The sequence below is a fragment of the Poecile atricapillus genome, chromosome W (genome assembly GCF_030490865.1).
Source record: "Poecile atricapillus isolate bPoeAtr1 chromosome W, bPoeAtr1.hap1, whole genome shotgun sequence".
NCBI classification, from domain to species: Eukaryota; Metazoa; Chordata; class Aves; order Passeriformes; family Paridae; genus Poecile; species Poecile atricapillus.
Window position 1 is genome coordinate 102,229,695 of NC_081288.1, and position 278,710 is coordinate 102,508,404.

General features: G+C 44.0%; 5 protein-coding genes and 2 long non-coding RNA genes across 21 annotated transcripts; 4 read left to right on the forward strand and 3 right to left on the reverse strand.

The window, feature by feature from the left end:
• Positions 1–872: 872 nt before the first annotated feature.
• Positions 873–72,553, forward strand: LOC131591975 (transitional endoplasmic reticulum ATPase). 2 transcript variants are annotated; one of them, XM_058863142.1, is made up of 17 exons: positions 873–1,079; positions 5,507–5,618; positions 7,544–7,716; positions 42,509–42,651; positions 44,168–44,298; positions 45,990–46,121; positions 46,556–46,658; positions 48,750–48,883; positions 49,148–49,283; positions 50,267–50,379; positions 50,944–51,108; positions 51,219–51,341; positions 61,548–61,760; positions 68,227–68,535; positions 70,066–70,221; positions 70,567–70,721; positions 72,109–72,553. In XM_058863142.1, exons 1-17 carry the CDS (start codon positions 1,063–1,065, stop codon positions 72,212–72,214), a joined length of 2,421 nt encoding a protein of 806 aa, XP_058719125.1. In that variant the 5' UTR covers positions 873–1,062; the 3' UTR covers positions 72,215–72,553. The 2 variants fall into 2 exon arrangements, with proteins under 2 accessions (XP_058719125.1, XP_058719126.1); XM_058863143.1 differs by lacking the exon at positions 5,507–5,618.
• On the reverse strand, positions 61,768–68,220 carry LOC131591983 (uncharacterized). Its single transcript, XR_009280498.1, has 3 exons — positions 64,167–68,220; positions 63,221–63,391; positions 61,768–63,061 (listed from the first exon to the last, which is right to left on the reverse strand). It is a non-coding gene; the product is annotated as an uncharacterized LOC131591983 (long non-coding RNA).
• Positions 72,554–75,769: 3,216 nt separating the features above from the next.
• LOC131591977 (tyrosine-protein kinase STYK1-like) lies at positions 75,770–209,443 on the forward strand. Of its 10 annotated transcripts, XM_058863150.1 has the most exons (11): positions 187,981–188,084; positions 191,444–191,785; positions 202,021–202,130; positions 202,961–203,104; positions 204,059–204,307; positions 204,557–204,738; positions 206,358–206,441; positions 206,694–206,902; positions 207,132–207,172; positions 207,459–207,555; positions 207,958–209,442. In XM_058863150.1, exons 3-11 carry the CDS (start codon positions 202,064–202,066, stop codon positions 208,160–208,162), a joined length of 1,278 nt encoding a protein of 425 aa, XP_058719133.1. In that variant the 5' UTR covers positions 187,981–188,084; positions 191,444–191,785; positions 202,021–202,063; the 3' UTR covers positions 208,163–209,442. The 10 variants fall into 10 exon arrangements, with proteins under 10 accessions (XP_058719141.1, XP_058719133.1, XP_058719142.1 ...); XM_058863158.1 differs by lacking the exons at positions 187,981–188,084; positions 191,444–191,785 and adding an exon at positions 75,770–75,792; XM_058863159.1 differs by lacking the exon at positions 191,444–191,785 and having other exon boundaries at positions 188,065–188,084.
• On the forward strand, positions 162,615–179,507 carry LOC131591978 (Y-box-binding protein 3-like). 4 transcript variants are annotated; one of them, XR_009280496.1, is made up of 9 exons: positions 162,615–162,899; positions 166,532–166,595; positions 168,307–168,340; positions 173,091–173,180; positions 173,810–173,932; positions 175,140–175,234; positions 177,243–177,414; positions 178,404–178,560; positions 178,967–179,507. XR_009280496.1 is itself a non-coding variant. In XM_058863161.1 (9 exons), the coding sequence occupies exons 1-8, from the start codon at positions 162,692–162,694 to the stop codon at positions 178,523–178,525; spliced, it is 852 nt and encodes a 283-aa protein (XP_058719144.1). In that variant the 5' UTR covers positions 162,618–162,691; the 3' UTR covers positions 178,526–178,560; positions 178,967–179,507. The 4 variants fall into 4 exon arrangements, 2 of the variants coding, with proteins under 2 accessions (XP_058719144.1, XP_058719145.1); XR_009280497.1 differs by having other exon boundaries at positions 162,617–162,899; positions 175,143–175,234; XM_058863161.1 differs by having other exon boundaries at positions 162,618–162,899; positions 178,460–178,560.
• A 6,211-nt stretch (positions 209,444–215,654) lies between the features above and the next one.
• LOC131591985 (uncharacterized) lies at positions 215,655–223,077 on the forward strand. The gene is made up of 3 exons (XR_009280501.1): positions 215,655–215,734; positions 216,992–217,090; positions 217,452–223,077. It is a non-coding gene; the product is annotated as an uncharacterized LOC131591985 (long non-coding RNA).
• LOC131591982 (gamma-aminobutyric acid receptor-associated protein-like 1) lies at positions 217,089–240,211 on the reverse strand. 2 transcript variants are annotated; one of them, XM_058863166.1, is made up of 5 exons: positions 239,948–240,211; positions 236,191–236,269; positions 235,086–235,204; positions 233,722–233,783; positions 217,089–217,322 (listed from the first exon to the last, which is right to left on the reverse strand). In XM_058863166.1, the coding sequence occupies exons 1-5, from the start codon at positions 240,035–240,037 to the stop codon at positions 217,271–217,273; spliced, it is 402 nt and encodes a 133-aa protein (XP_058719149.1). In that variant the 5' UTR covers positions 240,038–240,211; the 3' UTR covers positions 217,089–217,270. The 2 variants fall into 2 exon arrangements, with proteins under 2 accessions (XP_058719149.1, XP_058719150.1); XM_058863167.1 differs by lacking the exon at positions 217,089–217,322 and adding an exon at positions 231,104–231,529 and having other exon boundaries at positions 239,948–240,207.
• Positions 240,212–262,116: 21,905 nt separating this feature from the next.
• LOC131591981 (transmembrane protein 52B-like) lies at positions 262,117–266,855 on the reverse strand. The gene is made up of 5 exons (XM_058863164.1): positions 266,684–266,855; positions 266,066–266,109; positions 265,333–265,371; positions 264,276–264,442; positions 262,117–263,884 (listed from the first exon to the last, which is right to left on the reverse strand). The coding sequence occupies exons 1-5, from the start codon at positions 266,729–266,731 to the stop codon at positions 263,634–263,636; spliced, it is 549 nt and encodes a 182-aa protein (XP_058719147.1). The 5' UTR covers positions 266,732–266,855; the 3' UTR covers positions 262,117–263,633.
• Between the last annotated feature and the right edge of the window lie 11,855 nt (positions 266,856–278,710).

Here is a 278,710-nt window from a genome sequence, read left to right on the forward strand (position 1 = left end):
AATGTTTCTAGCCCTAAGGAAATGCCACCCAGGTGAGGATGCGAGTGCCCAAACAGACAGAGAAATGTTTGTGGAGGGGTGGCTGGTGATGGAAGAGCTGTGGGATGGCTGTTTCAGGTGGTTCAAGGGGAACTAGAGCTTTAAACCTCTGGTGGAACAGGTTCTGTGCTGGGACGAGCGGCTAGGAACATGAGTCCTGCAGCGGGGCCTGGTGGGGCAGTCCAGTCCTGCCTAAAAAATCAATTAGGGAAAAGAAAAACCTGCAAAAAAAATTGAGGAAACGAGTCCTACGGGTACCTTTAGGTGGAGAGGAAGGGCTGGGTCCCTACACACAACACACCTTTTCACTCGGAGGGGAAATAAAGCCTCTGGGGCATGTTCCCCGCAAAGCCTCGCCGAGGCCGCAAAGAGACCACCTCCTATGGGTCCAAACCTTCCTCACTGCCTAGGCGCGCAGTCCAATCAGCTGAGCCCGGGCGCGCAAAGCGCACTCGAGCTGCTCCCCGAACACTCGCCCCCCCGTCCCTCCTGCTTGGCTGCAATCCTTCCCACATGTTTCCCTTTCCTCGGGTGCTAGCCAATCGCTAGGCGAGGGTAGCTCGGATGGCTGTTATAGTGGAACTTTCCGCCTGGATTTTCGTGTTGGTGGATTTTTGCCATTGGCTGCTCGACCCGTATTGCCCTGTAGAACAGCCATGGCAAGAAAGGCGCTGCAATTGGCTGACGGGTGTTGCTATTGGCTCGCGATGACTGGGAGAGGATAGGAGTGGGGCGGAGGAGGGAGAGTGCGCGTTCTTTTTTTTTTTCCTCGTCCCCTCGCTTCCACCTTTCCGATTGGCTGAGATGGTGGCCGGACGAAATTTCCGATTGGTCAGCGCATGGTGTTGTTAGGCGGGTGAGGCAGCGCGAGGCGGGGTTTCCTCTTCCGATGAGTCGGTTCTGAGGTTCAGTCAGCACGAAGCGTCTTGGCGTACCATCGCTTCTGCCAGTCTGTCCAAGACCTACCGTCATCCGTCCTAAGGAGCTGCTGCCGGCCGCTTCGCCTCTTTTCCTCTCAGCGCCATGGCCTCAGGATCCGAGTAAGTGTGGGCCGTCCGCCGGCAGGCCGCGGCCTAGGCCCGGCTGCGGTGGCGCTGGGCCCGGCTTGGCCTAGCTCTCCTTACCTCGCCTTCGCGCGGAGCTACCCAGGCTGGGCCCGACGGCAGGCCCAATCCTCCTCCCGATCCCGCTGTGTCATTCAGGTTCTGAGGAAGTGGGGGTGGGGCCGGGAGGGGGATGGGCTGCTCTTCGTGTTTGCCCAGCCAGGGGCTTGTCCGCAGCGGGGCCCTGAGTGCCGCCGCCCCTCGCCTGCCAGGCCTCCTCGGGAAATGTTGAGTAATGGGGGGCGAGGCCTGGCAGGGGCCGTTTCGCTTGGGCTAGGCCTCAGCCAGGGAAGGCTTTGTTTTCCAGAGCCCAGAGCGCTGGAGTGAGCGGCTGGCCGGGACATGTAGGGGAAGAGGCGTGTCCTGGTCTCCTCCCCGCAGGTCTGCAGCGGCCCTCGGATCGGGGCTGGAAGAGACTTGGCATTGGAAGAGGAAGATTTGTTGTGCCGGACTGGCACCTGTGGCAGCTGAGGCAATCAGCTATATTTTTGTCTCCAGTGTCTTGCCTCACTGTCTTCAGTTCCAGGCTGAGGGTCATATTTTGTGCTCCTCAGAATTCAGTTGAATAATACTGGCCTCTGCTCCCAGCCCACGTGTGCAAGTCACTTCACAGTCCCTTGAGAGGAGTAAAAATAAAACCTAAAGCTAATTTCTAAATCCAAGAACACTTCAAGTGACTTGTTGGCTTCACCAGAGGCTCTTTTGGTCCCTTTAGTGTCTGTGGTTTATCTTTTCCTTTTCTTTTGCAACTTCTGCAATTTAGATCCACTTGGTCTTATTAAGTCAGTTCCAGCAAGTTATGCCAAGAATTTAAGGTCTGTGGTAGAGCTTGTGATGGAAATGATGATCTCAAAGGTGTATTTTGAGTCTGAGGTGAGCAGTGTTTTTAAAAAGAAATTTATGTTTTTGCAAAGTTGTTCTCACCACACAGGAATCAAAGAAAGTTCCTGTACAACTGGAAACCAGTTACTTCTTAGTTACAATTTTGGGGTCCATGCTGTTGGCAGCCATCTTGCTGAATTGAGCTTTAGCACAGAGTATAGCATTACAAGACCTAATAGAGTGTTTCTGAAGAGATTCTTGGATTTGTGTGAATACCTGTCTGAAAGAGTATTTGAGAATTTGGCATCTTGAGCATGGGTATGAACTCACTGCTTGATTGTCATGTGGTGTTCCAGTAAGTGGCTGCAATCATCAGATATTCCAGTCATTTACTTCAAGGGATTTTTTTTTTTTTTAATACTTACCCAAAGAAAGTAGTTCAGACTGTAATTAGGATGTTCAGGGTGGTAAAAATACACTGACAGATTTTATCTAGGAAGTGAGTTCATGAGGGTATTGACAGAAAGGTACACCAGTGTATAGGAGGCATGACTGTTTTCACTTTTGTTACTAAAGCTGGAATAATTTTGAGTCGGTGACTTTTGATTGTACATTTAACATAGACATGCAGGAACAAGTTAGTTCCCTACTTTATGTGGTGCTCTGAAGGCTGGTAGTTTTTTTCAGAAGATTCAGTAATTATTTTCTGATCTCACTCTTCATACTGTCTACCACAATGCATAACCTCTGGACATTATCACATGCTGAACAAGGAGAGCTCTGATACAGAAAAGTGATGAAGTGATGTAATTGTAGAATCACAGAATGGTTTGGGTTGGAAGGGACCTTAACAATCATGTAGTTCCAACCCCTCTGCCATAGGCAGGGACACCTTTTGCTAGACCAGGTTGCTCAATGCCGCATTGAGCCTGATCTTGAACACTTCCAGGGCAAAAGGCTGGAACTAGATGATCTTTGAGATCCCTTCCAACCCAAACCATTCTGTGATTTTATGAACCCCCAGGAGAGATGCAGTGATAGCAAATGGTGATAATAATATTCTAAATTGCTACTGGAAGATGGATAGTGCTTGTCTGTCAAAGTCCTTACTCTTGTCTGTAAGAGAAATAACATCACTTTCCTGTGTAGCTGTCATAATTTATTAACACTTTTGTTTCTTTGTCAGCAGAACTGTTAGGTCAGATAACTAAACCTGACCCCATGTGTTTAGATGCTTACATGCTGTGTTTCTTGGAGAGTTTTATTCCATTCTTAATGCCTCTGAGCTTTTCAGTTGCTTTAAGTGCAGCAATGTACTGACAACATTGATCCAGTTTTTGCTTCTTACTTAGGAAACTGCAGATTCAGTTCTTCAGTACTAAAACTTTTTTCTCAGATTCAGCAGAACTAAGTGGGCATCTTGCTGTGTTCTTCAGCACTGCTGTGTGTTGGAAGGTATCTGAACTTTTTTCCCAGATATATATAATACAACTTTTGATTTATTGGAAGTTTTGGTCCAAAAGCTTCCACTTGCTGCCCAGTTCCTCTTCCATTTATTTTTATCTTGTATCCCAGACCATTTTTTTAGGCTGCACAGCAGTTTCTGTATCCTGAGGGACAGCTGATCAGTTTCAGTGATGATTTGTATAAACAAAGTCTGGCAGTGGTTTCTTATCAAAAGGCCTTTGGATCCACATTTCATATGCAGAAGAATATTATTTGCATTTACACTTTGAATAGGCTAAATTGTTTTTTTGGTGTCCCTTAGCTCAAGTTTTAAATATTTGCTATATGCTAAATTAATTTCCAGTGTCCAGGAATGTTGAGGCAAGGTCCTTACAAGTGGTTGTTTTTATCCACTGTTTTAACCACAAGATCCTGTTTGGCCTGATGATGTATTGGTTTCAGTTTTCTTGTTGCAGTCTCTGTTTTCCTGGAAATCCCAGACCTTTTAGGACTTTACCAGGACCATGTTTTAGGTTTAAGATGAAATGAATTCATGAGCTCCTCCCTGGATATATCCAATACCCTTTATTATGTCTTTTTTGAGTTTAGAAAATGAATCTGTAACATCTCACATGGTCATTGAAAGGGATGGATGTTGATTTCTCACCTCTTGCATTCTTTAATGAAGAGAGGGAAAAGGTGGCTTTTAAAAATGCAGTGAACATGTCAAGTGATACACTGCTGATACAGTCTGTTTATGCTGTGTAGCTGCTTGCTCTGCCACTTCCACTCAAGGTTTGATTTCTTCTGGTTATTTTGTCCCTAAAACAGCAAAATGGAGCATCCAGCACCGTTGTCCACAAAGATTCCTACTCTTTGCTGGTGCTTGTTGTTTTCTTAGGACAAAGGAAGACTTTTTTTTTTTTTTTTTTTTTTTTGTGAGAATCAAACCAAACTGTGCTAAGTTTCTGTTTTGACCTTAGTCACTGGCACATCTGGACTGCTTTGAGAGAATAGTCAGATGCCCACCAAGGCAAGTTACAGTAGTCTGCTGCTATTGTGGCTGGCTAATGTACAGCTTCTAAGAGCTCTTTAGGAATCAGTTGGTTCAAGTTCATATTTCTTTTGTAAAATGAATTATTTGCTGTATTAGATTTTGAAGTAAATCAATCTGCCTTTCTTCCATTTCCTTGTTGTTTGGTGTGCTCCATTTTGTCAAGGCAAACGAATTATCTGTCATATCTTATGGCATAGTAGGCTAGAGCTGCAGTGAGTCCTGTGAAGGTATTATGAAAAGGTGCTTATATCTTTAAAAAATAGTAAGCCCCATTTTTCATGAGCACTTGGATATTTTTACTGGCTTGCTAGGTTTAACTAATAGGCTTTGCCACGCTAAACTCTTAAAACTCTTCCTGTCAGGGGAGCTACAGCATTGTCGTTTAATTCCTTTATTTATCTGGGATTTGACACTAAATAGACTTGAACTTTTGTTTCTGTGGCAGCAGTTATATGTGATTTCAGATCAGTCTTACTAATTCTTTTAGGCAAAGCATCTTAGAGTCAGCAGCATCTCACTGGCCACTTCTTTTTATAGATAGCTTCATAGCTTGTATCCATTTGAGTAGTGAATTGACTGATTCCAGACTCCCCAAATGCAGATTGGCTCCTCTTCCAGGTACCTCCCCCCAGTTTATGTACTGGGCATGACATTCTATGGTGTGGAATATCCCTTTGGCCAGTTCAGGTCAGCTGTCCCAGCTATGCTCCCTCCTGGTTTCTTTTTTACAGCTCCTCACTGGCAGAGCATGAGACACTGAAAAGCCCTTGTCTCAGGGTAAGCACTGCCCAGCAACAACCAAAACATCAGTGTGTTATCAGCATTATTCTCATACTGAATCCAAAACACATCACTGTACCAGCTATTGAGAAGAAAATGAATTCTTATCCCAGACAAAACCAGAACACTTGCAAACAAGTATTGTTTCTAAAAGACAAGACAACAAAGAAACCTGTAGAAAATGGAGAACAAAATAGGGGTGGGTGTGAAAGGGAGAGCAATATCACTTGGACTCCTTAACTTCTGTTTTCTCTCCCAGCTCTAAAGCCGATGACTTATCAACTGCTATTCTGAAGCAGAAGAACAGGCCTAATCGGTTAATTGTTGATGAAGCCATCAATGAAGACAACAGTGTTGTGTCACTGTCCCAGGTGTGTCACCTATAAAAGCAAAGCATTTCATCTGGCAATTTGCAAGCTGTTGCTGTCTTTTAACTTGAAATGTAATTTTGCAACATGAATCTTAAGTATTTGTGTCAGAAGCTGCAGCAGTTACAAGTGAGGGAGGTGGGTTAAACAAAAAATCATATATAATAATTATTAATAAACGATAAAATACATTCTAACTTTTAAGATTCACTTGAGCTCATGCCCTTAGTCTGGCTTTAGGATTAGATCTTGACTAGTGTAGAGAAAACCTGTCTTTGTAGATCTAGTATATCACTTCGAAGATGTAATCCTCCAAAGTCAACTAACTCTCCTTCAAATGCTTGAATTCATAGAATCATTAAGGTTGGAAAAGACCTCCAAGATCACTGAGTCCAATCTTTGACAAAACACCACCATGTCAACCAAACCGTAGCACTAAGTGCCATGTCCAGTTGTATCTTAAATACTTCCAGGCATGGTGACCCCACCACTTCCCTGGGCAGTCTGTTCCAATGCTTAACAACTCTTTCCATGAAGAAATTCTTCCTGATGTCCAACCTGAACCTCCCCTGGTGCAGCCTGAGGCCATTTCCTCTTATCCTGTCACTGGTTGCCTGGGAGAAGAGGCCAACCCCCACCTGGCTACAATCTCCTTTCAGGTAGTTGTAGAGAGTGATAATGTCTCCCCTGAGCCTCCTTTTCTCCAGGCTCAACAACCCCAGCTTCCTCAGCCACTCCTTATATCACTGACTCTCTAGACCCTTCACCAGCCTTGTTGCCCTTCTCTGGACATGCTCAGCATCTCAATGTCCTTCTTGTGAGGGGCCCAAAACTGGACACAGTACTAGAGGTGTGACCTCACCAGTGCTAAGTACGGGGGACAACCACTTCCCTAGTCCTGCTGGCCACACTATTTCTGATACAAGCCAGGATGCCATTGGCCTTCTTGGCCACCTGGTCACAAGCTGACTCATGTTCAGCTGCTGTCAACCAGCAACCCCAGGTCCTTTTCCACTGGTCCACTTTCCAGCTACTCTTCCCCTAGCCTGTAGTGCTGCATGGGGTTGTTGTGACCCAAGTGCAGGACACAGCACTTCATCTTATTGAACCTCTTACTGTTGGCCTTGGCCCATCAATCCAGCCTGTCCAGATTCCTCTGTAAAGCCTTCCTACCCTCCAGGAGATCAACACTCCCACCCAAGTTAGTATCATCTGAGAACTTACTGAGGGAGCAGTTGATCTCCCCATGCAGATTATCAATAAAGATATTAAACAGGACTGGGCCCAACACTGATCCCTGAGGGACACCACTGGTGACTGGCTGCCAACTGGATGCAGCACCATTCACCACCATGCTCTGGGCCATGCCATCCAGACACTACTTAACCCAGCAGAGTGTACCTGTCCAAGCTGTGGGCTGCAGCATTCTGCAGGAGAATGCCATGGGAGACAGTGTTAAAGGCTTTACTGAAGTCCAGGTAGACAACATCCACAGCCTTTCCCTTATTCACTAGGCAGGTCACCTGGTCAGAAAAGGAGCTCAGATTGGTCAGGCAGGACCTGCCCCTCCTAAATCCATGCTGTGTGGGCCTGATCCCCTGGTTGTTCTGTGTCTGCTATGAATCTTGCTGGGCACTTAGGTCAGACTGACAGGCCTATAGTTCCCCAGATCTTCTTTCTAACCCTTCTTGCAGATGGGTATCCCATTGGCCAAGCTCCAGTCCTTTGGGACCTCCCCTGTTAACGAGGGCTGCTGATAAATGATGGAGAGTAGGTTGGTGAGCTCTTCTACCAGCTCTATCAGTACTTTCAGGTGAATCTTATCTGGCTTCATAGACCTATAAGAGTGTAAGGGGCTCAGCAGGTCACTAACTGCTTCTTTCAATTGTTTTGTCAGAAGTTTGTTCTAATGCTGTTATTGGTTACAGGCAAAAATGGATGAGCTGCAGCTGTTCAGAGGAGATACTGTCCTGCTAAAAGGAAAGAAGAGGAGAGAAGCAGTCTGCATTGTCCTGTCAGATGATACCTGCTCAGATGAAAAGATTCGTATGAATAGGGTTGTTCGAAACAACTTGAGAGTGCGCCTGGGTGATGTTATCAGGTGAGGACTGGTTTGTTGAGTATCTCTGGGTTGCCTAAATAATTTGTGCCCTGTCTTTGAATTGTTTTGGTCTGTAGCAGAGACAGGGTCTTGCAGGAAGTATTCTTGCATCTTCCAGAGGCGGTCACAGAAATGTTTTCAAGTGTGTATCTTACATCTCAGTTTACTTTTGCATGTGTTTCTGACTGTATGCATATTCAGATTAATACTAAAAAATTATGCCCAAGATTCTTGAAAACTCTTTGGGACCTTCACAAGCCCTGGTCCTGTCATTAAATTAAGTAGTTGAATTATCCCACTGTTGTCATAGTATTCTTCCCAAATTTACATTGTCAAATGTATTTGCAAGTTTTTTCCATCTTAATTTTTAATGCTTGCAAGATAACTGAAAACTAGTAAGCAGCATTGTAATTGATCTTATAGTATGACTAGTTCAAGCACTGAGCTGCCCTATAACAAACAGAAGCTAAAACTTGAAGCGGTCAAATATCAAGATTAAAAATCCCTGAAGGTTATTTATAGTCCAGTTTTTGTTATAAAATAATTTTAAAATAAGAAATGCTTGAAGTGTTGCAGGAATTTTGTACAATGCTTGCAGAAAGTAGTGGGAAAGCATTGAAGGGTATGTTTTGGCTTACAGGAGGCAGGTTCCATTCTATGATGGGAGTGGAAAGAAAAAATGTCAGCACTTCTTAAACATAAAAATGCTAATTTGCAGGTTTAGATATGTGAGAGCAGACATTTATTTCTCCCCAGCATTTTTCTAATCTGGAATACTGTGCATGTTCTGGGAAAATTTGAGCCTGGTTTCTGATATTAGACTTCCTGGGGTGTTATAAATGAGCAGCCAATTTGATTAATAAAAAAGGAATTTGTTCTATAATCAAAATACAATTGTAAAAAGCCACAAGCAAAAATCAGTTCAGCGCTGTGCTGGGTGAACAGTGTTGGGGGGGGGGGGGGGTGGTGGCTCTCCATAGCACCTCTCCACTGTGCTTCACAAACTGTGACTATCCCAGGGTGCTTTTTATGTTTTCAGGGGTCCTTTGGAATACACTTCTTGCAGACAAATATTCATAGTGTTTCGGGTGTATATGTTGTAATCTTGTTGGGTTTCTTGAAAATACACTTCTTGCAGATGAATATTTATGAGTGCATATTATTATAATCTTATTGGAGGGAGGTTTCTTGGAAATATGCCCCTTGCAGAAATGTTGGCCTTGCTGCATATCACTATAATCTCGTCAGAGGAGGTTTCTTGGAAATATGCTATGATTCTTGTCAGACAAGATTATAACTTTAGCACGAATTTATTTATGCTATGTGTCACAGTTCCCCCCCTTTCTCTATTAATTCATGCTTTTAGGATAAATTTTGATAAAGTTTGCTTATTTTTTAATTTCATAATCAGTATTTGCAATTAATAATTTTTCATAAGATTGCTTGTTTTAGTATTTGATTATTTTTATTTGGGTGCTCAATCATATATCAATGCAAGTGCCTATTGTATCCTGAGTTATATTTTGGCTGCACAGTAGCTTAATGCTATTTGTAAAATACCTCTCTGTTAAAATTCCTTTTAGTCGTGTCTGAGCTTCAAATCTGGCCAGAGCTTCAGCAGCTTCGCTCTTTTTATTTTCTTTCAGTTCCATTATTTTAGATATTTTGGGTGTTCGCTTGGATTGACCAGTTTTCATTGTAGCTAGCTTGGGATCAATGGGCATTGCTGCTATTTGCATGTTTTGGACAACAGAATGGATTAGTTGAATAAAACATGGTATGAGACAAAGCAGAAATAATAGTCCCATTATTTAACATAATATTAAAAATCCTATTTTTTTCCACCAAGCTCCCCCTCCAAACAATTGATCCCACCAAGAAGCTTGAAGGATAGAATTCCATTTTTGAACTGGTACATGTGCTACTTTCTTAATTTCTGCCACAAGGTTTCTTATGGTTTCTCCATAGTCATCTATTTCTACACAGCATTCGGATTCATTGAACTTTCCACAGACTCCCCCTTCTGCTAACAAGTAGTCCAAAGCAATTCGATTCTGATACACAAATGCTTGCATTTGTGAATGCTGTTTAGCTGATAACTCGAGAGCATCAGAGGTATGATTTGATACAATTTCTACCATGGCTTGAAGTCTTACTAGTCGGTTTAATAGGTAAATTGGGGTCCTGTATCCCCAGCTCCCGTCTTGAGCCCAAGTTGCTGGGCTATTGCCAAGCTATTATCCTCTGCAGGCCACTCATCTTGTCCCCACTTCTGATTCCCTCCTGCTTTTGGAAACTCAAGATTCAGCTCTCTTTTTTCTCTGCCCAGGGTCTCATATAGGGGTGCTCCTAATAGTTTACTTTCGGACTTTGGTAGCAAAAAGGAGGGTCAAATCATTCCCAGAGTGCAGTATCCTTTCTACCTGCAGGGTAATTCACTGTATGCTTTTCCCCCACATATCCAGTATATTCCGTCAGGTGCTTTCCATTGGTCATTTACAGTTTCTGGTTTCTCCCAGTAATTCTTTAAGCTCTTTAAGGATCGGTAAGGATTAGCTCCAGGGCTTTTGTGCCAACATAATTTAATTTGATCATTCCATTCACAATTTGTCTTTTTTGTTCAACTCCAATATCCAGCAGGGGTTTCTGGTTGCCAGGCTTTGGTATTGTTATTTGAATTTACTGCTTAAGTGAATATTCAAGGAGTATATCCCACTACAGTATATCTTTTTCCTTCTCTGCTGATACAAACTGTTCCAATTAGTTGGTGATCTAAAACCCTCCCTTTGGGTTGTTTTAATGTTTTGGAAATTTGGGTGTGATTCCATTTTAGAAGTTGCCCTGGAGCTAAGCTCTCACCTTTCCATGGCCATTTCTCAGCTGATTTAAGCCCTCCACAAATCCAACAATTAGATAATCCTAATTCTGTAGCGATCTCTTGTATTAGATCTACAAAAAGGTTCTTGTTTGAGGTGGGTAAGTTCTAATTACCATACTGTTGTTCTAACTGTTCATATTGTTCATTTAATGCTTTTAGCTGTTCTTGTTCTATCTCCTTTTTTTTTTTTTGCCTCTGACTTTTGTTTTTCTAATTCTTGAGCTATCTGTTTCAATTTACTTTCTGGATCTACTCCTTCTCCATTCCTTCCAGAACAGAAAGTTCTGCCATATCGTAAGCAAATTTGGTCATCATTACTGTCAAGATTAGTTATTATGAGCTCGTTGCTGAGAGAAACTATTTTACCATATTTCAGATTTTCTCCAACCCAATACGTCTTCCCTCCCATAGTGCACATTTTTAGTTGGCTGTGATTATAGCATGTTGCACTAACTTGGGAACGTGCCATAAACATTGATTCCATTCTTCCTCCGATCCATACTGAATGGTTACATTTGTTACAGGTGGGAACAATAGGTTCTAACCCAGCAGCTCATTTGTGTAATGCATGGGTCAGTATTTTCTTACTCTCTGGTGTAGATTGCACCTCTAACCACCGATTTTTAGGTGTTGCTCTTGGGTCATAGCAGATTACTCTTTTTGTTTATCTGGCACATTTTATACCGAGCATGGTTATGCTCACATTCTCCTATTTTGTTGCCGGTTTTGCAGTCATAGTGGGTGCGATATGCCAGGGTTTCTATGACCCTTTGTCTTGTCAGGGTGTTTTTAAAACACTGCCCACAGTCTTGGGTTGAGCTTTGCTTCTCAGCACTGGGGTAATTCTTGGGGAGCAGTGTTACCTCTGTCTCTCTTTTCCTTGCCTCCTTTGGGCTCTGTTCTCTGTGGATATATCTTTTCTCTAGTCTCTCAGCCTTCTCTGGGCTCAATTCTCTGTGAATACAGCTTTCTATAATCTCCCAGCCTTCTCTGGGCTGAATTTTCTGTAGATACAGCCTTTCTATAGTTTCCCAGCCTTCTCTGGGCTGAATTCTCTGTGAATACAGCTTTCTATAGTTCTTTAGCCTTCTCTGGGCTGAATTCTTCTGGGATCCTCCCTCGTGGGGAGTTCCACTTATATCTCAGTTCTCATTATTCGAAGTAAACTCTCGAGCTCGTTAAAATCTTGTTTCTCGTGTTTATTGCAGAATCCTTACAAAAGTTAACAGGTTTCTCTAGGCTGGTTTCAAGGTTAATCTTTGCAATTTGGTACATTTCTTTCTTCTGATGCTACAAACAAGGCCTTGTGGCACACTTCATGTCTGATACACAAAATGGCCCCGAACTACGCAGTTCTTTTATCTTTATACCTATTTTTACCCAATTAACAATAGACACGTATATTATTTTTCTTAATGACCCAATGACCCATCACCTCTGTGATGCACTGCGGCATTTTCTATCCAATCACTCACTATTACCCAAAAACCTCTAGGAGAAGAACATGAAGAAGAAAGAAGAAGGACAAGAGACAACACCCTAAATCCTCCATATTGTCTCCTGTTCTCTAAACTACTTTTTTCACCCAGTGATTTAAGAAACTTTCTAATCTACACACCTACACTTTTAGCTTTTTCTATCTAACTTTAACATCTGTTTTCATGTATCACTATGAAAACATGCTCATGAATTTCATGTTATATGAAATTCAGTGTTTTCTTGAATCCCAGAACTAAACATTAAAAGCAAGGGCACACAGTCTGTATTTCAGACTCCAACAGAGCAGACTGATAGTTCCGCCCATTATCAGACTCAGAACCACCAGGGTGTTCCCCACACGTGTACTCCTCTGCCTACACCCACAGAGTTGTGGCCTGCGGCGAGGGAGTCCATCTTCTCAGCAGCAGGGGTATCCTTCAGGGGATCGATGGCTGGAACAAGCTGCGTATTTTCTCTCAAAGGCATCCCACTCTGATATTTTGACTGCATCAGCATTACGGTTTGTTTGCTGACACTCATAAGCACTTGTGCCTTTGACCTCAGTTTACCTCTCATCCCTTCTTGATACAATCTATACCACTCTGGGGAATCTAATTAGAATATGCCCAAGTTAGTAGCGACCACTAATGAATTGCTGGTTATAGAGGTTTCTTCTACCCAGCACACTGGGAAAAGCCCTTTAGGTTTATATCCACGCCTACAGTGTTTAACCCAAATTTCTTGACAATAATAGCACCTAAAATGAACAAAAGGATAACATTCCCACTCTGGTACCAGACATGTTGTCTTGTCTTCGTCAGTCATTTGTATATTTTGATTCAGCTTTATCCTCAAACTTCCTGGAGGAGAAGTCACTTTCCATTCAGGTGTTCTCTCTTGGTGTTCAATCTTCTTTACTCAGGAATGATGTGTCCAACCTTTTTAAGCTGTTTGTACTGAGGTGTCTATGGTTAAAACCACAAGGAAAGGACCCTCCCAGTGAGGTTTGAGGGAGACTTCTTTCCAAGTTTTAATTAGCACTTCATCTGCTGGTTGTATTTTATGTATGGCAAACCCCAAAGGAGTGCTTTGTATTATTAACCCTTTTTTTCTCAGCTCCTTCAAATTCTTATTGATGGCTATTAAATGAGGCTGGATTTGGTTATCTTCCAGCCTTGGATGTCCTACTGGCATCCCGTGGTCATATGGCATTCCATAAAGCATCTCAAAGAGTGACAGTCCACTCTCGGAGTGTGGCATAGTTGGTATGTTTAGCAGAGCTAAGGGGAGGCACTTAACCCATGACATTTTTGTCTCTAGCATCAATTTTGACAGCTGGGCTTTTAGTGTTTAGTTCATCCTTTCTACTCGTCCAGAGCTCTGAGGGTGTCACGGGGTGTGGTATTCCCAGTGGATGCCTAAAGCGTCTGCCAGTTGTTTAATGATTTTTGAAGTGCGTCCCCTGATCTGAACCAATATGATCTATTATGCTGTACCATGGTATTATTTCCTCCAACAGTACTTTCGACACTGTTTGAGCTGTGGCTCTGGTACTAGGAAAGGCTTCTACCCAATGTGTTAACTGATCTACTATTACTAACAGATATTTATACCTCCCCACTTTGGGTAGTTCAGTAAAATCTATTTGGATTCTTTCAAGCGGTCGATATGCTAAAGGGCGGCCTCCTAATGGAGTCTGCCACATCCTTCTTATTTATCTTTTGACATGTAATACACCCTAACACTTCTTGTTTTGCTAGCTCAGATTCCTTTACACCCAAAAAACTTCAGAAACTGCTCTGCAAGTGCTCGTGCTCCCCAATGAGTCTGTTGATGTAACCTACTCAAAACTTTCTTTGTATAATCTCTAGATAGCAATTCCCTTCCATTGGGATGTCTCCATTTGTTTTCTTTCCACTCGCCCCCCATCTTTTTATATTCTTCAATTTCTTTTGAGGTGGGACAGGAGGGATATTCCTGAAATTCATATTTTTTAATTTCTGGAATATCTATTACTAATAGTGCTGCCTTCTTAGCTTCCATTTCTGCTAAATTAGTGTGTCTAGTCCTAAATTGCATCCCCATCTGGTGGCTCTTAACATGGACTACAGAGATTGCTTCTGGTCCCCTAATAGCTTCTAGGATTTCTTTTATCAATTCTTCATGAATCAATCCTTGCCCTCGGGTGCTAGTTAAACCTCTTTCTTCCCAGATTTTTCCAAAGGTGTGGACTACTCTGAAGGCATATTTGGAGTCTGTAAAAATTGTCCCTTTCTTTTTTCTTAACCTCTTAAGTGCTTGTAAAACTGCATACAGCTCGCAAGCTTGTGCTGACCAACTAGCACTTAAGGGTCCTGATTCTACAACTTCTCTTGACGTTCCATCTATTATTGCATATCCTGACTTTCTTTTCCTTTCTATGACTCTTGAGGACCTATCTAGAAACCACTTTTCTCCTTCTTCTAGTTCTTCTTCTTCTAAATCTGGTCTTATCTTTGTTTGTAATTCCACCACTTCTGCACAATTATGATTATATACCTCCAATGGTTCACCAAATAGGATCTGTGCTGGATTTTGAGTGGTAGTTATTTGCAATTCCAGGTCAAGGTAATGAATTAGTATAGCCTCATATTTTAAAAGCCTAGCATCTGTGAGCCATTTGTCTGCTTTCTGTTGTAAAATGCTTCTTACATTGTGAGGGGTATATACTATTAGTGAGGCTCCAAAGGTGATCTTTTTGGCCTCTTCTACTAATAGTGCTACTGCTACTATTGCTTGTAGGCAAGTGGGCCAGCCTTGGCTTACGGGATCTAAAAGTTTCGACATATACCCCACAGGTTTTTTAGTTCCGGCCCAATCTTGCATTAATACTCCATGAGCAGTATGGTTGTTAACATTTACAAACAGCTGAAACTGCCTCTTTACATCAGGAAGGCTTAATACTGCAGCTATTATAAGAGCTTCCTTTAATTCTTTAAATCCTTTTTCATCTTGTTCTGTCCATTTTATTCTCTCAGTAGTCAGTTTCTCAGGGTCTAATTTCTTTTTCCCTTTTGTAATCCAGTGCCCTAGGTACTTTACCTCTGGTTCAGTAAACTGTAACTTCGATTTTGATACCTTTAACTTTTTCTTCCCTAAGAAATTTAACAATGCTATTGTGTTTGTTCTTACTACTTCTTCCTTCTGACCAGCTATTAACAAGTCATCAACATACTGTAAAAGCTTGATTCCTTCTGTTGGCACAAACTGACTTAGTAGCTGCTCCAGTGCTTGTCCAAATAAATTGGGAGAATCGACAAACCCCTGGGGAAGCACTGTCCATCTAAGCTGTTGTTTTCTTTTTGTGTTGGGGTTCTCCCACTGAAAGGCAAAGTAATCTCAACTATTTTTTGCTAATGGACAAGTCCAGAAGGCATCTTTCAGATCTATCACACTATACCAGGTGTCTTCCGGAGAAATTTGGTTCAAAAGGGTGTATGGGTTTGCAACCACTGGAAAACATGTTTTTGTCCTTTGGTTGACTGCCCTCAGGTCTTGAACTAACCTATAGGTTCCATCAGTTTTCTTTACTGGTAAGATGGGGGTATTGTGCCTTGACGTGCAAGGTTCCAGAGTCCCCCTTTTTATTAATTCATCAATTAAAGGTTTTAACACTTTTCTTCCTTCCATAGAAATGGGATATTGTTTGACCCTAATTGGGTCTTCTGGTCTTTGTATTTCAATGGAAATAGGTTCAATTTCTAACTTTCCAACCTCTCCTTGCACATGCCAGACTTGAGGATTAATTTTACTTTCATCCTCTTGAGTTAGTCTGTACAGGCTTACTATGAGATTTTTTTCTTGTACTGTCAAGTTTATTCCCAGAGCTACAATCAGATCTCTTCCTAATAAATTATAATCTGCCTCTTCAACTAGTAACAAATTTCCTAAACAGATCTTAGTTCAGATCTGACTCTATTTCTACATCTCTAATAACTGGGACTTTAAAGGGTTCTCCTTTTGTCCCTACTACTACCATGCTATTTTTACTCTTTATGCATCCTTTTGGCAGTTTCTGGACAGTACTTCATTCAGCCCCCCTATCAATCAGAAAAGATACCTCCTCCTTATGGGGTCCTATTTTTAATTTTATCAAGGGCTCAGGTGGTGGTTTGGACCCCAAAATAAAGAGCCCCTGATCCCCCTGGTCTTCTTGAAAGATCTTTTCATCTTGCATTCTTTTTCTACAATTCTTTTTCAGATGCCCTTTCTTCTTGCAGTAATAGCATTCAGGACATTTGTTCTGAGGGCTCTCTGATGTCCCTTTTTGTGGGACATACTGCTTCTTTTGGCTTCCCTGGTTCTGTACTGATCTTGCAGGACTTTGGGGTTGCTTTTGAACTTCTCTAACAGCTGCAACTAATACTTTTGCTTGAATCTTCTGTTTTTCCTCATCCCTCCGTACATAATTTTCTGCGCTTCTTTCAGTAATTCTTGTAGTCCCCTCTCTTGCCAGCTTTCCAACTTTCCGAGTTTCTTTCGTATATCCTCCCAGGATTTTTCTACAAATTGTGTTTTTAATAATGCTTCTCCTATTGGAGAATTAGGGTCTAACCCCGAATACATTTGCAAGCTTTTTCATAACCTTTCAAGCCAATCTGTAGATTGGCTTTTTTTTAGATAGTCTTTTTTCTGACATTCTCCAAATACTTTGCTAATGTTTTGCCCCCGAGGAACAGCTTTTCGGACCCCTTATATTATCATATCTCTTAAATCTGTCATGTTTCAATGACCCCCTTCTGTCTGAGCATCCCACCCTGGTCTTTGGTTTGGCCACTTTTGATTTCCAGGTACCCCTTGTGGATTTCTGCGCTCCCATTCTCTCATTCCTGCCTGTCTTATCATTTCTCTCTCCTCAGTAGTAAACAACATCCTTACTATAGCCTGCATATCATCCCACGTGTACATACTGGGTCCCAGAAACTGGTCTAACCTGACACCCCCAGGGGGTCATCCATCAGCTTACCCATCTCCTCATCATTCTCGTTATTCTCACTACTAATTTTTTCTCTTACTTTTCTCCTTGTCCTCCTTGGAGAGGGAGAACAAGTAACCCCGGGGGGTCCATTGGTCTTGTGTTTTGTCCAGGCTGAGGTGGGGGTTGGGTCGGCTGAATGATTTGAGGCTGAGGCGCCAGATATGGGGGAGGAAGGTAATTAAGTGGGTCCCAAGCCTCGTCCTCGGTCTCAGCGGGCTTTTTGGTCTTAACGGTAAATAACTGAGCTGCTGATCTTATCCATATTTTTGCATAGTCTCTCTCCTGATCTGAGGGTTCTTTACTATTTACATACATATCTAGAGCTTGACAGATTTAGCCTTTGAACGACCCGAACACATGGGCCAGATCAAATGGCTTCTAATTTCTTTTCCCCTCCCCAAGCTTCCATGCAGTAATGAATCACCTTCTCTTTAGATTTCCCTTCTTTTGAGGGCCAGTTTTCCTAGTTTTTTAACAAAAACCCCAGCGGGCTATCTGCTGGAATTTCTGGGATTTCCTTCTTCCTTTCTCCTGAGGGTGTTTCTTGGAATCCTCTTTGGGTTTTTCTTTTTTCTGTTCCATTTTATTAAATGTCTCGGTCTAATTCTCAATCCCTACCCCCTCTCAATGCCCAGATCCTTAGCAGGATCCTGAGAAAAGAAAAAAAAAAAAGCAAAACAAAAAACAACGTGCTTCTGGGGGGGGTTTGCAATCGCTCGCAGTTTCTGTTGCGCCTTACTCAGTCACGCGTACTGATTTTCAATTGGCTGGTTCTCACCGTGCCGGACCAGTTCCGTTTCCGTTTTTACTGATCTTCCAGCCGGTAGGGACCATCCTGTGGAGTTTTTATTGATCGGTAATGTGCTCCCTTTTTATTTTCTCCCTTTCTCTCTACCCTGGACCTCCTGGTCCTAGGCTAAAAAGGGTTTACCTGCCTCCTGGGTTCCTGGGAGCGTATCTTTCCTTTTTAACTGGCCCCCCCCATGACCGATGTCCAAACTCCTTTTCCTGAAGTTTGGATTTTACATACTCAATGAGCCTCTTCAAAATCGCTTCCCCCTTTCACTGACCTAACCCCTTGCGGGATATAGGCACTGTGGTTTGTCAGGGGTCCGCTCTCATTCCGTGACTATGTCACGTCTCATTCATACGCTCAGTCACACCTACTCAACCAGCAGTACTTACGGTCTATTTCCAGCGTGGGTCTCTGTGCATGCAGAATTACGAGTAGAATATACCGTGGTTCCCAGGACTCCTCTTTGGATCCTCTGTGGGCCCCTGGGAGTGCCGAGCTTGTTTCTCTCTTTTGCTTATGGCTTTTACTTTAATTCAGTATTCGAGTGCAACGGGGTTTGTTGGTCTCCCTACACTGTCAGGCCGCTGAAATAGCGGGGCCACCCCCCGGTTGGAGAAGGAGAGTCACAAAACCTGAAGTTGCATCGCGGTCACCAATCTGTTATAAATGAGCAGCAAATTTGATTAATAAAAAAGGAATTTATTCTATAATCAAAATACAATTGTAAAAAGCCACAAGCAAAAATCAGTTCAGTGCTGTGCCGGGCGAACAGCGTCAGGTGAGATGGAGGGGGTGTGAGGGCTCTCCATAGCACCTCTCCACTGTGCTTCACAAACTGTGACTGTCCCAGGGTGCTTTTTATATGTTTTCAGGGTTTTCAGTGGCCCTTTGGAATACACTTCTTGCAGACAAATATTCATGGTGTTTTGGGTGTATATGTTGTAATCTTGTCGGGTTTCTTGAAAATACACTTCTTGCAGATGAATATTTATGAGTGCATATTGTTATAATCTTATTGGAGGGAGGTTTCTTGGAAATATGCCCCTTGCAGAAATGTTGGCCTTGCTGCATATCACTATAATCTCGTCAGAGGAGGTTTCTTGGAAATATGCTATGATTCTTGTCAGACAAGATTATAACTTTAGCACGAATTTATTCATGCTATGTATCACATGGGGTGATATCTGAAATAATCTTTAAATACGAAAGGTGTTTCATATGAACTGTAGAGGAGAGGTGTCACACTGTATTAGTAACAGTGAAAGTACGACACAGACTCTCTAGCCTTGGTTGCAAAAGAGAGCAAGTTTTATTCTTCCAGATCTTCTTTTATAGACAGTTCTGAGAAGGTCCAAAATGGTAAAACTCTTATTGGTCATGAAACTAACACATCACCATCATTGGACAGTTAGGAACACCACCCCTTGACCGTTTCTTGCAAGAAAAACAAGGCGACAAACCACGCCCCCAAAGATTGTTTTCCCTCTCCAAGGACTGTTTTGATTCCTCCTTATTATTTCTCAGGCCACACTTTCTCTGCCCAGTCTGAGAAAGTTATGTGACTGTCTCGGTTTAGAAGACAGGTGTCTGCTAGGGAGGGCAGGAGCCTCCCTTGGAATGAAAATGTAGACCCCCTCCCTCCGAATTACTATAATTTTGAAATCAAGGGGCTCTCAGGCAGAGATCTGGGGATAGGAATAACAGTTCTTTACTAGTATGTATAACAAGGCAAACAAACAACAAGTACAGCATTAACAACAAAACAGAGCCGTGGACCCTGTGACAGCCTTCTCAGCTGAGATGGGAAATAACGGAGGAGAGGCTTTGCTTCGCAAACTCCCTCAGGCAGTCAGTCCCAGTGTTCCTGCAGGGCTCTGAGGAACATTTAACTGGAATGGCAGGAATGAGCAGAGATCCCAGGCTAGTGGCTGAGGTGTATCAGCAGCTCTGCAGCAGTGGCTGGCACTGGCATGTCCGGGCAGGACAGGGGATGTGAGGCCCACCAACAAAGAAGGAAGGAGAAGAAGAAGCAGCAGCTCCATCTGTGTGATGGTGAATTCCCTTCTCTCCACCGAAACAGCTCCCAGCAGTGTCCTCTGAAACTGAAGAAATTAGCAAGCTGACCCTGCCCTCCCTTTTTTCCTTCCCCCCTTCCCCACTGGGCCCAGCCAAACTCTTTGTGTTTCTCAAGCACCCACTCAGTGCAATCAGCACTCAGCAATCAGGTTTCCCCACAACTAATGGGTAAAAATTCCACAGGTGAGCCAGAACTAAAGGACACTTAATGCCCAACAGTTAGTTTCACAGGGACACTGTGCTCCCTGCCTGCTTTCTCGAATTCAGCATCCATAGAGAGGAACAAGTCTGTTCCACCCATCTCTCTACCTCTAGAAAATGCAAGTTTTAAACATGACTGTAGTTGGAACAGAACAGTGCTTTGAGCTAGTCTGTGGATTTAAAATAAAGGTGAATCCTTTCTTTAACCCTATATGAGGTTACTGTTGGAGTAATTTTTAGTGTGACAATTCAGCTGGTGCTATCCCCTTCTCTGCTTGGACTGTGTCTGTAATGATTCTCAGCCTTTCAGATGTGTTAGTGATTATCTTGGCTTCATTGCAAGGGTCAGAGAATTTTCACACCTCTTGCCATCAAAGTTTTTCTTGCTGATCTTTAAGTACTTATTGTGTTAATTTCTTTGGCTTGGTTTCTGCCAAAATCCTGCTTGTAGTCTGTCAGCTATTTTCCTTCTGTGGGTGAGTCTGTCTTTTCATTTACTCTTCTGCTATATCTTCACTGTAAAGCATGTAGTTAAAGAATCTCTTAATAGTCTCTAACAAACTAGCATATGAAACTTGCGTGCTCAGCTGCAGTTGCATGTAGGCTTTTTTTAGCTGGCAAAGCCAGTTTGAGTTTTCTGCCTCTCTCACAGCTCAGTGCTCTGATGTGTCGCTACAGTAGGCTGTTGGCCTACATTGTAAAATAATAGCTGAAATTTTTATTTAAAAAGGGGAAAGGGGCTTTCAGACTTTAACTTAAACGTTAATTTCCACAGAAAGGGATTGACAGACACATGGCTATCCCTGATTGGTACTGAGAACCTTTGTTCAGAATCAGGTTTATCAGCAATAGGAACTCTATTCTAAGTTATGAGGAAGAGAGGAAGGAACAGAGATTTTCCCTCAACTCCCTTTCCCTTACAGTTAGTTCAGCAGTAGCTCATAGAATCACTGAATAGTTTGGGTTGGAAGGGACCTCAAAGATCATCTAGTTCCAACCCTCCTGCCATGGATGGGGATGCCTTCCACTAGACCAGGCTACTCAGAGCCCTATCCAGTCTGGCCTTGAACACTTCCAGGGATGGGGCATCCACAACTTCTCTGAGAAACCTGTGCCAGGGCCTCACCACTGTTATAAATTCAAAGGCAAATTCAGGATAAAAATAAAAAGAGAAATTTATTAATAAACAACAAAGAACAAACAACGAGAAAAAACCACAATAAAACGGTCAGCGCAGCGCTGGGTGGACAGGGTCTACACCAGAGGTATAGGATTCCCAAATCCACGTTCGAGGGTTCTCAGGCCTGGGGTTTTATAGAGATTTTATGTCCTCAGGCTAGAATTCCAAGCAGGCTCCATTCACCAAGTGTCCTTGATTGTCTGGTGAATGGATTTCCTGGCATGGAAAAATAGAGCTAACAAGTGTCCAGACAGGATCTCCTCATATGTAAAGAGATTCTGTATGTATTTCAATTTGTGTCATCAAGGCAGAGTGGTGTGATCCGGGCCGGTGCCGATGGATATCTCGGCAGTGCCTTTCCCTTTGTTTCTTTTGATTGCTTCTCCAACACCGGTTTGACAGGTGGGGTGTTCAGGTCTGGCGACGACTACCTTCTCGGGGCTTGTCTTTTTGTCGACCTGATTGTTCCCCAACAGAGATTTGCAGGGCGTTGTTCAGGTCCGGAGATGGATATCTCCTCCGAGCCAGTTCTTTTGTCCTCCTGATGGCCCTCGTCCTGTCTATTTTCTGAGCTGATGTGCCTGCTTGTGTTCGTTATCTGGGTGTTGGTTGCAATCTGTTGCCTCTCGGAGGGAAATCCCGACCAGACCCAGAGAAGGATTTTTTTACATTTTGGATTTTATATCATTACAACACATACATATCTTATTTATACTTTTTACGAATTTTTATTTACAGATTAATTTATTACACCACCTACAAAGTAAAAAATTTCTTCCTATTAACCAATGTAAATCATCTCTCAGTTTGAAGACATTCCTCTTTGTTCTGTCCCTGCATGCCTTTGTAAAATAGGAGAGGGGCTCCAGCCGTCTCATCACCTTTGTGGCCTCCTTTGGGCTTGCTATGACAGGTCCATGACTTCCTTATGTTGGGGGGGCCAGAGCTGGACACCATATTCCAGGTGGGGTCTTAGAGGAGCAGAGAGGGAGAATCCCCTCCCTTGACCTGCTGACCATACTGCTTTAGATGTAGTCCAGGGTCGTAGTAGAGACGGACATCGACACCTGTTTCTTCTTCCACCATAGCCAAATCTTTATTGCATAGGTCATATTTTATAGGATTACCAGAAGGCACTCTGTCAGATCTTATTGGTTGACAATACACCCACACTTAGTTCATTGGTCGGTACATGGTATTTTGTATATCTATCAAACTTCTGTATTTTTATTTAGTTTGCATACTTTTTTCTACTAATTCTTGTCATAGTATAGACGGACAATGACACCTGATTCTTCTTCCATTGTAGCCCCATCCTTATTGCACACAGCTTATATGGTTATCAGAAGGCTCCGTACTTAATTCCAATTGGTTAGGAACTCACTTCATTGGTTGGTAATAGTGAGTGTACATGTCAATCAAAACTTTTCTCTCTAACAGTGTTTACATACTTTTTCTACTGATTCTCATGGAACAGATCCCTTGTTATTACAGGTGCACTTGTTTTTCTCTCCGAGAATAGTTTGTTATGTTAACGAACTTTTCATTCTCAAGATGTTTTCGCATGGGAACTTGCTGCGGCGACGGAAAGGCCGGAGCGCCGCGACTTCTCTAGAGAAGCAGCCCTGAAAAGGGCTGGGCCGAAGTGCATGTGTGCGTCTTCGGGCAGGCGAGTGATTCCAGCTTGGCTCAGTGGCGGCAGGCAGGCGACACGGGAAGCAGGGACGAGAAAGCTGGTCCAGCGTTCCGCTAAGCACAAACCTTTATTCAGGCAGAGCTTTGGCGAAGGGAGCCAGCGACAGCTAATCTCCCGAACAGGGGAAAACCCGGGATATTTATAGGGGAGGAGAGGGGCGGGGGGGAGCCCGAGATACATGTATCAGGGTGGGACAGCAGGGGGGAACACCAATGGGGCACAACAGTTTAACATAACTAACTCAAAGATCCCTGCGAGCGATACATTGTGTCTCTCTTATAGAGAAGTATCTTGTCTCCAGGGGAGAGCCAGGATCTCGGGCTCGGCGGGCTCCTCCGCACCCACAACTCCCTCTTCTTTACTTATTAAAAAGGCATCTCCTAGAGAGTTAGCTAATAGCTTCTTAAAACATGAAAACATACTTAGGAAGATAATAACAATTAGGAAAACCCAAAAAAATGTTTTTGAGGAGGGAGGCAACCCATCTCTCGAGTCCCCAGCTCACAAAAAGGTCTTCAAGCCACTGGGGCTCTTTTTCAGTCTGGAGTTTTTGGACTACATGTTGGAGTCTCTGAATGCGGGCGTGGATGCCTTCACTGGGGCTGGAGAGGTTAAAGCAGCACAAACCGTCCGATTCTTCGCAGCTGTGTCCGTGGGCCAGGAGTAGGAAGTCTATGGCAGCTCAGTTTTATAGCGTGGCATGCCTAACAGTCTCTTCATCTGTCAGGAGGTCATTCAGGACAGAGGAGATCCAGTTGGCCTGCTTACCAAGCCAACACTTCAGGTGAGAAGGCTTACCAAGGGCTTTAGCAGCAGCTGCCCACAGCAAAAATGCTGACATTACCACCCTCTTTGTGTAGGACCGATCTTTAATTTGGCTATTGCAATTTTCATCTAATTGGGTGAGATCTTTCTTTTGGCAGGCCAATTCATTCTTTTTCAGCCAATCATATATTAGAGTTGAATTTGGACTGAGGATGGTAAGCTGTCCAAGTGCGCAAGGATCTCCCTGGAGTCGGGAAGGGATTCCTGCCCACACTCTATCCCCATAGATCAAGAACACTCCCTGGGGCAGCACTCTGGGATAGTGAGAGGAGGTGAATCATGTGCTGCTGGTGTAATTGCACCATTTGGACTGATTGTAAATTTTACTGTTGGGAGTCACATTTTTCCTTGATTTAATTGTCCTTTGGTATTTTGAGGCAGGCCATGTATTGGCTACTGGGTGATAGTTAAAATTTATGCAACAGGTAGCTTTGGAGGATCCCAAAAGCTCCAATTCCTGGGGTTCCTCTGGTTCATGGGGCAAGATCTTTGTCCACTCATCCCAAATGTCTACCGGGTTGGGTTCTTTCCCTGTGAAAGGATATTCATGGGGCTTTAAAGGAATCCCTACCAGGCAGGATGACAGAGGGTTGGTGGCGCTGCCCATGGACAAGTACATGCGTTCTTGTTTGAGTGTCTTTGCAAGGGTGGTCCACACGTTCTCCTGGGGCTGTGCTACTAGCCAGGCCTCTACAGCTGATGTTTTCAGGATCATCCAGATAATCAGTGTCAGGAAAATTAATCCACAAACACCAGAGGTTTATGTCCAAAAAGGAGACAGAGGAGTCCTTTTACTTTATTCGAATAAAGGGAGAGGCCATGGGGCATTCCCCTGGGGTCTCTCAAATTTTTGGAGGGCGCAGCCTCCTTTTTATCCTAATTCCTGGCCGCTTGTCCCTTCTCTCTTTCCCCATAGGCTGAGGTACTTGAGAGGTACAGGCTTCCCGGAACGCCTGATACCGGCGGCGATACCTTCCCCCCCCCCCCCCCCCCCATGCATAATCCCTTCTTAACTTTTATGGAATTCATAGTGTTCTTTTAGTGCCCCTTTGATCTTTTACTGGAATCCATCCCATTGTTTCTGTCGTCTCTTACTGATAGCTACATCTTATCAACTGACCCACAGCTTGTTTGTAAAGACAAACCCATCATTCCTCTCATCAGGGACATCAGAAACTCAAGGATGGTTTTGCTCTCCATTTTCTATAACAGGACATAAAAGATTAGCTCTGATTTTTGGAGGAGGGGGGGGAGCTATTTTCGTTTTCCCCTTCCTCTCCCGTCTCCCCCCTCTTTAAAAAAAAAAATTATAAGCAAGGTTATTCTGTGTATTGGGGACACATGACCCGACACCAGCAGCAGCACAGAGGTGCATTTTGGTGTAAACTGGCAATTTGGGCTAGGCAACGAGGGTGAGAAGGGGAAGGGAGAGGAATTTAAGAAGACTTGTGTACTGTCACGGAGTCAGGTGTGACATTGGTAGTCGTCTCGTTGCGGCCCTGGTAGCAGGACGGTTTGGCCTCTGTCTGGTTGTTGGTCTGGTGGCAGGTCGGTTCGGTGGACTCCAACGACGTCTCCGTTTCCAGGCTGCAGTGGATTGCTGTTTTTCTGGACCTGTGTGGGTCTCAGGAGACTTTGAAAGTTCTGAGTCTGGTGCAGGGTTTGTAGGGCCTAAATAAGGTTTTACATTTTTCCCTGGGAGCCACTTAGGTCCTGATGGTGTGGACACACACGCATACCCTCTCCCCCAGGTAATCAATGGGAAAGGTCCTGATGTCCATTGTGATTCAGGATCCTTGATCAGCACTGGCGGCTTCTCCGTGAGTTTGGCATGAGTTGAATTAGAGAAGTGCCGAATTACAGGGGGGTCAGGCTCTGTAGATGAGCAATTTAGAAAGTTCATGACATATAGAGCCTTACAGAGCCTCTCAATGGGAGGAATGATCTCTGTTCCTCCCCGCTGGTGATCAAGGACTCTTTTCAGGTTTTGGTGGGTCCTCTCTACTATTGATTGCCCTGTAGGGGAATGAGGAATGCCCGTGGTGTGTTTCACTCCCCACTCATTGAAAAAGTCTCTTAATTTGTGAGAGGTGTAAGCAGGTCCATTGTCTGTTTTAATTTGTTCTGGGACTCCCAGGGTAGCAAAAGCAAGGAGAAAATGTTGGATGGTGTGCTTGGCATTTTCTCCTGCATGGGCTGAGGCAAACACTGCACCAGAGAAGGTGTCTACGGAGACATGTACGTATTTGACTCTCCCGAAGGACGGGACGTGAGTGACATCGGTTTGCCATATCTGGCAGCTGTTAAGTCCTCAGGGGTTAACCACAGAGTTAACGACAGGTATTTGGAACGATTGGCAATTAGGACAGGTGGCAACTATTGCTCTAGCCTGGTCTCTGGGTAGTCTGAACATTCTCATCAGTGCAGGCACGTTTTGGTGGAAGAACTGGTGGGACAATTTCGCTTGTGCGAAAATGTCAGGGACATTGGCTGCTCCAGCAGGCATGGCTATGTTGCCCGATCCGAAGAAAACACAAACAACCGAAGTCGTTTATGCGGTGCTTTATTGAGGGCCCGGGAGCCTGTGGACTAGCGTCCAAAGACAGAGCCCCATTTCACAGAAAAATCACAGGGTTTTTATATGTTTTCTACATGATTTCTTCATCATCACAAACTTTCACTACTTGGTACGATTATCTCTTTAACCTTTAAATTCTGCCAACAGGTACATTCCTTAGATTATCTCCTAGTTACACTGCTTACATTGCAATATCTGCTATACAGTTCATCTGCAGGTTACATGCGGCCTACCAAGCCTTAGCATAACTACTACTAATGTCAACTAATGCTAACTGTTAACGTTTGCTACTATCTTAATATTGCATTTTATTGAATCAAATGGCAACAATTTCCCCCCTTTTGAGCATTCTTCAATCTTCTGCAAGAATGCTCAACTCTTAGTCCTCATGGGTTCTCTCAAATGCTGGATTATCTTGCCCAACGACATCTTCATATTTTGGGGGAGGTCGGCGTCTTTCATTGAGACGTATCTCATTGGTTCTTGCCAAGGCTTTGATCACTCTTCTGGTGCGTCTTGTTTCTTTTTCGATGACTCCTAAAACACACTTATAAGCTAACCAAATGATTAGTAACAAGACTGCAAATAACAGAATATATTGTATCACTGACGAAACCCATCCAGAAACCTGAAGTCCTAAGGACTCAAATATTGCTCCGATCCAATTATGTTGTGCTTCTTTTTCAATTTCTTTTGTTTTGGATTCAATCATTTCCAATTGAGAAATGTCTTTTTCTACTTCAATGGTCACGTTTGGAATATGGATGCAGCAATGGTCAATTTTTCTTTTTAGATACTGACACACTCCATGCTCTTTTAACAATAGCATATCCAGTGCCATCCTGTTCTGTAAAGTCATTCGGGATGTGGCTTGTAATTGCAGATTCATGTCTTTAAATCCTTTCTTAGTGGCTGCTGCCAATCTCTCAGTCTGCCCTAGCAATTTGTATAGCATTTCTCTGTTCCTATAGGAGGCTATAGGTGCAAATAGTGATTCTAAAGCCCACCCAAATTTAACTCCACCATCAGGTTCATGCCATTCATCTTCTAATTCAGCAAATTCATCTACTTCTCTTTTCTTTCGTTTCGATTTTAATTTCGATTGTTTCCACAGGGGGCAGAGTGTCGGGACTCCCAGAGTGATCTGTGTCACAGGCCCATCTATAGGAATGTGCGTAGTCCATTGTCCATGTCCCATTACCCAGACTAAATTTCCTGGACTTTTAACAGTAGTAACTCTACAACTTACCGCTCGTCTGATTCCACTGTTGCCGGATGCTTCTCCTGTAATTGTATGATTAAATTTCCTGCATTCACATCCCCACTTAAGTAGTACTCTAAGAGGAGCCAGGCCAATCTGGCTTCCAGGGGTATCACATGTAATGACTTTAGTACAATTCCAATTTTCTTTAGCTGCTTTAATGTCTCTTGTAGAGGTCCCTGTTCTATAGACTTCTTCCGGGGTTTGATTTTTACTTCCTGTCCATTGTATACACCAATCCACTGCTCCAATATAACTATAATGTTCTAGTAAACTCGGACCCCATACGGTTTTCCACTCATCCCACAGAGTAGTTTGGCTCGTGATATTTTGGCAATCTTGCAACTCATTATACTGACACCACCCTACATCGTTAAACCCTCCTATACGGGTAAATTTGCTGTTGGGCAGTTTCATACAGTCTTCTTCAGGTCGGACAACTATCTTTTGGACAGTCTTCTGACATACTGTAGATGTGTTGTCTGTCGTCTCAGGTAGTAATGGAATGGGAATTATTCCCCACGGAATTGGTTCTCCTGCTGCTTGTGGGAGGGGCAAGCATGCTGTAATTCGAGACACATTTTGGACTTTTCCAAAATCTCTAATCAATCCTACTACTAAATTCTCTTGTTCGTGACTTTGATGTACAGCTACTTCTGTATCTCTTGGCTCTCTAGGCCTGGTCTTTTGTGCATCCTTACCCCAAACTGTGACAATATTTGCTTCTGGATAATCAGCACTTTCCTTCCAGGTTGCTTGCACATTCTGGACTTCAGTTTCCTGGTCATGGGTCAGGTTCACATCTATCCTTTCCATAACACCAACCACTGGTTCGGTAACTGCAACTACAGTAGAGCTGTTAACAGGAATTGGTTTCGTTACTACCAGCAACAATACAATCAAAAAGGCTACTTTTTGCGAAAGATCACCCGAGTTAGAGAGACTATCTGAGTCTCCCATTGTACAGGAACTTTCTTGACTCGGGTGTAGTGGATCCATGAGTCTATTCCTTCGACCTTTACTGCAGTGTAAGTTGTCAGGATCACTTGGCGGGGCCCGTCCCATGTCTCCTTCAAGGGGTGGGTGGACTAATTCTTCACATACACTTGGTCTCCTGGTTGAATGTCATGCACCGGATTTTCCAGTGGTAGAGGTCGGTTCCACTGCAAGGTTCCCCTTAAAGCATTAAGAGTTTTGTTTAATGACATGATATAACTAAATATTGTCTGATCACCCTGCACGTGCAAATCTCCTTTCAATACATTAGCATGATATGGTTTTCCATACAGGATTTCATATGGACTGACACCTACTCGCTCCCTAGGTTTGATTCTGATTCTGAGCAATGCCAATGGCAATGCCTGTGGCCACTGTATTTTTGCCTCTTGGCAAATTTTCTTGATTTGCCCCTTAATCGTTTGATTCATCCGTTCTACCTGACCACTCGATTGAGGTCGCCAAGGGGTATGTAAGTCCCAAGATATATCTAACATCCTGGCCACCTCTTGTACTATTCCTGCTACAAAGTGTGGGCCTCTATCTGATGACAGTCCTAACGGTACCCCAAATCTTGGAATAATTTCTTTCAACAGTGTTTTGACTACTTCTTTTGCTTGATTGGTTCGACAAGGAAAGGCTTCAGGCCATCCTGAGAAAGTGCACACATACACTAAAAGATACTTGAAGTTCTGTGCTTTCGGTAATTCTGAAAAATCTACTTGCCAGTAATCTCCTGGTTCTGGTCCCACCTGTAATTTTCCCAACTGGATCTGCTTCCTAACTATTGGATTATTCTTCAAACAAGTTGGACACATGGCATTCACCCGTTTTGCCAATGTTAACATCTGGTTAGAAATTACTTCTTTCTTTAGAAATTTTACCAATGCCTCTGCTCCCCAATGGCATTTATTATGTTTAGTCTCTACAATGGCTCTCATAATTCGGGTGGGAACCACAACTTGTCCCATGGCTGTTACATACCATCCAGTTGCATTCTTCTGTGCTCTCAGTAGTGATGCTAGTTTTTCATCATCAGGGGAATACTTCGGTTCTTGAGTCAAATGTGGAGTTACAGGACTTACCTTAGTGGGTATCAGGGCCATTTGGGTCCACACTTCTCTGGCCACTTCTCGTGCTGTGACATCAGCCAATCTGTTTCCTTGATATATTTTTCCTTCTTCCTTCTGGTGACCTCTCACATGCATTATTGCAACCTTTTCAGGTTGGTGTACTGCATCTAGCAAGGCTAGAATTTCAGTTCTATATTTGATGGTAGTTCCCTGAGAGTTCAATAACCCTCGTTCTTTCCACAAGGCGCCATGAATGTGCACAACCCCAAAAGCATATTTTGAATCAGTCCATATATTCACTTTCTTTCCGGAACTTAATATTAGGGCTCTAGTGAGTCCAATGATCTCAGCTCGCTGAGCTGACGTTCCAGGGACCAAGGCCTTTGCTTCCACTACAGTGGTAACTGTTACCACTGCATATCCCGCATACCTGGTACCATTTTCTACAAAACTGGACCCGTCGGTAAACAGTTCCCAATCCGGATCTTCCATTGGAACATCTTTCAAATCCATTCGGCTGGCATGCACTTGTTCAATCACCTCCATGCAGTCATGTGCCAATTCTCCTTCTTCCTGCTCACTGCGGAGAAATTCTGCTGGATTAACATGATTAGTCATTTTTAGATCCACATCATCTTGTTCTCTCAGGATTGCTTGGTATTGCAGCATTCTGCTGGATGAAAGCCAGTGACCCCCCCTTTTGTTCCAGGACTGCCAGTACCATGTGAGGCACAAATACCTCTATTTTCCTGCCCAAAGTTAATTTCCTGGCTTCCTGGATGAGGATCACTGTGGCCGTAACTGCCCGCAAGCATGACGGCCAACCAGCACTTACCGTATCTAGTTGTTTCGAAAAATACCCTACCGGGCGTTTCCATGAACCAAGTCTCTGAGCTAGCACTCCCAGTGCCAGTTTCTGTCTCTCATTTACATACAACTGAAAGTCTTTATTTAAATCGGGAAGGCCTAATGCCGGAGCTTCTCTCAAGGCTTGTTTCAAGTCTTCAAAGGCCTTTTTCCTCGGTCGATCCCAGCTCAACTGCGGTTCCTTCAGAGCTTCATATAATGGTTTAGCTAGAAGTCCAAAATTCAGAATCCACAGCCTGCACCATCCCACCATTCCCAGAAAAGACCTTAGTTCCTGATGGTTCCTGGGAAGGGGAATAGCACAAATAGCTTCCACTCGATTGACTCCCAATCAATTCTGGCCTTGGGTGATCTCACATCCTAAGTATATTACACTCTCCTTTATCAGCTGTGCCTTTTCTTTTGACACTCGGTAGCCAGCCTGGCCCAACATATTCAACAGAGCAATAGTCAATTTCAGGCACAATCCTTTTTCTGTTGTTGCCAAAAAGATATCCACATACTGGAGAACAACATAAGAGGAGGGTAACTCTCTTACCTCAGCAGTCTTCCACTCTTCTAATTCCTTTGCTAATTGATTTCCAAATATTGTAGGGCTGTTTTTGAATCCTTGCGGCAGTCGAGACCAGGTGAGCTGTCTCTTCCTTCCAGTGTCAGGATTTTCCCATTCAAATGCGAAATATTTCCTACTCTCCAATGCCAGAGGGATGCAGAAGAAAGCATCTTTCAAATCAATAACAGAGAACCATTTAAATTTTTCTGACACAGATGTTAATAGAGTATACGGATTGGCAACCACTGGGTGAATGTCTTTGACAATATTATTAATTGCCCTTAAATCTTGCACTAGCCGATACTTACCATTCGGTTTCCTAACTGGAAAAATAGGAGTGTTAAAGTCTGATTCACATTCCTGCAAAATTCTTTGTGCTTCCAATTTTACTCTCCCGTTTTCGAATATAATTCTGAAATTCAACGATGACAACAAATCTCTGCCTTGTTGTCATCATTAAATGTCAGAACCACACCCGAATTCTTTTCTCTAAATCTCAAATTTAATGGTTGTAAGAAGGGTCTTTCTTCTAATTGTCCCGTTGCTCCCACCACCCGTATGGTAGTATCACTAATGGGAAAGAACAAGAGTTTATCGTGGATACTGAATGCGTTGCCCTCATATCCACGACAAACTCCCGTCCCCCCCATCAATATCAATCCTGACCTTCAAGTCCTGGTCTAGTCAGTTTTGATTCTGATAATTTCTCAACACAAATGCTTGGGCGCCACCTTCTGGATTCACGGGGTAACCTGTTGATCCATTCACTGGCATTCCTCCCAGTCCAGCTTTCACTGGGCACTCATTCTTCCAGTGTCCTATCTGACGACAGAACGCGCATTGATTAGGAGCAATCCCTCCTTGTTGGGGACCAGGAGGGGCCATTCCCCGTCCCCCAAAATTGACATTCTGGAATCCTGCCCTGCCACGTCCAGAGCCACGACCGCGCCCAAAACCACCTCTGCCTCCTCCCCTATTACCGGCTTGCTGCATTATAGCTAATAGACTCGCCTGCTGTTTCTTGGCCGTTTCTTTTTCTCTTATTATAAACTTTCCAAGCCACTTCTAGCATTTTATCCAAATCCCGAGTATCCTGACCTTCTAATTTCTGCAGTTTCTTACGTATATCTTCCTGTGCCTGACCCAAAAAGATTAAAGCAAGCTGCAATTTTCCTGCTTCACTGTCGGTATCCAAATCAGTGAAGCGACTAGCAGTCTCCTTAAGGCGTTCTAAAAATGCCGAAGGAGATTCATTCTTATCCTGCTTGACCGAATACAGCTTCGACCAGTTTAATGTTTTTGGCATCCCAGTCCTAATTCCTTCCACCAACAACTCCTGGTACGCGCTGATAGATTCCATCCCTTCAACCTTGTTCGGGTCCCATCCCGGATCATCACTCGGAAGCAAGTCATTCACAGTTCCCCCAGCCCGATACAGTCTAATCATTTCCCGAGCACACTCTTTCATGGCCCGCAACACCATCCCTTTCTCAGTGGAATCCATTAGGGTATCTAATAAAACCTGCATGTCATTCCAGTCCGGGTTCTGAGTTCTAACAATCATCTTAACCACTCGTGCCACCTTTTCAGGATTCTCACGGTAATTACCTGCTGACTGCTTCCAAATCACCAAATCTCCTGGGGAGAAAGGTACTTTTACAACCACTTTCTCTTTTTGGGGTCCTACCGCTTCCCTTAAGGGGGCGATTAACTGGGGTCCCCCATGATTTTTACGTCTGTGTCTAGTTCGTGCTGCGAGGGGAGTATTTCGCGGGGAAGGGATTGGAAGACGTATAACAACCTTTTTAGCATTCCCGGGTGCCACTGTAATGTTTGTCGCCTCCTCATCCTCCCCATCCTCCTCCGAACTACTTTCAGGTAACGGCGGATACAGCGAGGGATGAAGTGAGGCAGAAGGGAGGGGTGAAGCAGAAGGGAGGGGTGCAGTGGAAGGCGCGCCTGGTGACACCAGTAAAGACAAATCTTCTTCTGTCCGGGATTTTAAAGCTAAACACCGCACACATTTAGATTCCTTTTTACAACACTTCTCCCCCCCGCACTCAGATTCTTTCATCTCCAGCACCATTATTCCGCACTCGGTTTGCCACTCCTTTTTACGACGCAGTAAATGAAACAAGTCTAAATACCGTATTTCATCCCATTTTTCACTGTCCTCCAAATAGCGCATTAACGAATTTATGGTGTCAAAGTCCACAGTACCATTCTCTGGCCATGACGGTCCCTCTCGCTTATATTCGGGCCACCAATGATTACAATAATCAATCATTTTATCTTTACTCATCTCCTGGAAAAACCCTTCACTTTTCCACCTCTTCAGTAAACATCCCAGCGGGGTATTTTCTGGGATACCTTTATCAGATTGAACCACAGACTTATCAGACTGAACCATAAATTTAAGTGCCTTAAATGCCATTTTGAACCTTACTTACAGCCGTACAAAAACTCAGTAACCAATAACAACAACCAATATGCAGCAATATACGAAACAATAAAAACCACAATCAATACTGACAGCCCAACAAAATCTATCATACCACACACTCACACACAATCTCTCCAATACTGAGGTAGTTTCACTTTTAGCAGCAACAACTTACAGACACCTAAACAATAATTCAACAACAAACTATCATATCAACCAATAAGCAGCTATATACAAAACCACAATCAATATTTACACTTTAACAAATTTAAGCAAACCATATACAGCAAATAAAAGGGACTAAATACCAGATAAATACCAGACCAATCCAACTTGCCGCTTCTCGACGCCGCGAGGGGCAAGTGCCGGACCTGCGCAGCTTTCGCCGCGTCTGACAGCCGGCGCCTAGGCTTACCAACCAGACGTCTTAGCCCAACTCTGCGAGGATCGCCGCCTCGTCTTATGAGCAGGCACCCAAACCAGAAAATAAAGCACCTTCGGGCTTACCTTTCGCAGTCGTCTGCCAGGTGCGGGGGTCGGGCACGAACCGATGACTCCCCGAGAATCACTCGGTGCCGGCGTGGAGTGGATCAGAACGAGAACCGCCCCAGTCACCTTCGGAGTCCTGCCGCGGTCGCCAGAAAACTGTTGCCCGATCCGAAGAAAACACAAACAACCGAAGTCGTTTATGCGGTGCTTTATTGAGGGCCCGGGAGCCTGTGGACTAGCGTCCAAAGACAGAGCCCCATTTCACAGAAAAATCACAGGGTTTTTATATGTTTTCTACATGATTTCTTCATCATCACAAACTTTCACTACTTGGTACGATTATCTCTTTAACCTTTAAATTCTGCCAACAGGTACATTCCTTAGATTATCTCCTAGTTACACTGCTTACATTGCAATATCTGCTATACAGTTCATCTGCAGGTTACATGCGGCCTACCAAGCCTTAGCATAACTACTACTAATGTCAACTAATGCTAACTGTTAACGTTTGCTACTATCTTAATATTGCATTTTATTGAATCAAATGGCAACAGCTAAGGCGTCTGCCCTCCTGTTTCCTTCGGCAATGGCACCTGGGAGGTCAGTATGTGCCCTCACATGCATGACATAGTAAGGTTGCTTTCTGTGGGAGATAAGATATACTAATTCAGAAAGCAATTTGTATAAATTTGGGTTAGAGACCTCTTTTAGAAATGCATGTTCTGCTCTCATAGCTATGCTAGCCACATAAGCCGAATCAGTCACCAGATTGAAAGGTTCTTGGAATTTCTCAAAAGCTCTGACAACGGCTGCTAATTCAGCAATCTGTGGTGATCCCTCGACCACTTGGACATCAGACTCCCATTTCTGTGTTCTGGGGTCCTTCCAAAGCATGACTGACTTGTGGGATTTCCCTGAGCCATCTGTGAAAACTGTCAGAGCCTTGAGTGGTGTTTTGCTCTGAAATGATTTGGGGACCAAATTAAATGTGGTTTTGAAAAGTTTGTGGCCAGGTGGGTGTATAGAAATTTGGCCTGAATAGCTATCGAGAGCGAACTGAAGGCTCTCATTGGTTTGGAGCAAAGGCTCCAAACTTCCAGTTGCCAATGGGAGGAAGATGCATGTGAACTCACAGGCTGCAAGAGTGCGGAGACGGACTCTAGCTCCTTTAATGAGTTCAGCCATGATTTCCTGCGGAGTGGTAATAGTCTTAGTGGGCTGGTTATGTGTAAAGATCCACTCAATGATAAGGAGAGGATCCTTCAATGCCATGTCCCATTGAAAAATGAGCGCGTGTAAGCGCGGGGCCTTACCCAGGATAACCAGTTGGAAGGGCAGGCTGGGCTCATAGTGGTGGGCTTGCCGCGAAGACAGGGCCTCCTGGACCTTGGTGATGGATTCCTGGGCCTCCGGCGTGAGGGAGCGTGGTGAATCAAGGGCCTCGTTGCCGCGGAGCAGGTTGAAGAGGGGCGCAAGGACTTCCGTTGTTACCCCAAGCAGAGGGTGTATCCAGTTGATAGACCCGCAGAGCTGACACAAGTCCCGCAGGGTCTTGGGGTCGTCTCTGATGGTCAGCTGCTGGGGCACGATGGTTCGCTCACGGATCCGGAGTCCTAGGTAGGTCCAAGGGCAGGTGTGCTGGATCTTGTCTTCACGTATCTCAAATCCAGCATCCTCAATTGTCTGGGTAGTTTTTTGTAAAGTCCGGTGCAGATAGTCCTTGTCAGCAGCACAGACCAGGATGTCATCCATGTAATGGAGGATGAGGGCATCTGGGAACAGGGTCCTCACAGGTGACCGAATGTGGGCCACGTACCATTGGCAGATGGTAGGAGAATTTTTCATCCCTTGGGGAAGGACGAGCCAATGGTATCTTTTTAAAGGTGCTTGTCTGTTTGGAGAGGGAACCGAGAATGCAAATCTGGGGGCGTCCCGAGGATGGAGGGGTATGTTGGAAAAACAGTCCTTTATGTCAGTGACAGCCAGCTTCCAATCCCAGGGGATCATTGAAGGGGAGGGCATGCCAGGCTGAAGGGATCCCATGTCTTCAATGACATCGTTGATCTTCCGGAGGTCATGAAGGAGTCTCCACCTGTCCTTGCCTGGTTTGCGTAGGACAAAGACAGGGGAATTCCAAGGGCTATTGGACTCAGTGATGTGGCCCTTGGCAAGCTGCTCTTCCACGAGGGCTTCCAGTGCGCGCAGTTTGGTCTCAGGGGCCACTGATCAACCCAGACTGGATGGTGCTGTTTCCAGGTGAGTTGAGGGATGGTAGGCATGGCTCACTTCTCAGTGACCCCCACTAAAAATCCCTGCTGGGAATCCGCAGAGAAGCCCCCCATTTGGACAGGACATCCCATCCCCAGAGGGTGATTGGTGCTCTCGCCACAAATGGCCTGATAGTTGCCATTTTTCCCTCAGGTCCTTCGATGACAATATTCCGTTTGCTCCTCATGGAAGCTGTCATCCCTCCAATTCCTGAAATCATGCTTGCCCACAGGTTGTAATTCCCAATTGTCTGGCCACTCAGAGCGGGTGATGATGGTAACATCTGCTCCAGTGTCTAGCATTCCTGGGCGCTGAATCCTTTCTCCATAACAAAACAGGCTGCAGTCCACGATGGGTTTGCTGGAGCCCACAACCTGAGTCCACATAGTGCTGGGGTTGAGGGGAACCTGATCTGGACAGTCACTAGGAAGTAAAAAGGCCTGTGCCACGGGAGTCTGTTCCTTTAAATAATAAGGAGGGTCTATGCAGGTCAGGGAGATGGAAATTTCATCTCCAGGGTATATAGTCTGAGCTTCAGGAACAGTATGAATTTGCCCTGGAGAGTTGGTAGGTGTTACCACTGAAGATGAATAGATCACATGGACATAGGTCGAGGTGTGGTGAAAGGAAGAGCAGAGTTTATTTTTCTTCCCAGGATTCATGGGCCTCCCACCACGGCCAGAGATTAGATGGCCAGGACAACACCCTCCCACTGCACTGGCCACGAGAAATGCTCATCACAAGACGTGCAACAGAAAGAATGCACACATATCTATGTTTACAATTACTGTCCTGGAAAAGTCCTTAAAAAACCATGTCAGCAAGCTCAAAAGCTGAGTTTTCAGAGTGACAGGTAGGATTCCCAAGTATTAAGATGTTGGAGGGACCGCCTGGTGGTCCACGTTTCCCTGTGGGGATTTTGTAAATACAGTCACCCTTCATATGTAAAGAGAGTCTAGTTACCAGTTGATGCCGGGTTCCCATCTGAAGCATTCCACCTGCTGGGCTTGATATCGGGGTCCCTGTGGAGGCAGGATGGTGGGTTTGGCAGGAGGGGTGGAGCGGTGTGGCATTTGATTTGATGTCGAAGCACGGGGCTGTTCTGCGCTCTGTTTGAAGTTTTCCGAATGCCAGTTCTGTCTCGGTAACCGTTGGTGGGCAGGTGGTTGTATGGAATGTCTCTCCGGACAGTCTTTGAAAAAATGTCCAGGCTCGCCACAATTAAAACAACGACTTGTATTGGGGTCTGCAGTATAAGCTCCAGATATCCCTTCTGCCATCCCCTTAGCCACTGCAAGTGCCACTGTATTCTCACTTGAGGCAGAGGAGTGTTTGGAGCAGGCTTCAACCATCTGATCTATGGTTGGTTCGGGGTCCAGTGGGAGGGCTTGCAAAACTGCTTTGCACTCCTGATTAGCATTGGCCATTGCTATTTTTACTAATAATTCCTTTTGCACCTGAGGGCTCTCTATCTGCTTTTCAATGGCCACTTTTAACTTATCAATATACTTAATAAAAGACTCAGTTGCCCCTTGCTTAATATTGGTGAAGCACTGCGTTAGCACTTTATCATCAGGGGTGGTAAAAAGAGATATCTTAGCAGCATTAGCTATATCTTGTAAAGCTGCTTCAGACAGATCCCGGGCCTGATCTCGGGGCTTTTGGAAATCTCCTTCTCCTGCTAATTGCTTGTCGTGGTTTTAAACTAGTAACAAAAATTACTTATTTTTTTGTTGTGAGATATGGATTAAAATAAGAGCAAAACAGGCTTAAAACTTAAAAGGAATAAAGACAGTTTATTAACAAACTACAAGAATAAGAAATACCAGAATAAACTTTCAGAAAACCCTTTTACTTCTTACTACTCGATTATTTCTTTGTACACATAACAACATAGAGACAAAAAATTTTAGAATCTTGGTGGTCAAAAACAGTCTCAATTTCTAGAGTCTTTTCATCAGTCCCTGTAGAGAAACAGAAGTCTCTTTCTGCCAATCTATAGAGTTTCTAGAGTCCACTCCTCCCATCCCACACTACTCTGAGGTGTGCATGGGTCAAATGAATCCAAGGATGTTATTTTAAGGATAAGTTATTCAAAGGTAGAAATCTTCTTCATTTGTTTCTGTGAGCCTTCCTGGAAAACAGCCATCTCCTTGGCTCCTTTAAGGCTTTAAAATCTTAACTTCACTCGTAAGTTCCAGCAACTCACAGTATCACAACCACTTTCTTTTTCTCTGAAGTCCACACTTTGAATATTCTATTCCTCCCATACTCTAGTCATGAATTAAAGGAGTCTTTTAAACTATTGTCCATCTCCATAGCTGTAACAGAAAGATATTTCAGCAGCAAGCACTTCTTTCTCTCTCTTTCTTATTTAAACTTAATTCTTTTCTTCACTGTTTTTGATAGTTTATGATGTCTTATATGTTGATTGTCTCTCTTTCTTTGTCCTTTCTAAGAAAAAGGAGTAATCTGTTTGTTTATCTAGGTAGTAAAAGAATCAAAAGTTTTAAGAAAGCTGCAAAAGTTCATAGTGTCAGGTTTCAGTCCAGCCGCAGACCTTGAAAACTGAACTAAGCTGCCAGGCTCTGCTTCCTTCTCCTCCCCCCCCCCGCCCTTCCCTGCGGCCTTGTTCCGGCCTGGGAGGGGGGGGGGGAAAGCCAAGACAGAGCTTGTTACCTCTCAAAAGCTGGAAACCAAAGAGCCCGAGAGAGCTCTGAGTGTACTTTTTAAGGAGGTGTTTACAAGTTGAATTCACTTTTTAATGGTCAGATCTGCTGTCAATTCTTGGAAATGACTGATAATTGGTCAGGAGGAAAAACTCCCATCAGCCACCAGTAGCTTCAACTTCCCCTCTTTTTACTCTGTCTTAAAGGTGAAGCTACCCCATGACATTGCTCTAAAGTAAAATTAGGTCTGTTAGCATCTTTAGCATAAACATCTGCCAATTGCTTTAAATGTTTTTTCCACTGCCTCTCCCATAACATGTACTCTGCTGGGGAGAGAAGGCAGTTCATAATATTCTTGATGTCATGCGGGACCATGACATGGGCAGAAAAGGAGGCTTCCAGCAAGTGTTTAAAAAAATGTGAACCCCTGCCATGTTCCTCGGCAGCTTTACGAAGTTCCTGCAGTTCCCTATAGTGGAGGGATTCCCATGCGGCAACTTGTGCCCCTGCCTCGTCTCTCCTCATTATTACCGGAAAGGCAAGTATTTTCCGGGACAGAGCTGAGTTCCCCGCTCGTGTGGCTTCCCTCTGCACCTCAGCCCAGGGGTCTTCATACTCAGAATCTGAATAAGAAGATTCACTGCTCTCATCTCCTAGTGGAGATAGGGGGCAGTTGGTGGCAGCGTGGGGCCGGCTCGGGTGCCTAGAGTTGGCCCTTTTGTGGCCGGGTGGGGAAGGCGAGATGGCCCTGCTCCGGCCGGAGCCGTCCCGACCTCCGGGGCACTGGGACCCTGGAGCGGGCGCACCGCCGGGGGCGGGGCCCCGGCACGAAGGGGCAGGACCAGGGTCTGCGATGGGGAGGGGTTTCCCGATGGATGGGGTGGGGCCTGACGTGGTTACACCCAGCGATGCAATGGGGGGGGAGGAGGAACAGGACGTGGCAGGAAGAGAAGGGGTAGAGGCGGGAAAGTGGCCATTTTGGGCATCGAGGGCGGGAAAACCGGGGTGGGAGTGGGACAAAATGGCGGGGCTGGCCACACTGCCGGTGCCATCTGTGCTAATGCTAGGAACTGGGGGGGACACAACCGGGTGTGAGGGCATGAGAGAGAGGTTAGAGGAAAGACCCAGAGCGGCATGGCCATTGCCGCCCTGGTAAGGGTAGAGAGACGGTGGGGAGGTGTCAGGGAGACGGCAGCAGCCCTATGCCTGGGGGCAACGTCCACCCGCCGACTGGCTCTCAGATAGGGAAGAGGGTTTGGGGACACTTGGAGAGGTTGACGGGGTTGGGGGGTTCAACTGGGGACCCAAAACTCCCTCTTCTTTTTTTCCCTCTTTTTCCAATGAGAAAATAATATTTTGAAACACAGGAAAAAACTTTGCAACAGAAAAATCCCCTTTAGCTTGAACTGTATATAACTTTCTTCCCACATTATCCCAAAAAATTCCTGATTTAGCAGAATCTGAATTAATCTTAAAATGTTTAAAAACCCAATGAATAAATCTCTTTAAATCCCCTTTAGAAAACTGAAAATTTCCCGCTTTTAGGGTGCTTACAACTTGGATATAAAAGTCCCTCTCAGGTGGGGTCAGCCTCGATCCAGAGGACTGGTTCCCCATCCTTTTTCACTCCCCACCCAGCAGTAAAACAGCAAAGAAAAAGAAAAAAGCCCAAAAAATCCCTTCACGGGATTGACTTACAATTTCTCTTCGGCAGATGCAGGCGGGCAAAAAAAAAACTGCTGGGTGGGTGGTCACCTGGTGGCCGGTCCTCAGGGGCTTTTCCTTGCCCCAGATGGTCAGCAAGGGTCCCGGTCGCAGCCTCTTGGATCGCCTCTTGCTACAACGCAAGCAAGCTTCCTCGAGGGGCGGCGGCTCGAGCGGCGGCGCGCCTCACAGCTAGAACTGCAGGCGGACGCTTCTTCAGGGCTCTTTTGAATGCCCCGTGATCGGGCGCCAGTTGCCGCGGCGACGGAAAGGCCGGAGCGCCGCGACTTCTCTAGAGAAGCAGCCCTGAAAAGGGCTGGGCCGAAGCGCATGTGTGCGGCTTCGGGCAGGCGAGTGATTCCAGGTCAGCTCAGCGGCGGTAGGCAGGTGACACGGGAAGCAGGGACGAGAAAGCTGGTCCAGCGTTCCGCTAAAGCACAAACCTTTATTCAGGCAGAGCTTTGGCGAAGGGAGCCAGCAACAGCTAATCTCCCGAACAGGGGAAAACCCGGGATATTTATAGGGGAGGAGAGGGGCGGGGGGGAGCCCGAGATACCTGTATCGGGGTGGGACAGCAGGGGGGAACACCAATGGGGCACAACAGTTTAACATAACTAACTCAAAGATCCCTGCGAGCGATACATTGTGTCTCTCTTACCTGTCTGCGACAGTCCATGACACAGTTGGTTTCTGGGATGCAACTGAACGTTACCAAGTCATATCAAGCTTCTTGTTCATCAACACCCCAAAGTCCTTCTCAGCAGGGCTGCTGTCAATCCATACTCCACCCAGCCTGTACTTGTGTTTGGGCTTGCCCTGACCCAGGTGCAGGAGCATGTGTTGAAAGAAAAGTTAGCTCAGGATTCTTACAGGTCTTGAGGATGCATTAGTAACTTGTGAATGTATCTTGGGGACAGCAAAGGGGAGCTACAGAAGAGCGGAGCAGGGAAGATAGTATGAAACCCCCCAGCAGTTTTGGATAGGGCTGAGAGGAGTGAAGGAAAGCATGTGTTGTGAAGACTCAGTGGCTGGTCCGGAGGTCTGTCTGACCCCTGGCACTGCCACTGACTGTCCCAGGTAAGGGTCCCGCAAGGAACAGTTGTCCAGGGGGTCTCAGCAGTTTCCAGCCAGGGTAACCCCTGCGAGTGTTCTGAGGCTTCAAGTGAACAGCTCTTTTAGAAGTGATTTCAGCTCTTGTAGTAATCAGCTCAGCTCCACTCATGGGTTACCCCAGCCAATGCGTAGACGAGAGACGGGAGGCCGTGTAGCATTCCGCGGAGTCCTTTATTGGCAGGCTTCAGTGAAGGGGGCCAGTGACAGTTGCATCCACTGAACTGGGCAAAAGATCGGGTTTTTATAGGGAAGAGGAGAATTGGGAAAGGGACCAATGATCTAAGACTGGGGTAAAATGACCAATAGTTTACAAGGAGATAACATGGGATCCCAAAGCAGGAAGGGGTTCACAGCTTAGTCACCATGACTAAGAAGTTTTGTCTTATCTTAGGGGACAGATCTCCAAGGAGGAAGCCTTTTGGAAGACTGCCCTTCCTCCACAAAGACTAGCTCTTTGATGAACATGATTTTTGCCTTGTCAGCATTCTTATGCATGTGGGAAGTCTCACCAGGGCTTTGGAGGGTCCTTTCTGGCATTTATACTGGCTTGAAAAGGGACATCACCGCCTTTCCCAAACTTGGGTTTAAGTCCAGTATGATATGGTTAACTGGAATTTTCTTCTGTTGCAGCATCCAGCCTTGTCCAGATGTGAAATATGGCAAACGTATCCATGTGTTACCAATTGATGACACAGTAGAAGGGATCACAGGGAATCTGTTTGAGGTCTATCTCAAGCCGTATTTCCTGGAAGCTTACAGACCCATCAGGAAAGGTAATAGCACCTGTTATTGAAGTCATGATGGCAGTGAATGTGAGCTAGTCCTGATACCAAATAAAAAGAATTTCTGGAAGCTTGCACAGATCTCTATGGAGCATTAGCCTGAAACCGTAGAGTAAGATTTTGCTGTTGTGGATTTAATTTTTTCCTAAACTTCAGAAGAAAGAGTGATATCTCTTGCTGGATGGTAGAGCAGCTTGATAGTTCTCTGTTATGGTTTAATCACAGCTAGCAACTAAGTACCATGCAGCTGCTCGCTCACACCTCCGCCCTCCTTCCCAGTGGAGAGGAGGATTGGAAAAAAATAAAATTCATGGGTTGAGATAAAAACAGTTTAATAATATTAATTATAATAATACTTACAATAATTGGAGAGAGAGGGAGGGAGGGAGGAATAAAACCCAAGAGATACAAGTGATGCACAGTACAATTGCTCACCACCCACTGACTGATGCCCAGCCCATCCTTGAGCTGCAATATGTGGCTCCTGGCCAATTCACCCCAGTTTATATTCTGGGCATGACATTCTATGGTGTGGAATATCCCTTTGGCCAGTTCAGATCAACTGTCACAGCTATGCTCCCTCCTGGTTTCTTTTGTGCAGCTCCTCACTGGCAGAGCATGAGACACTGAAATGCCCTTGTCTCAGGGTAAACACTGCTCAGCAACAGCCAAAACATCAATGTTTTATCAGCATTATTCTCATACTGAATCTAAAACACAGCATTTTACCAGCTATTGAGAAGAAAATTGACTCCTATCCCAGACAACACCAGGATATTCTCCTGTGTTTTTTTGCTACGTGGGATGAGAGGACATCAGAAAAGGCTTAGGTAGAACTCAGTTTAATGAGATTTTTCTCCTGAGTTCCTCCCACTTGATGGGATTGGGGAGTTGCCCACGTATTAATCAATGGGTTAGATATACTAGCTGGCACCCTGACTAAATGCACTTTTTCCAAAGTAATTTAATTAATAACTGGGAAAGTGCATAAAAAACAAATATACATTTAGAGTTGTGCTAGTAGCTCTTCTGCTGGAACAAGTAGGTCCTAATACAATATATACACAGGTTGATTTTATCCAGCTTCTGCAGTCCAGTTTACCTAGGATTCATAGTGCAGTATCATATATTATTCTGTTTCTGGAGACAACCAGTCTAGTTATAATAACTTCAAAATTAATTTAGATTAAGTCAAGGCTTTTTGCTATTTTTAGAAATGTTAAATTGAAACTGGATGGAAGAGAAACATGATTCCTTGCCTTTGTGTTTTGTATTTAGGCAGAATATTTTTTATTGTTTGCTGGTTTTGTTTGCTGATTGTTTCTCCATGAAATTTGATGGTGCTCAAGTGGTCACAGTACATGCAGCTCTTGAATTTAAAATGCAGAGCAGTGTTAAAAATGCTGGCAGTGTATACGTGTGTAACCCACTTCCTTGTCCTCTGGGGCTGCTGGTAGTACAAGGGTTGACATTTTGCAGCAGGCTACTGAAATGTGGAGTTTTATAGGTGACATCTTTTTGGTGCGTGGAGGGATGCGTGCAGTGGAGTTCAAAGTGGTGGAGACAGATCCAAGCCCATACTGCATAGTGGCTCCGGACACAGTGATCCATTGTGAGGGAGAGCCCATCAAAAGAGAGGTGAGCAGAATCCTGATGTGCAGTTCTACTGAATCCCCTCTGTCTGAAATCTGTTTTAGTGACACTCCTTAAGAGCATCAGTGTTTGCAGTTCCTGTTTTGGCATTTTGTGTATCGAATGTAATGATTAAAACCTCTGGTTTCAGGAGATGAACTGCTGCTGATGATAGAGAAATGTGCTTCCAGTATCCTTCTTCATATGTGGAGATAGCATCAGTGCATAGGTTTACTGATGAGATGCCATACTTTGGCAGCAGCTCTTTCGCATCTGCTTCCATATATCTCATGCTGGACTTAGATTCATCTTTTAATTCCAAAGTTCCCTTGATATATAGCAGAGAAACTTACAATGTTGCTAAATTTCATGCCATGTGAAAAGAAAGCAATTGGTACTTTTTTCAGTGAGCAATTTGAAATCTAAATTATGGATTTTTTTTTTCTTTTTTCCTCCCAGTCCCTTAAGGCATCTAGCCTTGAGTGACCCAAGCTTGAGGCAGCCTGAGTGGATTGTCTGTCAGGTCTTGGTGACCTTACTGTTACAGAATAGGAAATCTCAGAAATGGGCTAAGGTGGTTGCATGCTTCATAAAGTAAGTGCCTTTTTACTGCCTGCAGATCAGGGTGAGTCTTAGTTTGTAGTTAGTTCTGCCTTTTGAAAAATTCACCTCTATTTGACACTTGTGAAGCTGTGTCTGGGCACTATATGAGTCCAGTTTGGGTTCTTCAGGACGCAACAGAGACAAATAGGAGTAAGTTCAGCCAAGGCCACCAAAATTGATGAGGGAGCTGGAGGTTAGAATGAATGAGGAACAGCTGGGAGTGGGTTGATGCAGCACGGAGAAGGGAAGGCAAAGGATCAGGGATACTGGCAACTGCCTGATGGGAAGGTGTGGATAATCAGGCTCTCCCAAGAGCTGCACCTAGGGACAGGACTAGAAGCAATAAGACAAGCTGGATCAAGGAAAATTCCCAATGGAAAAAGGTTTCTCCAAACCCCGGAACAAGGCCTGGAGAGGGCAGGAACTTCCAGACCTGGAGACCTTCAGCACTTGATAGGGCTAGACCCTGAGCAACCTGCTTGAAGTGTAGCAGTTCCAGTTTGTGAGACTCAGACTGAGCCCCTCTGAGATTCCAGGCTGTGTTATTTTATTTTAGCATGGCCTAATGTTACAGATAACTAAGGCCAGTAGAAATTTGGACAGCCAGATGAATGGATGCTGTAGAACTATACTGAAAGAGTTGGTTACAGGTGGTCTTATCTGCACATCTGGATTGTAACATTTTCTGTTGAGTCAATCCCAAGAGAAAACACTATGTTGGAGAACTGTATGGTAGCTAGGGTATGTCAGGTAGTTAGAAATGCCACTTAGAGTTTAAGGAATAAATATATTTTATACTGGGCTTCATTGTCTTTATCTTTGCTAGCCAAATCAGAGGGTCACACAACTTGTTTTGCACTAGTCTATAGGGGCCCTGGCAGCAGAGGCTGTCATTCCTTCAGTGAGGAATTTCCCTCTGCATATCTGGGAAGAGAGAGCTAAGAAACAATTGTAGAAGACACCAGGAAGACTTGAAAATGAGTCTCAACACATCAAAGAAATGGCAATGAGCAAAAACCTGGGTTCTGTAGACCAGGATGGATTGTTGAGCTAGTGTTTTAACTCGGATGTTTAATGTATTTCCTCCTGGGTAGGATGAAGAGGAATCACTGAATGAAGTGGGCTATGATGACATTGGTGGCTGCCGGAAGCAGCTGGCTCAAATCAAAGAGATGGTGGAACTTCCTCTCCGACACCCTGCTCTCTTCAAGGCCATAGGGGTGAAGGTATGTCCCCATGTGCACCAGGTGGATGAGTGGGCTTGCCCTTGAAGATGTCTTGATATCAGAGGTTCATGAGGTATTGGGAGGGGAATAAGTAATTTAGGGTTTGAGGGGGGGGTGTTGGTTTGCTTATGTTTGGGGTTTTTTAAATGCTGGTATTAGGAAAGTATTTCCTTACATGTTTTGGACACAGATTAAAGTACTGACAACTTGCAAAGCAGAGGGATGCTTTGAATCAGCACTGCCAGTTACTGGCAAGGTTTTTGTTGTGTGTTGTGTGAAGTAGTAAGAGTGTTGATAGCAATGCTGACATGGCAGCTGTTGCATGAGATTGCATCACAATTTCAGACTGGCTTTATCAAATGCTTACAGATTTGATGTGAATCTACTTAGGCATTCAGATATTCACCACTTAAATCCCTTGCCTTTGTCCTCAGCCTCCACGTGGGATCCTGCTGTATGGTCCTCCTGGCACTGGTAAAACACTGATTGCCCGAGCAGTGGCCAATGAAACGGGGGCTTTCTTCTTCCTGATCAATGGTAAGTTTTGTGGCTGCTTTGGCCCCAGATCTGCTGTGTGCTCATTTGACCATCTTATGGTAAGGAATGATGTTAATAGGGCTTGTAGAGCCACACTGTCTCCCTGACATCCTTCCTTACCTCTTTGAAGTGTGCATCTGGGGACACTTGGAAGCCATTTGTGTGGAAGTGTCTGTAGTGGCACTTCCCTTAAGCTTGATTATTTTGTAGCTGGCTTGTTGGAAAGACAGCTTTGCAATACAGGGACCTGGAGTCTGTCTGGCTTAGTGTTCATATATGTTGGTGAGGGCAGAGCTGGGAGTGGTGAGATTATTCTATGAATATGGGTGCAGGATGATTGTTTCTGTTGCTGCCAGTATGTTCCATTCAGAAAATAAGCTGATTTGCTGTGGATTTGTTTTTCTCTCAAGTAAAGCACAAGACATGTTCTGTTTCATATAACATTAATTGTGAGGAACTATCCTGCAAACTATGAGTACCTTTGGACTTAGCTACAAGTGACAGAACCTCCTATTGATCACTCTTCACCTGTAGCAGAGGTGGATACTGGTTTATGTCCTGTAAGGATCAGACTGTGACTTTTCCTCTGTGCTTTTCCGTGCCATTTTACATTCAGTGTTGGAATAACTGAACATTTGTACTTAGAGTGATGCTTTTCTTCTCTGATTTCAATCACTTAGACCCATGAAGGTGAAAGCAAAGAAGTATATAGCACAGTATAGCAGTGAGTAGCAGTAGGGAAGTGACTTAATTTATATCTCAAGATATCAGATATAAATGGACTGTTTTTAACCATATGTTGTCCTTGTCATATACTTTCTAAGTATGTGGAAGGTGTTGCTGCATACTAATGAGCCGGACATTTCTTTAGACACTTGTATTTCTATTGCATAATAAAAATAACATTGTCAGAGTTAGTGATGCATTCTCTGTGTGTTAGTCCCAAGCATGGAGCTGCAGTGTTGTAGATGAAGCTGGTATGAATTGGCGAGTTACTTGTAACAAAACATTCTTAGTACTTGCTCATACCAGTGTCACTGCAGTTGGCCTGCTTCAGTCAGCTGGCAGCCTTGCACTTCCAAAGGTCAGCTTTCTTTTTCTTGGATCCTTTAGAAGCATACTTTTTCTTCATTACCACTCCCTTCAGCATGATGGAAAATCTGTAAAAACAGAATAAATCTGTGAGCCTGCACTACTGTTCAGCAATTGTAGGAGATCTCAGAAGAATGCTGCCCTTCCTTCTGGGATTAATGTGCTTACACATTTTTATTATTTATTCTTTGAGAGGAGATGGGGTTTGGGATGTTGTTTTTTTTCATGATGGCTTGTTGTTGTTTTTGGTTGGTTGGTTAGTTGGTGTGTGAGTCAATACAGACAGGCAGCCAGGGCAACCACAAACCCATGGCTAAAACACAGAGTAAATTTATTTCCATTACCTCACTAACTGAGGGATCCCTGAAGCAATACCTGGACAGGGGCACATAAGCAGAGACATGGGCACTGTTAGTTCATTCCAGGGGATCACTGGCTACTGTTCACACAGGCTTATCAAGGGTTATTTCCAGCTGCAAGGTCACTTGAGCACTCACCAGTGTTTTACTTTTTAGCCCATTCCTCCCAACAGTTGTGTTTTTTTTGAACTCATTTATAAAATCTTACAGAGGTAAATGTATAACTATGTAATGCATGCTATAGACAGCTTTGGTATCTTACATCTTTTTCTTTCCCTACCCTGATAATTTGTCACCATATAATTTGACTGCTTTCCTCGTGAGCATTAACTGTGTGTGATGGCACATTACAGAGAAGTTCACCAAGTGCGAAATAGGGTAAGGGAAGAGGCAGCTAATGGTAGCTCATTGGCTAGTGTTGCATTCTGTTAGAGTAAACTGAAAACGCTGAAATGATGATAGTAAGTAATTCTGCATGCTGGTCTTGCCTGTTCAGATGCAAATTTAATGAACTTGGTTGATAGTATTTGCTTTGGCTTGAAATATAGATACATGTGAACCTTGTACTAAAAAAAATTCAGCTGCATGTTTTTGGGGCTAGCTGCCTCTCTTCTGGGTGCCACAGTTGCTATTTTTTTAGGTCCTGAGATCATGAGCAAACTGGCTGGTGAGTCTGAGAGCAACCTGAGGAAAGCCTTTGAAGAAGCAGAGAAGAATGCTCCTGCCATCATCTTCATTGATGAACTGGATGCCATTGCTCCTAAAAGAGAGAAGGTAAAGAAAGCCTTTAGAAGGTAAAGAAGTACATCCTTTTTGGTAGCAGCTGGCATGAATCTCTTCATTTGACTACAGGGTAAAGCAGTATTTAACTTAATGCTTGAAAGCAGTTGGATGTCAGAATTTGGGTATCAGAAGAATCTGATGTAGTTCACAATGTTCCTTAACAGCTGTTGTCTGTTGTATCTGCCTGCTTTGGTGCAGTACTAGCTCCTGTGCTGTGTTTTAGAGCTTTTGGTCTAATTATTACTTTCTCCACAGACACACGGAGAGGTGGAACGTCGCATTGTGTCTCAGCTGCTGACTCTTATGGATGGACTGAAACAGAGAGCACATGTGATTGTTATGGCAGCCACCAACAGACCTAACAGCATTGACCCAGCTCTCAGGCGATTTGGTAACCATGATTGCCATCTCTTTTTTTGTGTATCAGATACTTTGTTATGGACTATGCTTCAGAGGCCTAGGAAAGACTGAGTAGAAATTAATATTAAACATCTTATGTGTTATATAAGCTTCTCTCAAGCTACTTGTTGAAATTAATTTCTAGATTTCAGCCTTTAGTATATTTTGTGCTTTATTAGATTAGAACTTGTAGAAATAATGGAATACTTAGAGGGTAGCACATTTTTTCACTGCATCAATTACGTGAGGCTATTTCAGGACTAAATGCTTAAGGGGTTGTTTGTGCCTCAGGTTGCAGGAGGCTCTGAATTGTCCCATTTATCTGCTATCAATGAGAAATCTGGCAGTTTCTGAGATTCAGGTTTTCAAAACTTTGCAGTGTAAATGAATGTCTGTTGTATGACCAGTTGGTAAAGTCAAATTTGCAGGAAAAATGGCCTCTTAAATGTCTAGTGAGGTATTTGAATGTACAGCTATAGCTAGAAGAAAATTTTAGATGTACATGCCCGAGTTAATATTGCAGTAATATATGAGTTTCTAGCCTCCCCAGATATTGGGGCAGTTCATGTTTGTTACCACTTGGCTACCTCTGTGAAAGTTCTGAAAATTTTAATCTCTCAATATTTGTGGACACAAAGGTAGGAATAAATAAAACTATCCCATGGTGTGTTGGTTAGGATAGCATATTTTCCTATAAATGAGGCTTGGAAAAAAACAGAAGTCCTCTGTGTTTATATAATCCTGAACTCTACTTAATGCAGTAGTCTCAGTTTCCCTAAATGGCTATAAGCCTTTCTGCCTTCTCTGATCTGACTCTGCTACTGTGCTGATTGATGCTGCAGAGAAACACAAAGTTCTGGCATTTTCTGAAATTGTTTGTGGCTTGTCATCATGGTCCTGTGTCAGAGGAAGGCAGAAACTGCAGCTCCCTTAGTTTGCAGAATCAGCAACTCAATGTGTGCTTGTACTCCCTAGGTCGTTTTGACAGAGAGGTGGATATTGGTATCCCAGATGCCACCGGGCGCCTGGAGATCCTGCAGATTCACACAAAAAATATGAAACTGGCTGATGATGTGGATCTGGAACAGGTGAGTAGTATGCTATTAGGAAAGCTTGTCTCTGCTCATTTAGGACAGCATGAATCTGGGCAAATATGTGATCTCTGGACTTTCTTCTAACTAGATTACCAGTGACCAAAAATTCTTACTTGCTAGTTAAGAATGCTGTGGCTAAGTGAAACAAATGTGTATCAGTCCAGTCTGGAAGTGCCTTGCCACTGTCCTGTGTTTGTTTGCTGTGGCATTCTCTTTAAAAATAAAGCAAGCCTGAAACAGCACTCACAGAGCTGGCTGAACATTGTGGTAATACTGGATGGATCTAATCTCTGTCCTGAATGAAGAACTGCAGTCCTCAGGGTTATCTTTCTGCACACTATCTATTCCAGTTGCAACTTTGTTCTCAAGTAGGATGTGGAACAGCAGTGTCTTTGGCTGCTAAATGTGATAGCACTTATCTTGAATTTGCAGCAAAGCACTAATGTTTCTGTCCTTCAGAGTTTTGTTGCACTTCTGAATGAGGGACCAGAGCATGCATTGCCCTTGCAGAATGCTTGCTTGTATTCCTGAGAGTCCTAGTCAATGCTCTGCTTTCAGGTGGCAAACGAGACCCATGGCCATGTTGGTGCTGACTTGGCTGCTCTTTGCTCAGAAGCTGCTCTTCAGGCTATCAGAAAGAAGATGGATCTCATAGACCTAGAAGATGAAACCATCGATGCTGAAGTGATGAACTCGCTGGCTGTGACCATGGATGACTTCAGGGTAATGCAGGAGTGCCCTTCTTTCTTTTGTGTTCAATGTCTAATTGCTTATCCGAAGCAACTGAACATAAAATGTTAGAATTGATATAATGATGTTTCTTCTAACGACAGTGGGCTCTGAGCCAGAGCAACCCTTCTGCTCTTAGGGAGACTGTGGTGGAGGTGCCACAAGTTACCTGGGAAGATATTGGTGGTCTAGAAGATGTAAAGAGAGAACTCCAGGAACTTGTACAGGTAAGGGTTTCCAACAGATTTTTGCCTAGTCAGCTTGAAAAATAATAGTTGTCATGGTTTAGGAATGGTATTCCCCAACTTAGTGTTCCCACTGCAACACTCCAAACCACATGTTGCTTGCTCAGTCCCCCCTCCCCTGTGGCAGGATGGAGAGGAGAACTGGAGGCACAAAAGGTAAAGATCACGGGTTGAGATAAGAACAATTTACTGGAAACAACAATGAGGTAAGAAAACGGACAGTATTAATAACAGTGTACAGAACAGGTGAATAATTCACACGTGAGTGCTCACCATACAGAACATGACATTATTCCCGACTGCTCGCTTCACGCTACCCGACCAAAAGGAACCCACTCCTGCCCCCTGCATGATGTGAGGTGGTACCCTGTCCTGGCCAGAACCAGGACAATAATAAAATTCAGAACCTCTGCACATTCCTGTTTGGGCTGTGACTCGGGTAAATGCAAACTTCATATGGTATTTTCATGTAATGGACTGAAAATATCATGTTGTTCCATCTTAGGGAACCTGGGGAGAGGGAGATTGTGGGAAGAAGCAGCATCAGGCTTTCCTGAGCTGAGTCTACAGTGACATCTTGGGTGGGTGTTGTGCTACATGCAGGAACAGTAGCAGTTCTGCTACTCTTAAGTGGAGACTAGCAATAGCACTGCTGCCAAGAATCCTGTTATGTGATTGCTTTAATATGCTAGAAAGTAGATGAAGATTCTCATGCATAGAGCCTCTGAAGTTTGACTTTGTAGCAGTGTTTGCATAGATAGAGGTGAGAAGTAATTGTGAAGCCTTCTATGAAGAGAAGCTGGAACAAAGTCATGAACAGTCTGTGGAATTGGGGTGGTTTGGGTTTGAGACATCCCTGCTTTTTCAGTTGCACTGTAGAAACAGCCTGTCTGTGAATAAAAGAATCTACTTTTCAGTCTAACTTCTGGCATTAAAATCATCACCTATCTCTGATCGTGTTGGAAGGATAAATGCTCACATCAGACATCTTGACCGTCTTTGGAGGGCAGAGAAAATAGGTTAGATAATGAGCTAGCTGTTCTCATTTGCTTTTGCAGGGCAGACTGAAGTTGGGGTTAAATGTGCTGGAAAACTACCTGAACTGGTACTTAGTTCATAGGCTTTACAATTTAGCTGTGATGCTTTTCAAACCAGTGCCCATTTGAAAACACCAGTGGCACTGAGCAGGCAGACTCTTGTGTTTAGCCCACCAGAAATCAAAATTATTTGGGTTGGAAAGGACCTTAAAGATCATTCCAAACCTCCCAGCCATGGTGTAGTGGGTTGACCCTGGCTGAATGCCAGGCACCCACCAAAGCTGCTCTCTCACTCCCCTCTGCAGCCAGCCAGAGGAGTGAAAATTTAACAAAGAGTTCATGAGTTAAGGACTGGGAGAGATCATTCATCAAATACCATTGTGGGCAAAATAGGCTCTAATTAGACTATGAATTGAATTTATTACTAACAAAATCAGAGCAGGACAATGAGAAGTAAAATGAACCCTTAAAAAAACACCTTCTCCCCACCCCTCCCTTCTTTCCAGCTCTACCTCCTACCCCAGCAGTGCAAGGAGACAAAGCCCTCCTCAAACTGCTACAGCGTGAATCACTCTTCCGTGGGGTGCAGTCCTCCAAGGGCAGGCTGTTCCAGCAAGGTTGTCTCTCTCCATGGGCCTCCCATGAGGTCACAGCCTCCTCTCAGGCATCCATCTGCTCTGGCATGGGTGTCCTCCATGGGCTGCAGGTGGATCTCTGCATCCCCATTGATCTCCACAGGCTGCAGGAGGACAGCCTGCTTCACTATGGTCTTCACCCATGGGATGTAGAGGAATCTCAGCTCTGGTGCCTGGAGCTCCTCCTCCCCATCCTTCTCCACTGACCTTGATGTCTCCATAGTTTTTCTTCTCATATTCTCACCCCACTCTTCTCTGTCTGCAATTACATCTGCGCAATAACCTTTCTTCCTAGATATGTTATCACGGAGGCATTACCACCATTTCTAATTGGGCCAGCCTTGACCAGCAGTGCATCCGTCTTTGGAGCTGCCAGGGATTGGCTCTGCCAAACATGGAGGAAGCCTCTAGAAGCTTCTCACAGAAGCCACCCCTGTAGCCCCTCTGCTACCAAAACCAGGCCATGCAAACCCAATACACATGGACAGGGACACCTTCCACTAGACCAGGTTGCTCAGAGCCTCATCCTGCCTGGCCTTGGATACTTCCATGGATGAAACATCCACAACTGCTCTGGGCAACCTATGCCAGTGCCTCACCACCTTCACAATAAATAATTTTTTCCCAATATCCAATCTAAATCTACCCTCATTCAGTTTGAAGCCATTCCCCCATGTCTTATCACTACATGTACTTGTAAAAAGTCCCCTCTCTGGCTTTCTTGTAGGCACCCTTTAGGTACAGGAAGGCTATTTTAAGATCGCCCTAGAGCCTTTTCTAGGCTGAACAGCCCCAGCTCTCTCAGCCTGTCTTCATAGGAGAGGTGCTCCAGCCCTCTGATCAGCTCCCTGCTGGGCTTGCATCAGCAGGTCTACATCCTTATTTTGAGTGTCCTAGAACTGGATGCAGTACTCCAGGTGGGGTCTCACAAGAGCAGAGCAGGGGGGCAGAGTCACAGAACAGTTGAAGTTAGAAGAGACTGTAGTCGATCATCTAGTCCAACCTCCCTGCTCAAGCAGAGTTATCCCAGAGCACATGGCACAGAATTGCATTCAGACAGTCTTGAATATCTCCAGTGAGGGAGACTCTATAACCTCTGGGCAATCTGTTCCAGTGCTCAGTCACCTGCACAGGAAAGAAGTTCTTTCTCATGTTCAGGTGGAACTTCCTGTGCATCAGTTTCTGCTCATTGCCTCTCATCCTATTGCTTGGCACCACTGAGAAGAACCTGATCTGTCCTCTTGATCCTCTCTTCAGATATAGATACACATTGATGAGGTCCCCTCTCAGTTGTCTCTTCTTAAGGCTGAACAGGCCCAGCTCCTTCAGCCTTCCCTCATAAGAGAGATGCTCCAGTCCCTTAATCATCTTTGGCACCCTCCACTGGACCCACTCCAGGAGCTCCATGTCTCTCTTGTACTGAGGAGCCCAGAATGGGACACAGCACTCCAGATGCAGCCACACCAGGCCTGAGTAGAAGGGCAGGACCACCTCCCTTGACCTGCTGGCAATGCTCTTCTTAATGCACCCCAGGATCCCATTTGCCTTCTTGGCTACAAGGGCACTGCTGGTTCATGGACAGTTTGTTGTCCACCAGGACCCCCAGGTCCTTCTGCAGAGCTGCTTTCCAGCAGGTCACCCCCAGCCTGTACCAGGGCCTAAGGTTATTCTTCCCCAGGTGCAGGTCCCTGCATTTACCTTTGTTGAATTTCAGACAGTTCTTCTCTGCCCATCTCTCCAACCTGTCGAGGTCCTTCTGAATGCCTGCACAACACTCAGGTATTGGCCACTCCTCCCAGCTTTGTGTTGTCAGCAAACTTGCTAAGGAGACATCTACCCCTTCATCCAAGTTATTGGTGAACAAGGTAATCAGTACTGGGCCCAGTATTGAACCTTGGGGGATACCACTAGTGACAGGCCTCCAACTAGACCCTGTGCCACTGATTACGACCCTCTGGGATCTGCCATTCAGCCAGTTCTCAATGCACTTGTCTGTCCATTCATCCAGTCCACACTTTCTGAGTTCGCCTATGAGGATGTGAGAGTGCCAAAAGCCTTGCTGAAGTCGAGGTAGACAATATCCACTGCTCTTCCCTCATCCATCCATGTAGTTGTTTCATTGTAGAAGGCAATCAGGTTGGTCAAGCCATGATTTCCTTTTAGTAAATGCATGCTGACTACTCCTGATCACCTTGTCATCCATGTGGATAGAGATGGCCTCCAGTATGAGGAATCACCTTTCCAGGGATTGAGGTGAGGCTGACTGGCTGGTAGCTCCCTGGATCATCTTGCTTGCCTTTTGTGAAGACTGGAGTGACATTTGCTTTCTTCCAGTCCTCAGGCACCTCTCCTGATCACCACCTTTCAAAGATGATTGTGAGCAGCCTCACTCTGGTGTCCATCAGCTCTTTTAGCACTCGTGGATGAATCCCATCACAGCCCATGGACTTGTGGATGTCAAGTTTGTTTAGGTGTTCTCTGACCCAATCCTCCTTGACCAGGGGAAGGTCTTCCTTCCAACATTCCTTTACCCTGGTCTCCTGGGTCAGAGACCCCTGAGGGCTGGTCTTTTTGGTGAAGACTGATGCAAAGAAGGCGTTCAGTAATTTTGCCTTCTCGGCATCCTCTGTCACCATGGTCCCCTCTCCATTTACTAATGGTCCCACATTATCCTTAGTTTTCTTTTTGTTACTGATGTATTGGAAGAAGCCCTTCTTTTCGTCCTTGACATCCTTGGCCAGATTTAATTCCAGATGGGCCTTGGCCTTCCTTGTCTCATTTCTACTTACTCTGACAACCTCTATATTCAGTCCAAGTGGCCTGACCCTGCTTCCATCTGCTGTGTGTTTCTTGCTTTTGCTTGGGTCCCCTTTGCCTGATTTCTTGCTCATTGGGATGTACCATTCTTGAGCCGGGAGGAAGTGGTGCTTGAATATTGACCAAGTCTCTTGGACTCCTTCCCTGCAGGACTTGTTCCCATGGGATTCTTCCAAGAAGACTCCTGAAGAGGCTAAAGTTAGCTCTTCTGGAGTCCATGCTTACAATCTTACTTGCTGCTCTGCTTCCTCCTCGCATGACACTGAACTCATCAATCTCATGGTCACTACAGCCAAGGCTGCCCCAAACCTTTATATCTACAAAAAGGCCTTCCCTGTTTGTTAGTATGAGGTCAAGCAACACATCATTCTGTTACCAAAAATTTGGTAAAATAAAAAACTCAACACAAATGTATCATTAAGAGGCAGGCATTCTTTATTCAGCCAGATGCACGAGGGGATAGCTCCTCCAAAATATTGTACAAGTTGAGTACAGGAAAGGCCCTGTTTATATACTGTGTTTTACATACATATTCATTGATTGTCCCAGAATAAGCATACATATGGTAATAATTTTCCCGAAATCATTAACATATTTTCCTTCCCCTTTACACGTGTTCTTTTTTCCTGGGGGGGTCTCTTTGGTGGTCTCTAGTGATTTGGGACCCCAATGTAGCACCTGACCTGGTTGAGTTAGTGGGGCATTGGGACTGGTGAACTTCCAGTTCTCCTTCTTACACAATGGGCATTGTGCAGTTCATAGGTCAGTGGGTTTTGGAGAACAAGCATTGTGTTTGCTCATCAGATGTAGACAATTTTTCATCTGGTAATGTTTCCCCCTTTGATGTCGCTCTATTTGGAACGGCGAAAAGAACGACACAGACTTTCTTGTGGAGTCGAACTGGAGAAGTTTCTCCTCGGTTTATTACTTCAGGTCTTTTTTATAGATCGATAAGTGGAAAGTACAGAAAAGAAAACTCTTATTGGTTAGTAAATTAACACATCACCATCATTGGTCAGTGGGGTTCACCACCCCTCGACTTTCTCTTGCAAGAAAACAAGAAACTGACAAACAGCACCTGCAAGGCTGCTCTCTATCTCTGGGGATTGTTTTAATTTCTCCTTATGAATTCCCAGGCTACTTTCCCAGGCAAGACTGAGAAAGCTATGTAGCCTGCAATTTCCACAGGTACCGTGCTCCCTGCTTCACAGGTAGCATCTATACTTTGAGGCTTGTGAAGCTTGTCTTTTCAAGCTTTCATAAACCTCACTTTGATTTTTAATAACATCATAGAAGTTTCTTGCAGTGTATTAGCAATTATGCTTTTTTATGCAGCTTAAAGCAAACATCATAATCACAATTATTGCTATGATCACAATTATGCTTTGCAAAATTGAGGCCAACCAACTACTCAGAGAAAATCCAAATCCTTTAAATATTTTATTTAACCAGTTACTTTCTAATTTTGTCCTTAATTTTCTGCTAGATGCAGCAACTGATTTTATCCTCTCTATCTGATCATCCAATTTAGCAGTCACATTCAAAATGTGCACACAACAAATATTGTTGTTTAAATTTAAGTATCCACATACTCCATGTTCATGTAGTAGTAATAGATCTAAAGCCAATCTGTTTTACAAGGTCATTTTAGTCGTGCCTTGCAATTGGTCATTTATTTTGGCAAACCCCAATTGAGTTGTATTTGCTAAAGCTTCCGTTTGCAAAGTCAAATTGTGTATAGCTAGTCTGTTCCTAAAGGTAAATGTTTGACGAGTAAAGATGGATTTTTATATTCAATCCCACTATAGTTTTCGTATCCTTCTCACGTGTTCCCACATTTTTGTCAAATTGCTGACTAAAGTTCCCCATGGAACTGGATTTTCTGCAGAGGTTGGTATTGGTAAACAAGCTGTTATAGAAATTATGTTCTATAATCTGACTTTAGGACCATATTCCCCTTCCAATAATTTAAGATCATAGCTTCCATTATTATTATAAATATGCAGTTATTTATCAGCTTCATCTAGGTCTAATAAATAGTATGCCCCTAGAAAATCATATTCTATACCTTAAAACTGTAGGATTTCTATGAAAAACCTCCAAGGTATTAGTCAGTCTTGTTTCTGCTGTGTTTAATGTGTGATTGCTGGTTTTACCTGCATGTAATGAAGTCAGGGTTCAATTCCTTTTATCTTCAGTGCAGTGTAGGTTACCCGGAGGACTTGATATGGTCCCTTCTACTTCTCCTGGATTGCTCCAAAATTCCAGGTTCTGATGCACACTGTATCTCCTGGTCAGAAAGGATGTACAGGCAAGTCTAGCCACAATAATGTGTTGACAATGTTGTGCCTTTTAAGACTTAAGAGTTAGTTCCAGTTCTATTAAATATTAATTTCAGCAAAATTTTTGAGACTTCCCTTGCCTTGTTGGTGCAACATGGGAAAGCCTCTGGCCATCCAGAAGAAGTATCTACCAATACCAAAATGTACCAGTCCCTATTCTGCCTAGGCAGTTCTGCAAATTCAGTTTTTCCAATCACCTAGTGAATTCTCATGTTTCACTAGCCCTGGAGGCAGCCTTCTTCCATCCTTGGGATTATTTTGCAAAACAAATCACATATTTTTCAACAACTGATCTATTAATTTCTGTCATCTTTGTGCTTACTATGTTCCTTGATAAACTAGTTACCATATTCTCTATTTCCTAATGTGTTTCCTGATGTTTTAGTTCTGTTATCTTATACATTAATTGTGGAGGTACAATTACCTGCCCACATGAGGTTACCAATTACCTGCTGGGATTTCCCATAGCTTCTAATGATGGGGCTGCCTGTCCTGATTACTGTAATTTGTTTTTTGTTCCCAGACATTCAACTTTTTACTAGGTGTTAGTGCAAGGATACCTTTTTCAGCAACCTCTTTAGTTGTTTAGTCAGCTAGTCGATTCCCTGTATTAACTGGGGAGTTTCCAAACTGATGGACTTTACAAGGGCCACTTCTGAGTTTTGCACACTCTGTAGTAGTTGAATAATTTTTTTTTTGTACTTAATAAGAGGCTTCTGTGCCCATAACAATCCCCTTTCCTTCCATATGGTTTCATGGGTGTGTATTATTCCAAAAACATTTTAAATCAGCCCATCTGTTTACTCTTTCAGTGGTTTCTAACACTTGTAATTACTTTTGCTTTTTGTGCTGATGTGTTAAAAGGTAAAGCCTGGGCTTCTATTGTCTGGGTTGAGGTTCCCACTGCATACCCAGCCTGTTTTCCATTTCGTACCATGCTGCTTCCATCAGTGTATAGGTGCAGTTCCTGGTCCTGGATGGGATTGCTCTTGAGATCCAGTCTGACAGAACACACTTATCCAATGGTTACCAGGCAGTCATGGTACAAAGGTCTCTGGGCTTCTTCTGAAGCCTGGAGAAACATGACTGGGTTTAAAGTAATCATTACCTTAAGCAGCTCAACATTGTCCTGCTCCAATAGGGCAAGCTGATATTTCAGCATCCTGCTGGTGAAAACAAATGTCTTCTTTTTTGTTCCAGCTATTACCATGTTGGGCATATATCAGCTTTTGTGTTTCTCTGCAGCTACCACTGCTCTCAGGTATCTGGGTCATCCTTTACTCACATTGTCCAATTGTTTGGACAGGCTTGCTTCTATGACCCCAAATGCTGCACCAGTACCCCTAGTGCCAGGTGCATCCTTTCATGCCCAAATAACTCAAATGGTTTGGTTCAAATGTGAGAGTCACAATGCAGGGGTTGTCATTAAGGTTCTTTTAGGGCTTCAAAGGCCCTCTGACTCTTGGGAGTTCATACTAAGTATTTTTAAGTGGGGGACTGTACAAGGGTTTTGCCAGTACTCTGTAATTGTCAATCCATAACTGATACCATCTGGCCATACCCTAAGAAAGTTTGTAGTCCTTTGCTCTGGAGTCTGACAAATGGCTTATTTTCAGCTGCTTCCCAAGCTTCTTTTTTCCTGCAAGATCTCAGAACTAAGATATTACTGCTTTGCTTGAAGCCTTACCCAGCTCCTCCTTGGTTTGGAGAGCACTAAACCTGTTTATTAATAGCAAGTCTTCAGGAGGAACAAGAGCATTCCTCCTTGTACAGAGTGGTTAGTTCCCAGCCTTCTTTTGACTTTGGATTTCTTGAGACATGGTGCAGAGCCTGCATGTATCTCCAATGTATAGGGGGGCTGAAACTCTGGAGTCTGTAGGGTCTCTGAGACTATCCTATCTTTTTCTCATTTTCATGAATGCTGTGCAGTCTGCTTGCTTCCTCACATAACTCCTTGACCTGGTGACATAGCTCCTTGACAGGGACACACCTGCAGAGGAGATGACAACCCCAGCTTCCCAGACAGGCATCAGGCACTCCTTACAATGAGGCCTGCAGAGCTGCATCTATTGTCAGGTCTGTCACCAGTGCAGCAATTCCAACAGCCACTGGGGAATGAGCTCTACAGTGTCATCACCATATCATTGGGAGCTCACACTAGTAAGACTGGGAAAGAAGGGGCTTCCTTTGCCCCTTGGCGTTAACTGCTGCTCCTATTTGCTGCTCTCTGGTACTGCTACTGTGTTGGTCCTCCTATGGAGAGGAGCCCTTCCTTGTCAACTGCCATGCAAACTGCTGCGTCCCACCTTGGCTGATATGCCATGTCCTGTTTGCCCCCTCTGTTTGCTGTGCTCCTGGTCTCTCGTGCTCCCTGAGGGCTTCTGCACCTGAGCTGTTCACCTCTGTGAGTGACAGTTAGACTGAGCTTAAATCAGCTGCTGTCACTCCTGGCCCTGCCCATGCTGAGTCAGCTGCTCTTGTTCAAGTTTCACATGGGTCTTGATGCTTTCCTGGGGTTACCCTGCCTTTAGAAACTCACTGTTTGCTGCAATCTCCTGCTCTGCTGCAGGATGTGCCTGCACAAGAGCTGTTTGCTCCCTCAATGTGCTAGCCATGCTTTGATGCAGCCCAAGACACTGTTGGTTTCTAGGCTGCGAGTGCAGATTGCCGGCTTGTGTTGAGCTTCTCATCAACCACCACCCCCAAGTCCTTCTTGGCAGAGCTGCTCTCAATGCACTTTCTGTCTAGCCTGTACTTGTGCTGGGGATTGCCTTGACCCAGGTGCAGGACCTTGCACTTGGCCTTGTTGAACTTCATGAGGTTTGCACAGACCTACCTCTCAAGCCTGTCCAGGTCCCTCTGGATGTCATTCCTTCCCTCCAGCGTGTTGACTGCACCACACAGCTCAGTGTCGTTGGCAAACTTGCTGAGGGTGCACTCAATCCCACTGTCCATGTCACTGACAAAGATGGTAAATAGTGCTAGTCCCAACACTCACCCCTGAGGACACCACTTTTCACTGGTCTTCACTTGGAACTGTTGACTGCAACTCTTTGAGAGTGACCATCCAGCCAATTCCTTATCCACTGAGTGGTCCACCCATCAAATCTCAATCTTTCTAGTTATTAGAGCCCAGGATGTCATGTGGGACACTGTCAAATGCTTTGCACAAGTCATCTCAGGTAGTGCTTCTGGTAGGAGCAGAAACAAAACTAGTCTAGTGGAAGGTGTCCCTGCCTGTGGACTAGATGATTTTTGAAGGTCCCTTCCAACCCAAACAATTATGTGATTCTAAGATATAGTCCTGTTCTGGCTTATATTAAGAGGTTTTTATTTGTTTGTTTTGTTCTCTTTCAGTATCCTGTGGAACACCCAGACAAATTCCTCAAATTTGGCATGACCCCATCAAAAGGGGTTCTGTTCTATGGGCCACCTGGTTGTGGTAAGACACTCCTGGCCAAAGCCATTGCTAATGAATGCCAGGCAAACTTCATTTCCATCAAGGGGCCGGAATTACTCACCATGTGGTTTGGTGAGTCTGAAGCCAATGTGCGTGAGATCTTTGACAAAGTAAGTGTTTCTTCTACTCCTTATGTTATGTTTGTGCTGAGGTACTCCCAAACTGCACTGCACCTGTCTTACTGGCCTGGTTCTTGTTTGTGTGTTTTGTTTTCCCTGCTTGCAATAAGAGCAGAGGCTGCTTTTCTGATGTTAGTGTATGAATTCTCTTTGGCAATACAGCTATTTAGATGGTTTTCTCCTACTGGAACTTGTATCTGTTATTACAGGATTATAAATGTCCCAGTGTCTTAGCAGTGAGGCTAGCATTAGGATGGTATAGATATTCTCTGCATCCCTGAGAATTTATTTCAACACCTCATTAGCCATCACCTTCTACAAATTTTTAAAGCATGTTATGGGTTCTTTTTCTGCAGTTGTACTAAATGATCATTGTAGGTCACTTCAAACTGAAATTATTCTATTCTGTTCTGGTCCTGCAATATATATGGCTTGTAAAGAAGCTCACATCCACTGCCCAGTTTCCCTGTAGATAGTGTGACCTCCTATCCCAGGAGGTTATCTGCATGGATTATCTTGGGAATCCTCACTCCTGTGGTCAGGGAAGGTGCTGAAAGAGCAAAGTTGGGAAGAGAGTGAGAGAGAAAAATTTAGGTTGAGAGGGAACCTCAGAGGCTATCTGGTCCAGCTGTTTGTCCAGAGCAGGGAGGTAGCTTGGAAATTCAATCAGATTGCTCAGGGCTGTCTTGGTTTGAAAGACAGGTGTCTGCCAAGGAAGGTGGGAACCTCCCCTGGAATGGAAAATATGACCTCCTTCCCTCTGAATTATTATAACTTTGAAATTAAGGGGCTCTCAGGCAAAGATATGGGAAAAAGAATAACAGTTCTTTACTAGTATGTATATGTATAGCAAGGCAAACAAACAACAACAATGGCAGCAACAACAAACAAAACCAGAAACCCAGTAACAGCCTTCTCTCAGCTGTCAGGCACTTTCCCCTTTTGGTGTAGTTATGGTTACAGCCGGCAGGGGCACTGTTGGCTCCTGGCAGGGCAGGTGCAATGATTCAGTCGTGGCTGCAGGCACAGAAGTAATTCTTGTGCTGTAGCACGAGCTCAGCTGTCTCTCTCACGTGGGTAATGGCGGGCACAGCCGGCGGAAGAGATGGAAAAGGGGCTTCCTTTACAAACTTATGCAAGGGCAGTTGGTCCTGGTGTCCCTCCAGATAGCAAAATGAGCTGTAGCAGGAACCTTGGAAGCAGCAAGCTGGAACGGCAGAAGCGAGCAGACCCAGGGTAGCAAACGAAATGCATCACAAACTCTGCAGCTGTAGCAGGAGCTGTGGGGTGTCCTGGTAGGCACAGTGCTGGGTTACAGTGTAGCAAAAACCCCAGAGCAGTGACAGAAAAACAGTGGAGCTGGGCAGCAGCAGCCCAGCTCCCAAATGCATCTGGGAGAGGCTCCCTTGGAGGGTGAGGGGCTTGGGGTCCCGGGTTTTCCCCTGAGGTACCTGAGTATATAGACAGCGAGGGTCCTTTCCAGCGAGGTAGGGTGTTAATAAGGTCTCAGTGCAACAGTCGCTCTTTCAACAAGCAAAAGCCTCACTTATGGTAGGAGAGAACAGTAACAGGCTGGACTCTGCAGTGGCAGTGATAACAGCAGCTCGACTGTTCCCACTGATCTGGAGAGAGAGGGAGAGGAGCTGAGCCCAGCCCCTCACCCCCAGGCCAAAATCTCGGGGTATCTTTGCCCTTCCAAAGAGAAAACCCCTCAGGTAAGAGTAGCCAGCTGCACCCTTCCCCCTCCTCCCAGCCACATATTTTGTCTCTCTTAAGTATTGGTAGTTATAGTCTCTTGGCAACAAATGGGACAAAATTCCATAAGAGAAACAAAAAAAAAAAAAAAAAAGGAAAAATCCTAACCTCCAACAAGGACCTTGTGTTCTGAACATGTGCTAAGGATGGAGAATCCCTGACCTCTCTGAGCCCTGTGCTAGTGTTTGAGCTCTCACATTGTGAAGATTTTTTTTTTCCCCCTTATTTCTAACTGGAATTTTCTTTGCAGTCATTTGTATCTCTGGTCTTTCATCCTTTTGCTGTGCATTTTGAAGAAGGATATAGCTCCCTTTTCCCTATAACTCTACATATTAGGTAGCTGAAGACAGATTGGATTTCCCCCTTCCATTTGATATTTCTTATCTGTGAGAAAAACCCCACTCTCAAAATTTTTAAAAGTTTAATAAGGGATAATAAAGGACAAATCAATAAAGCAAAAGTAACAGCACTGGGAGCTTGCCAACGGCTGGAGGCACACTGGCTAACCATAGCAACTCTTACATACTTTTTCCATTGCATTGGTCAAATACATATTCATAAAGATTATACATATTCAGACATTTGTTTGAACTCGTTTACCTGTTCTGGGAATTCTTTAGCTTGGTTCAACCCCTGACCCACCTTTTTAGAGTATGTGCAGTAATCGTGGATGTGGTTTTGAGGGTCGTGTGTCACTTCCTCACAACGGCCCCCTGTTCTGTGGTTTCAGCAGGTGACAGTTATGGATAGTTGAAGGGTCAGTAGCAGGGATCCTCATTACATTTGTTCCTTAAATGTTATCTGATCATGCTGATGGTTTTAGCTATTTCCGTTATTGTAAGTTAACCACAAGTACTTTAAATGAACATCAGCTATTTCACAAATATATCTGAGTTATTTTCATTATTGTCAGTTAGTTACAAAAATAAAAACATTAGTTATTTCACAACTACAGCTACTTCTGCAAAAGTTAACATTATAATGTATAACACATAGCATCCACTTTAATATTTGTGAAAGCCAAAACTATAACATGTGTTTATCACACTGTCCACAAACTAAAATATCATCCATAAATGATGTTCTGAGGATACGAGCTACACAGGGGCCAGGGCATTGGCCATAAAAAGCTGACAAATTATACTATATCAAAATCAGTTAAAGTGATTACAAACTGTACTATATCAAAATTGTTTTGATTAATAATAATTTGTAAAAGCCAATACATAATAGCAAAAGCCAACAACTACATAGTTATAAATGACATTACCTACTGATACTCAAGTGCCTAAATGTCTTGGTTTGAGACAAGTTTAGGAGGAAACGTCACGAAAGGAACATCTCCTCTGAAGAAGGCAGGTTTTGGCAGTCCCTCCCTGTAGTGGGTTGACCACTGGCCAGACACCAGTGCATTCCCAAAAATCATCTACTCATCTTCCTCTGCTATAATTGGAACAGAGGAGGGGAAAAAAACAACCAGTTAAGCTAAAGCTCATGGGGTTGAGATAAGGATTAGGAGAAAATGCTTTAGGGGCAAAACAGGCTCAAAATTTTAAAGGCTATAAAGAAAACTTTATTAACAGAACTAAAAGAAGAATTATAAGAACTAAATAAACCTTTAGAACATTTATCTCCCCCCAGCCCCTCTTTCCTTCTCACTGCCAACATAAAGAGACAAAACCTGTGTTTATCAGTCAGTTTACCACTTCTAAAAAAGAATCTTTCTTCAGTTCATTTAAGGATAGGAGTCTCTTTTGTCATGCCACAAGAAAAATTCCTCGTGGTTTTAAGTGCACGGTTAAACAGTCCGCCCGGTAAAAACTTGTTGGCTTCATGAAAATCCTTCCCATTGACTTACAGTTTTTCGCACAACTGCTGTCGAGGGTCATTTTGGCTACTGGGGTATAATTTTAAGGATGACCCGTTCTACTATAGAAGCAGAAGTTCTATCTCTGAAAATAAAAGTTCTCTTCTGTTTGTGAAAGCAAAGGTTCTCTCTCTCTGTTCAAGTGAGATCACAGCTTCTTTCAACATCTATATTTTCTAGTTCTCTTCTGAGCTGCGGATGAACGCTGCATCCCCCCCTGTGCTTTATGAATTACAGGGAAATAATCTGGTCTATTATATTCTCACCTCGGCTTGCAAAAGGTTTTCAGCTCCGAAACCGAAGCATCTCCTCTCCTTTCTTCTGGGCTTCAGCCCCTCCTTCTTCACTGACCTTGGTGTCGCCCTGTTGTTTTCTTCACGTGCCTTCACATTTCCTTTTCTCTGACTCGGGAGAAGATTGGCGTCTGTAGGTTTTATCTGTTCTCAAGTGGAATTTTACAGCACTGATGGGGTTAATCTCGTTCGGGCCCTGCATCGGGGAATTGCGTGTTCTGCCTCTTGCTGCTGGTCATGTGATCTTCCCCGGCACCGCACAAGCCGTGCCGGCCACTGTTTTCTGTCCTTTTGTCTGCAGTGCGGCAGATTAGAAGCAGACAGGCACGCAAAGTCTCTCGCTGGCTTGGCTAGGATGGTGGCAGCCGCTCCGGCCGCATGACTGTTTTCTGGCCTCGGCCGCTCTTAGTTCCAGCCGCGGGGCCACTTCCTGCGCAGACTGCAGAGCTGCTCACTGGTCTCAGCCGCACAGTGCCCCGTGGCGCCGGGACAGCCCCCGGCAGGATGGCTCGGCAGCTTGCGGCTGGAACGGGGCCCGGCCCGACCCGGAGCCCAGCGGAGCCAGCCCTGCCCGACGACTGTGGGCGGAGCTCAGAAGAGGCAGGATTTCAGCAGCCGCCGCGGCCTGGGCTTCCCCTCCTCCCGCTGGCAGCCGGGCCACATGGGCTCGGCCCGGCCTTACCGGGAAGGGGGGGGGGGGGGAGAAAGGGCCTCCACTCTTTTGCAAAAAGCAGGAAATAAGAGAGACCTTTTCGTGGTTTCTCCTTTCTTAAATATAGTATTCATAGAGACAGTTCTAGCTTCTCTAATTGGCTAATTGGTGTATCAGTTCTAAAAGCCAGCCAGCAATTGGTTTTGCCAGGCACAGAGGAAGTTGTAATGTTCTTTACAGAGAGAATTACTTCCGTTCCTGATGTTTTTTTCTCTTAACTAAAACCAAGCTATTTCAAACCACCACTCTCCCCCACCACTGATACAAAAGGAATTTCTTGGATGAAAATGAAAAAAGCTGTTTATTTAACACACACAGAGTGCACGCAGACACAGGAAAAAATGTTAAATATTAAAACCTTCTCACTGTGGAGAAAGCTGGTGGATTCAGAGTCCTTTCTGTAGGTGTGGCTCGGCTCCTCCCGAGGTCTGGAGCTGGAATGTGACATCCCAGAGCCTCCTTGCTGGCTCCCGGTGTTGGTCTGTTCTCGGACCAGAGCAAAGCTGAACAGTTCCAGAAGAAGCCACAGAAGTCAATGGAGAAGCTGTATGCAATCCCGGGAAAGCTTCTTACCTCAGATAACAAAAAAGAAGCTAGCTAAAAGCAAAGATATACTCCCTCTTTGTGCTGCACAGCACACCTGAGAGAATACAGCAAAGGATGTGTGTTTGAATACAGACCGCTGATTTACCAAAATATCAATATTGGTCTAGTATCAATATCAATCTGTTGATGGACAAAAAGACCCTCTAACAGTTTAAAGTTAGAGAATGTATGTTTATTCAGCATCAGGCTAGTGCGGGGGTAGCCCCCGTAATATGCACTGCAAGTTGACAAAAGATTCCAGTGTCTATTTATTTACAAAAGTCTTGAATATCCAAAATACTAATACATATTCATAATGCTAACCCCTCATGTTCCCCGCTTTGTATTAAAATAGGTGGTAATGAGTTTAAAAAGTCATTACGCCTGCGTGGTTGATTCCCTAAATTAAGGAGGTGGTCGTTTTGATGAGTGGTCATCAAAAGATGAAGGAAAACCACTCTTCCTCACTCTGACCTTTCTACCTTTACAATGGTTGACATTACAAATGACATTTGGAAGAACTCAAATTTCCTCCTTTCGTGACTTTTAAATGGGTTTCCAGATGTAAGGTCTGTGTTCTTCCTAAGTCTATTTATCAGTTTCTCTTTTTCTCATTTTAAGCACAACTAAACAAACATACAATGGCAAGTAATTTGTTACCTAAATTGGGATTCATTATCTCAAATCCTGCTTCTAACCTAATCATTAACTAATTTCAGCAAAGTCTATCTCTAGCTAAGATTTTTAACTTTTCTAAAATTCCTAATTCTTTTAAAATTTGTGATTCACTGCCAAAAAAATTCCCCCAGATTCCCTCCTTCTCTCAGACCCAGCTGAAAGTTACAGGACCCATTTCTGGGCATAAAGCAGATAATAGGAGATACAGTATCATAAAGTCACCCCAAGACACTAAATAACCAATTGATGTCCCCAGAACCTGGAGAGAGATCTGGTCCAGGCAAATTGGCTCCAGCTTTTTGTCTAGTCATTGGAGTTACCACCCTTCTGCCTTGTTCACAGTGCTCTTAGCTTTGGGGAAATGCAGCTTGTTGTTCAGGAGAATTTGAGTGTTTGTGTGGCAGGAGACTGTTCCATAGCAACTCCTCCAAGCTGTCCTTGTGGCAGCAGAGCTCTGGTGTACTCCTCTAAGCTGCTTTAAATGTAGGGTAGGCTTAGTGCAAAGTCAGCGTGCTCCTTGCCTAGTGGTATTAACATGGAGTAATTGTTCTCATTTGCTTCTTGCAGGCTCGCCAAGCAGCCCCATGTGTGCTCTTCTTTGATGAGCTGGACTCCATCGCCAAGGCCCGAGGTGGGAATATCGGTGATGGCGGTGGTGCTGCAGATCGTGTCATCAACCAGATTTTGACCGAGATGGATGGCATGTCCACCAAGAAAAATGTCTTCATCATTGGTGCCACCAACAGGCCAGACATCATTGACCCAGCCATCCTGCGCCCCGGCCGCCTGGATCAGCTCATCTACATCCCCCTGCCTGACGAGAAGTCCCGGGTTGCAATTCTTAAGGCAAATCTGAGGAAATCACCAGTTGCCAAGGTAGGATCTCTGCTTTGACTTTGTCTGGCTTTGGTTTGCTGCAAGCTGCACATGTTCCTCACAAGCTGGGGATAGAGCAGAGGGCTGGTGACTGCTCCATGCAATCCAGAACTGGGATACCTTCAGTCCCCTAAGGATGGAAGTGAAGAAGTAGGGGGAAGCTTGAGCTCTGAGAGTAGATATAAATGAAGGTAGGTGTTGGTGTGTAAGCACAGCAGGTCTTTGTCACACGGTGGAGTTCTGCCCATGGTGCGGGAACAGGAAAGCCTGTTATGGCAAGATAGAAAAGATTCTTGTACTCTGAAAGAAAAGTAAATGTAGAAAACAGGTGGGAAATGGAAACTGAAGAGGAACTACTGAAGGTAATTGTTGCTGAACTGAATTGTTGCAAGAGTTCCTTGCATAGGGAGCAGGCGATAATGCTGATAGTTAATCAGAGAAAAGCAGATGTCAAGTGAGAGCTCAAGCTATTTTATGCCAAGCTTACCTTTTAAGGTGCTGTTGGGAAGGAAAGCTTCAGAGGAGGTTGCAGTACTACTCCCTCAGTTGAAGGGAAGAAGCAGGTTGGTTGTCTTGGTCTGCCTGTGTCATTCCTATTTCTAGTCTGACGGTGTTTCATTAGACTCCTAATGCTGAGACCAGAGTAAATCATATCCTAAATCCACAAGACAACCTGCCTCTTCTTGAGGGTAAACAATGCAGAGTCATTTTTCCCCTTTACTCCACTCTCATGATACCCCCCCACCTGGAGTACTGTGTCTAGCTCTGGGGCCCCCAGCATAGGAAGGACATGGACCTGTTGGAGCAAGTCCAGAGGAGGCCATGAAAATAATCAGGGGACTGGAGTTCCTCTGCTATGAAGACAGACTGAGAGACCCAAGGCTGTTCAGCCTGGAGAAGAGAAGGATCTGGAGTGACTTCATTGCAGCCTTCCAATACCTAAAGGGGGCTTACAGGAAAGATGGGGAGGGATTCTTTGTCAGGGTGTGTATTGATGGGACAAGGGTGAATGGCTTCAAACTGAAAGAGGGCAGGGTTAGATGGGATACTAGGAAGAAATTTTTTATTGTGAGGGTGGTGAGGCCCTGGCACAGGTTGCCCAGATAAGTTGTGGATGCCCCATCCCTGGAAGTGTTCAAGGCCAGACTGGATAGGGCTCTGAGCAGCCTAGTCTAGTGGAAGGTGTCCCCGCCCATGGCAGGATGGTTGGAACTAGATGATCTTTGAGGTCCCTTCCAACCCAAACCATTCTGTGATTCTATGAGCTGCTTCCCAGGGTCTTGCTGGGTGTGTGGGGAGTATGGCCTGCCTTTATGTGTGGTTAACTTTTACCAAAACCAAGAACCTTAACAGTTCATCTTTTCAAAATTGCCCAAAGTTGAGGCAGCACCTTTATACCATGAGATCTAAAGACACTTGTTTGTCACCTGAGGCTGTAAGGTATAAAGGACAGGTCTCTCTTGGGGGATGTTTTTTGTTTGTTTTGCTGTTATTGTTTTTGTTGTTTTGTTTGGGGTTTTTTTCCACTAGGACGTTGACCTGGATTTCCTAGCTAAGATGACCAATGGCTTTTCGGGGGCTGACCTGACAGAAATTTGCCAGCGTGCCTGCAAACTGGCCATCCGTGAATCCATTGAGAGTGAGATCAGGCGAGAACGTGAGAGGCAGACCAACCCTTCTGCCATGGTGAGTGGGATACTCCGAGCTTTCCCCACTTATGACACAGGCAGCCCATCTCTGCCTGTGGGTGAGGCAGGATTCATTCCTCTTCATAATCATTGGTTGGTGATGAGTGGGGTCTCAGCAGAGAGCATGGAATGGGAGCATGAAGCCCTCCTGAGGTACCTCACTGTCAGCATTGCTCAGGCAGCCAGCCCCTGCTTCAGTCCTGACTTAGTCTGCCACAGTGTCTCTCTCCAGCTCCAGCTTTGGTGGGTGTTGGAGCCTCCTGATCTAGTGGGAGGTTGTGGGTGGATGTTGGGACACAGAGCTTGGGCATGCAGCTCACCTGGTCTTTGTGTCCTGCTGCAGGAGGTGGAGGAGGACGACCCGGTTCCTGAGATACGCAGGGATCACTTTGAGGAGGCCATGCGCTTTGCTCGCCGCTCTGTCAGTGACAACGACATCAGGAAATACGAGATGTTTGCACAGACCCTACAGCAGAGCCGTGGCTTTGGCAGCTTCAGGTAAACATAAGAAGGGAAGTGTGGCTCAGCCCCAGAACAGAACATTGAGGCAGCTTTCTGCTGGATTCTGAGTAACAAATTTCCTCTTCCACTACATTTTCCCATTTTCCCCAGCATGTACAGCAGCAAGCTGAGTGTGTGGCAGGTATAGGCTGTTCTGCAGGTTGGTTGTAGCTGCTTTGTTAGTACTCCTGAAGTCCAATAACCCTTTTTCCTTTAACACAAGTGTCTTGGTTTAAGACAATTTAAGGGGGACACTCTAAAATGAGTTACGTCCCCTTATAGCTCTAAATAATCCCTTTCTACCAATAAGAAGAGACAAACACAAGTATATATAAGTGAAAAAATAAAAGTTTACTAAAAAACTAAAACAGCAACAGGCAAAAAATAACAGTGATAATCACTAGTTACAAAGTTGCTAAATCTCAGAGTCCTCAGGAAGAAACTCAAAATGGCAGAGTAAACCCCCTGAAGATGGCGCCCTCCGCAGACAACCACGTGTGGGGAAACAAAGACAAAATGGTTTAATCTCCACCCATAAATGCAGACGAGGTTCCCCTAATTGTCTCATGGAACAATGACAAAATGGCAGTCCTCTTTCTGGACCATGCATTTGAGAGAGAGAACAAAAGAATCAACGTGGCAAACAAGCCTCCACAGTTCCAAAGCTCTCTCTGCCCTCCTCCCCCCCCTTCCCCTCCCCAAATGAACAACCAGAGCAGGGGAAAACAAAATCTGGGAAAGCTATTTCTGTCCAAAAAGAGTTGATGCTGCTGGGGAGCTAACATAGGCTCTCATGGTGGCTCAGCAGGCTTCCTCTCTCTCTGCCTCTTCCTCAGCTGGCTGGATCCAGCCAGTGTTGGCATTGCAGCCTCCAAACCACTGGTGTTGGTGCTGCTGTCTCAGGTTCCTGTTGTGATTGATGGGGGAGAAAAAAATCTGACTTCTGAGCACCAAAGAACGGTGCCCCAACCCAGACTGGCAAAATTCACTCTGAAACAGTTTTTTATTGCAAAATGCAGCTTCTTGTGTTGCTACTGTTGCTAGTAGAAGCAAGAGAGAGCTCTGCCTTCATGCCTTGACCTCAAAAAGCCCAGGCATCCCCCAGCCCCACAGTTCCATTTCTGGCCACAGCATCTTAAAGAGACAGTAACAATCTTTGGGCATAGATAGATATGGAATACAATAACATTTTGGGTTAGCCAGGACAAGTGATAGCCAGAAATCGTATAAGCCTTTTGCATGATCTGCTGTAAGGTTTCATCCCATTCCTCCTGCCTGTCCTACTTGTCACTGGGGTTTGGCATGGAGGGAGGGGATGGTGCTGAGCTGCAAGGAGGCTTTTGAACAGCTTCTCTTCTCTCCTGTCCTGCGCTGCTGCATGCAGATTCCCATCAGGCAACCAGGGTGGTGCCGGTCCAAGCCAAGGCACAGGAGGTGGCAGCGGGGGCAACGTGTACAGCGAAGACAATGACGACGATCTCTACGGTTAACTCTCAGCTTGGTGGACCAGCTCCACATCAGGCCACATTGTACAGCAAAAAAAATCCAATGTTCAGTGGACTCTTAGCTTCTTCATTCTTCAGTCAGAACAGTGTAGCTGCACACCACATTTTGTACAGGGAATATTTTCTGCAAACACAAATCCAGAGTGGTGTTCAGTTGGGAGGCAGACAGGGAACTAACAAGGAGGGGAACTGACTTAATTTATGAGAAATTTCTGTTCTAGTTTATGTGGCAGAATCAGCAGCTTTAGTAAAGAATACAATGCTAGCCTGTATAAAAAAAATCACACAAAAATGATAAAAAATAATAAAAATCCCACAACACTCCTTTGTGTGTGCCTGGTACAGTGTAGTTTGTGCTGTCCCTGTAAACTCCATGTCTCATGTGCTATCTGAGCACTCCTCAGTCTGGTGGAGCCTATCTGTATGCATGCTTCCCTGGTGTGTTTGAGGTTTTCATTTTTATTGCTTAGCCCAAGTTAACAAAAGAAATTGGTTTGGCAGTCTGTCTTTTCCCTGCTTCAATTTGGCAGGAAGCACCAACTAAGAGAGCCTGGTAGCAGGTATCTCTTGCTTCACTGATGCTGGCCCTAAACTGTCCGGTCTCCTGCTGCTTTGGCTCCTCTGCAGCTTAAGATTTCAGTAATCCTGGTTCTATCTAACCTGTCTGGAGGTTGGTACAAGGGGGCTCTTGAGCTGTCTCTGAAGTTTGTGGTGCAGCATGATCCTACTATTAGAAAAGGGGATGCTGCAGCACTGTTCATCAGGCTTTGTGGAGAGATTTTTCCCTTTCCCCTGCAATATTTCATGCATACTTTTGGGGTTCTAATGACAGGCATGGCTCTCTGCTGCCAGCCTGCCCCTTTTTTTGCCTCATACTCTGTAGTTTGGTTCTGATCATAGTTCTTATCCTTTCTTTCTGGTTACAGGTTGCTGCCTTGCTCCTTGGTTTATTTTCCCTTCTCTGAACTGTACTGCTGTACTTCAGTGTTTAATATGAGAGGAGCCCTGGGTCTGGTCTCATGCACACAGGAGCAGTGTGGCATGCTGGATATGACCCAGCTGTGAACTGAAGGGGAGAGCTTGTTTGAGACAATGGCCATAAGATACACAGAACGGTCATGTGCTATTGACTTGGAGAGGGTGCAGGAACTGAGGGTTTCTGCAAAGTTTAAATGTTGATTGTGTGGCAAAAGGGTGCCCTAGGCTTTTGAGGCTGAGCCACACTGAAGAGGGCAACCTCCCCTGTGGTAGGAGTTACGTGGGGCCTGAGCAATGTGAGTTTCAGCCCCAAAGCTTGGCAGACCTAGGAGGACTTCATCAACCTGGCTAGATTTAAGGGGAGAGGGGAGACATGCAAGAGTCTTGTCTCAAAATGGTAGAAGGATGGGACTATCCATGAGAGGGGGACTAGTGCATAGCAATGGGGAAAAACACAACCTGCTGTGGTAGAACATGTAAGCTCCTGGGAAGTGGGGGTAGCCCCTTCTCAGGTCCTCTGTCCTGCTTAAGAACTATCTGCCTTGCCAGCACTACTGTCCTGTCCTTATGCCACCACTGTTCTGCTTTGCAGAGAAAATGCTGGCCATCATCTATGGCAGCAGGGTTAAGGATGGCCTGTCCCTCTCAGGCTGGCACTTCCCTTTCTGGGGATAACTGGCACCTGAAAACCTTTACTCCAGGGCTGCTTCCCTGCCTTTACTTTTCTCTGCTACTCTGTGTTCCTCCAAGCAGGGTGGATGCAGGTACTGGCTTTGCTTTCATTGTGTCCTACCTGTTCATCAGTGCAATCCCAAGAGAGGCAGCTCCAGCCAGGGAAGGAACCAGCCACCTGGGAAGGTTCTCCATCCCTCCTGGGAGCTCTTTAGGTTTCATCCAAAAGCCTTTCTCAGCTCTGGTATTGGGTGAATTTCTTCCTGCTAGTTTGGGGATGTGACCATTTAGCAAGCCCCCAGCAAATCTACCCTGGCATCTCTGCTATGGAGGCTGGAACAAGCAGTGTATAGGAGAGTACAGTGTATATGTCCCAGCTCCCCAAAGCCTTTCCTGCTACCTCTCATAATTGCAAATACTAATTAAATCCATCACAAAGGCTGGAAATCCTCATCTTTTTTTCCCTGCCACCTCTGGGACATGGTTCCATGGTTCCTTGTGGTGACAGCACTCACAGTGGCACTGAGAGCATCTGCCCTGCACTGGATCTGTGCAAAACTGCTTGGGGGCTGAGGGTGTCCCCCAAATCAACAACTGCATCTATCAGGGAGCTTGGCTAGGGTCTCCCTCACCCCCATGCATCTCTACCACCAGCAGCCCCAAGGACTGTATTTGGCCCCAATCTGTGCTCTTTTCCTGGGGCCACCCCTGCAGCAGAGACCCCTGGGAGCTGCATGGGCAAGAGCCTTCCCACAGCATACTCTTTCCCTGCCCAGGATCTTGCTGGGGAGACTGGGCAGCCCCAAAGGTGCTGGCAGCTGGAGCTTGTCCTGAATGGAGCAAGATTAGTGAGGTGAGCAGTTGAGGGAGGCCCTTTCTTCACTGCAGTGGTCAGCATCTTCTTGTGCCCCCTGGGGTTCCCCATGTGACCCCAGAGATACATCCATCCCCATGTCCTTGTGTGTCCCATCTCCATCCCCTGCCCCCAGCCTTACAGCCAGGCTCCATAGAGGGCCATGTGTAGCCCAGCCATGGTGTATACAGAATGGAGGATTGTATCTCCCTGCCCCAGCCAAGGCATTGACATTAGAGGTTGGTCCCTGACCCAAGAGATTGGGGCCCTGCAGCACCCCAAGTCTCCAGGCTTAGCAGAGCGCTCCTGCCAGCAGAGGGCAATGAGCCATGTCCCCCATTTGGGGTTTGGCAACCTCTACCCAGGCCCCGCCCAAGCACAATGCCCATGGGATTTTGTTCAAACCATCTGCCCTTATGGTTGCTCTTGCTTGGTGTCTTATGAGCATACATTTTTCCTGGTATCAGTGGGGAATGTCCCTGGATACATGTGCTGCTGCCTCTTACCCAGGCCCAGGACCACCTTTTCTTTTTCAAGAGGTGAGAACCAGCATCTCTCCAGCCCCCTCAGGCAGTCTCTGCCAGCAAAGAGCCCCCTTCACTGTCCCAGATCCACCACGCCACCATTCATAGATTCTCCTCAGCTGGCCCCCACTCCTGCTGCCTGTGTCAGTATGATGGTTTGGCATTTAAGAAAAAAAGTAAAAAAACACGGAAGTGAAGGCTTTGAGAGAGAGGCTGATGGGAATTTTTTCTCTGCTTGAGACCTGGCCAATAACTGGCCATTTCTGAGAATTGACAGTGTTGTTCACCATAGAGAAGTGAGATCAACCCTGTGAATACCACCTTTTAAACCTAAGCCTGGGAGTTTCTGTCCCTCTTGGTTTCCGACTTTGAAAAGTAACAGAACTCCAGCTAGCTCCTGTCGTCCTAATTAGGAATGGCAGAAAGAACGACACGGACTCTCAAGGGAGTCAGAGCAGGAGAGAATCCCTAGTTTATTGCTACAGCTATGTTATATAGACTAGTTCGTGGAAAGTACAGAAAGGAAACTCTTATTGGTTAGTAAAGTGCTACATTACCATCATTGGTCAGTGGGGTTCACCACCCCCCTGACCCTCTCCTGCAAGGAAAACACGGGAACAGACAAACAGCACCTGCAGGCTGTTTTCTGTCTTTGAGGATTGTTTGGAATCCTCCCATGAATTTCCCAGGCTAGCTTCTCAGGCAGGCCTGGCAGGCCATGGGGCCTGCAGCTTGCTCCAAAGCTAGCCTCCATAATTCACCCTTTCGGTTTAGAAAAAAAAATATAAAAAATGTACAGTGTTTGTAACATCCTGCTGGGCCCTGCAGGAGGGAGAACAAACACGGCACAAGTGGTTTCTTTTACTAGATATTGGAATGGATACTAATTTGGAATTTTGGTTCATGATTTTGATGTTTAAAGATTGTTTTCCTTGCAAGGATTTGACGGTTGAGTCAAATATCCTTAACTCAGTGAACTAATACAAAACATTGTTAGTCTGCTCAAACTGACAGCCTAACATGTCGATAGAAAAGCTTAAAAGAACACTAAAGTGATAAAATTCACATTAAGTACACTTAGATTTATACTCAGTGAAACTCTACTCAATTTTACTATACTATGCAAAATCTATAAACTTTTCACAAATCAATTAACAATGCACAATGTAATTTATGATGCCCTGATCCCCCCTTCTTATCCCCTTTTTTTTTTTTTTTTTTTTTGATTTTCCCCTCAAATATAATTGAGGGGTTTTTGAGGGATTTATAAAGTTTACATGGTTGTGACAGTATTTCAGTAGGGTTGGATAGGATGTAGATTCGTTTAGGATGATTTCTGGTTAGAACAGTAGTTTATGAATTCAGGGAGGTTCAGGGAACTCGGAGTTACCATTTTCTCACAGCTGGTTTGTCAGCTCCTGTGAACACAAGGTTCAAAAGGTATAAGGTGAGCAAATTTGGGTCTCGCAGGGATTGCAAGACGTTGGTGCGGCTCATCACCTGCAAGGAGGGGGGGAACGCGTGCTGGCCGGGGCACTGCTCGAGCCCCGGCACCGTCTCGCGGGGCGGCTCGGGTTCGCAGGAGAAGAACCTGGCAGCATAAGGCTGGCAGAACCCGGCCCGGCGCCCGTAGCACGGTCCGCGCGCGCGCGGGCTGCGCTGACGGGCGCGGGGGGGAGCGAACTTCGCTCCCCGTCCTCCCCGCCGCTTCCCCGCTGGAGCGCGGGGCAGCGGGGGTGTTGTGTGGGCCCCGCGGCTCCGCGCCGCCCCTCGCGGCTCGCTCCGCGCGGGGCGCACACGCGCGGGGAAGCGGCGGGCGTCCGCGCGAGTTCCGCGGTTTCGCGCCGCTTCCCGCGGCACAGAAGAAAGGAGCTCATAGAGCGCGCGAGCGAAGGGAGGCCTGGGCTCCCCCCCCCTCCCCCGCCGCTTCTTGGCCGGCACTTTGGATGAGTGCGGGGGGGAGCGATGCTCGCTATGGGTCCAGCCCCGGCTCCAGATCTGGGCTTGGGCTCGGCTTTTACAGGGCTTCCGCGGCCGGTTGGCGGCCGCGACCCGACTGGTTGCTCGGGCTCTCTTGCGGTGGCGGCGGCGGCGGGCAGGGGCGCCCCGGACAAGCTCCCGTCTCTCCCCCGCTACCCCCAGGCCATGCGTCCCGATGGGGGCTGGGTTCGGACTGCCACGGCTCACGGGCGGGGGATGGAGCCGGTGGGAATTTCCTCCCTCCCAGTCTGGGGCCGGGCTCTGCTGCGGCCCTCCCAGGAAGCCTCCAAGTCCTGTTCCAGCAGGGTGGTTGAAGCTTTTCCCAGGGGGGCCTCGGCCCTAGACACTGCTGAGCTGAAATCCGACACCATGAGTACCTAGCCACAGTTTGAGCCAGATTTTAACCCTTTCACTACCCAGATGAGACCTGCAGATTTAATCCTTTTTCCAGAGAGATGAAATCGAGAGTAATTCACATGTAAAAAGACAACATAAACCATCAAAGCCAATGAAAGAAGAAATCAAGCTTCAGATGGGAAGAGAATGAAGAAATGGTTTAATAAGCTGAAATATTCTTTTGTTAAGGCCATGGAGATGGACAATAATGTTCTGAAAAACTTTAATTCATGAAAGAGTATTTTAGGGGGAATGAAGTATTTCAAAGTGTAGATCTGAGCAAAAGTAATCCATTGATGAAGCTGAGCAGATAGTGAAGTACTTGTGATCCCATGAGATGCTGGAACAGAGAAAGAGAAGTGAGAATTGATAGAGACACTTGGCCCCCAGGAAAAAAGAGAAAACCTCTGTTCCCAGAGATGATCACAGAGACAGATGAAAAGAACCTTTGCCTTTGAATAACTCATCCTTAAAATTACACCCCTTGAGTTCATAGCCCATGAACACACCTCAGAGTGGTGTGAAATGGGAGGAGGGCCTGATGGCAGTCTTCCGGGTGGCTGGCATCAGGGGAATGAAAAGACATGAGAAAATGGTTTTCTTGTGGAGAACTCTCCATGGAATGACAAAAGAAGACTCCTTTCTCTACAAAGACTGATAAAGAGACTATTGCAAAGTTAAGACTGCTTTAACCACCAGGTTTTGTCTCTAGGTTGTCAGCTGGACAAAAAAAAGTTGGGTGGTGGGGAGGAAGGGTTTCTAGAGGTTTTATTCTGGTTTCTTATTCCTTTAGTTTTGTTAATAAACTTTCTTTATTCCTTTTAAGTTTTAAGCCTGTTTTGCCATTCTCCTAATCCATATCTCACAGCAAGACATGAGTAAGTTTTCTGGTGATTTTTTAGCTAGTGCTTTAAAGCCACCACAGTCAGCCACATCCTGTGAGCCCCAAGGGGATGCAGAACTCCCATGGGGTTGCCCTGGTACCAGTGAGAGACAAGTCCCTTCCCTGGCCCTGCTGCCTGCACCCAGGCCAGGGCAAGCACAGCCCCAGCATCTCCCATCACAACACACCCCAAGGAGGTATATTTTTTACTTTATTTTTTCTCTCAATACTGACATTAAAAAAATACAGAAAAAAAACCCCTACTATAAACCATTCAGGTCTCATTAAAACTGAGAAAAACAAAGCAGCTTGTATCTGTGCACTGACTTGTCTTCTCCCTCTAGGTTTTTCTATGTCAAACTCCACCAGGACCAGTGGAGTGAATCAGTGGCCTACCCTTCCCTTTCAAACCAGGCGATAAATTAAACAGTGCCTAATGAAGTCTTCTCACCCTGTGCCAGAGCTATGGCAGCAGCCAGCTTCCCTGCCCTGTACAATGCAATATACAGCTGTACACCTAGCCCCTGATGGATACCCAATGCTTGCCCTTCCTCCCCTGTACAAAAGGACCCCCTGTTTCAAGTCAGTGATTCCTCCTTAAAAAAAAAAAAAAGATTCCTGGCAGAATATTCCAGAGGTTTTCTCTGTGGTGCTGTAGTGGAAGAATACAAAGGTCAGTCAAATGTGCCTCCCACTTCGTAGGAGTCCTTCACAGGAAAAAGGCACAAAGCAGAGTAGGCCAAGAAAGGTAAGTACTGTAAAAATTCTCCCAATGGAAATACAAAGGTTTTTAAACAAATACTGCATTTAAAAACAAAGCCAGATTGCCTCATGTACCTCCCAGTTCCACCTTAACACCCGAAAATGCCTCCTGAATTAATTGTTCCTATAGAAAAATATATACATGCATTTCTTTTCCTAGTAAAATCCTGAAGGTTGAATACAAACACTATTGAAAAACCACAGCTCTGCTCACTTTTGGCTCTACTTTTTCACCCATGCTTGTGGTATGTACGTATGTATGCGCACACACAGTGCACCACTCCAGGAACCCCAAAATAGGCAGAGAAAAAACCTTATGGAGTTTATCCAATGAGCTCTCTATATATGTGTATAATTTAAAAAATCCCAAACCACAGCAATGCAAACTCAACATATCTGAACGACAAAGCTCCACCCTGGGCTTTACCTCTTCCTCCTGCTGGCTGGGGCTCTGCAGGCTACAAGTGCAGACATGCTGCCCAGCTACCCTCAGACACTGGGAACATCCCCAGCCCTGTGAAGAGGCAGGAGGCTGGCCAGGGCCATCCCTAAGTGCTTTGCACTCCATCATCTGGCACAGCTGAGGTTCAGCTGTGGGCTTGGCACAAGAGAATGGACCGTGGTTGGACCTGGTACAGTGGTCCCAGGTTAGAAACAGTCCAGCTCCATGGTGGGACCACTGTGGGCAGGAATGATTGATTTGTCCTAAGTGCATGGGACACTCTCCTCAGCATCACAGTACAGCTGGGACCCCAAACAGCAGTAAGCATCAGAAGAGAAGATAAAACTTACAGTGGAGATGTGGGATCCTGTGGAGTCCTATTTACACTGTGTTGAACCCCAACAAGTCCAGGCACTGAAGCTGGAATCCTTCTGCAGCCTGTGGTGAAGACCATGGTGAAGCAGGCTGTCCCTCTGCAGCACATGGAAATCCACAGCGGTGCACAGCTCCACTTGCAGCCTGTGGAGAAGACCCACACTGGAGCAGGTGGATGCCTGAGAGGAGGCCATGACCCTGTGAGAGACCTGTGGAGAGAGGGGCCCCTGCTGCAGCAGCCTGTCCTTGAAGGACTGTACCTGGTGGAAGAGTGACTCATTGTAGTGGGTTGACCTTGGTTGGGTGCCAGGTGCCCACTAAGCCACTCTATCACTCCCTTTCCCAATAGGACAGGGGAGAGAATAATAAGATGGAGAACAACCAGTGGGGGAAATAAGGCAGTTTTATTACAGGGAAAGGAAAGAAATAAGCAAGAGTCTGCACACACATAAGCTAAGAGGAAAAAAAGTCAGTCTCTACTTCCCATCAGCAGCAATGTTCAGACACTTCCTGGGAAGCAGGGCTTCAGCACATGTAATGGTTCCTTCAGAAGGCAAACACTGAAGAATCACAAATTCCCCCACTTCCTCCTCTCTCCCATAGCTTTATATATCTGAGCTGACTTTGTATGGTATGGAATATCCTTTTGGTTAATTTGGTCAGCTGGCCTGGTTGCAACCCCTCCCAGGATCCTGCCCACTCCCATCCCTTTGATGGGGGAAGGAATGTCAGAGGGAAAGTGCTGCTCAGCAGTAGCCAAAACATTGGTCTGTTATCAACACCCTTCCAGCTACTAATGCAAAGCACAGCACTGAGAGGGCTGTGAACTTTACCTCAGTCAGACCCAATACAATCTCCACCCCTTTTTCCATACCATTTGTGTCATACTCAGATCCCATATAATCTATATATCTTCCAACTCTTCCATTATATGTATTTCTCATTACTGGACTCCTTTCTTATCCACACATACAACTTAAACTACATCCTTAAACCATCTCTATACCAAACATACATTTTTTCATTAACTACTATAGCCAGTCCTTTCACATCCCTCCAGGTCTCCATTCTAGCAGGATGAAGGGTCAGGACAGGAGAAGTAGTACACTTGATGGTTAAGCACCAACACCATTCTGGCTCATCATTGCATTCTCCTTGCTCCTTGCAAAATTTCTTCTTTGTCAGCTCATGTCACTTCTGATACTTTACCTCCTGCAACATACAACTTACAGAATAGATTATTCTTACCCCAAGGTTAAATGTCCCTGAGGCACACACCAGGTCTCCCACTGGATCACTGCTGCCTCCAGGCATCCACCCTCTCCAGTGTGGGCACCTCCTCCAGGGGCTGCGGGTGGATCTCTACATCCCCCGTGGATCCCCATGGGCTGCAGGAGGACCGCCTGCTTCACTATGGTCTTCACGACGGCCTGCAGAGGAATCTTGGCTCCAGCACCTGGAACACCTCCTTCCCCTCCTTCTCCACTGACCTTGGTGTCTCCATGTTGTTTCCCTCACATGTTCTCACCTTCTGTTCTCTGGCTAGAAAAAAACTGCCCTGTTTGTTTTGATTTTCTTCTTAAATATCACAGAGGTGTTAGCAGCATCTCTAATTGTCCCAGGCTTGGCCAGCAGCATGTCCATCTTCAGAACCATCAGGGATTGGCTCTGCTGGACATGGTGGAAGCTTCTGGCAGCTTCTCATAGAAGCCATCTTTGTGGCCCCCCCGCTACCAAAAACCAGGCCATGCAAAACCAATACACCCATGCTGCACCAGTTTGAGGAGGACTTGTTGCCTGTGAGATGTACTCACGTTGGAGAAATTCTCAGAGAACTCTCCCATGGGAGAATGACTCCTCTCCCTGATCAGCAGAAGAAATCATGGGTGATACACTAACTGTAACCACCATTCCCTGTCTCCCTGCACCGTTGGTGGGAGGAGGTAGAGCTGGAAGGAGGGAGGGGTGGGGGGAAGGTGTTTTTACTTCTCATTATCCGACTCTGATTTTGTTAGTAATAGACTTAATTCATATCTCTAAGTTTAGCTTGTTTTGCCCATGACAGTGAAAAGAATGAGGGACTTATCTTTACAAGCAAACTGCATCTACTGGTAAATAAAGCTAGATACTGAGAGATAAAAGAAACAGTGGGAAAGATTCCACTGATTGATGAATGGAATGAGAGATTTGCCTTTACAAACAAACTAGGTCAGCTGCTAAATAAAATTGAATAATGAGAAAAAAACAATGGGAAGAACCATAAATTCCATAGGAATTCCACTGATTGACACAAGGAAAAGAAAAAGGGGGGGGGGTATACATTAGAAGGGAATCTTAGGTATCAGGCATTTCAGTAAGTCTGTACCTCTCAGGTACCTCAGCCAATGGGGAAAGAGAGAGGAAAATGTGATCAGGATAAAACGAGGCTGTGTCCTCCAAAAATTTAAGACATCCTAGGGGAAATGCCCCATGGCCTCTCCCTTTATTTGAATAAAGTAACAAGACTCCTCTGTCTCTTTTTTGGACATAAAACTCTGGTGTTTGTGGATTCATTTTCCTGACAAATTTGGGGGCTCTTGTCCAGGATATTTCCAACCTCCGGGGGCAGCAGGCAGCTAGCGGAGCTGAAGGTGCACATTACCCAGTTTTGGTGATCAGCTCCCCTTGCTGGTGGCCAGTGCCAGGTGATTGATTGGGTTCCCAAGACTGTCCAGGAGACAGATGAGTGGCAGACCAGGGGGGTCTCTGAAGAGTCCACAGAGCAGGACCACTGAAAACCTCACCGATGAGTGAAATGGGATCTTCGGGGAGTAAACCTGGGAGGGCACCCATGGAGGTTAGCACAAGTAAAACGGTACCCATGGAGGGTTGCAAAGGTAAAGCCAAGAAGGGGTCCCAGCAAAAGGGATAATGGTCCCATAATACCTCCGGAGAGTCCCTTAGGGAGAATGCTGAGGTCTTGGGACAGATTGTGCATTCCCCCAGAGGTAACTATAGAAAGGATGGTAGAATATTATTTTGTGTGGCCAAAGTATGAATTGCCAAAGGGGCTTAAGTGGCCACCTTATGGAACAAATGGACTTCATTTGTGTCGATGTGGTGGTATGTAGAGAAGAATTGGAAAGTATGGATTGAAAGCAAATGTGGATTGATATGGTTGAAACAAGCATCAGGAGAGGTCCATGTGTTAAGAAAGAAGGTGGAAGAGGAAAAAGAGGAGGAAGAGAAAAACAGTGAGGATTGGGATGTTTTTCAGCACCTTCCCCTATCTTGTCCTCCAGTTTTGCCAGCTGACCCAGTGCCAGCTGCAGGTCCCCTGTATCCTCAATTTCCAGAGCACAGGGATCAGGGAAATGCTGTTCCTATGGCCCCAGCCTGTTGCATTGTGTTAAAATACATGATATATTCCTGGTGGCTCTCCCCCTGATCTATAGCATGTTTAGTTCCTCCCCCCTCCGACTCCTTCCTTGTAGTTTTCTCCTATTGGTTGTAACATGTCTCCCTACCCCCTTCTCCCTCGGTTCAAAAGCCAACACGGGACCTGATTCTTCCTCTTTTCCTCTTTCCCTTCCCTGGACATCTTCTGATTAAAGCTGGGCTCCATCCCACCAGAAAAGAGCCTCGTTTTTATCCCTAGTCCTTGCTATATATAAACTCTCCCCCCTCTGGGCTGCGGCTGGGCAGACTGCAGTCTCAGGGGAGCAGGGGGATTTTTAAAATAGCACCAGCCGAGGATAATGACAGTGCAGGGGGAGGAGGGCAGCATATCATATCACACCTCAAAACTAGAAGGGGAACTCACTTTAGGACATTAGAAGCCCCCTGGACCCAAGAGATGGGGGTACACCAGATGCCACTACGTCAAGTTCCCTTGGGGGGTCGAGGGGGAGGGTTTGTACTTGTACCACTTACTACCCAGGATATAAGAAGGTTGAAAAAGGAATTACCACCCCCCCCCCCCATTTGTATGATCCCATAGGGATGGGGAAAAGATAGAGGAATATTTGGAAAATGAAGATTATACATGAAAGGATTGGGATTTTCTTTTGGGGATTTTGTTTGGGTCATCAGAGAAACGAATGATTTTGCAGAAAGCCCTACAGCTGTGGAAGGATGAACATCCACAAGCAGTGAGGGGGGGGGGGGTGGGCTGGACCATAGGTACCTACCGTGGATGATGCAACCCCCTAAGGGGACCCCCAGTGGGACTCAATCAGGCCAGTCTGGCTCACCCCTTCACAATTATCATGCATATTTGATTAGAGCAATCAAATCAGAAGCTCCCAGAACTAACAACATAGCTAAGGCTATGTCATTACAACAGGAAAAGCATGAAAGCCCTTCTCATTGGCTCGAGAGGATTAGGGATGCCTTGAGGAAGCACAGGGGGGTGGATCCTGAGGGACCAGCCTTTGACAGATTGCTGAAGGTAGAATTTGTTATTAAATCCTGTCCTGATATAAGGAAAGGAGTACGAAAAGATGAAGAGTTGTCACACTATATTAAGAATGGCAAAGTATGACACAGACTCTCTTAGCTGGGTTGCCCAAGAGAGCAAGGTTTATTACCCCAGATCTTTTATAGACAGGTCCAACAAGGTCTGAGAGGTAAAACTCATTGGTCGTTAAACCAACACATCACCATTATTGGACAATTAGGAACTACATCCCTTGACTGTTTCTTGCAAGTAAACAACAAGGATCCAAATGACACCTGCAAAGGTTGTTGTCCTTCTCCAGGGACTGTTTGGATTCCCCCTTATGCTTTCTCAGGCCAGAGTGAGAACCTTGTGTGACTTAGTTTCACACAGGCTCTGTGCTCCCTGCCTGCTTTCAGCATCCATAGTGGCAGAATAAGCCTCTGTAGGAATTGACTAGAAAAGCACAGCAGATATATGTCAGAAGGGATGAGGAAAAGGCAAAGGCAAAGATGATGGCAGAATTTTTACAGCCCCAGATGAATAAGCTGCAGGGTCAAAGGGGTCCCCCGGGACAGAGGGGATGGAGGGGGAGGGTCAGCCACAAGGAAGTGGCAGAGGCATTCTCTCCTCAGCAGGGGAGAACCAACCCAAACAGTGGTTGGGGAGAAATCAGTGTTCTATCTGCAGGGCAGAGGGACACAAATCGAGAATGTCTGCAGAAACAGCTGGACCGTCAGGAGGAGTGTTATAAATACATATTATAATTTGGCTTTTTGCAAGTATTAAGATGAATACTATATGTATAATGTTAAAATGGCTTTGCTGTAATAGTCGATATAGTATGTTTGAACTATATGCTTAGTTAGGATAAGCTCCAGTGAACAGCTGATGGGGACCTTGCTGATTATCAACACTCACCATCTGTGGAAAGAAGGAGCCAAGGCCCAAATTAAAAGGTGATAAGAAGAAGATTAAAACCACAAGCCAAGAAACATGCATGCTCTAAAAAGGTGGACCCAAGGAGTGGCCATGCTAAATAGTTCCTGGAAGATGTAAATTAGTTAATAGAAAAGTTAGAATATGCATAAAGTCTATGAATATGCATCAAGTTGATGCAATAGAAATGGTATATAAAGGGTGTTTCCAAAACACCAGGTGTGCTCTTGGCAGAGTGCCAATCACCTGGCTGTTTTAACCCTTTGCTTTATTGTCTTTGTCTCCTATTGTCTTTTTTATTAAACATTTTAAAATTTACCATACAGTGAACGTTGTTTTTCACAGGAGGAAGTCCAGAGAATAATGGAGATGGACTGCTAGGGGTGTCAGGGGCTCCCATTATACGAGGGAGTCACCACACTGGAGCCCTTGTTAACTTTTAAGGTGGGTCTGGATCGAGAGGAAGTGTGTTTCCTGGTAGACACAGTGGCCTCTCAATCCACTTTGAATTTTATCCCTAAGGGGAGAAAATTGTCAAAAAGATCTTTGATTATTCAAGGGATGGGTAGAAAGGATGAGAGGGTGCATTTTATTCAACCGCTGCTAGTAGATGTGGGGGATAAGTTTGAAATGTGTGAATTCCTGTTTGTTCCTAATTGTGATTGTAATTTACTGGGAAGGGATTTGATGGCTAAAGTGGGAATGCAAATTAGTATTGTGAAAAATGATACAGAAGCTCACACTGTGGTAACTTTGTGTAAAATGTCTGAGAAGGCTTATGCTGAAATAAACCCAGAAGTGTGGGCAGCCCCAGGGAAATATGGAAAACTAGACATAGAGCCTCTCCAAATTAATTTGAAGCAACCAGGACAAGTGGTGTCTAAAAAGAGGAAGGAAGGAAGGAAGGAAGGAAGGAAGGAAGGAAGGAAGGAAGGAAGGAAGGAAGGAAGGAAGGAAGGAAGGAAGGAAGGAAGGAAGGAAGGAAGGAAGGAAGGAAGGAAGGAAGGAAGGAAGGAAGGAAGGAAGGAAGGAAGGAAGGAAGGAAGGAAGGAAGGAAGGAAGGAAGGAAGGAAGGAAGGAAGGAAGGAAGGAAGGAAGGAAGGAAGGAAGGAAGGAAGGAAGGAAGGAAGGAAGGAAGGAAGGAAGGAAGGAAGGAAGGAAGGAAGGAAGGAAGGAAGGAAGGAAGGAAGGAAGGAAGGAACTTACAGACTGTCATTCAGTCCCTGGTAAAGGCAGGTCTTTTGGAGCCATGGATGTCTAACACTCCTGTCCTGCCAGTTAAGAAACGTGATGGAACCTACAGAATGGTGCAGGATTTAAGGATAATAAATGTAATTGTCAAACCAAAGCATCCCACTATTCCAGATTCCTATACCATCCTGGATCAAATCCCTTCCTCTCATCAGTATTATTCAGAACTGGATTTGAAAGATGATTTCTGAGGGTGTCTGATTACAGAGGACAGTAAATAGTATTTTGCCTTTGAGTGGGAGCAGCAAGGAGGGAAGATGGTAAAACAACAATTGATATGTACAGTCCTCCTGCACGGATATACAGAATCACTGGTTTTATTTGGGCAAACCTTCCAGAAAATATTAAGAGAATTTACCCCACCCTCAGGAGTTAGGTTGTTGCAGTACGTGGATGATTTAGCTTTTATCAGGGGAACAAGAAAAAGTGTTTGAAGAGGCTACTGTGAAGCTGCTTAGTTTTCTTACTAAAAAGGGACTAAGAGTGTCTGAAAAGAAGGCACAGTTAGTAGAAAAATAGGTTAAATATTTGGGACACATTTTGACTAGAGGGTTATGGTGTATTGATCCAGAAAAAATACAAGGAATTTTACAAGTACCATTACCCCAGACAAAAAGGAGTTATGGCAGTTTTTGGCGTTGGTGGGGTACTGTAGAGCATGAAGATTTGTCTGTGTCTCGGTTTTGGGAGACAGGTGTCTGCTAGGGAGGGCAGGAGCCTCCCTTGGAATGAAAAATGTAGACCCCCTCCTCCAAATTATGATAATCCTGAAATCAAGGGGCTCTCAGGCAGAGATCTGGGGATAGGAATAACAGTTCTTTACTAATATTTATAACAAGGTGTTATAGATACATTTTATATTGTTGGCTTTTCGCAAATATTAAAATGAATGTTATGTGTATAAGAATGAGAAATTTTGTTGTATTTATATAGTCTTCTTTATTTCTGTTATTGATGAAATTTAGAAATAGTGGTATAATACATATATGTTAGGCTATGGCATAGTATTAAAATAAAAACTGCTTTTGTTTGTATAACCCAAAGATTGAGGAAAAAAAAAAAATAACTAGAGACTCCTGCATTTGTAAACTATCTTACCCAGATGAAGACAGCAGTGACCAGAACTCTGGGGGAGGAATTTATTACATTTCTGCTATCAGAGAATATAAATCTCAATGGTGCCAAGAGGATTGATCTATTGGGAAGGGGGCAAGAGAAAACTAAACAGAAGAACACCAAGGATCCTGAGAAGAATGTCTGAATATGTATGAGAATTTATGGATATGTAGTAGGATTCTGTTTTTAAGGGACAATCCTTTGTTAGTGAGGTGTGCTCTCTTGGCTGAATGCAGAGACACCCGGCCGTATCTGTATACTTTATTTTTTTCTCCTAATTGTTTTTTTATTAAACTTTTAAATTCTATAAAAATTATGTGAACCTCGTTTTTCACAATTGGGGGCTCTTTGTCCGGGATAAACATCTCGCCTCTGAAGACCACCGAGGGATCCTGAGTGGGAAAAAGCGCGCACCCTGCTGAGTTCAGCAGACCCCGCTCCGTTTCCCCTCGTGTGAGTCAGCAGTGGCTGCAGGTAAATACCCCGAGGACAAGAAGGAGAAGAAATAAAGCAAAGAAAAGGGAAAATGTCGCTGCCCGCTCGGCCCCTTTTGCCTCGGCTAGCTGTGGCCGATGTCAGCGGCAGGAGTGGGGAACCAGGCAAGCACTGCGAGGCTCAACCTGGAACCTCCAGAGCTCCTCTGCGCTCTGGCGTCGTGGCTCACAGGGCGACACAGGTTGTGACGAAGGGAGAAAGAGTGCTCAAGCTCTCCCAATTTCCCAGGAACAAGTTTATTCCAACAGGTGCAGGGCTGGGATCACAGGGGAGAGGTCTGAGCCGAGACCCTGGGCACCCCCATGCGCCAGGTTTTAAGGACCGTGGGCGGCTCATATGGTGACCAATGGGACAACAGCAACGGAGGGGTTATGGGTGGGGATTACAATATGCAGGACCAATGGTAGGGACCCGGGGGGGGGGAAAGCAACTGTACAATCAATGGGGCGTCGAGGAAGGGATGATAGGCAAGGAAAGAACTGGAACAAAAGGTGGGGGTTCACATAGATTGACAGGGCTTAGGGGCAGGATTGGGGTGATGGATGGGGAACAATCTGGAAAAATGGGAAGGGTTTACAATGATGGGCAACCGGGGACAAACCATTCTTTATGACCGGGGAGCAACTGGGGTAAACCACCTCTGAACTTAATAAAACCAAGCAATATGGGCGGCAACATCTCCCCCTTTCCTTTTAAGAAACAGAGGAAGGCGTGGGGTCTAGGGGAGCAGAGGGTACAGCAAGCCATTCGGGAGCGGGAGAGGGAAGAGGAGGAGGAGGGGAAAGAGGGTTTACATCAACATAGTTAACTTGCCGTGGGGGGGATAACAAAGAAAGGATGGATTGAATTAAACACTTCCGCAACACCGCGAATGTACCTAAAATAATAAAAATTACAAAAACAATCTATGATATGGTCCTTATAACAGAAGAGAGCCATCCGGAGACACCCCATCCTGCGGGAGCACGGTGGCCAGTGCGACGTTCGGGGTGGTCATCCTTCTGATGGCTCTCTAAAAATAAGGGAAAACAAATACTTCAGTTAACATAAAGGGAGAGCAAAAAATCAATAGAGAAAAGGGGTTCGAGACATTCCTCCTCCTCGTCGTCCTCGGGGGTTACTGGGGCGGCCTGCACGGACGCAGCGACATCCTCTTGCTCATCTGGTGGCCTGGTAGGATGTTTTGGGACATAAGGTTTCACCCACTTTTGTGGGATCCACCTTAGTCCCTGGGGCGAGGAGACGCAAGCGTAACCTCGCCCCCAGGTCACCAGATCGAATGGACCCAGGATCTTTTGGGTTTCTGGGTCCCGGACCAGCACTGGAGGGCGATGTTGGAGCTCGTAGTTGCTGGTGGAGTTAAAGTGCAGTGCCACTGGAGGATTGGGATTAGTATCAGTACAGTTCAGAAAATTGATAGTAAACAGCGCCTTTGATAGCCTATCCTGAGGGACGCAACCTTTCATTGAATCCCATTGACGTTTTAGGACGCGTTTGAGCGACTGGTGGGCTCGCTCCACAATCGCTTGGCCGGTGGGGGAGTGTGGGATGCCTCTCTTATGTGTCACTCCCCAACTCTGCAGGAATTCTTCCAGTTTCCTGGAAGTGTATGCTGGGCCATTATCTGTCTTTAGCTCTTTGGGGACCCCCAGCACAGAGAAAGCCTGCATGAGGTGTTTGCAGACATGCTCGGCTTTCTCTCCTGTGTGGGCAGAAGCAAAGACTGCCCCTGAGAAAGTGTCTATGGATACATGTACGAACTTCAGCCCGCCAAATTCGGGAATGTGAGTTATATCCATCTGCCACACCTCACAGCTCCCCAGGCCTCGAGGGTTCACCCCCGCCCCTAGAGAGGGCATGACGGTGGTCTGGCAATGGGGGCATGTGGCCACAATGGCTCTGGCCTGATCCCGCCGCAGGTGGAATTGGCGGACCAGACCAGGCACATTCTGATGGAACATTTGGTGGCTCAGCTTAGCTTGTTGGAACCGATCGGGGAGCTGAGCCATGGAAACAGGGGCAGCGAGGGAATCAGCCATCTGGTTTCCCTCGGCTACTGGGCCGGGGAGATCTGTGTGCGACCTCACATGCATCACGAAAAATGGTTGCTTCCTGTGGGAAACAGTATATATTAATTTAGAAAGCAACTCGAACAATTTTGGGTTAGAGACCTCCTTCAGGGCAGCGTGTTCTGCTCTGGCAACCACCCCTGCAACATAGGCCGAATCAGTGACTAAATTGAAAGGTTCAGAGAACCTCTCAAAGGCCCTGACGACTGCATCCAACTCAGCAACCTGTGGAGATCCCTCCACATATTGAACATCTGCTTCCCACTGCTGAGTCTCAGGATTTCTCCAAGTCACCACAGACTTGTGAGATGCCCCGGATGCGTCAGTGAACACAGTCAGGGCTTTGAGGGGCTTCCTGCTCCGTACTTCTTTTGGAATTGGTTCGAATTTGGAATTGAAAAATTTGTGGGCAGGGGCATGAACAGAGACCTGGCCCTCAAAACTATCTAAAGCAATCTGGAGTGTCTCATTTTCCCGAAGTAACTGATTAAACATCTCTTTTGTCAGCTTATCTGGGGACTCTTTGTCCCGAGACAAGCTGACTGGTACCCGAATGCATGCAAAGTCGCACCCAGCCATCTCCCGAAGCCTGGCCCGAGCTCTCCCGATGAGCTGAGCCATCAGCTCCTGTGGCCGGGTGACACTTTTGGACCTTTGATGGCTCAAGAAAACCCACTCTATGATTAAGAGGAGATCCTTTGAGCCCTGGTCCCACTGAAAAATCAGCCCACTGAGGTGTGGCATTCTCCCGAGCACAATAAACTCAAAAGGCAGGGTCGGTTCGTACCGATGCGCCTGTCTTTCAACAAGCGCCTCTTCTACTTTCTCCAGGGCTTTCCTCGCTTCTGGGGTCAGGGTCCTGGGAGAACTCAGCTCCTTCTCCCCCTTCAAAAGTGTGAAGAGGGGGGCTAGGTCTTCAGTGGAAAGGCCCAGCCAAGGCCTGACCCAGTTTAAGGTCCCACACAGCGAGTGAAGGTCTGACAAGGTTTTCAGATTGCTGTTTATTGCCAATTTTTGAGGCACAACGGTCCTCTCAGCAATCCGCAGACCCAGATATTTCCAGGGTGGCATCCGTTGAACTTTATCCTCCTGGAGTTGAAAGCCTGCAGCTGTTAAAACTTTAACCACTCGGTCAAGTGATCGGGTGAGTAGATCGTCATGGGGGGCGCACACTAGGACATCATCCATATAGTGATGGATGATGACCTCCCCCATCTCTTTGCGCACGGGAGACAGCAATGAGGAGACATACCACTGGCAGATGGTGGGTGAATTCTTCATGCCTTGTGGCAACACCCGCCAGTGGAATCTCCTCATTGGGGCTTCTCGGTTGAGGGTGGGCACCGAGAAGGCAAACCGTGGGGCGTCATCAGGGTGCAAGGGAATTTGAAAGAAGCAGTCTTTTATATCAATTACGGCCAGATCCCAATTTCGGGGGAGCATCGTTGGGGTAGGCATCCCTGGTTGGAGGGGCCCCATGTCAACAATGATCTTATTGATGGCACGAAGGTCGTGAAGGAGCCGCCACTTGTCTTTCCCCGGCTTCCGGATAACAAATACCGGGGAGTTCCAAGGGCTGGTAGTCTCTACAATATTACCTTTTAATAATTGCTCCTCCACGAGCTCGTTGAGCGCCCTTAATTTGTCTTTTCGAAGCGGCCACTGATCAATCCAGATTGCTTCATCAGTGGTCCAATCAAGTTTTTGGAAGGGGCGCTCCACAGTGGCTGCTATTAAAAATCCCGAGGGGTTTTCGGGATTTCGATCTTTACCCCCCATTGTGACATAAGGTCTCTCCCCCACAAGGGAACCTGAAAATCCGCAACAAATGGGCGCAGGTTTGCTAATTGCCCATCCGGCCCCATAATTTGCACTACGCTCCTTGATACTTGCGCTAATTGAGTACCCCCTATACCCTGAATTTTCCCTGCCACAGGTTGCAGCTCCCAATGTGACGGCCATCTCCTCTGGGGGATGATCGTCACATCTGCCCCCGTATCAAGCAGACCCTTCAGATGGACAGATTCCGCACCCTGCTTGATGCTGCAATCGACGATGGGTTTGTCCTCACCCACTATTTCTGTCCAGTAGACGCCTGGTGCGTGGTCGTCCACTGGGACTCCCTCCGGGACAGGAATGTATTGGGCTATGATTTGCCCCTTCGGGAGAAAATATGGTGGGTGAATGCAGCGCGCTAAGAGGATGAGATCTTCCGGACCCTCTGGGAAGGTGATCGGGGAGATCTCAATCTCTGGGGGTGTGTGTTTAGTGTCCCCGATGGCGATGTACTTACAGTCACATCCAGTATTTTTCTTGCCTCCCTCCAGTGGATCCACAGCAACTACTGTCCAGTGCTGGGTTCGAAAGAGGATGTCCTTGGTGGTGGTTAGATGTCGCGTCCGGTTGGGTGTCCAAGCCTGATGTAAAAAGCCCCCCTCCCCCGCGAGACCTGCCCCATTTATTGCTTCGCGCGGGGCAGGCTCGCGCAGCTCCCCTAGTTTTTTTTTATTATTGTATTGCTTGCCCTCGCCCCCGCACTGCTCCCTTGGCTAGGATGCCCTGCCGGGCAGTCCCTAGCTAGATGTCCAGGTTGCCTGCAGCGGAAACACAGTGGTTGACGCGCTGGTGATGGTGGAAACTGCGTCACTGCTGCCGTAGGCGCTCGTCTCAACTGTTGCGGTGGGATGGCTCTGGACATCCCCATCATCGGCACCTTCCTGGAGCAGGCTTCGATGAGGATGTCTAGTGTCGGGGTTGGGTAGAGAGGCAAACTGAAAATTATCTGTTTACAAATGTCATTGGCATTGGCTTTTGCCACTTCTAATACAAGCTGTTCTTGTAGATTTGCCTCTTCTACTTGCTTCTCTGCCTGGGCTTGCAATCTATTGATAAACTTATTAAAAGGTTCATTAGGGAGCTGGAAAATACTCATTAAATTTATCTGGGGTCCCTCCTCAGGTAATGTATTGAAAACCTTTTCTGCGGCCTCCATGACTTTAATCAGGACAGGCCGGGGTAATACCCTGGCCTGCTCCTCTGGCTTGTCCCAATTTCCCTCACCGCACAAGTGATCTAAAGTCAGAGGGACTCCATCTATACATCCATCAATACTGTGCAAGAGGCTTGGAAGGATGGTCTCTAATGATCTCTTCCACCCCTGTTTCCACAACCTGAAGTCAGCTGTGGAAAGGAGGCAGGAAAACAACTCCTTCAGATCACTGGGCACCATTTCGTTCGCAGAAAAGGTAGCTTTTAATAGACCTTTAAAATATTCGCTACCCCTCCCGAACTCCTTCTGTGCCTTGCACAGCTCCCTCTTAATTTGGAAGGAGAGGGCTTCCCATTCCCGGGACCGCCCACCCCTTCCACGAAAAGTCACCGGTGCGGCAAGGGGGATTTCTACCTGTTCCGGGTTCTGGCTTCCAGGCTTACCACCTCCAGTTCCCAAAGCATGGGAACTGCATGTGGAACCGTGGGAACCGGAAGAAAGGGCGTGGGAACCAGGAGCCGGAGGGGGCGGGACTGGAGGACCGACTGAGGAGGAGGGCAAGGGGGAGGAGCGGCAATCAGAAAAGGTGGGGTTTAGGTGCATGACTTCAGAGGGGCCCGCCCCTGAGGAGGAGGAGGTTTTCGAGGGGAACTGGGTGGAGTTAGGGTAGGGAGGAAGGGTGGAGCCAGGGAGGAAAGGGTTGTTCTTGGGGGTCTGAAAGGGATTATGGGGAGAAGAGGCACAAGGGAAGGTCCCAGCCATGTGGTCCCCGCCATCTTGTGCCCTCCGGGAGCCCTTTTGAGGGTTAGGAGAGGGGTAGGGGAACACAGGGGAACATTGGAAACTGGGGGAAACTGAGGCACGGGGATCTGAGGGTGAAAACTGGGGACTTGCAACCTGGGAAATGTTTAGCTGAGGGTTTGTAACTGGGGAGACGGGGGAATGGAAAAGTGCTCTGGTAACTTGGCCAGGGCTACCAGGGCAGGGGTTCTGGGAGAGACGTGGGGAGCCAGGGATCCTGTTACCCTTGGGGGAACCCTGAACAGGACAACTTGCACTGCAGGTCGCTCCGCAGGTCTCCCTCAACTCGGGATCAGGGGGAGAGGAACACGGGGATGGGAAAACTGGGGAAACTGGGGCAGTTTGTGGCGTTTGCTCCTGCATTTTTTTTTCTTTTATTACGGCAGACTGAATTAAGATAAACAATGTTACAAATTTGTCAGCCGATGTATCTCCTTCATTCACTAACTCTGTTAACTTTGTTCCGACTTCATTCCAAAACTCTACGGTGTTTGCTCTGTCTGGGGTGAAGTTGGGGAAATGCAGGAACAGCCATCTCACAAACTGTTTCACCCTCCCACGAGAAAACCGTCTACTCCCTCCCTCAAGGGTACCCACAACTTGGTAGAAAACTCTTTTTTGCTGTGCTGACAGACGTGCGCCCATCTTCCTAACCCCAGCACAGCAGTTCCCACCACCCCCTGCAGCTAAAGGCAAACGTAACAAAGTAAAAGTACGGGTCCGAACCGGGCTACCCCACACTCCCTCCCCGAGGGATTCTCAACACACAGCAGGGGGAGCTGCACACCAACACACAGCAGGGGGAGCTGCACACACTTGCACACCCCCTCGTCCCCCACGTGGGGGCTACTCACCCAAGTCCGGACCGGTGCTGCAGGAGACGTCCACAAACCCCGAGGCGATCGTCGGCACGTCGACGGTTGCCGCCTCGACCCCCGGGAGCGCTACTCGACAGAAATGAGTCTGCTCTACCGGGGTAGCTGCCGCTCACAGTCTTTTGTAAAATCCACACAAGTGCATAGATTCACCGACTTCTCCGGGGGTCTCCACGCCTCACGAGAGGCCCCGCGTTGAGCGTCAACTGTCGCTGCCCGCTCGGCCCCTTTTGCCTCGGCTAGCTGTGGGCGATGTCAGCGGCAGGAGTGGGGAACCAGGCAAGCACTGCGAGGCTCAACCTGGAACCTCCAGAGCTCCTCTGCGCTCTGGCGTCGTGGCTCACAGGGCGACACGGGTTGTGACGAAGGGAGAAAGAGTGCTCAAGCTCTCCCAATTTCCCAGGAACAAGTTTATTCCAACAGGTGCAGGGCTGGGATCACAGGGGAGAGGTCTGAGCCGAGACCCTGGGCACCCCCATGCGCCAGGTTTTAAGGACCGTGGGCGGCTCGTATGGTGACCAATGGGACAACAGCAACGGAGGGGTTATGGGTGGGGATTACAATATGCAGGACCAATGGTAGGGACCCGGGGGGGGGGAAAGCAACTGTACAATCAATGGGGCGTCGAGGAAGGGATGATAGGCAAGGAAAGAACTGGAACAAAAGGTGGGGGTTCACATAGATTGACAGGGCTTAGGGGCAGGATTGGGGTGATGGATGGGGAACAATCTGGAAAAATGGGAAGGGTTTACAATGATGGGCAACCGGGGACAAACCATTCTTTATGACCGGGGAGCAACTGGGGTAAACCACCTCTGAACTTAATAAAACCAAGCAATATGGGCGGCAACAGGAAAAGGCTCCCTAAACTGCGGTATTTGCTCCATAATTTTTGTGCACAAAGATCCAAAGAAGAAAACGGATTGTAAGTAATCTTTGGGGGAGCGGAAAGCGGGGGTTGCAAGGTACCCCCGGGATTACTGGAACTGGGTCTCAGGGGAGGGGTTAGCCCCTCGGGAAAGGGAGCCGAGGGTTTTCCTGGCACAATCCACTGGGAAAACGGGATAAAAGTGGGGATCCCCAACACTTTGCTGGATTAAGAGGTACACCCAAGAGCATCCGGGGTTAACAGTGCTGGATTGAGGGGTACACCCAAGAGCATCCGGGGTTAACAGTGCTGGATTGAGGGGTACAGCAAAGAAACCTAAGCATCCAAGGCCTTATAATACACATGGGAAGATATCAGTAACTTGAAAATAAAAAATATTTTATTGTTGTTTAGCTTTGAGTAAAAATGAGTGAGAGTGAATAAAATAGATGTGAGTGAATGTGAGTAAATAAATGTGTAATTGTTAATTTAAAAGTTGATTTTGGTTTGTTTGGAAGGAAGTGGACTGTATTAGGTTGTTTGTGTTGTGGTGAGGGGTTGAGGACTGGTGTGAGACTATCAGGGAGCTCTTTCTGAGCCAGATGTGCAATAGAATGCAGAGTGGTGCTGGTGTGTAGCATAAGCCACAGTTAAAGAAGAATGGGGGGGGCACCCTGTAGTTATAGCTTTTGTTTTATTACGTCCTAAGACAATTCCCTGTGTGATTGTGTGATAAGCGTTTGCAGCAGTAAACTGTGTTTATGTTTAAAATTTGAGAGTTCACAAAGAGCAGTAAAGTTTGAAAAAGAGCTTAAAAGGATTTAAAAAAAAAAAAAAAAAGCATCCTGGAGAAAAGTGAAGAAATAATTTAGCTGAGGATCTGTTTAGAAGAGCAGAAATAGTAGCTGCAAATTTGTTTTAGTTGGTAAAGGCAGCTGGCTAGCTGACTGGTCTCTCCGGCCTCTCTGCGGGGCGGGGGGGGTTATCTGCATTGAGTGTCAGTTGTGTCTAGGGCCTTTGATGGCTTTGGGGAGCGTCCCCAAAAGGAAGTGTTAGAATTTGTAGTTAATTCTGAGGCAGAAGAATTTGTGTAGTGGAGATTCTGGAGGGATGTGGTGTAAAGAGTGGCGAGGTGATAGTGGCAGAGAGAGAGAAAGAAGTTTGCTATCCCTTTCATTAGAGCTGTAGAAATTTTTAGAAAGAGAGTGAGAAGTGTCTTGTTGGCTTCGAGAGTGAGCACTGGCTTGTGGGGAGAAGAACTTTCAAGCGCGATTAGAGGTGAGAATTGTGCCAGAGAGGGGGGATGTTGGGAGCATCTGGAGCGCTGGGTTAGGAGTTGCTAGGTTTAGGTGTTGTTTAATTGCTTTTATGCAAAGCGGCTGTAGCAAGACCCGGTCCCTGTGAGTGGGGAACAGCGGGGCCCGGAGCGGTGGTTCCCGGTCTTCTCCCACCTGATGTGAAAGGTGCAGAGCGCGGTTCGTGAGGGGCGCTGCTGGAGCGGGACCCGCCGTGTCTGTGCCAGGGTCTCGAGGGGCACGGAGTGGCCGAGAGCACTCGCCGGCCCGGCAGAGGTGCTGGGTGAAGTTTGCCGCTAAGGAGCGAGCTGGTCCAGCAGCTGAGCCCCAGACCAGAGCGCTGTGGACTCCGGGCTCTGCCCCTCGGCTGTGGTGGGAGCTGAGTGTGTTTGAAAATGCCAGTCCTGTGTGTGAAGGGACGGCGCAGCGGGGAGAGATGGAGCACGGGCTTTGCCCCAGGGTCTGCATGCAGGTAGCGGCCTATGGGCCTCTCCCTGCAGAGCGAGCTGCTGAATAGAGCCTGCTTGGCCCAGAGCTGCGGCAGCAGGGGTGGGGGAGAGCGAGAGACGGCCTAAAAAAAAATAAAAAAACTGCTGTGAATGAGAAAAACCAAAACAAAAACCGAAAAACAAACCAGTAGATAAGACCAAAGCAAAAGTAATCTTTCTTGCTAAGTTCTGAAAACCTCGTCAAGGTGTTTAATTTCTTAAAGCAGGATTTCTTTTTCTTCCTTTCTTTCTTTTTACTCTTGTTGTTAAAAAGAGAGGGTTTGTTCTAAGAAACTGTTAGAAGAAGTTTGTGAAGCTAAACAAGTAACTATTAACCAAAGGGTAAAAAGGTAATAAATGTAATTTATTTGAAGTCAAAACTAACCTAACCTTTCTTGTTTAACTCATTTGAACTCACAGAAAGAGATTGGCTCCTATATTTACTGTTAAATTTTGTTTAACCCAAGAGTTTTAAAGAATACTGATGGAAAACTTTGATGTGATGTTTTCACTTTCCCTGTGTTGCTAAGAAATCCCTTTCAGGTACTACTGATAACTAAGGCAGCGAGGCTGCAATCTGGACCAAAGAGTGAAGTTGGATTCACACCAATAAGATCAAAAGACCTAAGGACTGGACTATAACACCCAAATGGACTCTTAAGCAGAGATTGGGCAGTAATGAACTGAGACAATCCAAATGATCCGAGGGATGAGCTAAGAATCACGCCTAACTGGGAAGTAAGACCAAGCCTGTATCAGTAATTTCAAGTCCTGCCTGGACAAGTTCTGGGACACCTTCGATATCCACCTTGGAGGGGGGAAAACTCCCACCCCAAACAGGAGGACTGGGGCTGTTTTGGTCGGGAAATCCTCATATATTTTTGCTTTTGCCTGTGATGTGTATAAAGGAGGGGGGAAAATCACAACTTCCATCAGTGCCACATCATATACCTTGTCTAAATCATCCCAATACGAGACATGCTAGCTGGATTAAATATAAGTACTTAAATTAGAGAAAAATAGGTATTGTGGTTCACAAAGTTAAGCCTCTCATTGCAAAAAGTGTTGTGTACCAAATCTATTAAGAATAACTTAAATGATAACTTTTGCTTTGCAGATGGGAAATTACTAGTGCCTGTTGAGTGAGAAATACCTGAGAAACGGTGAGAAACTACTGTTAAAAGGTGTCAAAAAAAAAAAAATTTGCTTAGAAATTAGAAAAGAAGAAGTGACAAGGAAATAGGGGGCAAGACCAGACTGACCACTACAACTCGCCACCAAGAAGAATATAAAACACCTGCTGTGAGCTGCAATCTCATAGGCAGAGTGGGTGGGGGTGTAAGTCATACTGGACCCCTATTATTCCTTCTTCTGTCACTTATCCTTTTCCCTTTTGAGACACCAGCAGAGCCATGTTACAAATGCTATCAAAAGCTTTACATGGAAAGACACCGAGCTTCTTTTTATTACCCACACCAGTATCAATAGTCACTAGTATAACCCATCCAAGTTAGGTATCTGTATACATAAGGGGAAAAATATTAGATCACAGACAATCTAAGAACAAGGGATATCATATTGAAAAACAGTTGCCTGAAAAGAGAAAAATTAATTTGCTTCACGGTTGCTGCCAGGAAAAAGATCCAAAATTTAGTAAGAGAGCAAGTAGTAAGTAAAACGATAAAGCCAACACAGCAACCTAGACCTGTATTAACCTCATGTTAAGACCTGTATGCAAGGCTCAAACAGCAATTAAATGGAGAAAATTTCTTAGTGAAGTAAGAAATACTCCCGGTAAAAAGTATAAAGGTAATAAAACTTGTACATAGTAAGTTCCAGAGAAACCAACTCTGTATTAGACCCAAAGAAAAGTAAAAGAAAATAATTGTGTGTATGATGATAAAACCAGACTCTCCCGATGTAATGGTACAGAGAAAAATCCTTACTCTGGAATCCCAAAAATATCCAAATTTTAGATAGCTGGTTTAATTTTTTGTATTCTCGGTTTTATTCAGCTAATTACCTGAGTAATCCAAAAACATGCAGATAAACAAACAAACAAACAAAATGTTATTGCTCAAGCCAAATGATTTACAAAGAATAAAAGGGGGATTTTGTTATAGATACATTTTATATTGTTGGCTTTTCGCAAATATTAAAATGAATGTTATGTGTATAAGAATGAGAAATTTTGTTGTATTTATATAGTCTTCTTTATTCCTGTTATTGATGAAATTTAGAAATAGTGGTATAATACATATATGTTAGGCTATGGCATAGTATTAAAATAAAAACTGCTTTTGTTTGTATAACCCAAAGATTGAGGAAAAAAAAAAAAATAACTAGAGACTCCTGCATTTGTAAACTATCTTACCCAGATGAAGACAGCAGTGACCAGAACTCTGGGGGAGGAATTTATTGCATTTCTGCTATCAGAGAATGTAAATCTCAATGGTGCCAAGAGGATTGATCTATTGGGAAGGGGGCAAGAGAAAACTAAACAGAAGAACACCAAAGATCCTAAGAAGAATGTATGAGAATTTATGGATATGTAGTAGGATTCTGTTTTTAAGGGACAATCCTTTGTTAGTGAGGTGTGCTCTCTTGGCTGAATGCAGATGTTATAAATGCAATGGCAAAATAAGGTTAATAAAAAGCGATTTATTATAAAACAATTTAAGCACCTGCAACGAGAGAGAAAAACCACAATAAATAGATCAGCGCAGCGCCGGGTGGACAGGGATCTGTACCCAGAGGTACCAGCTCCCAAATCCACGCTGTATGTGCTGCAGTCCGGGGTTCTTATAGGGGTTTTGTGCCTTGAGGCCAAAACTCCGAGCAGTCACTGTTCAACAAAGGGTCTTGATGGTTGGTTGAATGGATTTCCTGGAACCTGCGAACTGAATCAATAGACAGTTGGGCAGAGTCCTCTCGCATGTAAAAGGTTCTGAGTGCTTCTTGATTGTATCTTCGGGTGGGCTCTCAGATTGGAGTGTCCAGGTCCGGTGCGGAGCCGATGGGTATCTCGGCTGGGCTCCTCTCATTGTTTTAGCCTGATTGCACCTTTGGTCGAGGCCTGCAGGGTGGAGTGTTTACAACTGTCAGTTTGGGTGCGGAGAAGATGGATATCTCGACTGAGCAGAGTCCCTTTCACATGTGGAATAGCTCTTGATTGCACCCACCGGGGTGGAGTGGCCAGTTTGGGTGCGGAGCCACTCTCATTGTCTGATTTGATGGCTTGTGTCCTGCCTTTTGTTCTGTGTTGGTAAGCGTTGCTGTCCATAGTTGCTGCCCGACTCGGGAAGAAATCTCTGGGTTATTTTAAATTTTGTATCTTTACAGTATTACAAATATAACGTATAATTCTTTATTCTCTTTCACTAATTTTTATCCAATGTTATATTTATCACACAGAGACACCCGGCCGTATCTGTATACTTTACTTTATTTTTTTCTCCTAATTGTTTTTTTATTAAACTTTTAAATTCTATAAAAATTATGTGAACCTCGTTTTTCACACAAGGCAAACAAACAACAATAACTACAGCATTAGCAAGAAAACAGAACCAGGGACCCCGTGACAGCCTTCTCGGCTGAGACGGGAAGGGATGGAGGAGAGGCTTTGCTTCACAACCCCCCTCAGGCAGGCAGTCCCGGTGCTCCTGCAGGGCTCTGAGGAACACTCAGCTGGAACAGCAGGGATGATGTGAGATCCTGGGCCGATGGCCGAGGTGTATCTGCAGCTCCGCGGTGGTGCCTGGCACTTCCACACATCCCGGCAGGACAGGGGGTGCAAGACCCAGCAACGAAGAGGGGAGAAGGAGAAGCAGCAGGTCCATCTGGGTGATGGTGAAATTCCCTTCTCCCCACCATAACAGCTCTGCGCCCAAAGTGTCCTTCTCTGAAGCTGAAGAAGCCAGCCAAACTGTCCCCGCCCTCCCCTTTTTCTGCCCACTTCCCCCCTGGGCCCGACTGAACTCTTTGTCTTTTCTCAAGCACCCACCAAATACCCGCAGTTAGGTTTTCCCCACAACTAATGGGTAAAAATTCCACAGGCAAGCCAGAACTAAAAGAAGGGCACCTAACCCCCAACATTATCCACCCCGAATTTCTTCCCATACCAAAATGTTACATCAAATATTAAACCTTTAAATTATACACAAACACACACTACTTTAACTATATACATGTGTACATGCAGATACAGATACAAGCACAGTGTCATGGGTAGTACACCCTAAAACCAGGTCCCCTTGAGGTATGCACCGTGTCTCTCCATCCTTTTGCATCACCCACTATTGGGAGACCGCCAGCTCTTCACCAGTCTTCACAGAAGTAATTGTGAATGCCGTTTATTTCTATCTTTAGCACACCTTTTATAGGGTTCTACAGGGTCTGCAGGCAGAGCAAGCTACTATTGGCTAACACACACAGTTTACATTTTTTCTCTTACACACAGGGATATTGTTTTGCTTTACTATCTCTTCTGCATGAAGGTTTCAAGGACTTTAGCCCTTAATATCACGACTTATTTCAAAGGCTGGTTTGTGCATACAGGCCTTTACTAATATATAAAATATAGCAACAATTCCCCCTTTCTCTTTTTGCACAAACCAGGCTTTGGATAAGATAACATACAACTTAGACTGTCATCCCAATTAACATTATAAGTAAAGTCCGTCCCCCTTCTAGCACAAGAGACTTCAACCATCCAGTGATGCCTCAGCGGGCGAACCAACTTCCGATGGGATCACTATCTTCTTTCAGGGCATGTAACCCATCCTGTAGCTGTTGTAGTTGCTCATGGATGGAAGCTGAATGACCAGTAAGATCCAAGCAGCACATGCCTTCAAACTCCCCACAACCATGTCCTTGTGCTAAGAGCAAAAGGTCAATTGCAACTTGATTTCATAGTACTGCATGATATACACTACTCACATTGGCTGAAAGCTCACTTAACATTGTGGATGTTAAGTTTAATTCTTTCCTAGTCCAGCAAGCGAGCCTTTTTAGGGTGGCTAAACTAATTCATTCAGGCTTCGCTTTGACTGTTTGATGCTTTTCATTTTGCTAGCTACATTCAACAATTGATGTAAGCTTGGGTGGAACAAAGTGAATTTCCCAAGATAACAGGGTCTTCTATGTGGATTAGCAGGAATCTAATTCCATGCTCTATCTCCACAGATTAGGAATATGGAACTAGGTAATTGTTTTGGTAATTGTCCTGTGAGATTGCACCATGAATAAAGGCTTTACTTACAGTGGTAGTAACGAGATCAGCTATAGGGCTGACTGCAGCCCAGTGCTGCATTACTTTGTTAGAATGCCATTTTGTCAGGGGTTCAAACATTATCCATCCACCTGAGGTATTGGTGGAACTTAACAAATGTAATTCTTCTGAGGGTTCTATGGTAACATTAAGAACTTTGGTAATTTTTGCTTGCTAACAGGCTTCAAGTTGTCTTAATGTGAAGCCAACAGTGCGACTGCACTCTTGCAACATTGCCAATCGATTCAGTCGAGTCTCGTTACTAATTAAACCTTTAAATGCTGGAGGATCCCATTCAGGGACTCCTACGAGACAGGTGCGAAAGGATCTCCAGGGGTGGCTAGGCTCAAACACATTGACCTTTGGCCAGTTCAGTGTGCCAGAGTGACCCATATGTTCTGTCACTTTTGGATGTTAGTTAGCAGACAGTTGGTCATGACTATACACAACACAATTACCATAAGCATTTTACCATGTAAATGACACCATACTTGCAAACTCACAGCAAGAACTTCAATCGTTAAACGAACTTTCAAAGATGCTTACACTACCTCTTGAAGGGGGAATACTTATACTTTATACTAACATAACAATTACTACACAAGCTAAACACTTAAACTATTATCTAACTACTTTTAACACAGGTGCTCTGGTATATGTGTAGTCTAAGCGTGAAAGCAATTTGCTGAAAGGGTAAACACACAACTACAGTTTGCTTTATATACAATTAAATGGAGTCTCTACACTTCTTAGATCTTCTACAGAATTTCTCCAGCACGATTCAGTCCTGGAACGTTCACTGCTCTCGTGATGTCAGCTGGCAGTTGATTGATGACTGAGGGCTTTGATGTTCAAGTTGTTCTTCAGATCCTTCTAAATCTTAAAACAAAGGATACCTGAAAATTGGTAGAGACACAACATCATAATAACAACATAGAATCTTTGTTGGCAACTGTCTATATAGTGTTCAGACACAACTGTGTCCTGACCGGTCCACTTCTGATCCATGTCTGGAGTACCAAGGCTGTGTGATGACTTCTCTGTTCACTGGATCTCGTGTGTTCAGAGGCACACAGTCTGGTCAGATGAACAGGTGACCTTTCTGAACCTGCCAACAAAACACAGACACTTCTCTCCTTGAAGTTAATGAATTACACTAATTAAATGCTTTTAGGGCATCAATCTCCCCCGTTTTCTTAAAAAAAATAAAAATGAGATGTACTTCTGTTATAAACATCAACAACAACACAAAACCATATACACAATTAATAAGAACTTATACTAGTTAAAAATCAATTAAATCTTAAACATTATTAATAGGGTATATATTATAAAACTACTATTAATCATTAAAACACTGCACTAGCATCCCATAGTTAGCAAACAAACAGAAACAAAACAATCAGTGAAGGATTGGGTAATCACCTCCGGAAATGATTCTCCAAGCCCACTTCAAAATTGATCCAGCTGTCATATTAATAGGGTCAAATTGCTGAGTCAAAAAGTGACTCAAATATTCTTTTGGTACAGAAAACGTCTGGATCTGTTGACAAACATTCTGTCCAGGTAAAGTCAAGGCTTGGCCAGGGCCTCGCTTTAAACTGGAAAGATGCCTCTTAATTCATTTCTAAAACAAGGTTCTCAATAGTAGCAGCTATGAGATGCTTACAGCACAGCAAACTGTTAAAATGCATTTGTACAAAGCAAATGATCAGGAGCCTCAGGTACCAGACCAATTAAACCATGCAGCAGTTGGTTTAATCTGAAGCCTCTCCTATAGCAGCTGGTCCTCAGCAATGGTACATCTTCTTAAAATTCTGGAAACACTGAAAATAAGAAAGCTATGACAAACAAAACTGCAGAAATTGCAACAACCAATAGAACTCCCGATGAAGTCAAGGGTGTCACAGACTGCATTCACTTTTATCCACAAGCAGGTGTTCACCAGTGTTCCATCACAGCTGTCTCAGCTGTGGCCGTCCTCCTCTCTCTAGGAAAACAACTATACTTGGCAGTTTAAACAAGTGTCTCTAACAAAACATAAAACAATTTAAATTAAACAATATCTAAACCCAACAATAATTATATATGACAAAAGGAAATAACAAACTTAACCTTAAAAGAATATCTAAGTTAGAAAACTTAACTTAAAAACATTCAAGCCTAAACATTATAAAACTTGACTATCCTTAATTCTATTAACACTTTATTAAATGAAAACATAACTTAATCTTATTCTGTTACTACAAAAAAGCAACTAAAAGTTTGATATATACCTTTTAAACACAATATAACAATAGCATGGATTCACTATAGAAATTATAAAAATGTAGCAAACACATCACAATTCTATGTCATCTAGCTTTAAGAATAACCCACAATAACTGCAAATGTTACTAAAAATACTTATTCATAACAGGAATTTGCCTAGTATATGCTTAAATTGGTTAGGATTTTAAAGTGTAGTTTTTCTAGAGAAAAACCACCACAACACAGGATTTGGCAAGTTGCCATTCAGCTTTTGTAGCACTTTTCAAAAACATTAAGTCCAATTCTTAATCTAAAACCTAAAATCCAAATTGGTATATATGCAGTTATATGTGTTATATATAACAAAAGGACTCACATTGAAATTACCTTATTAAAATTGTGGAAAAAACAAGCAAATGGACAATATATACTTTAACTTAACTTTGTCTTGTACAGTAAAGTTCTCTTAACTAATTATTTTTTAAACCACAAATCTCTTCTGTAGATAACATTAATTGGAAGAAGGTTTTCCTAGAAGTTGTAAATCACACCATATTTTAACCTTGGGTTCTAAAACCAATTATTGCAAGACAACTTCTGTTAATATTCACCTTAAACACTTTTTTTTTTTTCCTTAACTTTTAAAGAACCACAATAATTTCTGTAGTAAAATCCTAAAAACTGCAATTGCATAAACTCATAATTATTTAAAACACAAAATTAACTCTACAATGGTATATAAAAACATTTTGAAAACCCAGTAAATCATGACCCTGCAACAAACCAGGCACCATCTCAGTGTCCCCCCCGAGAGAGGGAGCGGGGGGGTGGACTGCCCGCTCTGCTGCTGCTGCAGCTCTGCTCTTATCTTTCTTCACATTCTCCACATACTCTCGCAGCGAGGAAAAACTGAGAGAAAGAAAAAGAAAAGCCTCACAAAGTTAACTTTAACAAATGCAGTTTTTTCTCTCAATCTCTCTTGTTGTTTGCTGATAGAGGAAAAAAGGGCATGATTTTGCAAAAGCAGGCGATTTTACACGAAAAGTCTCTCACGGCCAGGTGCTAACAACGGCGATCATTGCGGTTTATCAGCTTCTAATTACAAGGATGAATTTTGAACTAGATACCATATAGTTTGAGATTTTTTGACTAGTTTGTCTCTCTTTGAAGGTGTCTGAGCCACCTGTTTCTGCTCAGTTGTTTCTGTAATTGTTCAGAGTGGCCTTGGAACTTTTCTTGCGCTGCTTCTACCCCCAGGGTGCCTTTGTTCTCTGCGCCCACCTTGCTCCCTCATGTCCCCCTGGTTCGGGTGGAAACCAGTCCAAATCCGGCTTCTTTTCTTCCAGGGTGGTAAAGATGGAACTTAAATAAGGTTGTAGTGCTAAAAGTGACTCCAAAAATGAAGCAAATATTTCTGGATGTATCACATCCTGCCATAACTGAACAGATTCTGTTCGTTGTTTCAGCGTTCGCTGTGGAACTTTTTTTCTCATTATTTTCTTCTCCCTAACTCTCCCTCCCTCTCTCCAAGGGCAGCATAGATAGGAGTACTTGCCCAGCAGTGGGAGGTAAAGGCATCTGCCGCTGTGACGCAGGTAGAATTACGGGGCTCACAGCTTCAGCATATCTCACTTTTCTGTTTGTTTTTTTTAAGGTATTAATTACAATCTGCCAAGTTCGACCGAGAAACACAGTGTCCTTGCTCTTTTCCGTGATTGCCGTTTCCCATATCAGAGCCGATATATCAGTCCGTTCTTGCACCGCAAAAAGCAGTGTGAGCACTGCAAATGCTCATGACAATTAGCCCATATAATGAGCATATTCAGGTCCTTTTCCCTGGCTGCTCCGCCTCGTTTAACGAGGATGCAGAGAAGCAGTTTATCTGCCGCCCCAAATTCCACATCCATGCTAGCGGCTCAGTGGCAGGAGGGAAGGTTGCGAGCCTTCTACAGCGCCCCTGCCTTCGGACTCCCCAAGCGACTCACCCCCGTTGATTCGCAAGCCGCCTATCTGGTACCGATCCAAGGCAGCATCTATCTGCACTCAGATCCGCTCCACCAACCTCGGTCCAAGGCTCCGTGTCACCGTGTGTGGATCCACTGAAGCCCCCCTGCCCGCAGGGTGTCCCGTTCAGAGCGCCAAATATTGGGAGACCGCCAGCTCTTCACCAGTCTTCACAGAAGTAATTGTGAATGCTGTTTATTTCTATCTTTAGCACACCTTTTATAGGGTTCTACAGGGTCTGCAGGCAGAGCAAGCTACTATTGGCTAACACACACAGTTTACATTTTTTCTCTTACACACAGGGATATTGTTTTGCTTTACTCTCTCTTCTGCATGAAGGTTTCAAGGACTTTAGCCCTTAATATCACAACTTATGTCAAAGGCTGGTTTGTGCATACAGGCCTTTACTAATATATAAAATATAGCAACAACCCACCATGTGCAACCCGGTCCCTGGGCAAAGATGAAACAGAGAAATTAAAAATTAGGAATCATTTGTAAAATTGCTTTGCATAAAAGAAGGGGCTACAAAACCCGTGTGAAATACTGACTGTTCCCATAATAGGAGGAAGAGAATAAAGACTATAGGATGAGGTAAGGAGCTGGAATACGTAAACAGGATACAAGCCTAAATGCACCATAGGATGAGGGGTTTCCTTGGATTCTTTTGGACCCCTAGGCCAGAGGAAATGGAAAGAGGGGGGTCAAAAGAACTGAAGGGAGCATGCGCAAGGAGACAAGGTAAAAAGTTCAGCCGAAGGAAAAATGCTGACTTCAGCCCCAAAGACCTCCAGAAGACCACCAGAGTGACCAACAAGGAGGAGTGCGCAGCTGCAAATAAGCGTGGAACTAATTTTAATACTAAGCGGGGACAGGCGGGGTTAGCAAATGAATATATATTAGTTGTACTGTGTAATCCTACTTTGTAGAGAATAAAAAGGGAGAAACAAGTCTCCAAGGTGTGCATGCCTTTGGAGGAGATATCCCCATGCACCTCAGCGCTGAATAAATTCATACCTACTCTTATAACTACTCTGCAAGTTATAGGGGTCCTTTCTATTCTGCATATCAAAGACAACCCCACGGATGGGATTGTCTTTCCTGGAGGCAGAAATAACCCAAACAGTTTTTCCCAGCATACCTCTCATATGTACCACTGGAACCTTATCTCCATCTGTTGTTCTGAAGGGATCTGATTGGGCAGGGCCTGCTTGGTTAGTGAAACCTCGGGTGTTCACTAACCATGTGGCTTTTGCTAAGTTAATCTCCCAGTTCTTGAAAGTTCCCCTCACCCAGTACCTTCAAGCTGGTTTTAAGCAGGCCATTGCACTGTTCAACTTTCCCAGCTGCTGGTGCATGATAAGGGATATGGCACACCCACTCAATGCCATGTTCCCTAGCCCAGGTGTTTATAAAGCTGTTCTTGAAATGAGTCCCATTGTCTGATTCAATCCTCTCAGGGGTGCCATGCCTCCAAAGGACCTGCTTTTCAAGTCCCAGGATGGTGTTCCGGGCTGTAGCATGAGGCACAGGGTAGGTTTCCAACCATCCAGTGGTGGCTTCTACCATTGTGAGCACGTAGCGCTTGCCTTGGCGGGTTTGGGGCAGTGTGATGTAGTCAATCTGCCAGGCTTCCCCATACTTATATTTGGACCACCACCCACCATACCATAGCGGCTTCAGGCGCTTGGCCTGCTTGATCGTGGCATACGTCTCACAGTCATGAATAACCTGAGAAATACTGTCCATGGTTAGATCCACCCCTCGGTCCAGTGCCCACTTATAGGTGGATTCTCTATTTTGACGACCTGAGGCATCATGAGCCCATCGAGCTAGGAACAACTCTCCCTTGTGTTGCCAATCTAAGTCTATCTTTGTCACCTCTATCTTTGCAGTCTGATCCACCTGCTCATTGTTTTGGTGCTCTTCATTAGCCCAACTCCTGGGGACATGGGCATCTACATGACGGACCCTCACAGAGAGTTTCTCTACCCTGGTAGCGATGTCTTTCCACTCATCAGCAGCCCAGACTGGTTTTCCCCTACGCTGCTAATTGGCTCTTTTCCACCTTTCCAGCCATCCCCACAGAGCATCGGCTACCATCCATGAATCAGTGTAGAGGTAGAACTTTGGCCACTTCTCTCTTTCAGCAATGTCCAGGGCCAGTTGAACAGCTTTGAGTTCAGCAAGTTGACTTGATCCACTTTCTCCTTCAGTGGCCTCTGCGACCTGTCGTGTGGGGCTCCATATGGCTGCTTTCCACTTCCGGTTCATCCCTACGATGCGACAGGAACCATCAGTGAACAGAGAATAGCGTGGTTCTTCTGCTCGCAGTTGGTTGTACGGTGGAGCTTCTTCTGCCCGTGTCAATCGTTCCTGCTCCTCTTCATCAGTGAGACCAAAGTTTTCACTTTCCAGACAGTTTGTAATTATCTCCAAAATCCCAGGGCGATTTGGGTTTCCAATATGGGCGCGCTGCGTGATGAGGGCGATTCACTTGCTCCACGTAGCGTCGATGGCGTGGTGGGTAGCAGTAACCTTTCCTTTAAACATCCACCCCAGCACTGGCAGTCGGGGTGCTAGGAGGAGTTGTGCTTCTGTGCCAATCACTTCTGAGGCGGCTTGAACCCCTTCATAGGCAGCTAAGATTTCCTTCTCTGTGGGAGTGTAGTTGGCTTCGGACCCTCTGTAGCTTCGGCTCCAGAATCCCAGTGGTCGGCCTCGAGTCTCACCAGGCACTTTCTGCCAAAGGCTCCAGGACAAACCATTGTTCCCGGCTGCAGAGTAGAGCACGTTCTTCACATCTGGTCCTGTTCTGACTGGGCCAAGGGCTACTGCATGAGCGATCTCCTGCTTGATTTGGGCAAAGGCTTGTTGCTGTTCAGGGCCTCAGTGGAAATCATTCTTTTTTTGGGTAACCAGGTAGAGAGGTCTCCCAATCTGGCTGTTCTCAGGAATATGCATCCTCCAAAATCCTATGGCACCTAGGAAAGCTTGCGTTTCCTTCTTGCTGGTCGGTGGAGACATTGCAGTGATCTTATTGACGACCTCAGTGGGAATCTGACACCGTCTGTCTTGCCACTTTACTCCCAGGAACTGGATCTCTTGAGCAGGTCCTTTGACTTTATTCTTCTTGATGGCGAAGACGGCTTCTAGCAGAATCTGGATGATCTTTTCTCCTTTCTCAAATACTTCCACTGCTGTGTTCCCCCACACAATCATGTCATCAATGTACTGTAGATGTATTGGAGCCTCACCCTTTTCCAGGGCAGCCTGGATCAGTCCATGGCAGATGGTGGGGCTGTGCTTCCATTCCTGCAGCAGTCGGTTCCAAGTGTACTGCACTTCCCTCCACTTGAAGGGAAACTGAGGCCTGCATTCTGCTGCCAGGGGAATGGAGAAAAATGCATTGGCAATATCAGTAGTGGCATACCACTTCGCTGCCTTGGACTCCAGCTTGTACTGGAGCTCCAGCATGTCCGGCACAGCAGCGCTCAGTGGTGGAGTCACTTCATTCAATGCACGATAGTCCACAGTCAATCTCCATTCTCTGTCAGACTTGCGCACAAGCCAAATGGGGCTGTGGAAGGGTGAGTGGGTTTTGCTGACCACCCCTTGACTCTCTAGTTCTTGCATCATCTTGTGGATGGGGATCACAGCATCTCGATTTGTCCTATACTGTCGGCGGTGCACCGTCGAGGTGGCAATTGGTACTCGCTGTTCTTCCACTTTCAGGAGTCCTACTGCAGATGGGTTCTCTGATAGTCCAGGCAAGGTGTTCAATTGCTTAATGTCCTCTGCCTCCACAGCAGCTATTCCAAAAGCCCACCTGAGTCCCTTTGGGTCTTTGTGATAGCCATTTCGAAGGAAGTCTATGCCCAGAATACACAGGGCCTCTGGGCCAGTCACAATGGGATGTTTCTGCCACTCTTTCCCAGTCAGGCTCACTTCGGCTTCTAACAGAGTCAATTGCTGCGATCCCCCCATCACCCCAGCAATGGAAACAGGTTCTGCCCTCACACGTCCTAATGGCATTAGGGTACACTGTGCACCAGTATCAACTAAAGCTTCGTATTTTTGTGGCTCTGATGTGCCAGGCCAGCGGATCCACGCCGTCCAAAAGACCCGGTTTTCCCATGCCTCTTCCTGGCTAGAGGCAGGGCCCCTCTAGCACTGGTCATCCTCTCCTCCCTGGGCATACATGCTAGAGGTTCCTTCAAGGGGATCATCCTCTTTTCTGTAATATTTGGCAGTTTGGTCATGGGAGGTTGAGGCTACCTTCACTTTAGTGGAACCTTTCTGGTTACTGGTTCCCTGCCTGAGTTGACGCACTCGTGCTGCCAGGGCAGAAGTGGGTTTCCCATCCCACTTTCCCATGTCTTCCCCATGGTCACGTAGAAAGAACCACAGCTCAGTTCGTGGGGTGTACCCTCTCTCTCTAGTTGGGGGACGTTGGGCTTGGAGTTTTGGGCTTGTGACTCACACTGGTGCAATATGGGAACTGCTCTTCCTCATCTCTTCCCTCATTTCCTTCATCTCCTCTTTGAGTTCCTTAATCACAGCAGAGACTCGAGCGTGCTGCGGGCCATGGACCATACTGTCAAAATGTCTAAGCCTGGTGGCGACAGAACCCACTGTCTCTTGGTTGTTATCAGCATTAATCATTGCAATGAAGGTGGTATATTCATGTGGCCCTAGATTTGCCAGACTCCACAACATCTGCCCAGTGCACCTGACTTTGTCGGGGTCATTATCATGCTGTCCACCCCTCCCAAAAAGGACCTCTAATACCGCCACTTCTCTCAGCTGTTGGATCCCTTCCTGTAGATAATATTTTATGTATTAGTAAAGGCCTGTCTGCACAAACCAGTCTTTGAAATAAGTCGTGATATTAAAGGCTAAAGTCCTTGGAACTTTGCTGCTGAAGAGAGAGTAAAGCAAAACAATATCCTTGTGTACAGGAGAAAAAAATGTAAACCTGTGTGTGTTTGCCAATAGTAACTTGCTTAGCCCACGAACCCTGTAGAACCCTATAAAAGGTGACTAAAGATAGAAATAAACGGCGTTCACTTTTACTTCTGTGAAGGGTCATGAATAAGCTGGCGGTCTCTCAATACCTTCCTCAATGGTTTTCCAGCCCCTTCTATGATAGTGCTCTTCCCTTCTCTTTCTGTGGACAAACCTCTCTCTTACACTCATCAAAAGCCGGTCACAGAGGGAAAGGGGCCCTGGCTCCCTGACGAATACCTGATTCACACCTGAGTCCTGCGTCAAGGGTCCCACATTCCTTGCCTCACCACCATCCAGTTGCATGCCTGTACCCATAAGGTCCCAGATCCGAAATAACCAGGTGTCCTGGTTTAGGGCAAATTTAGGAGAAAACCTCCTGTGGGGCTTCCCCCCTCCGGGAAGCAAACCCACGTGGCCCTTTTCCCCCACCCCCCAACTGGTTCGGGAAGAGATTTCTCTGAGAGAAGTGGAAAAAACCTGTTTATTTCACAGGCACAGCACCACTCAGCACAAAAATGAATGATATCAAATTACAAAACCTCTCGCCGTTCAGAAGAGATGACAAACTTCAGAGGGTCTCTTTCCTGTGGGTGTTCGCTCTGTTATCAGTCCCTGTGGCGCTGGAAAATGCTGCTGCCCAGGCTGGGCTCCCGGTAGTCCACGGGTGCAAGCTCCCGGTGCTCCCCCGAGTCCCCAGTCCAAAGCAGGTTCGATTTGTTTCAGAAAAAGGGAAAGAAAACAGTCCAGGAAGACCTCTCTGCTCTGGCTAGTTGGAAAGCCAAGGCAATCTGTCTCTTGTTGTCTGTCTGTGCTGTAGTCAAAACTCCCGATGTGGGGGGAGCAAGTACAGTCTCTGATAACAGACTCGGTGCTTCTTTTCCACTCACTTTTAGTCTCAGATGGAATTTTAAGAATATAAAACCTGTGTCTGGGTTAGGTGGACGAATGGGGATACAATTTAACATCATAATCAACCCAGGACACCAGGTCGTATAAGCCTCATGCCCCCACCTCACAGTGTCTTTTTGCAGATTACGGAGACAGTCATATGTCAGGGACTTTGCAATGATTTCCACTTCTGGCTCCCCTGTGGGTTGTGAGGGCCCTCCTTTCTTATCCTTATCAACAGGGTGCTGTGATTTCATCTTAGACTTCCTCATTTCCACAGGGGCAACTGCTGCTGGCTGTGACTGCCCTTGTGGTTCAGCTGGAACCTGGACGGTTGTAACGTCTCTGGGTTCCACTGCTGCACCTTCAGACTCTCCCTCTTTGAGGCAGGGGGAGAGTTTCTCAACAGCTGAGGAAATGCACTCTAGCTTCTGGCCCATCTCATATATCTCCCTCACCAGAACCCCCACCCACTTTGGGTGGCTCATTTCTGAGGTGGGTTGTGGGACAGGGTCAGTCTCTGGGGCAGCACTCCTAGTCTCTGAGGCTGTGCCAGGTTCTCTGGCAGCATCCCCAGTCTCTGGGGTAGGTGTCAGGATGCTTATCCCAGTCAATTTCCATTTGTCTCTGAATGCTAAGTAGAACAGGCCTATCAGCAACACCAGCCACTGTATGATGTCATTAGCATCCAGAAAAGATTTTAACCCTTCGAAAACTGGTGGGGTAGGCCCAAGGAACTGGTTGAAAGGTTGGGAGTAAATTTCCCCAGTTGTCATTTTCTCCCAGTAGGTACCATTATTAAAGCAACCCCAAAACCATCCAGTTAGTGTCTGATAGCTTTGAATCCACGAGCTCGCCTTCCAGAGGAAGTTAAACATCCATGAATTCCTCACCTTATCAACCCACAAAACAAACTGGATAATAGCCACAGTAGCCTTAGTTATAGGACCCATATTTAGGTAAGGTGTAGCAAATGGGAGAAATATAGCAGTGATCACATGCCACCTGAACCTGGGTAAGCTAAAGAACATGGTTCTATCTAAGAGGGTTTCTAAATCCAGCACACAAAAGTTAGGTTATTTAAGAACTGTTATTCCTTTCTTGCCCTTTTTCTCTCAGTGTCCTCAGGCCCCACATTGGGCGCCAAAATCTGTCTCGGTTTTGGGAGACAGGTGTCTGCTAGGGAGGGCAGGATCCTCCCTTGGAATGAAAAAATGTAGACCCCCCCCTCCAAATTATGATAATCCTGAAATCAAGGGGCTCTCAGGCAGAGATCTGGGGATAGGAATAACAGTTCTTTACTAATATTTATAACAAGGCAAACAACAATAACTACAGCATTAGCAAGAAAACAGAACGAGGGACCCCGTGACAGCCTTCTCAGCTGAGACGGGAAGGGATGGAGGAGAGGCTTTGCTTCACAACCCCCCTCAGGCAGGCAGTCCCGGTGCTCCTGCAGGGCTCTGAGGAACACTCAGCTGGAACAGCAGGGATGATCTGAGATCCTGGGCCGGTGGCTGAGGTGTATCAGCAGCTCCGCGGTGGTGCCTGGCACTGCCACATGTCCTGGCAGGACAGGGGGTGCGAGGCCCAGCAACGAAGAGGGGAGAAGGAGAAGCAGCAGGTCCATCTGGGTGATGGTGAAATTCCCTTCTCCCCACCATAACAGCTCTGCGCCCAAAGTGTCCTTCTCTGAAGCTGAAGAAGCCAGCCAAACTGTCCCCGCCCTCCCCTTTTTCTGCCCACTTCCCCCCTGGGCCCTGCTGAACTCTTTGTCTTTTCTCAAGCACCCACCAAATACCCGCAGTTACGTTTTCCCCACAACTAATGGGTAAAAATTCCACAGGCAAGCCAGAACTAAAGGGAGGGCACTTAACCTCCAACAGTCTGTTTCAGCCAGACCTTGATATGACTTTTTAACCCAAAACAGTCCTAATGTTGTGGTATGGACACCAGAATGAGAGCAAAGGTTTAGAAAATTAAAAGGCAAATTGGTTCATACCCCAGTCTTAGCTCTTCTAGATTCAGAAAAGGAATTTGAGTTATATATGGATGTTCAACAAGGGCATGCTAAAGGAATTTTGGTACAAGAGCATGGGGGAACACAGCAGGTTGCTGCTTGTTTTTCTAAGCTGCTAGACACAGTGGCCAGAGTCTGGCCTCATTGTCTGCAAAACTGTGCAGCCACAGCTTTGATGGTGTCTTGGTTTGGAAGACAGGTGTCTGCTAGGGAGGGCAGGAGCCTCCCTTGGAATGAAAATGTAGACCCCCTCCCTCCGAATTACTATAATTTTGAAATCAAGGGGCTCTCAGGCAGAGAGTTGGGGATCGGAATAACACTTCTTTACTAGTATGTATAACAAGGCTAACAAACAACAATAAGTACAGCATTAACAACAAAGCAGAACTGGGGACCCTGTGACAGCCTTGTTGGCCAAGATGGGAAAGAATGGAGGAGAGGCTTTGCTTCACAAACCCCCTTGGTTGCTCCTGCAGGGCTCTGAGGAACACTCAGCTGGAAAGGCAGGAATGAGCAGAGATCCCAGGCCGGTGGCTGAGGTGTATCAGCAGCTCCGTGGCGGAGGCTGGCATTGTCGCATGCCCCCGCAGGACAGGGAGTGTGAGGCCCACCACCTAAGAAGGAAGAAGGAGAAGAAGAAGCAGCAGCTCCATCTGGGTGATGGCGAATTCCCTTCTCCCAGCCACAACAGCTCCCAGTGAGAGTTCTGCTCTTAAACTGAAGAAACCAGCCAGCTCCCAGCTGCCCCCACCCTCCGTTTTTCCTGCCCCCCTTCCTCCCCAGGCCCAGCCGAACTCTTTGTGTTTCCCCTCTACTGACAGGTAAAAATACCATAGATGAAACTGAACAAAAGGAAGGACACCTAACCCCCAAAAGATGGTAATTCAGGCCCAAAAACTGACAAGGGGAGGATATCTGATTGTTAAAGTTTCGCATCAAGTTAAAGCTTTTTTAACTGTGAGAAACGAGACTAATTTTTAAAATTTTAAAGGTTTATTAAATCTTCAACAAATACAAAAAAAGACTGAATAAGGAGAAGGAGCAGGGCCAGGAGCATGGAACAAAACCTCCATGTGCTCTTCTACAAAATGGCTGCACAGCCTTTTATACTCCTGGTGTTACATCAGCCAACCATGGCCCCTCCCAAAGCTCATCAGTCAACTTCTCTTTGCCATCCATTGGTGGAGACTACTTTCTTGCAATTTGATTGGAGGTCAGGAGGCGCCTCCTAGTAACAAGTCGGCCCTCCCCAAATTCCCTGCCTACGAAGGCTATCCTGTGACAATGCAAGTGGGAGGGGAAAGAGGACTATGGGACTATGGGAGGACATATCACAGTAACATAACTGTACATCAATAAAACTTCTTTTAACATACACAAAAAATTCATTCCTTAATTGTGAGAGCCAATCATTCCATTGCTCATCTATAACATTAACTGAAAGAGACTTTAAGTGGATGACCAGCTGTAGCGGTTTTAATGCACTAGCTAAAAAAATCACTAGAAAACATACTCATGTCTTGCTGTGAGATATGGATTAGGAGAATGGCAAAACAGGTTTAAAACTTAAAAGGAATAAAGAAAGTTTATTAACAAAACTACAAGAATAAGAAACCAGAATAAAACCTCCAGAAACACCTTTTCCCCTCCACCTAACCATTCCCTTGTCTGATTGACAACATAGAGACAAAACTTGGTTATGGATGCTAGCTCTGGAGAGCTAGCCTGAGAAATTCATGGGAGGATTTGAAAACAATCCTCACAGACAGAAAACAGCTGCGCCAGGTGCTGTTTGTCTGCCCATTGTTTTCTTGGCAAGAGAAAGTCAGAGGGTGTTATACACCACTGACCAATGATGGTGATGTAGTGATTGTTGGAGTCTGAAATACAGACTGTGTGCCCTTGCTTTTAATGTTTAGTTCTGGGATCCAAGAAAACACTGAATTTCATATAACATGAAATTCATGATCATGTTTTCATGGTGATACATGAAAACAAATGCTAAAGTTAGATAAGAAAGGTAGGTGTGTAGATTATAAAGTTTCTTAAATCACTGGGTGAAAAAGTAGTTTAGAGAATAAGAGACAAGATGGAGGATTTAGGGTGTTGTCTCTTGTCCTTCTTCTTTCTTCTTCATGTTCTTTTCCTAGAGGCTTTTGGGTAGTAGTTGGTAATTGGATAAAAAATGCCGCAGTGCATCACAGAGGTGATGGGTCATTGGGTCATTAAGAAAAATAATACACGTGTCTATTGTTAATTGGATAAAAATAAGTATAAAGATAAAAGAACTGCGTAGTTCAGGGCCATTTTGTGTATCAGACATGAAGTGTGCCACAAGGCCTTGTTTGTACCATCAGAAGAAAGAAATGTACCAAATTGCAAAGATTAATCTTTTAACCAACCTGAAGAAACCTGTTAAGTTTTGTAAGGATCCTACAATAAACACGAGAAACAAGATTCTAACGAGCTCGAGAGTTTACTTCAAATAATGAGAACTGAGATAAGTGGAACTCCCCACGAGGGAGGATCCCGGGAGAATTCAGCCCAGAGGAGGCTGGGGAATTAGAGAAGAACTGTATTCACAGAGAATTCAGCCCAGAGAAGGCTGGGGAACTATAGAAAGCTGTATTCACAGAAAATTCAGCCCAGAGGAGGCTGGGAGACTATAGAAAGCTGTATCTACAGCGAATTCAGCCCAGAGAAGGCTGGGAGACTAAAGAAAAGATATATCCACAGAGAATTGAGCCCAAAGGAGGCAAAGAAAAGAGAGACAGAGGTAACAGTGATTTACTAACCAATAAGAGTTTCCTTTCTGTACTTTCCACGAACCAGTCTATAAAACAAGGCTGAAGCAATAAACTAAGGAATTCTCCTGTTCTGACTCCATGAGAGCCTGTGTCGTCTCTTTCCGGCCGTTCCTTAATAGAGCGACACATGGTGGTTAAAGCAGTCCCAACTATATAGTAGCTTTTTCATCAGTCTTTGTAGAGAAAAAGAAGTTCTCTTTTGTCATTCTATGGTGAGTTCTTCACAAGAAAACCGTTTTCTCATGGCTTTCTATTCCTCTGATGCCAGCCGTCTGGAAAACTCTGCCATCAGTCCTCTCCTCCCATTTTCACAGCCCTCCTAGAGGTGTGTTCATGGGCCATGAACTCAAGGGGTGTCATTTTAAGGATGAGTTATTCAAAGATAAAAGTTCTCTTCATCTGTCTCTGTGATCATCTCTAGGAACAGAAGTTTTTTCCTTTTCTCTTGGGGGCCACGAGTCTTCCTCAACTCTCACTTTTCTTTTTCTCTTCCAGCATCTCATAGGATCACAACTACTTCACTATCTGCTCAGCTTCATCAATGAATTACCTTTGATCAGATCTACACTTTTAAATACTTCATTCCTCCCTGTGATGGATTGGCATTTAAGAAACAAAGGGAAACACCTAAGGAAGTTAAGGCTGCTGGAAGCTGATGGGAGTTTTTCTCCTGGCCAATAACTAGCCATTTCTGAGAACTGACAATAGTTTTGACCATTGAAAAGTGAGATCAACCTGCGAACATCACCTTAAGACCTAAGCCCGAGAATTTCTTTTTCTCTTCAGTTTCCGGCTTTGAAGAGGTAACAGGGCTCTGGTTCAGCCTCCTCCCCCCAAGCCGGACAAGACCGTGGGGGGAGCGGGGCTGGCCGGAGTTCTGCGGTTCCCGGGGAGGATGGAGACTGTGAAGTGACAGAAGCCCCTTCTCGGAGGGCTCGCTGGGCCTTGTACAGAGGGCCTGCTGGACCAGACTGGTCCCTGGCTCGGCTGCAGTTTCTGCCGCTGCTGAATTTTACCAGAGACTGCCGAGTAAAGAGAAGAAAAGCTATTGGCCTGCGGCGTGCTGAGATAGTGGCCACACTCCGCCAGAGCAGGCATAGAAAAAAAATCTTCCATCGCAGACAGCTCCAGCCGCTGCCCCAGCAGAGATCATGGAACTATCTACAAGACCTAAACAAGATTTTAACCCTTTCGCTACCCAGATGAGACTTGCAGATTAATCCTTTGTCATGGTTTTAAAGCAGTAACTAAAAAATTGCTAGAAAACTTACTTATTTCTTGCTGTGAGATATGGATTAGAACAAAAGCAAAACAGGCTTAAAACTTAAAAGGAATAAAGAAAGTTTATTAACAAAACTACAAGAATAAGAACACAAGAATAAAACTTCCAGAAAACCCCTTTTTCTCCCACTACCCAACCATTCCCTTGTTCACATGACAACATAGAGACAAAAAACTTTGGAACTTTGGTGTTTAAAACAGTCCCAATTTCTGCTAGAGTCTTTCCATCAGTCTTCATAGAGAAATAGAAGTCTTCTTCTGCTAATCTATGGAGTTTCTTACAAGAAAACTATTTCTGTTATAGCTTTCTATTTCTCCGATGCCAGCTGCCCGGAAATCTGCCATCAGATTTTCTCCTCCCATTTCACATCACTCTGAGGTGTGTTATGTGTCAAATGAGTCTAGGGATGTCATTTTTAAGGATGAGTTATTCAAAGGCAAAAGTCCTCTTCATCTGTCTCTGTGAGCCTCCCTGGAAACAGAAGTTTTCTCTTTGCCTCAAAAGGCCACAAATCTTGAACTATTACTTCTCCCCTTCTGTTCCAGCACCTCACTGTATCACAACTACTCCACTGTTTGCTCAAAATCTACACTTTGAACACTCCATTCCTCCCAATATACTCTGTCATGAATGAAAGGAGTTTTTTCAGGACACTATTGTCCATCTCCATAGCTTTAACAGAAAAATATTTCAGCTTATAAAGCATCTCCTTATTCTCTCTTCCCATCTAAAACTTAACTCTTTTCTTCATTGTCTTTGATGGTTTTATGATGTCTCCATCATGTTTATTGTCTCTCTCTCTCTGGGAAAAAGGAGTAATTTGTAAGTCTTGTGATAAACAGAGACCCTTTTGTTCGACTAAACATGTAGATAGGATGCTCTGTAATGCTATGTTCTGTAAAATCAGGATTATATTGAAGGTTGCTACTGACACTTGCATAATTATTATGGTCTTGCCGAGATTCCTTGAATTCCAGAAAGTTACTGAGCTAAGCCTCTAAAGAGAACAGTGAAGAAAGTCAAGAAGATAAGACTGAGGAAGACTTCCGATCTTCCTCTTGCGACCACCAGAAGGCAGAAAAAGACCCCCTAACAACTGGAGACGCATGCGCAGAGACACCCGAGAAAGGACACGTCGTCGGAGAGCCGGACCGATTAAAAGGAGACGCACGGAAAACGGAAGTACGGCAGCGGCGAAGCGGGACCGCTTCCCTGCCGTCCAGCGCTGTCCTTTTGCTTATTGCTTGCTTGATACAATTAATAAAATCCTCTTTAATTAAGTCATATCACTCTCTTTGAGTGAATTTATTACAATTTGGTGCCGTGACTCGGATGCAATCTGTAAGACGGATTCTCGGCACTTCCGGGAGGCACCCCGCTAAGATTTAGCGGCCCGGGGGGGGGGGGGGGGGGCCGGTTCCTGCCTCGATTGCACCGACGAACCTAAAATTAAGGCAATAAGCAAAAGGGAGACCGGTCGACCCCTTAAATTCTGTGCACAGAGTCCGGACGAAGACGCGGGACGCGTGAGTATAACGGGGAGCCGTTCGGTCGGGGGTCGGGATCCCGGAGTGGGGCGAAGTGTGTGTGTGTCTGAGAGGGGGACTGGTAGCCGGATTCCCCGAGCGAGAGCGGACCCTCTATCAGTGCGGTTCCCATCAGCCCGCGAGGGCCTGGGCCACGAACGAGGGGAAGCGAAAGGAATTGTGTGATTTGAAGGCACTCCGGAGGAATGGGACAGGGGAAGAGCAAGCCTCCCGTACCTGTTAAACTACCACCGGTACCTAAAGATAGTCCGTTGGGTTTTATACTAGATAATTGGAAGTATTTCCCGGGGACAGAAAATAAAGATAGGGCAAAAATGATTCACTATTGTGTAGAAGTATGGGGAGGAAAGGAAATTTCAAAGAATGTATTTTGGCCAATATTTGGATCAACCGAAGATTGGGTTAAACAAAAGTTAAATTCCTGGGTAAACACAAAGATCCCCTTTAGTTCAGAAGAAAGTGCTTATGCAGAGATCTGGGTAGAAAATCCCGAGGTTTTTATATTTAAATTGACAGAGAATTCGGGGGAGGGGAAGGGAAAGAAAAAGAAAGCCCGAAAAGAAGACACTTTGATAATACCCCCCCCTCCATTTGTACCACCACCACCACGAGCCCCTCCCCCTCCCCCTCCGAATCCCGAGGAGGAGGATTTAGACATGCCAGAGGTGGGGCCTGTTACCAGGAATAGATCCAGAAGGAAACAGGAGAACCTATTCCAATTAAGAGAGATGCCAATGGGTGGCCCCCAAGCTGGAATAGGGTTTATATCTGTCCCTCTTAGTTCAGGGGATGTCAGAGACTTCAAAAAGGAGATGGGGCATTTGCTGGAAGATCCATTGGGAGTTGCAGAAAGAGTTGATCAGTTCTTAGGACCCAATATTTATACATGGGAGGAACTACAATCTATCCTGAATATTTTATTCACGGCAGAAGAGAAAAACACGATTAGAAGGGAAGGCATGCGTATCTGGGATGCTCAGCATGCTCAGGGACCACTGGCAGATGTAAAATGGCCCCTCCAAAATCCCCATTGGGATCATCAAAATACAGCGCACAGAGTACATGTGCAGGATTTAAGGACTATTATAATTCAAGGAATTAGGGAGGCAGTCCCAAGAGGTCATAATATCAATAAAGCATTTAATGAGAGGCAAAAGAAAGATGAAACTCCTACGGAATGGTTGGAAAGGCTAAGAAAGAATTTTCAACTATATTCCGGAATGGATCCAGATACCCAACTAGGGCAAGCACTGCTTAAAGCACAATTTGTAGCAAAATCCTGGGAGAATATTCGGAGAAAGATAGAAAAATTGGATGGGTGGCAAGACAGGGGTTTGGATGAGCTTTGAGGGAGGCCCAAAAAGTGTATGTTAGGAGAGAAGAGGAGGCTCAGAAGCGGCAAATTAAGATGATGGTGGCTGCTGTGAGAGAAAGTAGAGATCAAACCTGGAAAGGGAAACAACAGAGACCGATCAGAGATTCAAAGGAAAGACAGAACACTAAAGCTTGTTTTTACTGCGGAAAGAAAGGACACTTTAAGAGAGAATGTAGGGTGAGGATCCAGGATGAAAAGATGTTCAAAGAAGACTAGGGGTGTCAGGGGCTCTTTACTCTAGGGACCAAAAAACACCAGAAAGAGCCCTTGATAAAGTTAAAAGTGGGTCCCCAGCACCAAGAAATAACATTCTTGGTAGATACTGGAGCTGAGAGATCAACCATTCAGTTTTTACCTAAAGGATGTAGTATATCCAAAGAAACTGCCACGGTAGTGGGGGCAAAGGGGGAACCCTTTGAAGTGGGGGTTATTAAAATGTGATGATAGAATCAGAATCAAAAATCGGGTTGGGAAATTTTTTGTTAGTACCAGAAGCAGATTATAATTTGTTGGGACGGGATTTAATTATTGAATTGGGAATACATTTAGATATAGTTGATAAGGAGTGAAGGATAAGACTATGCCCTTTAAGAGTAGAAGATGAAGACAAAATAAACCCAGAAGTGTGGTATACACCTGAGAGTGTGGGACAGTTGAAGATAACCCCATTCTCGGTCACTATTAAAAACCCAGAAATCCCAGTCAGAATAAAACAATATCCCTTGTCACTTGAGGGACGAAGAGGGTTGAAACCAGAAATTGACAGATTGTTAAGTAAGGGACTATTAGAATCATGTATGTCACCTTTTAACACACCCATACTGCCAGTAAAGAAGCCAAATGGGACTTATTGTTTGGTACAAGATTTAAGAGAAATTAACAAACGCACAGTGGCACGGTTCCCCGTAGTTGCAAACCCATATACGTTACTAAGCAAGCTGGGACCTGACAGTTTGTGGTACAGTGTTATAGATTTAAAAGATGCATTCTGGGCCTGTCCTCTTGATGAGACTAGTCGAGATTATTTCGCATTTGAATGGGAAGATCCAGATATGGGGAGGAGACAACAACTGAGATGGACAGTATTGCCCCAGGGGTTCACAGAATCTCCCAATTTGTTTGGGCAAGCATTAGAGCAGATTTTACAGGATTATCAGACAGACCCAGGAGTGACCCTGATACAATATGTGGATGACTTGCTTTTAGCTGGGAAAGAGGAAGAAGACGTAAGGAGAGAGAGTATTAAGCTGTTAAATTTCCTGGGTTTAAAGGGATTGAAAGTATCCAAGGCAAAGCTCCAATTTGTGGAAGAAGAAGTAAAATATTTAGGCCATTACCTTAGAAAAGGGGAGAAAAAGATAGACCCTGAAAGAGTACAAGGAATTTTGTCACTACCGATTCCTAAAAATAAAAGACAGATACGTCAAATCTTGGGATTAACAGGGTATTGTAGACAGTGGATTGAAAATTATAGCAGTAAAGTTAAATTTTTATATCATAAATTGACACAGGAGGGATTAATAAAATGGAGTTCAGAAGATACAGAAAAACTCCGGGAGCTACAAGAAAGTTTAATTCATGCTCCTGTCCTGAGTGTCCCGGATTTGAGAAGACCTTTTATTTGTTTGTAAATGTGGAAAATGGAATTGCCTTCGGAGTCCTGACTCAGGAGTGGGCAGGGAGAAAGAAGCCGATAGGGTATCTATCAAAGATCTTGGACCCCGTAAGTAAGGGCTGGCCAGCCTGTCTACAAGTAGTAGCAGGATGTGCCTTACTGGTGGAGGAAGCTAGGAAAATCACCTTTAATAGCAATTTGAAGGTAATGTCCCCCCATAACATTCGGGGTGTGTTACAACAAAAGGCGGAAAAATGGATTTCAGATGCTAGACTTTTAAAACATGAAGGAATTTTAGTTGAGGCCCCAAACTTAATATTAGAAACCACTATACAAAACCCAGCTGCATTTTTGTATGGAGAACCCGAAGGTGAACATTTGACACACGACTGTATAACTACAATTGAGGAACAATCCAAAATTAAACCTGATCTGGAAGAAGAGGAATTAGAAAGCGGAGAAAAGCTGTTTGTGGATGGGTCCTCCAGAGTAATAGAAGGAAGGAGGAAAACAGGCTATGCCATCGTACGAGGACCTGATTTGCAAGTTCTAGAATCAGGTCCATTAGACAAATCTTGGTCAGCCCAAGCCTGTGAATTGTATGCAGTATTAAGGGCATTGAAACTACTAGAAGGAAAGGAGGGGACAATATATACAGATTCCAGATATAGTTATGGGGTGGTGCATACGTTTGGTAAACTGTGGGAAGAAAGGGGTTTAATAAACTCTCAAGGGAAAGATTTAGTTCATCAAAAACTCATAATTGCAGTATTAAAGGCCCTGAGAAGGCCCAAGAGGTTGGCAGTGGTTTATTTGAAAGGACACCAGAAGGGAATGGACTTAAGGAGTAGAGGAAATAATGCTGCTGATCAGGAGGCAAAACGGGTGGCGTTACGAACAATGGTCCTAAAAGAAAAAGGGGGGCATGAAGAAATTCTGGAACATAAGGATAGTGACTTAAGAAGTAGATTTACTGAGGAAGAGAGGTTAAAACTCCCAGAGACAGGAGCAATAGAAAACCCAGAGGGGAGATGGTTTCTCCCAGATGGCCGGGAAGTACTACCAAAAGCCATAGCTCAAAGAATATTAGAAAAAATACATCAAAGAACACATTGGGGAGCACAGGGGTTAATAGACTATTTTGCTGTGAGGTATATGAGCACAGGTATCCGAGATTTAGCTAAGCAAATCACTAGAAGCTGCCTCCCATGTTTAAAAACGAATAGGAGAAATCTCAGAAAATTACCTTATGGAGGGAGACCCCTGGCAAAAAGACCCTTTGCAAATATTCAGATTGACTTCACAGAACTACCGAAGGTAGGGAGACTTAAATACCTCCTGGTCCTAGTAGACCATCTCACACATTTCGTAGAAGCTTTCCCAACATCTAGGGAAACTTCACGAACAGTTGTAAAGGTGCTATTGGAAGAAATAATTCCAAGATATGGGGTACCAGAGACAATAGACTCTGACAAAGGTCCCCATTTTACATCAAAAATAACTCAAGAGGTGTCAGAAGCATTAGGAATTAAGTGGGAACAACACACCCCTTGGCACCCTCAAAGTTCTGGGAGAGTAGAAAGGATGAATGGAGAAATAAAGAAGCAACTTACCAAACTAGTGATGGAAACAAAATTATCATGGGTTGTGTTCCACTAGCCCTTCTGAATATTTGAACCCAGCCAAGGGCAGATTTGGGAATTTCCCCTTTTGAGATGTTATATGGTATGCCCTATAATATAGAGGAAGTTCAAACACATCCAAATGTGAGTGATCAATACATCAATAAGTACTTAATAAAATTAATGAAATTCAAGAAGGCATTGTGGGAAAAAGGAATGCTAGCTCAAAGACCACCATTGGATTTTATATTACACCAGGTACAACCCGGAGAGTGGGTGCTGATAAGAAGTTGGAAAGAGAATCCCCTAACACCGAAGTGGGAGGGACCGTATCAAGTCCTACTAACAACTGACTCTGCGGTTCGAACAGCGGAGAAGGGGTGGACACATGCCAGTCGAATTAAAGGGACCTGTGGAGCCACCAAAAACTAATAACTGGGAAGTGGTCAGCCCGGCTGGGGACTTGAGACTTAAGATAACCCGAACAAAATAACATCCAAGAACTATTAACTTGCTTAGAAACTTATGAATAGTAAACTCCATAAAGGCTTTTATATACAATATAAGATACATCCATCTAGTGGTGAGGAAATATATAATAGAAGTGTTAAAATAGGGCTGTGCTTTATGCCAGAATTGTTATCCTTTTGTTTGTTTTAAATGTATAATATGTGAAGAGCACTGGTGGACCCACTGTCATAGAGGCTACCCACCAAGAGGGGTGTGTAGATTTTGCTACACTGCCCAGAGGAGACTCACTGATTGGGCCCTAGTTACCAGAATACGAGCAGGAGAGTTTGAAACGGGATCAGATAAGTGGTGGGCTATATATTCAAAAGGAGTAAACCCCTTGTATTATTGTTACCATCCAAATGAACCTGCGCCTTTTGTAGCAAATATAGTAGCTGGGTTGTGCAGACGGTGGCTCCAAGAATTGAGATGCAATACCCCTTTAGTAAAGCATAAAAATTGGGAAAAATACATACAAAGAATCAATAAAAGAAGGAGTAATTTCCCTCCTGAAGAGTACTCTTGCTGCCGAGAAGATGGTGCACCCCATGTCCCGCGGCAACCGGGTCGACGACGGGAGAGGCAGAGGAGTAATAAACTGTGGAGGGAAACACTCCAATATACATGGGACCAAAAGGTCATGGTCCTGGAAATGCCACAAGAGTGGGAATAAGACAACCCAGCAAAATAATTTCTGGGGAATCCAAATTGACACTTCACAAAGGAAAAGCCTCTATTATAGCAGGGGAAGCCAATGCTCATTAAAGAAGTCAGTAACATTTATAATCTTAATCAGCACATTTAACATTTGTATAAGTAAGACTCACGAACCCTTCAATTGGTCTTTAATCCGATGGGAAGACCAGGTTATTATCCAATCACAGATCACCTCTGGAGCCCCTAGCTTTCAAGTTACACTAGATTCTCTCATTAAGTGGAAGGGTACTAGTCGTATCCCGCCCGGGCATAAGGTACTATATATGTGCCCAGCTTCTAATCCAGGCAGAGGATATTGTAATTACCCTGGGGAATTTTACTGTAGATATTGGGGCTGTGAGACAATTTCCATGTGGTGGAAAGTACAGAACCCAGATAAGTATCTAAAGGTTGAACGGGGTCCACACGGATGTATAAAGCCCTGGATAGGCCCCTCAGGGGAAGTAACATATGTTGGAACTTGCAAATTTCACTACATCAATATCACACAATCCCAAGACCCTGGGTGGTTATTGGGATGAACCTGGGGTCTCAGGGTATGGGAATCCAGAAAGGATCGGGGAGTGCACATTCTTATAAAGAAAGAGGTGGTTCCCCATGATTCGGGATCTGTTGGACCAAATCCAGTGGTGTGGGGAGCAGTAGACCCCAAAGTAAGAGATCAGAATAACCATTCAGAAAAACTAGAAAATAGCACCCAAGTAACAACCACGGTAGAGACACCCCAAGAATATGGAAATGAAGCTCTTTGGAAAATTTTGCAAGCTACCTTTAAAGTATTAAATGATACCCAAATTTAACTAGAGAATGTTGGTTATGCTATAACATTAACCCACCCTTTTATGAGGCCATAGGCTCCATAGCAGAACCAAAAAGAGTAAACGGCACCAATCCTGCTGCCTGCTTATGGAAATCGGGAAGGGAACACACCCCAGGAATAACATTATCTCGAGTCACTGGAAAAGGGAAATGTGTGGGAAATGCGCCCCCAGATAAGAATCATTTATGTCAGACAAAAATACAGATTAATGACCCTCGCAAGCCAGCTCAGTGGCTGATTCCAGCACCTAATACTAAATGGGTTTGTAACACTTTAGGAGTAACCCCATGTGTTTCTATAACAGCCTTTAATGAAACCTATGAATTTTGCATACAGGTTATAATAGTTCCCCGGATTATTTATCATTCTGAAGAATATATATATACACAATACCAAAACCCGGAACACCATTTAGTGAGGCGAGAACCCTTCACGGCACTAACAGTAGCCGTATTACTAGGCATAGGAGGGGCTGGATTAGGAACAGGTGTAGCATCCTTAGTTAATCAACACCAGGGGCTTAGAGAGCTTAGAATTTCAGTAGATGAGGATTTAAGGAGAATTGATGAATCTATAAAAGACCTCACAGACTCCCTAGACTCACTGGCTGAAGTGGCCTTGCAAAATAGAAGGGGATTAAACCTATTATTTTTACAACAAGGAGGCCTTTGTACTGCACTTAAGGAAGAATGTTGTGTATATGTAAATAAAAGCAGGATAGTAAGAGAAACCATGGCCAAATTACAAGAAGGCCTGGAAAAGAGAAAGAGAGAACAAGAAATGCAACAGAGTTGGTACGACTCCTGGTTTAATTATTCTCCCTGGCAAACTACTATCTACCATAGCAGGGCTACTAATTTTACTAATCCTAGGACTTACTTTTGGCCCTTGCATTCTTAATAAAATTATTAACATCGTAAAAAGCAGGTTAGAAGCAGCTCACCTTATGTTAATACAAACCAAATATGAAGCCTTAAATGGGGAAGAAACAGAAGATTATTTAGAACTAAGTAAAAGGGAATTACAAAGATTTAGCGAACAAAAGTAGGGAATAGAAAAAGGGGGGGGTTGTGATAAACAGAGACCCTTTTGTTTGACTAAACATGCAGATAGGATGCTCTGTAATGCTATGTTCTGTAAAATCAGGATTATATTGAAGGTTGCTACTGACGCTTGCATAATTATTATGGCCTTGCCAAGATTCCTTGAATTCCAGAAAGTTACTGAGCTAAGCCTCTAAAGAGAACAGTGAAGAAAGGTCAAGAAGACTGAGGAAGACTTCCGATCTTCCTCTTGCGACCACCAGAAGGCAGAAAAAGACCCCCTAACAACTGGAGACGCATGCGCAGAGACACCCGAGAAAGGACACGTCGTCGGAGAGCCGGACCGATTAAAAGGGGACGCACGGAAAACAGAAGTACGGCAGCGGCGAAGCGGGACTGCTTCCCTGCCGTCCAGCGCTGTCCTTTTGCTTATTGCTTGCTTGCTACAATTAATAAAATCCTCTTTAATTAAGTCATATCACTCTCTTTGAGTGAATTTATTACAAGTCTCATCCAGGTAGTAAAAGAGTTAAAGTCTTGGAAAGCTGCAGGTGTTCATGGTGTCAGGTTTCACTTCAGCGGCAGAAACTGCAAGCCAAGCCAGGCCGGCTGGCTCCGTTTCTTCCCCCCCTGCCCTCTGCGGCCTTGATTGGCCTGGAGCGGGGGGGGGAGGCCGAGACAGAGCCTGTTACCTTGTCAGAAGCCGGAAACCAGAAAGAACAAGAGAGCTCTGGCTTTACATCTTAAGGTGGTGTTCACAAGTTGATCTCACTTCTCAATGGTCAAAACTGCTGTCAATTCTTATAAATGACCACTAATTGGTCACTAGAAAAGACTCCCATCAGCCTCTCGCAGCTTCAACTTCCTCCCAGCTCCCGAAGCTATCTTAAAGGTAAAGTTACCCCACGACATCCTTTTTTCCAGAGAGAGAGAAAGTGATAACCATGTAAAGAGACAACATAAACTATCAAAGACAGTGAAGAAAAGAATTAAGATTCAGATGGAGAGAGAAATAAGGAGATGCCTTAATAAGCTGAAATATTCTTTTGTCAAAGCAATAGAGATAGAAAATAATATTCTGAAAAAAAACTCCCTTAATTCATGAAAGAGTATTTTGGGAGGAATAGAGTATTTCAAAGTGTGGATCTGAACAAAAGTAATTCATTGATAAGCTGAGTAGATGGTGAAGTAGTTGTGATCGTATGAGATGCTGGAACAGAAAAAGAGAAGTGATAGTTGTTGAAGATTTGTGACCCTTAAGAGACAAAGAGAAAACTTCTGTTTCCAGAGATGATCATAGAGACAAATGAAGAGAACTTTTGCCTTTGAATAACTCATCCTTAAATGACACCCCTTGACCTATGGCCCATGAACACACCTCAGAGTGGTGTGAAATAAGAAGAAAAGACTGATCGCAGAGTTTTCCGGGTGGCTGGCATCAAAGAAATAGAAAACCATGAGAAAATTGTTTTCTTATGAAAAACTCCATAAATTAACAGAAGAGAACTTCTTTTTCTCTACAAAAACTGATGAAAATACTATAGCAAAGTTGGGGCTGTTTTAACCACCAGGGTTTTTTTTGTTTCTATGTTGTCATGTAAACAAGAGAATAAGGTGGTGAAGAAAAAGAGTTTATGGAAGTTTTATTCTGTTTTCTTATTCTTATAGTTTTGTTAATAAACTTTCTTTATTCCTTTTAAGCCTGTTTTTCCCTTCTCCTAATCCATATCTCACAACAAGAAATGAGTAAGTTTTCTAGTGTATTGGTGTTCATAACACTCACTCGCGGTGAGAGACTTCTCCAGGGTCATGCTGTTCAGGTATAAGCAATTTATTATAAGAGTTAAGAGAGGGAGAGGCCCATGACCGCCGCCAGCCTCGGCGTCCACGTGGTCCCGGGGGGAGGGGAGAGAGAGAGAGAGAGAGAGACGGGGAGAAAAGAGGTTATAGATGGGGAGGGAGGAAACAGGAGCAACAGAGGGAGAGCGGGGAAAAACAAGGAGGCTTAGGAGAGAGGGGGAGGACAAGAGAGGGGTAAGAGGGTAAAAGAGGGAAAAACAAGAAAGACAGAGTGGGGAAAACTAAGAGGGTAAGGGAGGGAGAAACTAGGAGCAGGGTAGGAGCAGGGAGAGGGGTAAGAAGTAAGAGCTGAGAGAGGGGTAAGAAGTAAGAGGAACTAAGAGATGAGAGAGGGGTAAGAGCAGGGAAGGGCTAAGAGAGGGAAAGGCTAAGAGGTAAGAGCGGGGTAAGAAGTAAGAGAGGGGGGAAAGGCTAAGAGGTAAGAGTGGGGTAAGAAGTAAGAGGGGGGGAAAGGCTAAGAGAGGGAGAGGAGCAGGGGAGTACTAAGAACTGAGAGTAGGGGAAGGCTAAGAGAGCGAAGTTCTTGTTACAATACATTATATCTTTTTCTATAGTGAATATTCTAATTCCCAGTAACCAACCACTACGAGATACACCCACTAAAGAATTTACATACAGCCTATGAGAATTCCCATATTAACATACAGTGTTGCATTTTAAACTCTAAAAGCTTTATAAATTCTTTCCTTGCTTCTTGACCTTTGGACTTTCTGTCAGCAGAAGGACATTGTTTTATCAACCAGGGATTCTCCTTTAGCTGGCTAGGCTATTGTTCTTTGGTCATTGTCCTGGGTTGATTATGATGTTAAATTGTATCCCCATTCGTCCACCTAACCCAGACACAGGTTTTATATTCTTAAAATTCCATCTAAGACTAAAAGTGAGTGGAAAAGAAGCACCGAGTCTGTTATCAGAGACTGTACTTGCTCCCCCCCCACATCGGGAGTTTTGACTACAGCACAGACAGACAACAAGACACAGATCGCCTTGGCTTTCCAACTAGCCGGAGCAGAGAGGTCTTCCTGGACTGTTCTCTTTCCCTTTTCTGAAACAAATCGAACCTGCTCTGGACTGGGGACTCGGGGGAGCACCGGGAGCTTGCACCCGTGGACTACCGGGAGCCCAGCCTGGGCAGCGGCATTTTCCAGCGACGAAGGGACTGATAACAGAGCAAACACCCACAGGAAAGAGACCCTCTGAAGTTTTGTCATCTCTTCTGAACGGCGAGAGGTTTTGTAATTTGATATCATTCATTTTTGTGCTGGGTGGTGCTGTGCCTGTGAAATAAACAGGTTTTTTCCACTTCTCTCAGAGAAATCTCTTCCCGAACCGGTTGGGGGGTGGGGGAAAAGAGCCACGTGAGTTTCCTTCCCGGGGAGGGGTGGAAGCCCCACTGGAGGTTTTCTCCCAAATTTGCCCTAAACCAGGACAAATACATTCATATAGTAACTAGTACTCAGCATCTTATGACTCAAAGCAGGTTTTCATTTCTACTTCGTTTCTAGGTTTCATATTTTCAGAATCTTTTGCCGAACAATCACATTCATAAGGTTTCCCTGTTCCATTCTCCCCAACATTAGTGATTTTTAGCTAATGCTTTAAAATCATGTCATGTTGAAAGACCACCAGCTCTTCACCAGTCTTCACAGAAGTAATCATGAAAGCCGTTTATTTCTATTATTAACACACCTTTTATAGGGTTTTACAGGGTCCGCGGGCAGAGCAAGCTACTATTGGCTAGTACACACAAGTTTACATTCTTATCCTTGTACACAAGAATATTGTTTTGCTTTACTCTCTCTTCTACAGGCAAGTTTCAAGGATTTTAGCCCTTAATATTACGACTTATTCCAGAGGCTGGTTTGTGCAGACAGGCCTTTACTAATATATCGTGCCCCCCATCTGCTAAAAAGCTCTCTATAATTCCCCCCTTCTCTTTTTGCACAAACCAGGCTTTGGATGCGGCTCATTCTACACTTTTATGAGCACAAGATAACATACAACTTACAAGCATTATCACCATTAACCCTATAAATAGCATCCGTCCCTCCTCCAGCACGAAAGACTTCAACCACCCAGTGATGCCCCAGCTGGCGAACCAACTCTCAATGGGGTCACTATTTCACCCCCAAAAACTCTTTCATGAAATAAAGGAGTTTTTTTCAAAACATTATTGTCCATCTCCATACCTTTAACAAAAGAATATTTCAGCTTATTTAAGTAATTTCCTTTTTCTCTTCCCATCTGAAGCTGAATTCTTTCTTTTCCTAACTCTGATAGTTCATGTTGTCTCTCTACATGTTGATCACTTTCGCTTTCTTCTCTCTAGAAAAAAAGATTAAATCTGCAGGTCTCATCTGGGTAGTGAAAGGGTTAAAATCTGGCTCCACCTGGGGCTAGGTATTTATGAGATCAGATTTCAGTTCGGCAGTGCTGGAAAAGTGGCAGACGCATTTTTTCAGCCTGTGGCCTTCTGTGAGAGCCGTAGAGGTGAGCAGCTGTGGCCTGCTCCAGCCCAGGGCCGGGGTCCATGGCAGAGCCTGGCCCTGGCCAGGGAGGAGAGAAAACCCTGCAGGCTCCATTCCCGGCCCAGGAACCGGGGCAGGCTGAGCCCAGCCCCTGACAGGACGCATGGCCTGAGGGGGAGGTTGGGGAAACAGGAGCTAGCTAAATTTCTGTTACCTTTCAAAGGCGGAAACTAAGAGAAACAGAAATTCCCGAGCTTAGGTTTTAAAGGGTGGTGTTCACAGGTTGATCTCACTTTTCAATGGTCAAAACTACTGTCAGTTCTCAGAAATGTCCAGTTATTGGCCAGGAGAAAAAACTCCCATCGGCCTCCAGCAGCCTTAACTTCTGTAGGTGTTTCCTCCTTTTTTTCTTAAATGCCAAATCTATGACACCAGCACTTGGTTATTATGGTATGAATCTTGTTTAATGGAACAGGTCGATGTAGAATTCAAAAGTGGGGAAGGGTTTAACCCAGCCTCCTGTTTGAATGGTCCTGAAGAGGGGGGCCAGGAAGAAACCCATGACTGCATTCAGATGATAGATCTCCAGACCCGGGTTAGGGAAGATTTACAAGATACGCCCTGGCCTGAGGGAGTAAAGGTGTTTATTGATGAGTCTTCAAGGGTGATAGAAGGGAAGCAATTTACAGGACAGCTATTGCTAATCGTTAATGGAAGGGAGTTAAAGGAAGAGGTTACTGCCCACATGGTCAGCTCAAATGGCAGAGCTGTATGTGCTTGTGAGGGCCTGTGAATTATACTGGGAAAAAATAGTGAATGTTTTTACTGTTCTAAATATGCATATAGGGTGATACATGCATTTGGAACACTATGGCAAGAAATAGGTTTATTAACCTTCAGGGGAAAAATGTTAGCTCATCAGAGCTTAATTTCTCACATATTGGAGGTGGTGAATTTACCAAAAGGGGTGGCAATTATACACATCAGGGGACACCAGGCAGGGGGGCTCAGAGGAGGCAATAGGTAACTGTCTGGCTGATGAAGAACCTCGGAAAGCTGCATTGTTGCCAGAAATCTCTGTGAAAAACGACGTTCACTTTTCCTGGTAAATTTTAAAAGGTTTAATAAAAAAGACAATAGGAGAGAAAGACAATAAAGAAAGCAAAGGGTTAAAACGACCAGGTGCCTGGCATTCTGCCAAGAGCACATCTGTTTTGGAAACACCCTTATATACAATTGCAATTGCATCAGCCTGTTGAATATTCATAAACAATTATACATATTTAAATTTTCCAAGAACTGTTTTGCATGGCCTCTCCTTGGGTCCACCTTTTCAGAGCATGTGTCTATCTTCATTATCATCTTCAGTTTGGGCCTTGGTCCATTCTCTCCACAGATGGTAGGTGTTTGATAATTGGCATGTCATCAATAAGATCCCCATCGTATGTTCACTGGATGTTCTCTGAGCCAAGCAGACAGTTCAAACATACCATATCAGCTATTACCACTATGTCTAATTTTCGCTAATAGTAGAAATAAAAACTATATCTATACAGCAAAGCCATTTTAACATTATACATATTATGGATGCTGAATGCGAGAAAGCAGGCAAAGAGCATAGTGTCTGTGAAACCAAGTCACATAACTTTCTCAGACTGGCCTGAGAAAGTGTGGCCTGAGAAATCGTAAGAAGGAATCAAAAAAGTTGTTAGAAAAGGAAAACAACCTTTGCAGGTGTTGTTTGGATCCTTGTTGTTCACTTGCAAGAAACAGTCAAGGGATGTAGTTCCTAATTGTCCAATAATGGTGATGTGTTGGTTTAACGACCAATGAGTTTTACCTCTCAGACCTTGTTGGACCTGTCTATAAAAGAAGATCTGGGGTAATAAACCTTGCTCTCTTGGGCAACCCAGCTAAGAGAGTCTGTGTCGTACTTTCACCATTGCTAATATAGTGCGACATATAACATTCATCTTAATATTTGCAAAAAGCCAATATTATACTATGTATCTGTTGAGGGTTAGGTGGGAATTTTTACCCATTATGTGCTGGGAAACCTAACTACCGGTACTTAAGGGTGCTCACGAAGGACAAAGAGTAGCCGGGCCCAGGGTGGCGGGGAAGGGGGCAGAAAAAGGAGGGTGGGGACAGTTTTTGGCTGGCTTTTTTCCTCGGCTTCGGGGAAGAAGGACGTTCGTGCGCTGGGTTGCGGAGCTGCTTCTTCTCCTTCTCCCCTCTTGGTTGGTGGCCTCGCACCCGCTGTCCTGCCAGGCATCGCCGTGGAGCTGCTGATACACCTCATCCACCAGCCCAGGATCGCAGCTCGTCCCTGCTGTCCCAGCTGACTGTTTCCTCGGAGCCCTGCAGGAGCACCGGGACTGACTGCCCGAGGGGTTTGTGAAAACAAAGCCTCTCCTCCATCCCGTCTCAGCCGAGAAAGCTGTCCCGGGGTCCCTGGTTCTGTTTTCTTGTTATTGCTGTAGTTATTGTTTGTTTGTTTACCTGGTTATACTAGTAAAGAACTGTTATTCCTATCCCCAGATCTCTGCCTGAAAGCCCCTGATTTCAAAATTATAATAATTCGGAGGGAGGGGGTCTACATTCTTTCATCCCAAGGGAGGCTCCTGCTCTCCCTAGCAGACACCTGTCTTCTAGAACCAAGACAGATTTTGGCGCCCAACGTGGGGCACTGAGAGAAAAAGGGCAAAAAAGGAATAACAGTTCTTAAATAACCTAACTTTTGTGTGCTGGATTTAGAAACCTTGTTAGGTAGAACCATGCTGTTTAACTTACCCAGGTTCGTGGGCCATGTGGTCACAGCTATATTTCTCCCATTTGCTGCACCTTACCTAAATATGGGTCCTATAACTAAGGCTACTGTGGCTATTATCCAGCTTGTTTTGTGGGTTGATAAGGTGAGGAATTCATGGATGTTTAACGTCCTCTGGACGGCAGGCTCATGGATTCAGAGCTGTCACACACTAACTGGATGGTTTTCAGGTTACTTTAATAATGGTACCTACTGGGAGAAAAAGACAGCTGGGGAAATTTTCTCCCAACCTTTCACCCAGTTCCTTGGGCCTACCCCGCCAGTTTTCAAAGGGCTAAAATCTTCTCTGGATGCTAATGACATCATACAGTGGCTGGTGTTGCTGATAGGCCTGTTCTACCTAGCCTTCAGAGACAAAGGGAAAGAGACCGGAGGTGCTGCTCCAGAGCCTGGCACAGCCCCAGAGACAGGGAGTGCTGCTCCAGAGCCTGGCACAGCCCCAGAGACAGGGAGTGCTGCTCCAGAGCCTGCCCCTGCCCCAGAGACAGGGAGTGCTGCCCCAGAGCCTGCCCCTGCCCCAGAGACAGGGAGTGCTGCTCCAGAGCCTGCCCCTGCCCCACAGCCCACCTCAGAAATGAACCACCCAGGGTGGGTGGGGGTGCTGGTGAAGGAGATGCATGAGATGGGCCAGATGCTAAAGGAGTGCATTTACTCAGCTGCTGGGAAACCCTTCCCCTGCCCCGAAGAGGGAGAGTCTGATGGTGCAGCAGTGGAACCCACAGATGTTACAACCGTCCAGGTTCCAGCTGAACCACAAGGGCAGTCACAGCCAGCAGCTGTTGCCCCTGTGGAAACGAGGAAGTCTAAGATGAAATCACAGCACCCTGCTGATAAGGATAAGAAAGGAGGGTCCTCACAACCCACAGGGGAGCCAGAAGTTGAAATCATTACTGAGTCTCTGACATATGACAGTCTCCGTAAGTTACAAAAAGACATTGTGAGGCGGGGGCGTGAGCCTTATACCACCTGGTTACTTCGGGTCTGGGACCTTATGGGTACAGGCGTGCAGCTGGATGGTGGTGAGGCAAGGAATGTGGGACCCTTGACGCAGGACTCAGGTGTGAATCAGATATTCGTCAGGGAGCAAGGGCCCCTTTCCCTCTGGGAGCGGCTTTTGATGAGTGTAAGAGAAAGGTTTGTCCATAGAGAGAGAATGGAGGAGCACTATCATAGAAGGGAATGGAAAACCATTGAGGAAGGGATCCAACAGCTGAGAGAAGTGGCGATATTAGAGGTCCTTTTTGGAAGGGGTGGACAGCATGATAATGACCCCGACAAAGTCAGGTGCACTGGGCAGATGTTGTGGAGTCTGGCAAATCTAGGGCCACGTGACTACACCACCTATATTGCAACGATTAATGCCGATAACGGCCGAGAGACGGTGGGTTCTGTTGCCACCAGGCTTAGAAATTATGACAGTATGGTCCATGGCCCACATCAGGCTAAGATTTCTGCTGTGATTAAGGAACTCAAAGAGGAGATGAGGGAAATGAGGGAAGAGATGAGGAAGAGCAGTTCCCATATGGCACCAGTGCGGGTCACAAGCCCAAAACTCCAAGCCCCACGTCCCCCAGCTAGAGAGAGAGGGTACACCTCACGAACTGAGCTGTGGTTCTTTCTACGTGACCATGGGGAAGACATGGGAAAGTGGGATGGGAAACCCACTTCTGCCCTGGCAGCACGAGTGCGTCAACTCAGGCAGGGAACCAGTAACCAGAAAGGTTCCACTAAAGTGAAGGTAGCCTCAGCCTCCCGTGACGAAACTGCCAGATATTACAGAAAAGAGGATGATCCCCTTGAAGGAACCTCTAGCATGTATGCCCAGGGAGGAGAGGATGACCAGTGCTAGAGGGGCCCTGCCTCTAGCCAGGAAGAGGCACGGGAAAACCGGGTCTTTTGGACGGTGTGGATCCGATGGCCTGGCACATCAGAGCCACAAAAATACGAAGCTTTAGTTGATACTGGTGCACAGTGTACCCTAATGCCGTCAGGACATGTGGGGGCAGAACCTGTTTCCATTGCTGGGGTGACGGGGGGATCGCAGCAATTGACTCTGTTGGAAGCTGAGGTGAGCCTGACTGGGAAAGAGTGGCAGAAACATCCCATTGTGACTGGCCCAGAGGCCCCGTGTATTCTGGGCATGGACTTCCTTCGAAATGGCTATTACAAAGACCCAAAGGGACTCAGGTGGGCTTTTGGAATAGCTGCTGTGGAGGCAGAGGACATTAAGCAATTGAACACCTTGCCCGGACTATCAGAGAACCCATCTGCAGTAGGACTCCTGAAGGTGGAAGAACAGCGAGTGCCAATTGCCACCTCGACGGTGCACCGCCGACAGTATAGGACAAATCGAGATGCTGTGATCCCCATCCACAAGATGATTCGAGAACTGGAGAGCCAAGGGGTGGTCAGCAAAACCCACTCACCCTTCAACAGCCCCATCTGGCCTGTGCGCAAGTCTGACAGAGAATGGAGATTGACTGTGGACTATCGTGCATTGAATGAAGTGACTCCACCGCTGAGCGCTGCCGTGCCGGACATGCTGGAGCTCCAGTATGAGCTGGAGTCCAAAGCAGCGAAGTGGTACGCCACTATTGACATTGCCAATGCATTTTTCTCCATTCCCTTGGCAGCAGAATGCAGGCCTCAGTTTGCCTTCACGTGGAGGGGAGTGCAGTACACCTGGAACCGACTGCCCCAGGGGTGGAAGCACAGCCCCACCATCTGCCATGGACTGATCCAGGCTGCCCTGGAAAAGGGTGAGGCTCCAGAACATCTGCAGTACATTGATGACATCATTGTGTGGGGGAACACAGCAGTGGAAGTATTTGAGAAAGGAGAAAAGATCATCCAGATTCTGCTAGAAGCCGGCTTTGCCATCAAGAAGAACAAAGTCAAAGGACCTGCTCGAGAGATCCAGTTCCTGGGAGTAAAGTGGCAAGATGGGCGGCGTCAGATTCCCACTGAGGTCGTCAATAAGATCACTGCAATGTCTCCACCAGCCAACAAGAAGGAAACACAAGCTTTCCTAGGTGCCATAGGTTTTTGGAGGATGCACATTCCTGAGTACAGCCAGATCGTGAGCCCTCTCTACCTGGTTACCCGAAAAAAGAATGATTTCCACTGGGGCCCTGAACAGCAGCAAGCCTTTGCTCAGATCAAACAGGAGATTGCTCATGCAGTAGCCCTTGGCCCAGTCAGGACAGGACCAGACGTGAAGAACGTGCTCTACTCTGCAGCTGGGAACAATGGTTTGTCCTGGAGCCTTTGGCAGAAAGTGCCTGGGGAGACTCGAGGCCGACCACTGGGATTCTGGAGCCGAAGCTACAGAGGGTCCGAAGCCAACTACACTCCTACAGAGAAGGAAATCTTAGCTGCCTATGAAGGAGTCCAAGCCGCCTCAGAAGTGATTGGCACAGAAGCACAACTCCTCCTGGCACCCCGACTGCCAGTGCTGGGGTGGATGTTTAAAGGAAAGGTTCCCTCTACCCACCACGCCACCGACGCTACATGGAGCAAGTGGATCGCCCTCATCACGCAGCGCGCCCGTATTGGAAACCCAAATCGCCCTGGGATTTTGGAGATAATTACAAACTGGCCTGAAGGTGAAAACTTTGGTCTCACTGATGAAGAGGAGCAGGAACAAGTGACACGGGCTGAAGAAGCTCCACCGTATAACCAACTGCCAGCAGAAGAAACACGCTACGCTCTGTTCACTGATGGTTCCTGTCGCATCGTAGGGATGAACCGGAAGTGGAAAGCAGCCGTATGGAGCCCCACACGACAGGTCGCAGAGGCCACTGAAGGAGAAGGTGGATCAAGCCAACTTGCTGAACTCAAAGCTGTTCAACTGGCCCTGGACATTGCTGAAAGAGAGAGGTGGCCAAAGCTCTACCTCTACACAGATTCATGGATGGTAGCCAACGCTCTGTGGGGATGGTTGGAAAGGTGGAAAAAGGCCAACTGGCAACGCAGAGGAAAGCCAATCTGGGCTGCTGATGAGTGGAAAGACATCGCCACCAGGGTAGAGAAACTGTCTGTGAGGGTCCGTCATGTAGATGCCCATGTCCCCAAGAGTAGGGCTAATGAAGAGCACCGAAACAATGAGCAGGTGGATCAGGCTGCAAAGATAGAGGTGTCAAAGACAGACTTAGATTGGCAACACAAGGGAGAGTTGTTCCTAGCTCGATGGGCCCATGACGCCTCAGGTCATCAGGGTAGAGATGCCACCTATAAGTGGGCACGAGACCGAGGGGTGGATCTAACCATGGACAGTATTTCTCAGGTTATCCATGACTGCGAGACGTGTGCCACGATCAAGCAGGCCAAGCGGTTGAAGCCCCTCTGGTACGGTGGGCGGTGGTCCAGATACAAGTATGGGGAGGCCTGGCAGATTGACTACATCACACTGCCCCAAACCCGCCAAGGCAAGCGCTATGTGCTCACCATGGTAGAAGCCACCACTGGATGGTTGGAAACCTACCCTGTGCCTCATGCCACTGCCCGGAACACCATCCTGGGACTTGAAAAGCAGGTCCTTTGGAGGCATGGCACCCCTGAGAGGATTGAGTCAGACAATGGGACTCATTTCAAGAACAGCCTTATAAACAGCTGGGCTAGGGAACATGGCATTGAGTGGGTGTACCATATCCCCTACCATGCACCTGCTGCTGGAAAAGTTGAACGGTGCAATGGCCTGCTTAAAACCAGCTTGAAGGCGCTGGGTGGGGGAACTTTCAAGAACTGGGAGATTAATTTAGCAAAAGCCACATGGTTAGTGAACACCCGAGGTTCCACTAACTGAGCAGGCCCTGCCCAATCTGAGCCCTTTAGAACGACAGATGGAGATAAGGTTCCAGTGGTACATATGAGAGGTATGCTGGGAAAAACTGTTTGGGTTAATTCTGCCTCCAGCAAAGACAATCCAATCCGTGGGGTTGTCTTTGCTCAAGGACCGGGTTGCACTTGGTGGGTGATGCAAAAAGATGGAGAGACCCGGTGCATACCTCAAGGGGACCTGGTTTTAGGGTGAACTACCCATGACACTGTGCTTGTATCTGTATCTGCATGTACATATGTATATAGTTAAAGTAGTATGTGTTAGTGTATAATTTAAAGGTTTAATATTTGATGTAACATTTTGGTATGGGAAAAAATTCGGGGTGGATAGTGTTGAGGGTTAGGTGGGAATTTTTACCCATTATGTGCTGGGAAACCTAACTACCGGTACTTAAGGGTGCTCACGAAGGACAAAGAGTAGCCGGGCCCAGGGTGGCGGGGAAGGGGGCAGAAAAAGGAGGGTGGGGACAGTTTTTGGCTGGCTTTTTTCCTCGGCTTCGGGGAAGAAGGACGTTCGTGCGCTGGGTTGCGGAGCTGCTTCTTCTCCTTCTCCCCTCTTGGTTGGTGGCCTCGCACCCGCTGTCCTGCCAGGCATCGCCGTGGAGCTGCTGATACACCTCATCCACCAGCCCAGGATCGCAGCTCGTCCCTGCTGTCCCAGCTGACTGTTTCCTCGGAGCCCTGCAGGAGCACCGGGACTGACTGCCCGAGGGGTTTGTGAAAACAAAGCCTCTCCTCCATCCCGTCTCAGCCGAGAAAGCTGTCCCGGGGTCCCTGGTTCTGTTTTCTTGTTATTGCTGTAGTTATTGTTTGTTTGTTTACCTGGTTATACTAGTAAAGAACTGTTATTCCTATCCCCAGATCTCTGCCTGAAAGCCCCTGATTTCAAAATTATAATAATTCGGAGGGAGGGGGTCTACATTCTTTCATCCCAAGGGAGGCTCCTGCTCTCCCTAGCAGACACCTGTCTTCTAGAACCAAGACAGTATCTATAACATCTCTAAAATCCTCCCCTTACTCCCAGTAACCACACCTCTGCCAGAGAAACTGTCTTTTCTACCATAAGAGCTTGAGATAATTAAAAAGAGTAGGGCAGAGGAAAGGGGATAATTGGTTTAGAAGAAAGAGTAAACAGCGGACAGCAAAAGCTCTGGCCTTACAGTTAATAAAACAATTTCATGAAGGAAGTCATTTGGGCTCCAGAGGACTGACAGAAGCCTTCCTCAAGATGTATGTTGCTGTGGGTCTTTTTACTTTGCCAAAACAAGCTATTGAGGGTTGTTTTATTTATGCTAAAACAACAGGGTTATAAAGAAAATTTTCAGGGGAGGGAGGCCTTGGGTTGTACGTCCCTTCCAGAGATGCCAGGTAGATTTTACTGAAATGCTCTGAGTAGCAAGGTTTAAATATCTTCTGGGAACAGTATGTCAGCTAACAAGGTGGCCAGAAGCATTTCCAACATTTTCAGCAACTACAGGGTCAGTTTTGAAAGTATTTTTGGAACAAATAATTCCAAGATATGGGATTGTGGAAGCAATAGACTCAGATAGGAGAACTCATTTTACATGAAGAATCCTTCAAAGGGTTATGACAGCTTTAGGAATACAATGGAACCTCCATACCCCGTAACACCCACAGAGCTTGGGTTGGGTTGAAAGAATGAATGGAGAAATAAAGAAACACCTTCTGAAGCTGGTGATAGAAACTAAGACGCTGTGGGTACAGCTTTTTGTCACTGATTATAAGTGCCCCCTGTGGGGAAGAGACACCATGTCCCAGTGGGGAGTGAAATTAACAATTCCTGAGACACCTCAGGATTTTTGATGGAGGCCACTGTAGAGCATCCGGTCCAAAAGCTATCTTGGGTAGATAATAATCCAATTTGGGTGAACCAGTGGCCTCTCAGCAAACAGAAACTCGAGGAGCTAGAAAAACTGGTAGAAGAAGAATTGGCCAAAGGGGCACATAATAGAAACAACCAGCCCTTGGAATTCCCCAGTGTTTGTGATAAAAAAGCCAGGAAAGATAAATGGCACCTACTTCAGGATTTGAGAGAAATAAACAAAAAAATAGAAGACATGGGGTCTCTTCAACCAAGTATGCCATCCCCGACTATGTTACCACAAAATTGGCTACTAGCAGTACTAGATATTAGACTGTTTTTTCCAAACTCACCTGCACCCAGAGGATGGACCATGGTTTGCCTTTTCCATTCCCACAATTAACCGAGAAGCCCCAATGAAACGGTACCACTGGACAGTACTACCTCAGGGGATGAAAGCAAGCCCCTTCATCTGCCAGTGGTATGTGGGGTCATTGCTGTCCCCAGTGCGTGCTGAAAAAAGAGATGCCATCATTTTGCACTACATGGATGATGTGTTAGTATGCTGTCCCAATAACAACATGCTGCAAAGACACCCTTGACCTAGTGGTTAAAGTTTTAACCTCTGCTGGATTCCAATTGCAGGAAGACAAGGTTCAAATGATGCCACTTTGGAAATACTTGGGCTTAGAGATAAGTAAACGGACTGTTGTTCCACAGAAATTAGAAATTATTGGCAATCCTAAAACTCTAGCAGATCTCCATTCCCTATGCGGGTCACTAAACTGGGTCTGACCCTGGCTAGGTCTCACTAATGAAGACCTGAGTCCCCTGCTCAATTTATTGAAAGGGGAGAGAGAGTTGTTGTCTCCCAGGAAGCTGACTCCAGAAGCAAAAACTGCAATTGAAAAAGCACAAAGGGCCTTGAGAGAAAGACAGGCACATCGCTTCAAACACGAGCTGCCTTTGAAATTTATTGTCCTGGGGAAATTACCACACTTACATGGGTTAATATTCCAGTGGGCCGAGGGGCAGAGAGATCCACTCTTAATAATAGAATGGGTCTTCCTCTCCCATCAACCACTCAAAACTATCACCAAGCCACAAGAGCTCATGGCTCAGCTGATCCAAAAAGCCAGGGTAAGGCTGCGGGAACTGGCAGGGTGTGACCTTATGTATATTCACATTCCGGTCAGACTCTCTGGAGAAGGCAAACACTCCCCTGAGAAACTGACCAAAGAGATGTTTGAGCACCTGCTGCAGAGCAGTGCTAATCTTCAGTTTTCTCTGGATAGCTATAGTGGGCAAATTTCGGTCCATGCACCATCACACAAATTGTTTCATGAGGAATTCCACCTCATTCCTTGTGAGAAAAGGAGCCGAAGGCCACTCAAAGCTCTCACACTGTTCACTGATGCATCTGGGACATCCCACAAGTTGGTGATGACTTGGAGAAATCCACAGACTCAGCTTTGGGAAGCTGATGTTGAGTTTGTAGAAGGATCACCCCAGATAGCTGAACTGGCTGCGGCCGTAAGAGCCTTTGAGAAGTTTTCAGAGACGATTAATTTGGTTACTGACTCAGCCTATGTAGCAGGAGTGGTGTCCAGAGCAGAGCAGGCAGTTCTCAAGGACATTGAGAATGAACATCTCTTTAGAGTGCTCTCAAAACTTATTTGATTTCAAATAGAGAACATCTTTTCTATGTGATGCATATACGATCACATTCCGATTTGCCAGGTGAAATCTCTGAGGGAAACCAGAAAGCTGATTCCCTTGCTGCCCCAGCTGAAAAGGCACGTCTCCCAGATGTGTTTCAACAGGCAAAGTTAAGTCACCAGCAATACCATCAAAATGTGCCAGGACTGATGCATCAGTTCCAGCTGACACGGGGTCAGGCTAAAGCCATTGTGGCAACCTGTCCCAATTGCCAGCTCCAGGCAGTGCCATCATTAGGCATCGGGGTTAATTCCCGAGGACTTGGAAACTGTGAGGTGTGGCAAACAGATATCACTCACATTCCCAGTTTTGGTCGCCTTATATATGTACACGTGAGTATTGACACATACTCAAGAGCAGTGTATGCCTCTGCTCATGCAGGAGAACAATCTTTACATGCCAAACAACACTTAGTACAGGCCATTTCCATGCTGGGGATTCCTAAGGAAATTAAAACAGATAATGGCCCAGCGTATAAATCCAAGGAGTTCCTGGAATTTGTCCTGCAGTGGGGAGTGGAACATAAAACTGGCATCCCTCACTCCCCCACAGGTGAAGCGGTGATTGAGCGTACACACCAGACGCTCAAACAAGTCCTAGCCAGGCAAAGTAGTGGAACAGTGTGGATGTCTTCACAGTAAAAGCTTTGTAAAACTATGTTTACTATCAATTTTCTGAACTGTTCATTTGAAAACATGAATCCTCCAGTCACTCAGCATTTTAACAGTGGTGATCAGTTTAAATTGTCACACCATCCACTGGTCTTAATCGAGGACCCTGAAACTTGGCAAACCAAGGGCCCCTATGAACTTGTCACTTGGGGGCGTGGTTACTCGCGTGTATCCACCCCTACAGGCCCCCAATGGATTCCTCAAAAATGGGTAAAGCCTTTTGTTCCCAAAAACCCAGCCCCAGCAGAAGAAGAAGAGAGACAAGTGGCAGTTGCTTCCAAAAGAAGACGCCGCCGGGAAAAGCAAGAAGAAACCTTCCTAACCTCTGGCTATTCTCTGACCTGCTTACATTGACTGTGAATGTGTTTTAGAAATGTTTGTTTCTTTTCTTTTAGAAGAAACCTACCTCACACCCAAACCCATGATGAGCGTTACCTCAGCTATCCTCCTGCTTGCTCTGAGCAGCCTGACCACTGCCCGGATCATCCCTCAGCCACGACAGAACATCTGGGTAACCCTGGCACACACACTTCAACAAGACAATATCTGCCTGTCTACTGCAGCAGCAAAAGACCCTATGTCCACCTGTCTGGTAGGAATTCCCCTGCAGGATGAAGATTTTACAGCCAACTTCAGTGATCCCAAGTTTAATACCACACCTAAAACACACAGTGACCAACCACATGGAAATCGTAAACAGCGAGCTGTGGCAGTAAAAAATCCTATAGAAAAGTGGTTACCAGTACTGCCCAGAGCTAATAAAGAGCCCCAAGAATTAGAGCTATTAGGTTATTCCCCTGCACCCTTTTGTGTTCACTTCATTTACAACTTACTGCCAGACACAAAACTGTACAATCACATAATCCAGTATAGAAAAGAATACAAAGCAAAACAATGGTGTGGTACGCTAAGTCAGGCCTTAGCAGATGATCCTTGCCGTTCACATCCAAGAATCCTCCCTAAAGGTATATTTCTAATATGTGGAGATAAAGCATGGGCAGGAGTCCCATCTTGCCTTCGAGGAGGGCCTTGCACTTTTGGGAGGCTGTCCTTGTTTGCACCCAACCAAACCCAAATTATTAGATGGACTAGGAAAGACAATTCGACTCATGAAATCCACAAAAGAAGCACTGATATTTTAGACTCCAATTGTGATTTGGATATATTTCATTGGGCAAAATCAAAAAGGGTTGCTGCATCCATATTTCTTCCATGGGTTGCAGCTGCCAAGGCACTAGATGAATTAGGACAGCTTGAGTGCTGGGTGATTAAACAGGCCAACTTAACATCAGTCGCCCTCAGCTCCTTCCTCGAAGACGAGGAGATTACCAGACAGGCCATACTCCAAAATCGGGCTGCAATAGATTTTCTTCTGCTGCTGCATGGACACGAATGCCAGGAATTTGAAGGACTTTGCTGCCTAAACCTGTTCTCAAAAGCTCCCAACATCCACGGAGCCCTCCGAGATGAAGCACTTGATTGGACAAGTGAAGCAAGAAGCTGAGGACTGGTTTAGTGAGCTGTTCAAAGGCTGGGGACTCACAGGATGGTAGACCTCGATAATCAAAACAATCTTGTTGTTTTTTGTTGTTCTGTTTCTAATCGTGTTAGCCTTCAGGATTGTTCATTGTCTAGTTTTAAAAGCTCTCAAAAAATTAGTCTCTGCTACCTCAGAGATCAACCACATAGAGCTAGCAGACCAGAAGCCACTGGACCGGCCCGTCAACCACGAGTGGTGGACAAACTCATGATCAGTATCAAAATGATCTCACAACCCTTCAACAAAAATTTTATATAATAAGAAATGGTGAGATGTTGTAATGCAGTTAGGAAAAATGGTATGACCCAAACAATGTACCCCCGAAAATGTAGACTTGTAAGTTCTTTCCCTTATCTTGTTCTCCCCAGTTCCCCTTATTGGTTGTGTAAATTCCCCCACACCCCTTTCCTCTGTCCTCAAAAAGGAGTGCTTATCAATACCTCTTCCTCTTTCTCTCCTGCAACTTCACTCTGAAAGATCCCAAGAAATAAAGCTGCGACTGCCATCTCAGCAAAGGGAAAGAGCCTCGTTTTTAGGGTCTCCTCTGGCAAGCTAAACTACCTCCCCTGCCTCCCTGGCCGCTGCGGGGTGGACAGTGGTAGCAGAGAGGCGGGGGACAAAGTAATAATAGCAAGCAGCTGCCTGGAATCCAGCCTCTTTAAAATGGTAAATAACCAAAGATCTGGGAGCAAGCTAGTGGGACTCTCACCACACAATTCAGTGCCCCAGAGAGCTAATGCTTGTCTTGATCAGGTCCTTCCAGCTATACCTTACACTCTGCTAGAACACCACCACCTACTGTGCATTTGCCTTATGTCACCTTAATCCCTCAGATGACATCAGGAGCCTTGGCAGGGGCAGGGACACAAAGGAGCAGGTAGGGAACAGAATCATCATCACCTTTTTGTTCAAGTTGCAAGTCTTTCAACTCTGGCCTGGGATCAGGTTTCTCATATATCACAGCCAGCCACGTACTCAACATTAATAACATTAAACACTCAGAAGTTTTTCTTGTATTTTGCAACACACAAATCTTTGTAGCAGTCGCTTAAATCCTTCCATCTGGAAGGATCTAAAATTGCTTATGAACAATAATTCTTGGGTACCTCAAGTTTGAAACACATCCTCTGTGTGGCAGAGTGAATTCAATCCAACAATTCCCAGGTTAATGTCAAGCTCCTGGGTTATTTTGGGATGAATAGTTCTTCATTCCCCACAATGGAGCAGATGTATGTAGACCACTTTATACCCACTTAACATATCCAAATGGATCCTTTGACAAATTTTGAAGTATTTTGTTAATTTACTTTGCATAAAATTCTTGACTAGTGTGATCTCAGTTCACAGAATTCTCTCATAAATTGGCCACTGGAAATTTTATTTCCCAGGCTCACCTTGGTGTTTCTCAGAGTGGGCTGGGAGGTGCTTGAAGAACAACATGAAAATCAAGGAACAGTGACAGTAACTGTCAGTTCCTCTGACAGTAACTTTATTACCTTTTCCCAGATCACCTTCCACAGCTTTTATGGGAAATATGTCCTTAACCTGCCTCTTATGTCTTACTCTGAAGCGTTCTGGTTGGTGGAGCAGCATTTTGCATTTGACTGCTGGACTCTTCAGATATTTAATCTATAAAGCATTTTGATTTCTTTTAGATTAAAGAATGCACAATGCTTCCCATCAAAGTCAGTGTCAGGTTTTGGGTTTTCTCCCCTAATGAAAGTCTTCAAAAAAATCCCTACCCTTAAACAACTCAGTAGATCTTGTAAAACTGCCTCCATTCCAATATTAAAGATGTTCCTTGAGAAGTAGCTACTGACAATATAAAATGTAATATATATTTCACATGATACTGTTCAGTGTAAAGAAAAAAAAAAGAATTCAGTATTATTTTTGTATTAGGTGAAATAATCTCAGTACATGAAATTATTTGAAAATACTGTGTTGAAATGTTAGTTTTTGAAATTGTTGAAACAGAACCTTTCTTCCTTATTGAAAGGTGTTATCTCTTTTTTTTTTGTCTTCCCCCCGCCCCCATTCCCCCCAAGAAATACAATTACAGATATTGATTTGTATCTGCAAAATGTTTATGTTTTGATGAACACCACATTTTGTAATTACAAAATCTGGAAGTTTGATCTGTCTTTGCATTACCTTATGGGATGAGGGTGTCCTGCTCCAGACCTGCAGGCACCCTGCATATCCCCTACCATGTAAAACCTTCATGAATCCTGGTTTTCTCCTCAGATTTCTCAGCAGAGCCTGAGGCCCCTGAAGAGACACTTTATAAATAGAAAAAGTTATTCATATCCATAAATCACCAAATAAACTCTATCTATGGGATCCAGAAATCTTATGGGATGCTTTTGCTAGTTCTCAGCACTCCAAATTCACTGGGGTTGGTTTAAACCCCACAGGATCCTGGAGAATGAAGGGAATGAATAATTCTCCACCCAGTCTGAGGGCTACATGTCTTGGGGGTTAGGTGTCCTTTTTTTTTAGTTCTGGCTTGCCCGTGGAATTTCTACCCATTAGTTGAGGGGACAGCCTAACTGTGGGTACTTGGTGGGTGCTTGACAAAAGACAAAGAGTTTCACTGGGCGGAGGTGGGGGGGAAGGGGGCAGGAAAAAAGGAGGGTGGGGACAGTTTGGGGGGTTTTCTTCAGCTTCAGAGAAGGACACATTGGGGGCAGAGCTGCTGCGGTGGAGAAAAGGGAATTTCGCCATCACCCAGACGGAGCTGCTGCTGCTTCTCCTTCTTCCCTCTTTGTTGGTGGCCTCACACCCCCTGTCCTGCCGGGACGTGTGGCAGTGCCAGCCACCACCACGGAGCTGCTGATACACCGCAGCCACCAGCCCAGGATCTCAGCTCATCCCTGCTGTTCCAGCTGACTGTTCCTCGGAGCCCTGCAGGAGCACCGGGACTGCCCGCCCGAGGGGTTTGTGAAAACAAAGCCTCTCCTCCATCCCGTCTCAGCTGAGAAAAGCTGTCACGGGGTCCCTGGTTCTGTTTTCTTGTTAATGCTGTAGTTATTGTTGTTTGTTTGCCTGGTTCTACTAGTAAAGAATTGTTATTCCTATCCCCAGATCTCTGCCTGAAAGCCCCTTGATTTCAGAATGATAATAATTCGGAGGGAGGGGGTCTACATTCTTTCATTCCAATGGAGGCTCCTGCCCTCCCTAGCAGACACCTGTCTTCTAGAACCAAGACAATATGATATACTGAATAATTGCACATCAAGTGAGGAGGATGAAAGGGACTATTGCAAACCAGCTCATTTGCTGGAAAAAGGCAGCATCCTGTGAGAAGAGAATTTTGTGACCATCTAATTAAGAAATATGTAATTATCCCTACACTTAAGGGGTCTGAGCTTCCAGTTTACCTAGAAAGAAAGCAGAGGAAGGGTGGAAGAAGGGAATGTGTAGTTTAGGGGTGTTATAAATGCAAAGGCAAATTTGGGATAAAATCAAAAAGAGAAATTTATTAATAAACAACAAAGAATAACAATGAGAGAAAAAAACCACAATAAAAATGGTCAGCGCAGCGCTGGGTGGACAGGGTCTACACCCGAGGTGTAGGGTTCCCAAATCCACGTCTGAGCGCTGTTATAAATGCAAAGGCAATTTTGGGATAAAATCAAAGAGAAATTTATTAATAAACAATAATAAGTAGAAACAGCGATAAAAACCCACAATAAAAAGAACAGCGCAGCGCTGGGTGGACAGGGGTCTACACCGGAGGTATAGGTTTCCCAAATCCACGTCTGAGCATCCTCAGGATTGGGGTTTTATAGGATTTTTAAGTCCTCAGGCCAAAATTCCAGGCAGGTTCCATTCACCAAGTGTCCTTGATTGTCCAGTGAATGGATTTCCTGACATAGAATGATGACATTATTTCGTGTCCGGCCAGAATCTCCTCATATGCAAAGGAGACTCTGTGTGTTGCAATGTTAGGTTTTTCATGACAGGGTGGTGGAATCCGGGCTGGTGCCGATGGGTATCTCGGCCGGGTTTCCTCCTTTGTTTCCCCTGATTGCTTTTTCAACACAGAAATGTTTAAGTCTGGCGAAGTCTTTCTTTTGGAACTTGTCTTTTTCCTACTGATCGGTTTCTCTACCCACTGGAATCCGCAGGGCGTTGCTTGGATCCGGAGGTAGATAATTTCCCGAGCTAGTGTCATTGTTTTCCTGATGATCCGTGTCCTGTGTGTTTGTTTGGGTTGATGGGCCGGTTTTGGTTAGTTATCTTGGGCGTTGCTGGCAATCAGCAACTCCTTGGAGAAAAGCCTCATCCCACTTTGGGGGGGAGGCTTTTCCATGCTTTATATTTTGTTTTGTCTCTACAAAACATATCTTTCTTATATACACTCCGAATTTTTAATACAACCATAATTTATTACAGCGCTCTCAGGCTTGGGGTTTTATAGGATTTTTAAGTCCTCAGGCTAAAATTCCAAGCAGGCTCCATTCACCAAGTGTTCTTGATTGTTCGGTGAATGGATTTCCTGGCTTGGAAAAATAGACCTAACCAGTGTCCGGACAGAGTCTCCTCATATGTAAAGAGACTCTGTATGTATTTTAATTTTGGGTTATCAAGGCAGAAGTGGTGTGATCCGGGGTTGGTGCCGATGGAAATCTCGGCAGAGTCTCCCCTTTGTTTCCAGTGATTGCATCTCCAACACTGGTCTGACAGGTGGGCGATTCAGGACTAGCGGCGGATACTTTTTCTGAGGCTCGTCTTTGTCGACTTTGATTGTTTCCCAACCGAGATCTGCAGGGACGTCGGTCAGGTCCGGAGTTGGGTTCCTCCTCCGAGCTAGTCCTTTTGTTGTCTTTGATGGCTCTCGTCCTGTCTATTTTCCGAGCTAATGTTCATTATCTGGGTGTTGGCTGCAATCCTTTGCCTTCAGAGAAAAACTCCCGGCCAGGCTTGGAAGAAGGTTTTTTCCTTTTTATATACACATCTTTGGGTTTTTATTATTTCAATACATATACATCTTATTTATATCTTTACGAATTTTTATTTACACATAATTTATTACAGGGGGAATACAAAAACACTGTCCAAGCACTCAGGGATTATGTCAAAATGAAATGCCAAAAGGAAATTAATCTGGTGAAGGGTGGCACAGGGAAAAAGGAGCATTTCTATACGTAAATGGCAAAAGGAATGTGAGGGAAAATGGGAGCCCACTACCAAATGGGACAGGGGACCTAGTGACACAGGACACGGAAAAGACTGACGTAGTTGTAATAAATTAATCTGTAAATAAAAATTCGTAAAGGTATAAATAAGATATGTATGTGTTGTAATAATATAAAATCCAAAATGTACAAAAAAACCTTTCTCCAAGTCTGGCCGGGAGTTTCCTTCAAAAGGCAACGGATTGCAGCCAACACCCAGATAACGAACATCAGCTCGGAAAATAGACAGGACGAGGGCCATCAAGAAAACAAAAGAACTGGCTTGGAGGAGATATCCATCTCCGGACCTGACCAACGTCCCTGCAGATCTCTGTTGGGAAACAATCAAGGTCGACAAAAGACAAGCCTCGGAAAAAGTAGTTGTCGCTAGACCTGAACGCCCCACCTGTCAAACCAGTGTTGGAGATGCAATCAACGGAAACAAAAGGAAAGACTCTGCCGAGATACCCATCGGCACCGATCCCGGATCACACCACTTTTGCCTTGATAACTGTTATAAATTTGTATTGTGATATTGGCTTTCGCGGATGAATCTTATATGTTAAATACTTTTAGCTATGTATGTACTTTTTTCTTACTAACAAGTCTTAAGCTTAAAAGAATTTCCTAGGTACAATGCAAGGAAACCCCAGAGGGCAAGGACAGTGGGGCCCAAGCTGTTATCAGGAAAACAATAGAGCCCAAACTGTTATCAGCAAGACCAGCTACCCTCAAAAGAAGGATGAGGGGCCTATGCCCTTATCGAACATTTCCAGAGGAGAAGAAACCAAACTCCAAAGTAATGCTGATCAGCATGAATCATGATGACCAGCAAAAATAGTACTGACCAGCAGAAAATAAAATTGTACAAGAACATATCCTAAGAAGGCGGAACCGGGGAGGGAACACGCTTTGAATATGCATTAACCCCTCACAGCAGGGGAAGATAAAAGGAAGAGTCTCTGAGATACCAGGTGTGTTCCTGGCAACTGGCCAGGGCACCCGGCCGTTTTAACCCTTTGCTTTATTTCTTTTGTCTCCTAATTGTCTTTTTATTTATATTAAATTCTTTTTATAATTTATTAAGTGAATCTCGTTTTTAAGAATTTTGGGGGCTCTGTCCGGGATAAGTACCTCACCTCTAGGACCACCGAGATCCAGAACGGGGAACAGGCGCGCCCCTGCTGAGTTCAGCAGACCCCGCTCCGTTTCTCCTAGCGTGGACCAAGCGGCTGCAGGTCAAGACCCCGAGGACAAGAAGGAGAAGAAATAAAGCAAAGGAAAAGGGAAAAAGGCTCCCTAAACCGCGGTATTTTTGCTCCATAATTCTTGTGCACGAAGACCCAAAGAAGAAAACGGATTGTAAGTAATCTTTGGGGGAGCGGGAAGCGGGGGTTTCAAGATACCCCCGGGGTTACTGGGACTGGGTCTCAGGGGAGGGGTTAGCCCCTCGGGAAAGGGAGCCGAAGGTTTTCCTGGCACAATCCACTGGGAAAAACAGAGTAAAATGTAGATCTTCTAAAACTTTGTCAAGTTGAGGATTAAATCCAAGAAATTTAGACTTAAAACTGCCAAATTGAGGAATAATCCAAGAAACTTGAGATATTTGACATATTACAGTGCCCATGGGGGGATATTAACAAGTAACTGGGAAATAAAGAGCACCTTATTGTCTTGCTGTGACTGGGTGGAGTGAATGAACAGATGTGAGAATGCGTAAATAGGTGTGATTGTTGTGTTAAAGTTTGGTTTTTTTTTGAATTGTGTTGCTAAAGAGGAAAGGTTTTTCTGTGCTGTGCTGGAGTAAGAGTGAACACGAGTCGATGTTTCCACAGGGACTGGATCACGGTGGGGACACATGGAGTGATTCGCTTCCTCCCTGCGAGCTCCTGTATTGGAGCCCCAGGGTGGCAAACCAGAACTGGGGCTTGTAACCCAGGAGCCGCGGGGGTGCTGTATCAAATCTGTTCTCAGCAGGATAGCAGCTCTAGTCTCAGAGCAGAGCCAAGGTTATCTTTAGTGGTGATCTTCGCGCCTTTCCTCCCCCTGGGCAACAAGAGCTGCTTGTGGGGGTAGGTCGCTTTGGTATGTGATTCAGCATTTGGAGTTGTTTGGTTTTTGGTTTTTTGGAGGTTTTTTTTGTTTTGTTTATTTTTAGAAGTTTTTTTTTTGCCCCACTGTGGCGGCAGTGAAAGGTTTTTCTGGGAGATCGTGCTCCCAGAGCTACTCCCCATCGAGCTATTGAGACGGAGTGGCGGGTCAGCCTCAGGAGTGCAGGGGAACTCCTGGAGCTCTGGCCGGCGGTGAGTCGGGCCGAACCCTGATAAGATCCGGGCACGGAGGGTGCCCTGAGGGGATGAGCTCAGCTCGTCCATTTTGAGTAAGGCAAGAGCAAAAGGCCGTCTAGGTCTTGGTGCCCCTGGATTGTTTAAACTTATTTTGGAGCTTTCAAGCCGCAGAGCTGTGTTTGGGTTGTTCTGGTGGCTGCAGGCAGGCTGGATTGAACCACAGATGCTGGTTCGGGTTCCCGGCTCCAGGCACAGGGGGATCGGAGGAGCTCTCAGTGACTCCTGGAACCTCCTGAAGCTGTGAAACAGGCCGGGAACATGCCAAATGGTGAGAGAGCTGAGTGAGTCCCTCTGGGACCCAGGTTTTCTAGGCCGGGGTCTTATGAGACCTCGGGCACATTAAGTTCTGTGATTCCGGGAGTAAAAACTGGTGTCAAACTGTCTCAGAGAGATTTTTCTTAGCCAGATGTGTGAGTGAGATATGGAGCAGTACTGGCGTATGGTATCAGCTCCAAACCAAGGGAGCTGCAAGTTGCAAGCCTTTGTTTTACCGGGTTCTGAGAGAATTCCGTGTGTGATTGTGCAGTGGGCTTCTGCAGCAGTAAGCTGTGTCGGTGCTTAAAATTTGAAATTTCAGGAAAAACAGAGAAGTTTGGAGGGGTGCTTAGAAGAATTCCAAGAAATGCATCCTGGGAGAAAATAGAAAAAGAAATAAGCTCTGTTTGTTTTTTTCTTGAGTGACTGCAATATTTATTTTGTAGAGAAACAAACCAATTTCTTAGTATGCCTTCCAATTTCTTTACTTTAGTGAATATCGTAGAATTTTGTGGTTGATTTTAATTTTAAAGGCAAGTTACAGTAATTTGCATAGTACTCACTCCTTAAAGTGGAAACTTACCAGTGTGTCAATAAGTGTTAGAGCTGTTAACCCTAATGTTGTTTGTGTCCTGTGCTGATGGGCACAGCCCATGGTTCTTAACAGCAGAACCTGGTGCCAGCCTAAAAGCAAAATCCTGTAGGTTGTTGTAAATCTTTTTTCTGCTGCTGAAAATTATTTTGTCTCTCTTTTCACAATATGAAATGCTGATCATCTCTCTGATGATTTCTAAAAAGTTCTTGTGATGGTGTGTTTAGTTGAAGATCAGGCTCAGAACTGCCATGATTTCTTGTTCTTTTGAATTTGCCAAGAGGGTGCACATGTCTCTAGGAGTTCTTTTGTTGTTTTGTAGCTGTGCTTATTATAGAAGCAGAAGTAGACCCAGTTAAAATATTAGAATTAAGATTGTTGGTGTTTTGAATTGAGAAGAGAGTTATAAAGACTCTAAACTTAGTCTATTTTAATAAATACATGTGTTAATTTAAAAATGAGTCTTATTTTGTGAAAGAAGAGTTTGAAAACAATTGTAAGACTGGTTCTTGCTATAGATGGTTCATAGTATATAAGCTGCAAGTACTGTTGAAACATAAAGGTATTGTCAGAAACTTGTCAATGTATCTAAATGCCTATAAAAATAAAAGACCTGATCATATCTTGTCATGAGAAAAGTTACACTAGAAATTATTCACATTAAGCAGCTGTGTGAGAATAGACTCCTTTGTACTTGTAGAAGAAAATTTAGAGAAGAATGATGTCTGTGTCTTCATTTCTAGCTTGACGGAAGATCTGCTCAAGGGAGTGGAAATAGTAACTGCAGGTTTGTTTTAGTTAGTAAAGGTAGCTGGCTAGCTGACTGGTCTCTGTGTCTAGCGCCTTTGATGGCTTTGGGGAGGGTCCCCAAAAGGAGGTGTTGGAATCTGTAGTTGATTCTGAAGCAGAGTAATTTGTGTAGTAGAGATTCTGGAGGGATGTGGTGTAAAGAGTGGCGAGATGATAGTGGCCGAGAGAGAGAGAACTCTGCGATCCCTTTCAGTAGAGTTGTAAAGATTTTTAGAAAAAGAGCGAAAAGTGTCTTGTTGGCTCCAAAGAGTGAGCACTGGCTTGTGAGGAGAGAAACTTTCAAGTGCGATTAGAGGTGAGAATTGTGCTCGAAATAAGAGATGTTAGGAGCATCTGGAGCGCTGGGTTTAGGTGTTGTTTTATTACTTTTATGTAAAGCGGCTGCAGCAGGACCCGGTCCCTGTGAGTGGCGAACAGCGGGGCCCGGAGCGGTGGTTCCCGGTCCTCTCCCACCCGATGGGAAGGGTGCAGAGCGCGGTTTGTGAGGGGCGCTGCTGGAGCGGGACCCGCCGTGTCTGTGCCGGGGTCTCGAGGGGTGCGAGGTGCCGGCAGCGCTCGCCGGCCCGGCAGCGGTGTTGGGTGAGGATTGCTGCTGAGGAGCGAGCTGGCACAGCAGAGGAGCCCCACACCAGAGCACTGTGGACTCCAAGCTCTGCCCCTCGGCTGTGGTGGGAGCTGAGTGTTTAAAAATGCCAGTCCTGTGTGTGAAGGGACGGCGCAGAGGAGGGAGAGGGGACACGGGCTTTGCCCCAGGGTCAGCCCGCAAGTGACAGCCTATGGGCCCCTCCCTGCAGAACGAGCGGCTGAATAGAACCTGCTCAGCCCAGAGCTGCGGCAGCAGAGGGAGAGAGAGATAACCTGAAAAACTGCTGTGAATGAGAAAGAAAGAACAGAACAAAAGCCGAGAAACAAACCGGTGTGATAGGACCAAAGCAAAAACAGTCTTGCTTGTTAGGTTCTGAAAACCTCATCAAGGTGTTTAATTTCTTGAAATAAGATCTCTTTTTTTCTCTTATTTTTTTCTTTTTTTCCCGTTCCTTTCTTTTACTCTTGTTGTTAAAAGGAAGGGGTTCGTTCTAAGAAACTGATAAAAGAAGTTTGTGAAGCTAAACAAGTAAATATTAACTAAAGAATAAAAAGGTAATAAATGTAATTTATTTGAAGTTAAGACTAACCTAGCCTTTCTTGTTTAACTAATTTGAACATGCAGAAAGAGACTGGCTCCTAGGTTTAATGTTAAATTTCGTTTAACCCAAGAATTTTAAAGAATACTGATGGAAAATTTTAATGTGATGTTTTCACTCTCCCTGTGTTATTAAGAAATCGTTTTCAGGTACTACTGATAATTAAGGCAGAGAAGCTGCAATCTAAACCAAAGAGTGAAGTTGGATCCACGCCAACAGAATCAAGGGACCTGTGAAAAGACCTGAGGAGTGGACTATAACTTCTGAGCCGGGTGATACCAAATTGACTCTAAAGCGGGGGCTGGGTGGTAATGAATTGGGACAATCCACAGGATCCAAAGAATGAGCAAAGAATCACGACTAATTGGGAAGTGAGACCAAGCCTGTATCAGTGGTTTCAAGTCCTGCCTGGACAAGTTCTGAGACACTTTCGATATCGATCTTGGTGGGAGGAAAACTCCCACTCCAAACAGGAGAACTGGGGCTGTTTTGGTGGGGAAATCCTCGTATATTTTTTGCTTTTGCCTGTGAATTGTATAAAGCAGGGGGGAGAACCACAACTTCCATCAGTGCCACATCATATACCTTGTCTAAATCCCAATACGAGACATGCTATCTAGATTAAATATAAGTGTTTAAATTAAAAAAAAATTAATAGGTATTGTGGTTCACAAAGTTAAGCCTCTCATTGCAGGAAGTGTTAGGTGCCAAATCTATTAAATAATAACTTTTTTTACAGATGGGAAATTACTAGTGCGTGTTGAGTGGGAAATACCTGAGGAACTGTGAGAAATACCTGAAGAACTGTGGGAAACTGCTGTTAAAAGGTGTCGAAAGAAATTTGCTTGGAAATTACAAAAGAGGAAGTGACAAGGAAATAGGGGGCAAGACCAGATTGACCACTACAACTCGCCACCGAGAAGAATATAAACACCTGCTGTGAGCTGCAACCTCATAGGCAGAGTGGGTGGGAGTGTAAGCCATACTGGACCCCTATTATTCCTCCTTATGTCACTTACCCTTTTCCCTTTTGAGACACCAGCAAAGCCATGTTACAAATGCTATTGAAAGCTTTACATGGAAAGACACCGGGGTTTCTTTCTTATTACCCACACCAGTATCAATAATCACTGCTATAACCCATCCAAATTAAGTACCTGTATGCATAAAAGGAAAAATATTAGACCACAGAAAATCTAGGAACAAGTAGTAACAGATTAGAAAACAACTGCCCAAAAGGAGAAAAAGATGGATTTGCTTCACAGTTGTTGCCAGGAGAAATAACCAAGATTTGGTAAGAGAGCAAATGGTAAGTGAAAAGATAAAGCCAACACAGCAACCTAGACCTATATTAACCTCATATCAGGACCTGTAAGCAAAGCTCAAACAGCAATTAAATGGAGAAAATTTCTTCATGAAGTAAGAAATACTCCTAGTAAAAAGTATAAAGTTGGTAATAAAACTTGTACATAGTAAGTTCCAGAGAAACCAACTCTGTATTAAACCCAAAAGAAAGTAAAAGAAAAATTGTGTGCATGGTAATAGAACCAGATTCTCCCAGTGCAATAGTACAGGGAAAAATCCTTACTCTGGAATCCCAGAAATAGCCAAATTTTAGAGAAATATAAATCAACAGAAAAATGACTATTAGAAAGCACCAGATGTCTTATTTTGGGATATGTGAGAAAAGAGCATACCCAAAGCTCCCTTCGCAATGGAAGGGGAATTGTACTCTGGGAATGATTCAACCAGAATTTTTCCTTTTGTCAGAATGAGACAAATCAATTGGGGGTGTTGGTTTTTGAGGTCCTAAAAAGAAATAAAAGAGAATAGTTTTGAGCACCTCAAAAATGGGGAGATGAGAAATGGCCCCTGAACACATATTGGAAACATTCTTGAGCACAAGATGGAAGTTGGGGATATCAAACCCTAATTTTTGCATTATGAAACTCCAAGCTGTTGTAGAAATCATAACCAATAAAACAGCTGGGGCTATGGAACTAATAGCCCTTCAGAGATGAAAAGCCAGAGCTGCAATATATCAGAGTAAGCTGGCTTTAAACTATTTATTGGCTAAAAGAAGGGGTGTTTTGTGAGAAAATTAATACATAAGATTGTTGTTTTCAATGACAATAAAAAAAAAAAAAAATGCCATTCTAGATATCGCCAAAGGTATCAGAAAAATGGCCCATGTGCCAGTCCAAAAATGAAAATCAGTAATAACCACTAATGGGTGAGATAATGTATTGGGGATAAAGTAGTAGAAGAAGCTAAGTTTCTTCCCCTTGTAGCAGTGCTACAGCTGGTTTAATATTTCTTCTTTGTTTAATCCCCTGTTTAAATTGGCTGATCACCAGTATATTTTAGGGCATAGCAAATGCCTACAGACTTAAAATTAGCTACATCTGGAATGGCAAAAACAAAAAAATCATGGTATTAAGAAAACAAAATAATGTGAAAGATCCGTTGGAAGAAGCTAAATTGATTTGTGAAAAAAAAAATGAACGAGTGCTAGAAGCTAGAAAACAAGAATTATTGCTCAAGCCAAATGATTTATAAAAAAGAAGAGGAGGGGTTTGTTATAAATTTGTATTGTGATATTGGCTTTCGCGGATGAATCTTATATGTTAAATACTTTTAGCTATGTATGTACTTTTTTCTTACTAACAAGTCTTAAGCTTAAAAGAATTTCCTAGGTACAATGCAAGGAAACCCCAGAGGGCAAGGACAGTGGGGCCCAAGCTGTTATCAGGAAAACAATAGAGCCCAAACTGTTATCAGCAAGACCAGCTACCCTCAAAAGAAGGATGAGGGGCCTATGCCCTTATCGAACATTTCCAGAGGAGAAGAAACCAAACTCCAAAGTAATGCTGATCAGCATGAATCATGATGACCAGCAAAAATAGTACTGACCAGCAGAAAATAAAATTGTACAAGAACATATCCTAAGAAGGCGGAACCGGGGAGGGAACACGCTTTGAATATGCATTAACCCCTCACAGCAGGGGAAGATAAAAGGAAGAGTCTCTGAGATACCAGGTGTGTTCCTGGCAACTGGCCAGGGCACCCGGCCGTTTTAACCCTTTGCTTTATTTCTTTTGTCTCCTAATTGTCTTTTTATTTATATTAAATTCTTTTTATAATTTATTAAGTGAATCTCGTTTTTAAGATAACCCAAATTGAAATACATACAGAGTCTCTTTACATATGAGGAGACTCTGTCCGGACACTGGTTAGTTCTATTTTTCCATGCCAGGAAATCCATTCACCGGACAATCAAGGACACTTGGTGAATGGAGCCTGCTTGGAATTTTAGCCTGAGGACTTAAAATCTCTATAAAACCCCAAGCTTGAGAATGCTCAGACGTGGATTTGGGAACCCTGCACCTCCGGTGTAGACCCTGTCCACCCAGCGCTGCGCTGACCATTTTTATTGTGGTTTTTCTCGTTGTTTGTTTTTTGTTGTTTATTAATAAATTTCTCTTTTTAATTTTATCCCAAAATTGCCTTTGCATTTATAACATAGTGAATCTACCTTTCCCTCAGCCTTTACAAGCGAGACCAGCCTTCAGGAATCCCAGGTCCCTGAGAGCAGAGAGAGAGGCTGTAACACAGGAGATGCAGCCTTGGTGGGAGAGGATTTGGTCAAGGAATACTCAGGCAAATTGGATACACATGAATCCATGGGCCCTGATGGGATGCATCCATGAATGCTGAAGGAGCTGGGACAAGTCACTGCAAGGCAACTCCCAATACACTGAAGGAAAGCAAATGTCATTCCCATCTTCAGCATGGGCAAGAAGAAGGACCAAGGGAATCACAGGCCAGTCAGCTTCACCTAGATCCATGGGAAAGCTATGGAGCAACGAATCCTGGATTTTTAGACACATGAAGGACAAGCCACTCTCAACCAATCTGTGATTCTGTATTGTTCTAAGTTCTATAAAATAGTAATTTACAACAAGATGATGTAAATACAGAGAACATAGAGAGGCGGAAATTACTTTCCCCATGCAAAAGTTTTTGTTACCTGAGTTGGTGGATTGACTTCTTCCAACATAATTATTGAAAAGACTTTGAGTACTGAAGCAGAGGAAATGTATTATATATGTATATATATATATGTATATATATATATATATATGTAGCAAGAAAAGGAAAAATGAGATTACTCTAATTTTTTTTTTCCAATTGAAATAAACAACCCAGGGGAAAACATTGGCAATTTTCTATCACAGTACATTTTACAGCTTGTATGCTGTAGTTTTTTATTTAATGGATTTCTCAGTAAACTCTGAAATTAACTTGAGGAAGGAAAAATTTAACATCTTCACTGAAAATAAATTTGAAGTATCAAGTGCATGTCAGTGTCTTGATTATACATTTGCCCTAACATAATTAAGCTATCCTCTTGAAATTCATTCCAATGAGCACCCTCTTAGAAATATTCATGTACCCTGAAAAATGAAAAGGTGTGACATATTCCTACAGTAATGTAATGAACATAGCATTGAGGATTAAAAGCTATGGGATAAAAAAATATTTTTTGTTTCTTATGTGTACAGCAGGATGCAGTGAGGAGAACTGTAATAGCTATAGGAGAACTGTAATAGGAGAACTGTCTCAGGGATGTACAGCAAAGGATGCTTGCCGAAGTCCTTCACTTTAGCTGTAAGAGCTGTCAAAGAATTGAAGAAGTGGAGATCAGGAGGGTGGATAAAGGAAAAAACAACCAGGACCGTGCCCTTGAGTGTTCAGGTATATAGAGAAGTAAGGCAAAAATTTTGTGTGTGTGTAGAAACACTTCATTTCATTGCCTGTGAAGAAAGTGGAGAAGGTCATGTCCCTGACGCTCCAGTTCAGGCATCCATCTGGGAGAAAATGATGGAGACAAGTAGAAAGTGACACGGGGAGAATTTGGAATAAAGATGGGGTGGTGGTGGTGTGTGCAAACTGCAAAAGAGAGTCGAAACATCACCAAAGCTACACTCGTGGAGGCTGTACAAAAACTGTGAGAAGGACAGGGAAAAGGAGGAAGACACATGCAAGAAGCTGAAAGAGATATACGGGCAGTGGCAGCGAAATGAGGAATCAGCGGAACAGCAGGGGTGAAAACAAAATGCCCTGGGGGGGGAGGGTGGGAACTGAAGGACACCGCGGGAACTGAAGTGCCGACGTGAGAAAAGTGGGAAGAAATAGGAATGACCGCGCCAATGAACACACGCCGCATCTCCTTAGCGACACCCCGCACCCCCTCAGCACCGCGTTCCTACCTCGCACGGAACACCCGGACCCCAATAGCCCTCAGGCAGACCCGGCCGCCTGTGTGTCCCCGCAGTCTCTCTCCAGCGCCGTGCCCGCGCACTGCTCCGAGCGGGGCGGCCTCGGGGGCCGCACACACACACCCAGACACACAGACACCCAGACCTGTGTGCACGTGTGGCCACGTGTGTCCGCACTGACAGGCACGGACAAGCGGCCGGAGATCGCACACCCACGCTGTGCAATCCCATGTCCCTGAATCACGGAATATGCCCTGAGCTGGAAGGCACCCCTCAAGGATCATGGAGTCCAATTCCCGGCTCTGCGCGAGACCTTTCCCAACAATCGCACCCTGTGCCTGAGAGCGTTGTGCAAACACTTCTGAGCTCTGGCAGCCTTGGGGCTGTGACCATTCTCTGGGGAGCCTGTTCAGCCCCAGCACCCTCTGGGGGAAGAACCTTTCCCTGACATCCACCCTAATCCTCCCTTGACACAGCTCCAGCCGTTCCCTCGGGTCCTGTCCTTGGTCACCAGAGAGCGGAGATCAGTGCCTATCCCATCTCTTCCTCTCACGTTTGAGTTGTAGGTTGCGTGCGATGAGTTGTAGATTGTAGGTTCTCTCCTCGTGCCATGCCATTCTATGCCGTGCCGCGCCGACAGGGGACGCGCACCCTACACCGCCCGCTGGCTGCCGGCGCGGCTCCTTTAAATGCTAATAAGGCGGTGCGCGTGCCGCGCCGGCCCCCGCTGACTGTGTTAAAACTTCGGCGGGGCCATTTTGGGGGCAGTAAGACCGAGCGCGGCCAAGCACCCGATACATCTACCCGGCACCATGAGCGAGGCGCCGGAGACCAGCACCACAAGCCCCGCTCCCGCCACGCCGCCCGTCCCGCCCGCGGCTGCCGCGCCGCCCGCGCCCGCTGCCCAGGACGCCGCTCCCAAGAGCGCCGCTGCGCCGGGTGCGGCTGCTGGTGAGGCGGCCCCCGGCGCCGCCGCCGCCGCCACAACCGCGGTGGCTGAGTCGAAGAAGAAAGTGCTGGGTGAGTACCGGGCCCTGCTCCCAACTTCGCGGTGCACCTGCAGCGGGGCAGGGGGTCTGTCCGCCGCCGCCGCCCGCAGCCGGGGCCGGCGCGCTCGCTCCCCCCGCGGTGAGTCAGGCCGGGCTGCTGCCGCCTCCTCCTCCTCTCCCGCGGGCCGGGGGAGCAGCGCGGCGCCGGCCGTGACACGCTCGGGAGCTGAGCGGGAGCCCGCGTGTGCCTCGTCCGCCCGGACCGAGAGGGACAGCGAGCGCGATACTGCAGGGCTCAGCCCTTTCCCGGCACCTGCAGGCGGCATCTCCCCCGGGAAGGGCTGCTGGAAACCATGTCTGCCTCTCCTGAGTGCTAAGGTCCCACACAACTTTTCTATTAATAAAGAATACTGCTTTAGTAATGCTTCCGGGTTTAGTGGGGTTTGTTTGGTTTGAGGGTTGCTTTTTTTTTTTTTTTTTTTTTTTGAGGAGCGGGGCTTAGTTTCTACTTTACTGTCAGTAAAAAGGCAAACGAAATGCCATGTTGCAATCTCTGTGCTCCAGCCTGGTGCATAGCAAGTGTGATTCTTTTTCATTGTGATGAAGTAGGATCAACCTGTTGAGAAGGCCAGGACTTAAGTCTGCAGGCTACTGCCGATAGGAATGTACTATTTCTCACTGTGTAACTTCCGAGGGTTTTCTAAAGGCAAAGTTGAAGCTGACTTACAGTGTAGAGTCCCAAATTTCCTTAAGGATACACAGGATCTTCTCTTGTGAAGGGGAGGACTGGGGTCTTGCTGCAAGAAAGAGAAGCCAGGTAAAGGATTTCTATGGAGTGGAGTTAGGAAGAATTCTAGCAAAATAGAGATCAGAGGCAAGGCTTGTGTGAGTCTTCTTTTTCCCCATTATCTCATTTGTCAGTAATTAGTACACAGGAATCAGCACATCCTTGTCTCTTGGTATATCTGGGTGTTTCTTGCCTTAATCTGGCTTGTTTCATTCCTGATAGTGTTTTTTACCTTGTTCACCTATTCCTATTGCTTGGAGAGAAGGGATGGGGGGAAGTGAAGGTAGAATTCCTGAACTAGCAGAAAAATTAAAACCGCTGTGGTGATGGTTTTGCAAAATGGCCTTATTGCTAGGCAAGCTTTTTATTAGGAATGATGAGGAAAATGGTCACTGTAAATACTAATTGAAAATGGACTTGGGTTAAAGCCCATCTCAAACGTCCCTGTTAATGGTTACCTGTGTAGTTACGTTCACTTAAGCCTTCTTTTACAGATATCCCATTAGAAGCAAAACCTTCTGCTTGCTTGGGGCATCCAAATGTCTGACTTCTAGTAATATGGATAAAGGTTACTCAACTTTCTCTTTTCTTCTGGTCATAGGAAGCTTTGGCTCTCCTTGTTAAAAGGCTATTTTGTCATGGGTAGGAGTGGCTGATGATTGTTTCCTCTGATAGCATCAGACTACAGCATTTTGTAGAAAAATGTGGGCTTCTACTTGCTGGTGGGATGTACATCGACTGCCTTCTGTGACTCATCAGTTCAACTGGTTATTGTGTTTTCCTCTGGGCTTGTCCTGCTGCCTGCCAGACTTCCCTGCTCAGGTTTACCAGTGACTGTGCCATGGATGTTCACTGTCATGCTGTTGTCTGAGGTTCTTTTGGCCCACAGTGATACTTAGGGGAGACTGTAAATATCTGCAGGGAGTAGTATTTCTCTAGCACACTGTCCTAGGTGGAATATATTGGAGTCTCTCCCTGGAACAATGTTGTTTTTAAACTGTGTGCATACTCCTCCACTTAGCAGCAGCCAGCTGGCCACAGAGTGAATTTTGACTGCCTCTCTTTCCCCAGCCTCTCGACCCCTCTGAGGGATTTTGTCACGCTTCCTAGGCTTCTTCCTAATCTGGTTCAAGTAGGCTAACAGATTCCAAAGCTGTTTTGCAGGGGAGGGAAAGGATGATGTTGAGGGAAGCAGTGGTACTGGCATTGTTTCTCAAAGCAGGCTCAAACCTGCAGGTTCTGTTGGCACTATTTCTGTGTTCCCCCATCCCCTCGTGAGTGCAGGCAGCTCTTGTAGCCAGTGCCATTGTGGTAGCAGGAAGTGTCTGTATGTAGTGATGTCCCTGTGAAACTGAACCTAAAAGGACTGCTGTAAATACTGGTGCTGAACACTTTACTGAACCAGCGTTGAACACTGAAACAATGTTTTTCTGTTCCAATAAACAAGAATTCTTGGGAATATATGTTGGACTAAGCAAGAGTCCTTTTTTCTAGGTAATATCTCTGTCATGTTAAGACTTTGCTGCTTCTAAATAAGAACAATTTCTACTTAAAAGTGTACTAAAGGAGACCAAAAACTTCACTTCTAAAAGGGCAATGAGAAAAGGGTCTGTTATTGACAATAATAACAGCAGCAGTGCTACAGTGCACTGCTGTTGTCACACATGCTTACTTGAGGGGTGTATGAGAATGGCAAAACTCCAGGAGACCAAAGGTCTGCCTGGATCTGTCATCTCCTTGTGAGTTTTTGGAAAAGAACACAGGTGTAGAGTAGATGAAGGTAACAATTTACAGCGTGTTCTTGCCTCTAGCTGAGCAGCCTGGACTTCTAAACTGGAGATTCTCTAGTCTGTTTTCCTTTTAATTGCCTCTTGGGTTCCTGCCACCCCCAAAATATGTATGTGAGGTTTTTAGCAAGCAGTCATCTGTAGGCAACTAGACCCTTTTCAAGTAAGTACTGCACAGGTTGCTTAGGTAGTTGTAATCAAGCTGTGTTAACAAGTAACAGCTCTTTAGTTATAGAGGCTAAAACTCTCCTTTTACTAGAGGTTTGAAAAGTGCAAGTTTGTGGTGTCCATCCAGTTGTTGTGAGATAAGGAGGGGTTGAACTGCCTCCATCACTGTCAAGTTCCTCCTACACATTTCTATAAGTTGCAGAAACAGGTTTTGCCAGGTCCTATAAGACACTGCAGTGTGGCTTCTAAGTAGATGGTGTTTTACTGTTGAGACAGGAACTTGCCTTGATATGAAAGTCATGGAACATCAAGTTGGTCACTTTGTAACCAAACAATCACAGATCATCTTAACAGTAGGAGTACTAAAAAAAAAAAAAAAAAAAAAAAAAAAAGTCTTGTGGGGTCTTACACAGTTAGTGTGATGCTGACAGTGCAAGAAGGAGCTTTTCCAGAGTAAGGATGTGCTGCCTTTCCAGTTTGAGAGGGTTGCACAGTATTTGATACTGCTTCTTTGGGCAATTCTGGTTTCCCAGGAAGAAAGAAGAGTAACTGTAAGTGAAAGAGAGGAATTTTAAACGGCTTCCTTCAGCTATATTTCATGTCTAGCTATTAACCTAAAGAGAACTGATGAATGGCAGTGGAATTTTCAGCTTTGCTGCCCATTTCTGGGATAAGAAATAAAAAAGGGGATGGATGGTCAGTTCTGAAAGTAGAGCTAGGTGTTGTGCTGAAGAATAGCATGTTAAAGCACTGCATCTTGTTACTGGATTAGAATGAACTGGACTGGGAGATGAAAGTACACTTTGAGTGTTAAGGGAACAGACCAAGTCTGGTTGCAACTTTGTCTGCAATTACAGAAGTATTTACTTAACGTTATTGTTTTCTTATATTTTAGATTAACTTCTGTAATTTTCTTTCCAGCCACCAAAGTTCTTGGCACAGTCAAGTGGTTCAATGTCAGAAATGGATATGGCTTTATCAACAGGTATGTTTAAATTCTGATCGTTGTATGTATGCTGTACTAAGATTCATAGTACACATGATAGACCACGTGTTACTAATTGCAGCAGAGACCTCAGGACCTGACTAAAAGTTTGTGCAGCTGATAGTCATCTTAGGTCAGGCACTCAGCAAACTCTTTCTTAAACACCTCAGCCCCCAATCAAAGGTTATGTGTATGGGGAGAAAACAGAAAGGTTCAAACTCACTGCAAATTTGGTCTGTTACCTGTTTCTCATGTTTACTTCTACTACACTCTTAATGAGTTGCATATTCTTTAGTGACTGCCTGGCTTTTTTTGAAGGCTTTAGAAAGGTAGGAGGATGAGGGGAAATACTTTTGGATAAACTTCCAGTGTTAACTGCTTGGTCAGAATACCTCCTGTAGATACTCACTGAGATTCTCTGATAGTATCTCACTGACAATATGCCAGGCCTGGGTTTCATAGAAATTCTCTCTTTGTATCTTTTGGATTTTTCCCTCTTCTCTGGGCACAGACAAACCTCTGAATAGCATTGAGAATCCAAACAGCTGTATGCGAGATTGATTGTACTGCAACCTTAGGTGCAGAAGACCCATGCTTCCAATTTACTGCAGGAAACTCTGGCTTTTAAGGCTGAAATATCTTTGGGGCTTAAATGTCTTGTGTGCTTTTTTGAGGAATGAAACTGCTGTGTGCTGAGCACTTGTCTTTCAAAAAGCATACCTAGCAAGTTATTTGGCTCTGCAAGCTGATACACATCAGGTAGATTTGGTTGAGTTAGTGCAGAAAGGTGTAGAAGACCTCACATTCATGGATCTGAAGCTGGTAGTGGTGTGGTATTAATCCCAGTCTCTGGAGGTTATTAGCCAGTGTTATGTAAACTTAGAAGAAAAGTTTTAGTTAGGAAGTCCTCTTAAAACCTCTAATAGCAGTTGATACAAGAGCCTTCGCCTGGTTGTGATGTAATAACTTGTTCGCTTTCTTCCTAATGTGAAGTCTACTGTTGCTTCAATCCAGGACAACAAATTTGGGATTATGCATTATCTTCACAAACTCTTTGACCCACCTGTTTGGTTTGCTGAGAAGGAATTGAGTGAACAGATAGGGGGGCTTAGGCTGCTTTCTTATTGTATGGGAACACAGATTCAAGGTCTCAGACTTACCTTTGTGTTTTGCCATGTGGAAGCCTGAACTGTCTGGCCTAATCCAGAAAACCTCATGTTCATGTCTGGGTCCTCCTCCTGTGGACTCTCCTAACACCCCTTGTGCCTAGTTGCTTTGAGTTTCGCTGAAAGGAGATCTCTGTTAACAGCTGTGGCCAGTCCTGTTGGTAGTCTTGTTTGACCTCTGCAGTAACAGCTCAGATTGCAGTCACTCTGGAAGTGTTTTTGGGGAGTTAGAGTAGTGAAAAACAAGCAGTCCAGTCATCAACTCTGCCCTGCATAAAAAGAAAACACTGAATGCTTGCCAGAAGATTACAGAGAACCTCCCCCATCCTCTCATACTGTTGAAGGCCCTGGAGTCCTTTCTGTTCTCAAGCAAATGACCATGGAAGTTTAGAGTGGGGTTTTAGTAGCATAGGCTTAGACAGAATGTATGGAATTCAGGGCATGTGCTACAGGCTGAGAGAAGGAGAGTTTCACTTGAAAAGCCAGGAATTTCTAGTTAAGTCTTTTTAGACTAAACTCTTACGACTTCTCACTTTCTTTTACAGAAATGATACCAAAGAAGACGTGTTTGTTCATCAGGTAAGACAGCAGTAATTGTGCTTAGAGATGTGTACTATGATAGGTTTCTAATGCAGCTTCCTGCAACAGTTACCCAACCTTGTCCTGGCTTCTCCTTAGAATATTTTCTGCAGATAACTTGGGTGGATGTGTATGTTGAAATTTTCAGGGAGAAACATTAGGTTGTTTTCCTTCTCTATGAAGGGCTAGGTATTTTTATCTTTCTTAACCCTCTTTTGTCTGCTCTAATTTGAACACTAAAGGTGTTTTTTTTGGTGAGGTTTTTGTTTGGTTGTCTCCCCTTGGTGAGATGCCTCCTCTGTGAATACCTTGCTACTGTTGTCTGTCCTTCCTCCTAGTTCCTTATGCTCCTTGTCTTTTGTTTCTTCCTACCCTCTTCACTTGCAGGTCTGTTCTGTCTTCCCTCCCTGGTATTGGAGAGAAAGTGATCTAGTCTGGCTCCTGACCAGCCTGGGTTGCCATCAGCTGTTTCTGCATGAGGCAGCTGCTCTTAGGCAGAAGAGGAGGAAGGCTGTGTGCCAAGTGTGCCCAAGCAGAGAGCTTGCCCAGACGCTTGTTATTGGTTAATTTCCCTTGAGCTGTCAGGAGGTTGTTCTAAGTTTATACTGTGACTCTCAGGTTGCAGGCAAATAATGGCAAGACAGAGGATGCTGTCTCCATGCTGATGTCAACTGATTAGTTGTCTTATGTCTGGTTTTGCATCATTCACTAGAAACTGCAATCTTGTCCCTAGAGTTTGTCCCATATAAAATGTCTGCAGGCTCATGTGGTCTTTGAAAGCATGAACTTTCTCTGTGGCGTAAGTGACAGTATTTCTATCAAACGTAACCAGGAAGTTTGTTCCCAGAGCCAGTCATTGCGAATGAAGGAGGATATGTGCATGTGTCTTTAGCTGATGAGTCAACACTGAGAGTTAGTTTAGTTCTTGTGTCTTGATGACTAAATAGTGGTAACTGTGGTAACAGTGGTAACTGTTTCTCTGGGCCATAGGGTGTACACCCATTGTCTGAATGTGGCTGAAGCTAGGATAAATCTAGTGCCTGTTACGAGAGAAAATGGTGTTGGGAAGTGTGCATAGTACATGTTCCTGGTTCAGCTGGTGGGCTTGTGAGTGAGAGCTGTCAATGTGTATACTGATTTTTTTATGGTCATTTTCCTTCCTTAGTGGCCTGTGCTGTGGGCATGCTGACACATCTGTGGTTTGATGGGATTATGTCCAGAGGAGAGTGGGAACAGTTCTGGAAGAGAAATATGTTTTGGATAGGCAGCAGTGCCTTAAAGACAAATGAGATTTCCTTGATACTTGTGAGACAATATCCTGGAAAATGGCTTTTTGTGCTGATGACAGATAGCATGGATCAGTGTTGCTCTGCTTGGGAAGGCTGCCAGCTGAGACCCAAACAGAAAGCTAGTATTATCTGTGCTGTTTCATCTCCTTCACGTGTAGAGAAGATTATTCCCCTAAATGTAAACTGATGGGTGTGTGTGGAAAGGGATGGGCACTTCCCATCTCCTGTGGCTGAAGTCCTTCTGGGGTGAGCAAACCTGGCTTTGTTTCAGAAATACCACATCAGATGCAGACCTGCAGCAGATTAACCCTCTCGGCAGTCTGGGCATGGCAGAGTAGATGCTTCTAGTGCTGCTCTGGCTTGGCTGCAGTCAGATGTTTCTCATCCTGTACGTGGATGTGCTTGCTCCTAGATCCTGGGACATTCTGGCCAGAGCTCCTGATGGGGCCATCTGACGAGGGAGGCAAATCCATGCTGTGAACAAACATCCTGCTTCAAACTCCCTCTGCTCTGACAGTGGCTGCTCTGCCTCTCCCTCCTGCCTGGGAGGGGCTGGATTACACTCCTAATCCCTTCAGAATAAGGTTGACCTAGTTGAATAGATACAGCTTCTCCCTGCCTCCCCTGCATGCATTCGCACGGGGAGGGAATGGGGGTTAGTGCTTGGTGTCTGGCTATTGGATGCTATTTATAACTAGTACAGACTAAAATGCTTTTCTTTTTAGGGCATGCATGGCTTACTTTGTGTTAACCCTTTGTCTTGCAGGGACCCCAGGCAATGTTTTTGGAAAGTGCAGTTCTTCACCTTGTGTCCCTGTCTCGTTGGTTAGTGCAAGGTGCTGTCCAGGGCACTGTGTCAGTCAGCTACAGGTGCTGTGAGCAGAAGGGATCCATCCGCCTCGTGGGCTGCAGTGTGTCTTACAATTTAATAGGAAAAGTGTCAGCAGCCAGAGCAGTTACGTTTAATTAGGCAGAGTTTAAATCAATGAGCTGTGAGGAGACGTTGATGTCTTTCTCTTCTCTTGATTGTGTTGATCATGTGCAGCCTGAAGTACCTGCACCAGGCATTGGTGTAACAATTTTTGGCTGTTACTGGGACAATGCTGGATGTGCTGATGATGTGGTGGTATGAATTTATGGAAAGAGCTCTTCCAAGCAACCTGAACTAGCTCTGGAGGCTCTTCTGGCTGCCTCTTCATCCCTGGGAAAGAAAAGGCTTTACTGTTGAGTGTTGTCTGTTAATATGAAACATCTGTCTTCTGAATCAGAGAAGCTGGTAAACAGTAACAGGGAGAATAGTGCTCTCTTCCCCCTCTGGAACAACAGAGTAAAAGTCATTTCATCAAGCTTAGGGCTTAGGCTTGTTAGAGGCTTATTTCAGTGATGTTTATCTGCAGCTGAAGTACTAAAGCTGTATAATTTCTGCTTGGATTTCTAGGATTTACTCAGATTTGTCCTAATTGCCTTTATAAAACAAGCTCCAGCCTACTGCAGCCTCTACCTTCTGTTGGCAATTGCAGGTCTGGATTCTTGAAATTTCTGCCCATAAAGCTGGGAACAGAACATGTGGGATACTGTTGCTTTTATCTTCAGTTATGCTTTTTGAAGGATATTTGAGAACCTTCATCAATCTTAAGTGTACCCTCTGCTGAAAAGAAATTTGTTAGTCCTTTCTTCTTCTGCACTTACAGGGAAGGAGTTTGAAATACAGCTTATTGACATGTCTGTTGCATGCAAAGTACAAGTCATACAAGTTGTAGTCAGTTGTTTCAGTACAAATGGGACTAAACCGTTAACTAAATTATTAACTTTCCTGCAGATTAAGGGTTTTAGTACTAGTATATAACATTTCTGGAAAAGCAAACACTTCTATCTGGTTTTTAGAAATTGGACAGTTACACTAAAAGGTCAGCAGAAAGCAAACAGTTATTTGAGATCATTGTGGAGTCTCTGCTTGCTACAGTAATTCCCAAAGGAATTGCCTTGAACAGCTCATTCAGTTTCTGTATTAAAAATCCCTAAACCTCTTGAGATGTTTTTGCTTTGATAATAGTAGTATGTGCACTCTTACATCCTTCCTCAGGGCTGTTCAGGGATGCTGCAGGATATAGGGAAAAGGTATGGCTAGAAGGACATGCTGGTCTGTTTCCTGAAACACAAAGGAGACTGTATTCAGCAAGGAAAATTGGTTTCTAGACTAGTCAATATGAGCTTTAAACTGAGTAAATTTTTCCTTCAGTTGGAGACATTCTGGGGCTGTTGACTAAATATTGTTGCTATGCAAAGGTAACAGCTCCACTGATGGTCATTCTGCAGTTTTTCTGAACTGCAGACAGATAGGACAACTCACTCTTCTGTTTCTGCCCTACATCCCATTTCTTAAGCCGGATTTATGCCCTGTGTTTCCATGTGTATTTCTCTCTGCTGGCTCTGCACCTCCCTTCTTCTTGCTAACTATAGATTCCCGTATCAGGAAACCTAATGTGAATTGGTCTTTAGTAATCTAATGCAAGATAATGATCTTTCACTAAGAAAATAACTACTGGTTAGTTTGTACAATGCATGTCTTGATCTTTTCTCCTTGGCATCTTTCAGTTTTTAAAGCCTTGTCTAATGAACAGACCATAGCCTTGCCTTGCTAATAACCTTTTGTGGAGTCCTAGACATGCTCCACAGAATTACAAGCAAGGTATTTGTAGCTGACACACTGAAAATTGCTCCAGGAGGTTTGAGTGTTTTCTGTGAGTCTGAGGAGATGTACAACTGGCTTTGATCCAAACCCATGTTGTTATTTTTATGTAACAATAATAGTATCATTATCATTCATAGCTATTATTGTAGTACTTTGAGGGTTCTGTCCAGGAGATGGCTAAGATTGCATTTGTCTGTTCTGGTACTATTCCTGTGTTATCAGACTCACCTAATATTTGGGGGTCTCTTTTACAGTTCTTAGATAAAATGCTAATTTGTTACACCAGAGTTACAGTAATTATTTTCTAGTTACTGTGACTTGCCATGATACCATATAGTTAATGCTTCCACAGAAATGCTCTGGGTCTTGAGTTCTCTTTAGATGGTCTACAGCTCTCCTAATGACTCAAGGCAGGGGTCATGCTGCTAGAGCTGCCTTGGTACAGCTTGGAGGAGATCAAACACTGAATATGAACTCTATTCAAGCAGAGATTTGTAATAATTTCCATATTCAGTGTCCTGGACAGAGCAGATCCTGGGGCAGCAGCTGATTTATAAACTCATAGTGAGAAAAGAGGTGATCTTGAACTGAGTATTGGTGGGCCTGTGAAATAAGAGACATCTGTGTATCTGAAATACCTTAGTATGGTGACTGCTCTGGTATATAGAGTTGGAATTGTAGCAGAGAAATACTGCCCTTCCCTCATCTGTCAGGCTATGAATGTGTAAGATAAGTAAGATAATATATTTTTATGCATCTTCCTTTCAAGACAGCGATAAAGAAAAACAATCCACGGAAATACCTGCGCAGCGTTGGCGATGGAGAGATTGTAGAATTTGATGTGGTCGAGGGAGAGAAGGTGAGAGATCATGGAGCCTCAGGATGTGGTCCAACAGAGAACATCACATACAACTTTAGCTTTGTGTCTATCTGATGTGTTGATTACTGGGTTGGTGGCATTCATACAGCTTTTCTGGGGGAAATCTGTTTTTTAAAGGCTTCATTAAGGCATTTTTCTAGAGACGTATCAAAAGTACTAGGAAACTGCATCCTAGTGCTTCTAGAATCTGCAGTTGTTACTTGAGAGAACATTTGAAGCCTACAGCCTGCCCATTAATTATTAACTGAGGCCTATATTGCACTGAACAATTTTTCTTGGAATCTGGTAGCTTAATAACGGTAAGAACTTTCAATTTCCTTATGCTTCTACTTTCCTGAACATTTTTGATGGTTATTTTTGTCTCAGTCAGTTCCTTCTTGCTTCCTCCTCTGAAGTCAGCCCATTGGATAGAATTTCAGTATCTTAACTCATGATGGTATCTCTTGGTTAAGGGGTTGGGAATAACATACCTCCTTTTGCCTTATGCAGGAGAAAGGAATCACTGGAACTTGGAACTTATGCAAAAAAGTCTCTTTCCTGTTTCATCTTCCTGTAGCTGGTTGTTCTTTTCTCACACCACCCTGGCTGCCTTTCTTTTGTCCTCTTAGGGTGCAGAAGCAGCTAATGTCACTGGTCCAGATGGAGTCCCTGTGGAAGGCAGCCGCTATGCTGCAGACCGGCGCCGCTATCGGCGAGGCTACTTTGGCCGACGCCGGGGTCCACCTCGGAGTGTGAGTTCAATTTCCTTGGATTGCTACTGCCACACACAATACTGGCAGGGCTGTTTCTCACCTGACTGTCTGAGGCACTTCTGACCATGCAACATAAGTCTAATAAACTTTCAAGTTGTAGTGTACAAGGCATCTTGACAAAACCAGAACAGATTGGTATTGCAAAGTGGATAAGTACTAGAAAGCTTCATAAACTGAGAAGCATTATTTTTTTGAGTTCTGAGTCTCAATTATACCTTGACTGCTGTCAAATACTACCTGTTCCTACTATCCATCCTAGTTTGTTTGAATATTTAGTTATCCTGATCAGTTTGATACATGAGACAGCATCACAGATGATTGTGGGGTTTTTAATTTAATTTTTTAATTATGGTCATGGTAATTAAAATGGCAGTGGAGAATGGGAAGGATACCTGTGAAACTTAAGGTAGACTACCAAGTGCTGTCAGGTGGCTACAGCTTTTGTTCCTACTTGATCAGATGCAGAAAATGCACTTCTGTTTCTAGATATCTTGTTAAATTCCTTCTTTTAAAGGGAAGACTAATACACGAGGAACTGTAAGTTATGTAACATTCTATGAAACAGACATTACTGATGGCTGGCATTTAAAACACAAACCACAAACAAAAATCAAACCAGAAAAAATGCCACCCAAACCAACATGCAGCTTTATCAGTTAACAATTAAAGGGGAAAGATAACCACTGCATCTCTGAAAGATTGAAAAGACTGTGTAGAAAGAGTGTTTGATGTGAGTAGTACAGTTTTTCTATCTTAAAATTTCTTGATGTTTTTGTGTGGGATTCCCTGTGGAATGGGCCTTTGTGTAGAATGTGAAGTGGTCTGTGGCAAGTTTCTGTGTGATGTCTTTGTTAGCTTTCCAAATACAGAATTGTCATGATCAATAGCTGCCTCTCCATAATGTGTACCCCTTACAGTGCATTTCATGTAGTGAAATACACTTAATATGCAGCAGAGAGAACATTTCTAAGATCAGTTGCTTAGTCTGTGGGGAGCAGGGGCAGCACTGATGCTTCTTGTTTTGTCCTCATCTTAACTTTGCCCAAATTTAAGCCTTTTGAGAATCTACTGCTTCTTTTTACCCAATATGCTGGGGTTTCTGTACTGATAAGTTTTTGAGCTTGCATTCAGGATTATGGTTAATGTACTGTCTGTCAAATACAACACTTCTGTTTTCTTTTGGTAGCAGGGTGGTGAGGGAGAAATCAAGGATGGGGTCACAGAAGGAGGACAACTTCAGCAAGTGCACAGGAATCCTACCTATCGTCCCCGCTATCGCAGGTCTGTATGTTTCCTCTGCTCAGTTATTCAGACGCTTTTCTGTTCTATACAGGCTTCCAAGTGTGGGAGCACTTACGCAAATGGCAGGCACAGTGAGAAGCATTTTAATTACTTGGAGGAATTTGTTTCATGTGCTTGTATGTTCAGAATCATGATGGCCCAGAAAGGGAAAAGAATTGCTTAACATCCCATTACTTCTCACATCTGAGCAGCATGTTGAAGTGAGTTGCAGTATCCATGTCATCCCAGCTGAACACTTATACTTTCCTGGACAAGTAATAACCCCAATCCTTGATCTGGGACCCTGCTGAGGGTGCTGGTGGGTGAAAACTCTGTGCGAGCTGGTAAATGTGGAATTGCAGCCCACAAAGCAGCCACATCCTGGGCTGCACCAGAAGTAGCATGGCCAACGGGCTAAGGGGCATGACTGCCCAGTACTTGAATGGGGCTTATAAGAGAGATGGGGTTAAACTTTTTAGCAGGGACTGTTGTGTTAGCATGAGGGGTAATGGTTTTAAACTACAAGAGATTTACAATAAGTAGAAGGAAGACTGTTTTTATGTGAGTGTGGTAGAACACTGAAACAGGTTGCCCGGAGAGGTGGTAGATGCCCCTTACAAGGTCAGGTTGGACTGGGCTCCCAGCAACGTGATCTAGTTTGAAGGGGGTTGGACAAATGACATTTAAAGGTCTTCAGGGAGCTGGTTTGCCTGCCTTTCATTCAGTTACCCCTCATCATATTGTCCTCGTTTATCAAGTAGCTTATGAAGTCAAATTCCAACATTGAATTTAAAGATGAACTGTGAAAATCATGTGATCCCCATTTTTTCATGTGCATGTCTGTTCAAAAACAAAGAGGTGAATTACAGTGCAAGAGCAGCAACAAGCTGAATTTGATAGGGATAACAAGATTATTCTTAATTGTAATGGTTTGCCTGTTCCATGTACAACAGGTCCATCCTTTTGGAATCTGGGTCTAAAAGCACATGTCTTCCACCTCTACTTTGAGCTTTTCTGTTGAACATGAATAGTCATGTTCAATTTGGCTCCTTTATCTAGGACTGTGGAAAATGGAATACTAATGATGCTTGTTGGCATCCAAGCTGAATAAATTTAGTTCCTGAAAGTCTTCATTAGTTTTGGGCAGTCAGAGATAGCACCATACCAAGTCCAGTGAGGCTTTTGCATGTCATGTGGTTGAATCACAGGCTGTCACTTGTCTGTGACTAATGGAAACTTGGGATTTTCTGATGAAATTTTCCTGTGAGAGGAATGATATCTCCTATCAGTTCACAATGCTTCTGTTTGAGTTTGCAGGTATTGCTTTTGTTTACAGGCACTAAATCCAGTGACACTGGTACTTTTGTTAGGTTCCTTTAGGAAAAGCTTAAATTGGTTTTTGGTACTAGGCATATGTGGATTAGCTAATGGGAACTGGATTTTGGCTGTATTTTGACAGTTTACAAACATTGTTTATACTAGAAATAAGATGAAATGCTCTTGTATACATCAAGAACATGGACTTGATAGCTTAGTGTTAATGAGGTCCAGCTCACCTGTGATAGGTGCTTTTCCTAATTGGTTAAGAGGGGAAACATGAGGCCAAGAGCAAAGATCTAGGAATGGTTTGCAGGTAGAAGTAAGGTTACAATGACTGCACCATTAATTAGGAATAGGCCTGGGCTGGTATGTAGTCATGCCAAAGTTAACTCAGCACAAACAGCCTGTGTGGCCACTACTGGCTTGTTTCTTCTGCTAGCCAACAATTCACAGGGGCTAACTGCATCTTCATAGCAGAATAGACAGTATAATATGGTAATGGAGCTTCAGCAGTGAAGAGACACACACTTTCTTTGTTTTTCCTTTCCAACTATATGCCAGCCAAATCCCTGAGGGATGGCTTGCTAGCATTCAAAATTGTTGAAGATGATACTGGGTTATGGGAGGTTTTGCTGGACTAAATTCTTGGGCTTCTTTCATACTTAACACCTCGTTCTGCCCTTCTCAGAGGGCCCCCTCGCCCACGCCCTGCTCCAGCGACTGGAGAGGTTGAAAACAAGGAGAACCATCACGAGGCCAGTGCCATGAGCCAGCAGCCGCTGCGCCGTGGCTACCGGCGCCCCTACAACTACCGGCGCCGGCCACGCCCAGCCAGCGCTCCAGCACAGGAGGGCAAAGAGGTACAGACGCCAAGCTGCTCAGAGCCACGAGCACCTCTCCTGGGAGGAAAGGCTGGGGGAAATGGGATGGTTCAGCCTGGGGAAGAGAAGGCTTGGGTTGACCTCATTGTGGCCTTCCAGGGCCTGAATGGAAAGATGAGGTAGGACTGTTGTAAGGGGCTGGAGTGACAGGACAAGGGGGAATGAGTTAAAATTGAAAGAGAGTAGGTTTAGATTAGATAAGAGGAAAAAAATGTTCCCTGTGAGGGTGATATTTTTCCTTGTGAGGCCCTGGCACAGGTTGCCCAGGGAAGCTCTGGCTGCCCAATCCCTGGAAGAGTTCAAGGCCAGGCTGGATGGGGCTCTGAGCAACCTGGGATAGTGAAAGGTGTCCCCTGGCCATGGCAGAGGATTGGAACGAGATGATCTTCAAGGTCCCCTTCCAACCCAAACCATTTTATGATTTTAAGTAGAAGAGATTTTAATGTGGTGAATGCCCAGGACCTTCTGCCCTGTGTGAGTTTTTAATAAATGTGTTCACGTGCTGGATAAGTCTGATGACCAAATTTGATGCACTGATTTCATTGCCTGCTTCTTCTGACCCTCTTAGAGAATAAGCACCTTATCTTAAAAGGAACCAGCAGTGGGATAGGGATTGCTTCTGGATAGTTCTTAATTGGGGGCAGACTGTAGCAACTATTTTTTTAAGTGGAAACAGTTGTGTGTTCCTGCTTCCACAAACCTTAACTCTGAAGAGAATTGGATTTGAAAGCTCTAGGTCTATTTCCTGAACTGTTTGAACCAGATAATTTCAGGAAACTGTTTGCAAACACAGATTCTACATTAATGAGGGAAGATTTTCTCATTCAATGTCTACTTGAGGTATTCCCTTGACAGAATCTTCTGTGTAATACTGAATTACAGGTAATACACTAAAATTTAACATTTTCTGGAGATTCATTTTTCTTGGTTGTTCTAAAACCTGCATTATGCTGGCTGTACCACTGAAGAGAGGAAGGGTGTGGAGGTCAGCCTTTGCCTATAATAAGAGTTTGCTGTGTCTCAGACAAAGGCAAATGAAACACCTGCTGAAAATCCTGCTCCAGTGACAGAGCAGAGTGGTGCTGAGTAATGTCCGGCTCCCCAGGCGCCTTTACCATCGCTCAGGTAAGGAATATGGATAGTTCCTGCTTTCCAGTGGAAGCAGAGTGTGTATGCTTCTAGGATTCTGGCCACATGCCCTTATGTATGGCTTGGTATTTGTGATAAGTTCTGAGAGTGCTGTAGAGGCAAACAAAGATGCTGCTTTTCTCTTCGTTCTCCCCTCTGCCTCTGTATTTGTCACAAAGTTTTGCTTTATAATTGATTTTTTTTTCCAGGAAGCTCTCTGGTCTGTATAGTGATAGCATCTGTTGATGAGTTGTTGTATTTTAGGAAGATCCTGATTACAGACAGGATAAGCCAATTGTGCTTATCCTGCCTATTATAACTCTCTTTACATTTGACATCTTGTCTATTTATTGAGAAAGTGAAACTTAAACTGCATTTTTTTAAACATTTGGCTCTTCAACAGGTGTCCTGAAGTACAGCTCAAAAGTAACACCAAAGAAACACACAAGCAATAAATTGTCAACAGTGATGACGAAAGCAAAGATTTGAAATACCAAAATGTAAAAACAAATTTACCAGCAGCTGAGATCCAGGGAACGCCTACAAGATAGATGCATGAAGAGAGAAAGAGAGAGAGATTCAGAAACCTCTCTAGTTTCAACAGCAACTGTGGGCCTTCTTGGTTTTTTGGGTTTTTTTCCCTAGAATTTCACTGTTTTGCTAGTATTGGGTTTTTTTTTCAATTTTTCTTTTGGTATCAAACTGAAAAGGGGAAAAAAAAAAAAACCAACCAAAGAATTAAAATTGAAACAAAATGCTTTTTTTATTGGATGCTGGTGCTAAACCTCCCAAGTGTGAGTTGGTTTTTTTTTTTCTGTACCAGTCCTGTTCACTGCAGGACGTGGGGAGGACAAACTTCCGCTTTCCTTGTTAAGATCTATTTGAAGCTGTGCACATGGGTGACGTTCCTCTTAAATAAAAGTGATTTCAACTACCAAAAGAAATCTGGTTTAGTGTGTTTTTTCATGTTTATTCTTAAAATAATTATTTTAATCTTGCTGCTTCAGCATTTATATGTGAAAGAGTGCTGCCTCTTTGGTGTGTACTGCTGGATGATACTTGAGCATGGTTAGGTGGATAATTATATTAATATAATATAAAAATAGAATAGATATGTCAATATATATTAATGTATATTGATATATCTATATTATATTAATAATTTGGTGGATATATATTTTTATTACAAAACAACCTTTGCAAAGAAAAGCTATAGCTTACACTGTTCCCTCTCTTCCTCTGGCTCCAGTGATGGTTAATAGTTGGGTTTTCCTGTGGCAGGAGTTTGGTGCATGTGGAGTGAGTTCCTGGAATTTTTTTCTTCATCTGTTTTGCTAGGCTTTTGTGCTCTGTAAACAGTAGAATCCAAGTTTTGAGACTGCTCAAGAAGGACACTGGCATAGTAACTACCACTTTATCCAAGCTTCTGTTCTGAATAATATTTGACTGGCTTCTCTACTCTTTCTTATTTCAAACCAGTGAAATCTCTGTACCATCTCATTTTAATGAGCAAAGTCCTGAGCTGTCTTATAATATCAGTATTTTTTTAATGTTCCTCCATAAAACTTGGCTTTCTTCCAGGTGTTATCAGTCTGCTTCCAGCTGCTGAATATGAGTGTGTATCTTGTGTCCTTCATTGTCTAGTCCAGCGTTTCTCACGTTCCTGTCTTGCAGTTACTGTTACCCAAACCTCAGATAAGTATATTTGTTTCTCAAGCAAATATTCCTGTTAATCTTCAGGAATTAAGCAGAGAGTGCAGGGCATAATTGCACTTGAAATTTTGCTTCCAGCTTCTGGGAAGGTGAGGAAGGATCCTTGCACCCTGTTGCCTTTGCCTTGAGGAGAAGGAGGGTGGGAAAAGGCTTAGTGGTGCCTGAGTTGCACTGCTTACAGCTGACTGAATTGCAAGGGATTAGGAGCCTCTTAATGAGTTGGGAAGTGAAAGCCATATGCTTGGTTGAAGAAGAAATCTTTATTTGGAAGATGAAGAAATATGTCTGTTTTGACACAAAATAAAATGCATTAAGGTGAGGAAAATATAAGTAATGGCACCTTTTAAAAATTCTTTTTTTAAAAAATCTTTTTAGGCTTAAATTTTGTTATGAACTAAATATGAAGACACATTGGAGAGAGGTTGATAATTTCACCATAACGAGCAGATGCAAGATATTCATAAATACTGAAATGTTACTGTAGAACTTGTCATAAAAACTACTTGAACTGCCTTCAATAGGTGTTTTTTCCTTGAGAGATTTGACAGCCTAAAGAGAATTTTCTTAATCTCTGCAAAAATGTAGGTCAGATTGAATCAGGTTAGCAAAAGTACCTAATTAGCCATTTTTTTTATGAATGGAGAAGATGAGGGAGAGATGCAAGTAATGTCCTAGTATTGAGTTCTATTTGTTATTTCTGTCTTGCCTCCAATAAGAATGTTTGCATAAAACAGAAGCCAATGACTGACATAACCTACTTCATCCCTTAATTCCCTGCTTATGAAAAATACAAGCTTAACTCTACCAAAGTTTAAAGCACTTACTAAAATTACATTTCAGATGTCTTGGGCTGTGCATAAATTGTTCTTTTCTAGGCCACTAGCACTCTTGTTAGCTGAATTTGCCAGGAAAAAGATACAAACCTGGTGCTCAATTACGAGGGTCATTTCTCTGGACAGCTGGTGCTTGTGTATCTGTAAATAAGGCTATGGCTTATTTGCCTCAAGCAGAATTTCAGATGAGTTTTTAGTTTGTGTTGTGTTGGTTTGGTTTCTTAAAAAGACATTTTAGCTCCATAGATTTTGAATTTGCAGAGTAGTTAATGTGCTGCAAAAACATTCCCTGTGGCTTGTGAACTTTTGAGGAGGATAAAAAAGGGAGAAAACACTTTTGTAGGCCTTCCTTTGTGCATTGTTTCATTTGAACATAATTGCAATACAAGGCAGTCACAGTCTGGAGAGATAGGTGTACTGTAAGCTTCTGTCTTGGACAGTGGTGCTGCCATGGGAGAACTACACAGGTGCAACAACTGCCTTGGAAGTAAAACACTTTCTGTTGGAAAAAACTTTGGAAATAAAGCCTGTGCTACACAGTTTGCTATAAGAGTGGTGAAATCAGCTGTGGATGTCTGACTCTGCTATTTGTTGTGGCTTTTTAGAGAAGTCTCTTTGCAGATCCCTAGTTCAAAGCTATGGCCTTAGACATCATTCTGCTTTCTGCTGGTTTGGCTTTTAGGAAGAGCCAAGGAGCCTTTAGTACTGCTGGGGTTTTATAGAGAGAAAATCCATGCTCTGAAATGCTCAGAGTTGTAGGGAAAAGCATCTGCATGAGCCAAGTGGCAGTGGGATCCTTCCTCAGGTATAAAGGGGATGAGAAGATTTTGGAGGCCATATCAAATAAGTGGTAGCATGAACTTCCTATTTTGTGCTGTTTGCAATAATGGAGCAAGGCTGCTATGATTGAAATTTGAGTCCTAGAGCAGGACAGTGATGCACTGAGCAGAAAATGGATCTTGAGGACTTAATACCACCAGCTGATGAAATGAGTAATTAACATCTTAAGGTTTTAAAATGTGATAGAAAAGACTCAGAGCTTCATTATATTTCCTGACTAACATCAAAATATATTATTATTCAATGTCTGGCTGTAAGTTTTGACTTGTAAATGGTGACTTGAGTAAGACCACAAAGGTCCTTAGAATTAATCAATTATACTGCCACTTTCATGCCAGTAGTGCCTATGTGATACAGTTTTTGTTCAGAAAAAAACATTATTTTAATAGTATGTGTATAAAAAGGTGTTACAGATTGAATTTCAGGAAAAATTGCTGCAAGAATCTGGACTGAAATTCTGAAAATACACTAGAAGGTAAAACAGTTCATACAGATTCTTCAGCTTTTCTGAGATAACCTGAATTGGGCCTATAATGAAGAACTGGAGAGCAGTAGTAGTAAATGAAATAAATATTCTAGGCAGAGCTCTAGGATGTGTTCTGACAAGGTCAAGATGCCTGAGTGGATGTGTGAAATGTTCCCATTTCAGTCCCCTTTCAGTTGTTTTACACTGAAGAGAAGGGCAGCTTTCAACCATCAAAATTATACAGGAGGCTCTGTATAAGTCTCTTCTGTTTCTTGGTAAGAAATTGTCAATGGAAACTCCAAAACAGAATATTGAGAATATTTATGGCTCCAGTTGATGGCTCTTGGATAGGTTACTCTTGGGCATCAGCCTGTTGACCTGCCAACAGGTGCAGTGCATAACTAAGATCAGTAAATTTTGCTGTGCCTTGGGTGGTAAAAGCATTGCACTGTTACATACCACACAATAATTCTCATCACAGAAATTGGGGTGCTGGGGATTTAAGAGATGTCAGCAATCCAGTTTACTGGTACAGTTATGTGAGCACTAGATGGGGCTGTTACTTCACTTCTTTTTTTCTGGAAATTAATGGACACACCCCTGTGACAGGAAATAAAGGTGTTGCAATGTGCGCTATCTGGGCTCTGCTGCAGGCTCTAGGGGGGCTGAAATAGGGTAGCTGGTGAGTTATAACTCAATGAATAAATAAAGGGGAAAAAACCCAAAGTATAAATATCTTGCTGTATAGATTTTCTAGGAATAAGCATTGCTGCCTATCCCTAACTTTTTGCTTGTAATCATCACGTAACTGGGAAGAAAATCTTATTGAGAAGACCTACTCTTGGGAAAGTCAAGTGTAGAGTTGAAAGTTGTTCTTACCATTTGTACCCCTAGACATACTTGGTGCCATTAAAAAAAACCAAACAATAAAACAAAAGGAACCCAACAAAGTGAAATTGCCTATTGCTTACATATTTTTTACTTCAGCGTATAAACAGTGTCTGAATTTAGATCAAAATACTGTACAGCCTAAAAATTGGCAAACTTTTGGGGATCATTTAGATGTGAGTTAAATCATTAAATACCTCTTCAGAGCTGATGGAGCAGGCTCTCAATTGCTTCATAGTGCTTGCTTTCTAGTTAAAAGAGACTGATTTTAATAAAAGGGAAGATCCTTAAAACTTATTGCACTGACTTCCATCTCTGATAAATTACTAATCTATGTATAACCACAAGGTGCTGCTCTTAATCCACATCCTAACTAAAAAAAGTAATTTTTTTTTGTAGTTTTCTACAATTGCACAGTAAAAACATATGGAGAGAAGCATGTTCTATAACATGGTTAGTTTGGTTTCTGTAGCAATGCCACCACACACACTGTAGTCTATAATGGTAAAAAAAATTTATTTCATGCCAGCTTCAGAGGGTTTGAGAGGAACAATCTTTCTGGGGAAACCAGTTCAAAGAAATGGTTAAAAATCTGATGAAAGAAGATGAAACACCTATAGATGATCTATCTAAATAATAAAACTGTAACTGAACACCTAGATGATAATCCTAAATAAAACCAACTCAATCTATCTGCAAATCTAGAATTTCACCTGTTTCATTTTGAAGAAGAAGCAAGGCATGGGCTGGCACAATGCCACTATATGGTCCTCTACAGCATCCCTCCAGTTTCTTCAGGTCTCAAAGAATTCCAGTTAAACTGACCACAGAATGAGTATCATCTTCCAGGGAAGAGGACAGAGGGTCTGTCAATTGTGTGTGCAAACACTACTAGGATTACTAATGGGTATCATGCAAATAACACACATTGCTGCCTTTTACACTCAGCTATACAAAGCTATGTGTGTAATCTTATTAAAATACATCCACAGACATTCACAAATGAGTTCTTAGCAAGAGGAAAGAATATCCATTTCCCACAGTGCCTGTGCAATCTTCAAAGCTGGGAGAAAAAAGGACCTAAGTGATTTTCCAAGGGATGTTATTCTGCCAGCATGACCAATTTCAATTTATTCCTTTTTTTGCCCATCACCTCTAGATTCCATTAGAATGTCTTGCCATTTCTTTTCCATCTGCTCTTTGCATATCAGGAAGACATCTTTCAAGTGCTGCATGGCATTGTGTAGGTCTGGGTCGGTCCGGATAGCTACACAGTCATAGGCCATCTGGGCTGCACACACTGCAAACACAACAGGTATTATTTTCTGGCCAGGAAAAAGCAATGGCTGATTCAATAAATAAATTCAATAAATAAAATTAATTGTTATCAGTTCAGATCTCAGAGAAGGCTGGAAAATAAAATTGAAACTGCCTACAGTAATACTCAAGTTAAATAGACTGTTCAGTATTATTTCTTTATAAATGTCTCAAAATAGTTCATAATGGAAGTACACTGATGTAAATGATGAAACGGGGATGGACACTTCACCTAAAAATGACAACAAAACAGGTAATCAAATGGAAAGGGTCAAGGCACTGTTTTAAAATATATTAATATTATATAAGGAATCCTCCCTTCAGACCAGTTACAGCTTGTGTGAGGTGAGGAAGAGTAAGATCACGAAGACTGCAACAGAAATGAAATATTTTAAGGACAGCTTAAGTAATGAAATTGATCTTGAAATAATCAGTAACTTAAATAATGAAATTTATTTTGAAATAATGAGTATCTGATAACGCTGAGCAAATAGTTTTAGCAATTATGTACACTTATGTACTTTCCCTTTTATTTTACCAATAATTCACTATAGTACACTGACCTGAGAGGTGTTACGTATCCATTTTCCCAAATTCTCATTTTATATACTGTATTTTAATAACTGTACATTAAACATCTTAGTAGTATTTCTGTTTTTAATTAACACTCTGAACTAAGCATCCATCACCTATTGATTTTTAATTCTGAGCCATCAGAACTGCCTAAATTATTTATATGCTTTTTCACAATTAAGAACACAAGGGCCTTAGTTGATGGTGATTGCTTTAATTGTATTTCTATCACACAGAAATTTACAGAATAAATATAAAAAATAAATCTTCAGTGTCTTTAGTATGAAAATCCATATAATTCTTAATAAAAACCTCTACCGGTTTGTTTTTCCATTTTCTCCGTAAGTTCTTCCATGTCTGTTTTGAAGATCTCCACCTTGTTTCCCCTGTTATCATAGTTTCCTTCCTGAGATTCTGATTCAGCCATCTATAAGGAAACGAGGAATTTCCTACTTTATTTTACTCTAAAGTGAGTTGATTTTTGCAGCTGAGACAAAGTAACATTGCAATAAAAAATAAAATAAGAGCATATACATTTTTGATTTACATGTGAATTCAGCAAGAATCTGACCTTAAGGTTACTGGTCATCATCTGTATGCTGCATATTATTTGTGATCCATTTTGAAATTAAGTAGAAAGAATTAGCTCAAATATACTGTGCTTATGAAAAATAAAGATTTTTTGTATCAGTAATAAAAGACCACTGTGTCAAACCCTTCACTAGCAAACATCATTACCCTGTTACAGTTGTCTTCCAGCTTCTCCCCAAATACTGTGACCCAGAGCAACTCCTTATTTTCAGTTAGTTGTAAGACCCCCAGTAATAACCAGTATTTATTTCACAATTGCAGGCTCCAGCCACGTTAAGTACACACTAAGTTCTGTCACTATAGAGGCAGATAAATGATTACAACTAACCTCTGTTTAGTTGTAGTGAGTGAAATTCTAGGATGTAAAAAATGCTCGGGGCGAAAATGGAGTTTTAGAACTTCAGCGTTCACTGAAAACGTGACACAAAGTATTGCCTTTAATTTCCTTTAATGAAAACCATCAGTGGGTGGGACGGACTGTGGAGAGAGAGACGGAGACGCTTCGGCGTCTGACTTTATACATCACACTGCATAGCTTTTATCCTATGCTTTCTCAGGCTCAGTGGGTATCTGTTTTCCGGGTGTTATTGCCGGTATGTGCGGAAGGAACGCGACGGGTGGTTTGTAATGGCTTTACAGCATTTTAAACCGGTGCCAAACCTCAGACGCTGGGTGTTCCAAGTGTGTCTTCCTACAACGAGGTAAAACTGAGATTAACCGGGAAGCTCCCTTGCCCCGGAGCCCTTGGAGAGCCCAAGCCCCGGTGATGTCCTACACCATGGGCACCCTTCGGCCGCCGCCAGTGCCGCGTTCCCCGGGGACCAGGGGACGCTCCACCGCCGCCCTCACGGACAGAGCGGGCGGTAACGGGACACCAAACTCCGCCCGGCGGCCGTGCCGCCCCTCGCGCCCGCTCATTGCCCAGGCTCGCGACCTCGGTTGATAGTGTGTTTCACGAAAACAAACGCTTGGGAGAGTTCGGCGGCCCTTGGAAGGGTGCGGTTGGCGCTCCGCGGCGCCGGGCTGTAGCTGTGTCCTGGAACAGTGTCCCGGCTCCGTGTCCCGCTTGCCCTTCGCTTCCAGCGCCGCCACAGACGGTTTTGTGCGACATCACAGACAGAATCACAGAATCAGTAGGTTTGAAGAGACCTTCAAGATCATCGAGTCCAACCCTAACACATCCCCTAACACCCCAACTAGACCACGGCACCGAGTGACACATCCAGTCTTTTTTTAAAACACATCCAGGGATGGTGACTCCACCACCTCCCCGGGCAGATAATTCCAGTACTTTATTACTCTTTCTGTAAAATCTTTTTCCTAATACCTAACCTATATTTCCCTTGGCACAGCTGAAGACTGTCCTCTCGTTCTGTCAGTGGTTGCCTGGAGAAAGAGACCCTCAGGAGGTTGTAGAGAGTGATAAGGTCACCTCTGAGTCTCCTTTTCTCCAGGCTAAAAAATCCCAGCTCCCTCAGCCATTCCTCACAGGGCTTGTGTTCCCAGTCCCTCATCAGCCTCGTTGCCTCCTCCGGACGCGCTCAAGCGTCTCAACATCCTTCCTGAACTGAGAAGCCAGAACTGGACACAGCACTCATGGAGCAGCCTCACCAGTGCCGAGTACAGGGGAAGAATGACCTCCCTACTCCTGCTGGCCACACTACTCCTGATCCAGGCCAGGATACCATTGGCCTTCTTGGCCACCAGGGCACACTGCTGGCTCATGGTCAGCCAACTGTCACCAGTACCCCCAGGTCCCTTTCTGCCTGGGCACTGTCCAGCCACACTGTCCCCAGCCTGTAGGGCTGCAGTGAGTTATTGTGGCCAAAATGAAGGACTTGACACTTGGACTTATTAAACGTCATCTTACTGGACTCCGCCCATCCATCCAATAGAGCCGTGTGTGTGGTTTGGGTGGTTTCCACGTGTGCGACCGCTGTCCTACAGATAAAGGGGATGGTCATGTTAATAAAACTGCCAGTCTGCTGTCTTTCAGTGTGCTTAATCACAAGGAAAATGCAGAGAAGGATAGAAGACGTTAAACAGGGTCCCGAGCCGGGCGTGCTGGTCAGCGCGACGTCTCTTCCCCCTGCCCGGGGCGGTGCCCGTTCCCGGGGGCCGGAGCAGGGGAGGTCACACTCGCCAGGCCCACGGCCCCGCCTGCAGCACGGGCCGCCCTCCTCCGCCAGCCCGTCCCTCACCGCCCCGGGCCGAGCCGCAGGAGTTGAAGGCGTGGCGAGAGCGGCTGCGGGAGACGGCCTCTGGTGGTTTTAGGAACTTTCCCGCAAGTAACGCAGCAGGTACATCTTAACCCTTAAGTTTGAAAGCTGAGTGGTGCTTCTGCTCCTTTTCTCAGGGAGTCTCTCCCTGCCGGCGGGATAGAGGGCGACGTCAGACCAGGGCCGGCAATGACAGCATAACTAGCAGGAGGTTCACAGCTAAATAGAGTAGGTTTATATCGGATATAAGGAAAAATTCCAGTGAGGGTGGTGAGAAGTTGGAACAGGTTGCCTTGAGAAAGCTGTGGATGCCCATCCCTATAAATGTTGAGGGTCAGGCTATATGGACTAGTCGAAACGGCAGGGGGGTTAGAACTGCATGGTCTTTGAAGGTCCTTTTCCAAACTGTTCTGTGATCCCACGATGTTTGCATCATTAAAAAAAACAGAAAAAGCTGAAGGAGGTGTTTGCAGGACTAGGCAAAATCAAGTTAGAATTCTTCTGGAGAAAGATCAACAAGACTCAAAATTTGTCAAGAGTTAATAGGTAGGAATTACCTGGTTTATAGTAGAGTGAGAATCAAGTCCCATTTCTGAATTGTCCATGCTCCAAGTCATGTCCCATTCCAGATGAATATCCAAACCTTGAATGGTTTGGGCTGTTTCTTGTTACTCTTTTTCATCCACACAAGCACAAATTTCGTCCTGTTTTAAAATTATTTGGTATGTTAGTATTCTCACTGTGCAGCAGACTTGCCCATCTCTTGCAGTCACCACTCATATCACTGCCAACTGAGTAGCTGGTTTGAAGATGAGAATCCACCTTCCAAATAAAATTAAATATTTATTCACCTAAGTTGCATGAATGCAACTTTATCACAAAGTATTGTGTTGCTAAAGTTTTGCAGGTGTTCAAAAGCAGCTGAGTAGAAATCCCTGAATAGAGGAAGTGCTAGCAAATTACTGGACCTTCAGCTGGCTGGTGAAGATTGATTAGGTCATTTCAGTTTTCTACTTTATTTCTTTTCGTATGGTGCTACCTTTGGAAATTTTAAATAACAAATACTGCAGGGCTGAACTGAAAATCACAATAGAATTGCCATTAAAAAAAATAGACTTTTAATTTTTCTTGATTAAGAAAACCTGCTACTTTGAGAGGCAAAGCAGATGCTTAGGATAATGATGGGAGGTTTTTCACTTTTAGATCATTCCTGTGCTGTGCCATGTTGTGCTTATCTGCAGGAACTACGTCAAGGGTGTTTGTTCTAGGAAAGTGCTGCCCTTCCTCTGCATGGCCCCTTCCCCAGCCACATCTTGTTCTTTCCCACAGTGTGCTATTACCTCCAATCCTTGGTTGGCTCTGCAGCCACCTGACTGTTGTTGGTTGAGACTTACACATTAGCTCACTTTTGTCTGAGTCTCTACACCTCTGTGGGCTTAAGCTGACCAAAAGATCAGTCACAGTCTATCAGCTATAAGCCACAGTTTTAAGTCTTAGAATGTGAAATTAGGTCAAGAAGCCATCTTGAGGCTACAGTGCAGCAGCTGTGTGTGGTTAGGATGGTTTCTGGTTGTGCTACAGCTGTCTTGGAGATAAAGAGGATGGTTAGGTTAGTAAAACTGCCAGTCTGCTGCCTTTCGGTGTGCTCAACCATAAGGCAAAATCAGAGAAGTATAGAGGATGTTAAACAGGCAATGTTTTCTTTGTGGATGCACATACAATACAAGACATAGCAGGAAAAGTCTGTTTTTCACAGGACAACAAATCACTTCTGTCACTTCAATAAACAGTGAAAAGGCTTGTTGATGAATGAGGAGGATTATATAGGCTGAAGCTTGAACTCTGAACCATTAAAATATCTTATCCAACCAGTCAGACTGGGAGCACAACAGAGACACCGGTGGGGGAAATTAAAAGCTGCAGCCATTTCTGCTTTTGCGTATGCTTACCCTGAATATTTAACTCTTTGTCTTTCACACTCTCTTGCACAGCAGGGAGGTGTAGAAACTGAAAGAAGGAGGAAGATTTTCAGTTGTCATATTTTTAAACAGGTATCTGAATAGGTTTTCCTCCAGGTGCTGTTGAGGAAGGTGCCTATGGAATGTAACTAATTCATTCCAGTAAGTAACTCATTTAAATGAGGCACTGTTATTTGCATTTTACCTACTATTTAATGGAGAATTAAATATAAGACAGATCGCCCGCTCCTTTGTGGAGAAAACACTGCAGAGAGTCAATGCACGTTAGTACAGAATGAGAGGAAAGCTGAAACCAGAGTGTAAGCCTACATTCTGCAGCTGTAAAGATCTTTATAATTCAAGAAAATTTTGAGTCTAGAAGATGTCTTTCCTGGTTTCTCAGGGGATAAAAAACCATATCACAGGACTATTTTGCTGCTACTATTTTGCCCACTCCTGCCAATGTCTGTAGAGAGATCAAGCAATGAAAAATTCACTCCTGGTTTTCATCATTTTGTACACATGGGTAAATGCCAGCTGGAAGAATAATGTTAAGGATATGTCTCTCTTAAATTAACTATTGTCTTTTGATGCCTAAAAGTATTGATTGTGAAAATTAATATTTTCCCCACAACAACATAATTATATGCAGTGACAAAATGTTAACAGGAGTAGGTGAATTTCGCTAAAAGAGTTGGCACAGATCACATCCTCTGCTGCATCTTCCCCAAGCCACCTGCACTGAGTTGCTGACTGTGAAATGAAGTTTGTCTCTCAAGGACAAGTAGGTTGCATGCTGTTTACTCTTGAAATGCAACTGCCTCTCACTCCTGTGAAATAGGTTAGAAAATAATCTTGTGTACACTCATATAACCAGGACTCTGGAATCTGAAACGCTTAACACAAGATTTATCAGTGATAGGGGAGGGCAGGCCAACAGCTGGCACTTGTGATTGTTTGAGAGGAAGGTCCTCAGAACTAAAATGCTGACGTGTGATGACGATTACACCCCATGGCTGCTGAGGACACCAGCAGAGCACAGTGGAGACCCCAAGGGCATAATGGCAGGAAGAGGTCACAGGGAAGTTCAGGAATATTGTCTACTGTGGTTGGGGAGTTCAGAGTAGTGTGAGAAAAGGGCAGGGGAAAGCCAAACTTTTCAAAGTTCTGGCAGAATGTATGGAGAGCCCGATTAGGAGGGACACTGAGGGATAAGGCAGAATGTGAAAAACCCTGTGTTTCTGCAGTCTGCTGTAGCATGTTTTGATATTATTATTTTATCTTGTTCTTCACTTGCAGACTGTGTTCCTGATGGAGCGCTTTTTCAGCCTCTGGAGTCCTGGGGGCTTTGTACAGATTTTCTGTTCCAAAGAGCCCATTCTTTCTAAATGTGTACCTGTAACCAGAAGCATATGAATTCTGTTTATTACATAACCTGTCCCTCTTCATCTTTATTGGTCTGCCTTTCAAACCCCACTGCAGGTGCCTGCTCGAGGGCTCTCTGCTGTGCCTGTCTCTCTAGTCAGCCTATGAGCAGCTGCGGTGTGGAAGCCAGGCAGACCCGTTCTGCAAGTGTGTGCCTTCCTGTCAGCTATGTGTTGGACATCCCTGGAGAGACAGCTGAGGAGACCTAGAGAAGCAAAGAACCAAAGCTGGGCAGGACTGGAGTAGAAAAATCAGTAAGGAGGAATTTAGTCATAAAAAATTACAACCGTAGCAAGGTAGTCATCAGCGTTACTGGGAGTGGCCTCACAAACTGGGAACCGGCAGCCGGAGAGCTTCAGGAAAAGACAACCGCAGGGCACGGGAAGCGGTGTCATTCAGGTAAGTGAGAGAAAGTGCTTTTGGAAGATCAGCCCATGAATATTTATTCCTTAAAATACTTTTATTAACATGAATGTGACCTGAATTAGAAGGTAACTTTACTATACATGTGTGTATGTGTGCATGTACATATGTACATGCATGTACGCATGTACATATGTTTACTGATTGTAGTGAAGCTACTTTTAGTAATTTCTGTGATCATAATGGTATTGGGGTTTGAGAAAAAATAAAAGAGGGATGTCCTCTATATGCTGGCTGATTTGAATGAAATAGCTCACAGGCATTTTTTAAAGAGAAAGAAATTAGCAAAATAATTAAATTTTGTATAGAATTAGTCTCAGTTCACTGAAACAGGGTGATACTATGCATGTGTGTATATATGTTCAGTCTTTAGGTAAGTAATACATTCCTGTGTTAACCTGTGTGTGCATGAGCTACTGATTAAATTACAAACAAAAGCTATGCTAAATCCATCAAGAAACATTCAGAACTTGGGAAACTGAAACTAAAGTTGTCTACACCGCTTCAGGTGGCTGTGAATTTATGAAAGCAGATTTATGTTGGGTTTCTTAAACCACTAAGCAGCATTGTGATGTCATGCAGTATTTTCATCACATAGTAAGTTTTTCACAAGAAGAGCTATATATATGCATGGTCCTTTGAAACAAAAATCCCTCATTCTTCTCATGTTCTGTCATGGCTTTTGCTGTCACAGTCTTTCAGAATTTCTGTATTTGTGCTGCGGTTTGATACAGGCTTAATACAGGCAGCTACCGGCAAAATCAGAGCTCAGTCAGCTGGGAGACATTTTCAAAAGTAGAATATGATTTTGGTGTCATAAAAGGAAGCCATAGGTGATAGTGTACTGTTGAAAGTTTGGCCTCTAGACTTTTAATAGCCTGCTCATTAAGGGCTTCAGCTTAATGCAGTCTTTGGGTCTTTTTCAAATTTTTTAAACTTATTCTTTAGATTATCTGTGAAGTATTACTTTTGCCGGCCTTAATTCAATGGGAAGATATATGTTAATTTTCCAGAAACTACAGTAGGCCATGTCTGCATTAGAAAAAAAAAATTTTGTCTTAATCCCCATTCAGGTCCTGTACCGTTTCATACTTCTGTACTTAGATTTCCTTACTTATGCAGTGCAAATAAATCAATTTTTATAGATGTTCTGAGTTTAAGCAAAACCTAGCACTGTAAGAACTTGCATGTCTACACTGAAACGGTCCCAGTTAGAACTAACATTTTTAGCATAAAAGCACAGCAGCACTGTCCTCCTGACTCATTTCTCAGTGCTGTAGTGACTGTTAACTTCACCTGTTTTTTTCTGCTATATTGAAAAGGAGACGTTTCCTCTAAGTAACCACCTGTTCAAATAGCAGCATGGGCCTCATTATTTGCTGTTTACTCTATGGTCTGGCTCTTCAAAAGTGGTCAGCCTAATTTTCTTCCACTCCCTTAATATGCTTCTGTAGCAGCTAGCCTAGGTTTGATATTCAATTATTGCTTCTAATTTTGGACCAAGAGAAAATCTTGTGTCTCTGTATGTGATTTTTGAAACACTTTGTTTTCTTACAGGGTGTTACAGCTACCAGCTGTTTCAAAAGTGACTAATACTACTTAATCTTTATAGCTGAGACAGTGTTACAGCAAGCCACAGGATATTATTTTTAATCCTTGTTCACAAGGACAGAAGTGACTCTAGTGTGACTGGTCACAATTTTCCATTCTGCACAATCGAAGATGCTGCTTGTTAACCCACAGGTGCCTTGCAGTGAGAGATGAGATGACTCCATAGGCCAGGGAAACATTGCAAAAATGTCACGGTCTGCCAGGCTGTTGAAGGTAGTCACTAAGGTCTTCTGCAGGCAGAAGAGACAGAATATGCAGTCTAACAAATGCATGTCTGAAACCTGTCAGGCTTGTTTTTAATTTGTGTGGATGCTGCTTTTAGTAAACAGTGGACGTGGCAGGGGAAAAAGTATTTTCATTTTCACTGTTTGCTTTACAGTGGTGCTTAATTTCTCCCTTTTCTCGCACATTCAGTATCCACAATTGCCCACACCTGGTGGTTTCCTGCTGTTCTGGTTCCTGCAATTCCCTGGTATTTCCACTCTCTTCCTGCTGCACAGCCAGTAGAGCGTGCTTGTGCAGAGTAGTTGCCAAAGCCTTGACTGTTGACCATGTTCAAAGGTCAAAAAAAAGGGGAGGGAAATAATAAAAGCAACTGTGAAATGGTAACTGGAAAAGCTGGAGAGCAAGGTTCTGCCACTGCAAGAAATTAAGTAGAAGACATAATGATTAAGGAATTGTCTTCTATCACTCAGGACTGTGCTGGACTGAAGTTACTGAATTACTCAGCTGTTCTTTATGTGCCTGTAGTCATATTACAGCTGGTCCTCACAATGGGTGCATGAAAAACAAGTGTAAGATTATTTTTATAATAAAATGGTATGCAGTTAATGTGGGACAGGATGTTTGGAGAAATAACTGCATTAAGTCCATATCAGCTCCTTGCACTTTTTAAAGTGTCTAATGAAGATCCAGATGAATCTTAGCCTTTATTTTTGTCGTATTTAATTAATCAGCTGTTTCTTTAGATCTTTAGGTAATTGTTACACAAGGATTTACATGTTTGCACTGATGATGGGAACTGGTGGTAGCTCACAAATTAGACATATTCAGGGGCAAAACTGTGTATTTGCTGTGAATATGAACAACTTACTCTCCTGAACATGGCAGAAGCAAGTAGCAGGCAGCTTCTGTGTGGGCAGTATTCAAGCTGTCTGTTCCCATATATTCCATGGGCCTGTTAAGTCTTGATATTTCTCTTTGTTTTCAGTCTTAACCACAAAGTTTGTCACTCAGGCTTCTTAAGTCAGCCCTGGAACTTTAAATAGCATAATTTGAGCTTGATGAGAACTTTAAGGACATAAAATGTAAGAGCGGATTGATTATTTTAGGACAGATCACCTTCCTGGTTCAGTTTACCACACTGCCATGTGAATGCTTCTGCTATTGCTATGGGGACAGTATCCATGTGAGAATGAATGATGGGGACGGGAAAAATCATGGTAAGGCTTCTGCTGGCACAGTGCTTGTGGATCTGTGCTCACACAAGGAGTGGTTTCACAGTGCAGCTTTACATGAACTAGCCATTCACCCCTGACTAATACTGACCACTAAAATGGCAGGAAATCACCATGGCAAAAGAGCAATGCATTTTTGCTGCTGGGTTAGTAGTTTGAATCAGTTTACTCTGTGATCAGTTGCACAACTGAGAGCAAAACAAGCAATGAGAAGACAGCAGAGAGAGGAGATAATCCATTCTTTTTGCATTGGTGAGCACTTAATTCATCTCAGCTACATTCACATTCAGTATTTGGCTTCCTGAACTGGTTTAAGCAGCTCCTGGAGCTGCCGCCTTCTAGCTGCTTATTCCCGTCCCTCTGTTGGCCTCTGTGCTTTGTCTAAATTGCCGGGTCAGCAAAACAGCTTTGCAAACAAACATGGCTGGAAACAAAATGCCGCCTTTCCCCAAGTATTCATCCTTGTTGGCAAATGTGCACAGAGGAGCAGTGTAGGTGTAGGATGGGGGCTAATTAACCTGTCACTGCTACCAGGCTGTGGAACTGCTGTGCCACGTGCTGTGCACCAAGTAGTCTGCTAGGTGCAGTTTGCAAGTGCTGGTGACTGTAGTTTAACTTCTGATAAAGTTTTGACTTGTATTTCCCATTGTCTAAGAGCAGCTGCTTCTGCTATTTTTAGGTACTGTGGTCTTCACTGTATATTTGGCTTTGACACCAAGATTTGGGTTCAGGTTGAGGGTCAGAAGGCTCTGCAGAGGGATCTGGACAGGCTGGATCCATGGGCCCAGGCCAGTGGTCTGAGGGTCAACAAGGCCAGGTCCTGGGTGGTGCCCTTGGCTCACACCAACCCCTGCAGCTCCAGGCTGGGGCAGAGGGGCTGGAAAGCTGGGAAAGGCCCTGGGGGTGCTGGGGACAGTGGCTGGACAGGAGCCCAGGGGGGCAAGAGGCCAAAGGCACCTGGGCTGTGCCAGCCGTGGTGTGGCAGCAGGGCCAGGGCAGTGACTGTCCCTGTGCTAGGCACTGCTGGGGCCCCACCTCAGATCCTGGGGCAGCTTGGGAACCTCAGGACAAGATGGACATTGAGGGGCTGGAGCGTGTCCAGAGAAAGGAATGGAGCTGGGGAAGTGTTTGGAGCACCAGGAGGGGCTGAGGGAGCTGGGGGGGCTCAGCCTGGAGAAAAGGAGGCTCTGGGGGAACCTTCTGGCTCTGCACAACTCCCTGACAGGAGGGGACAGCTGGGGGGGTGTGGGGTTGGGCTCTGCTCCCAGGGAACAAGGGACAGGACAAGAGGAAACAGCCTCAAGTTGTGTCAGGGGATGTTTATATTAAATTAGGAAAAATTTCTTTGCTGAGAGTCATTAAACAATGGGATAGGCTGCCCAGTGAAGTTGGTAGAGTCACCATCCCTGGAAATGTACAAAAAACCTGTGGACATGGTACATGAGGACATGGTTTAGTGGCGAATGTGGTGGTCGTGCTGGGCTGACTGCTGGAGTTGATTTTAAGGGTCTTTTCCAACATTTATGATTCTATGAATTCCAGTGAGTGGAATTCAGTCTGTGTAAAAGAATATTGAAAAATCCAGTGGAATAAATAAGCTCACATTTAGTTGAAATAGCACAAATTCTCTAATGCAAATTCTAAATCGAGGTAACACAGTGTATGTGTGCACATGATCTAGACAGCACTGATCTTGGTACAGTGTTAACACACAGGCAAGGAAAATCAGAATGCTAGTGAGGTACAGATTTTGAACTTTTTAAGATATTTTTGTTTCCTTTGTCCTGTCTTGGTACTGGGAAAATGTCTTCATCTAATAGAATAAGTAGTTGAGCACTGTCAGTAGTCCTGCTCTGTGTTGGGTATGCACATGAACATGTTAGTTCCACATAACTTTCATGTGTTTCCCACTGCAAAAAATATTAAATACATAATGTGAGTTCTGTGGATTCCTGAGTTACCATTCTCCTTGTGAGGATAGGAATGTAAGAACTGCAATGATGTTACTGTTAGACAAGTAAGTTGCAGAAACAGCCTAGTACGGGAATTTATTTGGTGTTGGCCTGAAAAGTAGCACTGAAAGGTACTTCAGAATTACCTTACTGAGAGAAACTTCTTTTTCTGCTTGCTGAGTATTGTGAGAGGAAAGAGACATGGAGTGTAAGTGGGCTTCTGTAATCAAGCTTTTCCAGTGATAACACCACAACAAGCACACAACAGCACATGGGAGTGCCAGCGCAAATAAAGCGCCAGTGACTGCCAATGTTTTCATTCCTGGATCCCCTGATTCTGCCTTGAGTATGGTTGGAAAACATGAGTGCCACCCACTGGCATCACTGCTGGGATATGCATAAAGAGTAGGGAGGAATCTTTTTTACAGACAGTGACCAGTGTAAACATGGCTGCTGCATCAGAACTTTTTCCATGGACCTTTGTTGCTCTCTCCGTAAGCACAAATTGGGGTGTGTGCTTTTGTGTGCCTGTGCATGCATGGTGTTTTGTCGCTCTATTAGGAACAGCTGGGAAGAGACGACACAGACTCTCATGGAGTCAGAACAGGAGAATTTTTCTAGTTTATTGCTTCAGGTCTCTTTGTAGACTGATACGTGCAAAGTACAGAAAGGGAACTCTTATTTCTTAGTAAACTGCTACATCACCATCATTGGTCAGTGGGGCACAACACCCTCTGACTTTCTCTTGCAAAGAAAGCAAGGGATAGAAAACAACACCTGCAAGGCTGTTTTCTGTCCCTGAGGATTGTTTTAATTCTTTCTCATGTTTTTCCCAGATTACTTTCTCAGGCAAGACTGAGGAGCTATGCGGCCTGTAATTTCTACAGGCACTCTGGTTCAGATTTAGCATCCATAATTCACCTTTTTCGCTTAGGAAAAAAAAAAATAAAAATGCACGGTGTTTGTAATTTCCTGTTGGGCCCTTGCAGGAAAAGGAACAAACACAGCACAAGAGGTTTCTTCTACTAGAACTTTGAATGGATGCTGATTTAGAATGTTGGCTTATGTTTTTGGTGTTTAAGGATTGTCCTCTTTGCAAGGATCTGATGGTTGACTCTAACACAACTAGTTCAGTGAACTAACACACACACACACAACAAATAAAACATTGTTAGTCTGTTCTGACAGTCTAGCTTGTCGACAGAGTAGTTCAAAAGAACGCTAAAGTGATAAAACTCACATTAAGAACACCTAGATTTAAACTCAGTGAAACTCTACTCAATTCTACTATATAAAATCTACTTTTTTGCTGAACCGACAATTCAGCTGACTCTGCTAATTGCAACAGTTTGTGGCTGGGCAGATGATAAACAATCTGCCCTGAAAAGTTTTGCAGCGCACTCTGTAAGGAGGCACTGTTGGTCAGACTCCATCTATAAACTTTTACAAATCAATTAACAATGCACAATGCAATTTACGATGCTTTGATCCCCCCTTCTTATCCCCTTTTTTTTTTTTCATTGGATTTTCCCCTCAAATATAATTGAGGGGCTTTTGAGGGATTTATAAAGTTCACATGGCTGCTGTTATTGTTCGTCGGGTTTTATAATTGTTTTGCTGAGTGGTTTGAAGTCTGTATGTTCAGTATAGTGTTGGTTTTGTTGTTGGTTGTTGTTCACTGAAGTTCTTGCTTTGCAGTTGCCGCTTCCAGCGGTGGTTGCCGTGGCAACAAGGTTGCAGTAGTTGGCACGAGCAGCGGCCCCGCCTGCGGCTCTGCTTGCCCCCCCGCACCGGGCCAGGCACGGCTCGTGGAGACCCGGCGCCGTTCCGCGGAACAACTCGGGCTTGCAGGAGAGGAACTTGGCAGCACGGGGCCGGCAGAACCCGGCCCAGCGCCCGCAGCACGGTTCGCGCATGCGCGGGCCGCGCTAGCGAGCGTGGGGGGAGCGAGGTTGCTGCTCCCCCCCCGCCGCTTCTCCGCTGGCGGCTCGGATGGGCGCGGGGGGGCGATTTTCCCCCCGCGGTGCTGGCAGGCCCCGTAGGTGGCTGTGAGGGCACTGCCCCCCCCCTGCTGTGTACGCGGGGGGTTTGCTGTTTTTGCTGCGGGCCTGGCCCCAGCTCCAGAGCCGGGTTCGGGCTCGGCTTCCCCCCCGCTGCGTACGCTGGGGGTTCTCGCGGCCGGCCGGCGGCTGCCCGGGCCGCTGGCCGGCCGCGGCGGGCAGCGTCTTGGACTCGCTTTTTCTTTTTTCTCCATCTTTTCTCTCGTTTTCTTTTCGCCGCTGCTGCTGCCGCCGCCGCTGTGGTGGTTTTGCAGGGGGCGGCAGCGCGTCCGTGTGCTCGGGTTTCTCAGCGGCTGGTGGCCGCAGCCCGAGCGGCCGCCCGGGCCCTCCGGCGGCAGCGGGCCGTGGTGCTCCGGACTCACGCTCGGGTTTTTCGGCGGGGCCCCGCGCGCTGGGCACGGGTGAGCTGAGCACTGACTCTCTCCCCCCCACCGCGCTGACAGGCTGCAGGGGGGGCGTCCGCGCTTCCGCTCGTGGCACAGAAGAAAGAAGCTCGGGATAGCGCGGAGGGGCCGGAGAAAGGAGGTTCTGTGGCCGCCTGCAGCGGCGCTTTTGGTGCCGGCGGAGGCTTTGCGGGTGGCACAGGCGGAGGCGGCTCTCGCGGCGCCGGTGATGGCGGTGCCTGCGGGGCTGGTGAAGGTGCCGCGGAGGGTGCAGGCGGAGCCACGCGATCTCTGCTTTTCCTCCGCTTTTCCGTTGGCAAAGCCTGCGTGCTCAGCTCCGCGGGTGGCGGGCGCTCAAACTTTTCTGGAGAGGGAGATCTCTGGTTCACAAACTGCTCCTGCCCGCGGCTAAAGTCCTCCAAGGGTCCGGGCAGAGCCGAGGGAGCGCTACGCTGCTCATCTACGGTTTCATCTCCCAGTCTCTCATCTTGTACAAAGGAGGCACTCCTGGCATCTAAGTTTTTTATCCCGGCCTCACTGTTCTTAGACTGGCACCGTTCCAGCACTTTAAAAATCACTCCCCAGGTTGCTGCTAAGCTGCACGCGCTGGTATTTCCCACAGCTAGCTCAGTCCACAAGCAGTCTCCCATTGATAGCCAAATTTCAAGGTTAAATGCATTATTTATAGTTATAGTAAAACCTTGCGCTTTTACCCACTGGAATAAAGTCCGCATATCTTCTTCAGGAGTACAGAGTCCCATGTGCGGCAAGGCATCCTGCCATGCAAGGTAGATAAGTTGTTCATTAGGTGAAATGCAGTTCCACATTATGAGAACCGTCTATCTTGACGGCTTCGCGAATGCAATAATGCAGGTGCTATCTCGGTTCAGACCCGGGATTCCGAACTCTGCTTCGTCAAGATAAGCTGCTCCAAGCCTGCTCACTGGCAGGGCTCCACTATCCCGTTGGTTTAAAAACCAGCTCTCTCTAGGAAAGCCCGGGAGAATTCCACTTACCCCTCTGGGGGGAAGGGCTGGCTCTTTGCCCGCTGTCTGCACTCCCTCGGGGGTTCAGCAGATGCACATCACGTCGGGGTCACCAGATGTCGCTCTATTAGGAACGGCTGGGAAGAGACGACACAGACTCTCATGGAGTCAGAACAGGAGAATTTTTCTAGTTTATTGCTTCAGGTCTCTTTATAGAAGCAATACGTGCAAAGTACAGAAAGGGAACTCTTATTTCTTAGTAAACTGCTACATCACCATCATTGGTCAGTGGGGCACAACACCCTCTGACTTTCTCTTGCAAAGAAAGCAAGGGATAGAAAACAACACCTGCAAGGCTGTTTTCTGTCCCTGAGGATTGTTTTAATTCTTTCTCATGTTTTTCCCAGACTGCTTTCTCAGGCAAGACTGAGGAGCTATGTGGCCTGTAATTTCTACAGGCACTCTGGTTCAGATTTAGCATCCATAGTGTTTAAATGTCAGTGTGCATTTCTAGTAAGCACCTGTAGAAAGCCTTAAAGCAAGTCTTAAGATGGAGCTTGGACTGTTCATGACTTAGATTATACAATATGATTGCTGGTTAATGATCCTGAAGTCTGTGTGTACCTGAGAATGAAAGAAGCCAGGACTGGTCCTGTGTATGTGTGTGCGTGTGTTAAAGCTGAAGCAGGTTGTTTTAGTGTGCTTGCTTTCCGAGTGTACCTGAAAAGCTTGGTATTATTGCTGTATTATTACTCCTTTGACTGGATTCCTAGTGTAGCAACACCTTGGAACCAGGTAAATCTGTTAGCACATTAAGAATGAAATTAAATAAAAAAAGGGAATAGACTTTTTGTGATACCTTAAAGCACAGATATATTCCATTTCCCTCTCTCTGCTGCCTCTATTGTGCAACTGGTAAAGAATAATTTCACTCATTAGTTTTAAACATGAGAACAAACTGTTGAATCACCAAATTCCACGAAATCAATGCCCTGTATTTGCCATTGAGGTTAATTGCCTAAAACTCAGAGTCAAAAACGAAGTAGGTGCTTACAGGATAAAAGTCACAATTCCTATAAAAGGTTCTAGATGATACTGTTTGCAAAGCTGTTAAGTCTTACATTTTAGCAATGTTCATAAGAAGTAGAGGCTAAACAAGGTGCATGCTTGTATAGGCTCTGGATTTTCATCTACAAATGCAGAAGATGTACAGATGCTGTGCTTCAGAATACCTACAGACTTGGCAGTGCTCAGAAGTTGGTACCAGAGAGCCCTAATGACAAGTCTTTTTTCTCTTTCTCTTTGTAGAGCAACAGTAGGAGTTGTGGCAAGGACTGTAGTCAAGGATGACATTTTCTATGCATGCTGCTGATCTGTTCACTTGTAATGGACCAGAAGATAAAATTCTGAGCCATTCTGGCATCTAGAAAATGTGTTAGCTAGGAGTGTATTAGATGTTCTCTAAATATAATTAATATCTATGGATTTTTGTACATATGCCAGCCTTTAGGCCTAGGGGTCCTTATTTGCTTGTGGAACACTGTAGAACAATCTTAACCCTAAATTCTTTCTGGTCATACAATGCATCATACATAAGATGTGATACTGCATGTCCTGTGTCATTTTCTAAGCCTTCAAATCCCAGTACTGCTTCATGCAGCCACTGATTATAAGATGTAGAAAGCTCCCTATTCACATCACTTGTTGCTTCATCATCATCATTCTTTCTCCAAATAAATTTTGTTATTATTCTTTATGTCAGTGCAGGAAGTGGGGGTTGGAGACCTGCTTGATTGTAGCTGAGCATGGCAGTGGATGTGAAAGGATTCTCACGGATGCTGCTGGAGTGCAATAGCAATGACAAGCTGTGTGGTAAGATTCACACACTCTTTTAATAAGGTTTCACATGCTGGGCAGGAAGGCCAGCTTCACTAAAAAATGTGCCAAGCCCTTTCTCCTCCTCTACCTGCATCCCAGCCCACACAAGAAAAAATTGATGGAGCTTTCCCTACATTGTGTTTCAGGGGAGAAATGTTTATGAGGATGAAGTCTCTGTGGTAGGATTAATCTCACATAATTTCAGCCATTTTAGAAAATTCCTACTTTGGATGAGGTGTACAGCAGGCATTAAAGATTCCTTGCAGCTTCCCAAAGGACCAGTTTTATGGGATTTTGATTTCATGACTTTCTGCCATCTTTGGGAGCTGATAAAATGGTCTCAACCACCTCCAAATCTGGGGACAGGAGAAAGATAGTTACCTTCACAAGCCTTGCTAATTGCAGTGTCTTCGAATGAAACTCTAAAGGAGACCACACGCAGTTTCCTTTAAAATGCTCTGTGTAATTTTACTGGAGGGAGCTGGAGCTGTAATTGAACATAATGACATCACAATATCCAGCTTTCCTGCTAACAGTGCTGTTTCTGTTTCACTGATGCTTCAAATTGCTACAATTCCTGACCTCTGTATTAAGGCAATTAAATAAGCGACTTTAGGTGTGGGGAGTCTTAGCAATTTCATGCAGTTTAGGTAGTCAGCCCCTTTGAAAAGAAGGTGGCAGGACTAACAGTGTTCAGCTATTCCAGAGGATGGAACAAACACTTCTGGGGTTGAAAGCTAGTGAAATGGATTGTTGCTACATGGTTATACAGAACCAGTGTGTGGCTTATTCCTTGGTTTTCCATTTTCTTTCTCTGCTGACAGTTGTGCGTGAATATCAAATGGAAGTGATCATTGTCCCAGTTCTCCTGGTGGGATTTTTTGTCATTGTGCTCACTGTGATCCTTTGGCTTCACTGCCGTGGCCTGCGAGCAAAGCATGTGCAATCAGCACCAGCTAGAGCCCAAGGTAAAAAAAAAATGCTTCTCAACCAGAGGAAAGCGTATTGGTTTCAGTGGCTAGAAGCCAATTTTATTTCCCCATTGCTTGAGCTGTTAAGAAGAATCATTTATGAGGATCCTGACTGGTATTCAGCAATCCAGTAAATATTAGAAAATTTGGGAACCCTGATTTACTCCATTTTGCAGCAGCAGTAGTGGAAGCTGTAGTGTAGATGGAGCTGAGGAAATCTAAAGCATCATGCCATGTAGGCTGTTTAACATGCTGTGGTAACATCACAAGAGCTGCAAAAGTGTATTTATGTAACAGCCTCTTGGAGGTTGCTGCAAGGAGAGTTTTATGGGGTAGTTATGAATGACAGTAATTTTGATATATTATGTCTAGTTATTATTTAGATATATTATTTAGATATATTATGTCTAGTTAATCCATTTTCTCTGCTGCCATTTAAGAAATTTAATTTCAAACTGCTGTCTCCCTCTTCCTGTGGAGACAACATGAAGTAGAACACGGACTGGTGAGGGGGTAGGGAAAAATTTATTGTTACACATGTGGCTATGTGGAAATGAAAGTACAGTTCTGAACTAATTTGGGGTATGTAGAGGGAAACAGCCTCTTGAGCCTATATTAAGAGAAATAATTGAGAACTTGTAATGAAAGAAAATGTTCAGTGCTTGAGCACATGGGAATGAAATCCAAATGTGTCTTATCTGCAAAGGTTATGTAGTATATGGGAGAAATTTTTAGACTGGTTCTGTCTTTTCATCAAATAGAGTGGGAGATAAATTCTTTCTCCTCTTCAAGGGCCAGGGTAAGTAAGATACAATAACAGTTCCTTACTTCCCCCTGATTTACAAAGCACTGTAGAGCAGAAATTAAAGAGCATAGAAGGATGAGCATTGCCACCTATTACAGGAGTTCGTATGTCGGGTTTTTTGCATCATATGTATTTGCTTTTGTCAGTGACGAAAAAGAATCAGGAGGAACTTTGCTCAACAGAGAACTGCTACATCCAGCTGAGTGAGAGAACTTTGGAGAGCCTGTTAAATTCTGCATCCTTGACTCTGAAAGAATTAGAGATACCACGAGAGAAACTCTTACCAGACACCTTGCAGCTGATTAAAGTTGGTGCATTTGGGAGCATCTACAGAGCTCAGTTGGAAACTGGGAGCTCTGGGAAGACTAAGACTGTGGTATTGAAAGCCTTGCAAGGTAGGGCCCGTGGCTAGGATCCACTTTGGTACAGTCTCTGTATCCCAGACATGCTGCTGGGCAGAGGATTGTCATCAGTACTGGACAAGAACAAGCTATGTTCAGTATAGTAAGTCTGAGATGTTCTTGTAGGAATGTCCTGGTAGGATTAAAGGTTGCTGACCATGTTGATTTTAGCTGTCAACCTGTTCTTTGCTGCTTCCATTTGTTGTTGTTTTGTTTTTAATTGGTTTTCTTTTGTTCTTTCAGACCCAGCTAGTCCCCAGAAAGTAAAGGATTTTTTGGGAAGGATTAAATTCCATCATAATCTTGGCCATCATGAGAACCTGGCTGAATTGGTTGGATGTTGTATAGACCAGCTCCCACTTTATATGATCATGGAAGATGTGTCTCTTGGTGACTTGCTGACATTTCTGTGGACATGTCGGAAGGTGAGTCAAAAGAAGTTCTTAAGGAATTCTTAAATTACATAGGTACATACCTGTCTATGAGGCACTGGAATTAGCATGAATTCATACAGCCACCAGAATTTCTAAAGTTTTAAATCATGTCTCACTCCAAGTGCTTTTAAGAAAGCAGAGCTGTTACAACACGGGGAAGGTCATGGAATGGTAACTAATGGGTAAAAGCCAGGAAACAATATAAGAATGAAAGGTTGGTACCTGCACTGAAAGGAGGTCAGCTATCTAGGACATGGTGCTGTTCATTGCATATATTAATAACCTAAAAATGGCATGACAGTGATGTGATGATATTTTCTGATGATTCCAGCCAGTAAAGGCAAGGGCTGACCCAAAGGAATTACAGAAGGATCTTCCAAGACTGAGACACTTTTCAATAAAAAGAACAGCTGAAATTCAGCGTAGTTAAAAATGAAATAATGCACAGGAAGAAGTTTCACATATGTGAATGATGGCTTCATATCTGCCCATTGCTGAGGGGTAAAATCTGATGGGATATGAGGTCTGGTAGTATGAAAATACGCAGACCATTGGAAATGTTAACTCAAGCTAAAAAAGAGCCCAAATATCAGGGGAGGTTTAGATTGGATAGCAGGAAGACATTCTTCCCACAGAGAATGGTGGGGCACTGAACAGGTGCTCCAGGTCACAGTGGTCACAGCTCCAAGGCTGTCTGAGCTCCAGGAGTGTTTGGACAACACTGTCAGGCACAGGGCTGGATTGTTGGGATGTCCGTTGCAGGGCCAGGAGCTGGACTTGATCCTTGTGGATCCCTTCCAACTCAGCATATTCAGTGATTCTATGACTCTTTGTTACAAAAGGCACGGAAACAGCTCTGCTGTTACTACTGTAAATCCATCAGTTTCCTACATCTGAAACTCTAAATACAGAAAGATTGCTTCCAGTCCTGTTCAGCTGAACGTCCAGGTGGTAGCAAATATAGCTAGTACGTGTCATGTTCAAAACAAACAAATGGAGCTGGTTCTTCATGAAGTGAGGAGTTGACTAACAGCAGTCTTGCCACTGACTGCTGTGGATACTGACCTTCCTATGAGGTCAGTTATGGAAAGTAACCTTTCAAAGGATGCTGAACATGTTGAAACCATAACCATCCCAGGAAGTTTTAAATTGACTGTATCTGTAGGCTGTAAAATGGCACAGGAAGAACATTGTGTGCTTATTCTCTCTCTCATCTCTCTCTTACTGTTACAGGTAGGGTGGTAGGAGAGATGGACTGTTAGTCTCATACCAGGTACCCAATTCATATGTTAGAAATGTGCTTTTCTGCTCATTATTCTAATTTATAATATATCTTTCTTTGACCTGTGTGGATTGTCATTCTTCACTGTTATTCTGACTAACCTATTAATTTTTTCCCCACATGTCAATTTGCCCACCAGTTGTCTCTAGTGTACTTGTCTTATTCAACACACCATCAGCATCATCCATCTATGTCCTCTTATATTTCAGTCAATTTCTGAGCAATTTTGAGGAGGAGCATAAGATTAGATAGATTAGAAGTAAACATTCTCCACTGTTCTACTGCTGTGGCATTTGTTTGAACCAAGGTCTCTTATTTTTGTCTCTAGAATGTAATGGCAATGGATGGTGTCCCCTATGACCTCACTGAGAGACAGGTATATGAGGTTGGACAGCAGGTTGTAGCAGCTCTGGTAAGTCTGCTCATGTTGGCTGCATTTTTTCCTTCCTGCTTGATTGCAACACAAATTTGCATGGTGGCTCAAGTCTTCTTGGCCTAAGAATAAAGACTTTGTTAAAATATGCTTCCATTATGTTGGTGAGCACATGTCTCTACTCCCCATTGTTTAAGACAAGCATAAACTGAAGCATAAAAAAGTGAAAATTTCTAAAAATTACATTTCCATTTAAAATAATCCTGTTTTCTTTCTTTTCCAATTTCCCAGGCTTATCTTGAAGAAAAGAACTTGTTCCATGGTGACATTGCTGCCAGGAATGTCCTTCTTCATCACAACTTCACTGCTAAGCTCTGTGGTTTGGGCCTAGCCTATGAAACTCACACACGTGGTGCCAGCTCAGACACATGGAAAGTGCCAATCAAGTGGCAGGCACCAGAGAGGCTCCTGAGAAAACCCCCTACCATCAAGGCAGACATGTATGGCTTCGTTTTGGGACTAGAAGTTCATCTGTTTGTCAGATCTGTCTCTTTCACTCCTTTATGTATCATTTCATGTCCTGAAGTTCACAGGAAGGCAGATCTACTTTCAGCTCCACTTAAGGCTCCACTTTTACAGCTCATGCTTTCTCCTGTCTGCTGGCCATGCCTAGTTGTTTTTATCTATTTAAACCAGCAAACAACATCACTTTGTTTTCTTTTCTTGCAGATGGTCTTTTGGAATTCTACTGTATGAAATGATTACATTAGGTAAGAAGATTGAATGCTAATTAAAAAAAATATGTAAGGAAGCAGCAAATTAACAAGACCCAAAAATCTCGAATTTTAGAATGTAAAGTAGGGCCATTTAAATAAGCACCCTGTTTTTTTTCCAATTTGCAAAGTCTCGTCAATTCCTTTTAGACCTTCTGTTACTGTGAATTGTGATAGGAAAAAAACCAGATCTTGGTAGGGATGGAAGGAAGTCTTGCACAGAAGCTGCTCTCTGCAATCATTGCCATAGAGTTTTCTACCATTGCTCCTTTTGCCATTCCAGGTGCTCCGCCATATCCTGAGGTGCCACCTTCTGACATCTTACCATACCTGCAGAAACAGAACATTATGAAGCAGCCCTCGAGCTGCCAGCAAGCCATGTAAGCCACTTGCTTTATGGACAATTGAACATGAGGTTGGCAGAACTAAATAGAAGTGAGACACAGGAAATGAGATTTTACATAAGATTTCTAAGTCTAGACTATACCAAGAGTAACCTGAGAGCTGAGGAGATTTGTGTCTGCCACATCTTATTTTGTTCTGCTGTGTAAAACGTCTGTGGCCAAAACCTTTCTGTCCTTTTCTGGAAAGTGACACTTGTTTCTGTTTCCTTAAGAGCCCTTGCATTTTGCTGCTCCACTGCTTCCTTGCAAGGTGCAGCGCTGCTGGGGAATGATTTTTCTCATCTAAGTTATAGGATATTCTCTGAAATGAACAAAGTATCCACAGGGAAGATCTAAGGTACATTTCTTTGCATGAAGACATGATTTCATAATTTACAGGTACTGCATCATGAAGTCCTGCTGGCAGTGGACTGCAGCTCACCGGCCTTCTCCAGCACACCTGTTGTGCTCCCTGAAAACAGCTATGAAGACCAGCAATGGGCACACAGTGCTGCAGGTGCCTGAGCCAGTGGTGCCTGAACTCTATGCTGATATTGCTGGTGTTGATGTGTACAGCCTGGTGAGGGAATACACGATCCTCTGAAGGGTCCTTTCATATTTTGGTAAAGGAGAAAGAAGTCTCAGTGTTTTCCCTTTCTAAATGTTTTTCAAGCTGAGAATGAGGTGTGTATGTTGGAAGGGGTCCTTTTGTTCTTCAAACATCTATAAAATCTCTCCTCCATGCCAGACACAAGAAACTGTTAGCATTATTGTTAAATCATCCTGTTGGTGTCATTTGGGAATAAAATGTTTAGGAAGCTGTAGAAAATGTAATGAGAAACTTGAGTTAAAGGAGTGTTAGGTTTGTGTGGCAAGGTTTTGGTGATGGGGTGGACTGCAGAGGAGACTTCTGTGAGAAGATGCCAGAAGCTTCCTCCAGCTCTATGATGGACCTACTGCTGGTCAAGGCTGAGCCCTTCAGCAACACTTGTAGCACTGCTGTGATTATGTATTTAAGAAAGTGTAAAAGATACTGCACAACAGCAGGTGAAAGAGAGGAGTGTGACTGTGAAAGGAACAGCTCTGCAAACACCCAGGGCAGGACAGAAGGAGAGGCAGGACAGAAGGAGGGGCAGGAGCTGCTCCAGGCTCCAGAGCTGAGATTCCCCTGAGATTCTGTGGTGCAGCCCATGGAGAGGCAGCTGAGCCCCTGCAACCCCTGGAGGAGCCCACACCAGAGCAAGGGGATGCCTGAAAGAGGCTGTGACTCCAAGGGAAGTCTGTGCTGGAGCAGGGTCCTGGCAGAATCTGTGGAGAGAGAAGCCCTCATTGGAGAAAGACTGCACCTTATGGAAAGGGACTCATGCTGGGACACTTAATGAAAAACAACCCTTGGGAAGAACTTAGGTTGGAGAAATTCCTGAAGGACCTAGTCTCCTTTGGAGGGACCCCACACTGGAGCAGGGGAAGAGTGTGAGGAGTCCTCCCCGCAAGGAGGAAGGAGCAGCAGAAACAATGTGAGATGAACTGACCAAAACCCCCATTGTTCCTGCTGGATGAAAAGAGGTAGAGAAATTGGGAGTGAAGTTGAGCCTGGGGAGATGTGGAAGAAAGTGTTTCAATATTTGGTTTTATTTCTCATTATACTTCCTAATTTGATTAGCAATAAACTAGTTTTTCCCAAGTTGAGTCTGTTTTGCCTGTAGCAGTAATTAGTGAACAATCTCTTGCTGTCCTTATCTTGACTTGGGGTCTTTTTTTACATTTTCTCTTCCCTGTCCAGTTAAGAAAAGGGCATTATAAAGTGGTTTCATGGGCACCTGCCATTCAGCCAGAGTCAGCCCACCATGAGGTTTCTGGAAAATTTTCCCCATCTTTTCTGTCCCAGGAAAATGCATCTGTTGGATATTTGAAAGAGGAGATGACCTGGGAAACGTGCTGGGGGTGGTATTCAGTAAGTGTCTGGGATTTCTCCAGTGCTTTATACTCTAGCTTCCCATGGGAGCATGGGCACTGTATTCAAACACACAAACCCACAAACAAACAATTCCCACACCTCGTTGCCCAACAGCAACAACAAAACCAAGAAAAACCCTTCATGTCTGTGGATGCAGAAGCTGTTACGTAAATGTCATACAACTTCATGGACAGTGTGCTTTCTGTGCAGGTCAGGTGAGTACTCCAAAGATCTGAAATTATTTTATCATTGATTTTAGTGGACATGCAGACTTCGTAAAAAATTAGAGGCACTGGAAGTTGTGACTATCTTTCATTTAAAAAGAAATAGAGACAGTCTGTGAAATAAATTTTCACATTTCTGTTTGTAGTTTCTAAAGTTAACAGTATCTTAAGGGCTTTTTTCTCTTACTATTTTGGCACTTTGAACATTGAGGATCCTTATGAAAGAAGAATAAATGCACATTAAAGGAATAATTTTACCATTCTGTGTGAAGAGTGGATTCAGTGTTCACTTAGCATCCCGCCACTTAGCATGGCTGTTTCCATTCTGGTTTTCCTCAAAACTTGTTGGTCTTCTTCCAAAGACAATGGTAAGAAGTTTTCTATTTTTAATGCAAAATGACACAAATGAAGTAGTTGTTTTTTCTATGGCACTTGGGCTTTGTAGGAAATTATGTTTCCTTCCATAAACAAATGTCATGTGAGTTCATACAGTGTGTGTGCCACCATTATACACCAGGACACTGCAAAGTCCATTCAAGAGGGAGCAGTCAGGTTTCTGAATTTTCCTATGGTGTTGGCTAATTGCCACCTGGATCTTCATAAACCAGTTGGTGTAAATCTGACCTGGAGAACTGAGGTACGTTCTTTTACCAAATGGTAAAATAATAACATCCTTTTCTCTCTCCCTCACTTGATAACAGGTTCAGAGCTACCTGGTAAATTTGGTCAAATTCACAGTTATCTTTGGTGAATAAACCATTCATTTAAATAACTATTTGATTGGTTCAAACCTCCCACTCAAGAGTGGGATATTCAGAAAGGTCTTGCCTGTGAAAGTTGGGTGTGTGGCAGGTAATACAATCCCAGAGCTGTGAAAGCATCCTCAGTGCTGCTGCAGACCTGACAAATAATGCACAGGGAGCCTTGTTAAACAGAGAGCTAAAGGTAACAAATGCAGCACTGTTCTCAGAGCACAGAAAGCAATGCTCTGCTTTACACAAATGCTCATATTTTATTTCTGTTTTGAATGCTCTGATCAAGGAAATTCATGAGAATTCAGATGTTGAGCACCTCACAGCCTCTAACAAAAGATTTTACTTTGGTTTCCCCTGCAAACAAGTATGTGCCAAGACCCTGCTTATGCATTTGCCCACAGAAAGGCACTTTCCTGCTGTAAGACATAATCTCATTTCCCTTCAATAAAGATGTCTTACTCATTCTAAGAATGTAAGCATTCTTACTCTGATTTGTCTTCCCCTGGTTAACTTAGTTGGTTTGGAGTAACTGAATCTAAATTAGAATAAATTTTGTAGTGGCATAAATGTAATTGTACATGTGGAGTTACCCTGGTTTAACTGCTCTCCTTGCTTTTTTAAGTCATCTGTATAGAAATCTTTTCTACATAGCAAGTCTCCATTTTAGGATCAATGTAGACTCATGAATGAATTTCTCCTTAGTGAAACCACTGAGGGCTTGTTGGAAATTTTTCACAGTTCTTTTGTGGAGAATCATGGATTTTCAGTTTTTAGTGATAGACTTTGTTCTAGTTGTTAAATTAGAATATTTTGTTCCCATCAAGATGTTGACTTTCAATTATTATATTTAATTTTCTCAAAGATGGCAGGGCCGTCTGTGTAATTTAGTTAGTTTCTGGTGGATTGTTTCTCTGTTCTTCTCAAATGTAGCTTATCTTTCATTGTACATAAAAGTTTATCTCTTCTGCCTGTCTTCTTCAGACATCTGATCACCTTTTCCGTAAGAGACTGAATTAGATCCAATAGATCTTCTAAGGATGAGGAAATCCTGTCCAGAGCAGGCAGAGAGTGAAAGAAGTGGTCCAAAAAGTGACAACAGGAGGCAGAGATAGTAAATATTCCTGGTGTGATTTGGTTTCAGCATGCTTGGAATGTTCTGAAACCACATATGAGCAACATGAGCTTTTTAAGAGTCTTTGAACTCTGAAATCTTCTTAGTGCTACAGTGGGCCTGTCGCAAAGGATTCCCATTCAGCCACACAGAAGAGAAGTACTGCAGTACTCTTGCTTTTCTGCATTCACAGAATTGCATCTTTGGTGAGGGCTTTGGTTTGGTCATGAATGTGAGAGTGCATTGGTTTATGTGCTACCTCCTATACCTTGTGGTTTTATTTGTAGCAGGTGCTGCACCACCAAGAAATAGCAATAATTCACAATCATCCCCCCAATTCTCCAAGACACATAAAAAGGCTACTTTTTCACATTAGTGTCATGTTACTCTAGTATTTGTGGATGGTTTAACAGGTCTTTATGATAAAAGGAGGAGATGAGTTGGGGTTTTCCTCTTGCCTTGTTTTTAAACAGCCCCCACTTCTGCAAGGGGTATTTTACTTCAGAGAATCACAGAGTCGTAGAATGCCCTGAGTTGGAAGGGATCCACAAGGATTGCTGAGGGGAATTGTTCTTCATCCTGATGTTAAACAAAAGATAAATAATGAAGGGATGAAAGACAAATTGCCTGTCTTGATTTTTCATTTCATTTTGCTCACCTTTTCATGTGCAACAGTTTCAGAAATAAAACAACACAGAATTTCACATTCATCCTCTGATATTATGTGGAAAATGCTCTGTTATTTTAAGTGTGCCAGGTTTGTGTCTCTGTGGCTAATTATGCTCTTGTGCATTTAAATGGACCTTGATTGGGTGACAGTAATGAAATGGACGTGCTCAACTCTCATATGGCCTTGCAGAAGTATTTTATTTTTTGATTTGATCAGCTTCCTATTAGTTCTTCAAAATTCAGTAAATGGAGGTGAAGGTTTAGGCTTGGGTGGGCAAGAAGAGAATATTTTGATGTGGAAAAACTATAGCAGAGCTGTTGCCTCTGGAGAAATCTTTCTTAATTTTCTGTCTGAGCAACAAGAATGAGAGCAATTAAATATTTATGCCTGAGTCTGGTTGTGGACAGTTGTTACTTTTTTCACTACACCAATAGCATGTATGCAGCTGAGCTGCAGCTCTCCACTCTTGACATCAGCATGCCTTCAAGACAAGCTCATGTTTCCTGCCTGGTCTAAATTAACATCTTCAGAAAAGGTATTTCCTATGAGCTGGTGTTATCTTTTCAAAGTGTGGACTTATCATTTGTGAGAAAAAGAAAGAGGAGCTAGATACAAGTTGAATTGTCTGTGATCAAATGTGGTTTTTTTTTAATGTGTATTTTTGGAACAAATGTACTCCAGCTCCAAGCTGGAGAAGAGCATTTAGTTTGATGAGTTAGGTTTAATAAATGTAAATACATAATCTCTTACACTGAATTGTTGATTTTTTTCATAATAATTCAATCCTGCATTCTGTATTTAAATTTTTCGATAGAATATACAGTCAGCTGCAGCAGCACAGTGAAGAAATCAGGGATGTAGAGGCAGAATTTAGATCCAGTTTGTAGGCAAGTGGGAGAAGTCTGATGTTTATACCAAAAATCTGCTCACAAGGAGCCACAAACTTGTAAAGTAGGGCTACAGTTCTTAGTTCAGTCAGTGTTCATCCTTTTTGTGATTTCTGCTGTGTGCACAGTTGATTCTAGGAGAAACTGTACTAGCTTGTTTTGCCCCCTGAATCACTACCCTGTCTGGATGAGTTTGAAATATAAAAAGCCACAGAATTATTCTCTGAAAATGAGTCAACAGCATCCTGCAGTTGGCATGGACCTGTCAGCCACTTAAACCACACACCACATAAAGTGGAATGAGGGAGGAGGATGAGATCTTTGGATGTGGAGGCTGTGAAAAATCTCCTTTAGACCTTATTAGGCAACACAGCGCAAGACAGAGCAACTTGTCCAAGCCCAAGGAGTCCCTTTCAGTAGCCAAAGGTTCATTGTAAAAATTTATTTAAAAATGCCAGTTCCTCATGTCAGCCTGACTGTCCTGTCTTCTTGAAGACATTTGCTTCCACCTTTGTTTTGTATCTTGCTTTTTTGGGATGGACCATTGTTGAGTTCAGAGGAGCAGATCCTTGAAAACCAGTCCTATCCTGAACCTCTCTTCTCTACAGGACTCTCTGCCACAGAATTTCTCCCATGAACACAGACTCACAGTCAGACCAAAGTCTGTTCTCCCTAAGTCCAGGGATTGTGATTTTCTTCTTGTATTTTTCCCTTCTTTTCAGAAACTCCAGCATCTCATGATTACTGCCAGTCTTTATGTCCCTGGCCAATTCTTCTCTGTCTTCTTAAAAATAGATGGAGTATAAGAAAAAGAAGGGAAAGGAAATTACGAAAAGGGGTAGAAAATATTTATATGTTTGAAAATTAAATATATGTGTTCCTGGTAGCTTAAAAAGAAAAAATAATCACACAAACTTTAATAGAATTATATTTTCAGATTTTTAATAATTCTCAGAATTAACAAAATTAATGAGTTGTGAAGTCTCCTGTTCTGAAGGTACTACAGTTTTTTTTCTGTCTGAGGTGAGGTTGTGACCTGTTCTTAAGCAAACATGAGCAACTCTTTTCTACACAAATCAAAGAATTGAGTGGAAAGACTGATACTGTTGGACAGGTCAGTGAAATTGTTGTTGTGGAAAAGGACTGGCAGTACAAGCATATGATTTTTGTAATGGATTCTACAAATTGAACCTTTTCAATATATTCTCTTGCTCCATGAACATGACATTAAAAATAGCTCAAGCAGAGTTTGGTGCAACTATGGCAGGAACAGGTTGCCATGGTTGTCACTACAAATCTGAAATGGTAGAGCTTTGTTCTGGAGGGGAAGAATTCAAGTCTCCTGTGTGGGTCACCACAGTAATTATTCCTCATGCTGCAGTTGCCCTGTTTCAGTCCGATGGTAATGGTTGCTTTGTCACCCTGCAGAGTCGTGTATAGGAAACAAGACAGAGGCACCACCTATTCTACTGTTACATTTCAGCTTCCTCCTCTTGAGTTAAGGTAACCCCCTCTCAACTTTCTTGTCCCAGTTCTCAAACTCTTGTGTTTTGCTGTGTTGTTGATATAAACAAATTGATATAATTAAGGATGTTGATATGGATCAAATGCACCTGCATTGCCTTCATTGGCAGTGCTTGCAGTGAAAGAGGGAAATGCAATCTGTAAATTATCCAACTAGAATTACCTATTTGCTACATGAGGAAATTTAATTCCTCACCGTTTTCATCTTAGTCAAGCCTAAATTGCTTTCATATATATCTTACATGTGAAGAATGCTTGAATGACTTCACTCCCCTATCAAAGCAAGTTTCCCTGTCTAACAATGATTTATGAAGCATCCATCAGAGCAACAGTTTAATCATGGAAGATTGACCTCTTTGTGAGTTATTGTCATTGCTTAAACCTTTTTGTATTCCAAAAAGTTGATGTATGACATCATTCCTTACGTATATTACTTTTCTGCTAATAACATGCTCTGTCATTAGAAATTATTCCAAAGTGCTCTGAGGAAAGCTCAACTGACCCTCAGGGAAATCCAGATCCAGGCTTTGTGGCAGATAGGACTTCTAAATTCCAAGTAAAGCAAAGTAAAAAAAAGCAACACTTAAAAGCATGTGATAGGGAAAAAAAGAACACATCTCTCTGAATATAAAACACAGAACTGCCAAGAAACAGAGGAGAAGACGAAGAACAGAGGGGAACAGGGACGCAAAGAAAAAAGGTAAAGTCTGTTAAAAATGGAAAAGATACATGCATTAGGAAATAAGCAGTCTAGTAGATTTCATGTCTGTATTAGAGATTTGCATTTGTATGCTAAATTTTTTTTCCTTTCTGTCCTGCTGTTTGAGACTGGGAAGGATGGGCAGTTCAAGTTAAAACTGGTTTATATATTGGTGTGTATATATATATATAAATGTATGTATATTTATATAGGTTAAAATTGGAGATTTGCAGCGCCAACAGTGATCTAAGAACTTCTGTTGATGCTGTATCAAAACACTCATGATATTTGGACTTCCCTTCAGATGGAAACCTGAGTTGTGACTGATCAATAAGCCCTTATAATGGGGTAAGTCTCAAGGGAGGGAGTCTCAAAGGAAGGTGCAATGTACTGATGAATTCTGCTCTGACTGAATTTTTTTGATAAATATTTTCATCAGTTGGGTGGATCAGCTGATTATATCAGATAGCTGTGTAAATTTTTGTTCATGAGTTAATCAAAAGAGTGTAAATGTCTTTCAAAGTTAACCAGACCAGCATGGGGGCAGTATACATACTGCTCAGCCTGATACATATTTCTTCTTGGTTCCAGCCAGGATTGGATTGGTGAGCATATCACAAATTCTGCCAGTGAGAATCACATTTGTATTGTGATTCATGTCTGTATTGATATTGCTATATTTTGTTAGTGTCCTGGTTTAGGGCAAATTTGGGAGGGAACTTCAGAATGGGGTCCCTCCAGAAAACAAATTCAAGTGGCCTCTCCCTCAACGGGTTCAGGAAAAATATTTCCTTGGAGAAAAGTGGAAAAAACCTGTTTATTTAAGATAAATTGAATAATATTAAACAATAAAACCTCTTACTGTTTGATGAAATGGCAAATCCAGAAAAAGTCCTTTTCATGGGGTGTAGCTTGGCTCACTCAGTCTCTTACCAATCCCTCCAGCGCTGGAAAGTGCTGAGGCCCAGGCCTCGGTGGGCCACAGGCGTGAGCTCCTGGTGTTTTTCTGGGTTTTCAGTCCAGAGCAGGTGTGAACAGATCCAAAAAAAAGAAAAAAACAGTCTGGGGAACTTCTCTGCCTCAGCTAGCTAAAAACTAACTAAAAGGAAAGGAAAGAGCTCTGTCTCGCTGTCTGTCCATGTTGCAGACAACACAGTCCAGGAGCAGGATTCGGGGCAGTGAGTGCTCTTTCTCAACACAAACTGAGGTTTCTTCTTCCCCCTCTTCGCTCTCAGAGCCAGTCTTAAAGATGCAGAACTTAATATGTACCATAAACAAGGTGATTGTGGATACAAGCATCATAAAGTCACCCCAGGACAGTTAGCTTGCACTTTTGTTGTGCTTCCAACACATAGCTGTGGTTCATTCTGCTAAATCAGAATCTCATGAAACATCACATGTCTTCAAACAAGCAAATTTGTTATTAACTGTTAAATTATCAATGTGTGGAATATTGAAAGGAACCTTGTCAGACACTGTTGGACTCTGACATGAGTGTAGGCTTGAGGTAAACTGACACTGCAGTTTAACATGAATTGTATTTTTAGAGCTGGTCCCATTAAAAAAACCTCACCTTCCTCACATTTATGGTTTTTTTCTTGTTAGGTTTTCCTGTTTGATTTTCTACCTACTGGATTATTGCAGTGATTCTAGGGATCCTCTTCTTGGTATTGCTGGGAATAACAGGGCATTTTATTACCAAAGGTAAGTAAATCTCCTTCACTGAAAATACTTAATTTGAATTTAGAACTTAATCAGGCATCACAACAGAGCTCTTGAAATCTGCTCATTGGTCCAAGAAGAATGTGGAGGTCTTCTCTTTAAAAAAATACTTGATCTCATACCTATTTCCATCTGGAAAATGGATGTCCTTCACAGATTCCTTCAGAGACTCTGATTCTTTGCCAGTCTCAGAAGAGCTCCGGGGATGGCATTACTGTAAATGAATATTTTCTGAATAAGTGAATAAATGAAAAATTTTCTGAAAGAACACATTTGGGAAATGAGTTTGTAAGGAACTAGACATGACTACAAATGGGAAGAGACATGTACGATTCTTTTTCAGGCTGTCCATGTCCATGCTGCCCTGAGCAGTGAGTGACCTACAGAGGCAGTTGTTACTCCTCCAAGGAGAAGGACTGGAATTCCAGCCAGGAATCCTGCCGGGCAGAGAGAGCTCATCTCCTGGTGATCAGCAATACCAGTGAAATGGTGGGTGCCTTTGCAGAGGCAGGGGCAGGATGAAGTGGGAGCAAGTCCCTGGCACTGTTATGGTAGTTCCTTCCCTCTGGGAGGAAGGGAGAGCATAAAAGGCTCCTGGGACCCACCCACCACCACCCTGCACTGGCAAAGACAAGGCCTTCCCTTAGACAGTTTGCAAGAGGGACTTGCTTCTTTCTACCTGACTCAGCTGAGTTTTGTTTGTCATGAGTTCAGCCTTCATAACCCACAGCTGGGGAAGCTGCCTGGCACTCTGAAATGCTGAGTCTCACAAAAGCAGGTCTCTGAAGGAAGGAAGGGAATAGGTGTTCACATTCACAAATGGCCCCAAAATTTCCTCTCTCACACACTGCTTCTTTCTCTACCCTTCAAGACCCAGGACTTGACTGGGTTTCTTTGAGTCTACTGATCTCTCTGCCTTTCCATCCCTCCTAGGACTTCTTCCAGATACTACACAGCAAATCCCACTGGATTGGTTTGCAGAGGAACACTGATGGGAACTGGGCCTGGGAAGACGGCTCAAAACTGAGCAGTGAAAATCGAGTATGGTGTTTCCTTTGTACTTTTAGATAAAATGCTTGAGATCCTTCCCCTCTCTGACATGAAAATTGGGCAGAAGTCAACCAGCAACGGACACACTGCTAAGGGATGTTCAGAGCAGTCATGGGCTCTAGCAGCTAAGGGCTTCTTCCTGCCCAGCTACCAGGGCCCAGCTGGGTGCCTGGGAGTCTTTATCCCAGGCTAATGGACACAGCTGCTACATTCCTGCCAGTAGGTCCCACCTGTTTTGTGTCCCGGGACAAATATGGATACAGGCACACATGCAAGCAAAACTGTGACAGTGATTGTGCCTGTAATCATTAGCTGCTCCCAGAGAATCAGACCCATTCCTTGCTTTACCTCATCCCCTCTCTTTCCTCCTTGTCCCCTTAACGTTCCTCAACAAGTTTTGCACAGGCACACAGGCCCACCTTGAATGTACTCAAATCCTCCAGTTCCACTTTCACCTCACCTTTTATCTGTTACAAAGCCCAAGGTGCCTCTGTCCAAAGCTGTGACTGGAGGTTTTTTATGGCCCATTGATTAGTAGCTGAAGACTTTTGGTCTTTGCAGTTTTGTCTTTTATTTCTTGAATGTTTGTGTCTGTGGATTTCTGTTTCATCATTTTGTCCTCATTATGATCTTTTGCACTGAACGAGTCCTTGATTGGATAACCTTAATGAAGCAGAGGCTTCCACCTTTCACATACCCATACAGATGATTTTAACTGGATACTTCAGCTGGGATACTTTATACTTTCTGTCCCAAATGCCTTTAGTAAAACAGAAAAAAATCCCTTGTGCAACAGAACATTTTGCTCTTTAGTGATGGGAAATGGAGAGCCCAGTGTGAGACTGGCAAACTGCAAGTCTCACATTGAGCTCCAGGTATTATAAGTGCCACTTCCGGACCACCTGTATCCCAGGATGGATCCTCCCTGCCATCAGTTCATGAAGTCTGACCTGCAGCTGGTCCCTTCGCTCTAAAGGTGTGAGATGTTCTTCCCTTTGCCAAAGTGGGGACCCCTCTCTAATGTCACCCTGCTTGTGTGCTCTGTCTCCCACACGGTCGAGTCCACCAGCCCTGAACAGAACTGCGCTGTTCTGCTGAATGGTGCCAACTATGCTTCCAGCTGTCAAGTCCCTGCCCCATGGATCTGTGAGAAATCTGCTCAGTGACCTCTGTGGACCTTGTCTTAGGAAGCATTCTTTGGAGAGCTGTGCTAAGGCCTGATTCCTGTGAAGTTTCTCCGAGAGCAGCTGTGCTCCTTGCTCCTGTGCCACCTACTACTCCTCAAGGAATGAATGCAGCTGCCACAGGAGCTCTGAGTGCTGCTCCTGTCTCCATTCAGGACCACTCTGGTGATGTTCACACTCATAGCCCTCACCTAGTGACAGACAGTCATCAGAGTGGTAGAGAAGGGATAGGAGAGATTTCTCTGAGTCAGTCATTTTCAGAGGTACTTGAGCACTGTCACTGCTGTTTTGAAATCCTAGGGAGAGGTGAGCTTGTAATCTGTGAGCTCTGAGTTTATTTACCTCTTTTGTGACACTGGTGACATGCACCAAGGATGAAAGCTAGCCTGAAGTTTGAAGTTGGTCTGTTTTTGCAAGTGATATCGATTATGTCCACTGGACCTTTCTAACCTAAATTCTTCTGTGGTTTATGTTTGTATCTGGAGAAAACTGGAGTACGGCCTCTAGTGTCACATTGCTGTGTAAATAGCTGTGAAGGAGTGAACCTACTGCCTTGCTGAGCTGAAAATAAATGTGAATTGCTTCTAACAATTTCTTCAGTAGTGACTTTTTCTGTTTTCCTCCCCAATATTATTGGATAGTGCATTAATTGATTTATAAAAAGGCAAAAGGAAGCTGGTGGCAGGAACAGACTCAGAAGAGCAGGGGTTGAAATACTTCACAGTAACACTGCAGCAGAAAATTACAACCACAGCCATGGAACTGTATCCTACCCCAAGGGATTAAGGACTGACAAATTTACTTTTTTTCTGTAGCCAAATGAGTGAAGCCCTTCATCTTCCAGTCCCTTTGTCCTAAGGCCTGCCTTGGCCATGGCTCAAGTGCCCTGCATCACCCCTGAGTGGTCTGTTTGGCCCCTGCTCAGAGTTTCCTCCAGAACAGCTCTCTCCTTAAAGAATTCCTGCCAGACCCCTCATCCAGCACTTCTTCCCATGGGATGCAGCAGACAGATAAATATAGTTCCAATTTTTGTGACAAGTAGGCCACAATCACACAATGTCCTGTGCTGTGCAGCAACACCTTGACTGCATGACAGGACAACTGTGATGACTTTTTAAGGACAAACTATTGGTATTTTAGTGGTATCTTATGACAGTATTTCTTAAAATACTAATAATTATGTTGTTAGGTTCATTGCCCTAAGCAGTCACAAAATAAGTTATTAGAATTAGATTAAGAAGTATGTTTGTTTACAGAAATAAAGCTGGTTTTTTACCAATAAAATTGAGATGCTAGTGTAACACCCAGGAGATGTGAGATGACAAAAATGTTGTTGCCTAATGACTATTTCTGAAATAAATAAATAAAATAAAATAAATAAATAAAATAGCACCCCTTTGGTGTTAAAAAACATATAAGGTTAATTAAAGTTATGCAATAGTAGCTTAGTATTATCCTGCATTCTTTAAGTAATCTTAAAGAATGTTTAATTCTCATCATACCTTAGTTATTTTTAAATTGTTACCTGTTTAGAATCTATTTGAAAAGTTACTTGTTTGTGTTCAGTAGTTTCCTATAAGAGCTATTCACTTTGAATCACAAAACCCAACACAGCATGTGAGAAGACCAGGAGAGGTGCTCCAAATATTTCTTGCTAGAAGAATGTAAAGCAAACCAGGAAGGATCCTTTGCTTTTTAATTCCTCTCACCTGGGGTGTTGTTTCAGCCTCTGAGGAGCACTCTCCTGTTTAGTATGAATGATTACTCCTCATGAATATACACGTCTTTTCTCCGCACATGGAATTTTTGTCCTGTTCTCCCTATAGAGTCTGAGGCATGAAAAAAATAGTAATGTGTTACTTCAGCTAGTTTGTGACTTTTCCATAATCAACTATTAGATTTCTAAACTATACTTACAGTACTGGAGATGTGGAAAATTATTTGGGCTATGGAATGAAAACAGCTGTGTACACATTTTAAGAAAAAAAATAAATATTATAGCACAGCTTTCTTTTAAAGGCAATGTTCACTGCTGAACTGCTCATCAGAAAAACAGAGAGAGAATGTTAAATATATCTGCCTTGTTTTTTGTCTTGGTGAAAACCCTGTTAGCTGTCTGTTCTATACTGCCTTCAGGGAGTTAAATGACTAAGATTTTTCTTACGGTATTTTATACAATTTGAAAGAAGTTCTGCTGTGTACGCAGTGTCAGAAAAAATAAACTGGAGAAAGAAACAAGTTTAGATAAACAGTGCTTTTTAACTAATTTGTATCTCTAGTTTATTCTGTTTAGTAATATTAATCACAGAGGAAGAAGGGAATTTTTCACTGTGATCTGACTTCTTTTGTATTGCCAGCATTTTGGGTATTAGAGGGGTGAAATATCCATTAATTCCACTATTGTGGTTTGGGGTGGAACTTTCAGCTGATTTTCAGCTGAGAACTTTTAAGAATAGGTACAATTTTATGCAGCTATTTTGCAAAGCAGAAGAAATCATGTGTGTAAAAAAAACCCCTGTCTTATCAACTTCCTACTGGAGCAGATGCTGCCATATCTGGCAACTCTTAGCACTTTGAACCATTAAAATGTGCTTTGCAACAGTAATTATCTAGCAGCAAGTAAGTAATATGCTTGAAATAAACTTCCAATTAAATGAAATGTTTCTGCAGATGTGCATTTTGACATTTTCAATTAATTTAAATGCCTTCTAAATTTTTCTTTCATTACTTCCACACTGGAATCTTGTCAGTTGACATCAAATAAAGCAAGTAGGTGAGTCAGACCTGCTAATTAATTTCGGTGTTCTGCTTGTTGTTTGTTTTTTCTTTCAAATTCCCAAGTATTTTGATGAAATGCATTTGATTAGTGCTACATTCTCCAGGGAAAAAATAAATGCTTAAAGGAAACCTGATATTATCAAATTACTTGCTTTGATGCCAGAGAAGGCGAGAAATTTTAAGCTGGTGTTTACAGACTAGACAAGATGTTACTGTGCAACTCTACCAATCTCAGTGCCAGGAATGCAGTCTAGAGCAGAATCTTGTCTCAGATTTTAGATGCAGAGCATGCTCTAATAAAACCCAAACTGAAGATTTTCTGTAATGCCAGTGAAAGCAAAAACAAGCAGCTAATATTTTTCTCCTAGTGTAAACTCTTAAGGAACCTTTGATGCTCTTTCCTAACCTTTAAAGGTTCTTGATATTTCTTGCTCCAGAGTGTGTTAGTTACTTTGTCCTAGTTATCCAGCTGGAAGGATATGGTTATTCTCCTTTACACTGTAAATACTTTCACAGTATTGACAGGATTGACAAATTTTTGTCTAAATTTCATAGCAGTGAATCTTACTTGATGTTGTGGTCTTGGGTTCTGCACTAGCATTATTGATCGTGTCCCATCTGATGAGTTTTTGATCTCTGTTCCACACTTTGGAGATTCACAGCTCCTACATCCCACCAGGAAGACAAATTAGTATCTTACGTAAGCAGTGATTATTTGAGTCCTTGCACTAAGACATGAGTTCTTAATAGAAAAAGCTTATGATAGTTGTTGAAAGTGAAAAACCAGAAAAACTGGGGCTTTTCTGTCTCACACTAGGTTAGACTAGTTCAACCCATCCCTTTTTCTGTACTTTTTAGCAGGCAGTACAAAACTGCACAGAAAACACACTATCCCCAAATTGTAACCACCGCTCTTTCCTGTCCTAGTTTAGGGAAAATCTGGGAGAAAAACTCCAAATGGGGGTTTCCCCAGGGAAAAAAAATTCAAATGCCCCTTCTGCCAACTGGAAAAATAGTTTCCTTGGAGAGAAGTGGAAAAAGCTGTTTATTTAACAGAAAATTGAATAATATTAAACAATAAAACCTCTCGCTATTCGATGGGATGGCAAATGTAGGAAGAAAAGTCCTTTTCATGTGGTGTAGCTCCGCTCACTCAGGTTCTTATCAGTCCTTTCGGCGCTGGAAAGTGCCAAGGCCCAGGCCCCGGTGGGCCACAGGCGTGAGCTCCCAGGGTTTGGCTGGGTGTTTTTCAGTCCAGAGCAGGTTTGCACAGATCCAGGAAAAAAAGAAAAAATAAGGTCCAGAGAACTGCCTCAGCTAGCTAAAATGAACTAAAAGACAGAGAGAAGCTCTGTCCCGCTGTCTGTCCGTGCTGCAGACAGCCCAGTCCAGGAGAAGGATGCGGGGGAGTGATGTTTTCTTTGAACTCAAACTGCGGCTTCTTCTTCCCCTCACCTTCGCTCTCAGAGTGAGTCTTAAAGGTGCAGAACTTAATATATATAACATAAACCAGACAATTAGGGATACCAGTATCATAGTCACCCCAGGACATTTCCTTATGTAAGTTATTCTTTCATTTTTACTGCTTTCAAAACTCCCACATTACACGTGGCTTACTTCTTTCATTTTTCCAATCAAAACCATGCCATCTGCAAACGACAGAATTTTCAAACTATGTTTATGAGCGAGTTATCTTCAGTATTTCTGCAAGTATTGATCCAGTTCCAGCAGACAGTATCCCCCTCTCCTGCTTCAGAGCCCTGCTGTTTTAATGGTTTTTCTACCCTGTAGGTAGCTGATATGTGATTGTTTTCTGCAGCTCAAAGAACAGCTGCCTTTCTATAAACAGAGCTATCACTTGGACAAAATGAGACCTCAATCTGGGTAAGTCCTAAGGAAAACAAACAGCTGTTGGGGGAAAGCTCAGCAAAGGCTCTGAACTACATCCTTGCTGTTCCAAATAATTCAGGTACAGATCAGAAACACAGAGGAAGTCATAACAACCTTATAACAACACTAATATGGTGTCATATTAGTGACACCAGAAATGACCATTACTTAACATGTGGAGAAATCTAAAGTAGACTTGCCTGACCTGAAAATGAAGAAATTGATGACTTTCTGGCCACCTCCATTAGGCATCAAAACAATTGTTGCTGAGGGCAGGAACCCCATCACACAGAAAGCTAAACTTGAGTTGGAACTAGTACATATACAAGATGTGCCACCAGGTTGCTCTTGGACAGTTTCACCAGGTAGAGTAAGGGCACTTGTCATGGCCAAAGCAGTCTTGACTATGAGAATTTAATTTAATTTATCACCAACTAGAGCAAATTTTTGATGACTGACTTGGCCTTTGAGAAAAAAAAAAAAAAAAAAAAAAAAAAAAAGAAAAACGAGACAATTAAACAAATATTTAGGTAAACACCTTTTTTTCCCTCTTCCTCCCAACTCAATTTCCAACACAACTCCCACCCCTCCTGGTCCCAACTTACCTTGCTTTTGCCATGCATTCCAGTCAGTCTCTCCCAGTCCCTCCAAGGATGTGGTGGGCAGTGCAGGAGGCTGAGGTTGGAATGCAGTGGTTTTTCTCTGCCAATCCATGCATTTGGCTCATTTTCCTCTGCTCTGATGTGGGTTTTCCACAAACCACAATCCCTCAGGTGTGTGTGTCCCTGTTGTGGGTGTGTTGCTCTTTCTTAAATCTGTTTGAGCAGTTATGTCACATTCTCTGTTGGGGATCTGACTGGTTTTGACAGGCTGTGGATTCTGGAGCATCCTGGGCTGTTCACATCCATATCATATCAAAGTTAGCTGGAAGTAGCTGTGAGGCAGCTCCTGCACATGGCAACCTGGCAGCCTTGCTACAGAAACCCTGCTCAATACAGGCTTGCTGCCCTACCACTCACAGACACAAATGGAGTTTTCAGCTGGATTACCTGTGTGTGTATGTTTGTGTTTAACAGCTAAAAACTGCTAGCCACCCACTAAATCATCTCCCTTAGCAAGCAAAGCTTAGATTTTAAGTCACTGAGTGGTGTTCTTATTGCTACCTCACTCTGAATTTCCCAGCACAGCTTACTTTTCTTTTAGAATTGTTTCTTTACTATCTTGTTCAAGCATATGCTGCTAGACCAGGTGGCATGTTCAGATCCTCTCTGGGGAGCAGGATCTGACCAAGAGCTCTTTGCAGAGGAGATTTTTGTAATTTTGTAGTTTGGAGAACCCAATACCAACTGCAGAAAGCAGAGAAAATGTCCAAGCTATGGTAGCAACTGGCCTACAACACCTGAGTTAATTGTGAGTGTATCATGTCAAATTACAGTTCCTTCTACATGGGATGACCTACTTTTGTGTGCTTTCTTCTTTCTGGAAAAATATGAGGATATTACAATGAAGGAAGATGCTGAAATATGAACCTGCCTTAGCAGCTTTGTGATTTTTCAAGAGCTCAGAAACTGGCCCAAATACCCACTTCATTCTGCTTTCTGGAACTTTCAAAATTTGCAAAGTTTATGAAACATATGCGTAGTAAAATAGGAAACCAGATACTAAATACCTTTAAGTTGCCAAAAACCCAACAAAATTCAAATGACAAGAAGAAAATGTGCCTTTTTTTTTTTTTCCAGGCCTGCACTATGATTTCTATTTTATTCCAGAGAAAGAAGGAACAGATAAACGTATCAATGAGCTTTGCAGAGAGCTGTTGCTCAAAGACTATTCAGCAGTGTTTTCTTGGCAGTGTGTCAAGAGGAGGAGCTACCTTATTGTTGCTGGTTCTGGCAAAGAAATCAGAGCTTTTCCAGGCCACAAATGGCAGAACATCAAAATGTTACAATGCTGTGTTCCTAGATTTAATGAGGGGGTTCTTTCAGTAATGAAAGATCTATGAATGTACAGAATCCACATTTCAAATTGTGCTGTGTTAAGAGCAGAAGCTTGTTATTAGAAGTTCTAGAGATCAGGGAGACAAGGGTTTTTTTTCTTACTCTGTTTTATTGTATGGCCTTGAGGCAAGCCAGTCCACATGTCTGCACTTCAATTTCCCCAGCAGCAGGCTGGAGACAATAACAGCTACCCCATGGGGCCACTGAGAGTGTTAATAGATAATTTCTGAAAGAATTGAGACTAGCATATAGAACTTAGTATATATGTGTGAAGTAATAACATGCAAACTAATGAAATATGATCAGACGTGTCACTGCTCATTTTCTGCTGTATGCTCCTTGGAAAAAATGCACTGAGTTAGATCTGAAATATTCCAGTGTTACATCTGAATGACCACTGGAAAGTGGAGCAATACTTATTTCAGATTTTAATCTGTATTACCTTCTTCATCATTATTATATACATTCTTACATAGTGAATTGCAGCTTCACTCCCACCTTTTCTTGGCTCTCATTCTAAAAGACTTGTTTTACCCATTGCTTTTTACTTTTTCTTTCCTAAATACTTTGATTGCCAGCATATATGAATAATGATACCACTTCTTAAATTATATGCTCATTTTGCTCTTGGGCTCAGAACATATCCAAAGAAAAAGAAGGGTCATCCCTATGTGAGCTGTTCCCTCCCTTGCCCTGCCACGAGTTTTCTATGTGGTACCAGGCAAAAGCATTTAGGATGTCCTGTACCTGCAACCTGAATGCCTGTTGGAGCAACCACCCACCTAACCTGGAGGAGCTTTTTCTGGAATACCTTTAGCATTAATTTAAGTTCTTTTCCACTCCTGCCTTGGAAATTAATATGTTACTTCAGTGCTGGACCTCCCACAAAGTTGTGCCAGGTTCATCTATATCCTGCAGTCTCCGCACTCATCTGTCCTCACTCCCCTCCCACGCCTTGTTACACCATGCTACTACCTCCAGCTGCACTCCACAAACAGGAGTGTGGCTCCCTCTTTTCATCCCAACACAATCTAGACCTAGTCAGAAGGGTCTCCTGCTTTTTCAGACTCTGATTTCCACCTTCAGTTGCAAAGTGTAGAGAAAGAGGGGGATTTCAAGGTTCTTCACCTTTGAAATATGTATATGTATGAATATGTATAATATGAATGTATAAGTAAAATATGAATATGTAGTGGGCTTCCTTCTTTCAGGATTTCCTATGACACAATGCTTTCTTGGCAACCTTTGCACTCCACAGATGAGAGGCACTTCAGTGGCTGCAGACTTTTCTGAGGGCTACAGGGTTTTTTTTCCTTCCTTTTACACTTGCAAGTTTTTCTGTAATCACCTGAAGCCCATGACTGTGTATTACTCCAACACATTTTTTCCACACTGTGTTTCAGTATTCATTTCCACTCTGTGGTGGGAGGTGTGGCAGAAAAGGTGGATGTGTTTATGATCCAGGTGTGTTTGAGATGAACATGGTGTGGTGTACAGGAAATAAAGTACAGGGAGTAGCTACACTTTTGGGTGTGTGGGCAAGGTAGTGTGTTCACAGGTGTGTGTTCACTGTGGGAATGATGTGGCATGTGAGGCATTTTCAGCCCTACTCACTGGCTGCAAAATGTCTTTGAACCCCAGGTCATGGAGATAGGAGATGGCTGCTTCATGACAGAGGTGTGATCTTCTGTCATCTCTGAGAGAGAAGGTGGCTGGACCTCAAAGGGTAAGGAAAGCTTTCTGTTCCTGCTAATCTTGCTGGGAAAAGGGCAGGTGCTATTGGAGGAATAGCAGGATACCGCAGGATACAAGAGGCAAAGAAAAGCTAAAAGGTTTACTCCAAAGAGGAGTAACACCATGAACTCCTGATCTCCCTGACACATTAGGAAACACTCAAGTTCTGCAGGCATTTGCCACCCTCTTGTCATCCCTGGTGCTCCATCAGTCCCTTGGGAACAGCATCCATAATGCTGAGCACTAGTTGAAGGGATCGCATCTGGGAAAGCAAAGCCAGATTTTCAGCAGCAAGGAAACAGTTTGCAGATTTGGTGGCAGCTGTGACACTTGCCACACGTACTGGGAACACTGAATGGGAATGCTTTTTCCCTAGTAAACAGCAGAGAGTTATAGCCTCTGCAAACAGTAGGGATTTATTAATGTAGGGGTTTACATTCACTGACCTAAAGGTCTTCTGCCACATGGAAAATTTTAAAGGGGTCAAGTAGCAAGCTAGCAAACCCAAGGTTTTATCAACCTGGAAAGGTTATATCCATTGGTTCAAGGATGGTGAGGCACAAGCACTGCAACCTCCTGAAAGCTCTCTAGGTTTCTGAATGGTGTGTAGACACTGCAGGAGGCAGCTCAAGTGATAAAGGGAGGGCTGTGACAAAAAGCCAGAACAGGATCCTGAGCTCTGACAGAGACTCCTCCCAGATATGGGGGAATAAAAGGTGGTCAGGAAATAGATAATTTTTTCCTTCAGCTAATAATTCAGTACATTCAGCCGTAATGCAGTTCTAGCAATTCCTCACTTGAGAGTTAGGACCTTTATGTTCTCCCCTTGCTCATATGTATCACTATTTTCAGCATTTATTAACAACATTTTAATTCCCAAAGAACAATACAACATGCTGTCATTGGCCAGAGTGCCAAAACAGGGAGAGTCAGACCCTTCCTTTACAAAAAGGTGCTGCAAGATCCGGCTTTTTCAGTAGAATATTAACTAATTCCTGTAATGTATCTATATCCAGGCCCAAGCTGTGCTTTGAGATGCCTGCAAGCTTCCAGGAACACAAACAGCTCCTAAAGATTGGCAACACATTCTGGAGCAGCAGCTGTTGTTTGTAGTCCACTGTGCTCTGCTTGGGTCAGTCCTGCAAGTGCCATGCCAGCAAGGAGCTCTCCAGTCACTCTCTGTGCCTCACCCTGGGAAAGCATTCATCTGAGATGGAGTGACAACAATGAACTGGACTTTCTCCCTCTGGTAGTTTTATTTATGTTTTAATCAGTGTTTCTTTCATCTCAGATATGACTGTTTCATGGTAGTGAAAACATGGGTGTTCAGTGTGACTTGGGACTTTTTCTATTACTCCATATATGTCCTTCACAGTGATATTGTAAGGCCCCAAGATAAGTGATCTCTTAACTTGGGTAGTCTCTGCTCCAGGAAAATATTTTCTTCAAAAGAAAGCATCAGACTGACTGGAGAAAGGATCCCAGGTGCAGTCATAGTGACCAAGGCAGAGTATTAATTATTTAACCTCTCTAAATCAGCTGAGCTCATAATTTCCCTCAGGCCTTGCTTTAGTACCATTTCTATAACCCACAGAACAAAGGTTATAAATAAAACAGCCTTGGAGCACAAGCTAATATTCCACCTTTGGACCAGGTAAATTACATTCAGCAATGTACTGGCCTGCACATTTTGTGTTAGTGCCTCTCAGCAATGGCACTGATACAAACATGCAAAGCAGCATGGCAGGTACAAACATCCCTGTGGCACCATTTTCCTAGGAAAGGGGTGAGAGGGGGAGTGGGAGATGACTACTTTATACTACTTTATACCACTTTTCTACTTGAGCCAGCAAGTACCACAATCATCTCACCACATCTTAAATCACCTTACTACAGCAAGTGTGACAATACCAGGACCCACACAGAAAATTCTTCACTGTATTTGAAACTGAAACTCAAATTATTTCAGCTAATAGTGTATGCTTTTAGCTACATCTATGCCCATCTGGCTGTAGTCACAGCAGCCTACTGGCACACAGAGGCAGCTTGTTTCAGTCACAGTGGTGGATTTGAGCACAGAAATTGCCGCTATGGGCAGGCTCCAATGCAAGATGAATTACTGCCTCTCCCTCAGTAGCAGCAACAGAAGCTCTCACAGTGGTTCCCCTCTGTATGCAGCGGGAAGAGAAGGTCCTCTTGAGCATAGCAAGTTTTATTACTGTGATTTTCAGTGTTGCAATTCTTGACTTTATCACTCCAAGCAACTCCCTCACTCAGTTCTCAGGGCTGGAGCCAATGGTCCCTCTGGAGCATTGCCATGGCCCATTCCTGGCCCCTCAGCCAGAGGGACTCACACAAACCACAGGTGACATGGAAGGAAGAAGGGAGGGGCAGGAAGTGACATGTCTGTCACTGCTTCTCCAGATGATAGCATGCATCCTTTTCCTCTTCACACACTGCCAGAGCCTGGCCTGGAGTCATGGTGCTGAACAAATAGCACTCGCTGGTTTTGCCAGCTCCCAGCAGGACTCCTTTCCCCTCAGTGCACAAATATCCACAAGGAAAAGCAACCTCATTTATCACAACTGCAGGCTTCCTTTTCAAGGAATCCCATATTTCCTTATCTTTGCTCTCCTACCTTCAGAGGGCCTTGTGGCATGGCAGACCCCCTGGGCCTCTCCCACTTCTTCCCAAGGCAAATTACACCTCAGCCTGGGCTGTGGTGACAGAGGAAAGATGAGTGGCTGGCTCCACGAGGGATGTGGCTGGCACAGCACATGGGACCTGTCCCACAGCATCCACCAGAGGCAGTGGGGCACAGCCAGAGGTGGTGATAAGCCCCATCCATAGGTGATGAGGCAGGAATCCTGCCGGCAGGCCAGGGCCCAGCGAAAGGCAGGGGCTCAGCAGGATCATGGCTGCACCAGCACAGGTGGTCACAGTCCTGAGGGGCTGACAGGGACAGCACCAGGACAGATAAAAACAATCCTGGGCCATGAGCATTGGGACAGGTGGCCCAAGGTGCCTGGTAGGGACAGGCAGGGCTGGTGATGCTGTCAAGGTGCCATCACTGTTCAGGACCTTAAAATTACAGAAAATGCATCAGTGTATTCATTATGCACCTTAAGTCGTTCTCACATATCCAGGTCTAATTAAAGTTCTCACAGCTGGCATGGCAAGACACAGCTAGGTGTGTGACAATACCACCAAAAATAGGAGAGATAGGACTTGTCCTGGTAGACGGGACAGAGTAAAGCTGGAGCTGTGGGAAAAAGTAGCAGTGAAAGTTCTGGCAAAATTGTCCCTCTGTTTACAAGCTCACACTGGGAAGAAATGCTAGTCACCTGTTTTGGACCAATCTGTGATTTTCAAATGCATCTTTATTGATAAATTGATTAAGTTCTAGTCTGAACTTTATTTTACAAGAACCTGCAGCTAACCAACACCAAAAAAATTACCATCATTACCTTGTACAATACTAGCACAAAACCAGAAATGCCACAATTCAGTTGAAAGAACTGTTAAAGAACTAAATTAAATCATAAACTCTACACGTAACGAACAGTTGTGATTAGTCCCACGTGTCATTTATAAACCCAGCAGCGGGAGGGGAGGACTGAACACAAAACCAAGCACCCCAGATGCCAACTCTTTCTCCCCTGCTTAACCACGTGCTTGGTATGAACAAGTATGACAGCAGCAGAGATGCATACCATCTGCATGTGTCTTCTCTTTTATCCTAGAAAGTCTCCTGGGTCTGTTCTCTGCTTCAGAATATTCAGAGCTTCCTAAAACAAGAGATTGATGCAGATTTGCACCCAAAGGACATGAAGAGAGCCTGGTAGTCGAAGGAGACTGAGTCTAAAAGAGAGGACTGAGCAGTGCAAGGAGAAACTGAAGTTATCTAAGTGGCAGTAGGTAAAACTCATCCAAACACATTTATTCCAGATGAACAAAGGATGGAACAGCAAACCTGAAGTTCAGGATGTAACACTGGGGATATTCTGCCATCCATTTCATCATCTGCTCCCTCATTCTCTGTCTGCCCATTCCGACTACTCTGTCTGCATCCTTTATGGTTCCTCACTTCTCTCCCATTCTTCTGGTACTTCCCACCCCACACAGTCAGTAACCCCTCTGCCCTACCACGCTGCCCTCCCTGACCTTCACACAGTTTTGCCATTAACTCCCACCTGACACTCCCATCAGGTCTCCCGTCTCATGCACCTCCATGTAACAACAGAGAAGGCTGAAACCTGATTTCCTGTTCCCCACACTCAGAGGAGCATTCATCTTGATTTCTCATTCCTGAGGAACACAGTGAACAGTGATCTAACTTTACAGGTAAGTAAACTGAGCAAACGCCTTCAACTAAATTGGGATTTTGCCTGTGTTGTTCATCCTTCTCTTTTTTCCCCTCTTGGTCCCTCTCTTAAATATAGGAATGTTTACAGTAATTCAAGCCTAGTTCTCTGATTTTTAGATAAGACCCCAGAATTCTCCTGAAAGTCAGCTCACACTCCAAGACCATTCCTTCATCATAGTTACGGCAGTAATGGAAAAATCTGCTGTTCATGCCAGCATGAGGGAAGAAACTGCTTTGGCATGACAGCACAAGGCTTGCACAGGACAGCACCCATCTGGCACTCTTTTAAGAACAACACTGGCTTAAAATAAAATAATTTAAGGAAAAAGCCTACAGATAATCTATTCCTTTTTCCCTTCAAGTCTACAAGAACCTCTCTTGTGACTTAGAGAGGCACTGTTACCCAATCACAGAAAGCCAGCAGAACACACGTGGCAGTGATTGATTTCCTATGCTTGTGCATGTGGTGCAAGGGCTGTACAGGGATGAGACATGGAAGGGAAAGCTAAACCCACAGGAATTCTCCCCTCTTCAAATCTGCAGAAGACTGGTACAAGGACAACACTGATAGATAATTTTCTGTGTTCACCAAAAACAAGATCACTAGTAGTTAGTTGCCTTAATGCACAGCAAGGGTGACTAAAGTTAGGTATCAGGAAAAGCAATCTCTTTTGTAGGCTAGCTAGGAACTGAACAGACAATCTCAGCAACCTCCAGGATCTTCTTCAGTGAAGTTCACTAAATACAAGTTTGATGAACAGCCATGGTGGACATGTTTGGGATACTCAGTCCTGTCTCAGAGATGGTGAGGGCTCTTGAGGTCCTTTCTAGCCCTGTGCTTAAGAGTTTATCAGTTGACTACACTGAAAAGAACAAAAGGGTCATTTTTCTGTCCAGCAGTTGCAATTAAAGCAACAAAAGGAAAAAAAAAATTGAAGGATCTTTCTGTCCTTTCCCCAGCCTTCCTGTCTCACAGCTGAGGAGTTCCCAGCCCTCAGAGTAAGCCCTTCTAATACTGATGGACAGAGCTACCAGTCCTTCTAATACTGATGGAAATGATAGGAAACACAGTAACCTTAGAACAATTCACAGGTAGCAGCTGTGAGTGAGGACTGCCAGCACAGGACAGCCTTGTGTGGGCAGAGTGAAGGGTTTCATAGCTCACTGAATGGGAGCCATGGACAAGACAGGACAAGGTCAGTGTACAATACATGGCATGCCTTCTTCATCCAATGAAAGGGTTACATGAAAATGGCCATCCTGCCCAGTCATTCTCCTGGAGCTTCACTACACTGGCTTGTCTAGCAGCCTCCAGCACTACTTCCAGCTGTGGCAAGAGAAGAATTGTTAAGAGTGGAGTTTCCACACCCCCCAGTATGGAACCTCTTGCTAAGTCTTCAAGGTCACCTTGTCCCCCTACCCTGACTCCCCTCAATTTAAAAAATAATGGTTATAATTAATGCGTGGAAGCTGATGACATTGTGAATGTGGTTCACTTCCAGTTCTCTTTGTCTCTTCTCATGCATCCTCCTCCTGCCTCTCCAGCAACCCCCTCCCCCACCAATCCATTCCATCAGTCCATCCAGCCTGCATGCCTCAGGGGCTGCTGCTCACTTGCCATAGACGCTCTCATCGCTGTAGGCCACATAGAGAAAATAGTCCTCCTCGTGGTTGTCCTGCCAGGAGACAAAGGGACAAAGTGAGGAGCCAAAGCTAAAAACTCACTGCACATGAGTGATAGATGAGTGATACTGAACTCCTTCACTGTTCCTCTCCTTTTACATTGAAGGCTGTGCTTCCCAAGTCCAAAGAGAACACTGGTCACAGCTCTGCTTCTACACACAGGCAGAATACATTTCTGTACTCAGAGAATTTACTTGAAGAGCCACAGCCAGGCTGTGCTGCAAGCATGCAACAGAAATAGCTCTGACTGCTCATCAGTATCTCAGCAGTGGTATGGTCTTAAGAGTGAGAGAGAGACTTGGAAGGATCTAACAAGTCAAAAATCACCTCTAGATAGTATTTTTAATTTTTCAGAACACTTAGACAAGTGGCTGTATTTCTAAGTCCTGTTTTACATAAGGGCAGTAGAGCTGTTAAATGATTACACTGACACAAAAATTCTGCAGAGTGCCAGCAACAGAGATCTGACCTCAGATCTGGACAGTCAGACCCTCTCCTTTGACGTGTTCAGATTTGGAAAGCACCCTTGCCTGTATTATCTTTTATTCTCTTCATCAGCACACAGATGGATGAAGTGACCAGTTATTGTCAAAAAGTGACAGACCAAGCAAGGCTCACAGCACCATGCCAGAGCTCTTTTAATAAAACACCCAGCAGAAGGAGAAATCAGTCCAGGCTACAAACCACCCATGATATAATGGCTACAGAACTGAGAAATATGGGCATCCAATATGCCTTTAAGGTTGATCAAGTAACACTGCTGAGTGAAACACTAGGCAGCAGTACTCACCGCATCCTACATAACCCTCACTTATACAGTACAAACAATGAAAAAGTAACTCCAGACAAAGAGTAAGTGTTCCCTAAGAAAGTATTTATAGACAGACGGATGTCCAGTGATGCTGGCCCTTTTACTGGCTTTTTACTTACTTTTACTGGCTAAAAGGAAATATCTTTTGTATACACAGCAAAACCTATGTTCTCCACCCTCCCCAGCCCAAATCCATCCTCTGAAAAGGAAGTGGTTTATTTCAAGATTTTGTTAAAGTAGTAGAACAAATATAACACTGCTGGGGCAACTATTTGCCACAACACGTTCAACTAGCAAACAACTAGTTGAATTGATAAGGCTCCCCAGCTTGTGGCTGGGGGATGGAACTCCCCTGACCAGGTGAAGGGACACAGCTCAGGGCAAGAGCGTCCTGTGTTCAGGCATCTGTGACCAAGTTGAAACCACTGACACTTCTGGACATTGATCTTGCCAACAACAGACAAGAGAAAAGGGCCAGGCTTACCTCATACAGCTGGCCCATGGTAGCACTGGTGGGAGGGATGGTGTTATTGACGAAAAAGAACAAAGCATCTTCCGGCCTCAGGTGGATCCGCTTTCGGATTAAGAAGTAGAATTGACCAACTGAAGAAGAACAAAGAATGCCTTAGATGCAGGAATGTTGGAATTTTTTTTTATATTTTTGTTGTTGTTTATTTTTGTATTTTAACCCTAACCATGGATGTTTTCTTTTGGTGGTGGAAGTCACATGCTGTATATAAAAAGTAGGGGAAAATGAATAATGCAGGGAAAAAAGCAATAGAAGAAAGCAGTAAGTTCATGACTGTAACAACATGAGCAGCCAATCCACTCAGAACTGGCAGTTTTTCTGGTACACACCCCATACCATGTCCCCTCTATATGCACACTCCACCTACTATGGGATGAAATGCTCTACTGAGAGGATTGGTGGGAAGACCTTTAACTCGCTTAACCTTTAACTCCTACAGATCAAAGACACCTTAGAGAATCTAGCCTTGGTGTAAATGGTTACACCATTTCTGAAAAAAACCAAAACTTACTCATTTACTTGAACTACATTGCCCAAGAATGTTTTTCACAGTCCATTAAATACTGCAAGAAGAAGAAATGCTGTTCCTTTAACTCATTCATGTTCTTAAACAAAAAACAGAGGTAATCACACTCAAAATCACCACGACTATTCAGAAAAAGAACTTTGCAGCTATGACTACAGCTACAGAGGTAGAAAAAGAAGGGATTATTGCAAGAACTTGTCCTTTTCTGCAACAAGAGTACAGCCTCTGGCACCTCTGCAGCTAGGTCATCATTGACTGGTAATGATGACTCTGCCCATGATGCACAATTTAGTCACTGTCATCATGGTTAGAACTCAGCTGTGACATGCTAGCTAAACCAGTGAGATACCTCAAAAGATCTCAGAGAATTCTGCATGTTGTAATCCAGGCTGTAAGGTATAAATATAACAAGGACAGCAGACAAACAAGATGTTGAGCCTCTCTGGATATTTTCTCTGTGCTGATCACAGAGTAAAAAGCACTTCTGAGACCCTCTCACTGAAAATCAGGAAGAAAGGAGGTAAGCATTGTTACCTGTGAGGTCGGAAGGCACGAGATACTTTCTTTTGTCTAAGTCAGGTACTCTGGCTTTGGGTGCTTTTTCCACAATAACCTGGAAAAAGAGAGAGAGAAAGCAAGAAACAGATGATGAGTACCATAAACAAAAACAGTCCAAAAAGCATCAGTGGATAAGGATACTACCCTTTGATGGTGCTACCACGCCTTTAGATATTTAATCTGTAACAAATACACAACACTGGAGAACACACAGGTGAGATGACTTAAAGAAGAAGAACAGAAAACAACTTTAAATCACTCCCAATAGCTGTGCTGGGAGTCCAGGGTTGCAGCAATAAGCATGGTGAGTGAAAAAAAGAACAGACATAAAAATAAACCATAATGGCTGAGGAAAAAAAAAAATATAGGACACCTTGATGTTCCCAATTAAGGTTAATTTTGTATGAAGAAGCTGTCAGGAGGCTAATACATGAACACTAATAAGTTAAACTGTTTCCAGGTTACAGTTCCAAACTGCCTTGCCCAAAATCAGCCCTACTCCCAGTATTCCCACATCCTAATTTCTACTTTCACCAATGCCAAGTGCTCTAGAGTGAAGCGAAGAATTCAAGAGAAACTACAGCTCACTGAGGAATGTTTCTTTTTAAAATCTCCAGTTCTTCAGGAGTTATCATCTACTCTGAAATTCATATCCTTTAAGTTTACTATCCATATTTCACATAGCTCTGGGCATTTCCTTAATCATATAAACATACAATAATTAAAACCAGCCTATCATCTGGGCAACTGGACCCACAGTGACCTTTGACACAAAATACGATTTTCCTTATATTCCAACACAGAAAAATACAAAGCTCAGCAGCTTTAAGATCAAAGAGACCTAGAGGTCTTCTGCTAAAAGATAATTTTTTGTTAGTAGAGGTAGGTAAAATATTTACCTCAGAAGCAGGAAGTATTCCAAAAATGACCTGATCTCCTTTTCCATTTAAACCTTTGGAACTACTGTGTTTGTGCAGAAAAAAAACTGCAGGCTTTTTTTTGTGATATGTATTTTTTGAACTGGTAAAAGATATATAATGTTTCAATCTATGTGGCTTGCTGTTCTGCAGAAGCAATTCTGACCACCTAACCTAAATCTAAAGCTGGATTTTCTGAACTTCCTAAACTTTTAAATTTCCTTAGACCCCATAATGGTAAATACTCCACCTGAGACACTGTGAGACTAATTTCTAAGGGTTCCATGCTCCCATAGCTCTTTGGCAACCCAAATCAGCAAATACAGCTGTTGTGTAAGAGAAAAGGTTGAACTGCTGTGGACTAAGCCTTCTTTTGAAAAAAAATTATGTTGCCCCACCAGTAAGACACCACGCCAAAACAAAATGTTATCATGAGCTTGGTATATTTAGCCTGGATATGGTGCTATGCTAACCTGAATCCTTCTAGAGCCCAGTGAGTATCTGCAAAAAATCTCACACCAGAGAGGTACCAGCTAGGACATTCTTACACTGGGCTCCATTTGAATGTGGCCAACACAGCCAAACCCCTGAAACTTCAAGTTTCATTTTAAACAGAAACATGGTTGCCTCAGCTACTTCAAGATTTTCAAGTACCAAAGTTAACACAAGGCACTTAAGCTCCTTCAGGCAGTTTGAGGCAGGACATGCATTTCTGTACAAGATGCAGCTGATAAATGCTGTGAGGAAAGGACAGTACCACAATCTCACCTGAACAGCAACAGCACTTTTTACATTTTGTACCAGCACAGCCGAACAAGGCAGTATCTAACACAATAAACTGCAGTGGGGAGAAACCTCTAGTTCTTGCCTCCAATTAAAAAACTACTGACAAGCCAAACTCCTTGCTGTGACTACCCTGATTTGGGCTGGGGGTGGGGGGGAAGCGGGGGTGAGAAAGGAGGGGGATTGTCGATTGGCCATTACATAATAAAGGAAAAGAAGTCATGCTTATGAGAACAAGGTAAGTGTTGGGGCTTCTAAGCCCCTAGGAAATATTTAGGAAATATTTAAATCAGATTTAAGAGGTCTTAAGAGACACCTCTCTCCTGGGAGATGCAGGGAAGGAATGGAGGCGCTCTGCTAATCTGACTGGCAACTGTAGCCAGTTAACTGTAGCATTTAACAATGCAGGTTATCTCTTCTGAAGCACTAAACCCTTCACGTACATAAAAAAACTTACAAGGAAAATCCTAAGGGTAGAATACAGATGATCTACATTTGCGTTGTTGTTGGGTGGTGACTATGATAATGCAGATCAGTAAAATCTCATCAAAATGCTGAGATGTATCACGGCACTGCAGTGTAGGCAGCCAAAAGGATAACATCTTCAAGGATCCTGCTGTCAGGAAGGGCAGACAGAATTTATGTGAAGAACAGAGTGCTGCATTCATTTCTTTGTATGCAGCTCTGACAAGAGGCTATCCCTTACTGATTCACATCTGTGCCTTGCCGTGCATCATTTCCAATTATCATTAACTCCAGCACACCTCGTTATTCTGGTCATGGTTTCGTTTACAAAGTTCTCCCGATGCCCCCCTATCCTGACCTCCTTTACCTCCTACAAGACTGGGCCTCCTCCTGGGCTCCCCACAGGGTTCTTCCTAACACATTTGTCATGGCCTGCTGTGCAATCTGCCACGTTAATCCTCAATTTACACCTTGTCTCACACCAGACCTACAGTACAGAGCCATCCTAAGTACCCAACCCCATACACTTCAAGCTGACCTGCTGCATGTTCAACCTATGCTGTGCCAAGCCTCCCAAAAAGAGAGAGAACAAAGGCACCCAAATACTGACTTCCAAAAACTTTTTCCAAGTCCTTTTGAGGGCCACTCCCAAGATAAAAAAATGCTGTTAGCCAGCAGGAAAACATGGGATGTAACTATTCCCCCTTTGCCATTAGTTTTATGGGGGGGGGGGGGGGGTCACAGTTTTTTTGAATGCAGTACACTTGTGCAGTAAATCTGGGGCAGACCTCTCCAGTGGGAATGGGAAAAAAAAAATACTTGCAAAATGTTTATTTAAAAAGGAAAAAAACCCACTCTACACTTAACTAGATTTATAATGTTTTTTGGGTTTTTTTTGTCCCAATAATTATTCGGAATTATGAAGCCAGAAGTTTTGCACAGGCACTCCAAAGGGGCCTAAGAATGAGGAAGCAAAATTTAGCTAGATGACCTTGCATTCCAAATGACATTTTCTCCACAGGATGTTTAAACAGGAGGGCAAAAGGATTGAGAAGTATCATTTTTTTTGCTCATGCAAAGGAAAAGAGCAAGGCTATATCGAAAAGACAAGCCAAACTGAAGTAAAATAAAAATAACAGGGACGTATGAAATGACCCGGATGCAGACCATATTTAGTATAAAGAGTAGCCGGTTAACCCACTCACTGATCTCCATTTTCACAGAAACAAGGGTAAGCTCCTTCCCCACTCACCCCCACGCATGTCAGAAAAAGACCAGCAACGTTCCCACTGCGGAGTTACTGCGGATCCCAGGGAAAAAGGTGTATTCCACCCCGCACCCACCCACCCACACTGCAGCCCTTCCCGCATCATAAAGAGACCCAGCTTTGCACTAAGGAGAAAAGCAGCCGGGGACTTGAACCACATCAGCGAGACCACAATCATCTGTACTAAACTAATTTCTTTCGCCTTCAAAATGAAGCGAGCAGCAGCCGACGGCCGGCACGGAAAACAAAGGCGGCCGAGCCCGGGCCCGCAGCCATGGCAGCCCTGGACTCGCGCACTCACGGGGACTCTGTCGGGGTATTTCTTCCGGATCTTCTCCCCTTCTTTTTTCCTGTATTCGAATGGGTGGTCTTCCTTGTACTGGAATTTCATGGCTGCGGCCTGTCCCTCCGCTCGTAGCGGCTGCTGCTGCTGCGGCTGCCTCCGCTCCGGCCGGCACTGCGCAAAGAACTCCGCCCGGCGCCGCCCCCGAGCTCCGGCCGCTCCGCGTCACGGGCAGGAGCCGCCCTGACACAGCGCTGTGTGACGTCACGGGAAGACCCCCCCCAACGTAGCACCGGTGTGACGTCACCCGGAGGTGCCCGTCCCCCCCGCCCCGCTTTGACGCGCTTTGACGTGCTTTGACGTCATGGAGAGGTGCCGCTCTGCCCGGGACGGGGAGAGGCAGGGGGCAAGGAGGGGCGCGTCGCTTTCCGGCTCCTCACGTTCTGTTCTTGCATTGATTTATTTGCCCGATAATACGTAAACAAATAAAACAAATAAATATTTTAAAACATTTTTTAAAATTTTTTTTGAGTTCAAAGGCAGCAGAACCCTGCCCGCCCTCCGCAGCATGACTCGGGTTATAAACACGGCACCAGCCGTACTGAGGTACCCCGTCCACCCGCGCTCTGTGCCCAGCGCCCTGTGGGGAAACGGTTCGGGGTTCCCCGGGTGAGGCCTGAATGCCCCTGCTTGTGCACATGAATGTGACCTGCGCTCTGTGTAGCTGCGAGATGTGGCAAACGCAATTAAAATAGTTTGTTCTCGGACCGTCCCCGTGGCTGATGGATCTGGATTGTTGGCGTGTTTGTAGCCTCTCTATGGCAGAAGGTGTGCCATGTGCTATGTCACACCAGATGCGTGCTGCAAACAGCAGGCAGCTAAAGATAACTGTCTGCAAACAAGCCAAAATAGTGAGCCTATTTCAGCCCAGTCACTCAACTGACAAATAGAATATCTGTACAATATCTGGGGTTTTTCCCCTTGGAGTAGATCGACTCACAATTATTCACTGATCAGAAGAGCAGGAATTAATGAATGGCTCAGCATACTCAAATCAGTACAAAAATCAATTGCTGCTACCCCAGGAACAATAAATTGTATTGTATTGTATTAATTTTTTTTTTCTTTGCATACTTTACCCAGAGAAAGCAGAATTTTGCAAAGGCTGATCTTTTATCTGTGCAGTTGTTTTAGTTGTAGTAGAGTATGAGTGGAACAGCCAGATGCTAAGGTAATTCTCCATGGCCACACCAAAGGCAGAGGTAAAAAGACACAGATTTCCTAATTCAACCCCATGTTTTGACTGAGGATGAACAGGGGTAGGAAAAGCTGTGTTGGGGTGTGATTTTTCTCACCTGAATCATGACACCTACTTTTGGATGGCTGAAGTGTATCTGCAAAAACTCTGGCAGGTCCTTTACTTTCTAAGCTTTAATTACTGGTACTTTTTTTATACTAAATACTTTTATTTAGTATGGGGTGGTGTGACCTTCTGCTAATGGTCAGTTCCAGCAGGTGTGTGCCCAAATCTCCTAAGGATAAAGCAGCCTACAGTGGGAATGTCACCAGCCAGCGTGTCCCAGCCCTCATTAGTTTGTGTGCATAAGGTTTGTACAGGAAGCACCATCAACACATTTCTGTCTGTCTTAGGACATGTAAACATTCTCCCATAGTTGCCACGTAGTGCCAGAGGAGCTCAGAGGGGTGAGTCAGAAGGAAAGCATTATTTTTTGCAGTCCCATAGCAAATAGCTTGAATTGAAGGAATCCCAGGGTTTAGACCTAAGGAAAATTCTGGTTTCTTGGCATTAAACCTTTATATTAAGCCTGTGTTTGGCCTCCTTGCTTCCTAACTGCCTGCAGCTTAGCAGTTGCTGAGGTGTACTGAGGGTCTGTAGTGATGCCTCTTTCTCAAGGACAAAAGGGAGGAAGTTTTCTAGCCTGTTTCACCTTAAGCCACCAACATATTCTGGCAATTTAAACAGACTGATCTCAAACTCCTCTTATCCTGTGAATTGCTGTTTTTATCCCCAGGACTCCTCCCAGGGCAGCTAAGATAACACCTGGTTTTAATTTCTCATGATAAATCAGAGAGAAGTGCCAGGATTTTTCCTGTTCTGATGCAAAGACATGGCCCTGTGAGTGGATTGCTAGATGACTTCTCAGCAAATCTCCTGACTGAACTCTCTTCCTGCCCTGAGAGTGCAGCCCTGCATGTACAGCCCCAAGATTCACTCCTGCTTCCCCACTTTGTCAGTCACTGAATTCCCAGCTCTCTCCTTTAGCTTCAATAATAACAATAACGTCACTGGCAAAACAGGCAGGAAGATGATACATGCAGAAGCAGTGACAAACACCTAAACATCTGACTCAGAGTTGTTAAAATGTCAACCCATGGGCATGTGACAAACCTCACATTCTGGATTTGTTTGCCAGAGGGAGGAACTGGAAATGATGTTGGTTAATTTTCCTACCCTGGACTGCCAACACAAAGTGGTCCTTCACAGACTCAAAACAATATATCTTTTCTTAATCTAGAGTGTCAAAACAGCTCTGAGCACGTACTGTACTGCTGTGTCTGCAGGTCATTGGGTGCATTCTACAAGTGGTTTCTCAAGCGTTGCCAATGCTGCAGTCATAGGAGCAGGAGACAAAAATATTTGCACAGAATCTGGGGACAGGATTTGCAGACTGTGCTGTACTATACAGTCCTCCTACTTACAACTCTAGACTCCCTTGGATGTTTCTTTCATTATTACCTCCCCTTGGGTAATTTATGCCTCTACAGACTGACTTATTTTCTTTTTTATTTATTTATTTTTTAATATTGTTATAAGTGCATATTATATTATTGGCTTTTCACAAATACTAAAATGAATGTTATCTGTATAAGGTTAGAAAACTTTGCTGTATTAATACAGTTCTTTCTATTTCTGTTATTGATGGAACTTAGAAATAGTGGTATAATACATATATATGTTAGGCTATAACATGATATTAAAGCAAAAACTACTTTTGTTTATATAACCCAGAGACTGAAAAGATAGTCAGAAACCCCCCTGCATTCTTAGATTATCTTATCCAGATGAAAACAGCAGTGACCTGTGTTCCAGGGGAGGAATTTATTGCACCTCTGTTAATCGGAGAGTGTGAGACTGAATGGAGCTGAGAAGATTGATCTATTTGGGAGGGGGTGAGTTAAAACTAAACAAAGAAACATCTGAAACTTAAGAGAAATGTTTGACTTATGTATGAGAACTTATGAATATGTAATAGGGTTCTGTTTTTAAGGGACAATCCTTTGTTAGTAAGGTGTGCTCTCTTGGCTGAATGCAGAGACACACAGCTGTATTTGTATATTTTACTTTGTTTCTATCTCCTAATTGTCTTTCTATTAAACTTTTAAAATTCTATATAAAAAATATGCGAACCTCATTTTTCACAATCTTTAGTGTGAACTCTGCATATCAAAGTCTCTTTTGTCAGAAAATTTGTGCTTTGTGCTCCGAATGGTGATTAAACCACCGATGGCATACCTGAAGGCACTTGTGATTCTGATCTGCTTGCTGCCATCCAGGGCACAGTCCTTGCCTGGTGTCTCTCCTATATTGCTGGGGAAGATGAAACAGTGAAACCTTATGAATATGATTGTTTAGCAAAAAATTCTGAAAATATGAAGCCTAGAATTGAAATAGAAATGAAAACTAGCTTTGAGCTATAGGAAACTGAGAGCTAGTTACTATATAACCAAAGAATAATGGCCTAGCCAGCTGAAGAAGAATCCCTGTTGATGAAACAATACCGTTCTGCTGACAGTGAATCCAAAGGTCAAAAGCAGCAAGAGAAGAATTTGAAAAGTAGCTTTTAGAGTTTAAAATGTAACACTGTATGGTAATGTAGTAGTTTCTATAGGCTATATGTAAATTATATAGAATGTGTGCCATATAGTGGTTGGTTACTGGGTATTAGAATATTCACTATAGAAAAAGATACAATGTATTGTAACAAGAACTTCACTCTTAACTCTGATTTATTGAAAAACCACTCAGACTATTCAGCCGAGTCTGCACAGAAGTATGGTGAATGTTGTTTATTTCTATCTTTAGCACACCTTTATAGGGTCCAACAGGGTCCATGGGCTTAGCAAGTTACTATTGGTTAATACATATTGTTTTACATTATTTTCTCAATACACAAGGCTATTGTTTTTCTTTATTCTTGCTGCTCTAGGAGAGTTTCAAAGACACTGCCTTTAATATTGTCGCTTGGATTAAAGGCTGGCTTGTGCAGACAGGCTTTTACTAAAATATCGTGCTTTTACTCTATTAAAATGTTTCTCTACAATTCCTCTTTTCTCTTTTTGCACAAGCCAGGCTTTAGATGCGATTCGTTCTACACTTCTACAGATACAAGATAACATACAGCTTAAAACAACTATCCCAATTAACATCATAAGTAAAATTCATCCCCCTTCCAGCACAAGAGACTTTAACCATCCAGTAATGCCCCAGTTGGCTAACCAACTTCTAATGGGGTCACTATCTTCTTTCAGGGCATATAACTCATTCTGTAGCTGTTTTAGTTGTCTATGGGGTGAAACTGAATGATCAGTAAGATTCAAACAACACACACCTTCAAACTCCTCACAACTATATCCTTGTGCTAAGAGCAAGAAATCAGTTGCAGCTTGATTTTGCAATACAGCGCACACCACTCACATCAGCTGAAAGTTCACTTAACATTGTTGATGTTAAGTTCAGTTTTTTCCTGGTCCAACAAGCTACCTTTTTTAGAGTTGACAAGATTCTAGCAGCAGCTGCTCCTGGAGGAAAAAGGAGGCTAGCCATATTATACCACGACCCTAAAAGTCTGGGTCTCTAACATCATCACATTGTAATTTATTCAGGCTTTGCTTTGACCATTTGATGTTTTTTATTTTACCAGCTATATTCAGCAGCTGGTGTAAATTTGGATGGAACAAAGAACAGGGTGCTCTATGTGGGTGGGCTAGCAGGAATTCCATTCCATGCTCTATTTTCAGAGATTAGAAATATTGCATTAGGTAATCGCTTTGGTAATAATCTTGTGAGATTGCACCGTGAATAAAAGGCTTTACTTTTGGTGTTAGTGATAAGATCAACTATAGGGTTAACTGTAGCCCACTGTTGTATCACTTTGTTGGAGTGGCTTTTTGTCTGGGCTCAAACATTATCCATCCACCTGAGGTATTGGTGGAGACTAACAAGTCCAATTCTTCTGGGGGCCCTATGGTAACATTGAGAACTTCAATAATTTTTGTTTGTCAGCAGGCTTCAAGTTGTCTTGACATGAAGCCAACAGTGCGATTGCACTCTCATAACGTTGCCAATTGATTCAGTCAAGTTTCATTACTAACTAAACTTTTAAATGCTTGAGGATCCCATTCAGGGACTCCTATGAGACAGGTGCGGAAAGGATCTCCAGGTGTGGCTAGGCTCAAACACATTGATTTTTGGCCTGTCTAGTGTGCTAGAGTGACCCATATGTTCTGTCACTTTTGGATGTTAGTTAGCAGACAGTTGGTCAGGACTATACACAGCACAATTACTACAAGCAGTTTGTTCCATGCAAATGACACCACACTTTCAGAAACACAGTTAGGTTTCAAATTTAAAGGAACTTTCAAAATGCTCACTTTTACTCTTGAAGGGGGAATACTTACACCTTATACTAATATCTTCTCTAAAATTATCAATAACCTACAAATAACAATTATCACACAAGCTAAACTTTTTATCTTAAACTATTATCTAACTACTTTTAACACACGTGCTCTGGTATTTGTGCAATTTAAGCATGAAAGCAATTTGCTTAAAGGGTAAAAATACAGTTACAATTTTGCTTTTATATACAGTCAGAGTCTCTTTTAGATCTTCTACAAAATTATTCTCACAAACAGACTATGATTTAACACAATTCAGTCTTGGAACATCCACTGCTCCTGTGACGTCAGCTGGCAGCCGATCAGTGACTGACTGAGGGCATCGATGTTCAGATTGTTCTTCACATCTTTCTAAATCTTAAAACAGAGAATAATTGAAAAAAAATTAGTAGAGACACAACATCATGATAACACCATAAAATTTCTGTTGGCAAACTGTCTGTGTAGTTTAGGACACAACTGTGTCCTGGTAGCTCCACTTCTGATCTTGTTTTGAGTACCAAGGCTGTGTGGTGACTTCCCTGTTCACTGGGTCTCATGTTTTCAGAGGCACACAGTCTGGTCAGATGAACAGGTGACCTTTTTGAACCTGCCAACAAAACACAGACACTTCTCTTGAAGTTAATGAATCATTTTGACTTAGCTATAGTACACTTAATGGTAAATTCAGCTTATATGATCTTTCTAAATTTTTGATGTAAATATTTCATTATTGTGGTCCAAATTTCTAATGCACATATTGCACTAATCAAATGATTTTAGGGCATCAATTCCTGCTGCCCCCCCCCCCCCTTTTTTTAAAAAAAAAAAAGAGATGTACTTCCATCATGTACATCAATATCAACACAAAACCATATACACAATGAATAAAAAACCTATAGCAGTTAAAAATCAATTAAATAATAAACATTATTAATAACATATGTGATGTAAAATTACTATTAACTACTAAAACACTGCACCAGCACCCCATAGTCTGCAAAGGAACAACAAAATCAGTGAAGGGTTGGATAACCACCTCCGGAAATGATTCTCCAAGCCTACTTCAAAATTGATCTAGCTGTCATATTAATAGGATCAAATTGCCAAGTCAAAAGTGACTCAAATACTGATTTGGTACAGAAGACATCTGGATCTCTTGGCAAACATTCTGTCCAGGTAAAGTCAAGGCTTGGTATGGGCCTTAGGCTTTAAACTGGAAAGATGTCTCTTAACTCATTTTCAAAACAAGGTTCTTAATAATAACAGCTATGAGATGCTTAAAGCTCAGCAAACTGTTCAAATGCATTTGTACAAAACAAATGACCAGAAGCCTTAGGTAACAGACTAATTAAACCATTCAGCAGTTGGTTTAATCTGAAGCCTCTCCCATGGCAGCTGACCCTCAACAATGGTACATTTTCTTGGAATTCTGGAAACACTGAAAAATAATAAAGCTATAAAAAACAAAAACTGCAGAGATTGCAACAAACAATAGAACTCCCAATGAAATCAAGGGTGTCACAGACTGCATTCACTTCTATCCACAAGCAGGTTTCATCAGTGTTCTATCACAGCTGTTTCAGTTGTAGACATTTTCATCTTTCTAGGAAAAAAAAATTATACTTTGCAGTTTAAACAAGTGTCTTTAGCAAAACGTGAAACAATTTAAATTAAACGATATTTAAACCTGGTAAAAATTAATTATGACAAAAGGAAATAACAAAATTTAACCTTAAAAAAATATCAAAATTATAAAACTTAACTTAAAAACATTCAAACTTAAACTTAATGAAACTTAACTTTGCTTAATTCTATTAACACTTAATCTATATCAAATAAAAGCATAACTTAATCTTACTCTATTATTATAAAAAGGCAACTGAAAGTTTGATATATACCTTTTGAACACAATATAACAACAACATGGATTCACTATAGAGATTATAAGAATGTAACAAATACATCACAATTCCATGTCATCTGGCTTTGAGAATAATTCACAGTAATTGCAGATGTTACTAAAAATACTTATTTATAACAGGAATTTGCCTAGTATATGCTTAAGTTGGTTAGGATTTTAAAGTGCAGTTTTACTAGAAAAAAACCACAACAACACAGGATTTCAACACAGAAATGAATGATTGCCTTTCAGCTTTTGTAGCACTTTTTAGAAACATCAAGTCTGATTCTTAATTAAAATCTGAAGTCCAAATTGGTATATATGGTGTTATACATGTTTTTTATAACAAAAGGACTCACACTGAAATTACGTTATTGAAATTGTGGAAAAAACAAGCAAATGGGTAATATATGCTTAACTTAACTCTGTCTTGTACAGTAAAATTCTCCTAGCTATGGTATTTTTTAAACCATAAATATCTTCTGTAAGATAACATTAATCGCAAGGTTGTTTTACTAGCAACTGTAAATCCTTCAATATTTTGACATTAGGTTTTAAAACTAATTACTACAAGGTAACTTCTACTTCCGTCAACATTCACATCAAACATCTTTTTTAAAAGGGGTTTTTTGAACTTTCTAAAGAATCACAACAATTTCTGTAGTAAAACTCAAAAAAACTGCAACTGCACAAACTCACAACTGTTTAAAACACAAAATTAACTCTAAAAGGGTATATAAAAACATTTTAAAAAACCAATGAATCATGACTTTTTAACAAACTGGGTACTAACCTGGTGCTTTTTCTTAGAGAGGGGGGTGGGGGTGAACTGCCCGCTCTGCTGCTGCTCTGGTGCTGTTATCTCTAAAAGGTTTGAATGAAGTCTTTGTCATTCCCCGCATACTCTCGCAGAGGGGAAAAATGGAGAGCAAAAAAAAACTCACAAAGTTAACTTTAACAAATGTAGTTCTTTCTCTCAATGTTTCTCTCATTGTTCACAGATAGAGGAAAAAGGGCACGATTTTACAAAAACGGTGATGTTACACAAAAAGCCTCTCAAGGACAGGTGGTAACAACGGTGATCATTGCAACTTATTAACTTTTAATTAGTGATGAATTTCGAACTAGATATCATACAGTTAGCGATTTTTTGGCTATTTTGTCTCTCTTTGAAGCTGTCTGAGCCACCTGTTTCTGCTCAACTGTTTCTGTAATTGCTGATATTTGTCTTGCGTGGTTTTGGAGCTTTTTCTGCACTGCCTCTGCCCTGGGGATGCCTTTGTTCTCTGCGCACACTTCAGTGCTCTCCCCATGCCCTCCTGGTCTGGGTGGAAACCAATCTACATCTGTCTTCTCTTCTTCCAGGGTAGTAAAGTTGGAACTTGAATAAGATTATGGTGTTAAAAGTGTCTCCAAAGGTGGAGCAGATAGTTCAGGATGTATCACATCCTGCCATTGCTGAACAGACTCTGTTGTTTCAGCGTTTCCTGTGGAGCTGCTTTCTCTTGATAACACTGAGCTCCACTTATACTTAATGACTGCTCAGTATGAGCTTGTAGTTGTTGCACAAGTCTCTCTATTCGTTGTTGCCACCCTAGTAGATCTTTTTTTGATGCATCATTACAATTTACTGTTTTTTCTCCTGCCGGTGGTTGCCCGTCTTCTGAATGCATTGACACGTCTCCATCGGGGGGAGAGAGACATCCTATGGCTTTCCCCAGTGAACAGTAGATGGGAGCTGGCAATCTGGGGCTCTGATTTCCGCTGATGTTCAGGGTTCCACCTGGCTGGGGCTGGCGCCGTCTCCTTCCAGAGACGCCATCATTTCTACATCCACATTTCGTGGGGTAACTTCTGGCTTGAGCTTCTCTGACCCGGTCTCGCCTGCCCTGGCACACTCCTGAGTTCTTAAAAGTTCCGAGACCGAGCTACATTGCTTCCCTGTGAGCCCTTTCACAGGCTGAACGTGCCCAACCCCAAAGAAAGCACCCAGATGGCTGATTTTCCCCTTGATCACTTTTTTCCACAACAAATCTCCTATGTCTTTCCATTCTTCCACTGCAAAAGGCAGCAGCGGGACCTGGAGGTGCCTGTGCCCATTATCTCTAGCCCATAAAATGAGCTTTCCAAGATCCATATCCTTGACTGCTTCGCTTCATTTAATGATAATGTTTAGAAGCAGTTTCCATGCTGCCACAAAGCCATCCATGCTAGCAGCCCTGCGGGCAGGTGGAGGGGAGCGACCCCTCCTCAACTCTTCTGCCCCCAGTTTCCCCCAGCTGCCCGCGTCCGGTCTTGCCTATCTGGTACCGATCCGTGTCCGTGTCTCTCCGCACAAGGATCCACTCCGCCGGGCTGCATCTGCATCTCTCTGCGCATGGACCCGCCTAATCCCTTTGCCTGTAAGAGGTCCCTGTTCGGGTGCCAGATACTGAAAAACCGCTCAGACTATTCAGCCGAGTCTGCACAGAAGTATGGTGAACATCGTTTATTTCTATCTTTAGCACACTTTTATAGGGTCCGACAGGGTCCGTGGGCTTAGCAAGTTACTATTTTCTCAATACACAAGGCTATTGTTTTTCTTTATTCTTGCTGCTCTAGGAGAGTTTCAAGCACACTGTCTTTAGTATTGTCGCTTGGATTAAAGGCTGGCTTGTGCAGGCAGGCTTTTACTAAAATATCGTGCTTTTACTCTATTAAAATGTTTCTCTACACTGATTCCCTTCTCCTACTCTCTCTCTTAAGCTCTCTCCCCTCTCTCTTACCCTCTATTACTTTTACCCTCTCTTAACTTCTTACCTTCTCTTAAGCTCCGCTCTTACTTCTCTTATTCTCTGCTCTTAGCCCCTCTGGCCCCTCTTTCTCTACCCCCTTAATTACCTTTTTCTCTTATGCTCCCTCATTCCTCTGTCCACTCTTTCTCTCCCTCCCTGACCACGTTTAAGCTGTGGCCGGCAGTGTAAATAGATCCCTTCCTCCCTCTACCCAAATAATAAACTGCTTATACCTGAACAGCCTGACCCTGGAGAAGACTCTCACTGCAAGCATGTTTTGTACATCTGTACTATATCCCTCGTGACTGGTTACCAGTTTCTCTTGGCACTGGATCTGTAGTACCTTCAGAGCCAGTATGAGCACATCAGTCTTGGATGAGGGCACAGGGTTGGTCACTCCCAGTAAACAATGTCTAATTGTCTAAATATTTTACTTTCCTCTAGAAAAGCATTCTGTATTGTCCATGCTGGGCTGCTGTCTCACCGCTCTATTTTCTACAATTTCTTATTTTTTTTTTACCAAAAAAGCTGCTCTTTCTTACCATAATTCTTGTATGGCCCAGCTTCAGCTAAAGTTGCTTAAAGGCATTCAAATTATGTCATGAGGAGATAAAGGAGCACAATCAGAATTGCTGCGTGATCAAAACCAGAAATAAAGGACAGCCCCCCAGACTTGCACAGCAGTTTGCGATCCCTTTCTTCCAGACAGTGATTTGGAGTGTCCTGTTGGGGAGGGGCCTCACTCTTCCTGTGAAAACAAAGGAGCAACAACAATAGTGGGGCCAGTGGGATACTTCTGAAAACTGGTTTTTCTCAAGTACTCCATGTTTTAGGGACTGTTCATGCCACTAAGGGTGGCACTGTTTCCAAACAAGTTAATATTTATTTTAAAAGGAGCCTGTGCAGCAGTGTGGGGAGGGAAATTGCTTTAAGGAGATTTAATCCATTAAATGGATAATGGATGACAGGTGAGAGGAATGATGGGTTTGTCTTTACAAACAAGCTGTAGATCTGCTGATAAAATGAAACTAACACTAAGAGATAACAGAAACAGTGGGATGAATTCTACTGAAAGATGAAAGAGACTGGGGAAACACCACAAAATTCCACAAGGGTTAAGAATTAAGAAGGGGATTATGCACTGTGGGGGTGGGTATCCTAGGTATCAGGCGTTCCAGGAAGTCTGTACCTCTCGAGTACCTCAGCCTATGGGGAAAGAGAGAAGGGACAAGCGGCCAGGAATTAGGATAAAAGCGAGGCTGCACCCTCCAAAAATTTGAGAGACCCCAGGGGAATGTCCCATGGCCTCTCCCTTTATTTGAATAAAGTAAAAGGACTCCTCTGTCTCCTTTTTGGACATAAACCTCTGGGGTTTGTGGTATAATTTTCCTGATACAGGTAAGCGATGGGTGATGCCCATGTGTTAGAAAAACAAATTACAAATTTAGGGGCTGATGTGCCTCAGTGCTCTTAAACCAGGGAGAGAAATTTGTTGTTGAGACCTGGACACAAATGTTATAAATGCAAAGGCAATTTTTGGATAAAATTAAAGAGAAATTTATTAATAAACAACATAGGAAAAAACAGAGAGAAAAACCACAATAAAAATGATCAGCGCAGCGCTGGGTGGACAGGACCTACACCCGAGGTGTAGGTTTCCCAAGTCCACGTCTGAGCGCTCTCAGGCTTGGGGTTTTATAGGATTTTTAAGTCCTCAGGCTAAAATTCCAGGCCGGTTCCATTCACCAAGTGTCCTTGATTGTCCAGTGAATGGATTTCCTGGCATAGAATAAAGACATTAACTACTGTCCGGCCAGAATCTCCTCATATGTAAAGGAGTTTCTGTGTGTGTTGCAATGTTAGGTTTTTCATGGCAGGGTGGTGGAATCCGGGCTGGTGCCGATGGGTATCTCGGCCGGGTTTTCCCTTTTGTCTCCCCTGATTGCTTTTTCAACACAGGGATGTTCAGGTCTGGCGAAGTCTTTCTTTTTGGAACTTGTCTTTTTCACTGATCAGTTTCTGTACCCACTGGAATCTGCAGGGCGTTGCTTGGGTCCGGAGGTAGATAATTTCCCGAGCCAGTTCCATTGTCTTCTTGATGGTCCGTGTCCTGTCTGTTTGTTTGAGTTGATGGGCCGGCCTGGGTTAGTTGTCTTGGGCGTTGCTGGCAATCAGCAACTTCTTGGAGAAAAACCTCGTCCTACTCTGAGGAGAGGTTTTTCTATACTTTATATTTTTTTTTTTTTTTATATTCTTGCAAAACATATTTGTCTTATATACACTTCGAATTTTTAATACAACAATAATTTATTACAGTCCCCCACCTAATAATTTATTACATTTAAAAATTCGTTATTTTCACATTTTCCTTTGAAGGAAAGTATCTCCTTTTTACTCTCTTTTTTTTTTTTTATTTTACTTTCTGGGTCTAATCCTTCTTCATCTTTTTGAAAAACAGAACACTGGGTTAAATTGAAGACACGAGTTCTCGTCATCTGACTTCAATAGTTCCAAAATTATGGGTTCATTATTGAATGTCAGCTTTGCCTCGTGTTTCACATTCTTCCCTTCCCAGTACAATTTTCCCCCCATCATGCATGGTTTTAAGTTTGCTTTACTGTAGCAGGTAGGGTTAACTCGGTGGTAAGCCAGAAATGTCGAGTGTTTCTTTCCCCCAATCCAGACAGTTTTATTACACTGTCCACAGACTTCGATTGGGGGAGTTCCCTTTATTTCTCTTTTGTTTCGGAAGTGGGTCATTGCAACCCCTATTTCTTCCAAGTTCCGAATGGGTTTTTCCTTGATACTTGCTCTCGAATTCGAGCACCAGATTTTCTCTTTTGATTTACACAATTTGAACTGAGTGCCGTTTAACCAACAAATACCTGCGTGTAGTTCTGAAGGGCACTCGGTCAAGCGCTCGATTTTTGTGGCAGTCTGACACTGCTCACACTTCCCCTGGGGACCCTCCCCTGGGGGTACCTCGGGCTCTATTTCCTTGATTGAGCACATGACTAGGCTCAGGGACATCAGGATTCCCCACAATTGCATCCCTCTGCCATTCCCTCCGCCCGTACAAAAGTATACGGCGGGGATAACCATCTTCTCGGCAGCAAGGACTGTCTTCAGGGGCCCTTGATGTCCTGATGGCAAACCTCCGCTTCAAGGTTGCCCACCGAGACGCTTTAACCGGTTCAAATCTGCAAGGTACTTTCACGGTCTTACGGCACTCAATTTCCAAGGGTTCTGCTTTGCAATCAAGCTGACCCCCTAATCCTTTTTGATAAAACAAGAACCACTCCGGAGAGTCTAGTTCTAAAAGGCCCGCTCGAGTTGCAAGTATCAGGAATCTGTTTGTCTGGTCTAGTTCTCTCTCGTGGCACCTAGAGCACAATTCCCTCGGTTTATTACCCCTTATGCAATGAGCTACCCAAATCTGCTTACAGCAAGCACACTTAAAATGTATAATTTTGACAATTGTGATTTTAATGTTTGATTCATCCTTTCTACCTGTCCCGAGCTTTGAGGATGCCAGGGATATTGCTATCTGATTCCCAATGCTTCTGACAGTTGTTTAATGATTTTTGAGGTAAAGTGAGTACCTTGATCTGTCTTCCAATCTTCGGTAATTCTGTGAAATCCACCTGGATTCTCTCAAATGACCTATACGAAAGCGGTCGGCCACCCCAATTTGTTTGTTTTGAATTTGAACGGTTTACTTTCTGGCATATCACACACCCCTGTACCTCTTGCTTGGCAAGTTCAAAAATTCCTTTACATCCGAAAAATTTTAAAAATTGTTCAGCCAGTGCTCTGGTTCCCCAGTGGGTTTGTTCATGCAATCTCCTGAGTATTCCTCTCGCTATACTTTTTGGAACTAGCTCCCTCCCGTCTGGCAACCATCATTTATTTTCTTTGAAATATCCACCTACCTTCTTGAAGTCTTCTCGCTCCTTCTCCGAAGGAAGCACGGATACTTCTGGGGGTTCCTTGGGACTAATCTCAGGAATACTTACCGCCAGCAATGCAGCTCGTTTCGCCTCTTTGTCCGCTAAATTGTTTCCCCTGGTGTGAAACTGCCACCCAGTTTGGTGTCCTTTTACATGGACTACCGATATCTCCTGGGGCTCCCTGATAGCTTCTAAAATTTGTTTAATTATCTCTCCATGTATTAATCTTTTTCCCTTGGTATTTATTAAACTTCTTTCTTCCCATATTTTTCCGAAAGTATGCACTACTTCAAATGCATACTTTGAATCCGTGAAAATCGTTCCCCTTTTTCCCTTCAGGCCTTTGAGGGCTCTTAGGAGCGCAAATAGTTCACAGGCTTGAGCCGACCAGCATGCCTGCAAGGGACCGGATTCTATGATCTGTCCGGTCATACCATTTATGATGGCATAACCTGACTTTCTTTTTACTTCTACTATTTTTGATGAACTATCAATGAACCATTTCTCCCCCCCTTCTAACTCTTGATCTTCCAGGTCCGGTCTTACCTTAGTTTGCAATTCTACCGCTCCAATGCAATTATGAAATAGCTCACCTGTTGGTTCCCCAAACAAAAACTGCGCCGGGTTTTGGGCAGTAGTTGTCCTTAACTTGAGGCCTGGCGAACTGATTAGCATGGCTTCGTATTTCAGAAGTCTTGAATCAGTTAGCCATTTCTCGGCCTTTTGTTGTAAGATATTCCTTACATCGTGTGGGGTGTAGACTGTTAGAGAGACTCCAAAAGTTATCTTTTTTGCTTCCCCAACTAACAGAGCTACTGCAACAATTGCTTGCAAGCAAGTAGGCCACCCTCGACTGACTGGCTCTAGGATTTTTGATAAAAATCCTATGGGCTTTTTCTTTTCTGCCCACTCCTGGGTCAGAACTCCTTGGGCTGTTTGTCCACTTACATCGACAAATAGCTGGAATTCTTTGCTAGTGTCTGGCAAGGTTAGAACAGGGGCAGTTATGAGTGCAGTTTTCAATTCCTGAAACTTGCTTTCATCCTGAGTAGTCCATTTCAATCTATCCGTGTTTAATCTTTCATACAAAAAAATTTTACTTTTTCGCTGTATCCTTCAATCCACTGTCTGCAATATCCCAGGAGCCCTAAAAATTGCCTGATTTGTCTTTTTGTTTTTGGGGCTGGGAGTACTAGAATCCCGGCCACTCTGTCAGGGTCTAACCTCTTTTTTCCCTGAGAAATCCAATGTCCCAGATATTTTACCTCGGGCTCTGTGAACTGCAGTTTGGATTTTGATACTTTCAAACCCTTTTTTCCCAAAAAATTCAGCAACGATATTGTACTCTTTCTGACCTGTTCTTCCATGGTTCCGGCAATTAGCAAATCATCTACGTATTGCAAGAGCTTTGTCCCTTCCTCTGGAATGAATTCAGTAAGTAATTGCTCCAATGCCTGTCCGAATAAATTTGGTGATTCTACGAATCCCTGGGGGAGGACCGTCCACCTTAACTGTTGATTTCTGTTCGTGTCAGGATCCTCCCACTGAAAGGCAAAGAAATTCCTACTCCCTTTATCCAAAGGACAAGTCCAGAATGCATCTTTTAGATCAATTACACTGTACCATACATCCTCAGGTGAGAGTCTGTTAAGTAAAGTATAAGGATTTGCCACCACCGGAAACCTGGTTCGGGTTCTAGCATTTACTGCCCTGAGATCCTGAACCAGTCGGAAGCTCCCATCCGCTTTCTTTACTGCCAGGATGGGGGTGTTATGTTGGGACATGCAGGGTTCGAGGGTACCCCCTCTAAGGAGGTCCTCAATTACTAATTTTAAACCTCTTCTCTCTTCTATTGGGATGGGATATTGTTTGATCCTTATCGGATCCTCTGGGTTTTCTATTTCAATTTTGATGGGGGTAATATCTAATTTCCCCACCTCCCCTTTTGAATGCCATACTTTGGGATCAATCTCCCTTTCATCTCTTGGAGTTAAATGGAATATCTTTATTACTAATTCAGAATTCTTTACAACAATGTTTATACTCAATGCGACAATCATATCTCTTCCTAATAAATTGTAATCGGCTTCTTCTACTAATAATAAATTTCCTAGGCATATTCTATTTTGAGATTCGATTTCCACATCTTTTATTACAGAAACTTTGAAGGGATCTCCTTTAGCACTAATTACAACTACTTTTTCTTTATTTGCCACGCACCCCCTGGGTAATTTCTGCAGGGTGCTTCTCTCAGCTCCCGTGTCAACCAAAAATTCTATTTCTTGGTGATGGGGACCTACTTTTAATTTTATCAAGGGTTCTTTTGCTGTTACCATTCCTATCTGAAAGAGCCCAAGACTTCTCTAATCTTCTTGAAATACTTGTTTATCTTTTAATTTCTGACGGCAGTTCCGCTGAATGTGTCTTATTTTCTTACAGTAAAAACATTCTGGGGAATCCTTCCGCGGGGCGGAGCCGTCCTTTTGAGACTCCTGCGGCTTTTTCGGCGCTGTTTTAAATTTGCCCTGTGCCTGTTCGTGTTTTCTGAGCCTCCTTTACTGTGGCCACTAGTATTTTGGCCTGGAGTTTCTGTTTCTCATCCTCTCTCCTCATGTAAATCTTTTGAGCTTCCCTTAGAAGCTCTTGGAGACTTTTCTCTTGCTACCTTTTAATCTTTTCTAATTTCTTTCTAATATCCTCCCATGACTTTTCCCCAAATTGGTTTTTGAGCAAAACTTCCCCCACTGAAGGGCTAGGATCAGTCCCAGAATATATCTGCAGACTTTTCCTTAATCTCTCTAACCACTCAGTGGGTGATTCCTCTTTTCTTTGGCATTCCTCAAATTCTTTGCTAATATTCTGTCCTCGGGGGACTGCTTCTCTTATTCTTTGTTCACTATGCTTCTCCTACCTTCCTCTGTCTGGCCGTTCCAGCTCGGGTTTACGCTAGGCCATTTTTCTGCCTGGCATCCCCTGTGGGTTACGCCGTTCTCAATCCCTGATACCAACTTGCTTACTACTTCTAAAAAAAGTCCAACCTCTCAGCTACCTCAAACAGTTCATCTATCAATCGTCTCATCTCTTTCTTAAACGCTCGCACATCCCCTGAGTTTAGGGGTACATTCACAAACCCAATCACTCCCGGAGCAGTAGGCACTTCCCTGAGAGGGAACATTCTGTGCCTACTCTCATTCTCTTCCCATTCTTCACTTATCTGCCTAGACTTAAAACGAGTCCTGCTTGCGGGGGGGAATAGGGGTTTTTGAGAGTCTGGTCCTTTATTACTGATGTAAAGTCAGTTGCCACCAGGTTATTATGAAGGATTCCCCCTGTCAAATTTGAGGGACCTGGCTGTGGCAGCGGGACGGGCAATGGGGGATAAGGAGATCCCCGACCTTGCACCACCATGGATTCTGGAGAAGCGGCGGCGGCTGCGGTCCCCACAGGAGGAGCCAGAGGGGGGGGCCACCGGAACCACTGCTGGCGCCGGCTCCCCTGTTTGCGATGTGTGTGCTTCACCTGGTTGTGCCGGCGAGCCCGTGGGAGCTGATGGCACCACTTGATCCACCACGGGAGGTCCTGCCGGCCCGTGGTACGGAGGGGGTAAATGATCAAGGGGCTCCCAGGTTTCTGTTTTTGTTTCGCTTTTTAGTTTCATTGGAAATAGCCCTACTCTGGCCTTTAGCCAGAGTTTGGCGTATTCCTTCTCCTCAGAGTCTGAGGAAACCTTGCTCTCTACATAAGAGAGCAATTCATTACACGTCCACCTTTCAAACGTTCCTAATATTGGCCAAATGAGATGGGGTCTCAGTTCCTGCCCACCCCAAACCTCGGCACAATAGTAGATCATTTTTGCCTTGGACTTCTTTTTCTCTCAGGGCAATTTTCTCAATATTTTAACAACCAACCTAAAAGGACTTTCTGGTGGGATGTCTAACAATTCCTTCGTTTCTATGGAAGGATTCTTCTTATCTACTGGCTTCTGTATTTTACTCTTTCTCTGTCCCATGGTGAAAAAGGGAGTCTTACCTGTTTCTCTGCGTTGTGTTTGTGTTTTGAGAGACAAAAGTCTGCTAATACTCACCTTCGCTGTTTGCTGTACCGGGGTCTTTCTTAGCGCTTTGATCTCTCCTCCGGACCTCTCCTTGGGCCCTGATTGCTAGAAGAGTTTACTCATTCCCGAGCTCTACTGGACGTCCTCTTCCTCTTCCAGCCCTTTGTGATCGGTCCCCCAGAGCACCCCTTTGGCCCCAGGCTTTACAAACGTGTAGAGAGAGTCCTCTCACCCCGACTCGCTTCCTCCGTGGCCGGCCAATTCCCTCGCGGGAGGATGGAACCGCGGCTTTGGAGTCCGCTCTCGCTCCGCGATCAGATCACGTCTCACACACGCTCGCCCAATCACCCTGCTCAACCTCGCAGTACTTACAGCAATTTTCTTGCGAGGATGTCTTCGTGCACGACTGACTTTTTATGAGCTACCAAGCCATGGCTTTTTCCCGAGCTCTTCTTGGATCCGTATCCTCTTTTATTGTGGTTTTTACCTCAGCCTAAATTTGGTTCGGATATCGGAGTGAACTGCGGAGGTTCTCGGCTTCCCAGGCCGCTGAAATCAGCGGGGGTACCCCCCTGGACAGCGAGGTTCTCCCACAGTTTTCCGATCCGAGTCCACGGCACCAATCTGTTATAAATGCAAAGGCAATTTTTGGATAAAATTAAAGAGAAATTTATTAATAAACAACATAGGAAAAAACAGAGAGAAAAACCACAATAAAAATGATCAGCGCAGCGCTGGGTGGACAGGACCTACACCCGAGGTGTAGGTTTCCCAAGTCCACGTCTGAGCGCTCTCAGGCTTGGGGTTTTATAGGATTTTTAAGTCCTCAGGCTAAAATTCCAGGCCGGTTCCATTCACCAAGTGTCCTTGATTGTCCAGTGAATGGATTTCCTGGCATAGAATAAAGACATTAACTACTGTCCGGCCAGAATCTCCTCATATGTAAAGGAGTTTCTGTGTGTGTTGCAATGTTAGGTTTTTCATGGCAGGGTGGTGGAATCCGGGCTGGTGCCGATGGGTATCTCGGCCGGGTTTTCCCTTTTGTCTCCCCTGATTGCTTTTTCAACACAGGGATGTTCAGGTCTGGCGAAGTCTTTCTTTTTGGAACTTGTCTTTTTCACTGATCAGTTTCTGTACCCACTGGAATCTGCAGGGCGTTGCTTGGGTCCGGAGGTAGATAATTTCCCGAGCCAGTTCCATTGTCTTCTTGATGGTCCGTGTCCTGTCTGTTTGTTTGAGTTGATGGGCCGGCCTGGGTTAGTTGTCTTGGGCGTTGCTGGCAATCAGCAACTTCTTGGAGAAAAACCTCGTCCTACTCTGAGGAGAGGTTTTTCTATACTTTATATATTTTTTTTTTTTTATATTCTTGCAAAACATATTTGTCTTATATACACTTCGAATTTTTAATACAACAATAATTTATTACACAAAGAATGCAGAATTTATAAACCACAAAGACACTTACAGAAACTGGAGATGAAGGAGAAACTAACAAAGACAATTACTGAGATTCTCTCTATCTGGAAAAAAGAAATAAATAATAAAAAGGCTAAAAATGTGGATTAATTAGCATTAGAAGCAATAAATAACAATAGGTGATAGAATTCTAATTAATGAAGAGAACTATGTAGCTTGTAAGCCAAAGAACACTAATTTCTTTGTTTGCTCAAATGTATAAACAGTTAAAGGTTTTGATAACTGGCATGATCTGTGGAGCTATCCCCACGTACCCTAACAATGAAAAAAGTAATGTTGACTTTCTACTCTAACAAAATGGTTAAAGAGTTTATTTCCCAGCTTTTGGTGGCAGTTTCTGATACCCCAGATGGAACAAAGAGGTCCCAGTTCAGTGGACCAGAGGAATCGTCAGCACTCCAGTGCACACTAAAATATTTTCAGGGAGATCTTCCCATTTCCTGGTCTGGTGAGTAGGCCACTGCCCTTTCTGGGAAAAAGAATACAACATTTCTTAAGATACTATATTTGAAGGTATTTTTCCTGCCCATAAGTTGCACTAATAGAAAGTTTGGAGAGTAAGTCTCAGAGGTTTTTCAAATGTTCACCAGCTTGGGTTTTCGGAAAGGTTGTAAAAAGTTGTAAAAGATTGTAAGAGGTTACAGAAAGCTTGTAGAAGCTTTTAAAGGTGTTAAAAGGGTTTTTTTCCTAAGATGGTAAATATGGGAGTGGGGCTACTTTCATAGCTCCCAAGAGAAGGGATGCCAAAGGGTTTCTCTTTGGGTTGTGTCCTAAGGAACAGGAAAAGGTTGAGGGTTTGGGAGGTGTGACCCCCTGGCAGGAAAACAACTTGTTGAATATTGTAATCATTGATGGCCAATATATAAACTTAATAGTTGTGAAAAGGGACCAGTTAATGGGACTGCAAATTACAATACCATTTTGCAATTAAGGCTGTTTTGTAGAAGGAATGCAATGGACCACCCGCCATATGCTGATTTTTATTTTTCTTTTATTTGTGGAGTAATATGATTAGTGGAAGGGGTGTATGCATGATCCTAGAGATCCGAGGGTGTTAGCAATAGAAGAGAATGGATGGGAAACCACTCAAAAGGGGCTGCTCTGGCTGCAGTCTAGGCTGAATCCCAAGTGTTAAGTGTGTGGCTGCAGGCTCCTGTGGCACAATGAGCTGCGTGAGTTTGTCCTGCAGCCGAGGGATTGGGGCAGCTCAGCACTGGGGCTGCTTGGGGAACGGCCTCTGGAAAGGCTTTACCTCAGAACTGGAATGGTGTTTTAGGATATTTACTGTTTCACAAGGACAAAGGAGTTCAGTCCAGGAAGGAAAAGAGCCTGTCTGTCCAATCCTGAGCCTCTTTCTAAGAGAAAGCTGAGCCTGACTGCAGGAAGGGCTTTCAGGAATTGAAAGATGCTTTAGTGACTGCTCCTGCACTGGGACTATTGGGCTTTCTGGGCAAAATTGCTGCCTTGTGGAGCAGAGAGATGATCATGTGTTAAATGCCAGGACAGCTCAGGGTTTGCAGGCAGGATGAGCTGGATTTTCCTCCTAGAAAGCACTGTGAAGACTTCCAGGGAGTTTCTGGGCTTGACAGTACTTGACACATGTTCAGTGGACTCAAATGTCTCTGCTCACTTCAGGCGTTTACTGTGGAGTAAATAAGAGCCTTCCAGGGAATGTTCTGCAGCTTGGTGAAGCCAGGCCTGAACAGCACTTCACAGTGCAGTTGATAAAATAGGTCACTCTAACAGGTGTTCCACAGACAGTTATAATTACTATTTCAGTGCCAGGCTGGATGGGGCTCTGAGCAACCTGGTTGAGCGGAAGGTGTCCCTGCTATGGCAGGGATGTTGGAACTCAATGATCTTTAGGGTCCCCTCCAACCCAAACAATTCTATAATTCCAAGATTGAAGAAAGGTGTAATAGCAGAAGGGACATAAACTTACATATCACTTATTTACTTATTCCATTCCAGTTTATCAATTGCTAATGATAGAATAAAAAATGAATAGACAAGGAAGAAGTTTGTGACCTCAAAATCAAGATCCTCAATAAATTCCTTTAGATACAAAACTCCTGTGACTGGTCAAAGCCTGGGGCATCATCAAAGATGCTTTGATTGTTCAATTTAGCTTTGTTCTACCCCTGAAGGGCTATTTTATCTATCCCTGAAGGCTATTTTATCAACCTTCTCTAAAATTTTCTGTGGCTGTAATCTTAACAGCAGTTAGGTTCCTAAACATGTTTGGGACCTAGTCCATGTGAGACCTTGTTCAACATTATCCTTGTTCTTATCTACAAAATAACTGTATTTTCTGTATTTCACAGCAAAGAAGACCAGCACATTAACTAAAGTGGGAATTGCAGGAAATGCCATGCAGGCATTTCAAAAAGATGTGACCTGTGCCTTTATATCAACATGAACATATGCAGGCAATTTATTAATGGCTGAATGAATCATCATGTGATATTTAATGTTGTCTGCTTTAATGATTTCAGGTGCTGAATCCAGGGTAGAGACAACACTGATGCAGTTCAACACTCACCTTCTCCTGACTGCCTAGTCCAAGGTTTTACAGATGGGCCATACCTATGTTAATCCAGCTTTATTAATATTTCTGGATTGTTCAACATATTTGTATTGACCAGGAGAGCCCCACAAATTATTCAGTCTGAGAAATGGCTTACATGTTTTAAATGGTCCCACTTCAATTGATCTGTTTTTGACAGCAAAATTAGGAATTAATAAATTATACTATAGGAATGCATTGAAAATATGATTGAGCTTTATTTCAGAGGTAGTGTTCTTGCTCCTCTCCTTGTTTGATCTGTTGGTACATATCTAATATTTTTAAATTCATATATAAGAGCTTGTGACTACCGTTTCAGAATTGCTATATATCCCATTTAGAACCAGACTGTTCATTCTATGTATCCTGCAGGGCATTAAGGGCATAATGTGTACATACAGTCTGTATGTATGCTTTCTTTCCTTTACATGCAGATTGTTTCAGTTTTGTTTTTTTTTTTAATTTGCTGGTTGGCAATTTCCAGAGGTTGGATGTTAATATTCAGTTGTAATAGACTTTTGTCGCATTATTTTAGGAACGGCAAGGCAGTACAACACAACTCTCTTGTGAGTTGAACAGGAGAGCAAGGTTTATTACCTCAGATCTTCTTTTATAGATCGATATGCGAAAGTACAGAAAGGTAAAACTTATTGGTTAGTGAACTAACACATCACCATCATTGGTCAGTGGGGTACACCACCCCTCGACCTTCTCTTGCAAGAAAAGAAGAAACTGACAAACAATACCTGCAAGGCTGTCTTCTGTCTCTGAGGATTGTTTTGATTTCTCCTTATGATTTCCCAGGCTGCTTTCTCAGGTGAGTCTGAGAAAGTTATGCGGCCTGCTATTCCACAGGCACTGTGCTCCCTGCTTGTTGCTCGCATTTAGCATCCATAGACCTTCGCAAATATCTTCTTTTTTTTTTTTCTTTCTATTTTGAAGACTACTCTGCCATCCTGAGGAAACTGAGGCTAAAGGCAAGAGGAATGAGACTGCATCAGCAGCCACCCTGCAGATCACTAGCCTACAAAAAGGCTCCTGCTGCCTGCTTATTTGTGCTGTGTGATTCTAGTGTTGTGTGCGTGTAATGAATGGACTTGGAGAATGCAAATTATCTGAAGGAGGTGTCAAAAAGAGCCATTAGACTATGCTAGACCTGAAAATACTTGGAATTTTAGTTGCTTTTCCCCTCTCTTTCTCAATTGACTACGGAAATGAATCTGAAATTCTTAAATTTGCCCACCTTAATTAGTCTCTGCATGTAACTATCCTGTATTGTTTGCTGTCAAGTAAAACCAGACATCAGTGTCCTGGGAGGGGCGGCTGGGCATCCTTGCGCTCTTCAGGTGCCGGCAGTTTTTCCTCTGGCACTGGATCCAGGTCTGGCACCTTCTGCCCCGCCTTGGCGACTGTGAACCTGCTCATGTGTAAAGCTTCTTCATACACTGGAGGGGTGTCTGATGTGGAGAGTGGAGGTGTTCCCTGGGCAGCATTGTGGGAGTGTGCCACGGCTAATATTCTCCTGGCTGCAGGCCCAAACACTGAGTGGAGAGCTGGAAGAGAGGAGACAAAAGCTGTTTGCCTCATCCTTTAGAGGATATCCGCAGGGTTTTCCCTCCCCACAGCCAGGTTGATTTCCTTTTCCTGCTCCTTCAGTCTTCCCTAAAAGGCATGTGTATGTGAAATCCCACATACACACTAGCACCATCCCACAGTTCCTCTTTCCTGAAATGCCACTGAAACCTGTAGCTACCTTTATTCCACCCAAACTTGTCTCACAGCTGAGCACCTTAGTTTGTAGCATGTACAGAGGTAGCTTGTCCTCCATCCTGCCATGAGCTTCCCTCTGTCAGCCTTGGGGTGTCACTAGCTGGGCATTACAGAGTGCAGCCCCTTCACCTGACAGGGTGTTGAGGTCCCCAGGATCTGGCAAGGCCAACTCACAAGTGATGGTGCTCTGCAAGGTGCTGTCATGGTCAAACGCGATGACGGTGACCTCATAGGGCTGGGGGCCAGATTCATCCCCTGTCTGATGGCACTGGAAGCAGCACCTCATGCAGACAGAGACCAGGCCACATAGGAGCAGGAGCCCCCCAATCACCAGCACCAGCCTGCAACGGGAGGGGACACAGAATTAGGACAGAAAAATTTTGTTTACAGGGCACCTCTTAATGTCTCTGACTGCTTACAGCATGGTTAACCTCAAAGCTACACAAAGTCACCTGGGGCTTTGTCCAGCTCAGTGTGGACAGTATCCGGGTATGCAGATTGGTCATCCCTCCAGGCATCTGTTCAAGTGCTGCACCATCCTCAACGTGGTTTTCTCCTGTCTAATCAGAATTTTCCTGTCTGCAGCTTTGTCAGCCACCTTATGTGCTTCTACTGAGCACCTCTGAGAAGTCTCTGCCTTTATCTTCTCTCAAGATCCCCCTTAAGTAGTGGAAAACTGCAATTACTTTGTTGTCTTAGCTTCCTCCAGGCTGAAGAAACCTCGTTTTTTTAATTTGCTCTCCAGGGGACCGGCTTCAGTTTTCCAACATCTATTTCGTACTAGGGGACCAAAACTAAGTATGCTAGACACCTTGTTATGACTGACAAGCAGAGAGGAAAAACTGGATCGTGCCATCTTCTGGCATACATTATTAATTCAGTCTTCTAGATTTTCAACAACTACCATCCTTCTTAATACCATCCTGGTATGAATGACTAAGAAATCAGACAGAACTTTAAAAATCAGTCTTTTAAAAGGCATATTGTACCATGAATACTTTATTAATAGTGTTCATATGACTAAACATGTAGAATAAAAAAGGAGGCTGGTGGGTCAACTTTCGTTAAAGACAGTGAGATATCTAAGGGGTTGTCTTGCTCTTGTAGAGCTTTAGAGAATTCCAGGGAAAATGAGGGCATGGCATCACTCTTGAGCAGGTCACATTTAATCACCCTTTGCTACTGGAATTGTCTAGGGATGCAGATATTTAGAGTAAACATGTTACCGTACCAGATATACCACAGACGGTCCCACGCTGTACCTGAACACCTGAAGAGAGGAGGGTACAAGAAATAGTTATCAACAGAGCACCAAATAAATGTGAAGATCCCTATGGTAGTCTCCTCCATCTCCCCTCATGCTCCTCACTTACTGCCCAGATTCCAGATGGCACAATGATGAGAAACTCATTGTGCTTTGTGGAGGGCACAGTTGTCCAACCTCATCAATATCCCTGTTAGGTGAATTTCCCTTCTGTTTGCTTTATATATTGATTGTTTTCCTGATATTTATCCTTGCCCAATTCCCTTTGCAAACCTTAGAAATCTGCATTCATGTTTGCTTTTTTTCTTTTGTATCAATACATCATTTCGGTCATTTTTACAAATTACATTAATGATAGTAATATTCAGCAAAGCAGTATATTTCAAAACATTTTTTCAAGGAAAGTTTGATTCTAAATTCATAATCCAAATCAACTGAAATTACACCAGAAAGCTCTTAACTATTGCAGTAATGCAAACAGGCAGCAGGAGCAGTACCACACAATCAGTATGTTAATCAATAAGAATAGTAGTTGATACAGTTCATATTCAAAGTAATGGTGATTTTACATGAATTTTGAATACAACTAAATAAGATTTTCTGGAAAATGTCAACCATCAGGTCATAACACTCATGTCCAGTATTGCCTTTGTTGTTCATTGTTTTCTCAAAAGAAGAGCAAGATTGACAAATACTTAACAGTTCAGTGTTGAGGCAGCCTTCCTCACCTCTCACTTGGGGGAACTGAAAGGAGAAAAGCAGCAAAGACATAGCTAGAGTGAATTAAATCTTTGTAATGTGCATATTGCATATCTTTTATATTATGAGTCTGGATCTCCTATGGTAAGGACATACTGTTACCTATTTTCCATTGTTTCTATCATATATTCTGCTGTAGATTTGAAGTTACTCTTACCAACAGCATTGTTTCATATATTAACTTCCTGTAGTCCTCAAAATCCTTTTAGTACTGTTCTTAACTTCATCATCACTACAACTTTCCCTTTCTCCAGTACAAACCATGTCATTCTCCACCTGAAGATCCTTCTCCATGCTCAAATATTAAGAAACTTTAAATACCCTGCTTCATGTTATACCCACCCTGTCTTGAAAACTGCTCTGTCCCTCCAGCACTCCCCTACCCTTCTCATTCCTTTTCTTTGGGTACCCTGATGTCTGTCCCTGGAATAGCAGCAAATATCTTCTCGGTGTGTGCCTTTTAAATATCCAGGAAATTATTTTTGCTAATGGCCCTCCATCTTTCCAAGGTAACTCCACATCTGAGCAGAGACCCTGAGGGATGTCAGAGATGACTTACCCATAAGAAACTTCCCACAACAAAGCAGATCATGACTGAGTTATGCATCCCTGTAAGGTGATTGTGTGGCCTCTTGGTGTCTCAAGTTGCTCAGAGTTTTCTTGTCCTTTCTACTTTCAGTTCATCCTCATCAGTCCAGTGGAACTCACCAGTTCCAAGTGGAACTGGCCAGAAGGAGCGGCTTCCGTGCTGTGTGTTGAATCCAATCTCTTTCTCCTACTCTACTTCTTTTTGCCCTTCAGGTTTTTGCTTTCCCTCTTTTCCTTTTTGTCACTGGCAGTTCCTGATTGTTTCTGCCTGTCTCTTTTTGTTATTCTCTTGCTCTTCCTCTTTTGAAGGGATTCCTAAAACCTTCCAGTCTGATCAGGAGAAGTAGCCACAGGTTCTTACTCTAGATGTTTAACTAGTTCAGTGAAGGGCATCATGAGATCTCTGCAGGCCTGACCCTTCCCTTGTATGAGCAGAAAGGGTCTCTGAGTTTGTTCTTTCCCAATTATTTCTGTCCCCGCCCCTACCCTGAGGGGAGTGGGTTGAAGGTCATGTTACTGACCTGTATAAATGGAGTTCAGATTCCTCTCTATCCTCCAGTACCTTTTCTGCTTCTGCACTCACATTGTCCTACCTCTGACAATTCAATCTACTGACTTGAAAGAGTTTTCCATATAATAACCATATCCAGCATTTTATCTATCTATCTATCTATCTATCTATCTATCTATCTATCTATCTATCTATTGACATAGATTTGCAGTTATATGTGTATGTGTGTATATAGGCATATATGTGTATATGTGTATGCAACATACCTGTATGCATATGCATATAAATATACATACATATACATATGTATATGTATATATATATTTTTAAATTTTTTTTCTCATATGCAGCATCTCTTGTACCTCCCATTTTAAGGCTCAGCCATCATCCCTCCTACCTGGTCATGTCCTGCTATATCACTCCTGCAGCTGAGAGTCTGTTAATTTACAGGTCCTACATGGCCAGCCAAGTCCCCCTAAATCCCTTGCAGCAGAGGGATAACATGTTGATTCTCCTGTCCTGGATACTATTAGTCCTACAGCTGGTAATATTCACAGGCTCCATTCAATGACCCATTAATTTTCTGTGTCTCGTAGAATTGCTTAAAATTTCTGTTAGTGCTCATGGCTATCCTGAGTGTTATTACAGTCATGTAATTGAGTTCTCCTAATCTTTCTCTTTTGAATAGCTGAGACAGAAAAAAATGCTCTGCAGTAATATGTAACTGTGTTTGGGAACCACCTGGGACTGGTGCATTAATGTTTGTTAAAGGCAGGACAGCAGCTAGTGAGACTTGTTGCCCTTTGTTGCAATCACAGCCCTTTCACATTAAACTGGTGAATCATTAGCCCTGGTGGAGCATTCTAGAGTTGCAGAGCAGAACCAATGGATTCATGAAAATAATGTATTCTCTCAAGGCAGGCTAAAATCCATTTGCCATTCTGTAATTATAAAAGTAGTGCTGCAGTATAAACATGCCTTAGCAGTAGCCCATCCATCCGTCCATCCATCCATCCATCCATCCATCCATCCATCCATCCATCCACCCATCCATCCCTCCATCCATGTCTGCTGGAAGGAGGTTTCTGAGTCCTGATGGATAAATAAGAAAGAATGAAAAAAAGAAAGAAAGATGACCTACTGACATTGTATTTACATAGGAATTGACCAATATTTTTTTTGTCTCCATCTTCTAAATTCCTTGGTGTATTATAGAAGTCTTAGAAGAAAAGACACAGCAAAACTGTAAAATAGCTTTTCTCATATGCACAGCTTTTGAAACTGGTAGGAATATAATGTGGAAAAGAAGTAAAAATTACTAATGTTTTTCCGGACTTTTTATTATCGGTGTGATAATTCGATAGATCATCACTTTATTTTAGCTGAATTTCAGTCATACGATGATCTCAAATTCGGGAATGATCCAACTGGAGAAATAGCAGATAAAGTGACGAAACAATTCCTAAAGAAAAAATTGCAGTGTGACATGAAACAGTGACCCCTCCAAAGGGATAATTAATTCATTCTTAATGAAGCTTACTGATTACTCTTCTTCACTTTCTACGGCATTGCTATTAACATTGTGCTTTCATTATTACCAAAAATAGGCAAAAAACCAAACTACTTAACACAAATGTAACATTAAGAAGCAGACACTCTTTATTTGGCTGGATGCATGAGGGAATAGCCTTTGGAATATTGTGCATCTGAGTACAGAAAAAGCTCCTATTTAGAGGCTTTATTTTACACACATATTCATTGATTTTCCTGGAATAAACATACGTTTGATAATCATTTTCCCAGAATCATTAACATATTTTCCCTCATCTCTGCAGATGTGTTTTTCTGTCCTAGGTGGTCCCTGGTGGTTGGTGATCCCAAAGTCAAACCTGACTGCCTGATGAACTGATAAAAGCTGGCACAATTGGGCTGGTTGCTCTCCAGTTGTTCCTACAGAATGGGCATTGTGAAGTTCCATAGGCCAGTGGTTTTTCAAGAATGATCATTGTATTAACCCATCAGGTGCAAACTATTCTTCATCTGGCAGCATTCTCCCCTTTAGGGCTTATGAAGCTTGTCTTTAAATGTTCCAGAAAGTGGCCTTTCCCTGCTTATGGGATTGCTTTTTAAACAAATTGGACATTTCACTGTTACTTATTTTTCTATTTAAGTCCTTCCCATACTAAGTACAGAGTTTTGGAGACTAGATGTCAGGGACTCAATTCCCCTGTGGGATTTGTTGTGTTCTTTTCCCATTACTTTCTTCCTTAAAGGAAGTGGAACTGTAAGTTTGTTGTTTGTTACCCACCATCCCTCTCGATTCTTAGTGGCTTTTATATATTTTCTAAATATTGATCCTCACTGTCAGAACTAGCATTAAATTATGCCAATTTATTTTTGTGTCACTTAAAAAAAAAAAAAAAGAAGGCTTGGATGCCTTTTTCAACTCCTCCTGGAGCTGTCTTGTCTGCCAGTTGGTTTCCCATTATAACATTACTTTGTCCAGATGTGCTTCATAATTGATCACTGCCACCTCCTTTGGTTTTTTTAACTTCTTTCAAAAGTTATAAAGTTTCTTCTCTGCATTGAGCAGATGATCTTTGAGCTTATAGCAATCCTCCTTCCATATGGCTCCATGGGCATGAATCACAATAAATGCATATCTAGGATCACTCCAAATAGTCACTCTTTTGCCTACAGCCAGGTTCAATGCTTTTTAAAGGGCTATTATCTCTGCTTTTTGGGCTGATGTGTTAATTAGTAAAGACTGAGCTTCTAATACCTCAGTGGTAGTCACCATGGCATATCTTGCCATTTATTTCCATCTTTCATGAAACTGCTGCCATCTGCAAATAATTATAAATCAGGATTCTCTATTGCCTCATTCTGCACATCTGTTCTGCTGGAATAGACCTGTTGCATGGTTTGGAGACCATGCCTGTGTCAGGGCTTTCTCATCCACTACCTTTGGATCAAGGAAAATGGCTGGATTCACGGCTGCTGTTGTCTTTAATTCCACATCATCCTGTTCCAAGAGCACAACTTGGTATCTAAGCATCCTGCTGGGGGACAGCCAATGCCCCTCCTTTTGCTCTAGAATGGATGTACCATGTGAGGGACAAAAGCAGTGATGTGCTATCCAGACCTGAGCTTCCAGGCTTCTTGGATCAGTAGAACAGTTGCAGCAATTGCATCCTCTGCTCATGTTGTCCAGCTGTTTGGAGAAATAGCCCACAGGTCTCCTCCAGGTCCCCAACTCCTGCATCAGGACCCCTAGGTCTCCTCAGGTTATCTGAGCATCCAATTTTCCCCATAAATCTCTCCCCAGCTAAGGGGACTGGGCATTAGGGCATATACAGAAACTAATGAGTAGTGCAGTTCTTTCCTAATCTAAATTTTATGGTCTTTAAAAATGACTGAATTTCACTTTTCCTTGTAGCACCAGTTATATTTACCATATTGTCTACGTTTACCATTTGTACCAGTTTACATTTTACAATTTGAAATTTGCAATTTACAATTTACAAGTTTACCAATTTACATTTACCACATCCTTACTAAGCTTTCTTTATGTGTATTCAATACAGAATATGTTGCCCCTGTGGTTACCAAGAATTCCACTTCTTCTTTCCCCAGCCTCAGGGCTTCAACCGGGGTAGAATCCCCCGTTTCCCTTAAATCATCTTCTCTAAGGCAGGGTCTTCTCTGTAAGTCCAGCTTCCCAGCCCGCGGGCTCTCCCGCTTCCAACGCCCCTTTTCCTTATCAAGTGCGCTCTGGTTTTCCTCTAATTGTTGTCGGGGAAACGAGGGGAGCCTCCCGCCTCCCTTTCCTCCTGTTCCACCTCGCCTTCCTCTTTCTTCTGGACAGGGCGGTACCTTAGCACCCTCTAGAGTTCCAAGTAGGTTCTCATGTCTCTTGTTTTCCTTTCCAGGCTGTCACATTTCCTTTTCCCCATCCCTGTTGTAATATGCTTTCCAAGCTTCATCTAACAACTTCCCTGAGTCATACCACTCTGGTCCTTCAGTTCCTGGAGTTTGCTTCCAGTATCTGGGGCCAATTGCCCTATAAAGATAGTTTCTAACTATACAGCCTTCTCTAGATTCTCAGGATCCAGATTAGTGTATTTTCTGGCAGTCACCATCAATCATTAGATGAAAATTGCAGACCTGTCCTGCATTACCTCAAACAGTTTTGACCAGTTCATGGCTCTCAGTATAGCGTGCTTTACACCAAACAATACTCATCTCTGGTACCTTGTTAAAAGATCTCCAGCCCAGGTAAATTAAGGTCCCATCCTGGGTCTGTTGAAGGAAAATTTTGATCTACAGTTGCTTCTAAGTCTGCATGAGCATGTGCCCTCTCCACCTACTTTTGGCCTATGGTTAACACCATCTTTTTTCAGTACTAACCAGTGGTGTTAGCTAGTATATCACTTGTATATAATTTCAGTCAGGGTATTGAGCCCTAATTATAGATCCTGGTGTAATTCCAGCTGTTTGGGTCAGCCCTGGTTTAGCAGTCACAGCATCACGGGATCACGGGTTGGAAAAAGCTTTGAGACCATCCAGTCCAACCTGTGACTGACCACCACCTTTTCAATCAGATCATGACAGTAAGTGCTATGTCCAGGCTTTCTTTAAACACCTCCTGGTGACTCCACCACCTCCCTGGACAGTTCATTCCACTCCAACATAATCCAATTATTTTTAGGTTTTTCCACATGTCAGGATAATGGCAGTCCCTTGCTTTCTGCCTGCTTTCTCTTTTCCACTCCTTTAGCTTGAACTTTTTAATAGCATTGCCGCCCATCCAATCTTGCAGACAAATGGTGTATGAAATGATCCTGTGGAGTGAGACCAGAAGGGCTTTGGCAAACCCTGCTTTTAAATATTTCTCCTAAAAGCTTCAGAGAACACAGGCTGTTAAAGAAACCAAGATTTTTTCCTTCAGTGACTGATACTGAAGCACTGCCACATGTTGTGCTGATTTCCTTAATTCAGCCACACAAAGGAAACACAAAGGAAAGCAAGAACCAGAGTTGCCTGGCAGAGTCCCCCAAAAAGCAAGACAGCAGCTAGTGAAAAATAATGAAAAAAAGTGTAGTTTTATATAGCTAGAGACTAATGAACTGAGCTTTAGGCCCACCAGCCAATTTGAAATGACTGCATACACCAGTGTCCAAGAATCCTGAAAAATCAGAGTGCAGGATTGTACAAATTCACTGCTAGCTCATGCATGAAGGCCACCACAAGGGGAAAAATATACTATACATATCCAGGCTCATGTTACAGCTTCAGTGGTGTCACTTCTGTGCTTTCTATTGCAATTCAGACTTACACTTGAAGGAGGGCCACACATTTCTAGTTGAAATGAAGAAATAAAATGCAGGGAAACAGCTACGGGATGCAGTAGATTAACTTTTTCCATGAGTATGGGAAATGATGCTGATGTTGCTCTTCTTGGGAGCACAGAAAGAAACTGACGGTGACTGCCAGAAGGAAAGTCACAGAACAGCAGTTCAATGGGTGCACCAGCTAGTTATTTATGGTTGTACTGTATGTGTCAGATAGCAACAGGTAAAAGCATAGTTTATTTCTCCATTGATGCAAGGACAATGCTTTTGTAACTATAAAGCAATGACAGGTCAGCCCAGCCCCCCTTGATTTGTGATCCCTTGTTCTCTCTCTCAGCAGACCACCTCTATTTAGGATACAGGGTTTTACTTAATTCTCTGTACAAGGTATACAACATAAAAAGTAGACGACCTCCTGAAGGAAAGGAATTGACTGAAAGTGCGCTATCTTGCCTATCTGGGTTGTGATGTGGTTTCATGTAGAGTGGTCAAGGTCCCCTCTGCTGATAGCAGGAATCTGACCTTTCTTCTTCAGGTAAACTGCTCTCAGAGATTTCTATGCACAGAGGAAAATTAGCAACTTTGCAGTCTGAGGGGACTACCCTGTCTGGAACTCTTGCAACAATCTAAACCCATCTTAACCATCAAAAACTATCTAAAATTAGACTCTAGAGTTTCCCATGCTTTCACATGGATGCAGATTTGAATTCACCCCTCCCTCCTCTGCAGGGGAAGAGCAGGAAGCAGAGAACTGGCATCCTGTTGTGACCTCATAGTGGGAGAGCTTGGAGTTTTGGGGCAAATAATAGCTGAGACTCTTGGACAGCACAAACTGTAGACTTTCCTTTTGTATTTATACCTATAGATTAAAATAATCTATCTCCTCAGCTACACAGGTAGTCCCATCCCTTCTGGGAACAAGGATGTGCAACAAGTCTGATGTCCCAAAAATCTGTGTATATAAATATATTGCCAGATGAGGAACCAGAGGCTATGGAGTACAGGACTCTCCTGTCTTTAGGATGAGACATGCCCTGTTTTACTAAACATGTGGAGCAGATGGAGTGGGGAATGCTCAGAGCCCCATCCAGCCTGGCCTTGAACACTTCCAGGGATGAGGCAGCCACAGCTTCTCTGGGCAACCTGTGCCTAGTGCCACTGCCTCACCAATCTTTAAACTGAGTAATTCCTTCCCAGTATGTAATCTAAACCTAGTCCTTATCTGAACTGTTCCCCAAGTTTCTGTTCTGGTCAGCAAAGAGAAATCAGCATTTCTAGGGCACAATATATCTCAGTCTGTTGTCGAGTTCTAAATTAAGTGAGCTGTATCCTTAAAACCTTTGTCATTCCTGGGCAAAGTCAGCTGAGAGTGACCATGCTGGATCTCCTCTGTACACACCTTGCAGGCTGTTCCCAGTTATCACAGAGGGAGCTTTAGTGTCCCCTTGGCGGACACTAAAGTTGGGCAAAGATGAACTCGGTGTGTCTGGTTGTTTGTTTTTGTGTTTTAAGAAGTGTTTGCAAACTGCCTTGTTTGCTTTTCAGAAATCCTATGGTTTCTTCTCACCTTGGCCTGGCTTTAGCTAAAAACTATATTTAGGTAACAGATTTATACCAAATACATGCATCCTTTGACTGCACATTGAAAAAATTACAAGACAACAAAGGACAAAATTGTCCTTTGGGTTACTGAAGGCTGATCTCTGTAAAGCATTAGAAATATGACAAGCACTTATAAGCAATTTCAGGCCACTTTTTTTTCCTTTTTAGTCTCCACACTTGATTGTTTTGTTAGGGTTTTATTCTGTGTCTTACTAGATCAATACTACATCTAGTTAAAATACACACAGCCTTCTAAAAGAAGGAGTAGGGAAAGGGGAAGAGTGCTAGGACTTCAAAGCTCTCCGACTGGTGTTATGGAAATAAACATCCACCTCCCAAATTAACTCCCCAAATTCAACTTTGTCCGTGAAAAGCCATAACAAGGTGCCATGAACCACTGCTCTGAAGTGAGTAGCACCTGATCCTTCTGACTTGAGATCTTTTGACAGAGAAATTCTGCGCCGGTATCTGTGTCACCTCTGCTGTGCAAACAGGTAAAAGGCCACAGGCATCCAGCTTCTGCTGAATCAAGCACTGAACCTGAGAGCCCTGAACATGAGTCTAGTATAAAATCCACAGCCTGCAAAATGCTACAGGTTCACACAGGAGAGGATCTGAAGTAATACTTTAAATGCTTGTGGGAACTGACAATGGTCAAATAAGAGATTTTTAGGCTTCAGGCATTAGCTTGAGCCTGTGTGAAACTAAGTTACACAAGGTTCTTACTCTGGCCTGAGAAATCATAAGGAATCCAAACAGTCCTTAGAGAAGAAAAACAACCTCTGCAGGTGTTGTTTGGATCATTGTTGTTTACCTGCAAGAAACAGTCAAGGGGTGGTGTTCTTAATTGTCCCATGATGCTGATGTGCTTTGAGAGTTTTGAGAGTTTTACTTTTCGGACCTCTTGAAACTGTCTATAAAAGAAGATCTGGAAAAATAAAACTTGCTCTCCTGTACAACCAAGCTAAGAGAGTCTGTGTTGTGCTTCTGCTGTTCCTAATACAGTGTGACAAATGCTGAGTGGTTTTCCTGCTAAAAGCTTTGTATCTGCAGGAGGTGGATAGATGGGAAATAGAAATTTCCTCAGCTTCTCTGACACTCACTGGATGCCTCAAAACACAATCTGCTGTGTTGGCAGCCAGAGAATATTTTGAAGGGGTAAAGCAGGTATCTCAGAAAATCTCTAAGTTTTAGTGTAGGGAGTAACCATGGCGAACAAAGTGTTTGCAAAGGCCCAGCCTCCATGATTTCTCCCAATGGGCTCAAGTGGGACAAAACTGATTGTCATTCACACCTCATCCCCTCAGCTGAGCTCCTGCTTTCTGAGAAGCACTTCTCAGGGACAGGTACCTTGGGAAACAATGGTGCCATGCAGAGTGCTGGGCAGTCAGCAGCCTGTTTTATCCATGTTTCTTCCTTCAGATTCCAGGCTGAATAATTCAATTGGCCTGGCGCTCATTTGGCTCATTTGCTAATGGCATCAGTCAATGCCATCAACCCAATACATGTTCATTCAGACAGAAGCTTTGCACAAGTCAGGGCTGAAATTAGACATTCAGGTAGAAAAAATTAAAGATAATTGATGACTAAAATAGATGTTATGTCATTAATTTGTCATACAGCTGTCACAGTTACTCTGGTGGCTGGCTGGACATCTCTTGGTGCCTGAACTGATGTCAGTGAAAAGGAGATTTATCCTCTTTCTGGACACAGAGGTAGGCCAGCCCTGAATGGATGAAGGGAGACCACTATTCAGATTATGTGGGAAGAGAATTAAGATTATTTGGACTGAGCACTTAAAGGACTGGTCAGCCTGAGTCAGTGAATTTTAGGGGATGGTCTCCAAATTGAGGAGGAACATATCTGTATTTCCATTGGATCAAATGAACATGAGGATCTTTTTTTTTTCATTTCAATAGGCTTTGGAAGATGCCTCTGCTTTGGAAATCTGCCTAGTGCAGTTCACCACTCAGCTTTTCAAAAAGCTTTTATTGCATTTCAGAGAAGCAAGAAAACAAATGTAGCCCACAGAAACAGACAAAGAAACAAACAAAAATTAATAGCAAAACATCCCTCCAGAGCAAGGAATCTGGATTGCTGAGTCTGATCTCATTGTGCTGGCTTTTGCTGTAATATGAAAGAACTAGTAACTCAGATATTGGTATTTCTACTCTTCAATATTTAACTTTGTTTTTTTTTCTTCTTTTACAAATAAACCCACTTACCCAATATGAAACATTGTTCTCTTAGTTCCCTGTAAATTCTGACTCATGCAATTATCCTAAGCTTACACTGATGTGTGATGTTTCACTTTCAAGGATACCAATCTAAGCCCATCAGACTCTTCTTCTAAAAGCATTCATAGCTGTCAAATCTAATACAAGTTCAAGCTAACAGCTGCAGAATCCTCCAGAAGATAATACAGGACTTAGATTCTGTATGAGACACAGGTCCTAGAAGCTTCTTGTTCTTTTCAAGCACAAAATCATCCTGCCTATGATCCTGTACTACAGGGCACCATAATTTGCACTATCAGTGTATGACAAAATTATAATTCAGATATCGATTCTAACTGTTTTAATCTTTCATTCTCTTGAAGTTTGCTTGGATAATAATGGCTTATAGAGTAAAGCTATAAAATAGTGTCACTTAAATTAGAGTTTTTCTGGGTTGAAAAATGAAACAAAGCATTTGTCAATGTTTCTCATTCTCTAGAGTTTTAACAATGATGTCCAGATCTAAGACATTCACAATTTTCTCATTTGTTGCATAAGTTAATCCTACACATTCAGGGCATCAACAGGGTACCAACACAGTGACACCAAAAAAGACTGAAGCTGTCTGGACACATTCTGTGCAAAATGCCCACACTGACTATGTGCAGGAAGAAATTTTAAGATATTTTAAGGTGGTTTCAGTAAGGCTGTTTTTCATATGATTTGAAAGGGCTACATTGTGTTATCAAATCTAAATTGCACTTGGATAAACTGAAGTGATAGGTGGAAACCAGATAAAGGAAGCCAGCACAGGCTGCCTCTGTCAGAACTGTCTGAAAGGGTTGTAAATGCTGTCAGGTCCAGACACCCTCAATTATGCAAAACTTGAAGTAGGTTTTAAATAATAAAATTGATACCGGTGTACTTTTATTGGCATAGGGTTCAAGAAAAAAGAAGACCTGGGGACTATGAGGACTGCAGCTAACCAGAAAGAGAGGGGAGGAGAGGTGTGGCTGAGGTTGGTGTGGACAGGAGAGTGACAGGCGAAAGCTACTGATGGATCTGAAAGGCGGATCCTGCATGTGTTGGTGGGGAAGTGTACAAAAGGGAATGGAAGCATCTCTCCCAATTAGGGATATGGCTTAATCATCTTTCTCCCTCTCTCTGCTGATCAGAAATCTGGAGGTCTCCTGGTTAACAAAAGGATGGGCCGATCCACTTTCACCGCCCACAGCACACAAGGTGCTCTGTGGAGAAACTCACAGCCTGCTTGTGCTGTGGATGTCCATGGATATCTCACTGACTCTGGACCTGCTCATTTATAAATAGACAAAGGTACTTAGCCTTGGGGTCTTGGACACCTCTCCAAGACCTACAGACAAGGTATAATTGTTTTGTACATCTCTAGGGCTTGCACCTCTCGTTCTCTCCCTCACATGAAAAAGAGCACAAGGACTTTCAGAGGTGTTGAGTAAAGGAGGAGAGATATAGCAGCTATAAAGTGCCTGATTTTACATCCTCTAACAACCCTCTGGCTCTGATCTGCCTCAACAGCAACAAAAAGTGTCAGTCAGTGGGAGAACTTCACTTCCTCAGCTTCAGAAGACAAACACATGTTTAGGAATTTTAAATTGACTTTCTTATTCATATTACTTGGTATTTCTATTGCTATCTAAAACCAGGATCATCACATTCCAGAGCTTGAAATGGAGAGATTAGGAACTGCATACAACCCTAATATTTGCCACATGTAATTTTATACATTTATTAAAGAAGGAATGTCTGTTATACTATTTGTTGCTGGTCAGCAGAAATTCACCTTTATGATAGAACTGGCCTCTGTTCACTAAGCAAATAAATACCATAAATATAACTTAGGGGGCATTTTGAAATTAATTCAAAACAATCGAAGTGTTATCTACTCACTTAAAACCAAATGGTGGCAAAATGCCCAGTACAAAAGGTACACCTCTAGATTTATGTCTCAAAAATTAATACACATTAATTTTGCATTAAGGTGCATGATACTGGCTGGCTCCACCATTTTTCTGCTGTACTGCTCTTTCACATTCCATCAAAAAAGCAACCAAAGGAATTGAAAAATAGCTTGGAGATTTGAATCCATCTTCATCACATGAGAGTTTTGTAGCCACAGCTTGTTCTGCTGCCAGATAATGAGGGCAGACCTGTGCTGCTGAATTTTCCCTGTCGTCGGGATAAATCACTTTACAAGCTTAATAAAAGAAATAGATGTACTAACTCTGTAAGATGTTTGCACAAATCATAAATATTTATTTGACCATCTCTCTGATTTT

Bases quoted from the DNA above. Each gene is read 5' to 3' on its own strand.
- LOC131591975 (XM_058863142.1), top strand. The intron at 5,619-7,543 runs GTGTGTCACCTA...TATTGGTTACAG, and splicing joins GTGTTGTGTCACTGTCCCAG to GCAAAAATGGATGAGCTGCA. The intron at 68,536-70,065 runs GTAGGATCTCTG...TTTTTCCACTAG, and splicing joins GGAAATCACCAGTTGCCAAG to GACGTTGACCTGGATTTCCT.
- LOC131591978 (XM_058863161.1), top strand. From the start codon at position 162,692: ATGAGCGAGGCGCCGGAGACCAGCACCACAAGCCCCGCTCCCGCCACG. The intron at 173,181-173,809 runs GTGAGAGATCAT...TTGTCCTCTTAG, and splicing joins ATGTGGTCGAGGGAGAGAAG to GGTGCAGAAGCAGCTAATGT. The intron at 177,415-178,459 runs GTACAGACGCCA...GCTGTGTCTCAG, and splicing joins CAGCACAGGAGGGCAAAGAG to ACAAAGGCAAATGAAACACC.
- LOC131591977 (XM_058863158.1), top strand. From the start codon at position 202,064: ATGGCAGTGGATGTGAAAGGATTCTCACGGATGCTGCTGGAGTGCAAT. The intron at 206,903-207,131 runs GTATGGCTTCGT...CTTTTCTTGCAG, and splicing joins CCTACCATCAAGGCAGACAT to ATGGTCTTTTGGAATTCTAC. The intron at 207,173-207,458 runs GTAAGAAGATTG...TTGCCATTCCAG, and splicing joins GTATGAAATGATTACATTAG to GTGCTCCGCCATATCCTGAG.
- LOC131591982 (XM_058863166.1), bottom strand. From the start codon at position 240,037: ATGAAATTCCAGTACAAGGAAGACCACCCATTCGAATACAGGAAAAAA. The intron at 236,270-239,947 runs GTGAGTGCGCGA...CTCTTTTTCCAG, and splicing joins AATACCCCGACAGAGTCCCC to GTTATTGTGGAAAAAGCACC. The intron at 235,205-236,190 runs GTAACAATGCTT...GTTCTTCTTCAG, and splicing joins CGTGCCTTCCGACCTCACAG to TTGGTCAATTCTACTTCTTA.
- LOC131591981 (XM_058863164.1), bottom strand. From the start codon at position 266,731: ATGCATAACTCAGTCATGATCTGCTTTGTTGTGGGAAGTTTCTTATGG. The intron at 266,110-266,683 runs GTAAGTCATCTC...TTCTCCTTTCAG, and splicing joins TTGTGGGAAGTTTCTTATGG to TTCCCCCAAGTGAGAGGTGA. The intron at 264,443-265,332 runs GTACGGTAACAT...CTCCCGTTGCAG, and splicing joins GACCGTCTGTGGTATATCTG to GCTGGTGCTGGTGATTGGGG.